The sequence below is a fragment of the Lycorma delicatula genome, chromosome 4 (assembly GCF_047948215.1).
Source record: "Lycorma delicatula isolate Av1 chromosome 4, ASM4794821v1, whole genome shotgun sequence".
Lineage (NCBI taxonomy): Eukaryota > Metazoa > Arthropoda > Insecta > Hemiptera > Fulgoridae > Lycorma > Lycorma delicatula.
In genome coordinates, this window is record NC_134458.1 from 79,974,286 (window position 1) to 80,262,643 (window position 288,358).

Here is a 288,358-nt window from a genome sequence, read left to right on the forward strand (position 1 = left end):
ATATTTTGGGCAGCTGTTAAAGTCCTGTTCTCGTAATATGGTTACTGTTTGAATGCTGTTTCTCATGTAATATGTGTTAATTAATTTTTTTGTAAAAATATGGTTAAGAGTTTTGAAATTTTGTAACAGTGAGTAAAGATGACTAAGACTTTGACTTTTAAATTAATGACTAAAGATCTTGTTGGAAAACTATCTTTGTGTATCTTTATAAGTCCTGATAATACTGGAGAAAATGGATTGTTACTTACATATTCTTTCTTTCTTGAATTAATTCTTTACATTTATTTAGTGTTATTTTAAGTTCTGCATTGAATTTATTAGTAGGTTCATATTTAACTTTATTATCATTATCACTGTTTAGGAATATTTCTATTTTACTGTTGTATTCATCTTTTTTATGACTGGAACATTTACTTTATCTGCCTTTATAATAATGAGTTATTTTCAACAATTTTGAGTTTTAAATTCATCATTATCATTACTCTTATTGCTTATATTATCAATATTTATTTTTATTTAGTTTCCCACTTTGTTGTGAATTAATTTTTTTTTTCATTTGGAACAATATTATGTAAATTATTTATTTGTAATGGTATTTTTTTATAACTATAAGGATAATTATGATTAAATCCTAGTTTTAAGTTGTATCATTACTTTTATTTAATGATGTATTCATTAAATTTAAATTAGGTTTGCCAAAATCATGTTTTATGTTTATTTGGTTTGCCTTATTTGTAATTTATGGAATTTCTTATTGATGTTATTTACTTTGTTAAATAAAAATTATTGTTATTATCTATAAATAAACTTCTTTTATATATATATATATATCTGAGTAAAATAAAAAAAAAAATTAAGTCTCAAACTGATTTAATACTCTCCTCCATTACTCCCCAATTTGTCAGTCTTTTAATCTCAAAATAATTATTATATTTTACATTCTTAGTTGCCTGTTATATTAAAATCTTTATATTCTTTGACACATCTTTAGCTATCTGTACAGTCCGTCTATTCACAAGTTAATTAAACTTTAATGTCATAATTATGGCCATCCAATCTAGTTTGTCTCTGCCATAAATTTCTCAACTCATGAAAGTTGAGGTCCTTTACAAAAAACGACCTCTCCTGTTCATCTATTGTTCTATTCATTCCACACCTTATCAATGCAGCTAATTTTCAACGTCTTCCTGTAATATACATTTTTATTTTCCTTTCAGGTTTTTTATTATCCATATTTAATTACCATTAGAGTGAGATATCCACATAAATATTTTAAAGAATATCTTCATAATTCTTAGATTTATATATGGAACAATCAGGCTTCTTTATTGCATGAAAGCTCTTGTTTGCGTCAGTTGGTTTTTGGTATAACCTTACTTTCCATATCTTTTGTAATTTTATTACCCAATTTTGTAACTTCTAGTGTGTTATGATATTTTTTGGACAAGTGAGAGATCCATAATCCAAAAGATTCCACTGCATTTTCTAAAATACCTAGTTTGGCTTTATATTTACCTTCACATTGTAAGCGATTATGAATTTTTTGTTTCCATTGTTCAGGCCCAATAGAGCTACATTTACCCATATAAAACCCGAATAAGACACTTTGTTTTTGTGATTTCTATTAATGTCTTTATGTATGAAAGTTACATTGTGCTTTCCAACCCAGTTTTTCACATCTGCTCACATCAGTTCAATGGGATTTAGCTCGGGCTGGTAGGGAGGTAGTATTAAAACGTCATGGTCTTTTTCTTTTACAATCTCCTCAATGGCATATTTCTTGCAGAGCTTTTTGTTTTACTTGATAATATTATACGACTCTACTTTCAAGGCATTTTGAGGTGTTGGAATTTTATTAAACTGAAGCCAGTTTACCATAATTTCCTTTTAAGCAATTGAATTAGGAGCTTTAATAACTTTTACATTGTGATAAGGCGCATTGTCTATAACAATTACAGAATTTTCAGGTAGTTTAAGAAGTAATTCCTTTTGAAGCTGTTTAGAGAAGTTAGTATAGTTCATATCATGGTAGTACTACATTGTTAACCTACCGGGTTGGTCTAGTGGTGAATGTGTCTTCCCAAATCAGCTGATTTGGAAGTCGAGAGTTCCAGTATTCAAGTCCTAGTAAAGTCAGTTATTTTTACATGGATTTGAATACTAGATTGTGGATACCGGTGTTCTTTGGTGGTTGGTTTTCAATTAACCACACATCTCAGGAATGGTTGAACTGAGACTGTACAAGATTACACTTCATTTACACTCATACATATCATCTTCTGAAGTATTATCTGAATGGTAATTACTGGAGGCTAAAAAGGAAAAAGAACAAAAAAGAAAGGTACTACGCTGTTGTACTTCTTGATTTACGCGCATAATCAGACAATCCACTAAAAATTCCATCATTCATCCTGCATTCAAATTTATTGCCGTCTCCCTTATCAAACTAGGTTTCTTCAAACATTCTGCCGTATTAAATTTTCCAACCCACATTTTCTTTTTCAAATGATTGCTATGGATGTACATCTCCTCTACAAAAACTATTGGTTGATTCACTTTTCTGAATTCAGAAATATTTTATAAGTACGTAAATCTTTACTACCTAATATCAAACCTTTCAACTAATACAGACTTCCAGTCTATTTAAACCCTATTGCTTTAAGAATCCAACGTAATGATTGGCTTGAAACATAAAACACATTATCATCCTTCAGTTTTTTGAGTGTTTTATTGACAGAAGGTAAACATTTTTCTGAAATTTAAAAGTGGTTGATTGCATTATGGATAAGATGGATATTAAAATCATCAAGATTTGTTACAGGTTTCGGCTATTGAGAAGTTTTCTTTGGTGTTAAAAAAGATGCTGATGAACCTGCTGCAATTTTTTTTATTAATTTTATTATGCGAGTGATAGGCCAATTTGAGACACCAGTGGCTGCACTAACACATTCTATAATTTTCTTAGGGTCAATTATAGTCACCTTTCTCTGTTTCCTCTGTCATGAAATGTACGACATTAGCCACAATTTCATGGGATTGACTATGGAGTACTTTAGTTTTCCCAATTTTTAACATTTTAAATTTCACTTTCTGACTAAACTATTCAAATATAGTATCACGACAATATTAATTTGCAAAACAAATAAGCAGATAAAAACGGGACAAAAATATTAATTGTTATAACCTTACTCAAATAGTGTACAGCGAAAAGGTGAACAAGTGCTTTGCAAATTACTGTAGACAGTTGTATAGTACAAACTGATCCAATTTGTAAGTTTTGATATATTTGGGATTTTAATATGCGTACAATTGAAAAAAAAAAAAAAAATAGGCAATAGGGAACATTTAAAAAATGAGTAATTGTTTCCAAGTTTTAATTATCAAGCAAATTTTAGTTTCTGTTATATTTTATTATCGTATCTTTAATTTATTTATGGCAGTGAATATAAGAATCAAAACAAACATGATATAATTAATCATTTTACGTGACCGAGTAAACAAGCTATTGTAGTTATGCATTATAGTTGTGATGAGTCATAACTAGTTGCTATTTGAAACAACTATAAACCTTCGCTGGGGACGAAGGGGAACAGGGACTATGCTGAATGAGCCATGCGCCAAATGGAATGCCTACAGCTGTACTTTCCTGTTAATGTAATTACAAATAATATATTTTTTACAACTAATAAATCAAAAAAACACATAATTTACTTTCGTACTGTAAATATATGTTAACAAGATGCTAAATGATTTTTATAAGGCCTTTAATGGAGATTTAATAATATTAAGAAAGTGGAAAAAGAAGCCTGATTTCCATTTTACTGGTTTTTACAAAAATGTCTGAATAATTTAAAACATAACTTACCAGTTATTTTGAAATAACAAAAAATAGCTTCTATGGTTTTAGGCATAATGTAGGAACTAGTGATGTCACTTTGAGTTATATTAATTTTTCTGCAATTTTTTCAAAAATGGTCTCTTAAATAAATTCTCATGTTTTGATCTATGCAAAGCTTTCAATATTGTAAATTACAGGTTTATTATTAAAATTTTTGTCTTGTTATAATTTGAATAATTATGCTATTTATCATATATGGTTATGGATAACAGATTCTAAGTCATTAAATGTTTTAATGAATTACCTGAATTTTTTAAAATGAATGCTGGTGTATTGCATTGGTATTTGGACCACTACTGTATGTAATCTTTACATAGAATTATCATACAATTATATATATATATATATATATATATATATATATATATATATATATATATATATATATATATATATACTAACAACATTGCTAAAATGTTGTTAGTATGTATGTTGTTAATCATTTATCAATGCAATTTTGTCTTGGGTCAAGTTCTCAGTGAAAAATATGTCTCTGACTCAACAATACTGAGCAGTAATCCATCCTACCCTACTAAATGAAATTTGTATGTGCACGCGCATGGACATATGTGTATGTGTGTTTATGCATCCCCCTTAGCATAGGAATGTAGTGATCACTAGCGAAAAATCCCGATTTGTTAGTACATATCTTGTGATGGTCAGGTGTACACTATTATATATATATATATATATATATTAAAAATATTTTTTTTTTTATTTATGTGATTGTTTTTCTTCATAAAATCAATTATTTATGTTAACATTCAGAAGAAAATGAAATTCCTCCTTTTTATCTGTAAAAAAAAAATATTTTTACTTTTTTTCTTACTGTATAAATTTTAACTTTTTTTGTTACTCTTATTAAATGAATTTGTCTATTGCTCTACTGTTAGTCAGTCTTGTTCCATCCTTCAAAGACTCACCATTTGTTTATTACAAATGTATAATTAATTAATACAATAATGTCATACATATGAATTATAAGTTCAAAGGTCATAATAAAAATAATTTATGTTATAAACGAAATAAAGACTTATTTATTTGAATGAACTAGTGAATAATAAAATAATTAGAATAATTAAACCTAACCAAGATATTGAACCAAGGCAGCATATTATTGTACATTTTTGTTCATCAAAATCCATTGATATTTTGTCGGAAGGTTAGTTTCGTATTACAATAATTTGTTTTGTCAATTGAATATAATACATAAATAATAAATAATTTATGTTCAAACTCAGGTTTCATTTCCTCCTTTTTTATTTGTAAAAATAAATTTTTTCACTTTTTTCTTACACTTTATAAATTCACACTTTTTTTTGTTATTCTTATTAAATGGATTTGTCTAAAGCCCTGGTGTTTTGGTTTGCTTGGCATTTCTACCACCACCACCCCATTCAGTCGCCCTAAAGCATAAGATCAAATGTCTGTGCCACAAACGGCAACTGAGCCTTGAACAGTTTAGCGACCAGTATCTTAACATAGCTCCTAGAGCTTACCTAGCAGGGTGGCGGACTAAGCGTGGTGCCATACATCACCGGCTTGCGTGTCCAAACCGCTCACTTGTCATATATTTGCTAAAATGGGTAGGTGCACCCCGTCAACTACTAAAAATATATATGACATCCATAATAAAATTTATTTCGTCTAGGCAGCAATTCGCTGCCACGCCTAAGTCGCTGAATGCCAGCAAGTATCTGTCCACCATTTTATAGCGGTTGGAGCCTTAATAATTGGCTAGTGGTCAGCTATAATTACAGTTAGTTTCCCAAGACAATACGTTAAGAGTCTTTCCCTTAAACAAACTACGGATGCTGGTTGAACAAAGTAACTGCATTGAGGAACTCTCACATGGTCCGACAATGTGGCTCTCACCACATTGATTCGCCGCTTGTGAATGGCCAATTTTCCCCTTGACCTCTAAGTTCCAGAGTGGCCTGGTCTCTGCCCCCCCCCCCCCACCAAGAGCAGGACAGTCAAACATCAGGTATTCATTTGACTGGATCTCCTCGCAGACGCATAGCTCATCAGCTTCCAGGCGGAACCGACACAGATATTGATTCATGTTAGTGTGGTTGGTGACCACGCGGGCATCCGTTGCCCTTAAAAAAGAGCTCGACACATATCATTCACATCAATTCACTCCTGTATAAACTTATACAAGGATCTTCCCTTAGTCGTAGCGTGCCATACTTCCATCGCTAGGCTGTAAAGACTCCTCCGTAGGCGGGAGATGGGCAACTGTTCAAAATTTAGAACCGGTGCGTTGAGATCACCGTTCCGCTCCGTTCATCACGGTCCTTGACGTGATGAACGGGCTGTTGTTGAGGTGCTTCGTCCCGAGCAGTTGGAAAAGCTCTCGGCTGGCTCTGATCCCTAAGCCGGATCCTGAAGGCCGGTATGGCCCCATGTTCAGGCCCATAAGCCTGACCGACGTTATGGGCAAACTATTTGAAAGATTTCTGGCCGAGCGCGTGAGGGCCGAGGTTTGTGCGTCAGGTGGCTTTTCCTCCAATCAATATGGTTTTGCGGGGGAGATCAACCAGCGACGCGGTGAGACACGTCATAGACTGGGAGAGGGACCGGGCTGGTAGTACAAGGAGTATAAGAAATGTCCCCCTTAATTGTTCTCTTGGAAGTTAAGGAGGCTTTTAATTCTATATTTTGGACGGCAATTATATCTTGGGCCTTGAAAGAGAAAGGCATAAATGAATATTTAGTCACCACCCACAATGGCGATTTAAATGACAGAAAAATGTCATTCATTACGGAGGAGGGACAGGAAGAATTTGAGATGTTCCACAGGGCTCTGTTTCGCGCCCGCTCCTGTGGAACCTCTCGTATGAAAGCCTCCTCAGGCTGGAGCTCGAGGGTGATATGTACATAATTGCATATGCTGACGACCTGGCCGTGTTATCTCTGGCAGCACGGAGTATGAGGTAGAGGATGTAGCTAATCGGGCAGTGGAACGGATTAACAGATGGTTCATGGACAAGAAAATGAGTCTGGCCCCGAAAAAAACGGCATGCTTGGCCATGGTTGGTAAAAGACAACTTCGCGATACGGTCATCGAGGTAAACGGCGTAAAAGTTGGCACGTCAGGGTGCATAAAGTACCTCGGCCTGTGGATCGAAAAATCCGGGAGATTCAATACCCACCTGAAGGAGACTACCAAGAAAGTCGAAGGGGTTACAAACAGCCTGTTCAGACTGATGAGAATCAGATCCTGCCCAAAGCGCAAGAAGAGGAGGCTTATTTTTTTAGTTGTGGTTTCTGTTTTGTTGTTGTTGTTTGGCTTTGACGGATGCCCTTTCTATAAATAATAAGAAAGCGCTAACCTCCTTGCAAAGGCGGGCGGCTTTGCGTGTAATCTTGGCATACCGGACTGTCTGAAGCAGGGTGCGGATGCCCAGTAGCTGCCGCATCGTGGCTTATGCCGACGATGGGTCGCGTGACGAGACAGAGCTCAGAGCAGCACAGGCATGTAAGGTATTAAGGTTGTGGAGTCTTCAGCAGAAGATGGTTTTCAGTGCGGAGAAAACCACTATGATGTTTCTGAAGGGTCTTATAGCTGTAACTCGTCATCAGCGGGTTGTGATGGTTGGTCTTCCCATTAGGTATGTTACCGTTCAGAAGTATCTGAGTGTTATCCTTGATGAGAGGCTCCAAGTCAAGGAGCACCTCCAGTTTGTTGCGAAGAAGACCATCGATGCCTTCTTCGGCGTCCGTAGAGTCATCCATCCCGATTGGGGGTTGAATTATCGTACCATGCGTATTCTTTACAAAGGTGTCTGTGAGGCCATAATGTTGTACGTTGCGCCTATCGGGACTCATCCTTTACAATTCCAATGTTATAGGAATATTCTTTTGCGAGCCTATTGTTTCTTCTAAACAATACATCTAATAATACATTGTTTCTTCTAAAAAAATACATTATTGACGCAAAACAGCCTTTTGAGTCTTTTATTGTTAGCTGTTGTCTGTGGCTACAGAACTGTCTCGAGAGAGGCAGTCACTGCGGTTGCCGGCATGAAACCCATTGACATTTTAGCTACGGAACGTAGCAAATGTTACATTTCCAAGAAGGGAGGCCTTCTTACTTCAGGGCGTATGTGAGAAATTGAAGACCAAGGTTTTGACTCTTGGCAAGCTAGGTGGAACGATTCTTCTACTGGTCTATATACGCATGGTATTTTTCCAAATGTTAGGGAGTTGCGAGCAATTAGTTGGGTTTCCCCCAATCAGCATATAAGTCAATTCCTTTCGGGACATGGCGCCTTTAGGAATAGTTTGGCTAGGTTTGGTTTGGTTGACTCCGGCTTGTGTCCGGACTGTAGGTACGATGATACTGTGGACCATGACCTGAATGTCTATCCCCGGTACGATGATTGCAATTTCTCCATACCTTGGGAACGCACCACATCTGTCAGCTATATGCGGACTGAAGCTCAGGGATTTATCAAGGATGACTCCAAGGTACTTCGTTTGTGCAACTCGACGTATAGGATGATTGCCCACTTTCAAGTCTAAGTTTCTGATGTGCCTTTTGCCTGTTAGAGAAATGTATTCGCATTTGTCTACAGTTAGTTTCAGGCCTTGTTCGCCTAACCAGGCGTGAATCAACTACAGGATTCTATTGCCACTAGTCTCAATTTCGATCTCAGTTTTTGCTGCAATTAGTATAGCCAAGTCGTCAGCATATGCTATGATGTAAGCTAGTTCAGAGGGAAACGAATTAGGACATTCAAGATGTCCGGACGAGGCCTACAGCGAAGGCAAAAACTGAGTTTATAAATCATCGATGCAAATGTCTACCGAGGCATTTACTTCGGTAGCATCCCAACAAGGCCAGGCTTATTATTATGAGATGTAAAATATCAGAGGGTGATAGACGACTCCCGTTAAAGCCCATCAGGGCTAGGAAAGGGAGACCGGAAGCGTCATAAGGCGGGTGTCTTCCCTTACGGGATATCTCAAGTAAGGCGGTTGGGTTGGTACGTTTTTTTTTTTTTGAGGTTGTGGTTATTGCGGGCTGTATGCCCATAAGAATTAAGGTTACTCAAATTAAAAGGAAACATGAGGACATGAGAAGAATGGTCGGAGGACTGTGATGGTGCCCAACCGCATTTTTCAGCGTGGACGAGGCATCTGATTCCATGTGTGGGACCGTGGGTCCGGAGGGAGCATGGTGAGGTGGATTACTATCTCTCCCAGTTCGTTTCGGGCTACGGCGATTTCGTTGCCTACTTTCACCGCTTTCACAGGAGAGGGTCTCCGGTGTGTATGTACTGTAATTTCGATGACACCCCGGAGCATACAGTCTTTGTATGTACAAGATGGGCCGAGAAGAATCAAGACGTCTCCTTTCTTCAGGAGAAGAGCCAACCTGGAGTAGTAGACCCCAGACAACACCACGGAATTCATGTTGCGGAGACAACATAAATGGGACTTCTTCAGGAAGATGGTTTTCCAGGTCTTAAGTACCAAAGAAGTTTAATGTAATTCCTGGGACCATGACTAAGCAAAGCCTAAAAAGACGCTCGTCAAGAACGGGATGAAAATTAGGATCGGTCTGGTGGCGGGGGGGGGGGGTGACGGACAGCCCCTGCGGAGCTGTCGCTCGTTCGCGCTTGCGTGGATGGGCGATGGTGATAAAGCACAGGGACTCTGGATCCTCCGAGCTTGAAGGCACCTCCCGGGGCTGTGTAATGCTTAATTGCGGGTCCGGCCCCGGGAGGGGAGTTTGTAAGATAGGAGGTTTAGTCGATAGGGCGCAGGCACACATACACACTTTAAAGTCATTTTGGGGAACCTGTAGCGAGTCTGACAAATGGCCCGTAAATGAGGTTCCTCCGACTCACCAGAATCAAAAAAAAAAAAATAGTGGCAACACGTAACTTAGCTTCAAGAGTTTTGAAATCTCACAAGACTTAAATGATAATTAAACCTTTTCTTCTATTTATTTTATTTGTAAAATTTGGGGGTGTGGAAATTTTTAAAGTGGGGAATGAAATTATTTATATTCGAACGCCATGTGGGTATCCCTACATACAGCTAATATTGTGGTAGTGTGTAACAATTTGTTCTCCATAAATTATAGTGAAATGTATGTAAATTAACTATATGCAAGCTGGTAAGTGTTGAAAATATTGTCCTCGCCATGCTAAAGTAACAAATGTAAGAAACTCAACTTTTAAGAAGTGCTAAACAACAGTTTCAATGTTAAATTGTAAATAGGAATGCATATTCGTAAAAGTGAAAAGGTTTAAACTAGCCTTCCTAAAAGAGATACGCATTGCATAGTTTTCCAGAAGATGCAGGACGTTCAGATTAGTCGTGAACCGATGAATCAGCTAAGTGCAATTTGTCACATCCGTTACTTTAGCTTGGTGGTGACGATAAAGTAGGAACTTTGTAGGTACAAGTAGAAAAGAACTGTTTTATTCTGTTAATTAAATTTTTAGTAACCAACAAATAGAATTGAATTAAATTATGCAGGATAATAACTCATTACAAAGGCACGTTGAAATAAAAGAAAGTTTTTTAAAATTAAAAAAATGACTTTTGTATAAAACGTCCATAAAATAAAAAAAATATTAATTGAATGAACATACTACGAGAACGACTCGTTAGCGACTAGGATCTTCTGGCATCATCTGTTATAAAAATTGACTAAGTGGCGACGTGTTCATGTGTTTTATTAATTTTGTGTAGAATGTAGGTATTTATTTCTTATTTTTCGTAAGTGTGGTTATTTTAATATATTAATTTCAAATTCAGTTTTTACGGGTCAGTTCTTTACCGATGCTTTATTAATGGTTTTATTGCAATATTGTGAAAGAATTGTAATTTTGTCATAGTTGTTAATGTCTGACATGAGTTCGATGTAAAAAATTAAATGTACTAATAGTGGGCGAATAAAAATGTCCTCACTTAATCCCTATTATATTTGTAATTATTTTTTAGAAATATGTATTTTAAAATTACACCTTAATTATTGGAAGTATACGTAAAATGCATTTAATCGTTATGGCGTACTTTAAACTTCACTTTCAACTAGCATGTATTATCGAAGAATATATGTTTCTAAAGTTAATCTTAGATATTTTACATTTCTATTAAGAGGTTATATATTTTTAACTTATTTTTCTTCCATTGGCTTGAAATCTTTATTCTGTATTTGTAATTGTATCCAAAGACGTGGTCGGATTACAGGATGTACTAGGTTGTTCTTGTGCAATACAGAAAGATGTATTAAAAATTGAAAAACATAAGCATTTTATCTAAGCTAAAATTTGTGTGATATATTTACCTTGTAATAATAAGAAATAAGTGAAGTTATCATGATGGGCAATGTTTGTTTATACGTATACATAATCTATAATAATATATACATAATTATACTTATACATATATATGTGTGTTGGCGTATTTGAAGTTTAATTACTTATGACTGGATAAACTGATTTGTATGAAATTATATACAGAAACTCGTGTGTGTGGGTCAATTTATTAGTAAACTTTTGGGGTCAATTTTCTCAAAATTTTGCAAACATAACCTCACTTTATATTAAGCTCAGTATGCATGCTTATTTTACCATTTTTTTTAAAAATGTTGCCCCCAAATTCCATCCTACCACAAAAATCGAAAAACTATCTTTATACTTATTTCATATTTTTAACTGAATTTTTTTATGCCCTCCTAGGCATGTAGTAGTGCAAGTAACTTCTCAAAAAATACTTTGGAAGCAAGACGGACTGGGAAGCCAATCAAAGTTTAAAATGTTGATTTTTTTAAAATTTATTTAAACTTTTAATATTATTAAAAGTTTATTAGTTAAAGTATTAAAATTATATTATTTTGATAATATTACAATAAAATTTCATTATAATTCACCACTACTTCGCAAAAAAAGAAATCTTAGGTAATTTTTTATTGGTTGTACATTTATCAGCGGATTTTTTAGTTACTTCCATTTGACATAGAAAAATCAAAATGGGAAGTTGGGAGGTGGAGGTGCAGAAAAAATAAAGAATACCTTATTTTTTGAATTTGTTAAACTTTTTTTGGTTTATTTAAACATATAATGATAGTTCTACAATAAAACTTCATTATACCCACCCCAAAAAAATCTTAGGTAACTTTTTTCATGTATCATTATTTTTTCACTTTATTTACAATGCCAGGAAAGTATACAACTTTGTTGTCAGCTTTTTTCATTGCATTTTTGTAACTTGGAAAAGTGTTCCCATAAATTGTTTTTTAATTAGCTGGTTTATTATGAAGATAAATTCTAGAAACAGGAGAATAATTATAAGTGAATTGCATAATATATAAATTACTGTTTCCAGTTTTTGAAATAAATTGAAGGATGATTATATTTATGTAGAAAGGATTAATAGTAATTACTAATTAAATGCTAATTACTTTTTACAGTAATATAAAGTATTGTTTAGAAATTTCATACTTTATTGAGAATCTTATGTAAAAAAAAACCTTATTTTTTTTCTTTTCATTAAACCATTTTAAGTCCATATTTTATATTAATATTAATGTTTTGTATTAGTCGTATATAAAACTCTTGTTATCCATTTCCAGGAAAAAATTTAACATTGGAAAAACTTTATTAAAGGAACTGTAACTGAAATTTGTTAAATAAAATTTTCCTATTTCACCAGATTACTTACATTGTTGACCTTGACAAATCTGGAAAGCTGCAGACCTATTCTGAGAAATGAAATTTTTTTCATTTTATTCTGATTGATAAACTTAAATGTTATCAAATGACTGAAATTGTGGTTAAATGGTTAATCATATTTTTAAGACTCGTAACAAGAGCACTTTTTGATTTCCTTAACTGCTTCAGTATGTTTGGTAGTATTACTATTTAAATACTTAAAGGTCCAATTTATTTTCTGTGTTTATTCTAATGATCTACTGAATTTAGTTTTTGACTAGCTTTACAGATAATACCATTGTGTATTCAACATGTCCAACAAATTATCAGGTAACAGAATATTTGAACAAAGATTTAACTGTTAGAGATTTGTTAAAATGTAATGTTTTGATGTTAATTAAATGAATTTTAAATCGTTCTTTAAATTAGTTTAAATCATAATCTACGCTCGCTTCGCTCAGCTTTATTTAAAAACAAAGTAGTCAATCGGATTTCGGTGGATTAACATTAACTGGATTTCGGTGCTATAACATTAAGGTTATATTATTAATAAGTTATATATATTATGCATATTTAATGTTAATTATAAGAGGTTAGCGAGCGAAGCGAGCGTAGGTTATATTTAGTTAGGTTATTTTGATATACGTACGATTTATCAGTACATGAAGTCAACATAACCTAAAGTTGTAGCTGCAGTGGCGTTAATACGTAAGTACCGTTATCAGCCAATCGGAAAATTTTAATTTTTCTGCTTCACTGTTTTAAGTATTGATACGGATTAGACTCTCATAAAGAAAGAATATATAACACAACATTCCAAATAGCATCAAACAACAGAGAAATTGAATGGAGCTTACTTTATTAATATATCTGTCGTGATTCTTGTGTAAAAACATTTCATGGTGGTTTATTTTGGTTAGGTATACTTCTTATTAAATTACAGCATAATGTTTTGGATTGCATCTGTAGGTATCCTAAAAGTATTTAAAAGTAAAAATATATAAAACGCCATAGTAGTTATGCAGGCCAATATAAGTTTTAAATTTACAAATTGCTATATGTGTGTGTTTATACCAGATTATTATGTATTTGTAAACCAGCCTAAGTCATTATATTTTCTGAAAGGTATGATTATAAAATTCACTATGCAGAAGTAAAATTACTTCCTAGATAAATAAATACTGTTTTTTGAAAGATTGCCTTATTATTTAAAAGCATACTATTATAAAAAAAATTTCTTAATTATTTGAAATGAATGAATTTCACTGATTATTCTTACAATTTGTTTGCCAGAATTTTCCAAGTGTAAAAGTTATTGTTTGTTAGATAAGTTTTAAACTAATAACTGTACATCATTTAATGTTATGGTTAAAATATTTCATAGTGCTTTACTGTCTACTATGACCAGTGATCTTGTGACTCAGGAAACAACTAGTCAGATGAAATATAAGTTTACAGTGTTACAAAGAGTACTGCAGAACACTGTTTCTGTTTAATAATTATTTAAGCTGTATAATTTTTATACAGTTTTTATTGAGGTTGTATTCGAATACATCCTTTTAAATTTATGAGTTTGTATTTATTATTTGTTAATGATAATATTTGTTTAAACAAATATCTCAAAGGAGCCTTAATGAGATTATATTATCAAATTTTAATTGTTTGTAAGACTGTCAACCTTTGTTGATGATAAATTTTCAGTTGTTAAGATTAATTATCTGATCTATATCTTTTTAAAATTTATTTTGTTTCAGAATTTCTGAAGACGCCCTAAATTACATAATGTCAAAAACACCAGTTTCTATGCTTCAAGAATATTGTGCCCGTATTTCAGTTATTCCTCAGTATGATTTAGTAATAAATGGTGTTGGTACGCATGACCCGCTATTTAGGTATAAGTTAACTGTATGTGCAGTTGTTGTTTACGGCAATGGAAAATCAAAAAAAGAAGCAAAGCATGATGCAGCCAGACAAGCTCTAACATTATTACCTATTAATCAGCCTAACAGCCATAATATAGTTATTAATAATCAGCCAGAAGTCTCAGATCCAGTTGAAGATATAACATCTCCATACCATGGAGCATTAAAAGAAAATGCTATCGGACAGTTGACAGTTATCTGCTCCAATAATAAGTTACCGGAACCAGAGTATGATAAAACGGGTGAAGAAGGTCCTCCTCATGCCAAATTATTTACATTTCAGTGTCGTGTTGCTAACCTTATTGAAAATGCCTCTTCAAGAACAAAAAAACAAGCTAAACATCTATCTGCTAAAAATATGATAGAGAGATTGAAAACTGTTCTTGGATCTAAACTAGATCTAACACCGACACCGGTTGATACAACAGATTCACAAGAGAAGCCTGAAGATATAGAAATGGATGAAGCTACTAAGTCAGTTTTTGTTAATTTTAAAAGTAAAAAAAAATTCAATGAAAATTTTGATTTACGAATAGCTGATTATCATAAACTTGATCTAAATCAACTTTTCATTAATAACTGTGCTGCCCTACGTCATTTATTTAATTATTCTGAGAAGATGCAGGAGAATCGCTGTGATCCACTTGTTTTATTAGAGAATTTATTTAATGACACAGAAGTGGGAGTTGAATTTAAATTGTTGCCTTCTAAATCCTATTTTTTTTCTTGTGAATTAGATTCATCTCCTTTCTTTGTTGTTTTTGGAACTTCTAATACTGAAATAGAAGCAAAAAAAAAAGCTGCTCATATGATGCTTCTTACTATGAAAGAATTCTGTACTGAATTCTAATAACTTACATTCTTATTTTTTAAACTACAAACACATGAATATATGAGATCTGTTCAAAAAATAATCAAAATTTTTTAATTACATGCCAACAAAGATATTTAGTGACATGCAGTTGGCAGCATTGTGTTCCGCATAACCTCCTCTGTAACCACATGTTCTTGGATTGTTGATATCTCATTTAGTTTTCATGTTATTGTTATTTGAGTGCAAAATGTTTTAAGTGTTAGTAGTGATTTTTGTAATATGCAATTTTTTTATCATTGAACTTTTGTTTCAATGTTGTAGTCATAAATCCAGCTTTCGTCTTCCATTATGATTCTTTGCAGGAATGTTTCATCATCATCAGCTTGTTCAAGGAATTGCTGGCAATTGACCACTCGATGTTCTATCTGCTGCTCAGTCGTTAAACAAGGAACAAACTTTGCTGCAACTTCGCTGATAGTCAGTCAGTGATCTGCATGTACCAGATCATTGATTTTCTGAACGTGTGTGTCATCAGTTGAAGTCAAAGGCCTTCTTGGTTGAGGATCATCTTCAATTGACTGATGACCACCTTTAATCATGAAAACGATTTGCAGCATTACGTTCAACCCAGAGCATAATCTCCATAAGCTTATTTCAAAACTTGAAAAGGTTCTGTGAAAGTTTTCCTCAGTTGCACTCAAATAACAATAACATGAAAACTAAACGAGATATCAGCAATCCAAAACATGTGGTTTTAGAGGAGGTTATGTGGAACACAATGCTGCCAAACACACGTCACTAAATGTCTTCGTTGGCGTGTAATTAAAAAGGTTTGGCTATTTTTTGAACAGACCTTGTATTGTCTTATATTTTGTAGTATTTATAACTCATAAGTTCTCCTGTATGCTTGAGTAGTAAATGTTTTTATTTATTATCATTACCATTATATCTCTAGTCTGATTTCCATTTTTATCATCATTCAAAAAAAATAAAATCATGAAATATGATTTACTGATGGTAAAATAACATGATATAAAATGCTAGAAATATTTACAAAAATCAGTCTAGAAACTTAGTTAAACTAAGCTATAATTGTTCAATAATTAGAGTAACAGTAGATTTTCATTTAAATAGATTTGCATAATGTAGAAAGTTAATTTTTGTTTTAATATATTTTTTCTGAACATGATTGCACAATAATTAAACAATATTAATTCTTAACTGCAAGATAAAATGACGTGATCTTAATGAAATTGTAGTACAAGCATTATTACAATTAAAAAGAAAGTAAATAATACACTTATTGTATTCTCTGTTCAAAATTTTACCATTGTTGATTTAATTTTTGGTGGATACACATGGTCATGAATTTTTCATCAGACAAATTGTATTTATGATGTTTTAAGTTAACAACATAATTTAAAACTTATAACATTAGTTGAACACCACTGCATATTTTACCCTACTGCTTTATAGTGCACCACACATTAATAATGTGTGGCTTCTGAAATTTTATACTAATAAAATTTCAGCTAGTAACAATAAAAATTATTGTTAAATATCATGTTATCAAACCACCAGTGATTGAAATTGAATAATACTCATTTTTAAGCATAGTACTATCATTTAACAATTTTTTTATGTATGTTAATCTTAGTGCATTTGTAAAAATGAATAAGCTTCAATTTTGTAAAAATGAATAGGCTTTTTATATTCATTTAATAGAACTATAACTTAACTGTGAAAGTCGACATCTACTTTATCAGAGTACTTCTTCAGTTTCAATTTGGGAGTTTTGCAGAGTAAATTATCACTTCTTTATTGTTCAGGAAGTTTATTATTACAAAGTAGTTGAAATTAAATTATCGATTTGCGTACCAGGCAACAATTATATTTGTATAATCGTGTTATTTTATAATTGTATACATATACTGTAATCCCTAGCTGTTTGTAGTGATATGTTCCATCATTTTATCAAGAATAAAAAATTGTAAAGTAGCCACTGTCTTAACACAATGAAAAAGAACAGGGTTATGTATTCTCTTTAATAATTGATTTAAATAAAGTTATTAAGATTTAAGTACAAGATAATTAAAATAAATGTATTTAATGACTTTTTTTCTATTTATTTGTTTATTTCCAGATTATCCACTAAACACTATTAAAAAATGTTATTACATTTCCAAACTGTTGTAAATGAAAACTGAATCTTTTTCTTTATTTTTATTCACAACACACAGTCACTATTATTCTTACAATTATATTAATGTTACCTATTCGATTTTTATTTAGTTTTGTTGTCATGAATATGAAAAAATTATTTAGGTTTATGTTAATTGTAAAAGGAGATATTAATTATAAAATAATTATGTAGAGGTCATCTAATTCAGTACAGACTTGTGCTGTATTTTCATGTGTAAAATAAAAACAAATTACTAGTAATATAATAACATTTTAATGGAGTTAATAAAAAATATCTCTGTACATGGGTCATTATAATTCTATAACCGAGAAATGAATATATTCCAAATTAAAGCCTATTCTGTTTCATATTGTTTTATGTTTTACAGATATAAATATTTTAATAAATAAATTTATCCGTGCTCATAATTATAAACACATGGATGTGTTAACGTTTTTAATTTTGGTTTATATGATTCTTATCTGTGGGCTCGAACTATGATGTAGCAGTACGTTTGTATGCCGTAAAAACTCATTGCTTGTAGAGATCTCAAAAGATAGTATTATACTTCATCTAAGAATATACAAAGAAATAATAAATATTTATTAACAGTGACAAGCTTATTGTTTTATTAAGATGCTTCAAAGCAAAAATTTGTAAAATATTAAATATTTGTATAGGGTCTGCAGTTTTTAATTAAATGAGATTTATTTTTACCTGTTCACATTAAATACTAGAAATATAAAACCAGATTATTCATTAATTATAAATGTACATTCATATAAACTTCAAAAGCTTTGCTAAGTTTCTGTAACAAAGTACAGGAAATGCTCTGATCTGATATCTGGCACAATTGGGAGATGGGTTTTGCTAGTTATCGGAATTTCCAGAAAATAGAAATTTACATAACAAGCTACTGAACTATGTACAGTATTAACATTTATGATAAACCTCACTCAAGAAAACTTACAGCTTTAAGCAGGAAGTTCTTTACAGTTTGACATTTCTTGCACAACATTGTCTTCACTTTCCTTTAAAGAGTTTTTATTTAAATTTGTAGACATGCTTAAAGCTGTAAGTTGTCTTTAGTGAGGCCTCCTTTTTTTTAATAAATTTTGTCTCCTTGTGTTAGTAAATGTGGTTCACCAGATGAACATGAAGCTTCGTAGTTTGTAGTTTTAAGTATGTGATATATGAGTTGCCTGAATTGCAAAGTAAAATTAATTTAACACTACTGTAATGCGTATCTGGCATTAAAATACATTTGAAGATTAAATAGTTGTCATTTAATTGTGATTGAATTTTAGTTGCAGTAGGCCTACAGTATAAATTACTATAGCATAAATAGAATTATATATGATAATGTAAAATTACAATCTTACCTGTCCAGAAAAAACTATGACAAAACAATGTTTGTATGGTTTTAAATTCACACAATATTCAGAAAATTCACAAAACATTGAAAACTGTGGTTCAGTATTTTAACCGATTTTTTGCCAGTGGTGCGTAAACGCACCTTTTCTAAAATAATTTTTTTATGAATTTCTAAATAATTTTCTTCACTTTTTACAATTTGGCCTTACTTTGTTAAGTTCTTTGATCACCCTAACATAAGTTATAATTGATTACGTTTTTATTTTTTAAGTTTAGCTACATTCAATCTTACTGTAATTTAACATTCCATGTAACTGCTTCATTTTATAATATATTTGGATAGCAGAGTGGTTGTTATAAATAATATTATTATTTTAATTATATCTCTAGGTTTTGTTTTTTATTGTCAATTGATAATAATAACTTGTTTTTAAAAATCATTATAAATAGCAGTCGTTAAAGATAATGGTGCGATGACGCACCTTTGGCATAATGAGTGATCACTCATGAGCTAAGCATACATCGTAATAGGTTATGTTGGAATATTCTCACGGTCTTGTGTTGCATTGTTTTGCTTACATCGTTGTAGTTTTGTTTAGTCTAACATTTTATTGAATTGATACAGTGTACCTTTTGTTATTAAATTTTGATTACGTATTCGGTATTAATTTTATAATTCACAGAAATTTACTCAAGAAATATCTCAAACAATATTACATTGTGTTTTAGAATACTGTTTATTTACTATGTACATGCATTAGTTTTACAAGAGTCGAGTTGATTTCATTATAATTTAAGTATTTTTTAAAATGTGGAATTTTGAAAAACCGCTGACACTTGACGAATTGCAGTCCATTTTAGATGAAGATGAAGATAACAACATATCGCAAGCAACTGCTATTGACGCGACTTATATTCCACCTAAAGTTGATGAACTTACAGATAAAGAAGATTTTGATGACAATTTGCTAATCGAGACCCCTTCTACAGCAACAACTGATATAGCAGGTACGTTTGAGATTCATGTACATTCAGAAAAAGACATTGATGCTGAAATATCAAATTGCAAGGATAAACCAAAAAAATCTAAAACTAAACCCAAAACAAACATTCCAAAATGGGAAAAAATTGAAACAATTATAAAGAAATGCCAATTTCAGTAGAACATAGAAAAATAGAAATTTTAGAAAATAAACTGGCAGAAAATCACCACTTGAAATATTTTTCCTTTATTTTGATAATGATTTGCTGAATTTGATTTTAGAGTTCAGTATAAAATATGCACATGACAACAATCGGCATGATTTTTCTTTAAATAGTGCGTTACTAAAAAGATTTATTGCAATTTCGATACTGACTGGTTATCATACGTTACCTCAAACAGAAATGTATTGGAGTAAGGATGAAGATAATGTTGTTGAAATAGTCAGAAATTCAATGAGCCGTAACACCTTTAGAGCAATAAAAAAGAACCTGCACCTTTCCAATAACAAATTGCTTGACAAGAACGATAAATTTGCAAAAATTCAGCCATTTTTTCATGAAATAAACAAATGTAATTTACAGTTTGGCGTTTTTCTCATAATTTATCTATTGCTGAAGAAATGGTGCCATATTTTGGTAGGCATTCAGCAAAATTGTTTATAAGGGGAAAACCAATCAGATTTGGATTCAAGCTTTGGTGTTTATGTAGTTCTGATGGGTATTTGTACCAATTATACCATACGGAGGTGCTAAAAAAGAAAAACCTGAATATGGTCTGAGAACACAAGTAGTACTCAATCTGTTAAATGTTGTATCCCATCCGAACGAGCATAGAATTTACTTTGACAATTTTTTTTCGACATATCTATTTAAATTACTCAATAAAAAAGGATATTTCGCTACCGGCACTGTCAGAGAAAATAGGCTTCCTAATTGCCCACTAAAGAGTTCAAAAGTATTGCAGAAGATGGATAGAGGTACATTCGATTTTGCATTTGATAAAAAAACTAGTTTTGCAGTAGCTAGATGGAATGATAATGCAGTGGTGACAGTTGCCAGTAATCACAATGGAATTTACCTATTAGCAAATACAAAAAGATATAGCAGAAAAGAAAGAAAAGATATAACTATTAGTCAGCCATTAATGGTAGCACAATACACGAAATTCATGGGTGGCGTGGTTTCTCATGACAATGGCATTGAAAACTATAGAATAAAAGTGCGTGGAAAAAAGTGGTGGTGGCCATTGTTTACTAATGCTATCGATTCTGTTATAGTAAATTCGTGGAAACTATATCAGCTTGTAAACCATGATAAATCAGTCAAATTGACTTTAGGTCGTACCTTGTATTATTGTTGATCAAAAGTGAGGAAATAAAAATACCACAGTGCATCACTGAAATTCGGGGAGATAATGTTCCTTCTCCATCATTGGCAACCAAAGGTCGGCCTTCAAAAAATAGTTTGCCGGAAAATATTCGTTTGGACAAAGTAGGGCATGTTATTTCCGAACATGCAAACAAAGCTAGAGGCCAATGTAAGCTGTGCAAAAACCACACAATATTTTTGTGTGTAATATGTAAAGTCCACCTGCACTCAAAATGTTTCAAAGAATTTCATTCACCGCAAAGAAAATAAATCCACAATAAACTAAAAACAATTTAATGTAGTTTATTCATAGTTTTTTTTTTCTATTTTTATAAATAGTTTGGTTTTTTTTAATGTTTTTACAAAGTTACTTTTTATATTATGCTTTTGCGTAAACGAACCATTTTATTACTAAGCCATTACTGAATTTTTTGTTGATATGAAAATATTTCTAGCTTTATATACTTCCAAATAGATGAAATAAAGTAATTAATAAAAAAAAGTAGTGTTTATTTAATTCTGGCAATTAATGGGTTAATTAAAACATTGTAATGTATTACAGCACAATATATATAATAAATCAAAATATTACTTATTGAATACACAAAAAATACGAACTTAAAAAAAATATGGTACACAAAATTCATTCATACAATTTACAATCTTACTGTTTTTTTTTACTCTCTTATTACAAAAAAAAAATTAACGAATTTTGGTTTACTTGTTAATGGACAATTCCCTTTGCAGATAAGTTAAATGAAGCATGTGCAACTGCAAAATTTCTTAAGTAGCATGGCTGATTTTTAGCAAAATTTAACAGATTAGCAGATGCATCTGCAGTACCCAACTAATCTTCTCTAGTGCAATTTTCTTTAAGATGCAATTTCATCTTCATCATCCGATGAATTGCTGTCGTTATTTTTTGGTTCGTGTAGAACAGCGCTAATCAAATCTGTATTAGTCATCTCTTGTGATGATTCAGTTTCTTGCTCTGTACCAATCCATTTAATTTTGTTGTCTTGAGTGAGGTTACTCATAATGTTTAAAGGAGGAAGTTCTTTATAGGCTGACATTTCTTGCATGACATTGTATTCACTTTCCTTTGAAGAATTTTTATTTAAATTTGTAGACAAGCTTAAAGCTGTAAGGTCCTTTGCTTTACTGTATTCCATGCAACAGCTATATTAAATACCACATCTTTTATGTTGCAGGTTTTTAAAATAAGGTTATTTTGATTTTACAATTTTGTACATTGATTGACTTGTGAATTTAGTTGTGATTTATTTAATTTCATTCTTTAGTTTGATTGTACATATTTGATATATTTTATTGCAGCTTAAGTTATAAATGTGTTACTGGTTAATAAAAAAGTATATAAAAAATTTAATATTTTCACTGATTTACTTATTTTGGGAGGATTTAATTATAATTTTATCATAGTAAAACCATATTTATTTGAAACTAAAAGGACATTAAAGAAAGTTAGGATTAGCAAAACTTTCAAATTACAGAAATTATTTTAATGCGTCTAGTTTTTCAGAAAGTATCTTGCAATTATTCAGTTAATTGTTAAAAAAAATCAAAGTATTTAAATGTCTTAAACATTTAATACTGTTGTTAAACAGTAATTTATTATAAAATGTTTTCGTTTTTTGTACAAATCATCCACTCAAATTTTGTAGGATTATCAATTTTGATCCAGATATTAATTTTTATATATCAATTTTATTAACTTATATTATATCTTATCTTTTATATCTTAAGCTACATTTTAATTTACTTATATTTTATGTTGAATTTTCTGTTAGTTATTTTTTTATCCTGTTTTTATAAACACAATTATTTTATATATTTATGTAATGTTTAATGCATTTAATTAATATGTTAAATTTATTTTATTTTTGATATTCAGTTATTTTCACTAATTTGTGAAAATTACTGAAAACATTCAAATTTTATGGGATTATCAGTAGCATCAAGCTGAATCAATCTTGATCCAAATATCAAGTTATTTTGTTATTTTGAAGCCTATTAACAAAGTAAAGTAGTTCTTCGATAAGAAAATTTTCTTATGATATTTATTTTAACGTTTAAATAATGAATGAGTATATATTTATGTGTATATTCAAATAATTCATCAATATATTGACCAGTATGCTATTGGTATTAGTTTTTTTAGATTTTTCTGTTATTGTGTTTAGGTGGTAAAGTTGTTATTCTTTGAATATATATTTAAATCCTAAGTTCATATCAGTTTTTATTCATTGTTAAAAATTCTAAAGACTTCAAGGATGCATAAAAATTTTAACCTTAGAATATTATAAAAATTTTAATTGCAGGCACATTAGTAATGGTTACTATTGCCATTAATGTATGTAATTCCTTAAAACCCAAATAACTTATTATACAGATCAAATACTTGCCATAACATTTTCTATTAAAAAAAATATTGTCGTTTAATAATTTAAATTTTTGTTCAATCTTTGGTTTCAGTATGGTGGTCATTCAGTAAAAATTGTTATGTAGATGATATTAGTGATATAAAATTTTTTCCCTATAATACATTCTTAGTATAATATAATCTTACCTAAAAAATAGTGATGTTTGATTTTCTACTGTATTTTGTGTCATGAACATCTCTCTTTAGGGTCCAACAATAATCAGCTAGCATCCTTGGACCCCACTTGCTCTGGTACCGCTTTGTATTTCCAAAGTAACCTGATAGAACTGTTCACCATTTTCATTGCCGATTGCTCCTTGATTGGGTGGGAAGAAATCAAAGTGTCAGTCCAAGAAATGAATCTTTAGTGACATGTTGCATCCCATGATTTTGTAAGATTTTAAAAGATCATTCACTACTTCTTTGTAATTTTTGGATTTATGGTTTCCTAAGAAGTTCTGGCAAATGCTCTTAAAAGACTTCCATGCAGCATTCTCCACCTCATTTAATGTACTATCGAAGTTGTCATCTTTAAATAAATCTGTAATTTGTGGTCTTACAAAGATTCCTTATTTGAGTTTTACTTCACTGATCATTGGAAACTTATATTTTAAGTAAGTGAATCCAAGCCCACTTTGATCCATCGCTTTCACAAAGTTTTTCATAAGCCCCAGCTTTATATGGACTGGAGATAAATAAACTTTTTTTGAATTGAAAAATTGTACATTAACAAATTATTTTTTCCTGGAGTTAATGCTAGTTGATTTGGTCACTCTTTCTATACATAATGACTTTTTTTTCGGTCTCTGCTGTCCCACTTGCAGAGAAAACCAAATCGAAGACCTAGCAACAGAGCAGTTACTTTCAAGTCTCCACAGATATTTCACTGAAATTCTTCACACTTTATTCTATCTAGCAGAAGTTTCATGTTTACATATTTCTTTCAGATCCGTAGCATAAGCTAGTGGCAATGATGGAAACTCATTCCCAATGAGCACAAACACAGCTTTCAGAATAGCTTCAGACAAATTAATAAACAAATACCCCCTCACCTGTTTTGAGCAAATGATTCCATTACAGACAAAATATTATTACAAAGAACAAGTCCATCTTCAAATACCAAGAAATCCTTGAAGTCATTATGCCTATTTCTAAAAACACATACTTTTGTTTTATGGTGGAGGAAGAGGAGATTCCAACTTTTTAATCGTAATACTAAAAGTTTTGCCTCCTTTTTTGATAAATTCAGTCTCCTTGTGTTAGTAAATGTGGTTCATCAGATTAACATGAAGCTTCATAGTTTTCATCAACCCCAACATCATCATTATCCTCTGCCAAATCTTTGTGTTGATAATTACTAAGTATGATATTTTCTGATGGTTTAGGCATAGGCAGTTCTTCAGTGTAAGCCACAGGCCTCATGTCATTTGGTAAATTAAGGTATGAAATAGTGTGATTTGATTTTGAACTAATGTCTGTAATATTAGTCAGACAAAAGTAACAATCAATGGCATGCTCTTTTGGTTCCCACCATTGGAGCAACAAAGTTCATGTGTTGAGAACCATTTGACCAGTGAGTAAGGAGTCTGACACAAGTAGTATAACAAATGTGAGAGGCCCAATGTTTGTTTTGGTTGTCAACTTTGCAGCCAAGTATAAAGTTCATAACATTTTTTTATGAGAGGAGTAAAACTAGGTTTCTGAAATCTAAATGTTACCATAAATGTAGCAAAAGCTGTCCAGGGGGGGTTACACAATTTCTAGGTATTTTGCAAAATCACACAATATACAAATATTACAAAAAATATTCACTACATGTCTTGAATTCAAAAGGTGAAATGTAAATTTAGAATATGTCATAACTGAGAAACATTTATACTGAACTATATTATATCAGTACATACACACAAAAGATGTACAGATGTCAACAGAGTGAACACTGAACACAGACTGGCTGTGGCTTGAACTCGGACATATCAAAACAGATGTTGCTTGTGACATCATTTTGACAAACAATGATGACTTAAGTCTGTAAGAAAGCCATCTTCTAATTGTAGAATTGTATCATCCAGCAGTTATGACTAATTATATTATTCTATGTCACTGCAGACATAGCAAACTAATTTCTTTCTTAACAAACTAATCATTTTTGAATGTTTAATCAGCACAATTATTTTATTCATTTATGTACTAATATTCATTATGTAAAATGAATTTAATTAATGTAATTTTATTAATGAATTTAATTATGTAAATTAATTTTATTCATTATGTATAAATGAAATAATTTATATAAATGCATAATGCCATAACATAATTACATAATTTCCATAAGTATATGACACTGAACAGGGTGGAAGTTGAAAACTAAGGGTGATAGAAAAATTCTGTTATCATTTAAGGTAGATTTCATAAGAAAGCTACCTATTGTAATGGGTACCATGATTCGATTTCTGGAAAGTTTTTATATATCTTCGCGATTCACATCCCCAGACCCCAAAACCACCATCAGTTCAAAAGGTTTTATATAAAGTTAATATATGTATATATATATTTTTTCTAATATATATATATATATATATATATATATATATATATATATATAGACAAAAGTATAAAAACTGTTTACCACCTAGAGTATATAATGTAATAATGCTTCTTACCTTATGCTTATTAAGTTTTTAATAGCGCTTTTGAGGTTTTCCCTAATCATTAGTTAAACTTTTATTTTTCAAATCACACATTAAATTCAAACATTAAAATTATAACATATAAAAATATATTGTCAAAATATTAAAAAACTTTTAATTTTATATTTTATTAATATTTTGACTGCATACTTTTATATATTATAATTCTAATGTTTGAATTTAATGTGTGATTTTAAAAAAAAAGTTTTAACTGATGAGGGAAAACCTCAAAAGCGCTATTAAAAAAATAATAAGCTTGAGGTAAGAAGCATTATTGAATTCTGTACTCTTGATAGTAAACAGTTTATATACTATTGTTTTTAATATTTATATACATTTCACTTTCTTGTGGACATGATAACTGCTGTAATTTTATGCCAATTACTTTCAAATTGATACATAAAATAAAACGACCCAAACTCTCATTCAAGTTTGTTAATGGGCAAAATCAGACCATGGGGGTGGAAATATTTAAAAAAAAAAAAAAATATCGCTATAATTTTCTTATTAAGTAAAATATTGAATTCGTTTAAAGTTCCTATTATTCTTTGAATAAGGGCCTAAAACTTATTAAAGTAAAGTTTTTTCATTTCACCAGCCATTGGCCCAGGGAGTGGAAAAAATGTTGTTTTGAAGACAATAAATCACACCTCCCTTGGCACAGTATCGAATCGGTTTAAAGTGCTTGTTAGTCCATTAAACATTACCTAAAACTGTAGTCGAAAAAACTTTTGATATGACCAACCCTTACGGCAAGGGTTGACCAGAATTTTGCTGGAATTGTAAGAAGATGGTGGGGCTTGTCATATGCCAAACATGTGAAACTTTTTTCACATGCAACCATTGTTGTATTGAGTAAATTTGAAGTTTTTGTTAACGTTAAGGTGGAAATCTTTTTTATCTCCTACTTTTTTCCCCTACATTCCTGGGCCGGACATCCACTTAAGTATACTCGGCCCAGGTACGTGTCCATTTGACTCTAAGGGGGCGTCCCCCGCCCACCGGTTTTACACCCGGCACGGCAGGTTAGCCCCCCCGGTACTGGATCTTTTTTAGCGCCTGCCTCAAATCCCCGACGAAAGAGACGAGATCCGGCTATGCCGTCCCCCACCCCCCGCAGGGAACCGGGTCTCGGTCTTTATGCCCTGCCTCAAACCAACGGTGCCAGCCCCAGAAAGCACCGAAGCGCCCCCGGGATCAACACCGCCGGCCGGGACTCGGTCTTTACATTTTCCCATACAGTCTGCCCCACCCCATCACAGGAACCCGCATACGGGCCCTCCGGGGCAGAGCTGCCCCTTCCCTACAATTGGGCCCCTATAACCCCTGGCGTCTTGAGTCTTCTTCTTTTATCCTGAGGATATTTCTTGCGAAATTCGCGAACCAGTCCCAGTTTGCTTCATTGACCAATAACCACCCGACCAGATTTTCAGCTGTTAAGTTGTTTGCTGCCATTTCGTTTCTGTACTGGGACCATTTGCGACAATCGAAGATTGTACGTTCAACATCGTCTACTTCGTTACAGTAGATACATATAGGCGATAACCTTTTGCTAAATCTATGCAAGTAATAGCCAAATGAGCCATGCCCAGACATTAGTTGTGTCATATAATAATCCAGATTGCCGTGTTTTCTTTCCAGCCAGACCTCCAGATCAGGGTTCAATCGTCTTGTCCATACCCCGACCAATGAGACAGACCATTCGGTCTGCCAGTTATTCCTAGTCTCTGCTTCCGCTTCAGTTTTTGATATACCCGTTGCTCTCAACCTTCGATTTCGTATTTGTAATTCGATTGGTGGTACCCCAGCCAAGACACACAGCGCATCATAAGATAGGGTGCGGTACCCCGCCACAACCCCCAATAACGCAACCCGATGTACACTTCTTAATCTCTGTTTATTCCTTTGTATGCTCATTGCTTCACCCCATACCGGGGCTGCATATAGCGCTGACGATATCATGGCTGATGTGATCAGTCTCCTGACTGAAGCTCTAGGTATGCTATGGTTGTTAAACATTCCCCTTAACGCCCTTATAGTGGGGACTACCCGTTTGCTTATCATCTCTATGTGCGCTCCAAATTTAAGACTCTTATCGAGCATTACACCAAGGTATTTGGTGCAACTCACCTCTAAGATATGCTCCCCTCGTATTGCGATGTTGATTCCCCGGACTCTTCTTCTACCGGAGAAAAGAATACATCTCGACTTGGCAGGGGACACTTGTAACTTGTTGCTTTCTAGCCATTCGTCGATTATTCCGAGAGACTGATTAGCTTTGACCTCTAAATTCTCGGTCCTCGACCAGAATTGCCACATCATCCGCATAACCTACGATAGTTACCCCTTCCAGGTAAGGCAGTCTAAAGATCTGGTCATAAAAAATATTCCAGAGCAGGGGTCCTAACACTGACCCCTGCGGAACACCTCCAAATATCTGAAATGTAACAGTTCCTTCAATCGTTCTGATTTCCGTATATCTTTCATGCAGGTAGTGATTAATTTGGTTGATTAAATACATACTGATGTTCATTCTTTTTAACGCATTTAAAATCGCAGGCCAAGGGACTGAGGCGAAGGCATTTTTTATATCTAATAGTATCATTAAAGGTAGTCTTCTTGTCACGCAGTAGCACCCGGTTTGGGCAAAAAGACTGTTCTGGCTGCTTTCCAACAGTTAAAGAAGACGCAATTCTGCAGTCCATAGCTAGCGACATCGACTAATTCCCACGGAATCACTTCAGCGAGGCCCTTGATGATTGCCGGCGGGATCCCATCCGGCCCCGGGCTTTTCTTATTATTTAGTTTTTTAACCGCATTAATCACCTCTTGCTGTGTAAATCTACCTCGAACACATGTGATTTCTTCACAATTTTCCGTTTCTTCCCTTGGGAACAGTATGCTCATTTGCTGAGCCGCAGTGTTCTTGTTTAACATAGGCATGTGTCTGCCAAGGCGTTTTTTCACTATCTGGAATGCGCGACCCCAGGGGTTGGCATCCAGTTCGCGACATAGTTCCAGCCATTTCCGTTTTTTAGTCTGTTTTATTAGAAAGTTCAGTTTTTTCCTTGCCGCCCTGTATTTCTCGATGGCCAAATTACTCTCTTCCATCGTACCCGCACGAGCACGCATTCTCTGCGCCTTTCTTCTACATCTCTGCATGAGGTTCCTCTGGTCCTCTATTTCGCGAGTCCACCAGTATACCGGGTGGTACTTGTCTGTTCTATGTGGAACTCTGGCGATTTCTTCGGCTATTATCTCCTGAAACATGTCTGGATTAATCTGCGCCTGTTCTGCAATTCTGCGTGCAGATCTCCTAACCACCAGTTGAATCTGCCTATTTGTTAGTCTGGGGGTGATGTTCTGCCGTGCCGTCCCTGTGTGATGATCACTGATTACAACTGAGACCGCCAGGTGGTCACTGCCGGTCTCTTCGCTCAATACAGTAAATGCAGTCAGATCTGGGTCCATTCTTCGATCTATTATAGCCAAATCTAATATCGATTCGTGCCCTCTAGCTTTGAATGTGGGCATACCATCATTAATTTACTGCGCCGGTGATTGCTAGAAATTCTTCAAGAATCCCTCCCCTGGCGTTGGAGGAGGCTGCACCTGCCGCCGTTGTTCTACAATTGAAATCCCCGAGAATAAGTACTCTTTTGTGAGACTGCATGACTATGCGTTGAAGGTGGACTATCTTGTCATGGAACGATCCCAATGGAATGTTTGGGCTTATATAAACGCCAATTATAACTATTTCGTTTAGTTCAACTGCTAACAAACCCTCCGTTCTACGGTAAAGACAATATTCCCTGTTCCCTGCTACCCTTCTAATGGCCACATCTCCATTCGTATCAGAGACCCATTGTGGTCTAGCTGCTGAATAAACGTGCGGCTCAGTGGCCACTATGAAGTCATAATTGCCTCTAGTGGCAATTTCTTCTAGTAAGTCATTCGATAAGATACTCCTGTGGTTGTTTATTAGCAACGTTCTAATCATGTGACTTAGTACAAACAGCACAGCCCGTTCTGTGAGCCAGACATCTGCAGTCGAGGCACTTTGAGGCCTCGCGACAATCCCTTATTATGTGACCTGGTTCACCGCAATTATAACATAAGTTTGTTCTATCGGGTCCTTTACAGAGCCTGCTACCATGGCCCGTTCTCCAGCATCTATAACATCTTTCATTTTCTATCCGGATGTATGTCCTACAGTTGACCCAGCCGACCCTTAGTCTCGAGGCCACCAATTTGGTTGCGCCTCTATAGGTAGTGATTACTGTCGCGTTCCTGGTGTCGCCGTATGCGCCTCGGAGCGAAGTCACCTGAAAGCTTTCGTCTGCTCCCAGTACTCTCTCAACTGCCTCCTTCACTTCTTGCTCGGTTGTCTGTGTCCCCTGTTCAGTTGTTTCCAATGTCTCTTCATTAATCCGTTGCAGTTCCTTATATATTTCTGTTAATTCTTGCTCATGGGCTTTGATCGCCGTGGTACTTGACTTTCCCAAATTCTGGCGTAGCTGGATTAGGGCGTGCCCCAGCTTATAAGTCACCTCCTTGAGTGTAAGAGAGGCCTCTTCCTCTTCTGACGAGCCAGCCCTCACTCGTTTCGCCCCTCTAGCATCAGCAGGTTTCCAGTTTTTCTTCTCCTGTACACTAACAGACCCGATAGTACTAGTTTCCATCCCTTCAGTCTCTGTTACTGGATGTTCCTTTCTTGAAATGGTCGATTTCGATGATCCGGCCCCTTGCGAGGTCGTATCTTCTGAAGGCAGGAACCCACGTCGACGCATATCGTGGCATTGGCCTCAGGGGGTCGTTCCGTATCCAACGACACCCCACACGGGCAGGAGCCCCAAAAAAAAAAAAAATTTTTTTTTTTTTTTTTTTTGGGGTAAGTAAAATGTATGTATCCAAAAAAGTGATCAAAAATATTTTTGAGGGGTTCAGGGGGTAGGAAAAGTTAGGATTCGGATAGATCTGGAAGAAGTTTTGAGATAGTGTGAAAAATACAGAAGTTATGGTAGGAAAAAGATTGCCCGTATAATTCGCCTTTAGGACTTAGAAAATTTCTCTCCTACGAATATGAAAAAAGTTTAAGTCCTTGTTTACAACAAAATGTAATGACGTCACCGACAATCCTTGGCTTGTCGATCAACTTAGAAAATTTTAACTATGCACTATACTATAAGTAAAACCTCAAAATTGTAAAAAATAACACAACCAGTGCTTTTTTACTCACACTATTGATATAAGAAGTCTTGTCCAATCACTTAAAACCGCTATTAACTCTTACAGATCCATAATATCGCACCAAAAACAAAAGAAAAGTTGCTTAATCATTTCATTTTACTGTATGTGGGTTTACATATTAAAAATTCCAAATGAAACAATTTTGCGTTTTCTGAGTATTATTATTGTTTATTATTTAGTTATAGCTTTTGTTTTTTTACACTTTATTTTATGTATAAAATAAATACACAATATATGTATATATAAATAGAAGTCAAAGCAGTTCTATCTGTCACACTCACTTCAACATTGAGCTTATTACTGACTCAGCAGAAAAAACAATCCAATTCTTGAGTTTACCCAGCATTGTGGACAGCAGTGAAACACACAAGAGTACCTCCAAACGAAGTTATGTAGCATGTGATCCATTGACCGTGTAGGCCAAATACACAATATCAAATAATGAGAGAGGTTTCAATTAATCCTTATTGTAATCCAATTAATTGTAATGTTTTCCTTACAATTGAAGGAAAACATCTACATGTTAATAAGGTGATATCATCTTGGTTAAAACATAGTCACCAGAATCTTTGTTTAATCAGGGAAGTACAAATTATGACACTTATCCAGATAACAGTGATGAGTAAGAATTGATTAAAAATAAAGATCATAAACCTTTGTCAGAAAGATTTTATAGAATACATTAATTTTAGGTGAGCTGTGGTAGTGCTTGATTGTATGTTGACTTTACATTCCCATGTATGAACATTTTGGCTGTTCATTTTTCCTCTTAAATAAAACATTACTTTGTTATTGAACACTAGTTATCATCTTCCTTAATTCCTATCCAAAACACCTAATGATCAATTACTTGTAATTTGTCCACTTATCTTTAGAGCATTGAAAACTTGAACATTTGTCGCTTAGCAATCAAACTGTATCTAAAAATAGATATATCATCTAAGGAATTACAGTTGTGAATTGGTGGTTCAACATACACAGGCTTCATTGGGAAGTTTATTCAGTTCTTAGAATTTCATCAGATATTTTATGCTCTGTCCCTCACAAACATTCTGCTGCTTGATTTTAATCAAGTGATATCGCCAACAATTGAAGCATGCAGTGGTTCTATTCTGCAATGCTGATGACACTTGTGCTACATTGTCATTACCAATTCACAATTTGATAAAGCATTCTGCTATGTGACACTCATTTTCTTTCTCAGGTAGGAAAGTTGAAGAGTGTTATCGATAGAAGCATTCACCAGTGACATTCCAAAACCCGTAAGATTTTTGTTTTTATGTGTTGTGTAGTAAGTTAAAACACAGTCAATAATTTAGTTATGAGCTCATTTGGTATTGGATGAATAATTTTGAATTTCAGCATTATACTGTTATAAAAATTTATGAAGAATCTATGGATTAAACCTCTATGTATAATTAACAAGTCGCTTTGTATTATTAGATTTTAATTAATGTAATTTTTTGTGATTTAATTATACAAATTTTCTTTTTTTTCTTTTTTTTTTGAAGTTTTTAGGGGCATCGACTACTTTGGTCATTAGCCCCATCCCACTTCAAAAAAAAATAAATAATGAAAGGGTTCAATATTTCACATTTTCTTATAACTTATGATACAATAAATCAGTTTCTAGGCTTTCCTTTCGGCCATCCTTTTTTGCGTTTCTCCATTCTTCTGACGGCCTCAACCTCTGATGACAGCGTACCTGAGGCCTCAGACATGGCATCGTCTTCCTCTATTTCGGATGCCAGTGACGTTATTTACGGCTGACGTCTGTTGATGAAAGTTTCGCTGATGCCGTTAGCATCTTTGCTAAAGAATGTAAACTTATAAGCGATGATGTATCCGCGGCGGATGAGCCGGACTCTATCTCTACTGCAGTACTGGATCCAGCTGAAATAGATGCTCTCACCAAAGCTGATCTTTGCGCTTTTGGAGGCTCTATTGGTACAGGTTTTATTTCATCTGCGTCTGGTGCTTTTTCTATAATAACTTGCACCTCCATTTCAGTAGAGTCAGATTTTCTTGTCGCAATTTCTCTTGGTTTGTGACTACATGACGGGTGATTTGTTTCTCTCCATCAGATAAATAGAGATTTTTAATTTTTACGCAAGTTGGTGACTTTACAATCGCAGATTTAGTTGGTTTTTTAAACTGCTGGTGCGTCTCTGATGTCAACGGAGTCAGTCCGGGAATGAGCCTTCTCATCTTTACTTTGTTTTCTCTGATGAGTCGACTCAATCTTTGAATCGATGATTCTTTCAATCATTGTCGCAAGACTTGGTGCCATCGTGTTAAGCAACTGCTCCACATTAATTTTAGATGTGGAAGGGGCAGCCACTGCTTCTGCGTAAGAAGTCGATGGTCGTGGTGTACGCTGATTGACTATTTTCTTCGCTTCAGGATAACTGACCTTCTGAAGCGTTTTAACTTCCTGAATCGCTGTTTCTAATTTATATGTAGGGTAGTTTCTTGAACGACAATTGTGATGCCCTTTACAGTTAACGCAGGTTGGAGGGTCTTTACATGGGTCCCCCTCATGTGTTTTCTCTCCACATATGCATATTTCCTGCGCTTCACATCTAGCTGCTGTGTGTCCGAATCGTTGACACTTAAAACATCTCATCGGCTGCGGAATGAAAGCTCGTACATCAAGCCGATGGATGCCAGCTCCTACCTTTTCAGGAAGGTTCAGGAAGAATCTCACCATTTCTTCTCATAGTAAGTCTGCGACATTGAGTCACTCCCTGACTCGACATTTCTTGTACAATTTCTTCTTCTGTACAATTAAGAAGATCGCGACAAACAACTCCTCTGGATGAGTTCAGTGTGCTATGCGGTTGGACAGAAACCGCAAATTCACCGATCTTCTTCAACGCCTGAACTTTCTGGCTTTGCATGTCGTTGATGGTTTCGACATGCAATCCATTAAAAGCTTTACGGATTTCCTTGACAGGACCACCAGCACAATTAGTAATTTCTCTTGCGATTAAGAATGGACTAACTTTTTGAAAGTTTCCATTTTCCTTTGTAATAATTAAAAATCTTGGCTTAGGTGCGCTATAGCCAAATAGACTTTTCTTTAATTCTTTACTGATTCTATCAGTATCTTTCTTTATTACTTTTAAATCTTCTTTAAATTACTTTTTGTACTAGTTTTAATAATGCTTAAATGTTTATCAGTGAGATCCTTGATGCATTAGAATATAAATTAATTATGTGTTAACTATATTAAAATAAAGAAGTGCAATGATGTTATTTTCTTTTTTGTCTCAGAACGATTATAATAAATGAGATTTATTTATCACGTAAATAACCTTACTCTGGAACAATGAATTGTTCTTATTTATTCTTTTTGTTACATTCAGTTCAACATGTATAGTTTTATAACTGTTACAACTATAAATTGCTGAAAATGCAATAAATAAAAGCACCAAACATAGATCAAGACCAAGGGGGCACAAATCTCTCTCACGCGAAAAAAACCGCGCTTTCCCGACGCCAAACGGCATTTATTCGATACCTTACCTCTGTCGGCATTGTGGCAAGGCTCCAAGTTTACAGAGTTGTCGTAGCGGTAGTTGTTAATCTGAAAAAAAGAAACAAAAAACTTACCGCCTTTCATTGTCTCTTGGCGAGAAGGTATAACTCGTTAACTTGTTTTACAATTTACACTTGAATATTTTTCACTCGCGATCCCGGAAACGTTTCTAACGCGTTATACCGGTTGTAGCTCACACGATACAGAGGCCCCTAAGCCTGGTTTCTCGATCCTCGGCTCCTGCAACGCATCATCACGGCGGTTCGTCCAATACGGCGCGAGGCCGCTTCCTTACACCTGCTGGAGTTGGGTCCTCTCGGCAGATGTCCCGAAGATGACTGTGTTCGGACACCGCCGCTCTCTCGAACAGTCTGCGCGCCTGCGCCACCCCCACTTCGGACACGGTTTGTAATCTCCCGTCGGATCGGAGAGTGGCGTTTCTGACGAACCATACAGCTCCAAATATCGTCCGCAACGCTACATTTTGGACGGCCTCAACAATGCCCCCCATGCCGGGTAAGCATAAGTCAGAATCGGCAGTACGTACAGCCGAAAAATGAGTAATATAGTTGCCAGTGGGTATGGGCTGGCACTGTTCAGTACTGGATATAGTGAGACTCTGGCAGCCTTAGCCCTCCGGGTCACATAGTTAACATGCTCCCCGAAGGTAAGCCGCCTGTCCAAGACTATTTCCAGGTACTTAACGGTTTTCTCAAAAGGGATTTTCTCCCCTGAGATTTCCAGCTGCCTGGCCGGTGCGCGTGCCCTGTATGTGAACATCACGGCCACCGATTTTTCACCGTTGACCCTGATTCTCCACATTTCGAGCCACGGTTCCACTCAGTTGCCTTTGGAGCCTCCGGAACGCGTAATCCACATTTGCGGATTCGTAGAAACATGCCGTATCGTCTGCACAAAGGGCCGTTTTTACCCCTTCCGACAGCGGCATATCATTTATGTACAAAGTGTACAAGAAAGGAGAAAGCACTGCTCCTTGGGGAACTCCAGCGGCTATTTCTCTGGTGGAGGAAATTGTTTCCTCCACGCGCACGACAAACCGTCGGTCTAGTAAATATGACTGTATCAGTCTGACATAGCGGTAAGTAGTCGCCGATCGCGCTAGTTTATAAAGCAACCCGCTATGCCAAACTTTGTCAAAGGCCTTGGCCACATCCAGGAAAACGGCTGTAGTTACCGCTTTCCTGTTCAGGCCTCCGATTAGGTCATCTATTATTTTTACCAGTTGAAGGGTCGTCGAGTGACCCTCCCTGAACCCAAATTGCTCCGGCCGCACTTCTCCCTCCATGTATCACCTCAGTTTTTCGAGGAAAATTCTCTCGAACAACTTAGACAATATCGGTAACAATAAGACTGGCCTATAATTCCGAGGAAAGAGTAAACTTTACTCAGGTTTGAGTAGACATACGACTTTTGCCGTTTTCCAACAATTCGGGAAATATCCAACGCACAAAATCGACGTGAATATCACCGAAATAGTTGTAATTACGGAGGCCGGTATGTTCCGGAATGTGCGGGAGCTGATCCCGTCGATACCCAGAGCCTTGTCGGGGCTTGTGGCCTTAATAGCTCGGAGACTTCCGCTTCAGTGACTTGGTCAATTTCTAGTGGGGCGTCCTCCACCTGTGAGAAATAATCTACAAGAAAGGACTCCACCTCGGTTGTGTGCTGGTCGTTCGGGGTGGGAGGGGGGTTCGGAGTTAATTGCTCCTGCAGGGTGTCGGCGAAAACCTCAGCCCTCTCCGCCACCGAATATGCATGGAAACCTCGCTGCCCCACAACCGGGTGGCGGGGCTTCTTTCCTTCCCGTAGTCTCCTGTTCAGCCTGAACACCGAGGAGATGTCGTCAGAGATCGAGGCGAGGTACTCGTTCCACGAATCCTCTCGGTGTTTTGTCAGCAGTTGTTTCACCCTGTCCGTTTGATTATAAAAAGCCCGTTTATCATCGGGGGACAGGGTGATTCGATATCTCCTTCTCAGTCGCCGTTTCTCTGCTATGGCGTCAGAGATGTGAAGAGGAAATCGTTGCGAATAAATCTGGGCGTTTTCGCCCTGGAGCTGCCTGACAAGGTCTCGGTCATTGACGACGTTACGCGTTCAACATTGTCGTCGATTTCCTCCGGGGTGGTCAGGAGCTCAGGATCCATAGCTCTCGTTTTGCTGTGCCGTTCTTATATAGTTATCTGCGAGTGGTGGGGCCGCTGTGGTGGAAGTGTTGTGCGGTCAGCCGGCATGGTAGGGAGGAATGCGTTTGCAGGCGCGTAGGTAGGTGGACTGCTAATTCTCCCGACATTTGCCAGCTAGCGTCGCGCTCGCTGATAGTAAGCATAGCATGTATCAACAATTTATATAAAGAAATTCTTAAGAAGCTTATATAATATAACCCTTAACGGCTTCTTAACACAGTTAATTTTAACAAACAAAAATTGAATGTAGTTTATAAAAGCAATTTGTGAGAAAAGAAATCAGAATGTATGCATGCGAAAAATACAGATAAACTGAAAAAAATATATATGTGCAGAGTGCCCTGGAAGATGTTGGCCAAACTTTAAAGACTGACTCGGGCATCAAAGTAAGCAAAAAATTTCATGTGGACAAATTCCTTATCTTGTTTCATTTTTTGCTCTGTTAGCAATTTTGTGTTTTTTCATTAAAAATGTACATCTTAAGAACGGATTAAGATATTTTAATGAAATTTGGTGTATGAATTCCCGATAAATCTACAAAACAAACAGGTTTGAACATTTTTTTGAAAATTTCAAAATGACAGCCATTTAAATTTTTTTATTATTAATAGCTCCATAAATATTAGTTTTACAACTTTAAAAAAAAAAAAAATGTTAAACCTTTTATTCTGAACATATTAAACTTCATTTGTTAAAATTTGTTGATAAATGGCTTTGCTATGGCTGAAATTGTTAAAACGGATTGCAAAAATTATGCAATCAATTTTGTACCTGTTCTCACTTCCTTCACTAATTAAATTAAAAATAATTTCTATTATTATAAAACATTATTAAAATATATGATATGTATGTATTTATATATACAAATATGTTGATATAAAATACCATCTTTAATATTATTGATTATTTTCAAAAAAGCTATTTGAGAATTAACATTTTACATAAGCAGTAAAATAATATAATGATTGAAAAAATTGATTTGTATTTAAAAAGAGCATTAAAGAAGTTTTTAATCGGTAATTCATTCTATGATATTGATTATTCCTTTCTTCATAGAAGTTATGAAAAAGGCTTGACATTTATATTGCGTTCCTTTTTCTCAAAATTCCTATCATTCTTTGGCGTCTTCAAGAAGAGTTATCAGTCTTCTTTGATTTCTCCAATAACATTCAATTAGAGCAGGAATAACAGTAATTTGCATAATTAATAATAAGCATGATTACATTTCCATCTATTAAGGTTTTTTCAATCATATGTATAAAATATCATTATGACATATGTCCCCAGAGTTAATTAATTATTTATATCAGTGATTCTCAATCTTTGCACTGCAGCTCCCCGGGAGCTTCCTTTATTTTTATTAATTTTTGGCTGAGGCTATCAGCCTGAGCGGTTAAGAACAGGATTTTTTAAATTTTTTATACTCTTTTTGGTTCTTTTCCTTTTTTGTTTAGAATTTTTTATTTAAATAGTTTTTATGGTTATTTTAATTATTTATTTTTTGATTTTTATTAAATAATTATTTGATGTTTGTTATTTTATTTTATTTTTTGATTAGGTTTCCCTTATTTGGGTTTCATTTATGGTTGCCCAGGGCTCATGTAGAGGCCCCTACTTCAGGTTCTATCATTTTAGCTGGTGTAATATTAAAGTTGGGGGGCGGGGTATGGGTTTATTCGTTGTTTAGGTTATATTTATTATTTTTTATTTAATTACGGTTATTTTTTTGTTAGTATTTGTTTATTTGGTTGTTTTTTTGTTAGAATATTTTGTATAATTCAAAGAGATTTAAAAGTTCTTGTTGCTTATTCTTCTGTCTTGGCATATAAGCTTGGTTATTTGTGGTTTATTCACTATAACTGGTCTGGGATTTATTGGTTCATTATCTTTTATGGTTGCTCATGCTTTTGTCTCTTCAGGCCTTTTTTTTTGTGATTGGGGTTATTTACGATCGATTGGGAAGAAGAAGATTTTTTCTTGTTACGGGGTTATTAAACTATTTACCTTCACTTAGATTTTTTGATTTTTATTTTGTGTTATAAATATATCTTGTTCTCCTAGTTAAATTTGTTTTCTGAAATTTGCTTAATTATTTCTATTTTAAGCTGAAGATTTTTTTCAATTATTTTTATTTTAATTTTTTTTCTGCTTGTTATAGAGTAATACTTTTTTCTTTAACTCAGCATGGTTTATATTCGGGTGATTTAATTTTAATTAATTCTTGTTGTGTTCGTGAATTTTATGTTTTACTTCTTCATTGTTTTCCTATTTTTTATATAATATTTGATTCGTTTTATTTTTTTTTATTTTGCTTATTTATTTTAATTTAAAATTTTGGTTTGTGATATCAAAGATCTTTTTGAGGATAGGCTATGTTTTTCTGTTATATTCTCTTCTTTTTTGTTGGTATTTATTTGTTTGTGTATGATTTTGTTTTTTTTTTGAGTGATTTTTTTTTTTAATTCTTTTTCTGAGTTTAATTTTTTTTTATTGAATTTCTTGTTTTTTTATATCTTTTGTGTTTTTAATTAGAGGTTGCTTTTTGTTTTATAGTTTTGGTTATATAAGAGGTGATTTAAACTTAATTCGATTTTATTATTTGGTATATTTTATTTTAATATCTGATTTTATTTGTTTATTATTAGGTTGAGATGGTCTTGGGCTAGTTTCTTATTGTTTAGTTATTTATTATCAGAATAGAGTTTCTTTACATTCTGGTCTTATTACTTTGCTAATGAATCGTGTAGGTAATGTATTTTTAATTTTGTGCATTGGTTTATTTATTAATTATGGTTCTTTTCATTATATTTTTTATATTTATTTTTTTAATGATGATTTTGTTAATTTGGTTTATTTGGTTTTACTTGCCTATTTACTAAAAGTGCTCAATTCCCCTTTTGTGTTTGGTTGCCTTCAGCTAGAGCAGCTCCTACTCCTGTTTGTTCTTTGGTTCATTCTTCTACTTTGGTAACTTCTGGTATTTATTTAATTATTAGATTTAATTACTTTATTTATTTTTGTGATACTTATTTTTTGATGATTTTTTCTTTGATCACTATGATTTTATCTGGGTTTGCTGCTTGCTTAGAAAATGATTTGAAGAAGATTATTGCCTTTTCTACTTTTAGACAGTTGGGATTTATATTTTTTTCTCTTTCTCTTGGGTCTTTGTCTCTTTGTTTTATTCACTTATTAATTCATGCTGTGTTTAAGTCATTACTTTTTTTGTGTTCTGGTATTTTTATTCATTGTTTTTTAGGGAGTCAGGATATTCGATTTATAGCTGGTGTAGTTAAGCAGTGTCCTTACATAAGTACAGCATTTTTTGTTTCTTTAATTTGTTTGTGTGGATTTCCTTTTTTTTCTGGGTTTTATTCAAGGGATTTTATTTTGGAGTTTTTTTTAATATTTATTTATAATTTTTTTATTTTTTATTGGGGTTACTTTTATTTATAGTTTACATTTAATTTATTATTTATTTTCTTCTGATTCTTTTTTTCCTTATATTAATTTTTCTTATAGTTTATATATAAATATTTATCTTTTCTTTTTGTATTTTTCTTGTTTATTTGTTGGTTCTTTTATATTCTGATTAATTGAGGATGATTTTTTTTTTTTGTCTTTTGATTTTAGGTTAATTCCTTTATTTTTGTTTTTATTATTTTTTTCTTGTTTTTTGATGTATTGAGTTCTTTATATTTTTACTTTGGTTTGGTTTATTTTAATTTTTTTAGTTCTATATGGTTCTTGAATTTTTATTCTTCTGGATTTTTTTTTAAATCGATTTTTTATATTTTGTTATTTTAGATATAGATTAGTTGATGCTGGTTGATTAGACTATTTTGTTTCAGGTGGTTTAATTGGATTTTTTAGGTGGTTAGGATTTTTTTTTTGATAGATGCAGTTTAAATATTCTTAGGGTTTATTATTTTTTTTGTTCGGGTAGCTTAATTAAAAGCTTAACATTGAAATTGTTACTATGAATTTTTTCTCTGGACATTTACAAAATTTATACATTGAAAGTGTATTGTTTTTTTAAACTATATAAATAAGAATACCTTTCAAGTGAAATCACTTTATTCTTATTTATATAGTTTAAAAAAAACAATACACTTTCAATGTATAAATTTTGTAAATGTCCAGAGAAAAAATTCATAGTAACAATTTCAATGTTAAGCTTTTAATTAAGCTACCCGAAAAAAAAAATAAACCCTAAGAATATTTAAACTGCATCTATCAAAAAAAAAATCCTAACCACCTAAAAAATCCAATTAAACCACCTGAAACAAAATAGTCTATCAACCAGCATCAACTAATCTATATCTAAAATAACAAAATATAAAAAGAAAAGGAGCGGCTCCTTTTCTTTTTATCCTTTTAACTGCATATTATCAATTTTTCATTAACAGTGAATAGCTTCTATTTTAGCTTCAGTTAATTTGAGTATGAGGGTTATCCTTAAAATTAAGTCGAAATTAATTGTAATTTTACTTTTTTACTCTATTTAAGAGAAATTGATTTTTCAATAATTTTTATTTGCAAAGTAAATGTTATATTTAACTATTCTCCTTATTTTCTTTCATTCATTCGTTATTTTAATTCATTCGTATTTTAATTTTTCATTCGTGTATAAGACCTAGAATTAGGATTATGATTGTAATTGTTGAAGAGATTAATCATTCGTCTATATTTACTATTTTTGTAGAGAATATAGGTACAATTATTGAGATTTCGATATCAAAGATTAGGAAGACGGTTGCAACTAGAAAAAAGTGTGTAGAGAAGGATTTACGTGTTGAAGTTATTTTAGAAAATCCACATTCGAATGGTGAATTTTTGTCTCGTCTTATTTTATTTATTTTTTTTTAAATTACTATTGTGATGATTATTATTATAATAATAATTGAACTTAGGGATATTATTGTTAAGGTAATTTTGATTATCTTTTTAATTTTTTTTAATCTATTAGTTGGAGGCTAATTATACTTTGTGTACTAAAGAGATTTAATTTTATTTTCCTCATCAGTAAATTGATAGATAAAGGAATAATCAGATTACATCTACAAAGTGTCAGTATCAGATTGCTGCTTCTAGCCCGAGATGATGATTAGCTGAAAAGTGTATCTTTATGCATCGTGTAATTGAGATTGTAAGGAACGTTGTCCCTACAATTACGTGGATGCCATGAAATCCTGTTAGAAAGAATGATGATCCATAAATTGAATCTGCTATTGTGAAGATTGATTGCTGATGTTCTCATTTTTGTAAAATTGTGAAGTAGAATCCTAACAAGATTGTTAATATTAGTGATTTATTTGATATTGATAATTTGTTTGATAAGATTCTGTGATGTGCTCATGTTACTGTAATTCCTGATGAGATTAGGATAATTGTATTTAATAGTGGGATTTCTATTGGATTAAAGGGTTTAATAGATTTAGGGGGTCAATTTATTCCGATTTCAATTGATGGTGCTAATCTTGAGTGGAAGAATATTTAGAAGAGTGATAAGAAAAATATTATTTCTGAGATAATAAATATGATTATTCCTATTTTTATTAATGATTTTACTTTATTTGTGTGATTTCCTTGGAATGTTGCTTCTCGGGTAACGTCTCGTCATCATATTATTATGGATATTATTGATAAGGTCATACCTATTGTTATTAGGTTATATTCTTTTGTCTGAGTTCATTTAACAGTTCCTGTTAGTATAGTTATTACGTTTATTGATAAAATAATTGGTCAAGGTCTTTTTGTAACTATGTGAAATGGGTGATTTTTTTTCATAAGGTACTTCTCTAGAGTAAAGTGTTACGAGAGTTGCAAATACATATGCTTAAATTATTGAGATTGCTGTTTCAAATGCTGTTAGGATCATTTGAATCTGCATAGTAAATATTAATATTTTTATTGATGATGTGCTTCCTAATAGTGTTATTAACAGGTGACCTGCAATTATGTTTGCTGTTAGTCGAACGGCTAGTGAAATTGGTCGAATAAAGTTTCCTGTAGTTTCAATTAAAATTATTATTGGTGAGATAGTGGAAGGTGTCCCGATAGGTAATATGTGTTCAAATATTTCATTTGTAAAGTTTTTTCATCTATATGTTGTGATTATAATTCATCTTGGTAGTGCAATTGATATTGATACTACTAAGTGTCTGGTTGATGGAAATACATATGGGATTAATCCTAGTACATTTCTAGTTATAATAAATATAAAAATTGATATTACTATAATTAGAATTTCTTTTTGGTCAGTTATTGATTTAAATTCGTTTATAAGTTTTTTCTATTATTTTTATAATGGAAAAAACATTTTGGTAAAATTATTGTTGTTATAAGTATAATTATTCAGTTTCTTTGAAATAGTTTAGTTGCTGGATCAAATGTTGAAAAAAGTCTAGTTATCATTTTCAATTAATGTTTATTTTTATTTTTTTTTTTTGGGGGGGGCTTTATATTTGTTATGAAGAATAATTTTGTTATGTTTATTATGATTGTAATTGTTGTCATTATTAGTATTAGGTTTCATATTATTGGGGATATTTGTGGAATCAAGATGCACATTTTATGTATTTTTTATTTGACAATTATATGTTTTTTTTAAACTAGCATTTTTCATTAAGAGTATTCGATGTTTACTATATTTTGGTTTAAGAGACCATTACTTTCTTTCAGTCACTTAATGTTTATTTGTTTTTATGATTTTATTCATTTAATAAATGATTTTATGTCATTTCTATAGTGATTGGTATAAATCTGTGATTTATTCCACAAATTTCTGAACATTGTCCAAAAAATACTCCTGGGGTTTTTGTTATTAGTCTGATTTGATTTAGTCGTCCTGGGATTGCATCTATTTTTGTTCCTATTGATGGGCTTGTTCAAGAGTTGATTACATCAGATGATGTTTCGATTATTCGGATTTGTGTTAAAAATGGAACAATTATTCGATTGTCTACTTCAATTAGTCGAAATGAAGTTAAGTCATTTTGTGGTTTTATGTATGATTGAAATTCTATTTTTTTGAGTCTGAGTATTCATATGATCAGTATCATTGATGCCCAATTGTTTTAATCTTCTATTAAATATGAAATTTTGATTGATGGGATGGCGATAAAAATTAAGATAATTGCTGGTATTTTTGTTCAAATTGTTTCTATTTTTTGATTTTCTGTTAGGAGATTATTTGATATTTTATTTTTTGTTATCGTTATTATTATAATTGTTACTGTTATTGTAATAGGTAACAAAATTATTATGGTGTGATCATGGAAATTTATTAGTTGTTCTATAATTGGTCTAGCTCTGTTTATTATGTTGAATTTTATTCATGACGAAATTTCTAAGGAAATTATTTTTTAATTTATTAATGAATTTTAAGTTCATGGCAATTTTCTGCCACTCTTAGAATGGCTTTGATACTGATGGTAGTTCATTGAATGAGTGTTCAAGGGGGTGTAATAGAAAATCATTCAATTGATGATGATTTATTGTTTTTGAAAATAGTGATTCGTTTAAATACTATTGATTCTCATATGATGAATATAAATATTATGATTCTAATTCTTGAAATTAAGGATCCTATTGATGAGATTATATTTCATGTTATGTAGTTGTCTGGATAATCTGAGTATCATCGTGGTATTCCTGCTAGTCGTAAGAAGTGTTGGGGGAAGAATGTCAGGTTTACTCCAAGGAACATAGTTGAGAATTGAATTTTTAATCATTTTTTATTTATTCTTATACCTGTTATTAATGGGAATCAGTGAATGATTCTTGCTATAATAGCGAAAACTGCTCCTATTGATAGAACATAATGGAAATGTGCTACTACGTAATATGTGTCGTGCAAGATAACATCAATTGATGAATTTGCTAGAATTACTCCTGTTAATCCTCCAATAGTGAATGGAAATACAAATCCTTTTGATCAGATTACTTGAGGTGATTTTTTTTTTGTTATTCCTTGTATTGTTGCTATTCATCTAAAGATTTTAATTCCTGTTGGTACTGCAATAATTATAGTTGCGGATGTAAAGTAGGCTCGCGTATTGATGTCTATTCCTACAGTGAATATATGGTGTGCTCATACAATAAATCCTAAAATACCAATTGCTAGCATTGCATAAATTATTCCTAGGTGTCCAAATGTTATTATTTTTCCTCTTTCATTTGTAATAATGTGTGAAATTAATCCAAATCCTGGTAGAATTAAAATATATACTTCTGGATGTCCAAAAAATCAAAATAAATGTTGGTAAAGAATGGGGTCTCCTCCTCCAGTGGGGTCAAAGAATGAGGTATTGAAATTTCGGTCTGTTAATAGTATTGTAATTGCTCCTGCAAGTACTGGGAGAGATACAAGTAATAGAATTGCTGTGATTAGTACTGATCAACAGAATAGTGGTATTTTTTCTGTAGTTATTCCTTTAGGTCGTATGTTTATAGTTATGGAGATAAAATTAATTGCTCCTATGATTGATCTTAGTCCTGCAATGTGAAGGGAAAAGATGGTTAGGTCTACTGATGGTCCTGAGTGTGCGATTTGGGCTGAAAGGGGTGGATAGACAGTTCATCCTGTTCCTGATCCTGATCCCACAATTGAGCTTGAGATTAGTAATGTAATTAATGGTGGTAATAGTCAGAATCTTATGTTATTTATTCGAGGAAATGCTATATCTAGTGCTTCGATTATTATTGGTACTAGTCAGTTTCCAAATCCTCCAATTATAATTGGTATCACTAAGAAGAAGATTATAATGAATGCAAGTGATGTTACGATGGTGTTGTAAATTTGATCATTTTTAATTATTGATCCTGGTTGTATTAATTCTATACGGATAATTATTCTTCTTATTGTTCCTAATATTCTGGCTCAGAGTCCAAAGATGAAGTATAAGGTTCCAATGTCTTTGTGGTTTGTTGAAAATATTCATTTATTCATTAATAATGGCATGGCTGATTTAGGTGATAAATTGTAAATTTATTTAAGGTTAATAACCTCTCATTATTTTTTGCTTTATATTCAATTATGATTATATATTGCAAATATAGTGGTGCAGTTGTTTGCTAAGGCTTATTTATAATAATAATTTTAACTTTGAAGGTTAATAGTTTTTTAAACTTAAATCCTCTTCACAGGGGTGCCGTGAAATACAGTAAAACCTTCATAATTAATTGAACCAAGACGTTTATAATTATTAATTTAATGTTAATAAACTAAAAAAATAATGAAGATACACGAGTTGTATTTATTTTTATCTCTTACTTATGAATAATCATAATTTTTCTTAGGGTAGGGCACCAAGGAAAAATTATAATTGAAAAAGGGCACTGTGACTAAGAAAATTTGGGAACCATTGGCTTAAATGATATAATATGATTTATTTGTTAATGTCACTGGATTTTTTATTACATTTAATGATTGCCCTTGAGACTTTATTTATATCTTAATAAGTTCTGTTACAGTTATTAATATTTTAATTGTTTTAATTAAGCATTGATTTTTTTTCTAAATAATAATATTGGAATTAAACATATTGCTACAAATTTCATATAAAACTTTTTGTAATTTGTAATACTATATTAATAGATTTTAATAATCTGTTATCAGATTTTAAAATACCATATACATAGATCACAATATTTGGCAAAGTTGTTCCTGTTTCATTAAGATGAAATTCAATTATAATTTTAATATTAGTTACTTTTATCAATTTTTGTTTTAAAAACTTTCATTTTTACTTTTAAGCATTGTAATTGTTGATTCCTCTGCAATGAATAGAAGCAGTGTGTACAGTACATGGCTTTACAATGGAAAGGATTATATTAATTTGTTGCTTCATATTAATTGCGTTTCAGTCTTTCATATGGCAGTAGTGTAACACCTGAGGTATAAGAGACACAAGTCAGAATAGCTTCATTGAAAGTAATGATGGTCATTATACTCTGTTCCTATGGTGGACAGAAAAAAAACATTTAACTGATTTTACTTGTGTTTCAGTTAGCATGACATGTTGATATAATATATTAAATCTAGTGAAGTAAGTAGATAAGAGAAAACCACTTCACTTTTCACTTACTATGCCTTGTATGTTAGCTTCCTGTTATTGAGAATAAATAACACTTTCAAGAGTTACTAGAGTTACTTACATTTCATGTCATATTGTGGATAAGATTTTATGGTTTTGGCTTCCTACAGATACACAAATTACAAAACGTACTATTATCTTCATTTAATTAATTTTTTAATGATTGTTTGAATCAATTTTTTGTTAAATTCTTAAGTCAGTAGAGAAGAACTAACTGTTAAAAACAATATATGGGTGATTTATTATAATGTACAAGGGGACTAGGAAAGTTTTGTAATAAGAATTCATTTTTTATAAATTTTCAAAGTTATTGCCACCACTCATTATACACTTCAACATCCTTTAAAACCGGCCTTCAAAGAAACCCTACCATGTTTTGTTGGAGATTTGGGCTCACTCATTGTTCCAAACTCTTAAGGAGGTCACATTGCTCATAAAATGTCTTCCTTTCAGTTTTTTCTTCACCTGGGGGAACAGCTCAATATTATAGGAAATGAAGGATTTCAATACTAGTGGTGGGATAAACGATTCTTTTTCAGGAATCAATTCTTTCGATTTGATTCTCAGAAAGGATTTGTAAAAAAGAATCATTCGTCTGATTCAATGATTCTTTTCCTTCCCACCACTACCAGAGTTGTAAACTCTAATGCACACGCTCTCTTTCTCTTCTTCAGCCAAGTTTAGCGGTTCATCTCTTCATACTGCTGTTTGACTCAACTGATGCATACATACTACTTTGGTTCTTTTCTTTTCAACTCTAATTCAACTCCTAGTAAACATCTGATTCTTTTTCAGTTCAATACAATGTTTAGTAAACTTAGAAGCCTATCACTTCTAATGCGCATGCTCTCTTTCTCTTCTTCACCCATGTTTAGTGGTTAATCTCTCTTCATACTCCTGTTCGACTCATTTGATGTATACCTACTAAATGTCTTTTTCTTCTCTTTTCAACTGTATTCGACTTTTAAGTAAACATCCGATTCTTTTTCGGTTGAATACAATTTTTAGTAGCCTATTACTTCTAATACGCGTGCTCTGTTCCCTTCATGTACCCAACAATTCTCCTTATTTCATCTCTTATTGAATTCCTTTATGAAAACAAGCTTATATCGACAAACTTCATCGCTTAACAGAGAAGGGAAAATTTAAACTGTTATGCTCACATTCTGTACGACATCATTATTCTTTTTTCTTTTAATTTCATTCGGGCGGGAAGCTATGTTGCACAATATTAATTACTGTCATTCTTTTGCGCATACTGTCATGCTCAAGATATATTTTACAATTATTCTTAGTATATGGATAAAAGACAACAGTAGATTCTGTTTTCATGGTGCATAACCTTTGCATGTTCTATTTAGAGTTGTGTTTTTAGTTTGTTTATATTTTTTTATTTGGGCCTACACAATTTTGTAAGATTTTTTTACTTTACATAATCAGAAGACGATTTTTTTTCTAACTGTTTATCGGTATTATTTTTTAAAATCATTAGTTTTTACGTAAAGTATATAAAATATCATAAGCACTTTTAAAAAAGAATATTTTGTTTTTAAATTTATAAACATGAGCTGCAGAAAAAGAAGTCACATCTGGACTTGCTTTTCTGAAGCAAGCCCTGGAAAAGCTTTGTGTAATATTTGCCGTAGTTCAGTATCCTATGCTGATGGGACGACTAGTAATCTATCTCGTCATATTAAAGTTAAACACCCAGGAGTTGATATATCAAGACAAAAAATCCTTGTCCTTTTGATTATGTTTCAGAAATTCATTATAACTTAAATCCTACTACGTCTATTGCGACTGAACCAAATGAATCATCGCAATTAGCCCTTAAATTAACAAATCTTGTTGAATCACCTAATCCTTCTTCTGTGCATCCAATATCATCTTTGTCCGCAAAAAAAAAAACACAACAGTTGTCCCTTACTTCCTTGGTACAAAACCTGTCCCTCAAAGTAAAAGCCGAGTGTTAGATATTCAATTAATTAGGTTAATAACTAAAGAATATCAACCTATTTCACTTGTTGAGGATGAAGAATTCAAGAAGTTTGTCCAAATGTTAAACCCTGGGTATTTGCTTCCTTGTTGGAAAACAATTACAACTAGTTTAATTGCATAATTGTATGATAGAATTTCTTGTGAGATTCGTAAGTCATTATATAATATAGAAGCACTGACAGTTGGACATCAGTTGGACAGTTGGTTATAATAACCACTGACAGTTGGACATCAGTTTCAAATAATAATTATATGCCCATAACTATCCATTTCATTGACCATGATTGTAATTTAAAAACTCAATTACTTGTATGGAAATCTGTAGTCAACATACAGCCTAAAACATTGCCATTGAATTACAAGGTAAATTCAATGAATAGGCTATTACTGACAAAATAGGAGCAGTTGTTAGTGACAATGCAGCAAATTTAAAAGCTGCTATTCACAATTGTCAGCTACGCCATATTCCTTGCTTAGCGCATACAATTAATCTAATTGTCCAAGCAGCAGTGTCTGAAGTAAAAACAATTGTGGTAAAAAACTTCAAAACATGCAGCGACAAATGAATTTTAAAGAATTAAAATTAAAACAGGAAGTGCCTACGCGATGGAACTTACTCCTGCACATGTTTAATAGATTATTAGAAACAATAGAACCACTAATTTCGACTATCACTTTGGTGAATCCTACTCTAAATAATATTACATTTGATGAGTGGACAGTTATAGCTGAAATGTGCAAATTATTGAAAATGTTTGAAGAGATAACTATTGAAATAAGTTATCAAAAAAACTGTTACTATTTCAAAAATCTGTTTATTGGCACGAGCGATGACAAGACATGTACTTAAGATTAAAGTTTCTTCTCAAAATTCTGAAATCGTTAAAGTATGTGACAAGATGTTAGACCAACAGCAACATAGATTTAAGGATGTAGAAAATAATAATATTTTGCTTGAAAGCATGCTATTAGATTTTCGCTTTAAAAACAGGGATGTTTAAAAAACATCTTACCAAAATGCTTACACAAAACTTTCACAGAAAGTTCGAAGTATTCAGATTGAAAAGGCGATAGGTTTGAAATGGAACAAGAAATTATTGAACTTCCATTTCAACTGCATGAGAAGATTTTGATAAAAAAGTAACGCCAATTTTAACCAATTCAACAGTAGCAGGAATTTTAGAGCTAGATAAATATATAAATGAACCGCTCATCTCAAGAACACAAAATCCCCTCTCTTGGTGGAAAGAAAGGCAGTTAATTTATCCAAGATTATTCAAAATAATGCAAAGTAGACTGTGCATTCCTGCCACTCCTGTTCCCTGTGAATGAATTTTTTTCAAAAGCGGTACAGTTAATAAAAGTAAGGCGAAATAGACTTGCATCAAAGAATTTCGAAAAAATTATATTTCTACATGTAAATATGTAAAATACTATAAAGTTTATTTGAAAGGTATTAACTAATTATTTATTTTGCTGAATTTTATTATTATTTTTCATTATTTTTTTGTGATAATATAACCAACAATTTTTAAAAACAAAATGATTGTATGTGTCTGTGTAAGTAACTGTGCGCATATTAGTAAAAACATCAAAGTAAATATAAAATCGTAACAGCGATGTGATAAAAAAACAAAGACTGAATCAAAGTTTCGCTCAAAAATAAGGTACGGTACAAGCTATATTATTTTAAATTATTCATTTTGTCATTTACAGCTTTAGAGAAATTAGTTGAAGATAAATACTTTTACCTATCGGGTTGGTCTAGTGGTGAACGCGTTTACGCAAATCAGCTGATTTCGAATTCGAGAGTTCTAAGGATCAAGTTTATACGGATTTGAATACTAGATCGTGGATACCAGTGATCTTTGGTGATTTGGTTTCAATTAACCACACATTTCGGAACTGGTCGACCTGAGACTGTACATGACTGCGCTTCATTTAGACTCATACATATCACCCTTATTCACCTTCTGAAGTAATTCCTGACGGTTCTTCCTGAAGGTTAACAAGAAAAAAAAGTTATAAATACTTTCAGTGAGTGGAAAAAAATAAATATATTTTTGGCTCTCATTTCGCTGTAGTTGATAAACAAAAAATGTTTTATGGGGCTTACAGATAAAATTTAATTGTTTAAGATTAACTCAGTTAAATAGCATAGTTAATGAAATTATTTTATAATCAGAAGTAATAAATTTGCCGAATGTTCAATAAACATTAGTAATGGTGATGTAATAAGTTATGCGTCACGTGTGGAAAACTAAATAAAACAAACGCAAGCTAGAATTTGGTATGGTAGAAGGATCCCCCACTACAACCATTCATGAGGAAAATTGCTATGAATCGAATCGAATCGTAAATGAGGAAGATTTGATTTCCCGTCGCCTATCCAATTCATTGTTAAGAATCGTAAAAAGAATCGGTTTCTCCTGCAAACCGATTCTCGATTCTTTCGTTCAGTATAAAGAATCGAATCGAAGGAATGACTCGTTCACGATTCTTCCCATTACTATTCAGTACTGTAGGGAGTACTTCAACAGTTTTGTTTCAGTGATGGCCAATTACTCAGAGCAAACTTTGGAGCAGTGCACTGGAGTGTTATCATTCTGAAGAAATCATATGTCCATCCTTTAGTTTGGGCGCAATTTCTTGAGCTCTTCAACAACTTTAAATAGTCATTTCCAATAAACCACTTGTCTGGAACTGTCTTCTGAGTTTCCATTATAACTCATTCTAAAACTCCTCTCACATAAAAAAATTCAGCCAGCATTCTCTCTTCTTTACTGATCTGGATTTTCATGCAGCCATGGCAGTCTCCTCATCTTCAAACATCCACAGTTTGTTCTGAACCTTGATCAGAACATCATAATAGTACAACCAAGTTTCATCATTGTTCACATAGGAGATTTCCCATTTTCAAACTTTTTCAGTATTTCATGGCACCATGAACTTGGTGAAGTTATGTGGCATCCAAAGGATAAAAAGCTTTCTAACTTGAAGTTGGTCATGAGGAGGGGGAAGAGCACTAACTGCTGGTGTATTAATGTCCAAGGACACCTCTATTTGATGGTAGGTCACATGCCCATCTGTCTCAGCTTTTTTTGTGCTGCAGCAGTTTCCCTCAGTCACAGAAGAACATGGTTGATCTGACCTTGGAGTATCCTCAAGGCCAGAATTTCCACTTTCAAACTCTTGTTACTACCTAAATATTGTTGTATGATGAGGACTGTTCAGTTTCACATCCTCCTTATTAATGATAAACAAACTATGTAACTCTTTTCTTCTTACTTATGTAAGACATAAGTATTTACATAACATGTAAATATGTTAATTTAATTTAGTTCAACAGCTGTTTTATAATATTATAGTTAACTAATTCAGTTCTGTTAAAGGTGTAACTTAAATGTGAATCTGAATAAAATACTTTAATATAATACTTCTTAAAATATAAATAATGTACATCATAATTAACCTCGTGATATAGGTTACTAATCATATAGTATTAAAATAAATGAAATGTATCTAAATCTGTTATAAATTACATATAATAAAAATATAATTGATCACACTAACAAGGTATTTATTGAAAGACATTAGTGATCCAGTGACATAAGTTCTGAACACTGGAAGTGCATTTAGGCACATTTATTCGAAGAGGACAATTCTTTTCAAGCATAGGAGTCATTTCCTTTAAACGTTGATCAACACTTAACCCACATGCAAAATTGTCAGGTATTCAGTTTTCGATCATGACAACATCATTATCTCTTTTCACTTACACAGCTGAAAAGCAAATGACATTGAAACAGTGACTAGAGTGGCTTCAAAGCAGGTTGGGACCTATCTAAACACGTGCTAACTTGTGATGATCTGCCTGTGATAATCCATTCTGTCGCATTGTAAAACTTTCCTAGTGCCTTTTGTAACAAACTTTCAAGATATATTCTACTAGTGAAAATAAAGAAGAAAGTTCATATATACATAGGTTTGGAAATGTTTCTTTTTCGAGTGTCAGCTGACAAAAGTTTTTTTCCATGGTTTGTACGCCTTCAGAAAAATTAAACAAGTCTGTAATTAAGGGATAAATTTGGTGGTTTTATATGAAATTTAACCTGAAAAATTGAAAAAAAATATGTCCCAGAACTGTATTTTTAGTGGTTTTCAAGAAATCTGGGGTAAAAAACAAAAAAATTGGGGCCGAAAACACAGTATTTTATTATGGCAGAAAATAAATTTGTTAAATGAGTAATAAACAAATAAAAGTTTTTAAAAATACTTGTAGAAAATTTGATTCTGAGTAAATGGTTTGAATAAAGTCCTCATAAACTAAATACAAATGTAAGAATATTGAAATTTATTAAAAACAATCTGTCGCAGATATTTAACTAATTGTAATAAAAGAATTGCAAAAACAAAATTTGCCTCATTAAATATATACAATTATATTTTAATATGTTTTGTAAATGTGCACACACACGATATATGGTTGCTGTATGCAACTTATTCAGCTTGGTAAAATATATTTTCATTTACAAATTTAAATAAATTTTTTTTTGCAGTGTGAAATTACACAAAATTAATTTTTTGACAAAATGAACCAGATTTGCTATAAATAAATGATATTTTTTACTTATGTTGTAATATTTTCATTTGGTCTTGCACTTTAGTTCTAATTGTATTGCTGGTAGCAGGGTATTTTTTAATTTATGAAGACTAATATCTATGTCACAAAGAATTAAATTAGATTTCAATTATGTGCTAATTAGTAAACTGTATTTGTATGTTTGAATATAACATAATATAAAGTTTGTAAGGTATAGTCTCTTTACACAATAAATTAAAGCCTGTACGTTTGCAACAAATTTTGTGGGAAGTATTTATTTTTTTAATATATTGAATGGGGGCCTGCCAAGTGTTTTTTTTTTTTTTTTTTTTTTTTACTTACACCTAGGATGGATTTTTTAAAGAAAAGATTTCAGGCAAAAAAATTTAGTTAATAAAATTTGAAACAACTTTTATAAGAATAATTTTTTTTAACTTTCACTTTCAAACTAGGAACTTTACTCCTCCCTGCAAAGAGAAACCATTTTTCTTTCATTTACTTACTGTATAAAGATTTTAGACTAGTGAAAATATATTATTAAAATAGATGTAATATTATATTAGGTGCCACAATGGAAAAGGATGTAGACATGAGAGATAATTCATTCTCAAGATAAAATTTTTTTATAACAAGGATTTTCTAATATCAAATGAAAACATACAAGGATTTTCAAATAAAACCTTATTTGAATAACTTGTTTATACAAGGTCTGTTCAAGGTGTCTTTTCATGTGAAAAAATTTTAGTCTCTTAACAGCAGATTATTCTAATTATAGTGTATTAGATAAAGTAGTGTCAGTTGGGTGGATGAGGTGTAGTTCAAGAGAAACAGTAGAAATTTATGCAGTAATTTTCTAGGCTCATAGAGCTGTAGACAACTACTTTAATGATATCCACAATCTACATATAAAATTATATATGTTGGTATAACTAGTTGGCTGGACTACTCACAAACTTTTTAATTAAACTTAGAAAATTAGCTATAAATTAAACATGTAATTACAAAATTTACCCTAATCCAATTTTAAAAATAATTTAAGATTCCAGTGACTAGTAGTAATTTTCTTTATTAATTAGGCTAAAAATAACTCAAATTAGAATACGACTATTAAAATCTAAATTTTGCAAAAAATTGCTCCTTTTTAAACCATAAATGAATCATAAGAAGAGATGAATTGAAAGAGAGAACATGCATAAAAGGAAACAAGTAGATAAACCTACAGCCCTGCTTTAGTTAGGCGTTGCATGTTTTATGTACATAAAAACAAGTGTTCTGTTTTTATGTTTTCTTGCATACTACTTTTGATAGAGGCTATTTTGGGATATTACCGTGGTAATAATCTTTGCATCTACATACTGACTACTGTCCTTTCTACTTCCATTGTGTTCAGTCACAATGTCAGTCATGTTTTTATGATAGAGTAACTCAAATTATTTTAAAAGACCCTACTGAATTGTGAATTGTTATCAGTTAATAGACCTTAAATTTATTAAAAAAATTGAACTATGATAAATATTTTAAATTCATGTTTAATTTACAGCTAATTCTTCTTTTGTTTAATTTATACATTTCCAAAGTTTATCTCATCAACTTGATAAGTAATTCAAAGGATTTATGGTTTTTGTAAAATAAAAATAGAATATAAAAATAATAACAAAAATTAGTACACTTAAAATATTTTTTTTTACTACATACAAGATAATTAACAACAAAGTAATTACAGCTAAGTAAATAATGTATAAGAAAGTCAAAACATCATCCAAAATTTTATAAATAAATATTAAGTCTTTAACTAGAAACGTACCTATTGATATGTTTTTTTTCAGTTGGCAATAATATATAATATATATGTACGAGTATATATTTATCAGTATACTATATATTATATGTATTACATTTGTTATGTGATATGTAATGACCTCTATCAGTTCACAACCAAACTTCATACAGTAATTGTAATAATAATAATAATAATAATAATAATAATAATAATAATAATTATGACAAGTGATCATTTTTTATTTTGATTTGTGATTTTTATTCTTCATTCTTTAAATCAACTATTATTTATTTTCAAATTATTGTAACTTCCTTTTTCATAATAGTAAACAGAGAAGAAACATACATTTGAAGGATAAATCAAAAGGGAATCATATAATTACACTTTTTTTTCATAGCCTTTCACTTTTTAATAAAATAATTTTTTGGTTATAAATATTCATTTCAATGAAATATATCTTATTTATATTTTATGTGTTAATGTATTCATCATAAAATTCATTAAAAATAAATTTATGTTTTTTTTAAACTCTTTTATTTCTTTATTAATGGTTTTATAAACGTTTTATACATTGTGTCTGTGGTAGGGTTTCAAAAGACTATGTTCTTACTAAAATGTTGAAACCCTGTCATCAAAGTAATTTTGAAATTTTATTCAACAGTTAAATACAATATATATTCACTATTAATAATATAGCAAACTTATAATTGAAATTTTATTTCTTGCCAGACATATCCAGAAAATTGAGAACTGATGGATGAGGTAGCTTCCATTTGTTGTACAAGTTTTTTGTAACATTGATGTTTTAAAACTACACAAAATTATTTACTTTTAAAATCAACATTACCACATTTTTAATATGATGAGTGTACTTGCGGTACACCAGAGTATTTTTAAGAGTATTCAGAAACCTTTATCAGTGATCTGTACTTTAGTTTATGATGATTGCAGATATACTGATGTAAGTAAAAAAAATTTGTTATGTTATAAATTTGGTTACCTTAAAAATAATCATATTGTATAAGATTCTATACTGTTATGAAAAAAAAAGTAAGATAAAACATATTTACAGTGCCCCAAATTGACAGTAATAATATTGTTTTTAAAACTGGTTTGCATTTTATAATTTTATAATTCCATCAAGTAATTTGTATGTGAAAAAGATCTTCCCCAGAGATGGAATGTCAGATAAGACATTTTTTATATAATGCCATATATAACATGACATTAGGTGATAATTCGTAATAAATGGTACCTAATTAGTGATGAAGCTCAAAATAAACAAGAAATTTAGAGATCTTTTTAATTTTACATTTGTTTATCTTTTATTGCTTTAATATAGCCATTAGAAATACCACCATGACTTCATAATTGACACAATGTATTTTGAAAGTAAACAAATAATTATATTACGCAGATTTCAGGTATATTTATTCATATAATAGCAAAAAAAAATATTTATATAATTATTCATAGAAGATGCATAGTTTAGGATCAGGGTTCACTGTTTAGTGTAGTATTTTTATAGTATATTACTACATTCTAAATTTCAGCATAAAAAGATCACAATATATAATAAAATATTTATATAATAGTATTAGCCAACAATACATAATATATATCTATATATTTATTAGAGTTAATATAAATAAAGTTTTATATAAACAATGTATTTATAAATAAAATATATATGATAACTCTATAACATGCGTAGAAATTACATAATTTTTTTTATAAACATATTACAGTTAATAAATTGTATATTATTTTTAGTTTTTTTATTACTCTTACTTTAATTATTATGAAGTATATTTTATGCGTTTTATGTAAATGTTATTTTGAAATATTTCTTACTGATTTAGTTATATATTGTTGCATTTTACCTATTTTTTAATAATAAAGGTTTGATTTTTTAAAGTATTTGCATATAATCTCACTGGTGAGTTTGTTTCGACATCCATAAGTAAAAACACACAGATAACTACTGAAAGTAATTGATTTTGTTTTTAAAGTAAAAAAAAAATTTGAAATAATTACATCAGTGTTACTATTATAATTTCTTTGTAAATAAAGTTATTCATTATATGTAATGTAGCATAAAATATACATACTAAAATAATACCTATCTTTGGTGTCGTTCCGATATGTTTGTCAGTCCATAATGTTATAAATAGGCATATAATTAAAACTAATTTAACACTTTTTTTTGTTATAAATATATATAGCAAGGGTGTAACACTATTCCCTTTTTGGTTGTTTCTTAAACAGTTTTATAATGTGAAGTATTTTGTTAAATTATGTATTATAAAATCCATTCTTCATTAACAGTCAGTTCTATAAATCAAATTTATGTAATTGAAATTTGATATAATGCACAAATTAAATGAAAACTACAGTTTGATTATCCTGCATTTAAACTCCTGTTTTTATGTTAATCAGTTATTCATTAACTTAAAGAATTCCAAATCTCTAAATTGTTTTTTCCCTGAACTTTTAAAAAAACACATTGGTGAAAATATATTGCCTATGATTTTATTTTTTAAATTAGTGTATTTTTATTGAAAATTATTGCATTTCTCATCAAATGTTCATTAGTTGAGACTTAACAAATGGAATCAAATTCACTTCATAACTAATATGTATATTCTTTTCTTCATAAGGCTACGCTGACCAAAAGTGCTACAACTCTTTCAAAATAATTTTTTTAAAAACCTTTTGGTCACAAAATCATGTTTTTGTAGAATTTTTATTTACATTTTATTTTATTCTAATAATTTATTCAGATATATAAATTACTATAATGTTCACTGCTTACAGTGTGTTTCACTAAAAGATAAATAAAATTAATTACATTAATGAAAGTATATATATTTAAATCATTACCTCTTCTTACCTTCATTTTATGTGTTAAGTTAAAATGTCCTTTATTGTGATTTTCTTAAGCATCAGAATTTTTTATGAAAATGTATTTAGCGCATTAACTACATAATAAGAACTGACTGTAGTGTCAATTAAAATTTTATTTTTGATTGAAAATAAACAAAATTAAAAAGCTTCTCATGTATTTTTTTTTTTTTAATTAATAATGTATCTTTTAATTTATGCTTTTAAAACTGTGTCAATATTTTTATTATTTAATTTATGATTTAATAATGTTTAGTTTCCATTATATACTGTCAGTTACTTTTCATCAGATTATATTTCATGTTATAATATTTTAATAGTTAGATTATAGCTGAGTCAATATTCACCAAAGTAACTATGTACAAGTTGTAGAATGCTGACTTACCTGTAATACAATATTATTATTTTTTTTAAATTTTATAGTAAAATAGATTTCTAATTATATAGAGCATTTAGAGAAACTAGTCATTATTAGTTTGCAGAGTTAGGTATTAGGTAAGACTTGTTCTTCAGTTTTCTAAAAAAAAATTATCAAATTAAAAAACTGTTTTTTTTATCTGTATTTACTGTAAACTTGTTTTTAATGTTATAAATATGTATGTTAAAATTATCTTGTAGAATTGTAAAGTCTATAACAGTATAAATAAATAATTAAATCATTATTTTAACTATAATTTTTTTAAATGGAAGACATAAAAGAATAGATTTCTAGTATGATAATATTTTAAACAATATTCTGGTAATAGATAGTATTTAAAAAATATATTTCTTCTTCTGTAGTAACAGTATGTGTAATAATTAAAATAAAGTCAAACAAATATTAATATTTTATTAATTATATATTGTATGTTATCAACTGAAATACTAAATTGTAAAAAATGAAACTACTAACATTAGTATAAGATAAAGTGATTTTTACATATTGTGCAGCATGTCTAAATATTATGACTTATAACGTTACACCCTTCCTTTTAAGATTATTTATAGATAATAATTAGTGTTATTTTTAACAAGGGGGAAGCAAGCTCATTATTTATGCAATTTAAATGTATAAAAATATTTACAATAAGATACAATCATGTTAGAAGTATATGTTATATAAATGTATAGGCCTAATATAAAATTATACTGTGTATTTACATATATCCAGTCAAAAATAAAATTAATAAGTTCTTCATCCTTTATTTTTTTGTATAATTTATGGGTAACCAGTATTAGATAAAATACAAATAAAAAAGATAATTTTTTCATGAATATTTAATGATTATTTTGAGAGGGATATATGAGCAAAAATTTATGAAGTTGTGAAATCGAAATGGTATTTTTTTAACAATTTTTAAAAAATGTTTGAACTAATGGTACCATTATAATATGTAAAGCATGTATAAAAATATATTTATAATTATAAAACCACATGCTGAAATTATATTGTTACACTATTAAGCTTCATTCCCGAGTGACATAATAAAAGATGTGGTGGGATTTATGTTAGTTCTCTTATGCATAAAAATAAACAAGTTTAGAGTTGATAACAAATTCTACCTGTATTTTCCTTTTTAGATGTCAGATTTTTTATTATTAAATTTTATTTTTTGTAGAATTGGCAGTTGATGTAATCTACCTTTACCTATTAATTTTCATTAATTCAGTTTGTGTACCTTGGAATTAGTTATTTTTTAAATTTACATTTCTTAAAAGTATAATATAAAAATAAATACAATTTTTCTTACTGTAGGCCTATGTTTTATATTCTGGGGTATTCATGAATTTTTAGTTTTACTATTATTTTTGTCAAGATTATTTTGAATTTTGATTTAGGAAATTACACATGTATACTTAGTTTTCTGTCTTACATCGGGACATAATTAATTTTAATGATTAGAATTCTGTGTTTGTAAATAAGACGTGAATTTTTCTTAACTTATAAGAAAAACAGAACTATTAAATATGTTTGTTTAGAAAAATATCAGTGAAAAGATACATTATTATTTCAAGTTAATTAAATTTCATCAGTTAATTAGTGCATGTGTTTGGTCTATTATTTTTTTTTTATTATTTAAATACTGTCTAAAATTTTATTCGTTAGTATTGTAATTTTGTGTGAATTAATTATGTACTTTTTTTTAGTTTTCTTTTATTAAGTTTTAGTGTTTTTAAAGTTAGAAAATATTTTAAATATTCTGTTTCTTTTTTAACGTACACCAAGAAAGACTTTTGCTTATCTATTCATAATAATCTGTTTTGTTGAATTATATAGAAATGTTTTATTTTTAGCTGGAAATTGAGTGCAGTTAGTTTTATATTAATTGTGATTGTTTTCTTATTATTGTTTTATTAATTGTTTTCTATTTATTTAAATAAAAACAAAAAAATCTGTTTCTTACATTTGTAATGTTTACAATACTTGTGATGTATTGTTTTTTAACAAAAAATCTATTCATTATAATTTACCAATAAAATATTACATGAATTAGATTAAATATCAGTATTAGAACGATAGTGATCTAACATTAGATGTTTTGAGGTAGCCAACGACTGAGTGATTTTTCCCACCTCACAAAATATTGAGTGTTGTAGTTGGAAGGCTGAAATCAATCTTCAGATAACATTAATATAGTAAATGAAAACAGTGTACAATTCTCTTATGTTATATTTTTATTTTTTTCATGCTTTAATAAATTATTATTATATTAAAAACAATAATTATAAAAAATATGTTTGTGTAATCCATTTCTATGTTTTAAAAATCATAGTCAAAATGAATCAATAACTTTGTGCAAAAAGAAGAAAGAAATTTCCCATTTATTAACATAATTTATGTAATACAATTATTTTGCCATTAATAATAAAATTTACTTCTATCACTCAGTATATTTAATTCTTATTTTAGTGTATATTGTTCGAGACTAGATAATTACAGTTATGTAACCATAAAAATGTAAGATGTAATTTAATATTTCTTTGCACTTACTTTACAATCCCAAGTAGTAATAAATAATATTTCATTTCTTAAGAATAACAATTTATGTTTAATTTACAGATTGATTAATATAAACATTTTGATATATTATAAAACTGAATGTTAAATAAGTGTTTCCCCCTTTCTTGGTATCAACTTTTGAATTAAGGTATAGAATATTTCAAGTTTAAATTACTAGTATTTTTTTTTTCAAAAATAATACTTTTTTAATTAAAAGTAGTGTGATTATTTTTTATTATTAGTATTATATTATTAACATCAATATACTGTGAAAAAAAATTTTCTACTTAATGTTCATTTTATATTTATTTTAAATACGAATATATTTTTTCTACTTTTAAATGCTTAATGCATATTCGCATTATCTACTCTTTAAAATAGTTACAGTCATAAAACTATTTATTTAATAAAATTATAATTTAAGACAAATTAATACAAATATACTATTTATACAATTGATGCATAATGATAGTATATGGAAAATAATTTTAAAAAAACATTTTACTGGCCAATAAGTAAATAAATAAATAAACTTGTTAACTCCATTAAAATTAGATATGATTAGTAATCAATGTATAAATTATATAAACTGGGTTAACTGCATATTCTAAATGCAGCACTCAACACTGTAGCTTCCATGATCTACAGCGGTCGTGCTGCTTGTGTGCGCTTATAACTTAGCGTTTCAGGTGACTAAAGGAAGATCCAACTGTCTTCCCAGTAAGACGTTTTTCTCCAGCTGTCCGTTCCAAATCGACCATCTTGATCTGATCTGAAGCTACTGGGCCGATACAGATTAAAGGATCTTTGAAATAAGAGCATACCTATAACATCAAATAATACTTATTTATTATTCAATCATTTTTTTATGCGAAGTTATTTAAAATTAGGATCAATTTTACAATATATGTTTGGATAAAAGAAGTGTACAGTTGGGTAAAATAAACATAGACATTTAAGTTTGAGTGTTAATGAAGTTGTTCATTAGAGAAAGCATTATGAAAAGTTAAAAAATTAATAGACTTAAAAAAAGGCTTTGAAAATTAAAAAAATATCATTAAATTTTTTGGTATGTGTCAAATTAAAATAAATATATATTAACAGCTTATTAACCCTCATATGGTTATGTATCATAAAAGCAAAAAATACATAAACAACACAAATCAAATACTTAAAAAAATTAATTAGTTGGTTTAAAATACTTTTATTTAAAGTAAATAAATTTCCAAATATTACTTCAGAAATTATTTGTTTTATGTAAGTAAGTTTTGGATTAGGTAACTAAGTTTTGGATTAGAAATATGATTCTATGATATTTCATTCTAGATAGATAGATGAGATAAAATTTTATGCAAAAACATACATATAGAAATTTCAGGTAAACCTTTTTAATGGTTTTGGTAATGGTTATAGGTAAGATATACAGAAAGCAGAGAATTAAATAACAAGATAGTTTTACACAATTGCAACAAGAAAATAACACAGAGATTATTAATAGCTTTTTCTTAAAATACAGTTATACAAATAAAAATAGTAGAAAAAATTACTGATGTTTGTGCTAAAGATAAATGTAAAAAAGCTTACAAACCAAATAAACAGATTATAAAATATTTAAGTAAAATAATAATAATAATAATAATAATAATAATAATAATAATAAAAGTAATGGGGGGGTTTTAAGTGGAATATTAAATGTATTGAATCTAATAAAATTTATATTGGTAAAACTACCAGATCTTTTCAAAAGAAATTTATGGAACGTTACAATGTTTACAGAAATGAAAAGAGAGGTGTATTTAATATGGCTGACCATTTGTTGTTGTGTGGCATAGTATTATCGATTATAAAAATAATTTAGTCATTTTGAAAATCTGTAACAGTAGAAGAATGGGTATACTTGAAAAATATTATATTTATAAATTTAAAAAAAGTATGAAATGATTAATCAACAGACCATTTTTGAGGTTAATGATTTGATTAAGAACATGATTGATTGTAGCAGTTGGCAACATTGTTTATGCACCTAGTTACGTGATGTTTTTGATTTATTATCATTCCAGTTGGCATTGAGTTATGTTGTTCAAGTTTTGTTGATATTGAAGTTTATGTTTCTAAGTTGTTAGTTTTTATTCATTTATTTTTTGTTTTTGTTGATGCATTTTTAGAATTTTGTATCGGCTGATGCGGGATACGGCATATGTTTGTGAAATATTTAAATTTTCAGAAAGTTATACAGATTTATATCTATTCCTAATAGATTAAAAATAGACTCAGTTGATTGCCCTATCCATACATATAAAAAAATCTCAATTTAAAAAAAAAAATTAGTATAAGAGGTATCAATTATTCTTTTAATAATTTTTAATATTTAATATCTGTTGTTACCTTGCGAGGAGCTTGACGATGGCGACGTTGAAACTGGCAGCAGAGACCCTTGTGGATATCACATTCTGAACTCATAATGCAGTCCTCACCTAGAAAAATGAATATTATTTTAAATGGTTGACTGACTTGTGATATAAATAGTGAAATGAAACGAAATGAAAATGAAACGACTAGTATTACTACAAGTATACATTCAAAAGTCGCTTAACATCACTATAAAATTGGATCAACTATGCTGGGCAAAATTAGATATAAAAATATGTTCTGTAAAATGGTTATGTCCAGGTATAATACATTTCTAGTATTTTATCCTTGATCAGTCAATTCAGTTTTATAGAATATTAAGCACGTTGATTCTTTCTATATAGTCTTTTCAAAAATTTTCTTTTTCTAATTAGTATTAGTTTTTTGTAACCCGTTTATTTTAATTTTGAACCATTCTTATTTCTTTCAATCATAGTCTTCCTTTCTTTCATTAAGGATATAGTGTTATTTATTATTCATTCATCTTGAAAAGTCTAAGTTTGTATGCTGGCAGTATTGAAGTTTAATTATAGCATTCTGTGCATTCTGAATACAAATGAAAATGAAATGAAATGAAAACTGAATTATTTTATTTTTATTTATTTACTTATTTTAATTGGCATTGGCTGCTATGGCTATTAGCTGGAAATAAATGTCACTGGCATGTGATGAACTTTATCCAACATTGTTCAAATTCAGTGATGTATAGCAACTAGTCAATTAAACATAACTTTAATAAGGGGAATTTCATCCTTGCCTCATATCCTTCAATTTCTAGGAAACTACTACCTGAGGTGTTTCTTGCAACCTGATGGAATCATCAGGTTGCAAAGTAATATTGTATTACCTGTTACCTGTAAGCTTAAAAAACTATCAAAAGTTTTAAGAATTATTTTTATATTTTTAGGAAAATACAATGCAACTGCATTAGTTGAAACAACTGAAATATACTTCCAATTGTCTTTTTAAACCATTCTTTATCTTTTTGTCAATTATGGAAATACTGTAGTAATTAGTAAGTTTGTTCTATAAAAGTATTAAAAAGAACTTAAAAAAACGGACTATGTATTTCTTAAAACATTCTTTATAATATACGTATTTAATTATTATTCACTTATTTGATCATATCATTGCATTTTTCATAATTCTAAATAACTATTGTGTATTATTTATAAAAAACAATAATAAAGTTGGATAAATGAAACAAAATTAACAAATTATTCAACACACTGTATTGTTTTCTGCTTGTGACAGCCGGTTGACATGTGCGACCCTCGCCAGTATCTGTGCAGACTAGTCCAGTCTCACAATCATTGTCTCGCCGACAGAGTTCTCCTTGCCTTAGACCATATGCAAACAAGCAGGTGCCCGCTACTGTAACAATAGAAAATGTCAATTTATCTCAAATCATCTGTATCATAAACAATAATATTTAGATTTTACTTTAAATTTTCTTTACATAAAAATTTCTTATACCTAGATTAATACATGGGAATTAGGATAAAACTGCCTTGACTTCTAGCCAATGTACGTGATCAGATAATATAGGTATCAACATCTGTGTGTGTAAAATATATTTGATATTTGATTTTGACTTAGGAATAATTTTTACTAGTACTTTTGAGCAGATTTGAAGTTTCAGTATCAATTAGAAAGCCAATGTGCAACTGTTAAAAGAGTTTAATACTTTAGGTGGCAATATTCTACTCAATAAGATGGCTAAAATGTAGGATTTATAACACTACCTCTTAAATACTTAGTGTATTTTTATTTTCTCTAATAATATTGTAATTTATTTTTATGAATTGTCAGCAACACTGTATGATATATCTTTGACATGTTTTTTCACATTTTTATTTTAAATGCTGACCGAGTGTTTTGAACAGCAACCAAGTTGTGTTTGACCATGTCACACATTGGGAAATGTGTGACATGGTCAAATACCATGGTCACATACCATGGGCATGGTCACAGTGCAAGCTCATTCAGAAAAATTCAGATTTTATATAAATAAGATCGGTTTAGATTCCAGTAAAATGTTTTAATGATTTTTTTTAATTTCACTATTAGTATATTTGGTCATTGTATGCAAAACGGGATCAGCTGTGTAAATAGAAGTGTTTAAAATTGGAGCCATAAGAAAGAAAATAATAGACTAATGCCCTTTCAAACAGAGGAAATATAAAATTTCTCCACGTATTTTCATTTTATAAACAATGTATGATGTAAACAGCTCCTATTATTTTACTGTCATAAAATTTAAAAATTTTATTATTTTTTGTTAAGGATGCACTGTAATGCAGAAGTTCCAAAACTTTGAGATGACTAAATCGTATTATCAATAAGTCACTTATATAGTTTATTATATTAAGTGGTTATGTTTTTATTACCACTGAACAATTATGATTGAAGTTAATAATCTGCAACAATATCAGTATCAATTTACTTTACCAAAAGGTACATGAAAATTTAAAATGAAAAATAAAAAAAAATATTTTTTGAATAGATAAAAAAAAAAAAGTTAAAATGTTCTTATTTCTCTTACTTAAGGAACCACAACAAATTTCTATACTCCAATTACATTGATGGCGTTTCCTTGGAAATTGAAACAATAAGAATTGATAGATTTATGAATTTGACTGTAATGGTTGGCAGGTGAAAATGATATAAAACTTAATTTTTTTTAATAACAAACCAAATCAAAATTATATTTAACTAACTTTTTTACTTACATGGTTTATTTTAGTATTTTTAATTTTTTAATTTCTAATATGCAGTTTAAATAATTCAATCATGACTGGGGATGCAGGATCCTACAAAAGTACTTTCATAATAAAATTAAGGTAAGATATTTTTTATCTAAATATCCCATATTAGGTGGTTTGTATTAATAGAATTTAATATATATTATACTAGCTTCCCATTGCAGCTTCGCCTGCACTATATGGTTACTTGCATTTCTTGTTGTGGTAATTTTTTTTTATTTTATGTTTTTCAGTCAAGTAAGCCAGAGGAAGCTGCAGCCAGTTGCATCCCACGTACATGGCAGATGCTGTGTTGGTTGAGCCGCCGCATTGCACACTGTCACAAAATTTTAAAATCTAGAAACTGGTTTATTCACATGAAGATTATACACACAAAACATCAAGTTGATATCGTCATTTGTTACTGAGAAATTAAAAAAAATAGTAAATTTCATTGTTACTCCATTTTACCAATTTAAACTCAGAATTTCAAAGAATCCTTTCTTAGTTATAACATAAGAAGAACATGTATACAAATTTTCATCAATTTTTGTTCAGTAGTTTTTGCTTGGCATTGATTAAGAGTCACTCACAATATGTTGTCTTCAATTTCAATAAGTCATTTATTGAGAATATTTCTACTGAAGAATATCTTGGGAGCAGCTTTCTTTAAGAATGGAGCATGAGAATTTAGCAGCCTGAATGAGAAGTGCAGCACCATAAGGGATTATTTATTATTTACACATTTTACTAAATAATTTTTAATTTTTAGATAACATTTCTGAATAACCATGATCTGTTAGATCGAGAGAGTACCTGATGCAGGCAAAAGTTAATCTTTAGCTACTAACGAATACCTTGTTTGAAAATTGGATGATTGTTTGCAGAGATATTATAAGAGCGCCCCATTTTACCTCCCAAAACAGCTCCCCAGGGGATGCCATTTGTTACCTGTTGATGGTGATGACCAGTCTAGCCTCCCACAAGCTGTTCGCATAACTCACCACTCTAGTTTCACATGCAGTACCCATGGGAAGCCCACTATTGCTAAACAGACATGTTTTAAGTTTATTTAATATTATTTTATTTAACGTAAATTTAATTGCATTATTTTTGTTATATTATTCATTCGATTGATTCAAATCATCCAGCTCAAACCCAGTTCATGGTTCATTAATTTCATAAATTCAATTCATTAAAGTTTCTGCTTCAACTGGAAAATCTCTGCTACTATGTATATATATTTTTTAGAGATTTTCCAAGATGAAATATATCTAAAAACCTTCTCAGTTATGCCAAGTAACATGGGTAAAAATTTGGTTGTAGTTGATTAAGTAGTTTTTTGTTTATCCCAAATAAAAATTTGGAAAAAAATTTTGGGTTCATGCTTATCTAAATAGAAAAATTTTCTGCAGACTGTTTATTGTAGAAAAGAGCTTCAACAGATAAACTAAATTTATTGCTTTTTATCCCGTGTTGAAACAGTCTTGCAACCGGTTGCTCCTACCATATGACAGCTAAGTATTAACACAAGAAAATTCATTTGAGATAATCTTGTGCTGTATGGAGATTGTAGGAAACTGAAGTAGCTAGGTAAACTGTAGTAGCTAGGGACCAGGAAGCCAAATTGCTTTAAACTGGTTTATGATGGATTATTAATGGATTTCTAACAGGTAATCCATGGTTACTTGAGTTACCCTCAGCTAAGGTAGGTCATGCATTGGTATTCCATTGAATTAATCTGGAAGTGACTGATTGGCAACATGAGTTACCAGTATTTAAACATTACTAAAAATCATTTTCATGCAACAAGATTTTATTCCCTGTAACAATTATATTAATGAAATTCTAACTCTCAGGAAATTTTGAATATATGTAGATTAATTTTCAGTTTTAACTATCAGCTAGTTTATAAATTATTTTATGAATGATATTCACAAGACCTTACTAACTGGTTGGTTACAGGTACTGTATTCTGTACTGTACTTTATATATACTGCAACCATTCAATTCATACATTAGTTATATACACCTTATTAAAACAAAAGGGAAATTTAGTAAACTTGATGGCTTTCTATTTTTTTAAATTGTTTATAGATGTGTTGATGCGCGTTCATTTATTACAGAAATATTTATATTGAAGGAATATGAATTCTGTTTATGTTGACACATATACAGGTGCAGACAAGTCCTACTTGTCTGCAAGTTGAAGAAAATTGTATTCTGCTTTCATCCTGGAGTAGGTTTATCATTTATTTACTGCAGTACTACATTATTTTATTTCATTATTGAATCATTATTTTTTTTTTGTTTTACTAAAATAAACTCGGTTAAGAACTTTCTGAAATGTTAAAAATCAACTGGGAAAGAAGTTATAAAACCATTCTAATTTCTGACTGGAATTGCAAAAGTGAAATAACAAGTTCTATTTTCAGACCTTATTGTCTAGCAATGCATTAAAATTATTCACACTGAAGTGATATATAACATCAATTTTGACACTTTTCACCAAGTTTATGCCAGTTGTTTGATTTTGTGAGAACAAGTCGATTTGTTAATCCTTTTTTCGTTCTTTCTTTCTAGTAATTCTAGTAAGAACTATGTAAGTATTATTTTTAGTAAAATTTTATTGTTAATATAATTCATACTCTGTATAAAGTATTTTAACAGTCAAGTCTTAACAATATGGTAATTTTGTTTGTTTCTTTATTCTAGTTTTCTATACTTGTGCAACCTGTTTCATATTAACACCATTTTTCTTCTTTTGTTTTATTAATTTTTTCTTTTGTGATAGTGCTCTGTTCAAGGTTTTCTCAAGGTTTTTCTTGACACATCCAGGCAAATAGTTGTAGTATTACTTCCCATTCCTAATGAGATCTATTTAAATATATTAAATACTGGTTAGATTAAAATCTCTATTTATTTTAAAATCAGTTTTTTTACAGACTGATTTAGTTTGACATCGAGGATATTTTGCATGGTATAAAGTCTTTAAAATGTAATTATTTTGAAATCTAATCTAATCATCAATTTTTAGTACAGATAATGTCATATAATAATTTAATTATTACCTTTATATTTTGCAGAAAATAAAATATTAATGGGTTTAACTAAGTTGTTTGCCTTATGTCAAGTTCTATAATTAATATTTTTCAGTAATTTGATTTGGTTGTTAAACTAAAACATTACTTCAATGAAGATAACTGATTCATTAATGTGGGAATTTATTGTTAACTCCCAGTATGTGTAACTCACAGTTTGTGATATTTAATTTTAAACATGAATGTATTTCATATTTACCCTTTTCAATTATAGCTTCTGACACCCACTTGTATTATTATTATTATTATTATTCATTATGTGTGAAGTTGTAGAATAAATAATTTTCATAATTTATAATTTCTTATCTCTTATTTCTAAGTGGATGTAAAGGTAATTTTTCATTAATGTTTGTGATTATTTATTTTATTTAATCATTAATGACATAAATGTTACTTGTCTTCAGATCAAAATAATCTATATTTTAAATCAATTTTTTTTTTTACCTTTAATTAACTCATTATAATAGTTTGTAATTAATTATTTCTATCCAAATCCAACAAAATACTTTTTCATACATATCTTTTTGAATTGTAATTTCCCTCATAAACTATTTTTCATATTTTTAGTAGTAATTTTCTCAGTTAAATTTAATTTAAGTATTACTATGTATTTCATAGTGTATGATAAATAATTTTACAGTTAAAGTAAAAAATTTACATCAACTAATGTTTAAGTCATACAACATTTTTATACAATAAGTTAAAGGAAAAACTTACAGTCAAGTAGTGCCACTTGGCTTTTCCAGGTTTATTCATTAATGTTTAGTATTTGTATGTAAACATTATGCCTTATTACCAGAACATAATTTTATGTTCTTTGTTATAGAGTCTTGCGTAAAATCATCAACAACAATTATCTTACAAGCTGACTGCTCTATGAGACTTGAATGTCTCAAGGAGTAGCATTTTGGGAATTAAAGGGTGTAGAATAAATTTACCAGTGGCCAGTTAATAAATCAATTCTTGTAGATCACAGAAACTAAAAAGTATTTGGTGTAGTTTCACTGCATGCTATTGACCCATATATTATTTATCATTAGTGGTTGATGACCATCTTGGTTGGTGCCAGTTAAAAAAAAGTAAATATAAGTTTTGTAAGGAAAGAATTCACTTAGTGTAAATGGGTGCAAAAGACTTTCTCTATATTAATCTATTGTAAATACTAAAGATGTTGTCAATCATTACAAAAAAAGTTATATTCAAAATGATTGAAAAATAAACATATAATCCTTAATAGAAAACATTTTGGCAAAAACATTGTTAAACCTATCCAGAATTTAAATAGAACTTAAAATTAAATCCTTTCCCGGTGATAATACAGTTAAAAATTATTATTATCCTTACATAACTTATCAGTCAGAGTAGGAAGCTTGTCTTTAACCAGTTGGCATCTGGTATTTTTTGTAATGTCTAGAACAGAGTTCTTGGATAATTTCACAAGCACACAGGGTCGTTACTCCGCTAAACTGCCCTAGAGTAGTGTTACCCTATTAGCTACCAGTCGGTCCCAGCATAGTGCTGCAGGTAGCATCAGGATGGTTGATCCAACTCTCCTGTTACTTTTCTAAGGAAATAGGAATAAAAGGTAATAAGAAGTGAGGGAGGAGAAAGTGGACAGTTGACTCACAGAAGGCTGTGATCAGAGTAGTTTACCATCCTTTACTTATAATAGAATGGTAAAATGTTAACATACAAGCTACTGCTGTAGAGGGTTGTAGTTGATGAATATTAAATGTAGGACTATTTGAGGTTTTAGAAAAAAAATCTCAATACATTTGGTAGACTTTGTTAGGACTGCTTAAAAAGATTTAAAAATATATATTTTATGGAAGAAAAGTAAGTTGGTGGGCATTAAAGAGGGACTTACAGTCTTTAACAGTAATTAAAGAGCTACAGGGATTTGGCCTTTTTCTTTCTACAATTCTTCTTAGATTAATATTTTATTCTAATCGTTACGTAATATTATGTTATGTAAATCACTTCAGGAATGGATAGGTGAGCTACTCCATTGATAAAAAAAGGAACTGCCCCAGAATTCGCCTGGATGGAAACCTTGATCAGAGCAGTAACAAAAAATACACAATTAATTATAAAATGAAAATAGTAGTGTTTCAAGTCCATATTAATCATTTGAAACATAAATAAATAAAATGACATCAAAATAAATAAGAATTCTGGAGGAATTTATCAAAATTATCTGAACACAAATTTATGTACATGTTAAATGGATTGCAGAAAGTCAAGATTTTTACTTTCCCATCTAGCTAGCACTAGAGCAGAGCTATAGCTCTGGAAGGGAAAATATTGTAATCAAACTAATTTGGGCATATGCGGTTTTCACCAGATCTTGATGTTTTGACACCTAACGAACTCAAAAACTACAAAAACTGGATGAAAATTTTTCCGGATGTTAATATTCGTATGTACGCGCGCGTGTGTGTTTGGTGTTGGCCTCTAAATCACCTTATATTTCCAGAACTACTGTACTGATTTTGACCAAACTTGATCAAATTACTTTTATATATGCGGCATTGATGCCTTAAATTTTCAATTTAATAGGTCAAGGAGTGAGGATGTAGAGCAAGGTTACTCCCAGTATCTAGAAATTTCGCCTGTTTAAAGTCATATTTTTCTTGGCACATTTGTTAACAGTTATGCAATTTAAATAATATTTGCAAAAAAAAGAGATTTGCGATTTTTCAAAATCGCAACCCCAACCCAAAAAATGCTGCTGTAGTCGACTTCTATGTTGTAACGTCACAGGCGAGTGGTAGAATTAAAGAAATGAATAATATTTTAAGTGTAAAAAAGTTATTCGGTACGGCTGGGTCTCAAACTTGATCTCCCGGTTGACTTAGTACCTAGCGGGTTAAGCCTTGCGGCTACACCTAGACCAGTCTACTGGCCGTAAAAGCGAAATCTGTTCTATGTAAGTTGTGAAATTACATTAGTTTAGTTATTGCCGACAGTCACCGGTAGTACAGCCACAACCGCGAGAATTAAACACGGTATGAACGCGCGCCTTAGTGAGAATCATTGTTGAATACTAGATCGTAGATTCCGGTGTTCTTTGGTGGTAGGGTTTCAATTAACCACACATCTCAGGAATGTTCGAACTGAAACTGTCTACACTTCATTTACACTCATACATATCCTCTGAAGTATTATCTAAACGGTAATTACCGGAGGCTAAACAGGAAAAAAAAGAAAGAAAAGTGAGAATCATTGAATTATAAAACGAAAAAATATTTAAATAAAATGATAATTATTTTAAATTAAGTTGTGTGTGTAAGCCGTGTATCAGAAACAACCCACAGTTGCAGGGCTTTACCGGAACGCGGCTTTAACCACGTGACGGGATAGCCCTACAGCTGTGTTGTCAGCTTTTTTCTTTTGTTATTAGTATTTAAAAATTTATCGGCAGTAATTTTTTTTCGGTAAAAGAAAATCTTTAAATTTTTATTTTTAAATAAATTAGTGGAAAAATTTTTCAAACGGGTAGGTAATGTATTAAAAATGGCAACGGAAGCATAATGAATCTCTTCCTCATAAGCCGAAGTATTGTGTTTAGTTACATGAAAATAGTTCTGTTAACTGATCAGGTTAATAGAGAGAATTTTTTTTTAAGTGAATTTTTTTTTTTTTAACAACGGTTGCATACATTCATTAATATAAGAAAGCGGATAAGTTAAAATGTTTAATTTATTTAATATTTGGCTGAATAATGTTTATTTATGGGTGTTAGATAATGAGTGATTTGACAAATAGATTCTTTCAGTTAACCAGCAATAGTTGTTACTACAGGATACTGTAGGCAGATATCTGTAATAAAAATTGAAAAGTTTAACCGAATACATGTGATCATTTAAAAAACCTTTAAGACTAAATACAAAAGGATACTTTTTAAAGTTTTATAAAATTATATCTGTTCCTACTAGCTTGTTTACCGAGTGATAAGTGGACTTTAACAAAACTTCACCGAAAGCGTTTATGGAGTGTAGATGTAGGGTTTCTGAGGAGGTTGATAGCCTGTGTTCATTCGGTAGAGTTTTGTGAGGAATTTTAACATATATCTTTTTATTAAAAAAATAGAAGAGTATCGGAGACGGTAGGTCGGGTACGAACTTACAGATTAAAGAACTCGAAATCAGTTATTCAACTATAAGCCTGTAGGGAGAAAAAATCTAGGCCGCGAAAAAATGAGTTGATCAGTTCAAAGATATGAACCGTGGATCGGGCGTGATGCCTAATATTTATGGAAAAGAAGAAAATAAAAAATTTTTACGTTATAAAAATAACACTTTAAAAAAGTGTTTGACTAGTCATCACCACCCTTAGGTGTTGCATGTTTATACGTTTTTATTGTTACTGACCATTAATTTTTAATTTTTCAAATGAACTATTGTCAGAGTTCAACCCTTACTGTAACGGTAAAAATATAGATTAAAATAATTTAAAGTAATTTTTCTACTAACAGTAAAAAACATTGTCGTTTTACGAGTTTAAAATTAAATTTGATCTTATTTTAGATCAGAATATCTTAGTATGAAATTAAACTTTTTTATAATTTTTATTACGTTTAAAAAATCTGTTTACAATATTTTCTTAATTGTTTTTCTTTAAATAAAAGTTCGTAAGATGATAATAATTTTCAACATTATAGGTTATAGATTGTTGTACACTCTGTGAAAATAACTGGAAATTTCTGCAACGACGATGCCAGCTAAAAGTTTTTAATCCAATTTTTTATAGTTATATTTTGATAGTTTTTATTTATTTATCTTTTATTAATCGATCATATCATTGATCGAAGCATGATCAATTTAAATTTCCAGTATTGTGTTTTAATTTCATGAAAACTGATGCTTGAAGTTCATTAAAAAAAGGGATTTAAATTTATTTTTTTTAAAAACTTTAATATAGCATGGAATGACCAAAAATTATTTCTGGTCGTTTTACTATTTTAAATTCTGAGTGTACTGCGAAATTCGTGAATTTCGACGGTCGCTTTTGGTTAAACAGTAGTAAAGATAATTTTGTTGAGGTTGTAGTAGTAAACGTAGTTGTAAATTTCCCAAGCCGGGAAAACAGTCGCTGCATCGATCGTACACAGTGCAGCCATGACGGCAGCACCTGCGCTCACCGCATGCGCGACCGTACATTTCACAACTCATTCATACTAACGTTTCTGCCGTGTTATAAGTCAATTTTGCAGAAAATTATATTACTGCTAGAATTGTTTTATAACAACGACGCACATACTCGTAAAACAATGACGGGCCATTACTAACTATAATGTATATGTAATAGGTAGTGGCAATATAATAAATGCGCGCGCGCATATATATATATATATATATATATATATATATATATATATACAGACACAATTTTTTAATTAAGATTACAGTGTCGTATTCTGGTAATTTGTACCATGTTATATTAAATTATTCTTCTCATTTTTGTTTTTTTTCCATTCATAATGAAGTATAAAACTACAAATTTTCATCAAGTTAAATCAGTCTTTCTGTTACATAATTAAAACCGAATTATTACTTCGTTAGTCTATCCATTTGAAATTCTCTCAAAAGAGTAAAAGAGAGCAGCGGTAGTATTTCTTTGAAAAAATTACTGGAAGTATGGATTTTGCATTAACCTTGTATATCATTTTAATTAAATTATCCAAATACAGATTTCGGTTGGTGATTATAGGAATTCATTATGAAAAGGCATACCTTATACGTTATTCCTTTTGTTTTATTTTGAATAGGTTAGAAAAAAATCCGAATCATTGTACGCGAATCGATATGAGAACTGAATCGCCTGAAAATTGACAAAGGCTTTCTTAAAAGCAATCATATCACATCCGGTTTACTAGGTGGAAACTGAGAAGTGAAGTGGTTTCTTATTGCCTTTATCACTAGTCGAATATTCTGTTGTACATCAGAATTCCAAGCTCATTGAAATAAAATTTCTAATCATTGATATGACACCTTCATTCTCCTTATCCCAAGTAATATTGAACATCATTACTTTTAGGGAAAGCAACCGCTAACGAAGTCTTTTGTAAGTTAGATGCTTTAAATCTGTTACAAAAATAATAAAGATTGGAATAAATAGTGTAAAGAAACAAAGTTTTTGTCAACTACTTTTCTTTAACGCAATCGAAAATTAAATTTGACGTCTAGATGTATAAATTTTTAAGGTAAGATAGACTTGGACTTGTAAAATAATTTTTATGCAGTACTTCTACTTTATAATGCAGTATTAATAGTATGCTGCTGACTGCTATTGTTCATTTACTATTTTCGTTGTTCAACTTCTAGTGCAGAAGAATTTAGTACCGAAAAATTGTAGGAAATAGTTGTGTCAATTAGTTTTTACGCGTTTAAATGAAAACAAAAACTAAAAAAAAAGCTTGTACCCTTTTTGTAAGTTTTCCTCTTTGTATACGTGCTAATGGTTCTAATAGGATTTTTTTATTAATTCTGGGTTACTTATATCTTCTCAGGCTAAACCTCTCCGTAGAAAAAAGGGGCAGTTCAAGCTTACAATCTTAACACCGATCCAATAGTCGTCTATTCAGAATCGCTGAAAGTTTTCCGGGAAGGAAGGAATCAAGTATAAGAGAAAGAGGTTGGGATAATAAAAATTAATTAAGGGATCGTAAAACTACACAAATATTTTTGTCCAAGGGTAGATTACTTCAAATTTTCTTCCAAGTAGAAGGTAATACATTCCGTTTACGTTCTCTGAGGACGGGAGCATTACGTTACCGAAAAACGATTTTTAATCGATAATCTCAAATATATGCTGAAGTAAACTTGTTTTTTCTTATGATATTAGAAAAGTGTACTTAAGCGTATGAAGAAAATTTCTATCATAAACATGTTCATTCAGACTCTCACTTTTTCAGGATGAAATAAAAATTTACTTAAGTATGGATTGAATTTATTAAAAATAAAATTTTAAAAAAACTTTATGTTGTTTATGCTTACAAAAATAAATATTAGGAGTGCGGAGTCTGCGTTCCACGACATAATTACATCGCTTTGTTGTTATATCGCGAACTTATTTTGGGATACATTCATTTTATAACTGGATGTAATATCTGATTCAGCCTTAAAAAATGGGTTGTACCACAAATAGGAGTAATTACTAACAAAAAAAATCTGACAACAAAGTTGTAATACTTTCCTGGCATCAGTTATTTATTCTTACGTAGTGGAAAAATAATTATACGTGAAAAAATTAACTAAAATTTAATTTATGGAGTGGGAGAAAATTTTGATGAAGTTATATTGTAAAAATAATCATTATATGTTTAAATAAACCAAAAAAATTTAAAAAGCAATCTGTATTTTTTCCTGCTCCTCACCTCCAACATCACCTTCGATGAAGTGTTTTTGATTTTTCTACGTTTACCATGTAATGGAAGAGACTAAAAAAAATCCCGCTAAAAAATGTACAAGTAGAAAGTTACCTTAGATTTCTTTTTTGTGGGAGGGGGAGAATTATGATGAAATTTTATTGTAATATTATTACTAAACGTTTAAGTATTAAAAGTTTAAATAAGTCCAAAAAAGTTTTAAAAAGTTAAAAAACTTACATTTTTAATCTTTGATCGGCTTTCCCACCCAAAATATTCCCCTCAAAGTACTTTTTGCGTCGCGTGCAGTATTACTATAGACATTAAAAAAATCGTTTAAAAAATATGTAATAGATAAAATGGTACCTTTTTCAACTTTTGAGGAAGGGGGTATTTTCAGGCAAATTTTTTTAAAATGGTAAGATAAGTGTGCACATGTACTGAACTTGCTATAAAGTAGGGATATCTTTGCAAAATGTTTAAAACATTGATTCCCCAAAAGATTCCCCACCCCCCTTACGATATTGATACCAAAAAATTACCTACAAATTTCCCCGAATACACGAGTCTCAGTAAAAAATTTCACCAAAATCGATTTATCCAGTCAAAAATTATTAAGCTTCAAACACGCCTACGCATTTACATACATGCGTTGGCGTGTATGTTCTTTCGAAAAAACCCTCCTTTTTTATTTTTTGGGGTCCCTGGATCATAAAACTTCGAAAAATTAAAAAATACCGGTACCCCATTTTTTTCTGTTTACGGTACTTTCTTTCCTGCAGCGTAGTTCTAGAGGAGTCATCTCCAAACCTTTTTTGATCGCGTACCCTAACACGAAAACGATTATAAGTTGTACCCATATAATATATGTGTGTGCGCGCGTGTGTGCATGTGAAGTCAAAAATTAAATTATTTATTATTATACTACTTCTTTGGTGTACCCCCTTTCTTTCTTTCTTTTCCTGTTTAGCCTCCGGTAACTACCGTTTAGATAATTCTTCAGAGGATGAATGAGGATGATGTGTATGAGTGTAAATGAAGTGTAGTCTTGTACATTCTCAGTTCGACCGTACCTGAGATGTGTGTACCCCCTAGTATCACTTTGCGTACCCCAATTTGGAGACCATTTCTCTAGAGCTATGATGCCAGGAAAGTAACTCTGATTAATAAGAATAAGTTACTCTGATTATAAGAATTCTAAAAACTGTCGTGACTTTAATATCTTTATATGTGTATTATATCGAAATCACGTAATAAGAGAATATAATGGTGAGTTTAGGCAAGAAAATAAGTTTTGTAAAAAACAAAAAAAAACAGTCATGGTAGTTGTAGTAATTTTCCAATAAAAAAAGTCCTTAGGACGAAATAAAAATATACACACGATATTTCATATGTTAAAATAGTTATACTTCAAGCTATAATTTTCATATTTCTTTTGTTAGTAGATGAAGCACATTGTTGGAAATCCGTTAGTTATGCTCCGTCAAATTCAAGTAGTCCGTATAAGAGTGTCATGTTGAGTTACTACTTCTAAATTTAAAGAAGGAAAAATGGGAGCGGGGAAAAAGAAATGAATGCAGCAGCTCATAAAAAGTACAGAATTATTAAACGCCTTCTCGGCTACCTTTAAAAAAAATAAATAAATAACCGTTGAAAATTCATAAAGCTACTGTAATCATTTTAAATTAATTCTGAGCAGTTTTCAATTATTTAGTTAATGTAGTACGTAAATCGATTTGATTAAGATAAATAAAATACCTATATGTGACAAATTTTAACACTAAAATTAAAATTCCCGATTGCATTTGCATTTCTATCGACTGAGAATTTTTGTAAACTACTTAGCAAATACATATTTATGGTATACAGTATCCTGGGAGGTGCTGGCCAAACTTAAGAAATTGATTCAGATTACCAAAATAAAAAAATTCAAATAGACTAATGCTCTAACTCGCTTGATTTTCCCATTGTTCGCAGATTTGCGCTTTTTCAATAAAAATATAGATCTTAAAGGTCGGAGTAAAGTATTTTAATAAAATTTGGTGCGTTTGTATACAAAAAGTTTTCTTCAAAATTAATACATTTGAAGAAGTCAGAATAACGACCATTTAAATGTTTTAATCATTAATAGGTCGGTATATTAATTTTATCGAATTATGTTTTATTGGACGAATTGTTAAATCTTTTATTCTGAAAAAAATTACACCTATTTGTTCAAATCGGTTGATACACTATTAAGGTACGGGTAAAATTGTTAAGAGTGCATAATCTTTGAAAAACCCACTTTAAGTTAAGGTTAATGGTAACTGCTGAAATTGTTAAAATGAATCGCCAAGTGCTATACGTTTTTTAATTAACCTTAATATACTTTTTAAAATTGTACTTTTATCTTACTATCTTAGCAGTGCACGCGGTTGAATTTGATGAGCGAGTTGGAATTTCACAAGTAAACAGTATTTTTGAATGTGTTCCGCGGCTAGCGGCGATATTTTAGTTGTAACTCTATCAAGGTGACAGCCGACGTTGCATATATTAGGTTCGGTACTGCCAGGGAGTGCAGATGATAGAATTCGATCGTAGGTAAGTGATTATGTTGTCCCAATTAGAATTTAGCGGTCGGCAAATGACCTGTACGCTATTACCGCCAGAGATAGGTGTTGATTGCTTATCGTTCCCAATATTTTACTGTCGTGCATGGTCTGCCTGTACGGTTGCACTGATACCATTATTAAAATATAATTCATGTTAGAAATCGAAAATAATTTTTTCGTTATTGAAATATAGTATGTTAAATATAATTCGTGGAATTTATGATGTTCTATGCTAAAATTCCGTATATACACGCGTAAATGTAATACGTACATACGTAAATTACATGTGTTTTTTTTTTTAGTTTGCTCACGTAAATTCGTACCGTATTGGTTGTTTCCTGTGATTGTCACGCTATGCGCCCTTAGTACATCCTGTGTATTTTGCTAATAGTGTGAGGTGAAAATAAAACGGTTCATGTTTGTTTTTTATTGAGGTCTCGCAATCTATATTTACTACAGTCTACAATCTCTCTGTGGATTTGATTACATTTGTTGCTAATTAACTAATGATAATAATTTTTTCATCTGCGGTAAAATATTTTAGTGCATGAATAGATTACATGTAAGTATACCGTATAAGTATACTTTATTTTTCCGATATTAATTTTTTTAACGTTAATGACCTCGATCAGAATATCGTATCGAGCTCAAAATAAAATACAGTCTCGTATCTTCGTATCTCGCGTAGGAATGTTTTGTCTGATATTTTATTCCTTTTAAATAGAACAGAAAAAAAACAATTTCTTTTTAATAAGTCGATGAAATGTCGTCGTTAAACGTAAAAAAAGAGACTCGCTTTTTAATTACTTAGAATTGTGTTTTCATATTACTAGGAGCTACACACCCACCACTGCCAACACATTTAATCACCCACACAAAACTATTTTTACCGCTCTATTTTATGGTATGCTATTGAATTACTCTATACATACATTCGCATTAGCTGAAAACTACAACGAAGTATTCAGTTCAAGAAAACATCTTGTTTGTGTTAACGAGCACTCGTCGATATTTATTGACATTTTACATAAAATATACAGTATAGCTATAGTTCTTGTCGCATTTCAACGTATATTTACTTTTACTTATTTTCAAAGTAAAATTTCCTCTAGATAGTTAAATTCACGCCTTTCTGAATTTAGAAAAAAATATGGGTATTTCTTGGGCTCTGAAAATTAATCTAGAGAGAATTCGGCTCTAGTCAAAGGGTGGTAAAACGCACTGTTGGGGAATTAATGTCGAATAAGTTCCTTCGCTAAATATCAGTTAATGCTTACTATCGCTGTTGTTGAGAGCGAGTTCTCGACGTCTTAAAAAGGAGAAATTTTTGATAGAAAATGATAACCCCAACAGAAGGGTTCCTGGCCCTCCAAGTCGGGGGTTGGCCGTAGGGCCAGTAACCCTACACTTTAAAAAAACAGCTATTACGAAAGTGTAAAAAAAACAGCCTTGGATAGCGGATAGGCATTACTGATAAGAATGGCTTAGGATTGATTGTTGAGGCGATCAAAGCATACCAAGGACTGTAGCGCCGTAAAAAGAAAAAACTCAATATTTCCTCTAATTCATCACCGGTTTCTGCGAAATGGACGATGCCGTGAGTGGTTCTTAGTATTTTTATTTTTCTCCTCGGAGAATTACTCAACTCTCAAAACGTTTCTTCAATTTTTATATTGCTTTTCGTATTTTTTTCAGTTTTTCAAGTTCCATAATAAACTTTAGCAAATGAAGTCGTCAACTCAATAAACTTTAGCCTTATTTTATTTTCAGGTCATCATGCAAGAACTTCTCTGAAGAAAAATTATTATTTATTTAACAAAATTTACCGTGCAAACTTACATTAACCGTGATAGATTGCATACTTAGGGTTAACCTAAATTTTATTAACGGAGTCCTTTTTAGTAAAAACGACTTTTATGATTATTGCTGAAGGTATCTTAACAATATATTTCAAAAGCAATAAATTAAACAGAATAAAATTTAAAACGGATTTTGTAAAAATAAGCTGTAGAGACTTAAACAGGAATTCGGGATGGATCAGTATTTAGACTCAAATCGTAGACTGCAAAAACGAGATTTCTTTGGAAAACTGCTCTGTTTTGCTGATGTACCCTTTTCTGTTTCATTCCGTTAACTGTCGACTTATATAAATAAAATAAAATTTAAAACGACTTCCAGAGGAAGAAAGTTTTTAAAAATTTCCAATAACGTATAATTCCTTTTTTTTGGGTACACTTTTACAATAGCGCGTCGATTGGAATTGTAAAATTTCATCTTATTACGAAAGAAACTAATCGAACGATTGAATATTAATCTATTTACGGGCGGTTCCTTTATCAACGAAATGTTATTAGTGCAACAAAAATGTTTTGAATCTTTTTTTTTTTTTGTTAATTAAAACGAAAAAAAATAGCTTTCCTTTTACAATTTTTTTTTCATTTGATACATTTAATTTGTATCAAACGATGTTTTAAAATAAAACTGTTGATTTATAAGAGCTAATCAAAAACTATGTTCAAACTAATAACTCAACTAATTTATAAAGACGTAGATTTAGTTAAAAGAAAGGTGCGCAAATGTAATGAGCGCTGGTAAAAGTAATCATCAGGAAAAAAAATATTTTTGCGAACCAGGTAATGAAGTGAAGTTTGAAGTATTTATGAACATTTCGCAGTTTATTTTATTAAAGTCAATATTTTCTCTACCGTAAGTTTATTATCAAAATTTTCGCTGTAGTGTTTGCAGTGGTTCTCATCCCCCGTTCCCAGTGGCGCAAACCAATCAACTTTACTAGTCCTCTGTTTATACATATAATATAAAGAGTGGTGGTGTGTAAATTCATGTTTTATTTAGGTTGTTTGAAATACATTCTACAGAACCAATAAAGTTTTCGTTTCATGTTTTGGCTATCGGGTTCTGAAATACACATATAAAAATATTTGTTATGAAAGAAAAGATTTGTCGATGAAGAGTTTTGTCATTATAACTATTTGACAACAAACTGAACTTTTTTTTTCCTATCTGTTTTATCAACAAGAGTTTAAATTATTATGAAGAAAGGCTGTAGGAATTACGAAGTAAATTACAAAAAAAAAAATAATATACTCTTTTCCCAAGAGTGCAATTTCAAGTTTTATTATAAATTCGTTAAAATATCATATGAAAAAAATTTCTATTATTAATAAAAGATTTTTATTTGTCGTTAAAGTATTTGTTTAAAATGTTTGGATGATCGGTTCATTACGGTGCCATTTAAAAGAAATTGCTCTTTCGTTCTCAATTAAAAAATATTTCTTTTGCTCTTATTGTGAAGGGAAAAAAATTACCAGTTTTACTGGTCATTTTCACATTTTCCCTTGCAATAACAATGTACCTCAGTTGAATAGTTGTACAAAGAAGTACCAGTCTGTACTATATTTTGTGTTTATATGAACCGACTTTAATATCTTCTTTTTGTAATACGAGTATCATTATTACAATTTAATTCAGTAAAAAATAACTTACCGACTGAAAGCCGAAATAGGAATATTATTTTTTTTAAATAGTCTCCGTAATGAAACTGATCGTGGGAAAAAAAATCGTAAAAGATAAAACTTTCTTTCTAAATATATTTAAACATAATTTTGTTGTATCTTCCATTAACGAAGTTGTGGATTATTAAAATTGGACTAACATGAAAATATTTAATTAATGAGGTACATTTTATTATGTATAATTCATAGTAATTCCGACAGATCTTCTTCAAATATATAGTAAATTTCAAGAATAACGCAGAAAAGAACACAGTTTAATTTGGTATGAGTCTCAGCTTTTCTTTTCATTAAGTGTTTCATAAGATAAACTCTAAAAGATACGGTTTTCTTTCGTGACGAATATTTTTTTTTAAAAGCATTTTTCAAAGATAATTTAAAGGGTCATTTCTACATTTCAGGATTTCGTTTTCGTGTAAAATTCAAGTTAGACTCAAAAAAGGTAATGCCATTCACACTTTTTAGCATTGGGGGAAAAAATATTTTTCATTTTCTTTCTATATTATGACACATTTTTATTAAATAACATTGTAGGGTTACTGACGAAATAGTGGAAAAAATTGTACGTTAATTGTCAGTTAAAAGTTTGTATATTCCGTTAAATTAATATAAAATTCAGTTTTTAATTGTTAAATACCTTTCCGATTTTAAATAACATTTTAATGTACTGGTTAACCTATACTTTAATTTTTGTAGCGTTTTATAGATGTTGGGTAAAATATTGCACTGTATTGTAAGAATTACTTATTGCAGATTTAATCTGTGACGCTTCAGAGTCAGACGCTGTGATGTAGAATACTTTATATTAAATTCAGTATTTTCAGAAGATTAAGAGATGTATAGAAATGAATAAAGTGTATAAAAGTAGCATTAATTTACAACAGAAGCCTGTTTGAACATCAAAAAATTATTTTTAAAGTTTCCTGAAATAAATCTTTCATAATTACATTTTTTTTAAATAAAAGATAAACCAAGTTATATTAAAATTTGTAATTGTACTTTTAAAGAAATTCATTTAAAAAAAAATAAATAAATGCAGGTAGACAAGTATACAATCTACCAAGTAATAATAATTAAATTAGACGTTTTTAAAATTCATTTACCGTTACTGTAATCAAATAAATAATGACCTGGAAAGTTTTTTTTTTAAGATTATCCATTATATTAGTGATGTAAAAGAAATAACATATTTGTGCTATAATTGTAAAAGGGTTTTGTTGTACAATTTTTGTGAAAGGGTTAAGTTTTCAAAAGTTGTGTACCAATATAAATAGTCAGTTATATCTATTATATAATATAAATAGATTTAATAGCAGTCAAATAAATTGTGGTATGGGTGGAGTTAAGTAAAAATGGAATAAAAGTTTATTGGTTAAGATTAACAAATAAAATACAGTGATTGGTTTATTGTGTTTGGACGAGACGGTTTTATATGATAAGAGTGCTTAGATACACGAAAGATAGTCTTGCACTTTTATGATGTAGCCTTTAATCTTATATGAAAATTAGTCTTGTAAAAATCGGGTGGGGCTGTGTCAGGTTGAACGGCCGTTGGTTTAACGTGAAACATTACAGACCTTGGATGAAGTTCCTCCGGGCTACAGACCGACCAACTTATCTCTAGACTTAAATGAGAGAGCCACCATCGTATTTGTTTTTTACAAAACTGAAAGTTTCCAATAGAAAATTTTAGTCCCTTCATTTAGCCAACTCTACAGATAAATTGGTCGGTCTGTATGTATTACATACGACTCACTTTTAGTGTATCGGATTGAAATAAAAACGTGAAATTGACTGCGTACTAAATTTAATTTTAACATAAAACAGACACTAAATGGTACATGATATTAATTTCGACTAATATTCGACGACAATTTTGTTCAACATAGGTCTGTGATATGAGAAGTAAGAGACATAAGGCATAACAAGCAGCAGTAGAGGTGCTCGCGCCGTCAGCGTCATTCAGTGAGCGCGCCGTGACAGATTTGCGACGCTCCCGAAACAGTCTCGCTCGCTCGGCACCGGACATTGTATACCTGTGCGTGGCCCAACCTCCCCTTTCCAACGATATGCGTAATTATATATCCGGCTGGCTTTTATGTGGGCTGAGGCTGACATATTGAATTTTTATACTTTTTACATGTTTACTTTAATTTTTTACACATGAATATTGTCTAAAATACACTTATTATTACTTAAATGACCTATCTCGGCAAACGGTAAACACAAACACATGAATCACCGTGCTATCACGTCTAAGTCGTGAGCTACACTGAATGGAAGTTTTGGCCGATCATCGCTGTGCACTTTCCCTGACAACCGGCTTGCCAGTGATGAAACTCAAAATCGTATCGGCGAGCTGACCATGTAAGTTACAAAATGACACCGCATTTACGTCTCTGAGACTAATAGTCAGGGAGTTAGTAAGGCAGGACAACAAAGAACTTTTCGTTACGCTACAAATTTCTGTTCTGATACTCGTATGTTTTGGTGTGATTTTAAAGACGTTTCACGTCAAAAATGGTCTTAAGCCTTTAGTCATCATGTAGACCAGATAAAAAGACGCTCGATCGCCGTGTGTATACGTGCTACTTGTGGAAATGGTAATCTAACAAATGGAATACATATATGATAATGGTGGTAGTGTATTTGTATGTAACAGCCGTCAAGCAAATCTCGCTTTGCCTTCTTCATTGGTATGCTATTACTAGCAGTACTCAGCCGCTGTGCGTGTAGCATAATTTATACGTTGATCTTTATTGTTTGTATACTTTTTCTTCATTTTTAATGTTTCACTAATTAGCATCGAGAACCAAATTAAAAAAAAAAAGTAAGATTGCAATTATTTTATCAATATATTTAGATAAATATACTGATGTTTATATATATATATTTATTTATTTACACGGTGCTACATTAATAAATATTAATAGTATACAATGTGGGAAAATAATTTTAAATTACATTAAATTTATTTATTATTAAATTATAATTTTATACTAATCTGATTATCATAAACATTATATGTTATTTTAATTATCTTTTTTTTTAGAGAAGAACCTATTAAAACTACGGGCTAAACCAGTTCTTCAAATTCAACTTTAGAATTTTCAACTCGGCTTTAGTTTAACATAATGATTTAAAAAATAAAAAACCTCCTTCCAGATCGATTGAAGTGATATATTGCGTTACACACTCCTTCACTCTAATTACTACTGAAATTTACTTCACATAAGATTCTTTTGTAGTGTACGTTTATTCAATACGACACGCAGCATATCTACGTATATTAAACTTTTCTCTTGAATGAAATTTATTCACTGGAAAAAAGCTCGTCTTTGAAAAGATTTACGTAGTTATGCCGAGTTTAATAAAGGATAAGGAAGCCTAATAAAAAAAAGATGAAGGGATTTCGTTTTAAATAGATGGAATCTAAAAATTTAATAAAGTTTGAACTTTTTAAAAGAGAAAAATAAATGTAGTTTTAAGAAATAGGAATTTAAGTTCGATTTTAGATTTTTTCTTCATTCTTTCAACGTCTTAACATGACAGGTACCGGAAAATTTGTTAGTGCCTGTCTGACGTTTCCATGTTTAACACTGAAGTCTTTGTTTCTTTGAACAACGATAAAATTTCAAATACAATCAATAGAATGTAAAAGAGAGATTCAAAGAAATGCGAGAAAACTTAAGGTAAATTATTAACTTGCTCACTGTATTCAAATTGGTCACGTAAAAGTTATTATAAAAAGTAACTGAATAAATTTAGCTCTGAAAATGTTAAATAAATGTGCTATTGCAAGTTTATGAAAGCTTGAATTAACTCTAATTTTGTGTATTTAAAAAAAATTGAATCATCGTTGATAACTCATAACGCAAGATTCAAAGTATGAGATTTACGTCAGATCATAGTATTCGAATAGTTCATTTTTATTTTTTGTATTTTTTTGTTGTTGTTAGTATTCTTTCTTTTGTTTGAATATTACAATTTTATGATTCTTTGTCTATTTAAATAAACTAACTTTGTTAATGTATGTCGAGACATTCCAGAAACAGTTGTTTCTGTTTAATCAATATAAAAGTTGTACTGCGCACGCGCATGTGTATTTTACGCGTAAAAACGTGTATATTGTATAAAATATATTCTTTATAATGAGACTTTGTATATTTTAACTTCAAAAGAAATTTGAAAGCAAGATCATTACGAACCAATTAATTTCATATAACTCTCATGAAACCGTTACGGTCATGAGACCGAAGGAAAAAATGATAAACTTACAAATATCTTAAGATCATTAGAGTACTTCAAAAAAATATTTTTATATTTTTTTCATCAAAATATTATTTTTTTGTGTTAAAAATAGTTTTTACATATACAAAGAATTTAAAAGGTTTAGAATTATGTTATAAGAATCGGATCGACAGTTTAAACAACTGTTTCAACTTAAAAACAGGTTCATGAATATGTCGTATGGATATCTTTTGTTGTTTATTTTATCTTGTGGAAACAAAACTTAATTTTTTAATTTATTTATAAATTTGTTAAATGTGATTCTGCGCATTTGTCTCATTTTACAGGAGATTGAACATTCTCAGCTTTCTAGATTCTATAGCTTTCACGGTTTTAAAACGTATAAAGAATGGAATATGTTATAATGTAGTAAGACAAAAGTACTGAATCTTAATAATTATACAAAAAGGTTTATGTTTAAATAATACGCACAAATATTCAAACTACTAAATTCACTGATTTAAACTTCGCATTTTTGGATTTAATTTTCTGAAAGAATGAGTTTAAATGAAATCGGATTAGCTTTCAGAATTCACGGACAGTAATTGGAAAATAAATTTTGTTGAAAAAAAATACCGTTTTGTCTTGTTAACTAAAACATTATTTTTATTCCGTTAATTAAAGCAATTCTGGATATAGATGTAGGTTCTAAGGTACCTGTGCAAATTCAAAAGTACTGAAGCAGTTGCTTCGTTAAAAATTTTATGTAATTCATTAATAAAAACATTTTGGCATTTTTAAAAAAATGTTACGATAATTAAAAAACGTTTTAAAAACTTACAAAATGAATATTATTTTCATTTATTTATCGAAGAAAAATATAAAGTTTCTTTTATCACGAACGAGTAAAATTAAAATTAGCGATAAAAAACAATCTTCAGTTTTAGCTGCTAAGGAATTTTATAAACGTAATAAAAAAATTAATTAAATGTGTAGTGAACTGTTATTTTTGTGTAATTATTTCATTTTAAAGCCTAAAGGTTATTTTTATTGCAAATTGGTTTTATTATTATTTTTTTTAATAAGTTTTTGTCACAATAAATTTTATTTTGTATTATGAAAAATAAAATTAACTTTTCTGCTTTAAAAATACAATTTTTTCATTTTTAATGTCGGGTCAATAATATAATTTAATATTGAAATTTTTCACTGAATGAAACTCGTTAATTTGGATTGTATTTCAGCTCAACAGTATACGTATGTATAAAATGAAACATTTTTTAAATTTAATTACGAGTAATATACATGAATGTAATATATATGTTACAATTATAAAACTATTATAATGAAAAAAATTTAATTTTAACAAATATAAACGCAACTAGAGACAATAAAAAAATTGATAAAAGTTAATTACTTCTATGGGAAAGGTTGAAAATTATATCCAGTTTGCTGATGATGATTCATTAAAAAAGTCATGATAAAGTGAAACAATTAAAAGGTAGAGATACAAAAAACTTATTATTTCAAATTACATTTTCTATGGTACTAGCAATTCTGTACACACGGACTTCACTTATTTTATGCTGAATTAAAAACACAGATATCTAAAACGAAATGGAATTGAATCATTTATTTAAGAAAACCCGCTAAGTTTCATATATCATTGCACATAACGGGTTTTTGAAATAAATGATTCAATTAATAAATTAGGGTACAAAACTGAGTTGTCGATCTTAATTGATTGTTGAAGGTTTAGCCATTGTCAAAATAATTTTACCGTAAAAGTAATATGAAAAGTACTGTTTTCAGTGACAACAGGGCTCACAATCACCGACTAATGAAGAGGTTCTTTCACTATATTCCCATTTTTTTATATTAAATTTTTTTTAAATAAAATATCCGTGAGGAAACGGTAAAAAATAAGTTTATTTAAAACTAATGTAACATTATGTAAATATTTAATTACTATATAAAGAATTAGAGATTCGAGATTCTAATTAGAGAATTAGAGACAGTTTCAGAGATAAACGTTAGCCCTAGAAAATGAGTAAAATATGAAAAAGAGAGGTATCTATTTTGCATCCGCTAACACAGACTAGAAACGGTGGTAACATCGGAAGCGGAGGAAAGACCAAGTTTTAAGATATCAGCTGCGGTGGCTTGATGACGGAATCTTCATCATCATCTCTTCATCTCTTCATCATCACCACAGTATAAGCAAGTTATCTATCATCCGCTATTTTGATACGGAAAATTTTATGAAAAATTTTTAAATCTATCTCGTTCCGCTTGTATCAGCAAGCAATCTTACTGTAAAATTCCATTAAAATTGGAAAACGAATTTGGTAAACGATCGAGTAACAAACCAATTAATTGTTAATTATCTTTTGATACGTTAAAAAATGTATCCTAATTAAATTTTCCATGAAACCAAACTCTTCAAAATTTATAAAATTTAAATATCTCCCTCCCTCATCCGGTTAAAAAAATTCAGTCGAATAAGTCCCATTTAACGAGTATACACCAGTAATCACCCAGATATCATGACTTAGACTCAAATAATTGTCGTCCTCTGTAAACAAAAAGGAATAAAAATGGGATATAAATTGTATATAAAAGTTAATGTGACAAATTATTTCTCTTTTAATCACTACACTGACCTCCATCGACATCCACACAAACTGATCCCGGGCAGCAATGTTCATTGGCAGTACAACGTTTACCGTAACAAGGCCCTTGACCCTGACCGTCCAGCTCTGTTTCTTGCAGTTCTTGGAACGAGTCAATTTCTCCTGGGTTCTGTAACATTGCATGTTATAACAGTCTTTATTTATAATTATATGTTATTTTAATTGTAACGATCTGCTTTAAGGCTAGACCATTATCTATAGTAAGAAACGAATATATAGTAAAAAGGTAACCTCGTAAACTTGAGGGCCAAAAAATATATAGCTTTCTTAAAACCATCGATTAAAATAAAAAAGAATTTTTTGATCACTTTTTTAACTGTCACCTCTAGGGTTAAGATTGCAAAATATTAAATCTAAAATTGTATGATGATTTTGATGGAATTTTTAACATATTTATTTTTACGTTGAATCCAAATATCTGTGAATAATTTTCTTTTTTTCAGTTGAAGGCACTATGTATTATCGGTTTTTAGAAATGTTGATAGAACGGACTTTCTATTAATGTAATGTAAAATTTTCACTAATAAAAATGCAAATTGATAATTTTCTAAAAGGTTTGTTATTGTTACACGAAGAGTTATATATGTTATATTGTTACACTCACAAATATGATGCGTGCGCTATATTTATAATGGATAATAAAACCATATAAAAATTGCAGAAATCTAACTTTAGATATCTTTATTAAGGTTATAATTAAAAGCTTATTCATTTACTACTGTTTTACATAAAAACACCGGCCTAAACTGATCGCAAAAGTGCAAAATTTGAAACATCTAAGTTGGCTGGCGCTGTTTTGAAAAACTCGAAACAGGATTTTTCAAAAATGGTTTTTAAAAACTTTGGTAAAATTGTAATCTTTAATAATACATTTTTTTGAGTATATTTTTGCCCATGTAGAAAGTTTAACAAGATTATTTATTTCCGTTTTAATCACATCTTCGGCTGCCTTTAAAATATTTTGGTCGTATATTGATCCAATTTGGAGATTTTACTTCAAGAAATTGTTAAAGAAATGAAAAAAATTGTATTTTAAATATACTTCAACATTACATCAATACCTTACCTTATTTATATTGTTTTTATGTTTTGATGGAAACGTATGAGATTTTACTGAAGTACTCCCGTGTGTAAATACTATAAGTATGCACTGAAGTTAAATCTGGTCAATGATTACCATGTTTTACTCCACAGTCGGCTCCACATACTTCTAAAAAGATTTCAAAAATTGCTTGTTTTCAAAATTCCAAACATTTTGAAAGTTACATCAAATTTGTATCGAAATTTATGATGACAAGAAAACGTAATATAACATCTTATTTAATTTATGAAAAAATTGTTTCCATAAAGTTTTGATTCTCTACGGGATAATTTACTTCAAATCATAATTAGGAATTCTTCAAAATCTCTTGGAGTCATCGGTATTAAGATTCTGAACACCAAGCCATCTTCTAATTTTAGATAATTTAAAAGACTTTTGGCATGAGCTGTGTAGACTAAATATATTTGTTTTCGTCACATACATTTTTTGTGCATTATTTTAGCAATAATGAATGCTTTAAACGTACAGACGGCCACTAATTTCGAAATAACACCAAGAACTGAACAAGGTTTCATCGATTGCATACGGAAAAAAACAATATATCTGGACATATACAATGTAAGATACTCCATATGTATACTATTTCGGTACAAGGTATCCAAATGCGCTCTGAGCTTTATAGATTTGTACAAATTCTCCTTAGAGCAAAAGAAGTGACGAATCACCCGAAAACAATATTGTAATGCGGTCCAGTTAGCTATGAGTATTACGTTTTATATTATCTTTTTAATATGTTTTCGTTTTGAAAATACATAAAATTCTTATTTAAATTATGAATTAGATGAAGTTTATTTTGCTTGTTAGGCGATTGTATAAAAGAAAAGTTACAAAATTTTCTTCATTTTGATAAAAAAAAGATATAGTGAAAATGAATTTTTATGTTGGAAAGGGATTTATGAAATTTTCAGTTAAAATTTATAAGTAGGGCATGAAGAAACCGATCTGTTTGGATCAATGAGAGTTTTAAAGTTACATCTGCGCATGCCCAAGGTACTCTGTATTTCCCCGCGCGTCCTTTAATTTTTATTTATTGTTTAATTTTATTTATTTCTAATAAGAGCTTTGTTGTTTTAACGAGCACTAGTTTTAAAATTAATAGCCAACGTTTCTATTTGAAATATTAGTTTTACGACTAAACTTTCATGTTTTAATACAAATATAATTAAGTTTAACCTGCAAATAAAATCAATTGTTGTATTTTATGGAAATAATAAAACTCTTTTACCGATTTTGTAATTTAAAAATAAGATAAATATGTAAGAAATTAATGTTTTATATTCTGCTTAAGTTTTTAACGGTATTTGAAATGTTTTAATAAATAATATACGGTCATGTAAAAACATCAAGCAATAATTTTTTTTATGGTGGAAAGTGTAGATTTAAAAAAAAATTATTCGGTTAATATTGATACCTGGAAAAAAATATGCCCGTAAATTGGAAAGTTTAGTGAGTAATATGGGTTGGAAGATTTGAATCTATGTCTGTATGCTAACAGATATGGGAGGAGCGTTTGTTTCGATAATGATCGAAAAACATTATTCGAAGAAAACATTTAAAAGAAGCTGATAGAAGTAAATAGAAAATATTTAAATAGATCGTCTCTAAGTTACGAAAGCGTTGTTAAAATTCTTCAAATTTATCTTCGTAATCCAAGAAGATGTATGCGTAAATTTGATCTATAATACTATCGATAAAACTTTATTAATGTGTTAAAATAAAGATGTCGACGTCTTATGAAAATATGCTCTCCAGTAATTACATTACGTATTAGGAATAATATTAAGCGATAAGAATTTATTATCGATATTCTCAATCGCATATTTTTATATAAATTTAACAAAAACAATGTACTGAATGAACAAATACTATAAAGATTGAATATAATGTTCGATTAAAAATACAAAGGATTTCCTAACTATTTTAGGACGGGTGCCATTAATAACACTTTTATCAGAAAAAAGTTGATAAAGTGATTCGTTCATAATTATTTTTTTTGTAATTTTAAAGTGTTTTCAGATTTCTTCATGCTGTTCAACGAATCTTTGTATGGGTATTTTATAAAAGCGTTCTAATTGTATAATTTTTTTTCAGCTGTAGGTAATGTATTCCTGGGTTCTCAGTCAATACATTATTTCTTTCAGCTATTTATATTTTTAAATAATTTGTTTGCTGTACTATGATTAATTGGATCGAGATCCTCATAAAAAATTGAATTTAAAAAAAAGTCTTTTGTGTAAACCGAGTTTAATTTTAAATCAGTGTAAAGTCTGTTGAACAATATTAATAAAATTACAAATAATAATCTGAAGCGCTTTTAGCTGTTAGCTGAAAAATATTAATTTAAAAAAATAATAATTTATAAAAATCGACTTCATTCGTTAAAAAAATATTTTGCAAAATTTAGAATTTTATGTAACGATAAAATTTTAAGTTTTATGAAAATCTTATATACCATTTTTTGAGAAATTTATTTTTTGGAATTTAAAATTTTTAAAGAATATAAAATTATTATTAAATAATTTTCTGAAAATTGCTTGTAGGTGATGAAATATTGCAAAAATTATGTAAACTATACGCTAATAAACATTAAAACGGTATCAATACTGTTTTTGAGAATTGTAAGTTGAATGTAAGTATTAGATGCGATAACAAAAGAGGCTGTATCTAGTCACGAGATATAAGCTTCTTCTGACACGGACGTAACAATTTTTAATTTAACAAGAATCTTATGCCAGGCTTACTAAGGCTAGTCAGGAGTAAAGCGGTTTCCACGTTGCCTTCTTTATTAAGTCGACATATTGTTGGAAATTGGCATCGTACTTGCTGTTTAAGTGACAGTTTTATTTTGGTCACCACAGGTTTAAAATGGCGAGAGCGAAGAAACGTATAGGAAACCTCAGTTCACCTACCGTCCTTCTTTTCCCTATCTTACGATTTAGCCCATCATTAGCATATGCGACTACCTCCGGGGAAGACAGTGCATTGCGTTCTCCAATAACTAGGGTCCAATCAGGCGCATTCCTGCTTGACCGAAAGGCACTACTACCGACAGGCCTATGGTGGACGGACTGAAGGGAGAATCATGCCGACAGAAAGACGCAAATACATTCTCCCAAGGTCAGCCCAAGTAATACTCTTCAATTTGGTCTGTAAGCATCGGAACGCAATCCACAATTTCGTCCATAACAAAACCAATATATAACCGACATTAAACAAATACCCGCCCGATAACAATAAAGACCCAGTAGTAAGGGACTGTTGTCCAGGTTCTGCAATTAATAGGGGGATACATATTTCGCTTTCCTTGCATTCAGACTGGTTGAATAACGAACATCTCTGAGAAAACACCTCTGATTAGTGGCTTTTGTACCTCAGTCGCTTTTTATGCGTCAGAAACGTGATAAATACAAAATCTTTATAAACGTGGTAGTGTAAATCAACAAATTAATGTACTTCATTCTGTGGAGAAGTAGTGCATTGTATATATTGCTTCCGCTGGCTGACGAAAAGTTCAAGATTTAATTTCTTTAATCCTAGTAAAAGTAGAATTTTAAACTCCTAGAATGGTTGCGTAATTTTTTCACATTTTTAACATTAGCAGTTGAACGTACACCTTGATATTTTGCAATTTTTTTTTAACGTACTTCATCCAGATATAATTAAAATTTATCTGAATCACTGGAAAAATTTTGAAATCATTAGAATCTGGTCAGAGATTCAGTAAAATTATCATAAAAGAACGGTGGGTTTAATATATAATTAAATAAATACAAAAATACTTACTGTTTGTTATGTTGTTTTATTTGTTAAATTCTCTATCTACAATAAGTATGTTGCATAATCAAGATGTGCACCCTTCGTCGTTAGGCTAATGTCAAATCGATGTTCAGTCTTTGTCCATGAACGATATAACGTATCTTTTGTTATGGTTGTAATAGCTTACTTTTATTTCTTTCCTTTAAGTGATACAGGTCGCATAATTTTGTGAATAAACAATTTTTTTTAATATATCCTTACAAGGAATTAGATTCGGACTTCTTGGAGGCTATGTAAAGCTTCTCGGCCATATATCTTTCTGAAAAACTTTCATTTAAAGCGTGGGTAACGAATGCATTAAAATGTGGGGGGTTGCACCATATTGTAAAAAAATAATTTTATATACTTTTTCAAGTTAATCTGATTGGGGAAAACAACAGTCATTTAATACTTGAAAATAGATATTTCCATTAATAATCTTATGAAGAAAGAAAAAAGGTCCGACTATACGATTTTCATTAAAATATACAAAACGTAAACATTAGGTGTATCTTGTACTTTTTTAAAATTGTACTTCGGTTTTTCATAACCCCATATTCGTAAGTTGAGTCTATTAACACATTCTTTAAATTATGTAATAGTTTCATCCGTAATAATTACATAATTTAAAAATTATTCTTTTTCAATAATTTTTTTCTAAAATTTCAACAGCTAATTGGAAAGTTTTTCTCTGTATCAGATAGTTTTATTTCTTCTTTATATCTGAATTTTGTTTGCGTATAAGTGCAACCTCTTACATAGAATTTAATGAACGATTTTTTGTGAAACTTGTAACTCGAGGCTCGATGATCGATGGATTTACTAGGATTTGTGATTGCTGATTTTCTAATTCGTTTAAAACTTTCTTCTGATACTAGTGGCCTTCCAGGCGATCCGATTTCTGATCGGTTACTTTTCATATCGAAACGCAAAACTAAAATTATTGACTTCAGTTCGGCATGCCACGAAACGTATCGTGTTTTTGAACAGAAAACATTAAACGAAGAAATACACCCTAGTAACAATGTAGAGACTGGTCACCGGTTTAAATGATTTACACAAACGTTTTGGGTGGAAGCGTTCAGTGTGACCAACATAATTTCTAAAAATACCCCTAATGCCCTGGTCTGAGCAACTGAAACTCCACCATTCTTTTTTTTTATCTTTAGTCATTTGACTGGTTTGATGGAGCTTTCCAAGATTCCCTATCTAGTGCTAGTCGTTTCATTTCAGTACACCCCCTGCATTCTACATCCCTAACAATTTGTTTTACATATTCCAAACGTTACTTGCCTGCACAATGTTTTCCTTCTACTTGTCCCTCAATACTAAAGCGACTATTCCAGGACGCCTTAATATGTGGCCTATAAGTCTGTCTCTTCGTTTAGCTATATTTTTCCAAATGCTTCTTTCTTCATATATTTGCCGCAATACCTCTTCATTTGTCACTTTATCCACCCATCTGATTTTTAACATTCTCCTATAGAGTACCACGTTTCAAATCTTTTTCTTCTCACGTACACCGATCGTCTAAGTTTCACTTCCATATAAAGCTACGCTCCAAACATATACTTTCAAAAATCTTTTCCTGACGTTTAAATTAATTTCTGAGGTAAACAAATTATATTTCTGACTGAAGGCTCGTTTCGCATGTGCTATTTGGCATTTTATATCGCTCCTGCTTCGTCCATCTTTAGTAATTCTACTTCCCAAATAACGAAATTCTTCTACCGCCATAATCTTTTCTCTTCTTATTTTTATGTATAGTGGTCCATCTTCGTTATTTCTACTACATTTCATTACTTTCGTTTTGTTTTTGTTTATTTTCATGCGGTAGTTCTCACGTACGACTTCATCCATACCGTTCATTGTTTCTTCTGAATTTTTTTTACTCTCAGCTAGAATTACTATATCATCATCAAATCGAACCACCTTTATCTTTTCACCTTGCACTGTTACTCCGGATCTAAATTGTTCTTTAACATTATTAACTGCTAGTTCTATGTAAAGATTAAAAAGTAACGGGGATAAGGAACATCCTCGTCGGACTCCCTTTTTTATTACGGCTTCTTTCTTACGTTCTTCAAAACATTCTAAGCAGTGATAAAACTGATAATTATCTTTAAATAGTTTATAAAGACAATGGAAGTTTTGTTTGAAAAAAAAATGAAGTTCGTTATCTGGAAAAAACATACAACGGATCCACCAAAAGAATTTCCTCTATAAAACAGCACGAAAACAATCGATATCCGCCCGCTTGATGAAGTTTAAGGTCGCCATATTGAAATCGATCCCCGATAAAATTAGAAAAGAAAAAAATAAATATTTTTTCTTAAAAATACACATAAACTGTTTTTTTAAAATCTCTTAACTAAGTTATATAACGTTAAAACTGTATCATTAAGAAAAGAAAAAAACAGGGTTCGTTCTTATGTGTAATTTATCGTAATTTTCTTCAGATAAATTGAAACTAATAGAGCAGTAAGAATAAAATTTAAATAATGTTTAAAATTCAATCTTTTTACTCAGGAAGATTTGTAAGATGGGACTCTTCAAAGGTACGTTATTCTTTCGAAAAGCAAATTATATATTCCTATAATAGTGTGTTGTCGCAATATTACTCTTGTAATGCTTGGAAAATTTTGCAAACACTGATATATGAGCTTAATATAATGGTAAAATAAAGGATGTTTATCAGTGTCGATAAGGATCTTGGTTCCCGTTCTTAATATTTTAATTTTATTTTGTTTGTAAAATCATAACATACACAAGATTCTACTTAAAGATGTTGCCTTAGAAGTGTACATAAAAATCTTATTTATTAATTAATAAAAAAAAAAATTTATCCTTCTAGCAGTCTACATATATTAGCAATCTAGGTAAAAAGTTTTAACGCTTCCTAAAACATAATCATGGTTAAAATGAAAAATATCTTGCATATTATTGGTGTTTAATGTATCACATTTGTTTACTAATTAATTTTTAACCTCTTCACCTTTTTGCCCCCCAAAATTCCAATTTGATCTAAAAATCGAATTTATAACAGTATAAATGAATAAAGTCATTTAGCTTTAGTAAATGACTATTGAAATAAATTGGAAAACAAGAAATTATGCCTGAAAAAACTGTTAACGAAAAATATGTAATTAAAATCTAAACGGTTAAATTTAGATTTAACAAGTTTTATTTGTTATATTACAATATTATACACAAAAAGCAAATAAATGAAAAACAAAAATTAATTGAAAAATTAAGTTTTTATTAATTGACGATTAAATTTTAATTATTACTTTTATTTGTCAATTAATATTTTTTTTATTTTTTCTTCTTTTTTAATTTATCTATACAGTATTTTCTTATATCTTCTGCCTCTAGTCATGATTGTTTTACAATCGAAATGACTATCCAGTTTTAGATGTTAAGTAAAATTTTTCTGAACTATTTTTTAGTGTAATCTTGTTTTCTTTTTATTTAATATTATTTGCTCTTTTATTCTTGAGTGTTAACTATCAACTCCAGGGTTGTAAGTAATAAAATTTTAAATAAATCCGGTGTTTTGGTACATTTTCAAATTGAAATTTAACGTTTAATTTTCACTGGACAAAACAGGTGCTCAATACTGTTTACCAATGATTTTTTTTTGTTTTATGGTGATTTTAAGGTAATTTTAAAAACATATTAATTAAAGTGATAATACAAGTATTATTTTACCCCTTCCTTTTTTTTGGCAGTTAGTAGTTTTGTTGTATGGAACCACCTGTGAATACTCTACACAAGGCCAGAATTTATGTGTATATATATATATATGGGCGCACGCGTGTGCCTGAATTTATATATAATACGCTTCTCATAGTAATTCTTTTATTTAAGTTTTTCAATTTGTTTCTTCTTTTAGTGAATTGTTGCAGTAAAATCCCGATATTACATCAGATCTTACAATCGATATTACTAAAATATTAGGTTGATAAAGCGAAGCGTTTTAAAATAAAAGCATAAATAATAATTAAAAAAAAAAAAAAACAACTCTTTTTAATAATTTTGTGAAATTGCTAAACAAACGTGCAAACTTGTCGCATTCCTAGAAACAGTAAACGTTAAAAATAAAAATAATGAATTATTTTTTAAAAATTCAGATTTTAGGAATTACTTTTAAAAGAATTTATTAAAATTAAATGATTTTTAATAAATAGGAGCACAGAGCCTCTATCAAAAGTCCTCCTATTATATTACTAGTAGATTTGCTACATAATGTAGGGTGTATGGCTTTTTTTTAACATAATTTAATAGTTTATAGTTTTTTAATTACGACTTTAAGAGAGGTATGGCTTTAAATCAGACATATTAGCACTTCATGATGTATATATTTTATTTCCATTTAATTTATCTTAATTATATTCCTCATTAAAATTGAATAGGTCTCAAATTCACTATAATTAATCAAGTTATACCTTTTGCAGTTTACTTAAGTCGTTTTTGATGACCCTCTAAAACAATTATTCCGTTTGAGTAAAAACATATTTTTTTTATTTTCTCTTTGTAGCTTTAGGGTTGACGTATAAAGAGGCTTTTCTTTTAATAGTTTGCTTATGTTAACTGTTTAACACCGGCAATATTTATGCAAAAAACAAGCGTAAAAGTACTAAAAAATAAGCCTTTAATTATATAATCTAATTTTCTACAATTCGATTACTTGAATATACAAGATTTAAATATTGATTTGATAGTATGAAACATAATTATTAAAATATTAATTGCATGTTGCAATGACCTTGAAAAGATTTTTCTTTTATATACATTTGTTTCATATACTCTGTCGGTTACAACTAACCATTTCCTTTTATTACCATAAATAAAGGCGTTCTCAGAACGCATTTGTAGGCTGTATGTACCTTAAAAGTTGTTTATGGAGTTTTGCATGTCATTTGTAATTATTCAAGTTTCTGATAACACAAGTAGCAGCGTGGAAAACGGTTTGACTGTTTTAACTCGTACACGAAAACTGTCCTGCATAATATTTATACGTGATAAAGAAGCATCAATCACGCACTATAAAATATAGCCATTTTCATACCGCCTTTTAATGGAAATGTTGTCAAATGAAGAATATGAAACGTACTAAAAATAAAGTAATATATTCAGTTTTTTGAACGTGGCACCGTTGGTAAAATAATTATTATACGCAATTTTAAGAACAGCTTAGCAAAATTCCAATTTACCTCCTCAAGCGCTTTCAGCTATTGTACCAACTTTAGGGGGAATTTATAATTAAAATAAATAAAAAATGTAAAATTCACATAATAAAATTAAATATACAATTGATCGTCATTTTGTAAGGTTAAAGTCACAAGAAGTAACTACGTCCGTTTTATTAGAGTACTAGCTGCAGGGCGTGCCTACGGCACGCCTCCGCAGCTAGGCCCTCCGGGCGGCCTCTCGGAATGCTATTATTAGATGTTTAAAATTGATTACCTCTTGTGTAATAATACTTTTTTTTTAATGATGAAAGTCGATCAAGGAAAAGCGAAAAAAAGAAATCTTCCCAATTAAATCTGGTTTAGATCGGTTTAGGCGTCTTTTAAAGATTGCACGCTCTCAAAATTTTCATCAAGATCCATAATATCCATATGTAAATTCACTCAATACGAGAGCTGGAAGCTTAAATATAAATTAAATTTATTTATTTATTATTTATATGATATATTTAATTCACGAAACAAATTATCGTAATACGAAACTAACCTTCCTTGACACAATAACAAAATAGAAGTTGGCTTCAAAATCAATAAACCGCTAAGGAGGATATAAAGGATTCAAAATTCTAATTTTGACCATTATTGTTTCCTATAATTTTGACCTTTATTGTTTACCATTTCATTTGACCCACGTGTTTTGCCTATATGTATGTTTGATAAATATACATACTATATGTATCTCTGTGTATATGTGTATGCTCTCGATTAGGTTTAATTATTCTAAATATTTAGTTATTCGCTGAATCATTCAAATAAATAAAAATCTTTATTTCGTTCATAATATAAATTATTTTTATTATAATCTTTGAACTTGTAATTCATATATATATATATATATATATATACATATATAACATTATTTTATTAATTAATTATACATTCGTAATAAACGCATGGTCTTTGAAGGATGAAATAAGACTGACTAACAATAGAACATTAGACAAATTCATTTAATATGAGTAAAAAAAAAGTGAGAATTTATAAAGAGTAAAAGAAAGAGTGAACATTTATAAAGTGAAAGAAAAAAGTGAAAAATTTTTATGTTAACAAATAAAAAAGGAGGAAATGAATGAAACCTGAGTCTTAACATAAAATAATCGATTTTATGAAGAAAAGCATTCACAGAAGTAAAAAAGTATATTATTGATGTATATTTCACATACATCTCAATATATAATAACAAGTATACACCTGGCCACGACGAGACATGTACTAACTAATCGGGATTTTCCGCTAGTGATCGGTACATTTCGGTGCTAAGCTAAGGGAGACGCACATACAAATGCCGTTTAGTAGAGTAAGGTAAATAATTGGAATACTATTATAAAACAGACGTAGTTACTTATGACTTTAACATTACGAAATAATGATTAATTGTTATGTATTTGATTTTATTATGTGAATTTTACATTTTTATATATTTTTATTACAAAATATGAATTCTTCCTGAAGGTGGCAGAATAACCGAAAGCGCTTGAGGAAGTCAATTGGAATTTTGGTAAGCTGTTCTTAAAATTGCGTATAAAATAATATATATAATTGTATTATATTAACATTAATTAAGTTTATTTTAAAGCTTAAAAAATTGATATACTTAGTATAATTTGATATTGAAAAATATTTTTTTAAATTATTGCTGGGAACGCCTTTCCGGTTTTGTGAACTCATTGCTTGTAATCTAATACGAGTTTGTACGAACCAAAATATTTAATTTATAGGTAATTAATCTTATGACATCTGAATAAAGTTTTTGTCACGTAAAAACGTTTCAAGAATTATATATCTCTTTGTAATTTTTAATTGTGTAATATTTTTTTTTAAATTTAAAGGTTAATAATTAGTTTCATAATAATAATTTTTTTTTTTAAGTAAGAAAACGGTCTTATTTTGCTCCCCTAAATTTTTTCTCTTTTAACTTATGCAATTTTATCTCTTTATAGAAATTTTTCTTCAAAGAACTGTAGAAAACTACCCTTTTTTGTAATACTTTTCCAATACAAATTGACTTTACGATCACATGAAACATACAAAAGAATTCTATAATGTGCCCTCTCAACTGTGTAGAAACTTATATATTTTCTATTGTGTTACCCAATTTGGGCCGTTTTGGTTATGCAGTTATTAGTCATTTATCGAGTAAGCTTACGATCTGTTACATAAAATAAATAAAAATAAAAACAGGTATGTCCGTTTTGATGAATCGACTTAGAAAATGTAATAAAAAGGGATTAAATAAAATGTATGGAAAGTATTAAATATTATCAAAAAGATAATTTATACGGCGGGAAGGAAATGGTAGTTAAAAACAACATTTTTTTAAAAGTGACTTACATTAACAACTGTAGAGAAAAAGAATGTATCGTAACAACCATTTTATACAAATATCGGCACGTAAGTTGACGCAAAATATTACTAACATTCAGCAAACATTTGGCACAGTACTAGGCCGACTGAAAACATTGTCGGATTAATATAGATGATATGTATAACCATAAAAACATACGATTCTATTTAATTAAAAATAGTTTAGTATCCCGATTAATTATTATTTCTAAGTACTTTAAAAAATTATTTTTTCTACTCACTTTATTACTGTAGCTTACAAATTCCGAAATCGCTGTAGTCGGTAGATTCTAAAGATCTCGTGTCTGATTCTGAATTCACATTTATCACAAACGTGTCGCACATAATATAAATTTCCATCTTCAATATATTTTTTCAACTTTGACAACATGCTCACAAACATTGCTCCACTCAGCTTAAGACGTTTTATGAAATTCCTCTTCAGTTAAATTAATAACGTCCGATGTGTTAAAAGTTATTTCTTTTAGCTACTTGCCCCTTCATTTGACTCCAAATCATTTTAGTGGCATTTAAGTATGGGTGATAAGGTGGTAATCGTACAACTGTGTGACCGTAATTTTCGAAAATGTCATCTATTAGAAATTTCTTTTGATTTTCTTTGTGTAATTTTATAATATCGTATAATTCAGTCTTCCTCATAACAGGAGAACAGTTAATTCGTTGTTCGGCTAACAATTTTATCATATCGCTTTTTAAAGAGTAAGAATTTGGCTGCTTTTGTAGTAGAACGTTGTGATACATTGCGAGCAATGACCGATCGAGGTGGCAAGTTGGGAATACACTTCTCCGGTAACCATTTCGTATACTTTTCGGAATCCAACGATTTGTAATAATCTCCATTCTTATTTGATTCATACATAAGTAAAGCATTGTTAAAGAGTCCTTTATTACAGCCAGCATGAACCCTTGGTATTTTCAATCCCTTAAGAAGGTTTGTTGTGTCTATCACGATTTTGGTGTCGTATAATTACTGCGAATGTAGGTTTCATCTGTGTATGCAATCTCTTCTTTCTTCGTCAAACATGGAAATTTGCGGTTGAAATTTCATTCTTTGCCTTTTAATGTCATGCCGTTCGTTCTATCAGTATTTTCCGGTTGTCTTCTGTTTTTTCCATCTAAATCTCATTTTACGTAAAATTCTAATATTCTCCTTAAAGATCTTTCACTCCCTTTGAAATTAATTTCACTTTCGCGAGCTTTTTGCATAATTCTCTTCACAGTAGGAACCCATTTTTCGATTACATAAAATTTATTTATTAAACGGCTCAGGCATCCGTGTCAAACTAATCTAAATTTCACACAGTACTGGGGCGATTTACACGTTTTCTCGGCGAAACGAACTCAGATAGCTGCTCAGTTTCATTTGATTTCCCTTCTCTTACAAATCTTTGGACTGTTGGTTTTGATACTTTTGTCGCTTGAACAACCGTATTTAGCATTTCAGTTTTCCTCACTATTCCGGTTCTGGCATTGTTTTGTAAAAATAAATTGTAAACATTGAATACAATTTCTCTCGCCTGACTATGAACTAGCGTACCTTTTCCTCCTAACTTGGGCATTTTAAAAGAAAATAAATATATTGAAATATTAAACATGTAAATGACTGAACTTATGACAAAGCCTTAAATGAAAACAACACAACAAATAGGAAAAATAAATCACTAACAGCTATTCACTTCATTAAGTAAAATATACACCGCACAATAAATGTTTCTATAATAACCACCTTTAGAACATAATTACAAGCGGTATGTGTCATGATTCTTCACAGCGCAATGATTAGAGTAGATTAAAAATAAGTAAATGAAATTATTAGAATTGCGTGTTAGGTGACAACAGTTCCTGATCCAGTTTTTAAATTAAAAAAAATCATTCCTGATTTAAATAGTTATTTCTTGAAAAATGGCCGATGAAACAAAAAAAAATGTAATTATTTTTCAGTTAATAGAGTATGGTTTTAAAAAGGTGCTTGTTTCACACGGTCATTAATTCGGATTAGGTGAAAAAACTGTCAAAAAGAGGTTTAAGAGCTACTCTGTTTATTGTATCTTTCATTATATCACTCAGGATTAAGAGATTCATGTTAGTGTAGTAAAATAAGACCATCCATGATTTTGATTTTTATCATGAAGCTAATTATTAAGCTTGAAACTCATCGGCAAAGATATAGCTCGTTAAATATAGTAGGTCATTTTTTAAATTAAAAACATTTATAATTAAAGATTAACAAAAAAAATTATATAATAATTTTATAAAACAAAAAAGACAATATTTTTTAATTTTTTTTTTAAAATAAGAACGTTGTTTGAATATATTCTACCAAAGTTTTTTCGATAGACATCTTTTCTGAATGTAGCCGAGCTTGTTAACCAAGCAATACAAGCAGCCAAATAACAAAAGTTTGAGAGGAGTCGATTCAACTGGACAATATTTTTTTTTAACTTTATTATCTGTTTACCATCCGAAACTTCTTCAAAATCGAATCTATGAAGTATTTAGTACTATTATGCATTTTTTCCCTGAATGTCTTTATCTGAAAGTAAGCGTGATAACAGACAGGAAAATCGCTTTTCATCGCAGACCTATTTCTTTCATTCATTAAGCGAGTGACATCACGTATAACTCTCTTTCGTGGTAATTCGAGCTTGTAAAAGCTTCCTCCTATGCTGCAATGTTGTATAGACAAAAATCTGATTTCAGAAATTCATCAATTTCAGTCTTGAATAGTTTTATTTCAACTTCGTAAAATTATTAGCTAAATAATTTAACAATTTTATAAAAAAAGCATAAATTTTATGAAATATTCCGGAAAAAACAATTCAAATTAAATTGTTCCGAAATTTCTGTTAAGATAACTTTGTACACCGAAAAAAATCAAGCAGTCACTTTGCTTGCTTTACATACGCTACCACCAGCTGCAATGGAAATTTTTAAAAATTACTCTGCAAATAATTCTTATAAAAAAAGTAAAATCATATAAATATGTGTTAGTTTTAGCTTAAACTTTCAAAATCACACAGTTATTTTTTAAATCGATTTAAATTTTTTTATCGGGAAATCTTCATCAGAATTTTATTTCAGTTGCATAAAAAGTATCTACTGAAATAATATATTCATACTTGTTTAATAGCGCACGATAAATATACATTGTATTATTTTCTCCATATTCGATAAATAAGACAATGTAGAATAACAATTTTTTACTTCGTAATTTTTTCAAGATTGCTAATAATTAAGCTTTGTTTGTTAGGATGCTACACATCTTATTGAATAAAAAAATAAAATAAATTTAATTAAACCATAATTTAAAAAAAAATGTTATAAAATAAAATGTTTAAGTTTTAAATGCATAATATGCATATAAAATATGTTATTTAAATATAAAATAATAAATAAAGCTAGGACGATTCTAAAATTTAATATGATGTCCAATTTTAAACCAGGTTTTAGTTTCTTTCAAACCGATTTTCACCTAACAGATAGAACTAAGTTACCCTAGGTTACTAATAACTTAATAAGCCGGATTTGACTATAATTAATTAGAAATAAAAATAAAAATTTGAGTTTTAAATTTCATTTGTGGAAGAAAATTTTCAGTTTATACAGGGGAGTTTAACAAAAAGGCTTTGTAAACCTAAAACTTGATTTTACGAGAAAATTTTAGAACTTCATTTTTAAATTTAGAATGATTTAAAAAATAACAAAAAATAAATGTAAAATTTTACAAATTTAGAGATTTATTTATTCTGATATTTGTTTATCCACAAATTAAAAAACTACAAGTAATTCACGAGTTTCTTATGAATATGACCGACAAAATCAACATATTGGGTCATACCAGCTATAACATTATGTATCTGCAAACTAAGGTATTATTTACTAATTTAGCTTAATTTTTTCACATATCTGGAAGCTTGTGTGAAGGAATATACTTGTCAAACCAGGATATGAACCCTGGACGGTTACGAATGAAAGGCTCGACTTCTTAATTGTAAAATATAATTTTACGCATTTTTAAAGTATCTTTACTCTACCTCGCAGACTTACCTGCAGAAATGGTTGCGCTCGAAAGCTACCTCCTCCATAACCACCTAGGTTTGAAAGCATCTCAGGAGTGAAGCGGTTAAATAGCCCTCCCCAGGCTGCACTGGGGGTGACAAGAGAGCAGCAGATAATCAGTAGACATGCCGCTATCAGCATCCTGACCTGTTAAAACATACTCAGAGAATAAATTGTTGATATGAAAAAAAGTTTATCTTTTTAATTTTTTCCCCTTTTACCCAAAATTATTATTTTGTGTAAAAGGGATAAAATATGTTACGCAAATTTTGATTAAAGAACTTTTAGATAAAATTATTTACCTTTGTAAAAGATAAGCTTTTAATGATATAAAAAGAATTTGTGATATAAAGACTTATTTTTACTCTTTTAGTTCTTTTCTATCTTCCGTACCCTTGTCGATAGCATAGTTATCGATATCTATTCTATAAGCATATGATAATATAGAATTTGGGTAAATGTGACCATAGTAGGGCGATGTAGATCATTATTATCGATTACTAACATAAAAATGTAATTTTTTTAATAAAAAAATTCTTTAAAAAACTAAATATTGGGAGAAGCATTTATTTGATATTAGGTACATGAAGTCTTTTGGAATGCAGAATGTAATCTCAAAATCATGTGATAAATTAGAAGATTATTAAGTTGCGAATATTAGATCTTATTTATTAATTTAAAAATATCTTTTAATTTAATTTTACTTTCCTATTTATTTCTTTAAAAGCTTATCACAATTACATTACTATATTTTATCTTTTCGTTTACACTAAAGTTAAATTTATTATCGTGAAACATTTTTATAAATTTAATATATATTAATCGGGTAAAGTCTTGTCGTTTTTTTTTTTGTATTAAAAACACGGTCGCTCATGCTTCTTGTTCAGTAACGTTTAATTGAATTATCGTTTTTCCAGTATTTCTTAAAATTAAATTTTCTATTTAATTATTTTTATCTTAATTATATTTTGCGTCACCTAAAGAATTAATGTTATAAGTTGTTGATAAAAGTGACTTTCTGTTAACGGCTAAAGGTTACCTTCTAATATTTCAGACTTTATTTCATGTTATTGTTAATGTTCGACAAAATTTAACTCGAACGGGGGAAGTTGAAGATAAATATTTTATTTAACAAATGAAACAAATTTAACTGCACTTACTTAACGTTGTATTTGTTTAAGTTAAGTTCATTTAATTTTATTAAATGTTTAACCCGTTGTTGAATACAATCCTCTTAGGTAAAGGTCAAAGGCTAAGCCGACCTACTCTTTCTGATTACAAATTTGCTATTATCCGTGTAGAAATTGTTCCGTAGAGTAAAATAACTTTCGCTCTTGGGATTTTCAGTGTAACTGAAATCATTCTAAATCTATTATTAATTCAGCTACCAATTTTCGTGACTTGTAAACAATATAAGAAGGTACCAAACAATTTAATAAATTTACGGTTTACGTGTTGTTCTACATGAACGTGTAAGCCCTCACGCTTTGAATTTATTATCTTCGTTTTAAAACGTTTTCCCGTAATTTACCGCGGTGCTTTTTCTTTTATACTATAAAAATTTTGCTTGGTCAATAGTAAAAACAGATCATTAAATATTAAGAAAGTATTTAGTCGTATAAAACAGTCGATTTCAAAAATTAAATTTTTTGTTCACATATTAAAAAAGCTGACAACACAGTTGTAGGACTTACCCGGAACGCAGCAGCCGCGTTCCGGGAAAGTCTTACAACTGTGGGTTGTTTCTGATGCACGGCTTATACACCCAACTTAATTAAAAATATTTATCATTTTATTTAAATATAGTATTCTTTCGTTTATTTAATTCAATGATTCTAACCCGCATACCGTATTTAATTCTCGCGGGTGTGTCTGTACTAGCGGCGACGCTCGGCACTAACTAAACTAACGTAATTTCACAACTTACATAGAACAAATTTCGCTTGTACGGTCGGAAGACTGGTGTAGCCGCAAGGCCTAACGCACTAGGTACCGAGTCAACCGGGCGAGTTCGAGACCCAACCAAACCGAGTTACTTTTTTACACTTTAAATATTATTCATTTAGTTAATTCTACCGCTTACTTGTAAAGTCACAACATAGAAGACGACTACAACAGTTTTTGGGGTGGGGTGCGATTTTGCAAAATTTTTTGTGCAGATATTATTATTTTTTAATTGTTAACAAATGCGCCTAAGAAAAATGTTACCTTTATTAGGCGAAATCTCGAGATACTGAGGGTGACCTTGCTCTACAGTCTCACCCCCTTGATCTTTTCAGTTAAAAATTTAATGACATCAATGCCCCATATGTAGAAGTAATCTGACCAAAATCGGTCCAATAGTTCTGGAGATATAAGATGATTTAGAGGGAGACATCGAACATACACACGTACATACGAATATCCGGAAAATTGCAATCCAATTTTTTAGTTTTTTGGGTTCCCTAGGTGTCAAAAAATCAAGATCCCGTGAAAACCTCATATGCCCAAATTAGACCGATTACAGTACTTTCTCTTCTATACCGATAGCTCTGCTACAGCTCTATCTAGACGGGAAAATGAAAAAAAATTAGACATTTCTTGATAGCACTATATATAACGTATAAATTTTCAAAAAAATCTTTGAAAAATATTTAAAATTTAAGCCAAAGGGAGATTATTTAAAAAGTGGAGGTTGGTTTTTAAAAATAGTTCTTTTTTGTATTATTTACATATACATTAAATAAATTTGTAGGTAACAAATTTGATTTAATAAAATTTTCTCTGGAATACTTTGAAGAACATAGAAATTGCTTTTTTGCGATATCCCTCCACACTCTTAATGAATTTAAAAAAAAAAGTGATCAATGTCCGATATATAGAAATATATGTGCTAAATTTGAAGAAAATCGGTTTGGTCAATCCTGATATATAAGACCAAAAGCAATGCGACACACATACGTTTATACGTACGCACATACATAATGTGGTTTTTTTTTGTTTACATAAAATGGTTGGGACCCTAAAGTGTAAAGATTTGCAAAAAAACCGATATTTTGTTTTTGATATGATCACTATAATTTCTTGGTTAATGTATTTTTTCTAGTTATATTCTCCGGGAAAGTAAAATTTCTTCCTAATCTTTATGTTGTAATCAATATTTTTTCTTAAATATAATTATTATTTATTATACGTTTTTACAGTGAACAATATATCTCATGAATATAATTGCTACGGTAGCAATAGTAAAGATGTAATTTGTCTAAATATCACTTTGTTTCGATGTTGGAACGTATCAGATAGCTATCTGATACAGAGTAATCAGTCCTGCGATTGCGCACTGCCTGCTGCTTACGCCTGCCTGCGACAGCCTGCCTCCTGCTGCTGCTGCGCAGACATGTTATAACAGGCACGAAACGTTGTTAGCTGTGCGATGTCAGTTCGTTTATTGTACGTTTTGAGCTTCTGCCACCTGTGTGTATAAAACAATAATAAATTCGTTGTAACTAAATTAGTTATTTTTATGATTGTTTAATTGTATTTTGTGTGAGTTTCTATGTCTACATGAAAAAAGTTAATCTTTTGGAGTATTTTACGCTAAGGTCAGTGTTAAGTATTATTAATAATAATAATAATTTTAAAGTGAAGTTACTTATTTTGTTAATATTAAGGATCTGTTTGCTTAGTCGTTTCGTTAAATTATATTAATATTTTATTTACCCTGAATTGATGTAATTTAATGATTCAATACGAACTGGTGTTTGAATTTGGAGTAAATATTTCATACCAGTATTAAGAATTTTTAGTATTTATTATATGCTAAATTTATGATTCATTGTATGTAACAGTAATTTTTTTTTAGTTTTATATTATAAAGTTAAAATAATTAATCTGTAAAAATTGAGATTGTTTCTAAAAATATTTTACTAATATTAAATGGATTTGGATCCCAACATTTGAATAGTAATGATTGGATTTTAAAATCTGTTTATACACATTTTTTAATGAAACGAATTGAGTAGTTGATTCTCGAAATGAGAATGGTTTTGATGAAAATATAAGCATAAATTTTTATAGCTTATTAAAATCTCGATTCCCCTATACCACTATGTTTTTAACTTTCAGTGCGAACCCCAAATGGGTTTTTTTTTAGGGTCCGACTGATAGTGAGGTTAGTCGCCGGTACTTACGTATTAACGTCACCGCAGCTACAGCTTTATTTAGAAACAAAGTAGTCAATCGAATTTCGATGGAAAATGAACAGTCTCTTTATTAATTTTAATAAATGGTTATTTATATTTATTTATTTTATAAATATAATTTAACCAAACTTAACCTACGCTCGCTTCGCTCGCTAACCTTGACTAATTAACACCGTAATCTTTTGAGTATTTATTTAATAAATTCAGTAATTATTGCAATTATTTATTATTTAAATAATCAAAACACTCCTGTTAATTAGTCAAGGTTAGCGAACGAAGCGAGCGTAGGTTAAGTTTGGTTATATATTTATAAAATAAATAAATATAAATAACCATTTATTAAAATTAATAAAAAGACTGTTTTGAATCTATGTTAAACTCTACATCGGCCCATTTTCCACCGAAATCCGATTGACTACTTAGTTTTTAAATAAAGCTGTAGCTGCGGTGGTGTTAATACGTAAGTACCGAGTCGCCATTTTGTGAAGGAAAAATCTTTGGGCACAACGAGAAGCCACTAGAAAAAACTGCAACGAAAATCATACCTTGTACTGCCTTCTATAGCTCTTCAAAATTAAAACCATTTTAAGGGTGGGGATGAAATTTAGCAAACATTTTTTTTACAATAGTTATTTATTAATATTCACAAAATTATAAAAAAAAGATATATATAACCTTAATTATGAATAATCTGGAGACGATTTCGTTCCTCTCGTGTATCCCCCACACCATGACCTTTTGAGCTGAAAATTTAATAGCATCAATTCCCCTACTATAGAAATATTATAGCAAATTTTTGTGAAAATCGGTCAAGTAGTTCTGAAGATATAAGGCGATTTACACCACACCAACATACATACATACGTACGCAGATTTTGTCGCGGAAATTTCGATACCATTTTTCGGTTTTCCGGGGTCCTTAGGGGCCAATTCGTCAAGATTCGTGAAAACCGGATATGCCCGATTTTAACCGATCAGCATACCTTCCCTTCTATACAGCTATATAGCTTCGCTGTAGCTGCTGTTTAGACGGGAAAGTAAAAAACATTTTTATTACATTAATTAAATTTAACTGTACGTTAAACATTACATGATGTCGCCATTTTGATTCATACTTTTCACGTCAAATTTTTACGTTTTCCTTCACAAGACTTAACATATCCTTAAAAATTATAGTAATCTTGTGAAATTTTTTTTCTTTGATTTCGCTGGGATTGATCATTAAGATCCGATAGCTCATTAAGAAAATCGCTTGTTATAAGATCCGGCTATCTCACGGGCCATGTAATATCGCCGCGTCTGGATTTAATGTATTCTGGAAACAATCTTTTAATTGAATTCATTGATCGCCTAGCTTAGTTTGTTTTATGGTTTTTTCGTTATTTGAGGAAAAAATGATTCTTTAATCATTCGGTTATATCGCTCTAAAGTAATGGCAACATCATCTGAAAGATTATCATCAAAGAAATACGAACCGATTATTTCAGAAGTATATGCTATCGCTTACCGTACAGTAATGTTAAGCGGTTCTTGGTGCATTTCATTAGGGCTTTTATTGTCAGATACTTGAAGTTTTGTTAATTTACATATCCACATAACTGGATATACGATTTAATCATTCGATAGCATATTAAAAATAACGTTTTCTTTACCTTTTATAAATTGGTGGTAAAAAATTATACCATTCAATTGTTCGATTTAATGCCTGGACTATTTAAATTTTAAATAGACGCACATTTAAATCGTTAAGAACAATCCTTCAAACACTAATATTTGACGAGATAACATTTGAATGACGGCGGGACAAATCTTTTGAGGCTTCTTAACGTAAAATTTGAAGTTAAAAATAATCCTTATAAAAAAAAAAATTGCATTGTAATTAATATAAATTCTTATAAATAAAAGTATTGTTTAATAAAAGAAAAAAACAGCATTTGCCGTTATATGTTTAGTGATTAACGATAAAATCAAAATATTTATTGATATTAACTTTAGCTTTAGAATCCTAGTGAGTAAAAATAGGAAGGTCTAACCCAAGAATTTAGGTAATAACATCAAAATGTAATGTGGCAGGTTTTGATGTAACATAATGTAGTCGCTTCTTATTTTGTAGTAGTTGATTGAAAATTTGTTGCAGTTTACATACAGTCACATTGTTTTACGGTAAAAAAAAATAAATATATGCGATGCGATGGAATTATTCTTTTCGAGGAAAAATAATCGTTACTTAAATGTTTAAATGTGCTGTAAAAATTTAATAACCGAAGAAAATTACCGTTTCATATTTATTTAGGAAGCTACTTAGATTAACAGATTTCAAACCACTAATATACAAATACTATTTACCTAAAAATCAAAATAGTTTCCATAAAAATGTTTAAATTTCTTATAAATTTACTTATAATAAAATAAAAAAACCAACTGCTTTGGTGAATTCACTTATTACACAACGCGCAAGCGCACATGTTTATTTAGGTGTGTGTGTGTCTTATAAATTTACATATATTTTTAACGAATAATTATATTTTATATTTACTTTTTGCAAAATACAGATTTGGTATAAACGAGTTAATCTCATTTAAACAGTCATAATTCTACATGAAATTGAAAAATTGTATTTTGAAAAATCAGTTGATTACGTAAAATGAAACTTAAGTTACTTTAACTACTTTCGTTTTCCCAATTTATTTTTTTACATCGGTTTCACGCAACATAGATTAAACTCTGCTGAAACATGGCGCGGGTCAGGTCACTAACCTTACTTGTTAAGTTGTGTTGAAGAAGGGTTAGTGTATTCATCTTTGTGAATTGCGCAGAAAACGTGTACATTCGTATATATACACGAAGGTTTTACAAAGTACAACGAGATATATATATATATATCGTTGTAAAACAGTTAGTGTTGGCCAACTTCTTAATTTCTATGTTATTTTCATACGAATAATTTTGATAATTTTCCACAGATTAAAACCTACAAATATTGATTACACGCATTCATCTGATATATAAATACATTCAAACATTCTATTTATAATTTGTACTTACTAAGTTTTTTTAACTGAAATAAGTTGTACCGGTAAGTTTAACAGTATTATACTGAATTTTAATTGAAATCTATTCATATTTATTAATCGCAAAATAAAAAAGACTTAATGCCGATGACAGAATAAAGAAAGGTAAATTCAGTTTAAACAAAAAACATAAATTGTTATCCATTAATGGAAACGTTTTCTTTATTTTATATAATAACTGACTGTATCCGTTAAAATATAAAAGAATTCCTTAATTTGTCGTGTTTAATAATTTATTTTACTTTATACATAATAGCACATTATTTTTTACACATATTTTTTACTTAGATACCAGGTTAAGAATTTTTTATATTATATTTTCAAGCGACCTGCAACTTACGAAAAATGATAATCACGTTAAAATTTCGAATTTAATTTAAAAAAATAGTTCGTGTTCACTCAAGTTACCACGGAACACAACAAAAAAGAAAACAGACACATTAACAAATTTAATCTAAATTTATAGCGTTGTAAGTGTAAAATTCAACTAATTGTTCGTTTTGTCTTAAACATATCCGAAGAACGTTTTTGGAAACATCTTCACCTTTAGTTCTTAATATTTATTATATACGTTAGTATTAAAAAAGATTTCTTAAAAATTCAGAGTCGTAGCTAATTCGTCGATTTATTATAATGAAATGCGGACCGGTTAAAATTATCCGATTCCAGATAATTTGACCCTCTCTATTATAATAAATTGGCAAACTAATTAGGATTTTTTATTTTATTATATTGATGCATATTATAATTATCGAACTAAAAATCGTGGTAACTTCAATTACACTCTACGGATAAATTTAAGTAAAAAATTTGCCTTTTATGTATTTTATTGTTTATTGATTTACTTATATTTATTACTTTATATAATATAATAATAAAGCAGAATGTTGAATCAGATAATATTTTATTTCAAAAATAATAAATATTCTATTATTTATTTTTACGTTGTACGTATAGCTATTGTTAATAATAATAATTTAATTAAATAAAATATATTTTTTATTAATTTAAAAATATTTGATATAATTTATTAAAGTTAAAAGGTTTTATTGTGATGAAAAGGATGATTATTTAGTTACACAGTCAAATCTCATGTTTCCTGCTTTATTGAATAAGAAAATAAATATAAATAAAGAAATTCTATTAAAAGATGTCACAAAAGAGTCAAGAATTAAATAAATTAGATTTTTTACATTTATTCGATGGTTAATAACTTTTACAGTTATTATAACAATGAATCTGTTTACTTGAAAAATATTAAAATAAGTAAACAAGAACCTATTTTCGTTTCTATTATGATATTAAAGGAAAATTGCGTACTAAATGTCAAAATTCATATGAGCACAAGTAAAAAATTCACAAAGTCGTACATTTGAATTAGAATATGTTATATGACAAGTTTATGATTACGTATCTGGTTTTCTGCCCTTTTTTACAGGTCGGTATGAGTTTTTATTATTTATTAGCTTCGGAGAAGGAAAAAAAATTGTTGCAGCCTTTCTTATTCCACGTTATATATTGCAGCAGTGGGATTAGGGTTTACACAAAATATTGGGTGTATTCTATTTTTTTTACGATAGCCGTTACCAAAAATATAACGCGTTTCTTACTTATTCTTTATTCGGGTGTCACTTTATATATTTTCTATTTGGTAGTATTAATGTCTTTCAGTATTTCCATGTGTTTTATTATACATAATAATGTCTATTATTTTCTAATCTTAAAATAATAATATCGTCTTATAAAAGAAAAATGTTAATTGTTAACTCTATCGGTTACCATTTAGAAGTATACTATTTCTCTTTAAATTATAGTTATTTATCATTCTTCTGATGAAATAGTAAATAAAGCAAATTAATTAATAATAATAATTATTAAATATCAAATAAAGAATAGTTACGAAATATTATTAACTGAATTAAAAACAGTATTACAGTAATAATAGTATTTACAAAATTAAAATAAAAAAATACAAAACTGCTGATCAAAAACTAATAAATATCGTTTCAGAAAATTCCAATCGAAATCGTAAAGTTAAACTTAAAACAGTTTAAATCAATAAAATATTCAATTTAGATTGCACCCCGTGGTATAATGCCTGCTCTTTATTCAGTTCTTCGGTTCTTTAAGATAAAATATCACAAGAAATGTGGAGATAGTATGAACCATAAACCTATCAAAAGAATATAATATTGTAAATGAAAGGGATGTTTTTTGTTTGATTTATAGTTTATAATATCTCTATCTTTCTGTTCATAAATTATCAATTTACGCCTTTGTGTCTATGCAGGTTAAAAATTACAATGTTTTAGTAAGTTTTAAAGGTTACCTTAATCTTTCTGTTGAAACTGCTTAAAATGAGACTACTTAATTTATAAAACAAATTTGTCTTTATTTTATTAATTCTGTTAGAAATACTCAATGTATTTATAGTTTCGTAAATATTTTTATTTATAACCAGTATTTACTGTTATTGTTTCTTCGTTGTCATTTTTTTATTTATTTTTTTATACGGTAATATCACACTATCTCGTGATAATGTATGTTTATCGGTTGAAACGACTACATAGTTTTAAATTTAAAGAAGTGTTTTGTAAATGATTTTTGAGTATTTTTGTTTTCCAAGTTATTGAACATACTTTAAAATACTTTGAAATAAATTTTTACATTTTATAGATGAAGAAAATAAAAACATCTTTAATTGGTCAGAGCCGTTAGATTGTAAGTTATTAGATCATTCCAGGGAACCCATCGGGTTGGTCTAGTGGTTAACGCGTCTTCCCAAATCAGCTGATTCGGAAAGTCGAGAGTTACAGCGTTCAAGTCCTAGTAAAGCCAGTTATTTTTACACGGATTTGAATACTAGATCGTGGATACCGGTGGTCTTTGGTGGTTGGGTTTCAATTAACCACACATCTCAGGAATGGTCGAACTGAGAATGTACAAGACTACACTTCATTTACACATATACATATCATCCTCATTCATCCTCTGAAGAATTATCGAAACGGTAGTTACCGGAGGCTAAACAGGAAAAAGAGAGAGAGATTATTCAAGGGAATTTGTGAGATGAAACCTGATTAATGATTTTTTTTTAAGAGAAAATCCTAGGTATTTGAGAAAAGAGTATGAAAGGTAAAGTCCATAAAATTAGATATCAGTTACGAAAGGCTGTTAGAAATATTACCCGAATAATGTCATTTTATACAAAAAAAAATCTATTCTTTCTGTGTAGATTTGGCTTTAACGAATGATAATGATTAACAAAAAAAAAAAATATTGTTTTTTAATTATTTAATTACAGTAATTAGGTTATAATAAAATATAATAATGGAATAATAAAATTAAATGTTTTATAAACTAATGGAAGAAACGAAAGAATTGAAGTAAAAAGGTAGACTATAATACGATTTTGACCTGACCCAAGTCTTATACAACAAACAGGTCAACTGATATTATGATTAAAGTTATAATAAATTGCGAACTTCCATCTGATTATATTAATAAGATTCGTTATATAAAATTACTTTACTGAATTGCTGATAGGTTCAGACACCTTTCTGTATCTACTGCAGTCATAATCCTGACGTCATCAACATAATATGGTTATCTGTTCTATACGGTCACAAGAGAGATCCACTCTTGTGTTTACCGCTGGAAAAAGCCATGGCGGTATTTCTCTTTTAGAAATTGCTAACGCCTCTGGTAAAGCAATTTTATATTTTCTTCTAAATTCGTGATACCGTATTCCGGCTGACCTGGAATAGGTAGTGCGATGTTCATATAATGCAGCCAAAGGATGATTGTTGAAAGTGTTATTATTTATATGGGTAGGAAAGTCCAATATATCTGCCGCATATCGTAGCAATAGGATTTCTGTTCTATAATGTAGTGGCATTATTCCGGCTTCCGACATTGACTAGTCGCCGGACTTGTACGGAATTCGCCTGTGGCATATTTTATTTCGCTGTTATATATTACGTATAACTTTCGTAAATGCGACTTTCTAGCGGGTGAATATACAATACATCCGTAGTCGAGTTCCGACTGAACCAATGCTTTATACAGTCTCGGTAATATTTCATTCTCTAAGCCCCGATCGATGTTGGATAAATATTTTATAATATTAGGGCTTTTTTTCATCTAACACTCAAATTCTGTATATGCAATCCCCGTGTAAGAAATTTATCTAGTAATAGACCTAAAAATCGTACATCATCCTTGTGTAGTACGATGGTCATCGATTTTTAAACAGGACTACGATGAGAAGTTCTCTTCCTACAGAAGTGTACAATGCACGTTTTCTCTGATGAAAATTTGAAACCATTACTCCTCGCAATTTCATTGAGGGCGTTTATCGTTCGTTGCAATTTGTACTTCACCATAGCTGTAGTCTTGCTGGCATACACAATCGCCAGATCATCGACGTAAACACTTTTGCTGATTTCTGCTGGAATAGATAATATTAGTTTATTGATGGCAATCGTGAAACAAGGTAGCGCTCAACGGCGAGCCTTGTGGTATGCAATTTTCCAGTCTTTTTTTCTGATGAATATTCATTGTTGACGCGTACTTGGAAAGTACGGTCGTTCATACAGTTGATGATTAAAACTGGCAGATTGCCGCAAATGCCCCATTCATTTAATTGAAGCATTATTCCATATGTCGCCAGGTCATAGCTAATGACTTCTGCAGATCAAAGAAGACTCCGACACAATGTTTTCTTGCGATGAAACTGATATATATGATGTTCTCTAAGTTAATTATTTGATCAATAGTTGAGTGGTATTGTCGAAAACCTACTTGATGTGAGGATAAGAGATTTTCTTTTTCTAAAATCCAAACGAGTTGATTATTTATAATTTTTCAAAGGAGGATCCTTGCATGCTTCTCCATGAACTTCCTCGCCACACATGCATATTTGCGGCCTTTCGCACCGAGCAGAGGTGTGGCCAAAACGTTGACACCTGAAACAATGGTTGCGAAACAAAAGCCCGCACATCCAACCTGTGTATTCCTGCACGCACTTTCTTCGGCAGGGTTGGTTTGTTGAAAGTAAGGACATAAGAGACAGACGGAAGAACGTTCCCGTTTCTTCTCATGTTCAGCCTTCGGCATTCAGTCACTCCTTGAGCTGATAACTCTTTTACAATTTCCGGCTCCGTGCAATTATGTAGATCCCGACTAACCACAACATCCTTTGAGGTATTGAAGATGTTGTGAGGATTAACTCGTACAGCAAACTCGCCTATCTTCTTTAGCCCAAGGATCTTCTGTGACGTTGTCGTTAACCGTCTCTACATGAAGTCCGTTGTAAAGTTTACGAATTTCCTTTACTGGGCCTCCAGCATAAGTATTTATCTCCCGAGCGATCAGGAAAGACTTATCCTCGAAAAATTACCTTCTCTACTACTAATAAAATATTTCGGTTTAAAAAACTATGCTTGTAAAGAGCTCTCTGTATACTTTTAGCCTCTTTCTCTACCCTTGCGGTCTCATAACTCTTCCTCCGCTTTGCTTTAGACGAAACGGTTGGTTCAAGACGAGGGTGTTTACGCGAACCCTCTGTCACGTTTGTTGATTTTTCAATTTGCATGATGTTCAATCCCTTCTGTAGCAAGGTATTAACCCCCGGGGTATACCTCCCACTTCAGCGCTAACAACCCTGGAGGTCCGGTCCGGTACCCCGGTGGAACCGGCATATGTCCTGGGAGAGAGCGGATGCGCAGTCTCTACACTGACTCCAGGCCCCTACACATCGAAGTTTACAGGATTCCCATGCACCGACAAACATGGGAACCTTCACTACATGCTTGCCATCGCGGGGGGCATCTGGACAGCGGAAGAGCCTCCGTTACGCCTGCGACCACTTCAAACCTTACCGCCACATCGCCACCTCTAAGGTAGTGTGAATCCATTTTCTTAATCATTTAAGTTTTTCATATCGGCAGGTGGCCGAAAATTCAGTCATTGTGTTACGGCCTGTAGGAGGAATCGGGCCGAAGAAATTTCCATCTCCGAGGGAAAAGAAACGGAGCCCCGTTAACCAGCATTATGAATAGTACATATGTACAGGTGTTTCCGCCCTAGACGTGGAACATAGATGTTATGGAACATAACATCTATGATAGTTATGTTATCTCCGAGATAGATAATCCCCACGTCCGTTCCGGACGTGAGGATTATCTATCTCGGAGCATTATTATTATTATTATGCAGTCAGCATTGTGAGCAGAGCTAAGAAAATCTTGATCTGTTGAAATGGATTGAGAGACCTTTTGTTGATCCTCGCACTTGTATCTTACGCTTCAAGTCAGTTGTTCGAAGCCAACTTGAATACTCCACCTCAACCTGCAATTTTTGGAGAGACTATACTTCCAAAAACATTGAATCCATTCAAAACAACTTTCTGTTTTGGCTTTCTCACAAATTTAAACTTCAGCATCTTGGCAAACAACAGCTTAATTCACTTCATAATTTACCATCTCTTGTATGTTGAAGAGGATACTTTATTTTCTGTTTTTTCATAAAGGATTACGTAGGTGTAATCCTACGGAAAATGAAATACAGCTACGTATACCCGGACGCAATATTACAAACTTTTGTCCTCTTGTATTCTCTACGCAATTTATTTCAACGGCAGAGAGATGCACTTTTACTGCGGTAAACAAATACGATAAAATAGATTTTTTCCATCAAGGAAGACTTTTTTTTTTTAATTAAGAAGGTTATATTTTCATATGATAAACGAAATTTGAAACATACAACTGGTGTTATAAAACTGGATTGCTACAAAACTGACAAAGACTCTCTTCTGCTTTTCCATAGCTAGATAATGTAATTTAAAACTATTGTCTATTAATAAATAAATATTTTAATAATTAAAAACAGTTAATATTGTATGATAGTGATATAAATTTCTTTTGCTATTATTTTTACCTCCACATATATTTATGCATTGATAGTGTTATATAAATCTATTCTACAACAACAATTCTATTTAAATTATAAATGTAAATGGATGAAGGATATAAGATGTAAACGTGAAAATGTGATGTACTACCAGTTAGTTTAAATAAAATTATTGTTAAAGTTTTACTATATAATTACCATAATTAAAACTAATTATTCTTTTTATTGCTATTGAATTTATAATTATTATTATTATTAAAATGTATTTTTTTAAATTGTAAAACTGAATTATATGTACATGTTTATCTGCACTTTTGTGTACATACAAAGACTAAGATAATAATAATAATAATAAATTAAAACTCCAATTATTACTTTCATTTTTATGAATTTATAATTATTATTAGTATTAAAATGTATTATTATTAAAGTTGTATTCAAATTTTATATATTTTGAATTTTGTGTTTTTTAATTTATATGTAAATTATTAACTTATAATTATTGTATATGTTTTTATGTACTATTGTGTAATATAAAAACGCTTTATGTAGCTGTTCTATTGCACAAAAATCAAATAAATTATTATTATTGTTTTTGTTGTTATGGAATAGTAGCAAGTTACAATTTATTTATTATAAATTCAACTAAATAAAAAAAAATGTTGTCACCGCAGAATTTAATTTATTAATGTTATTTAATAATCAAAAGTTAATTTTTTTATTATAATATTTTCTTTAGTCTTTTCTATGTAATTTTAAATGGCATAATGTAATTATGCCATTTAAATTGTTCATATATTCAGTAACAAATTCTGTACCATCACTTTTATTAGATCTTATCAACCTGTAAATAGATCGACAGCAACGCCCTAATTTAGATAAACTCTGCGGTTTGTCACATACTCGTACATATGTATAGAATATGATTCAACTGTGATCGTGAAAAATTTAAACACAATGACACAGATCTGACCTCATTTTTACTTTTACTTAGAATTGACATTCCTTTACATCAAATATGATCTGTATATTATCATCAATATTATACCTTTATTAAACCGTTTAAATTGTTACTGTGACCAAAAATTATAATTAAATTTACATAAAAATATTGCAGTACATACATTTTTCGTGATAAAAACTGTGTTAAACAGTTTTAGTTTCATCCACATAAAAATTTATAACGCACTAGTAACGTTAACTATGCACTCCTGAATTTAATGGTAACTATTATTGTGTATTAAAAACAATACTACGACTATAAAATATGAGAAAAATAGTTAAAATAAATTTCGTTTAAACGTTGAATCAATTTCGTTTAAACACATAATTCCAACCCCTTCAATCTATACATAGCCGATATCGGTGAAAAATAGAGACTTTTCTTATTTTACTCCTCTATTACTTTTCTGTTAACCTATATAATTTAATTTTGTTACTTACACATTTGTTCTATGAACTGAAGAAAAATGAAAAAAAAGTTCGTTTTGATTTTCTCTTTAAGAGCAAAAGAAATTATAAAAATATCCTCTATTAAGCAAGTTAATGAAAAAGTTTACTCATTAATCCTGCTTAGGCTGGTAGGTGTTTTTTTGACTTAAGCTCCACCAATTATGGGGTATTTTCAAGAAGTTGCTGTTTTGATACGTAACGGCTATTTTTAAAAGAAATATTAAAACTAATATGTTCTTTCTGATTAGCCGAGTAATAAAATTTTGTTAGTTATTTAAAAAAAAAGAAAAAAAACTTTAGCTGTCTTCATTCTAACGAGTAACACTGTGTAGATGCAGTTGAAACAATCATTTTTTTAACTTTGGTTCATACAATAGTTTTCTCTATATAGGTAAACAATCAAATTAGAAAAAAAAATATTTTTAATTCCATCTTCCCCTACCTATTATTATTCTTTGTTGCTCTGAACATATTCAAAAATTGCTAAGTTCAACTAAAAATATCCAAATTGGTTGAGAAAAATGAAAAAATACTATTAATTATTACGCAGTTATAGGTTATTTTAATAAGTTTTTGAAGGTTTTAAACGGGAATAAAGTTACCTAAGGTTGAAAAGTTGTAAAAAGGATGCTTTTCTTCAGGATTTTGAAGAAAAATCTCCGCATTGAGTTGAAATTGGATCAGTTAACAGACAATGGATAATTGATTATTCTCGATCAGACTACTCTCGTGGTTTTTTTTTCAGTATTATTATAAACCTTGATTTTTTTAAGCTTCACACAATAATAAGGCATGTAAAATACCAAACGGCAGCTTTTTGTATCGTACACCTCCTTTTTAATTAAATCCTTGCTAATATTCCCTAGAATTTGATGTCGTAAGATGATGAGAGGAGATAAATCGTTAGTATGTTTGTCTAAAGACATTTAAAAATAGATAACTAGACGTAATTTTATACAATGGCAAGCTCTCTTAAACTTTTTTGCAAATGCAATCTGTATATATCGAGAAAGTTCATTTAAATACCTATTTAAGGCAAAGGTAAAATGATTACACAAATCACCGACTTGGTAAGATACGATTATTACACTTTAATAACGCATACTACCTACATTGAATTAAATAACAATTTATTTTTGAATCGAATGTACTAAAGTAACGTAACAGGTTGTTGGAAGACAGACTGTTTGTTACCAATCATAAGCGCGATCGTAATCCTGCTACATATTGGAGACCGTACTTAGATTACATTTCGCTTATGGTAAATTGCTTAGTAAAATGATGGATTTTTAATTCTGAAATTAAAAATTTAATTCGGTTCAGGGCTTTCAAAATTACGGTAATTATTTAATAGACGAAAAATTAGCTCCTCTAAGAGTAATGAGCATTATTTGTATTCATATATAAGGATTCAAGTCTTAGTACTAGTCTTGTTGTACAGTATTTAGTGCTTACGGTTTGATGTTGGATGTAGTACCTCTACTCGCCTCTTCTTCTTAAACCACATAAAAAGTACTGTACAGGCATAAATTTAGGAGATAGATTTAACTCTTTTATTGGAAGAAAAAACCCTTAGTTTTGGAGCTAGTCTTTATTATTTTAATAATGTTATGTAAAATATTTTCCTCTATTTAAACCGTAAATAATCGAAGACATTAAGGTCGTCTTGGGCGCCGCGATGAGGAATAAAGTGTTTATGAAAAATAAATTTTGTCACAAGTTAGGACATGATTTGATTTATCTCGGTATATCTATATTGTTCAAATAAAACATTACGAATAAGTTTCCATATCAGGTCGTAGAAATTCCGTATAGGATTCGAGAGAGTACCTACTTTATACCGTATTTAGTATCTTTACTGCTCAGAGTAACTGTAAGTAAGAAATAAGATATCTCTTGATATGATGAACCGTGTAAACATAATAATTTTCTTGAAAGCTATCGTCCCGCATTCTATATCAACAAATAAAGTTAAAGTAAAAATAACAAAAACAAGTTAGTAATATTTGAAAGCAATATATCACATCCGTTTTTAAAATGTTATATTTGTTACTGAAATAAATTTAATATTACCAATACCTTTAAAATTTGTCAGTTTGAACACTTCTTAATCCACCGCAGTCAGTTTTTATCTAAATACTTGTTACTTCCCTTTTTCAATATTACTTCGTTCCCCGTGTTCTAGTTCGGCCATCAACCATACAAGAATTAAGCATATTCAGTAAAGTTTTATAACTTTTAAAAAATAAAAATAAATTAATTATAAGCCTTTCCTAAAGTTTCCGAAAACTCAATTGTATTCTAATTGTACTAATAAAAGTTATAAAATTCCCAAAATGTTTATTTATATTAGAAATTTTTACCTATATAAAACATCAAATATATTTCACTATTTAAAAATAAAATATTATAGAAATACATGAAAAATTTTTTTTCTGAAATTTATTAATTTAATTTCTGTAATTCAATTTGTTTTAATTATTGTTTATTTTCAATAGAAATTATAAATTTTGCTTATGTAAAAATGTAAGTAAAATGTTAAAATAAAGCAAAATTAAAAGTGAATTTTAGCAGAAATCATTAGCGAATCAGAATTAATAATTTTAAAAAAATAATCATTAACGCAAAGAAATATTTTTTAGTTTTATAAATATATAGAGTGTCCCTCGAAGAAACTGAAAATCTTTCAAGACATGTTCTGTTGATGAAAATAATTTTTAAGTTATCCGATATAAAACACAAAATTCGGTGTCGAAAAACAAGTTTTTTTTAGATATGTAGCGCAATAGCTTTGTTAAATGACTAATAAACGCGGAAGATTTAGTAAAAAACTTTGTAGAAAATTTAATTCTAAAAAAATTAATGTAAATATAGCCGATAAAAAGTAAATACAAACTTTTTAAAATCGGTTTTTTATTGAAGCAAAACAGACGAAACATTGACAGAAAATCATATTATTTTTTCTTTACCTAAAAAATATTATTCTTACACCAAACATTAATGTGAAATCTATGTTAGACCACAGTACCATATGGATTGTCTTCGTTTCATAAATGACTGTTTTTAGAATTCAAAACTTCATTTCCGGTAAAATTGACTTTATCAGTAAATAAAATTCAATTTACCGTATTAGCGTTGTTTAAAAGCCAATGACGCAGTTTAACCACCGGGAGTAATCTATCGGCCGCAAATTTTGAACCTTCTGCAGACGGAAAGGAAAAAGATTTTCTTTCTGTAGGATGCGCGATACTTTGTTTTTTGACAAACCAGTGCGACATTAAATTCGACTTGTACTAGTGCCTGGGCTGCACTGAATATACTAAATCGCACAATGTTCATCATTAACATGATTTATTTGGCGTTCAAGAGAAAACGATCACGTTGGCAATTACCATTTAGTTTGTAAATGCTGATACATTGAAGAATGTTTAGAAATAACCTTTATTAGATACAGAAAAAAATAATACGATTTTCTGTCAATTTTTCGTCTGTTTTGCTTGAATAAAAAACCAATTTTGAAAAGTTTTTATTAACTTTTTATTGGGTGTATTTACATTAATTTTCTCAGGATTAATTCTCTACAAGTTTTTTTTACTAAATCTTCCGCGATTATTAATCATTTAACAAAGCTATTGTACTACAAACCTAAAAAAAATTGTTTTTCGACACCGAATTTTGTGTGTTTTACGTTGGATTTCTTAAAACTACTGCAGTTACTGTAGTTCTAGGACCTGTCTTATCCTATTCCTCAGCTCAAATTGCATAAGAAATCACCAACTTTACTCATTAATTTGGGTCCCCGAAATTACAGTAGGACTTCTTTTTGTTGGAAGAGCTGAAATCCGGGCGAAATCTTTTGCTAGCCGTAACTCGAAAACAAAGCGGTTCCAGACCTATATTTATATGAACTTTTTTCATTATTTTCACCAGTAGTGCATGTCCTGAAAGTTTCTCTGTTTCTTCGTGGGACAGTCTGTAAATATATATATATACATGCAATTAAAGTAATTAATGATTATTCAATGGTGTGACATTACTGGTGTGTATGTCCGATCCCTTGTATCGGATATAAACTGCTATACGACCCCGACTATACGTAACATTACATTTTGTAGATTTTACAAATGGATAAGTTGGTTTTACATTTGATGATTTTTGATTCTGTCATCGCGATCAATCACAAAATTTTTCATAAATTATTTACATTATAAAGAAGTTTTGCATACCCGTACAATATTCTATCTTAAGTGACTGTACGGAATAGAAGTCTTACGTGTCAGTAATTTTACACACCACATTTTACGGTACCGGATAGTCATAAAGTCTAAGTAAATTTACAGTGTGGATTTTATATGTCTTTTATTACATCGTATATATAACGTAAAAGTTTATACCGCTATTTGTTTATAACGTTTTGAGTTAATGTAACTCGGAGCAGTTAATAATATTACACGAACTTATAGGGAGGATATGTTATTGCTACATAAATTAAACATGGATGTGTTATTTATTTTCTCTTTATTATGGATAAGTTTAGATAGTATCTGCAATTTTTAAACTTAAATTTTAGTATTTTCTTTCTTAAATTGACAATTTCAAGAAAATTCAGCTTTTATTGATGTTCTACTGAATTAAAGTTTTCATGTTAGAGCATAAAAGACAGCGGTTTTAAAATAAATAACCAAATTTTTTTGTATTATTTTTAACTTTTGTAATTATTATCTGTAGTTCTGACCCTTTGTATTTTCCTACCTCATAATTATTTTATCATATGTCTGAAGTCGCATGTATTACATGTTTTGCTTCAAAGGCTTTCTCAGTAAATTTTAAATCATTTCAAAGTATAATCGTTTTGCGGTAACATATTCAAACGCTTGTATTCTTTACCTTCCTTTTATGTATTTTATCTGTTTTGCTGCAACAAACGGACTACAGTTAAATGTTTTTAATTACTTTTTATACTGAAGTTTTCACATTGAGCTCCATAACAAAATTGGAATAATAATTAAATTTGTAATTTACTTGCAAAGGATTTGCATTCAACTATTGTAAAAACCATAATAATAGCAACCGATTTAAACGGTAATTATAGTGCCCGAGATCGAATAATATTAAAAAGGAGTTAGATGTACCATCGACTGTTCCAGTACCCACAGTTCTTCGATTTTTATTTTATTTATCTCTTTACTCTCGCTTTTCTGAAAACCGGTTTACGTAGTAAAGGATTAATTTTATTAGCTTTCTTATTCTAGTAATAAATGTTGAGATTAATAAAGTAATCTGTTGTTAATAAATGTTGAAAAAAATAAAAACACAAATATGTACCAATACTATTGCAATTTGTTTGTTTTCTAACCTAAAGTTTTGTTACAATTACTAAGCGTCATATAATTTAGCGAAAGATTTTCCCATGTCACTGTCTTAAAAAAAATCGTAGAAAAAATGTAATTATTAATTAGAATAATCGATCTTTTCAGCAAAATTTGTACAAAACAACGCTGCGTGTCATTTTACGTTTTCTTTTTATCGGCGTGAAAATAGGAAAAAAACATTGTTTTTGAAGAGGTTTTCGGAAAAGTATAATTTAGTTACGACAGCCATAAAAAATAATCGACGGTGATAAAAATTTGATATCTAAAATGTTGTTCATATAATATTTACTTGTCACTCTACTGAGTACCGGTTCGATTAAACAAATTGTTTAATCGAACCGTATTATGGATTAAAATGGCACGCATGGAACTCGTTCAAGTACATACAGTTGCACATTAACAGTGTTATTATAACTAACTCTATAAAAAATTTGTAAATAGGTTAATAATAACGATTTCCAACCTTCCAAAACGCATTGGAATCAGACTGTTCTTTTGTTAAACACGATATGGGTGTTTTAAAATTTGTTTAATCATATCGGTACTCAGTAGAGTGAAACATAAGAATCAGATAAACAAAATGGTGGGTATATAAAATTTTTACCGCTGTCTGTTATTTTTTTTATAATTGTCTAAATTTTAATTTTTCGAAAATTTCCTGTGTTTGTTTTCACGTGAATGAATAAAAATTGGAAAATGACAGGCAGCTTGTTTTATGCATAAAAATAAATGAATCAAATGGTATAATTAAATTTATTTTATGTATTTTTTACGACACAGTAAAACGGGAAAGTAACGGCTCAAGTTATATGGCGCTTACAAACAGTAAACATCGATTGAATTACTGGATTTCATTTATTCAAAACTGGATGCGCACTGATGTCTACAGAAAAAAAGTGTTTTGGTTTAGTCGGCTGCATTCATCATAATTTACTGTTTAGTATTGTTCCACGTATAATTTAGATTCACTTTTTAAAGGGATCAGTTAGTTATTTATTTGAAAATGACGGTGAAGGTTACAAAGTTATATTGCTTCCTCACTGACCTGTTTCTCAACCGCTTTCAACTAATCGTAGTTCGTATTTTGCATTGTAACTGATAACGTTTTTTTTTTTTGTTTTTTTTTAATTTGATTATATAAAACGTATTATTTAATTATTAAATCTCTCATAATTTAAAATATAATTTAATTTTACTTAAAATCATAAAAACTATTCTTACGGTGTATATTCATATTTTCAAAATATATTTCTAAGTATAAAATATCTCTTTTTTTTCTTATACGTTCATGAATTTTTACGTTTAATTATTCACTCCGGCAAGCATAGCCTGATTCCAATTAGTTGGTTTCTCCTTTTTTTCATTTATGATTAGATGTAAACTTCATAGTACTTTTATTTATAAAAGTAGTACAACTTTTTAAGTTCAAGAGATAAATCGAATAACTGCTTAAATGAAAATTGGATTTGTTTAATTAGAGAAATATAACCGTAAAATTTACTGTAACGAAATTATAAATCAATAAATTTAGAATTTATTATATGTGTATTTATTCATTAAATGACTGATAAATTTCGTTGTACGTGGAAGAAAATATAACTATATCTGTTTTAAAAAGGGGCTTAAACCTCAGTGAAGTAAAATATTTTCAAAAGTGTTTATTAATATTCAAATTATAACGAGAGAAATCAGATTACGTTACTTTAATTTCGTTTTGCTGTTGGAGAATAATATTTGTTTATAATTTTGTTTTTTGATGAAATATCCTTTAATCTTATTTCAATTACTTAACTACTTTGAAGTACAATAAATAGAATCCTGGTTGTTCAAATAGTTAATAAGGCTAATATAATAGTAATTTTAAAGATATCAAGAAAATCAAAGTTAATGAATATTGATATATAATGTAATATGCTAAAACTCATAGCTCGTTTTCACCTCACATATTTACCATTATACGTATTTGTTACAATAAACATTTTTCAAAACTAGCGTTGTGTTATAACAAGTGTGTACAGAGCAAGTCACTTTTTCAAGCTTACTCCAAACATAAAAATTATTTACAGATATTTTCTTAAACTGTGAATCTGTAAAAACTGTTGTTCAGTGACAAACCACAAATAACGAACAATTTACATAAATCTAAAATCACAAGTGAGTACAATTTCTGAAAACGCGCAAAGTTATAGCTATTTTATAATGAATTAGTAACAAATACGTTAATGAATCTGTCAAGTTTTGGCCAAATTATTTAAAATATCACTTAAAATTACTATTTCTTGTAATTAACAAAATATTACATACCGAATAGAATATCATAAATGAAAATAATGACCTTGTATATCGTTATTTACTTATAATACTTTAATAATATTAAAAAATTTAATCGAGTTAAATTTCAGATATTCTGTACGATAAAAAAAGCTAGAGATAGCTCATATCGTAGAAGTGCTTATATCGAGTGTACACAAAATAATATCGGGATTTTCATTTGTTATATCTCTTGGTAGAGGTATAACACCGTCGATTTCAGATTATAGTCAATAAGCAAAAAGGACAGTTTTAGTTACGCACATGACCGTCGATTGATTTCCTGTCTTTCCGCTTGGCATCGCCATTAGCAAAGATGGCGACTTCTGATTAGAAATCCTTCTGTGTTTTGCAGTTTTCTAAATGTGAATCTGTAGTTACACTTCAACGTGCGTCACGTAGAAAGTTTAATCTTGATCCTCTAACGGACAATAATATTCTATATAATCGGTTTGAAACGATCTGATATCTATGTAAAAGTAAGAGTACGGGTCTACCGAGGGTGTCTGAGAAAATGTTGAATGAGTCAGGGAATGTTTTCTTTTTAGTCCTAAAAAAATCTGTTGGGAAGGCCGACCACGAACTAGCGATGCTAGTATGGAATGCTTCAAGGAAACGCTTACATATCCGCCCGTACCGTTTACTAGTTACAGTCTTTCAAGCCTACCGTCTCTCTTTTTCCGTTTAGCCTCCAGAACCACCGTAAGGTATTACTTCAGAGGATGATATTATGTATGAATGCAAAAAAAAGTGTAATCTTGTACAATCTCAGGTCGACCATTTCTGAGATCTTTCTTCAACTGTAAGTTGAACCGTAGATTTTTATTTGGCAACAAGATGGTGCACCTTGTCGCTGGGATAACCCTTTTTGGGATCGGTTTAATAAGGTCTTCCCCAACCGCTGGATCGATCGGCATGAAAACGATGACAGAGGTTGTTTGCGGTGACTTTCAAGGTTATCCGATCGGACACCATGATTTTTTCCTTTAGGGTTTTAAAAAGGATCTTGTATATGTACTTCCGCTACCTACTGATCTACTTGATTTGAGATACAATATTGAAACAGCTGTCCCTTCTATTACTTCAGACATTAGTGTATGGGACGAACTCTCCTATCGGTTGGGTGTGTGTGTCACGTGACTAAAGATATACCCGTTGATCACTTATAAGGGGAAAACTGTAAGAGTTGCTCTTTAATTTTATTTGTGATTCATTACTGTAAGCCAAGGTTAAGAGATATTATATGTCTTTAAAACCTCGATATTCTTTGTTTTTACACCAGAGATAACTTAATTTACATGACTTAAAGGTTTATGATCTAAACCAGTTTCTTCAAAAAATATTAGCAATCGTAATTGAAGATCATTTTTTTATATTTAACAGAGTTTAATGGTAAAAATAATAAGGATCGCTAGTGCAGGCGTGGTAAGAAAGGGGTCTCACTTTCAACTGCTGATTAATTAAAAAAAATATATACTATAATTCACAACGTTCAGTTTAGATCATTTAGTTCAGCATAAGTCTCAGTAACAGGTTGCAATTCACATCAGAGATCTTGATACTGAGGACATAGAGCGTGATATCTTGGAAGCTATTAGGGGTGCCCTTGGCGGTGACTTGACTGCGAGAGTCATCTCGCTCAGGCCAGAAAGCAACTGTGATACTCCCTTTAGAGGAGGCTAATAGACTGGTTGCGGCAGGGAGGATCAAGGTCTGCTGAAAATCGTGTCGGGTTGAAATTAGGAAGCCCGACACGAGTTGCTATCGTTGCTGGGGTGGCGGCTATGTGGCCGCCTAGTGCACGGGTCCTGACCGTCGTGGTTGTTGCTACAACTGCGGCGAGCCAGGACACTTAAGAGTGGACTGTAAAGGTCCGTAAAGGTGTATAGTGTGTGGACAACTGGGTCACCGAACGGGGTCCGGATGAGAAGATGGTGACCAACAGGGGGAACGAAGCCCGGAGATATGCGGAACACTGCAGGAGTAACTAAGGAGGCAGGGTAGACCAGCAGGGAGCATCCAGCTGAGTCCAAAACTGAGAGTCAAAACCTAGAGAAGGACGAGTGCGTAACTGGGAATGAGGAACGAATGAAGTGCGATATTTGTGATAAATTTGACTGCTTTTCCAAAATGTGTGACACAAAGTAGATTAAGGTCCGTAAATGGACTCCGGTAGTTGTGAAATATCGCAGAAACTTGATAAAACGGGAAAAAAACTGAAATTACGTGAAGCTGCTGTTTCGGAACAAGGGTCTGGCGCCCCCGATACAATCTAGAAGATAGCTATGGAGGAAAGACGAGTAGTAAATTGTGTCATCTATACTAAAGAGGAAAACTCGTTGCGGCGACTAAGACGGATTTCAAGGTCATCTTCTTATGGACAGCCAGATTACTGCAAATATCCCTCTTATGAGGTGAAGTTCAGGACCGAAGAGTGAGAGGGGAAGGACAGCCTCCTGCGGATTTGTCGTTCGTCCTTGCTTGGGTGGATCGGGGGTGGTGATGATGCACGGGGACTCTAGATCCCCCGAGCTCGAGCCCGGGTCTACGTGATGTTTAATTGGGCCGGCCCGGCCCCTAGAGGGGAGGAATGGTGAGACAGGAGTCGTTTAGTCGGTAGGGTGCGGGTACACATAGGCTTTCAACACCATCTAGCAGAACCCGTGCGAGTCTGACACTACCTGGGCTTGCCCAAGCGTGCGTAAATGGCATGTTTCTCCGACTTATCAAAAAAAAAAAGAATAAAGTTATCTTTTTCTAGACTAATAATTAATACTAGTATTACATTTAATTTTACAATTTTTGTAACTAGTACTATCGGGTGTCTCAGATGTAAGTGTGCCTCTAAACAAAGCCATCTGGGTCTTGATCAATAAAATCTTATATATACTCGTGTGTGTGGGTATGTTTATATATATTGAGTTTAGTTTACAGATGGTTCCGAAATACCATCTATCTAGACAAAGAAAGAGATAGATGATACTTCTAAACCTACAGCTCAAAGCTCAAAAAATCTATCAAAAATGTTGTACAACAATCAGAAATATAAGAAGTAGTACGCGTAGAGCGCTGACTAAACACTTAAAACTTCCCCCGTATAAAGTAATTGTAGTGCATCAGTTACACAATACTGATTTTTTTTTTAACTGTTGAGTATTGCCAGTGGTTTTTATTTTATAGATAAAAAAGGAGAAGAAATTCTCTTTGTAACATATTTTAAGATGAAATGTGGTTTCATTTGTCGCGTCATGTCAATGTCATTTATGGGCATGTCGCAGCCAGAACAGTCGGGAGTGGTCTGTGAATAATTCTCATGAAATCTTTGAACAGCCATTACGCGAAAGAAAAATTTGAGTTTGATGTGCTATGTCACGTAAGTGGATAATCATTCAGCTTTTCCAGTAAATTATTGCAATGAAATCATTTATCGATTCAACGGACAACTAAATGAAGGAGGAAAAAGTTGTTTGAGCGTACGTCCAACTAGATGGGACACTGGTGCACAGCGCCAATGATTCCCTAAATTTGCTGCTTGCAAATTTAGGGAATTTAGGAATTTTAGGAAAAGTTAGGAGTTTTAGGAGATAGACTCATTTCAAAGTATACTGGCCACTGAGATCTCTAGATTTTAGAATTATACATTTTTATATATGGGAACAATCCTTATACTGAATTTGTAAATGCATTCTCTCCTTTGGTGCTTCAGCGTGTATTATCAAACATGTTCAAACTTGCCTAGAGGCAAATGGTGGCCATGCTGAGCATCTCTTGCAAATAAAAAATTCATTATAGTAGGTTTTATTCCTGCGTCTATTATCGATAGTTGAATATAATAAATTCATTTTTTGTAATCATCATTGGACAGTTTTGTTTGGAACACCCGGTACTTGTTAGTTTTTTGTATTACTATACCGTTAATCTAATTTTGGGTTAAAAATAAATGAATGATTACGGCCGAAAAACGAAAGCAGTTTTTTATTTCAACGGAATAAAAGACTGTAGCTTTCAAACCGATCGATAACGGATAGTTTTTGAAAGATGCTGCACCCGGTTAAACGTCAGTACATCTACAGTTTCAGATTAAATGAAATAAAAAGGTTAATTAATTTTCCGACCAAGAAATTTACGATAAATCATATTTTAATGGGAAAAGCATTAAGCGGGTTTAATATGAAAAATAAATGAAGCGCTTTTCTTTTCATTCGTCTAAACAAGAAGAAAAAGGAATTTTCCTTTCACGGCTAATTATAAAAAACAAAGCCAAGATTTTAGGTTTATTTATTTATCGGCAACTCCAGCGGTTTTTTGTTTATGATACACTGGCGTAATACTGAAAAACTGATAAATAACACATAAAAAAAAAAAATTGTTTTTTTTTTTATTTTAACTTAAAATTTGTTTGCACTTAATTATTTTTTTGATGTTTAATTTGTAATTATATTACTTCAGCACATTTATTATAAATAGATAGTTTATTCTGAATTTATTTAAAAAATGTCGACTTATCCAGAAGACAGATCAGCCAGAACTATTCCGGGTAACCGGTAATTCTCTTCTTTATTTATTACTTTCTGAATATTTTTTAAAGTTTATACAACGGTAAAAGTGTTATATAATTTAATAAAACATGTGCATTTTAAAAGTAATTACTGATTCTACTTCTGTTTCTGAATTATTAAAATTATTAAAAACTAGAATTAAAAGAAAAATTAAGAAATCTTGAAAAATGAATAGTATAGCGTTATTTTATCAAGATTAGAGATATATTATTACTACGTCATGTACTAACAAAAATTTAAAATATTTATGTTCATTTTTAAAAATCTCTGTTTTTTTGTAGTTAATATGCACACACACACACACACATATATATATATATATATATATATATATATATATATATATATATAACTATACAATGCGGGATATAGCATAAATTAATATATGCTATATATATGTATATATATATATATATATATATACATATGCAAAAAGTATTCTTGAATTATTACGTTTATTTATATTACATTATTATATGTTTTATTTTTGAAAATTAATCTCAACTAGAAATATGAATAAACGCAATTAAAAAAAAGAAAAGGAAATATTTATAGTCCCTGATATGCAGAGAACGTTCACGCAAACGCAAATAATGCATTCAAAGAAAATATTTAAATATGTATTATTATTGCAATTTTTATTATCAGATTTTAAGCATGTAGAAGGAAAGTTTTTGAAGGTCACTTATTTAAATCCTTGATAAAAGTTTTAGTATTAACATAAGGTTGTTTTGTAAATGTCTATTAAATTTGATATAATCTTCTAATGCGAGTAAAACATGAAATTTGCAATTATAATTTACAAAATACTACGGTCTTTATTTTTTTCGCATGAGAATCATTAATGCCGTTGAACTAGCTTGTTATGATCAGATTAATAGGGATATTTTAAGGCTAAAATAAATAATTGAACGTTATTTTTTTACTAATTCTTATTAAGTTTTTTTAAGTAATTCACATCTTGTATTACGTAATTTATATTCTTGTAATAACTGTTTGAAAAATTACATCGAATTAATTGACAGGTCTGTTGTATGCATAAAATTATTACATTTCTTACAAACACAATTCTATCAGATAAATAATATAATTATCGATTTATTTCTTCTGCCTGTCATATAATTAATTTTTTTTATTCGGATGTTTTGAAAACTTCGTTGTAAATAAACAGGCTCATAATTTGTTCCAAAATCAAGATTACAGTACATAAAAAGGACATTTATACAAAAGAAATTTTAATCTAAATCCATATGATTAAAACTAAAAGGAAATATTTCGGTTAAATATAAATTCACATTTAATTAAAACGTTATTTTTATATGATTGGATTAGTATTTCTTTATGATTTTACGTATTCTTAGGTCAATTATTTTATCATTTATTTTACTACTTCTTATATTAACTCTTCCCGTATGAACACTAACGTCTTATAAAATTTATTATTTTTTTTGTGTGTGTCAGTGAAAATTATTAGGTTTTAACCAATAGTCTTGAAATTACTGTCAACGACTATATTTTAGCTTTACGTAAAATTTAGGTTTTCCGTTATTTACTGATTTTATGATTCGTAATTATAATAATATTTTATTTTTCATAACTTATTTCAAAAACTTTACAGAAAATTGCTAAATAAGGAATATATATATATATATATATATATATATATATATATATATATATATATATATATATTTACATTTAAAATCAATGATAATTTTCATATCGTGTAATTTGCATACGGTAGTTTGCATATCGTGAAGGTTCGTAAAACGAAACTTCTGTAACGTCATACCTAGATTGATTCATCAAATATGTTATAAACAAGCAAAACATTCACATAAACATTTAAAACAATTTTATATACGGTACGCAAGCACAATGTAAGTTAAATAGATTTATTTAAGTGAAGGGATAATTCATTAGTTCCTAAAATTGCCAAGGGATGCTATGTAATCCGTCAGTTAAGCTCAACTGTCATTTGGTTTACTTGTGTAAGCTGTATGTCTGTTTCATTCAGGTGTACGTATATCCCCATATCTATCGACGGGTTTGGAAAGGGGTTATATAATTATAATCCATCAGGTACATGAATTTTTTTGTTTCCAGTTTTTGTAAATTTTTCATAATATTTGCCTTTTAATTTAACGGGCAAACATGGTATTTTAAAAATTAATAAAAGTAAAATAGAATTAGGTTTGTTGAAAACTTTAAATCTCATTTGTATCGGTTAAACGTTTACTTTTTGAAAAAAAAAAATTAAATTTACCTTTACTAAAAAGAAATATTCGTTCGATTTTGAAAAAGTTAGCTTTTAAAAACTAATTTTTTTTTCATTGCACATAGTATTAGATTTACGTTCTAATGTTTTTAACACCAGCAGGTTATTTTTGTTAAATTATTCAGGAAAAACACTTATTCTGGTTAAAACGGGTCATATTTAAAAATTATTGGTCGGTTATACTATTTATCTGTGGTTCTTGTTACAACACAAAGACAGTTAAAATCAGTCTAAAAAAAATGCTTCAAGAATAGCATTACAACTATTTAAAAAATTTTTTTTAATAAAATTTTATAAAACATTAATTTTTGGGTATTTCAGGATTATATCCCACCCAAATCATGATCATACGGCTAAAAATACTTACGAAAGTGACGAAAGAGTACTTTATACACTTTCACTTACGAAAGTGTACAAAAATAAGTTTGAAAAATTAATATAATTTTAAATATCACTGATGGAAATCAGAGACTATTTTCTGGTTACAAAACGTACTAAAATCCCATTTATTAACATAAACCGATATGAGGAGGAAGTAAGAGATCTTATAAAATTTCTTTTAATCAGTTTGCCTTTGATGAAGTAAATAAACATTAAAGAATATAATTCCAGGATTACCAATGAAGAACCATGGTTAAATTATTATCCTCCGGACTGAACATGTTATGCTTAAAATAAAAGAATTATAGGAACTTTTTAATTAGATTTTTTTTTTAATATTGAAAATTATGTCAAAAAATCATAGAAACTGTCTTTAAAAATTTTCAGCGTTAGGAAAATTTTAAAAACAAGACTTTTATAATTTAAGGTGCCCTTCTTTTAAATGTAAACTCTGATAAAAAGAGTGTTCAAAATGTGAAGCAACCTTGTAGAAAAATGTTTTCTTGTTGTTGGTTTAATTGAGGAAAAAGGGGTTACACAATGCAACAGAGAATATTTATTGTCTGATGACAAAAAATAAATGCCAGTTATGCCCAGAATCAGAATGCCTTCACAGAAAAGTGGGGTGGGGATGCATCAAAGAAGTCCTCCATCTGGCTGTACAAGTTCTAAGAGACAGGGAATACGGCATAACCGAAAGTGCTAACACCAGAAAAGTTTATCGACATGTAAGCTGCATATTCTGTTAGTTCCAAGAAGTCTGTGCGACGCCTATCTAACCGGTCTGGTCTCTCCGTTGATAGTGTCCACACATCATTGCAAAGGTGTTTAAAAATGTATCCGTACAGAATTCGTGTTGTTACCTGCAGACATTGGAAAACATGTAGCTTTCTGTCAGTGATTCATGTCATCTGTAACGCCAGATGGAGAAGAACTCGATGATCGGTTTTGGTGTGACGAGGTTCCATCTTGATGGATACGTGAATGCACAGAATTCACGCATTTGGTGTATGGAAAATCCACATCAGTTTCACGATTCTCCTTTGCAAAAAGTGGGTGTTTGGTGTGCAATTTCACGTAGGTGAATCTTCATGACATTTTTTCATGGCACAGTGAACATTCAGCGCTACATATAGACGGTGTGAAAATTTGTGAACACTATACCTGCACACCGGCTAGAGTACACGTGGTTTCAGCAGGACAGTGGTACGGCTCGTACAAATAAAAATACTATAACTTTCTTGGATCAGTGTTTTCATTGACAAGTGATTCGAAGGGGTTGTGTTCCCCTCGGTCTCCTGATTTTCTCCTTCTACTTTTTATTGTGGGAATACCTTCAGGATGCTGCTTAAAAAACTTATAGTCATACATGAATTGCATAGCGAAATTGAACGATACGTCGCTGCAATTTCTCAACAAACATGTGTTTAAGAACATGCAACGTCGTATTCAGTTATGTGAATCGCATAATGGAGGCCACTTTCAACAACTATTGTAACTTATTCGTTGTAAGTTACCATAAGGTTGCGTCGCTTTTTAAATACCCTATTCAGCTAAGTTTTATGTTCGTATTTTGAAGGATACAGTATTCAGGAAGAATACACTGTATTCTTCATACATCTTTGGCCTGTTTGTTTAAGATAGTTTAAAAAAGTGAGATATAATTGTTTTCTAATGTACAAAAATATATTCGTTAAGGTTTTCAATATCTCTTAGAAAAAGTTTTTATGAATAAAATTACATTTCATAAATTACTGCAATAGTTAATTATTACAGATAACCCCTTCGGCATACCTGTAGGACGGGGTGGTTTAAACCGTCATAAGCAGCCAGGGGATGGGCGAGACCTACTAGTTTTATTTTTTTTATTCCATTTTTTAAATACAATACGTATTTGATACGATATATAAAAATATTAAGTAAAATAGATCAGCGTAAACAAAGGTAAAAATTTCCCTTTTCTCTCTTAAGCTTAATTTCCCTGCAGTCTATTCAAATTGTAATGAAATGAAACGAACAAAAATGTAAATTAATGTAGTAGTACAAAAATAAAGTTTTTAATAATACAACTTTATTGTTAGTGTATTTTTTGTTTCTGTGTTATTTTTTTATTTTGAGTTTAGTTACTCGTGAACTATACGAATTTGTTTGTCATATGTTCGTCATGTAGTAGTGAATGCAGTAGAACATTCAGTTCAGTTTATATGATGACTCAAGAGACAATAAAATTTGCCATAACCACTTTAAAATTTTTCTAGGATCGTTTACTTATTCTTGCCTAAAGCGCTACCATATACTCATACGTGATGTGCAACTGTAAAGATACTTTACAGTATTGTCGTTGCAACATTAAGTCTTTTTTTTTTTATTTCCCCTATAAGATACATTTTTAATACACTTTAATTTCGACTTAACTGTAACATTTTTTGTCATTATTACTTTCTCATTCATTTAGTTCTTAATTGTTTACTGCTTTTGAGCTGATTGTTTCTAATGCTAACATACATTCTACTTCTATAATTATGTGTTTCATATCTTCCTTTACTATTTTATTCCCTAGCACTCTTCCATATATAAAGTATCTAACTCTGTATACTTAAATATATGTCTATTTTCTTATTTTTAATAATTTAAAAACGTACAGAATCAATTAATTACAAAACAGATGTTTTATGTTAGCTAAGTTATATTTGTGCGACTAACATGTGAATGTGCTCGTTTTTTTCTCGTTTTGCTTTGGGCTTTTTTCGTGTCGCCGAATATTAATTTATTGTCTGTTTAGGTGTCTGCGAATATATATATATTTGACTTAAGGTATTTATACAGCTGTAAATTTTTCAGTTCTGACTATTCTAGTTAAATGGAAGGAATTTTAGCGTGAAGTTTATTTGTCTGTATTGCACTTGATAAAACCTAGGAATTGAAATAAATATTTTGTATTGCGTGTATATGTAATGTAATTATTTTTATGTTCAAAAAGAAATAGAGTATTTGAATATATAGTCGTGATTATATACGTATCTGTGTTTGATCTTACGTAAATGATAACTATATAATTTTATTTTTATTGTATTTTTTTTTTTTTTTTTTTTTTTTTTTAGTAATTGCGTCGTTTACAAGAAATGATACACCGTGGAATTAATTCATTATTAAAGATTATATTTCTTTGAATAAATTAAATTACAATTATTTATTACATATATTATACAAAAAAAATAAAGTGATAGTTACACCATTAACTATCAAAATATATATTAAATTTTCTAAAAAAAAAAAATATAAATTCAAATGAAATAGTTTAAATTTATTACTGGATTATGTATTACTTTATTAAAAATGCACATTATAAAGTACGAACTGATTTATACTATCATTTACATAATTTCCTGTAATTTCTTCTTTAAGCGGAATAAATCATTAAACTATTACATTTAAATGAAACATTACTTTCTGTAATTAGAAGTTTGTCTCTTCAATTTATCATATAGACTGTATACATTATAAAACGAGTTTTCTCACCGTATTATTTAACTAATAACGAAGACGGTTAATGATTCGCTTCTCATCATTTATATAAAGATAAAATTTAACCCATCTCTCAGTGATGAAGTTGAAAATAGTTTTTACCGGAGGACCTTATTTTTATATTTTTATAATTTGGATGCAGTACGAGAATATGATGGTTTTCTAATTATCAGTTTAAATTATATGATCGAGTTAAGATTAAAGATAAAATTAAGAAATAAATTAGTTTATTTTACTAACCTTATTAAAAAAAAAAATACAATAATTATACAAATGTGGTTTTCGTTGAAATTAAATTCTTCAGTTCACCTTGGTTTCTTTAAATAGATTAAAAAAAGTAAATAAGCTCACAAAAATATTCGTCATGATTTAATTAAACAACGTAAAACATGCAGATTTTTCTCGTAACATTTAACTTAATTTTCTACATAAAATAAGATAATTCGACGAAGATTAAATGGCATACAGTTTTTAATATTTAAAGTAACTTTTTTTTTTTGTAATTAAAACTTTAACATTTTTTAGTAAATGAATTTAACAAATTTTAAATGATAAAAAAAAATTAACAGTATAAAACATCATAAATTATCTCGGAAATTTAATATTTTTTTAACTACGTCTTTAAAAAATTCACGTCTTTTTTATTAGAATCATCAGGTTAAAGTACAGCATTTATAATATATATATAATATTAAAAATGTGTAAAACATATCAGCGTTAATAAATAAATATTAAAATTTTCATAATACAACATTTATTTGTTAGCATATTCTTGTTAGTGATTTTTTTTTTTGTAAATTAAAATATTACGTGTAAGAAAACCTGAGACAAATTTCGTATTTTAACAAACAATTGAATTTTGACCTAACATACAAATACAAATCAAATTCGAGGCTTATAAAAGAAATAATTTTTTATGAATATTTATTGATCATACCATTTATAAAGTAGTTTTTATTAAGAAAAATTTACATTTAATAATAGTTTTATTTTAAAAATAATAATAGCCTATTTTTTTTAGTTTGAAATCTTTATTTCAAACCTAAACCTTATTAAAAAAATAAAAAATCATAATAATTACAATAATTTTTTTTAGAAGGAATAACATATTTTAATATTGTTCTTTGGTTTCTAGTTGAAAAGCTTTTGGCCGTTTCTCTTTGATTTTAATTTTAGAAGGGCTTTGATTACAAATATTAAAATACTAATATCATATTTAATAACAATTTAAAAAAAAATAATATTATTGGATAATAAGGTGCTGATGTTAGGCCCTGGGGTATAGAAATTAGAATCCGTATACGATCATTAGTTTCAAATAAAGTAATAAGTGCTTTTAGAATTTTAAGAAATTTATAAAACGTTTATTGTAAAAATAACTTTTAATAAATCATTGTTGCTAATTAATTGTTTTATTGTTTTGTTTCTTTTTTTCAGTAGTTAAAGCTAAATATTCTGAGATCTAATACGCAGCAGCAGTTTTTTTTTGTATTATCCCTTACCTCTTTTTCGTTTTGTAAATGTGATTTAGTTCCAAGAATAAAACTTACTTAAGTGTTCTTTTATATTGTAAACTTGACTTAAAAGTTATATCGAATTATGAAAATTAGATTTCCGTCAAAAAACTACCCGTTTCTTTTTTGAAAGAACCTTTATGTTATATTGTAAACCTCTAAATAGAATTCTCTTTTATACTTAAAATTTAATTTTACTTTATAGTTATAATTCTTTATTGCCTTATTTCCAGGTTTTATTTATTACATTATTTTTCTTTTTTTTTTTGTAAGTAATTTTTCTAATTAATCCTACTTTTAATTTTTATTTCAATGTTTATTTGAAGTTAATTTTCCTAATTAATAATATGTTTAAAGCCAGTATCATTGAAAATAATTTCTTTTCTTTACGTTTCGTACAGAATCTTTAGAATTATTTATTTCTTTCACTTGAATGTAAATAGTTATAAATTTTATTTATGATTAAATCGCCGCAATCTATTTGCGTGTGAGAATATGGTAACAGAAATTTATAGCATGTAAAAAATGCCAATCGTGTATCCAGATGATACGCAAAAATGTTTTCATAAAAACAGGCTTATATATCTTTTTTTATTTCTTCAAAATAAATGTAAACTGCAATTAAATATTCAGCGAGTTAATGGAATGAAGTAAACTATTTCTCTTCTTTCTTTTTTTCATTGGTATTCATTTATTTTTTCATTCCGGTTAACATTTTATTAAAGCTCCCCGTCTCCTATTTTTTTTAATGATGAGGAAGGTTCTGTAATGAGTAAAAAATATCAAGACTAATCGGATTAAAGTTTTTAAAAAACTATCTCTGCCATCATAAAATACATGTTTTACCTTACTGATAAAAAGTAAATTATTTTTATATTTAACAAAACAAAATTAATAATGATCGGTTTTCAGCGTTAGCCAAGGTACCAAAATACGCTTTTTCTAAAAAGTTCAATTTTCAAATGTTGATAAATAAACAATTAAGATGTACAAATATCCCTTATGAACTAGTATGTAGTAAGCTCGAGAAAGCAATGCTATATTGATTTTTTCATTTTTTGCAATTTGTTTATTGTTATAGGAGTTTTATAAACGACTTGCAAATTTTCGCAGTAGATCCGGATTATCGGGCAATCAAAAATTAAAAATATTTTTGAAAAAATAACTAATTTATAGCCTTGGGTGTTATGAATCCGTACCTTTTTGAATTTTTGTATTATCTCTAATAGGAATAATTGTGGAAGTTTATTTATTGCGCGCCTTTGAGTTACGCTAACTGTGTATGTATGATAGCTATAACGCGATTTTGATGCTTATTGTAAAATTCGCTAGCAACCTTAGTTTTGCTCGTAGAAAAATGTTTCTGGGAGTGAAATTTCCCCGGCTCCTACTGGTAGTTTTATTTTTACATGCGATTAAAAATAAGCTTCTATTGGCGAAAAACTAAAATGTTTCATTAGTTTGTTATTTAATAAATTAACTAGTTAATCTCTCATGTCCACTAGGGCACACCTTTGTTTTCCATACTCTTCCGAAACCATTCCATTAATTTATTGGTTGTAGTAAATTTTTTCGTGGTTAAAATCTTTATTGAGTCTGCTACAGAACTAAAATAAGTTCATATTGCACTTACCTTAAGAACGATTCTATCATTTTTATATGATACACTGGTATGTACAGTCACATAGGAGAGGTATGGGAAAAATAAGCTTCGATTTTTAAAAATTTTTTCATGATACTGTATGGAAAAGTAAGAATATGAAAAACTGAAAAAAGAATCCAAAGATTTGATGGAACTGCAATTTCGATCCGAAGATGACTTAACCCGGTTAATAGGTAGTTAATATAAATTTAATACAGTACTTTTATCAGTAAATACTTTACAAAAATTATGATAAGAAAAATTAATAAAACAAAAAGTATACGTTACAAAAAACATACGAGAAAATTTAACAAATTTCTAAATTTCAATTAATTTTAGTGAAAATCAGAAATAAAAATAAAATAATTTAATAATGTTTTAAAAAGGTAATATATTTTCCGAAAATATTTATGTTTTTCTGCACAATATGCAAAAATATAATAAAAAATAAATATTGTTTATCTCTAAATAAAAATAAATCTTGCTGAATTTTTAGAAATAGTAAGAAAGAGATTTATGGATTATTTTTTATTTGTCGATAGGCATTGATAAAAAGTGTAATTTACTGAATGACATTAAATACTAAAAAATAAAATGTGGATAAAAAGAGGAAATAATTTAGCCTAATAAAACGGTTAAAATAAGTTTAAGTGGCAGTAAGTGTGATTGGGGGTGACGTTAATATATATAATTACTTTGTTTATTTTATAAAATATTGATGTATTCAACACAGTATTTATTGTTCAAATTGTAGAAAGATAAAATAGTGTTGTCTTTTTAAATAAAATTTTACTGTTCAATTTTAATATTTAATTTCACATAAATTAACTAAGTAACCTTTTAGGTTTTCATCAGAAAACATGCATACATATATAAAGTGACTTAAGGTTTAGACGTCAAAAAGCGATTACGTTAATTTTTAAAGCATTAATATGTTTGTAATTATTATTAAATACGTCTTCGTAATTAAAACGTAAATCTCGTTTTTTGAAGTACATAATTTCAAAGAACTGAATTTTAACGGAAAATGTTACGTCTGTTTCAAATTTTAGTGAATTGTTTGCTCTTATTTTTTTCAATCCTAAAGTGAAAAAAAAACTTAAAAATAAAGAATAGTTTACAAACTTTACTTACTTGTTCGATCTTTTCAACAATTTGGATTCTTGAAGATTTAAGCTGTTCTTTAATGATGAGGTAGAATGTTTTTACTCTGTCCTAGTGTGCAGTCTGTTACAATATGTATCTCCATGACTGTATTCAAATTAAAGGTTTAAGATAATTTTATCTTAGGGGCTTGTAAGAGCACGTTCTTCAGTATTTCCTAAGCGATTTGAGATCCAATTTTTTGGAGAAATTTTTCAAATTATCGCGAAATGTTTTACGTACGATTTTCTTTTTTACTGTGTATGTGTGTGTGCGCGCGCGTGTGGATAAAAATAATAAGTGGTCGCATCGGTAATTCCTATTTCTTGTCAAGATAATATATTTTAATTTCAGCTGTGTTACGGGATTTCCTTTTTTTTATTCCTAGATCCTTGTCTTATAATTAAATAATTTTTATTTTCCCTTCAAATAAAATTCAGGTCTTTTAATGTTCATAAGGGTTTATCTAACAGTGTATTTAAAAAGGCACCGCTTCTAATTTTTTCCTTTTTCTAATCTTTTCTGCTTCCATTTTTCATAAAGATATAAAAATAATTTCTCTTAAAGGAAACCAAATCCGAATTATATATTACAAATTATCGCACTAATACGCCGATGCAAAACTAGACATTTATCATTTTCTCTTAGGATTTTTTTTTAATATTATCGAAATAACTCTTTTAGTTCATTTCCTTCCATAATTCGTCACCCTTCTGAATGTGTTTGGTTTTTAAAACGTACTCGTTCATAAAACTTAAAAGTTTATTTAGTTTATTTCATTTGTATAATTTGTTTTTACAATTTTTAACTCTTTTCTTTCTTTTTTTTCTCTGATAACAAACATCAGTAGTGAAATAAGGCTGATTAATGTTGCTTATGTTTTTAATTTTGTATTGTTCATAAAATATCTTCATCGAAGTTCGTTTGGACCGACAGAAAATCTAATTAGATGACTACATCTCTTTGTAAAACTATGCATGTTTACAGAAAACAACTATATCACGGCAGAATTGTTAAAACTCACATGTCAGAATGTACCCGGGACAGGAAACTAATCAGACGAAGGATTGATAAATAGATGCTATTGACGCTGGATACGAAATTTTAAGGGGGAAATTCTTTGCTTGTTGCTGTTCAAAATAATGGCATATTTATTTAAGATAATGCAGGAAAGGGGTTATTCGTTTTGAGGGTAGTAAATGAAAATTCTCATTAAACAAATTGGAAGTTATAATAGAAAAAAAGCCAAATTGATGAAATTAGAAATATTACAAATTTACCTTGATTTATAAAAAAAAAAATATATATATATATATATATATATGTATAAAATATATAAATAAAATATTCGTAAAAACACAGATGAATTAGAAAATAATTAAATTATAAACGTGTTTTATATTTTTCGCTATTTTGTTAGTGTTTAAAATGCTTAATTAATGTTGGCATTTTGACTACTGTTTGCTTAATTTCCTTCAATTAAAAGTTTTTGCTAAAATATATACTGTGAGAATAAAGCTCAAAAACTTTTCCATTAGAAAGTTTTTCAAAATTAAAAAAGTTAAGTGTAACCGGATCATTCGTTACTGGCGTCTACGAATTTACGAAGCTATATCAAAGCACCCTGTTTGAGAAGTTGTATTTAGAGCATGCATAATGTCATTTTTTAAATGTCATCCCCCCGCCTTCTAATAAATAGTCGTACATCGTGCGTGCAGTAACTTTCAGAATTACATATGCTAGTCGTACTTATTTATTATTTGTTAAAATATTCTTAATTACTTAATTTAAGTAATAAAATATTATAATATTATAATATTATAATAATATTATAATATATAATAATATATATAATATATATAATATATAATAATATAATATATAATAATATTATAATATTATAATATATTCTGGAAATTATTAACTAAACATTGAATAGGGAAACCATTTATATGGCGGCATATTTGATATTTCCCACATTATTCCTTCATATTTTACAAGCAAAAAACATTATTCCTAATCTATATTTGAGATCGAAAAGTTTAATAAATTTTATTCTCTTTAAACTTTGTCTGTTTATTATTTTTGGTTTTTTCGTAAGATTAAATATCAATAAATCATTTTTAATCCTGCAAATAAATATTTTAATTAAAATATATCTATGATTTCAATCAGAATTATATTATACTACAATTCGGTTAAAAGCAATCGATTCTATCAGTATAAACCTACTGATATAAATCGAGAATTTGATTCAGTATCGTATAATTGCATAAATATCAGCAACAGAAAAAAAATCCGAACATACTCCCAAAATCTCATTTTATATACGTAAGTTTATCGCTATAAAAATTATATTATTTCTTTACTTACTAAAAATGAGAAATTATAAAATCTGTATTAAATTTCCGATATTTCTAGAATAGGAAGCCTATTAATAATAAACAAAAAGTAAATTCTAATATTTTGTAAATAAGCGTACGATCTCTAATAATTATTTCTTTAATAGTCGCTTATTTCTAACAGTACTCGGTTTAATAGGTTATTGAAAATATAAGTTCACAAAAAATTACGCTATAAGCTGCAATAATCTATGATTTTAAATCGCAGAATTCATTCAATTATGGATTAATTTAGATAAATTATAAATTAAAACTTTCGAAAAGTTCAATAAATGATTTTATGCATCATTCGAGCTATCTATTCGTAATGTAATGTTGTAATTAGTTTTATATACAGAAAATTATTATAATAATACCTTAAAATCAATTGTAAAAGGAATATAAAATTGAGATTTTAATTTATGCAGTTTTGATTTACTAAATTATGCACTATTATGCAATGTTACATTATTTATATTAGAGTATACAATTTTGATTTGTATATTTAACATATTCACTGTAAACTAATAAATAAATAAATACGTTAACTGTGAATTTAACTATTTATTTATTTAAATGTATTATTATTAAGTCAATCTTTTTTAAAAACTGATTTACTTATTGATTACTTCTCTTATTAACTTGAGTTAAATATTATATGTAATTAAAGAGTTTACAGTCACAAACTTTTTTTTTTACATAATTTTTATGTCTTATAATTACAATAAAATTACTGTAATTCCCAATTGTTTTACACATCCCCACTTAAATTACTACCTTAAAATATACTGTTTTCAGTAAAATATGGACTAAATACTGTAATCCAATCGTTCACGTTCGATCTGAACACAAAAGTAAAGTAAAACTATATATTTTTCTAAACCTATTGAACTCTGACAGAGTTAATCTACTTAGACAAGTCTAGTTATATAAAATTGTATATATGTCTATAAATATATTTTTAAGTTAATGTTCCGTCGATCATTTCTTTTCAATGACTTTCTATTGTATACCATTCTTATGTTTCTTTAAACTTTTAGAATGTAACAATTTATACACGATTCTAACTTTTCATAGCGTCTTATTTATAGAATTATTTTACATAAAAAAATTTATGTCGTAGCTTAAAAATTAAATTTTTTATTTATTATTATAATAATTAAAGTTTGATTAACATTTTATTATCAAGATATTTATCTCGTATAATGACTATTATTATTATTATTAGCGATTGTCATTTGTGTTTTATACGTAAATTATTGTAAAAGCTTTTAGACAGTGCATTTTAGCTATCAGATTAAATTTTCCACTAGGTTGAGCTAAATAAATTAAACTATTATCATTATTATTATGTGTTCTAACAAAGTTGACATAACAATGTGAAATCGATGGATTGCAAAATGATTATAAATAATGTAAAGTACCTATAAATTTATAAATAATTAAATATAGGTGCTGTCTAACCTTTAATCGATATGTATTGTAATAGAATTGAAGTGTGGCTTAACTGCTTTTTAAATAATTATTTTGTTAATCAGTATATAATTTATATAAAATATTTAAACTTGTTTTTGCCTTATTAAAAAAACTTGGAGAGGCATAAATTTCTAATTTTTCAATTAATGCTTTATTTTGAGGTTAGATTGATTAAACTTAGAATTGAGATGTCTTCGGTACACCCGGAATATGGTGTAATTGAAATGGGAAAGTTGCAGTAAACTTATTCGGAAATAAATCTACCTTTTTATTTTTTTAAATAAATTACTTTTTTTGTGAATAAATAAATTTATTTATTTATTAAATATAAAAATTATTCGTAAAAGAATGACAAACAACCTAGTACGGATTTTGAAAATACGCACTAAAGATTGGGGATACCTTTGAAAACAGCTTCCTGTGATTAACTATAGGGTTAACGTTTTTTAATCGGCGTTAGTAAGGGAGGCGATTTTTTTTAAGTATAAACTTACATTTTGGAGTTAAAAAAAGAAATTCCATAATTTTGTGCCTAATAAACCGAAAACTTAAATTTAAATTTCCCTAAAATTAAATTTTAAAATAATATATATCAAACGTTGTTTAAAAATATTAAATTCGTATCATTATTTTGAAATTATATGTAATTAATTTTGTTCAGGGACGATTCTGCGCAACTAAAAGGATAAATGTGAGTTACTTTATTATCTTTGTTACATTGGTTTTATTGCCATTTTTCTTACTACAAGTTTGCTTTTGTTTACTTAAAGAGTACTTTTGTATTAAGCGAATAGAAGGTGAGAGTGAGTTGGGGGTAAAACAAGGGAATCATGTCCTCTTTTCTGACGTAGCCTATGTGAGAATAAGATTAATTGTTGAACTATAATTGGGGGAGTTATCGTGGGATGTGTAAAAAAATGTTTTTCTTCCTCGTTAGAATTTTTTCTACTACAGGTACAAACTATTCCTCTCTGATAGTCTACCGTTTCTTTCTATTCATGTTGACATACCTATATTCTCCTTTCACATTATCATCTTGATCTAGCTTTTTCCTTTGACACGCATCTCTTCATAGTTCCTTTTAACTTGTCTCAACAATTAAATATTTAGATATTCCTGTTACAGTAAATAACCAAACTACTTCTTAACTGTCTTAATCAAATTTTCATTCCTTAAGTTCTAAAGAATTTCCATCTTCTTAACCCTGTCAACCCATATTATCTTCATTATTTTCCTTCATATCCTATTTTCCCAGCTTTTGTCTAGTTTTCTACACCTTTTGTTTAGAATTCTAACTTCACAACCATTTTCCAGTTCACTTAAGGTGTAAGATTTTGCTAGTCTATTCCTGTTTTAAATTTATCATGGTATTTAATAATCTATATTGAAAGAAAAATTTTATTCACATTTAAATTTATATACTGATTTGTTTGATTCAATTCTTGTTCCCTTCGTTTCTACTTTAATTTTAATTTCAACATATTTTCAATATTCTGCTTATCCCTATTTACTATTACTCCCTATTCACGTTTCTCGTTATCTATTTTAATCTTTATTTTTTCGTAAAAATTTCTTGCCAGAACTTCCTTCACAGCTCATCAGTTGTCAGGCGGAACCTGTGCAGATATTGTTTTAAATTCACACGTTTGGTAAGCACCTGGGCTCCCGTTGCCCTTAAAAATGAACTAGAGGCGTTCCATCTCCCCAAGTCCTGTATAAATTTATACAAGGACCTTCCCTTAGTCGTGATTTGCCATTCTTGCTGCCATGTTTGCATCGCGTCGGAAGGCTCTGAAGTTTCAGGCGGAAGATGGGAAACTATTTGAATTTTAGTTCAGGTGCATTGTGATCACCGTTCTGCTCCGGTACAGACACAGCTCGAAACCGCCCCCCAAATACCTCGGCCTCCCTACCTCTTCGTAATTTTCACATGGCCGCCTGAACTTTCACCACTATATCGATGGGAGAGCTTTTCCCAATACAGTGGTTGCCTCATAGGATGGTGTTTTAAAATCACCAGTACGTACTATCAATGCTCTGCGCTGGGCTCTCCTTACGTTTACAATAAGTGTTCTATTCCTAACCAACCTATGCGCCCAACGGGCGCCGCGTAAGTGGTAATACTCTCAAAGACACCTCAGCAAACCACGTACAATTGGCAGCCCGACAGCCCATAGTCCTTCCGAGCAAGCCTTCTAAGCTTGTGTATCATAGAGACGGGGTCTGCCGCTACTTGTTTAATATGGTTGCTAAACTGCAACATTTCATCAAACAAAACACCTAGGTACTTATGAACCCTAACTCGGCTGATTACACAGCCTTGATATGTAATGCGGGGGTTTTGACTGTACGATAATTTATAGATACAGTTAAAGAACTGAACCCTGTGGGCTTCCTCTGGGTACGGATTTTTCCACAACTAGGCGCGTGTCTTTGAACAGAGACGTGCGGTTAGACAAATAGTCTCGCATCACGGACTGTAGGGTTTCGGGAACATTGCGGCGTTCCATCTCATAGAGGACCGAACCCCAACACAAGGAAGGAAGTGCTGACTCTATATCAATAAAAATTGCCATAACATGTTTACAGTCGGCACTTTCACCCTCGGCAAGAGCATTTAAGATGCAATACTCGGTGCCAACCCTTTCAATGGAGCCATATTCGCCTCGATTTAGAAAACCGTTCATATCGATGCTTTCCCGGAGCCGTTCCCCAACCAGCCTTTCCTGCAACTTACCGATAACCGGCAAGAGGCTGATGGGTCGATAACTGCCGACCTCACTAGGATCATTTCCAGGTTTTAAGAGCATCCACACCAAAGCTACTTTCCGATAAGTCGGAAAGCAAACCCAGCTAAGGCACCCCGAGAACAGTTTGCCAAGCGGCTTTCTTATGACAGGCAAAAGATGGTGAAAAATATCCGGGTCAAATTGGTCAATTCCCGTTGCCTTTCTCAGTGTCATTCGAGAAACCACTCGGTCTATATCAACGGGATCCACAGCTCGAACGTCAGGGAATGGTGTCACACCCGCTCTAACGCCGACTTCTGCTTCACTCTCCGAAGCATCTAGAAACAGAGTATCCAGGAACGCCTGGTAAGTGACTACAGGTGTTAAAGTTTAATCTCAACCACCAAACCCGCATTGAACAATGAATAGAACTTATATAGAGGATAAAGAAAACCTTGCTTCGGAAGGATTTTATTATTCTTTTAAAAACCATAGTCAGATTTAATTGGTGGTGTCAAATTTTGGATTCGCACGATACATGCAGATTATAATGTATTTTATATTATTAATTAAATTAATAGGTATTAATATTCATATTTCAAAATAAATAATAATTATTTATAATTTTCATACCATTCAACCACTCAACCACTCAAAGGAGAAATACTGCTGTAAAAGAAAATATTAGTTCAGTTTTACACCACAGGCTACGTACGGATAGGATGTATTCCTATTCATTTCTTAGTCGAGTTACACTCGGAAAGATAAATAATTTACATAAAAACCGGTGAATGAAATACTCATCCCACAGGTATATTATTAGACGACCCTTTAATAAAAAATTAATTCATTTTTACAGTAAACGCATTACATAAAGTGTTATAATAAATCATTTACATAAAGAGTAATAAGAGAAAATTTTAAACTGGAAAAATGGGTATTATTCGGTTAAAATCAAAAACAGAAAAATGGTTGTCAAAGGATTTAATAAAGTGGTCGAAAGATCTTACTTACAAATAATTGGTTGTTGAATTTATTAAAAATTACTATAGGAAAATAAAACAATTTTTTATAAAGTATTTTGCTGCATTAGTAATTCTGTTGTTTGGTAGGTCGGTTTGGATTTTTATTAATAAATAAAATTTTTTATAATGTAAACAGTTTATAAAAAAATAGCATTATATTTTTTATTTAGTAATGGTCGATATTTACTAACATCAAGGTGTATTTTTGTAGATGATTTTTATATCATGTAAACTCTTTCTGACTTTTTGAAGGGAAACCGAGTTATTTTGGATGGAGCATAATAGATGTTTAATAATAACACAGTAGCCATTTTTTAAACTAATTTCAAGTCGAAATATAGTTTGATTTTATTGCAATGAAATCTGTTTGATTACTCTTTCACTTATCTAACAAGACACCCACAATTTTTTGTTAATTGGCTAAAATCATTACTGTATACTTTTTTCTAACTGGAATAACAGAAATTGTGTTTTTGAGTTTGTTATGTGTGATTGAGTTTTAATTGCGCGCTACCTAATAAACAAAATGCTGAATTTTTATTCAAATTTAGAGGTTAATTAAAATTTATTCAGTCAACGTTTTCTGAATTTCTACACATAATATTGTGTTATCTTTTATTATAATTTAATGGTGGTATAATCTGTGAAGAGCATAACACTGTTTTGAAATTCGATTCTTTTAAAAATTTAAAAATATTATAATAAAAAAAAAGATTTATTTTATTGTATAATAAACAGTGATGTACTTACTTTATACGGGCATAGTTTCTTCCCATTTGAAAATTGTTATTAATAAAAAAATTGAAGTTAAAAGTTTACTTCGTAGGCTTGAAAGGCATCCTGAACCATAAACACTCCGATTATTACTTTTATGTGTATGAAATTAGAATGACCTTCGGCAGTTTTCGGTAACTGTAAAATTGTTTCGTCCTTAATAATATTTAATTATAGTTATTTAATACGTTCAAATTAAATCGTTCAATCCAATTTTAATTAAAAGATGAGTAGTTATTTATATAATATTCCACTTATGCCTTAAGTTGCGTGACCTGAATTTTTTTCTTTTCTCATCTTATTCCGTTTGTTCTGTTTACCTGAGAGTTAACTTGTTAACTCTCAGGTAATATATTTAACTAATAGTTTTGTTTTCGGTAGAACTCGCTATTTTTACCGAATTTAGCGGATAGAATTGTAAAACATAATCGAATTAATAGTTGAAAATTAAAGTAAAGAGCGTAAGGGAATTATCGATCGTAATTCATTACGTAAGATTTACGCACTTCTAGTAATAATTTTACTGTAACCAGATATCATTATCGATCAGGTACTTAAACTGTATGCCCTGTATCCCCGTGTTCACATTTTATATATTTTTTATTTTTCAAAGATTTGTTTAAATGGAATAATAGATAAAAAGTATAAAAAATAAATTTATCGAAAACCAGTTTAAGAGTAAATATGTAGTAGCGTATTAGGAAAGACATGATACTGTAAAGTAGTAGAGGTACGGCCTCAGAGACAGAAATACGGGTAAATACTTAAATACGGATAAAATATGAAACGGTGAAGTATCCAAACCGAATCCGCCGAAATAATAACTGGAAATGTTGTGTGACGTCAGGAGAGGAAACTTTGTTTTTAATCTATGACAGCAGTAGTTTGATAAAAAATTCCTCTCGACCAGAACCTTTCATCAATTCCTATCTAAGAAATATTACCCCCGTCATTTTAAAAGAACATTTTATGCAATATCGTTACCCGTATTTCATTTATTTTTAAGCTAGTTACCTCAGTCCAAGTTTTATAATAATGGAATTTGGCTGTAATAACTGCGTCATAAACACGAACAAACGGATGAAATGTCAAAAGGTCAATTAAACAGGACCTCCCGTCGGTCATTCAGTAAGGGAAGTTCCGAATTCCTAATTTTTTTTTTTATTTACTAATATTTGTTTGTCTCTTTGTAACTTGTACAAGTCTTTATTTAATTTATTTTAATAACCGAATCTATATTATATGTTAATCAGCTTCTTCGCTTGCTCCCCTTATAATTTTTAAGGTTTTTGATTTTAAAAAACAGTGCAATAAATACTTCTACTGCTTTTTCCTTATGACAGATATGATAAATAAACATATATGATTATTAATATTTGCTTAATTCAAAAAACGGAAGGTTGAGTAAGACTAACTTAATATTTTTATTATCTTTTCGGATCGCTCGAGATTTTGTTATAAAATGATCAAATACTATAAATTTGGAATATAAATTCCCTCTATAAAATTTTATTGGAAATCCTCTTTTATCGTTATCTCATCAGATGACAAATTACCATCTCTTTCTTCTTATTGCATGCAACGGAAGTAATTTAACGATTTTAATCGATAAATACATGTCGTTTTTTTTATATTTTAATTACACTAGCAAAATTAAAAGAATAATTGTTTTTATTATTGAAAATAACTATTATTTAAAAGTAAATTGTTATTTAAAATATTTAATTATCATTTAGAAGTAATTAAAGAGCCGGAGTCGTACCTCTCCAATTTATTTTGTTTATATAGAAGATAAAATGCAATTAAAACATAATTAAAATGACTGAAGCGTGCGTTTCCATAGTTTCATCAATTATTAAATAATATTTTTTAAATGTGTAGAATACTTTTTTTATCCTTTTGCTCGTTTAACCGGTCTGAATACTCCTGGTTTAAATTCAAATTTAATTAGAAAATAAAAAATAAAAATAAATATAAATTTCCCCTAAATACAAATTATAGAAAATAAAATTAAACTAACAGATAACTGAAGTGAATTCTAATTTATCGAATTCACTTTTTTATACTTTATCTTCTCTTTCTCTTTTGATCGTCTACTTTTTCTTTCATTAAAAAATGAAATAACCCTAGATGTCTTAATGTATAGTCTACCCACCTAATCTTACCTTTGAGAGAATTTTTCACTGGCCTTATTTATTCATTTTTTCTTAAAATACTTACTTTAACTATCTAATTTTTAGTACGTTCTTTCTTTCTCATTAAATTTCAAAAGCCGCTGTTCTTAATTTATTGTATTAAAATATGTACAGTGAATAACAGAAGACACTGTATCGATGAAAATATTACTCTCATTTCAAAATGAAAAAAAAAAAATTGTATTTCTATAGGTTTTTATTAAAAGGATTTTTTATATTAATATTTAAAAAAAAATAAATTAGATGAGAGGTTGGAAATATACTGATGAGGCGGTGGTTGGTGTATTCAAAATGCTGATTTGGTTTTGTGGAAATTTTACTAAGTTAATTACCCTTGTTTAGCTCAATAAATAATACCATAAAAAAAAATCAATTAAAAATCTATTTTTAAAATCATGTCTAATTTCTTAATTTATAAAAAATAACCAAAGTTTCAAGCAGTTGAATTCTTTTCAGAACATGTTATTATATAAAGTTTCAGTTTTCCTTGAAAAGAACACCGTAATCAGCGTTTTTATTTTCTCGTCGTAAATTAATACACTGCTTTAAAGGTATTCTCTTAGTTCCTTTATTTCTTTTTTTTTAAGAAAAAAAGGAAAATTCCCCACATAAGCTGAAAACTTGTACGCGGGAATAAAGTACAAACAACGTCAAGCTTGACCGGGATAGAAATGTCTTAATTATAGTTCCTTAATAAACAGGAATGTCACTAATATAACAAACTGTAATTTTAATTATTTGGAAATTTAATATAATTTTTTATAACTGCAGACTCTTTTGAATTTAGAATAAGATGAATTTTTGTACGTATAATTTTGTATTACATCTATTTCAGATTGATAAAATATCTCATGCCGGTTTTTTCTAGTAGAAATATCGTAGCTCTGGTAAGGTACACTCTTGGATTCCTATCCCGTGAGAGCACACAAAAGTAATTTACTGTACTTATTTCCTCGCCTATCTTGTTTAAAATACTGTTTCATATTTAAAATTCAAGATCTTTAAACGGAAAATTGTATCAAAGATAAAAAAAATTTTTGAAATGATATTAATACATTTTTTTTTAACTCGGTGCTAGAAGGAAAAAATAGTTTGGGACTGATGAGCCACAATCTTTGCAAGGACTATATAAATCCAGAACCTAGGCGGAAAATTTAGGGAAATTACAAATTTTCTTTCGAAAAAAAGTTAAGTGTTTATCCGATCGGTTATATTACATTGGAAAATTTTAATTTCTCCATTCTAGAAGGAAATTTTGATGTAATGGGAAAGTTTGTACCGACGCTTTATATTCTTTACATTAAAAAAATAATAAACTTTTGTTTTAATAATCGTATATTTAATATTATTTAACGTATTTCGTTGTTTGTTTATTATCGACAGTTTCTAACGTTACTCTCAGCCTTCACTGCGTACTGAAACCTCCCAATTTTGATACCTCAGCTCTTTGATCTGTTTATTTTTATTACTATTATTATTTGTATTTAAATGAAGTTTTTATTATAAATGAAATTTTAATTGCAGTTATTTAAACTTATCTGCGCTATCTAAAAACATTATTGAAATTTTCATCATACGGGTTTGTTAATTATATATATATTTTTAATATATATTTCAGTTTAGTACTTTTTATTTTAGCATAAGGTCTTCTGTGCGTATAAAACGTTTTAATAATTTAGAAAAAAAAAAAGCTTTTCAAAGAATTGGAAAATAAAGGTTGTACAAAGTTTTTCTTGGAACCGTGACCTACGGCTCTTTAATCCGGTATAAAAGGTTATTGATTTAAAAATGGCCATAAGAGTAGAATATCTATTATTTTTAATTTAAGAAATTTGATATTCATAATAAAACATTATCTATGATATGGTAAGTATCTAATAGTGTAACTATATCGTAAATATATAATAGTTATGTTCTTGATAAATATTATCAAGAACAATAAGCTTCAAATGATATTCTTACTTAAAAATGGAATGAATTAGTTCCTCACTGCCCTCTTCACTAAACCAAATATACTATTGCTCATCATCACGGCAAACCCGCGAAAATGCAGGTGATGTTTAGCTCTACAAATGTCATCTGTTAGCCACAAGATATGAACGTATATTAAACGTCTCATCTTCAGAGTAAGCAGCCGTAATTGGTGTTTATTTCACCGATTAAGTATTAAAAAGAAATTTATAAGTCGATTGAAATGTATAATTCAACTTTTTTATAAATACAATTCAGTAGTGATTATAAAAAATCAGATTTATGTGAACGGGCTATTATATCAAAAATATTTTTTTAACTTCTAGAATTCTTATTGTATTTTCATTGTAAACTTTAGATAATGTATTTGTGAAATAGTTGTTTCAGCCTTTGAACTGTCTTGATGTTAACTGTCTTGAACTGTTAAGTTAACTGTCTTGATGTTCAAGGAAATATTTAATATTAAAGGATACAATAACATCCGTTGTCTGGGCTAAGTATTACGGAGAGAGGTCACCTTTTATGCTCAATTTCTCTCTCTCTCAAGTCCCTAAATGGATCAGTGGTTAAAACGCCGACTTACTAAAGGGAATAATACTGTCCGTGGGTTGGTTTAGTTAAGGGAATATTCCTTTCTCTTCCCATGAATAACTTACACAAAATTTTGATTAAATATGAAAACAGTATGTCGCATAAACCTTATTTTAAATGCCTCATACCATCAGACTTTTTTTTTAAGTCGGTTAATATGGACTTAAATTTTTTTTAATTAATGAAATTTTGGTTAAAATTAGGAGAATTTTAGTTAATATTAGTTTATAATAATAATTTATTAATTAATAATTATATGCTTAATTAATTAATAATAATTAATTAATTAAGCATAACCATTTTACAAATTATAAGTCAATAAGATTAAATATACGTATCTACTTGTCTATTCACACTTTTATACTTCATAAGTAAAAAGAAAGGAAAAGGGAAGATTACAACGTTGTTTGACCTAGATTATTAAAAATATTGGTAAGATTTCTTGATATAATATACTTTTTTAATTAAATTTAGTAACAGTATAAAAATGTGTTAATAGATTTTATTCTTTTTTTATTCATTTTTTTATAATATTATATAAATTTTTTTAACTTATATGAGGATATAAATTAAAGTTGGAAGCTGTTCTTTTACATTTATAATACATTACTACTTAATATATTTAATATTTATTAATTTTGGAAAACCTGAAATCTGAAATAAGTGATTACTATTTTTGAGTATTTTTATGATTACAAGATGGAGGAGAGATTATTAATTTTAATATATAGTCATAGGGAATGAAACTGCCATTCTTGGTAACTCACATCTATATATATAAAAATCAATGTTTGTTTGTCTGTCTGTTCCAACTTAACTAGAGATCTACCGGGCAGATTTGTCTAAAATTTTGCACACCTACACTTTGAAGCCCTGCGGTGAACATAGGCTAATTTTTTTGGACCTCCGACATAGCGGTTGCGAATTATCGGCGTTAAAGTTACTTTCTTCCATTTTGACAACATTGGATTCATTTGTTCGCACGCTTTAAAAGTTAAATTTCATGAGATTTTAGTTTGTTTTTTCAATTCGATGCGGATTAGAGTTCCAATTTTGACGACATTTAACGATTGTGATAATAGCAAAGTACTTTTTTGTAGATTCTTGATATTGCTGGTAGGAGATTTAAATCGGAGCTGGCAGAGAAATTAGGTTTTTACAATGGCCGAGTTGTATGAAATTATTTTTAACGTAGGCTATTTATTTTTTTCATGCGATTTGGCGTTATCGAGTTATACGTGTAAAAGATAATTTTTTACAATTTTGATATTTTTGCATTTATTTGTTCGTATGCTTGAAAAGTTTAATAAATATTTTTATGCAGTATTCAATTTCTACACAATTTTATCGAGTTATACGTGTAAAAGTTAATTTTTTATAATTTTGACATTTTTGTATTTATTTGTTCGTATGCTTGAAAAGTTTAATAAATAGTTTTATGCAGTATTCAATTTCTACCCAATTATCCAAATTAAGACATTTTCTCTACTCAAGTTCGCATTTTAGGTCTTCTTAAATTTACCTCCAATACTATGTTTTTCCGGATATTTTAGCTTTTCTATCAATTAGAGCATGTTGTGTATTTGAAAGCACTACAGTAGTTAAGGAATATTTAATTGGTTTGTTATTAATGATTTTCTTAATTATAATCCTTAACTATTATTATCGAATCCAAGTTATTCTTGATTATGTTTTTTGTAATTTTTATAAATCTCCATGAAAAGTATCCGTGTAGCATTGAAAAATTTAGAATTCGTAGTCTCTAATCCATCAATTTTTCAAATTAAGTTATTTAAATTAAATGTAAAACTATAAAAGCGTTTAAATTGAGTCCCAAAGTTTTCAGTTACAAAATTTAGGTTGAAAATTTACTACAAAGGACAGCTGAGTAAAAATGAACCCTAACTAAGAAAAGTATTGTATTTATTTAAAAGTGATTCATGTAAAAAAGTTGAAGTTATTTTTCCAGACTGTATGCAAACATTAGAAGGTGGGGGGTTTGCGGGAGGGTTGAAGGGGGGCTTCCCCTCTCAGTTAAAAAAAATTAAAAATTACGTTTTTTTTTCCAAATTATCTACCGAAAATGTTTTCACAGTTGTTACATGGGAGTTATTTTTTGAGGGGGTTTGGGGGCGCAGCCCCCATGTCGGGTAAATTAAAAAATACTGGAATTTCTGTTATCAGATAACGTATCTAAATTGCATGAAATTTTTTCTAAAAACATTAGGCTCTTAAATTGGAGTGAAGTTGATAACGTCAAAAATTTTCCAGTTGAAAAAAGAACTTTGGAAACCTGGAAAACCAAAGCGCCGAGCGAAGCGAGGCCTGGCTGGGAGGTCCGGCGAAGCCGGGCCGATCGGCTAGTTTACTATATTTTAATTGAAACCAACATTGAAAAAACTGGGAAACCATGAGACAATTTTCCCGGCTTCGTCCTTGGCAGCGCTTTATTTCAAAACATAACTTTGGGTTTTTTAATATTAATGATATTATTTCTACTTAAAATCTATCAAATAAATTATGAAATACAAATAGAAAATGATTTTGCGTAGCAAATTCCATAAAAAATTTTAGAAATCAATCTCTAAACAGGTTCTATCAATATTTCACTAGCTGGTACTGAATTTAGCAAGAAAACATTTTAATTAAATTTCCCGCGTTCACATAAACTCCGGTTAATGATCTTAGAAGAAAACTAATAAATTTGAAACCGGATACCCTCTTACCCGATTATCTGTAGGGGTGAAAACTGGAAATTATCCAGTCTGACAATTTATGCCGGTTTTCATGCATAATTTGTGCGTTTCACTTTAACATTTTCAGTCATATAGCAGCCGTTAATCAATCGATTCTAACAAATAAGATGAGAAAAAATTATTATTTATTATTTATTATTTAAGTATTATAAAATTATATATTATTAAATAATATTATTAATTATTATAAATTATCAAATTAAATTATTATTTATTGTGAACAAATGAGATTAATTCACAATAAATATTTCATCTAATACAACATAATTTTATAAAATTAATATTTACGTAGCTATTAATGATTAAAAACTTTAAATGGCCATTTTTTTGGAATTTTTAAAGGTAAAACTTGAAAATTTATTTATTTTGTAGTAAGTGTTGTCGGGTACATGTATAGTAAATTTCATTAAAATATTTTAATCCGTTCTTAAGATATAGATTTTTATTGGAAAAATACAAAATGGGGAATAAAGGGAAAATAAATCATTTATCTAAAAAAAGGGATGTTTTGTATATTTTATTCCTTGAATCAGACCGTTTAGTTTTGCCGACACCTCCCAGGGTACTTTGGGTAGCTTTTCCCGGGGGGATGGGAGAGAAATGGATGAACAAAGTGAAAATTAATCTAGATAATGGATTTGTCCACGTGAGTTTTTTTTTATTACTGCGATGTCCTGAATTAGTCCCTTATGTTTGGCCGACTCCTCCCGGAAAAAATTAAAACCTCGTGGAAAAAATAAAACAGAAGAATAAAAAATGTTTGGATACCGTGAAGGATGCCTCTTTCATCCTAGGGTCGAAAATCAGGCCGAAACTGGAATATATATAGTCAAATATTTGTACCAAATTTTTATCTTTTTAGTCAACGTGTTTTCGAGTTATGAAAATTGTTTAGATACAATGTTGGATATCTTCCCATCAATAATTCTTTTTGACTTAAAATTTCAGAATTTTAAATAATTTAATAGGTATTTTCATCGTACGTATAGTTCGGTTTTCTACTACCATTATACAAAAATTCAAAATTACAAAACTATCTGTCCCACTTTTAATTTTTCCCAAAGTCTAACGCCACCAATGTCCCATCTATACAGATTTTTTGTGTAATTTTCAAAGAATTTATTTAAGCTAGTCCAAAGATACCTGTATTAATCAATATACAGGCCAACACACATCATACATCATATATACATCTTCCAAAAATTTCTATTGTTTCTTTTAGACTTTTTTGGACTCAGGAGTCATGAAACGTAGACATTCGCAAAACCTCACATTGGATTGTTCTATATAATTTCACTTTAACTGTGTATAACAATAGAAGTACAGACGGAAAAGTAAAAATCGCTTGCTTTTTATAACAGATAATTTAAAACCTATACTCCAGCGGTCGATTCTTCAAACAGGAAAGTTATTTCCGTTTCTGTTTTACTTTACTAAAAATATTAAAAAATGAAAATAAACTTTATTGTTTTCTACATTATCCTTGAAAGTTTCAATTTATCTGAAGAAAATCTGTATCAATCTCAGTAAATTATACATAAAGTATACTATTTTATGACCGTTTAAGGCAGTCTAATTTTAAAGTTCCATAACTTCTTTAAGACATTATGTAAAAAATCAGTACAATCAATACATTTAAATATAATAAAGAACAGAGTTTTATACATCTTTTAATTTTTATTTTTTGATAATCCGTACTCAATAGGAATTAAAGAAAATAAGTTATTTCAGCTCTTAATAAAGGTAGGAGTTTCATTATTTAAACTGACAACGGGACATATAAAGGATTGTAAAGGAAAAAAGAATTTCATGTTTGAAATTTCGGTTATATATTCACAAGGCCTGTACTATGTTCTACCTTTATGTGAATCGACTGTACTCTCTTTCTAACGGACATCGACGAGATTTTCAGAAATTTTATTGGTAATAACTTTTATCTTTCATAACCTTCATTTCAACCCGTCGTTAAATAAAATTATTAAACTACGTATGTACAATAATAATGATAAACATTAGGTTTTTTGTGAAAAAGCATCCTTTACCGGCAGTCGGAGTAAAAACTTTTTTAAATAAAACCTGCCATATATAAAATGGCCATAGAAAAAATTAACGTTATAAAACTCTGTTTTAAATATTTAAACATTAATTTATTACACAGTGAGTTCATTTTATCGTGCACATCATGATACTGTTCACTATAATTCCATTATAGACTATAATACAGAGATACTCACATTTAATTTGATTCATGGAATGTAGTTATGTACAACTAATAATTTCTTACAAGTATTGAAAATGTCCATAATTTTTCTGAAGGCAGAACCGAACCCTTCCCACCATATTCTTTGAAATTAATTCCGTTAGCCCTGATGTCGTATGAAGGGTTCAGACCTGCCTTCAGGAAAACGGTGAAAAACATTTTACCGAAATGTTTCCTAAAGGAAAGCATTTCCAACACTTGCTATAAGACATTACACTACTAAAATGGGATTTTATTGTTTAGTTTCATGATGTACTGATCTCACTGTAAAACTTAGTTATAGAACTTTAAATTGTACTTCCAAAAAAAAAAAAACACAGGTAAAACACAGAGTGATTTTTATGCTAAATTTTCCATAATTCTTGCAGATTTCATTAAAAGCAATTTAAATTTCTAGGAATAACGCAGAAAATAAAATATAGTTTTAATATAATAAAAACCTTGATTATTTCTGTTATACAGTTCGTATGATATAACTTTTCAAAAATAAACTTTTTTTTATTACGAATATTAGTAGTAATAAAGTTATATACTTAACAAGTAATTTCGAATTACAGAAGTTTCTTGGTTTTTTTTATAGAAGTATAAATGTAAGTTTAAGAAAATAATTTATATGTATGATTATTATTATTATTATTGAAAAAATAATTAAAATTTTCTCACAATTAAACGTTCTTTAGTTGTAGACGTTTGTCTGTGATACGACATTTACAGATTCTGAGAAATTAAAAAAATAATGGTTGCATGGGTTTCATTATTCCAGATGTTGAGGTTTATCGATTTTCCTTAGGTAAACAACGATTTACGACTTTAGGGGTTTTTCATTCCCTCAAACATCCGTCTTCTTTGCCTACGCCATAAAACAAACGAAATCTCTATTCGATAAAATATGTTCTTAAGGTATTTCTTCTACCATTAAGTCCTTCAGTGTCGTGGTGTTTTGTTGATCTTTAAATACTGTTGCGTATTTTACTAATCGAGATTATAATTTATATTTTATTATAGTTTTTTAATAAATAAACTTTTTATTATATGTTTTTTTTCCTATTTAGCCTCAGGGAATCACCGTCAAGTATTACCTCAGAGGATGAATGTGAATGATATGTGTGAATGTAAATGCAGTGTAGTCTTGTACAGTCTCAGATCGACCATTTCTGAGATGTATGGTTAATTGAACCCCAACCACCAAAGAACACCGGTATCCACAATATAGTATTCAAATCCGTATAAAAGTAACTGCCTAGTTTACTAGGATTTGAACTTTGGAACTCTCAACTTCGAAATCAGCTGATATGCGAAGACGCGTTCACCATTAGACTAATCCGTTGGGTTTTTTTTTTTATTAAATGCTTAAATGTATTAAACGTAACGCAAATATTTATGGCATAAAAAAAATAATAAATACTATAAAAAGAAGGAGGTAAGAAAGGATAAATGAAAGATAAGTGAGAGAAAAAAGGGGTTGGTGAGAGATAAGGAGGAAGAAGAGATAAAAAGGGAGAAGACAGAAAGAAAGGGCGAAAAGGTGAAATATCTTGGTAATATATTTTTATTTCGGGTCATATGAAGTTTATACGTACCGCTATTTTTTTTTATTTTTTTTACTGAAACACTTACGAATAAATACTGTTTTATTTATCAGATATATACGACCGTTAACCTACTTTTTTATGTCACTGTAACGATATTCTCTCTTACGTAGCCACTGAATTCTCTTTGTTTTATCTACCTTACGTAGCTTCTCTTACAGTTTCCAAATCTTGTACGAATATTTTAAAAGTCGTTTCAATAATATTAAATTACTACAGGGATGAAATTATGGTATTTACCTAAAATAGGGCGCGGTGCGATTTTTCTAAAAACAATACAATGATCATTTGCAACTATATTTCACTAATAATATCGTGTAGCGTTGCAAAAAAACCGTATGTATCGATTGAAATTGGAATACATATTTTTAATTAATTGTGAGATTCCTGGAAACATTAAATCACTACTGTTCGCTTTATTTAGCGGAATGAATAAATTCTCGTCTTGGGATCGGTGTAATTGAGAACTTGATATGTCTGAATCGCATGGAGTTACGGGCCGGTAAAATTATACACAAAAATATAGGTCGAAATATTTTAAAACCATTCGATTAACCGTGAAAAAAATAGAAGAAGAAGAAGACTGAATACCTTAAGGAGATGATGGAGCTATATCTTGCGAACAGAAAAACCAAACCGAGCGTCTTTATCTTCAACAAATAGTGTTTTTGTTATGAATCTGCCGAAGTTTTTTTTTTTGTCAAAATGCACAATTGTTCATCCACCGCTTTATTAAAAAGAATAAATTATTAAAAAGTAGAACCGGGAAATAACATGTAAAAAGTTATTTTGCTGAATTTATATGATACTGTTTTATCAGAAATACACTCATTTTACAAAACGTTAGCTAATATTACATAGTATTAGCTTTTTTATATCTAATATGAGATAATTTTTTATGATATTATACAGTACTGATCTTATGATTTTCTGTATAAAAAAATTTAAACTGTTACCCATATTCTATAATGACCCTTAATTTTTTTGAGTATTCCTTTAAGTCAACATCCGAGAAATAGAAGTGTACCCCACTGTATGTTCTGTACATCCATATATACGTGCAGAAATAATAGCGAACATAAATAACAGAATTGTGTTTTTTAGAAATTAAAGAGATAATTTTTGTTAGTCGAGTATTTAAAAAAAATTAAAAACAAAGTTGTAGTGCTTTCCTGACAATGGAATATTAATTCTTATATAGTGGAAAAATAATAATACATGAAAAAGTTGTCTAAGATTTCTTTTTTTAGAATGGGGTTAATCTGTGTTGAAGTTTTATTGTAAAATTATCATTATATGTTTAAATAAACTAAAACAAAGAATAGATTCAAAAAATTGGTATTCGGTTTGCTCCGTCACCTCCAAAATCGTCTTCCAAAGGATTTAAACATTTTTTTCTTCGTTTAGTATTTTTAATAGAAGAAACTAAAAAAATTCACTAAAACATGTTAAACCAATAAACAAGTAACCTAAAATTCCCTTTCTGTTGGGAGGGGTTGAATTATGATAAAAATCTATTGTAATATTATTCTAAAATAATATTATTGCAATAATAATATTTTACAAGTTTAAATAAACCAAACATTTTCAAAAGATCCAAAAATTGATATTTTTAAACTTTGATCCGCTCCCCAATCCCTAATATTACCCCAATATATTTTTTGGGTTACTACTATGTCTAGGCAAACATAAAAAATTATGCAACAAATAAAAGGATAACTTTTTCAATTTTTGGAAAAGGGGAATTCTGGGGTAAATGTTTTTTAAAAGTGGAAAGTTAGGCATAAACACACATGTACTGAGCTTAATATAAAGCGGTATTGTGTATGTAACATTTTGAAAAATTTGACCTAAAAAACTATATACCCCACCCCCTGGAAATATTGACCCCTAAAATTTTACCAACAAATTGCTTCAAATATATGAGTCTTCAAAATATCATCAAAATGGGTTTGTCTGGTCAAAAGTTATTAAGCTTCAAATACGCCAACACACGTTCATACGTACGAATATTAACCCTACTTTTTTATTTTTGGGGGCCCTGGGTCATGAAACGTCGAAAAATATTTAAAAAAATAACTATACCCCCATTTTTTGACCGATTACCATACTTTCCTTGTTGCAGCATAGCTTTATAGCTATGATGCAAGTAAAGTGAAGTCTTTCAATTTTATTTCCGTGCAGTTGGCAAGCACGTTATTCTTTCATACGAAGTACTAAATCACTTAACATTTATTTTTACCCTTTAGCATTAAATTAAACTAATGTAGCTGAACCGTTAACGTGATATATAAAATGTTCTTTTTATTGCAAAGTACATCGCGTGGTGATTTACAGTAATTAATCAGTAAGTTATACGGGTAGAAAAATGTGTCTGTGTTTGCGTGTGCCTTATATTTAAGATTGTTTTTTCATAAAAGAAATCATCTTCGGTTGCTTTTATCTATGCCAATTTCGGTTTTGCTAAAATGCACGATGTTTTTCAGCATACCTGTTTGTTTGTGTTTAAAGGCGTAAATATCAGACTGATTTTAATGATCTGAAAGGAAATATATTTCAAGTTAATAGCTCGTTATAAAGTTTATTTTCTGCAAAAGGAAGGCTTTATAAGCAATGTATTCTTATTTGTTGGCAAATTACTCAATTAGATGTGACAAGTTAATTTATATTGAATATGTCTGTCTAAACGTAGCCTAAATTTCAGAATATACGGTTTTATACAATAAACTTATTCAGGTTGTATAATTTATTTATAAACACTTTTAATTTGTAAAAAATTTATTTTATTGAATAATTTAAAAAAATTGCATCTAGTAGCAGAATAAATCAATTTATTAAAATTAATAAAACAATTTATCGCTTATTTTTTTTCTATAGTGTGTCTTCGTTGAATACTTTCGTAGAAGTCTCATCAAATATTCCGCTAAGCTGCTAAAAAGTACAATTTTAATAATTAAATAAGATTAATTATCTTAAAGTTACTTTTAAAATTAACAACAGGAAATAAAATTAACCTAATTCCAATATTTTTGACAAAAAGGGGTGTCCATAAAATAGAATTTTGAAACCAAAGTTGTAAAAAACATTTACGTAGGAATGACTGATAAATTAAAAAAAGAACGCTTTGGAGCATTGACATGCATATGAACGTAATAAAAAAATCTAATTTTGGAGATTGTATAAGGGAAAATAAACATATTTTCTACAGGTTGTGGCAGTGGCCGGCCTCCGTGGCGCGAGTAGCTTCTTGGCTTTTCATCCGGAGGTCCCGGGTTCTAATCCCGGTCAGGCATGGCATTTTCACACACGTTACAAATCATTCATCTCATCCTCATTCTCTGAAGCAATACCTAACGGTAGACCCGGAGGTTAAAAAAAAAGATTGTGGCAATGAATCGGCCAATTTTAACACTATTATTTAAAAGATAGAGTTGATTAGGGATGAAACCACTATTGTCATTTTGAAGCTTACAGTAAAGCGTTTAGTTACAATGGGACTGTGGGGTGAAGAAAAACGTGACTTTGCAATGAAAGCGTTTTCCAAAACCGGTGACAGATACGTAATCGTTCAGCGTGAATTTCGAAAACGTTACGCAATCGTGCTGTTCAGTCTGGTTATGCCATCAAGACATGGGTTCGAAACTTTGAGGCCACTGGTTCAACGCTAAATAAAAGACGTGATAGTGTACAAATAGTACGTACACCCGAGAATATCGCGACTATGTGAAAGGCATTTAAGCAAAGTCGACGACGATCAGCGTGTCGCCATACTGTCACTCGGACTCTCAGACCGGTGAATTTTACACAATAACCTCAAACTTCACCCGTATACAATTCAAATAACTCGTGCAATACACGAACGTACTGTGAAAGCAGGGTAAATCTCTGTCAAACTTTACTGCAGTTAATGAAAAAAACATCCCGATACTGTACTTCCAAAAACCCCAAAAAATTCATGAAAGACTACTTCACAGTGAAAAAGTCATAATATGGTGTCCCACGTCTTCGCTTGGAATTATCGGCGTATTTAATGCATAATTTATTTAAATCCGTTCTAAAAGAAAGCAGAGATATCTGAAAATGTATTTAATCGAAAAAACAGTACGTGATCAAATTTTACTTCCCCGTCTAGATAGCGTTATACCTCTAGTAGGTAAATTTTTGTAATCGGTCCAATTTGGGCATATGCGGTTTTCACCGGATCTGGACGTTTTGACGCCCAAGAATCCAAAAAACCGGATGGAAATTTTCCGGATGTTCGTATGTACGTGTGTGTGCTCTCTAAATCACCTTATATCTCCAGAACTACTGAACCGATTTTGATCAAACTTGGTCAGATTGCTTCTATATATGGGGTATTGATGCAATTAAATTTTCAACTTAAAAGATCAAGAGGGTGAGACTGTAGAGCAAGGTCATCCTCAGTATCTCGAGATTTCGCCTAATTAAGGTCATATTTTTCTTAGCCACATTTGTTAACAATTAAAAAATAACAATATTTGAAAAAAAGAAATTTTCACCCCAAAAAATGTTCTAAACTAGTGGCTAAGTGAGCATACTGCGTCAATAGTACCCCTTGTCACCACAAGGAGGGCTAGTACACCAATGACTTACAACTGTTGTAGTCGTCTGGTATGTTGTGCCGTCATTGGCGAGCGGTAGAACTAAATGAATTAATAATAATGAAAGTATAAAAAGTAACTCGTCTGGCTAGATTTCGATCTCGATCGTCCGGTTGACACGGTACCTGGTATCTGCCGACCTCACAAGCGAAATTTGTTTTATGTAAGTTGTAAAATTGCATTAGTTTCGTTAGTGCCGACCGTCGCCTCTAGTACCGCCACACCCGTGCGAATTAAATACGGTATGCGTGCGCGCTTTAATTAGAATCGCTTGGAATTATCGTCCTATTTAATGTATATTTTTTTTAAATCCGTTCCAAAAGAAACCATATCTGCTAATTAGCAGCTTAATATCTGCTAATTTATTTAACGGAAAAAGCAGTATGTGATAAAATTTTACTTTTCCGCCTAGATAACGTTGTAGCTCTAGTAGGGAGAGTTTTGTAATCGGAAAAAACGAAAAAATATTTTAAATAAACGAATTAAATAAACTAAAAAATATTATACATTTTATATAATGATAAATATTTTTAATTAAGTTGTGAGTGTATGTGTATGTGTTAAGTTGTGAGTGTAAGACGTGCATCAGAAACAACCCACAGTTTCATGACTTACCCAGAAAGCGGCTTTAGCAGCGTGTGACGGGAAAATCCTACAACTGTTGTCAGGTTTTTAATTTAGTTTTAATAAATCTACTTGTTTAATTTTTAACCAGTTTCCTAAAGTGCTGTTATTTTTATTAATAGATTTTTGAAAATTGTGTCTATCATTTGGCCTTTCATGCATATTTATGAATTTTGATTCCTACGTTTAGCTGCTTACATTATAATTAACATTATCGTAAGTAGTATAATTAATAATATTTAACTCTCCGTTATTCTATAATTTTTTGTACCTTTATTTCAATCTGAAATAAATTTTTCCTCACTTTTGTTCAAAGTAAATTATTTTTAAACGTTATAACCTGTTCCTAATCCACAAGGTACATACATTCTCGTTCATTGTATTAAAACAAAAAAAAAAATGTAACTTTTCATTTAAGTTTTAATCTCATCAAAATAAATTTGAAAACAAATTGATGCTGGTTTTCAAATTATTTTTTTATACTTTGTAACATAACGTGTGTTTTTTAACTGCTTTCAAATCAATAATGGTGAAGTGATTTAGATTTTATTGGTTGATTTTTATTTCATATGTTTTTAAAAATACTTTTTAGTTATGACCCAGCAAATGTGATTATTTTAAGCAAAATATAACATCGGTACTGTTAATTAACAAATGAAATTTAATATTCTTTTTATCCTGTATATTACTGCAACATATAAAGGTAATTCTAGTTATTTTTCTGGCTTTTCGATAACACGCAACAAAAAATACATGAACAAAGTTGGAAAGGATATGTTTGGAATCGTGTGACTTAAAACAGTTACTACACTGTCATGCTTTTAAATTATTTGTTATTGGGTTTTTTAATCACTGTACTATAGGGTTTTAAATATACACTTAAAAAAAAACACACATAGAAAAAGTATATTTTAATTTAAAATGATCTGTGTTTACTGAGCAGCTCTTTAATTATTTATAAATTAGGGAAGCAAACTGGATCATTCCCACAATCGTTTCTCTGAATTACAGCATCATAAATGATGCGCTATATTAGTGGTTCCCAAACTTTTCCGAGTCGCGGCACCCTTCATCAATTAAGATTTTTCCATGGCACCCTACCCTAAGTAAAAGTATGACTACTCGTAAGTAAGAGATAAAAATAAATGAAACTCGTGTATCTTCATTATTTTTTTTTTACTGTATTAACATTAAATTAATAATTATAAATGTCTTGGTTCAATTAATTATGAAGCTTTTACAATATTTCGCGAAGCCTCTGTGAAGAGACCGCAGCTCCCCTGGGCGCCGCGGCTCACAGTTCGGAAATCACTGCGCTATATCATTGCCGATGGGTTTGATACTTAACAATTCGCAACATAATAATAAATAAGTAATCGATCATGTTGCTTTACTCTCGATCATTAATCTACGCAATTTAATCTCATTACTAAATGTTTTCTTTAAAAATTTTCAAAACTTAAGGAAAGTACTGTTTTTACTACTTCTAACTCTAACTCAAAATTAACGTCCGCGGAAAACACGCAAAAAGAATTATAAAATATGCCCTTATACCAGCATAATAGGTAGTCTTTTTTTCATTCCCCTCGCCAAATTAAGCCGTTTTCAGACAAACGGTTTTCCATTAATCTGTTTTTCCGGTTATGGAATTGTATTCCAGTTGAGATGGTTATTTTTTTTTTTTAATTGGTACATTCTTTACTTTGTTAACACAATTAAGAAAATATATATAGTAATTAAACTCGCTCATTATTACATTGCGTTTGAAAGAATTATACTTATAAATAAAATTGAAATTAAAGATTACCCTAGTACGCGCAATGAACAATTACTCTGGCAAGAAAATGATTTGGCAGGAAATATCTTTTGGGCAGCTACCCGTAATAATGACTATGTTATTATGTCTTTACAGTAACATTTTCTTCCCAAACAGCTTAATACAGGGGTTATTTTTAAAACAAAAGTGATTTCGCCGATTTTACTTCATCCTCGTTTTATTAATTGTTAATTTTACTTTATTTAGCCATTTTTTATTCAATTTTTTAAAGCAAATATACTAGATTTTTATGTTTTTTAAAAATAATCATTCTTTTGAGTGAAGTACCTATTTCTTGAAAAAATGGTTTATTTTCATAAAAATATTGGTCCAAAAACAGCGGACGAGAAAATAAAAAAAAGTTTAATAATTACATAATTAATTGGAAATACTTTTACAATTTTTGAGAGTTTCTGAAGGTAGTAAAACCGAGTTAGATTAAAAAGTAGTTAAAGTGGTATTTATCCTATCATATTTTTCTATTCTATTTTTCCTATTCTAGAAAAGAGATCGAGAGGTAAAATAAATCATCCTTCATGTTTTTACCGGTATTTTGAAGCGAGTTATAAATCTTCAAACTTATCTGTGAGAATTTACCTTATAAAGTATGGATAAAAATATTTTTATTAATATAAGAGAAAACGACAAATTTTTCCAAATACAAGAAAATAGAAGACCGTACAAATAGAGAAGTACAACTAAAACTTGCATGCTACACATGTACATATCTTGAAATTTTTAAATTTATTGTATTTTTAAATATGTTAAAATATACATCTAGCTATTCAGCGTAAAATTATTAAAGATTCTGTCTAATGGGGCACGATAACTAGTTATGAGCTATATATCTTTGTATACAAAAGGTAGAATGGTGTACAGCTGAAATGTAAATTTATTACCTTCCACGAAGTAAATCGAAAATAATCAATATGTCCATACATTATTTGTTATGCGACTCTCATTAACTAACTCGATATCTCTTTCATAAAATGATATCTTTTTGTAAAATGATGAAATATATGTAATACCTACTCTAAACGCTGCAATATCTGCAAAAGTTTTAATTATCATGATAAAATATCGTCTGGTTGTGGTATAAATTTAATTTAAGTTCATGCTTGATTTCCAATTATTAATCAGTCGATAATTGCTCAATCATTGAAAAACAAAAGTAGTTAAATGTATTAAATTAGATATTAATTATTAACGTTACCTATTTTATTGATAAAAACGGATCAAATACAAATTCTTAACTGTAATTACAACTGTAATAACAAAAAAAAAGCCGTATGTTTGATGTAAACATCAAGTTGAACATTTTGTTCCATTATTTGTCTATTCTAATAACTAATGTTTTGATAAAACTTAGTATACAAAGTGTTCGTATAAGGTTTGTCTTCTTTCTCAGCAATAGAGGATTTTAATTCCTGATTACAAATTCTTATAGTTATTTTAATTTTTAGTCGCATCGTTAGTTTAAAACATTCTTAAGTTATATTTGTCGTTATGTACGTACGTATTTATTAGCAGAAATCAGAAACTCTAGACTAGGATTTTATATACTCACTGGACAGGCCGGTAAGCAAAGCTGCCCTTACTAAACTCAACAACATACGCTGCGTTCCGTAGGTTATTTCATTCTGAGTAATATATGACGACAAAAAACCTATAGAATGTCATATCAGCAATAGAGATCAACAATTAGGAAAAATACGGGTAGGATCTACCCACAATAGGCCTTGAAACGGACCGGATAGTCTTATTCAACGGCTTGCTGTCTCCACATAGTGGGCATCAATTCCGTCCAAAACGTTCAGAAGATCAGGGTATATTTATTATTATACAAATATTTCTATTTATTTTGGTAGGAGCACTGCATTACTTTATTATCAACGATTTTGCTTGACCAGTTCAAACAGATAATCCAAGAAAATATATTTTGTCTAGGAAATGAAGAGCCCTCTGCCAATAGGATCAGGCTCTCTTAAGGAAACTACTTATACGTTTCCAGAAGTCTCTGATATTTGGAAATATCCGACGTAACTAGTTACCCAACCAGATTCATACTGGAGAGTCATCAGCCAATAAATACCAATAGTAAGCAATCTTCGTACAAAATTAAAAGAAATCTAGCGTAATTTAACTGTACAGATCTAATAAAATAATTTTATTAAATTGGCCTTTGACCTTTGACATTTTTTCATCGAAACATCTGATGTCATTTACACAGTTCTACATTCAAAGAGATTCCTGTTATTACAAAATCATCATGGCCTGTAGTGTGCTTCCTTCTTTAGAGGACGGTAATTAAATATTTTTATAATATAATATTTTAATTATATTTACATCCATTTTGTAAAAGGATGATTAAACGATATCGTGAACTGAAGAAAATAGATACAACTTGTTTTACACAATTAGGTTTAATAAGTCTTAAAAATTTCCTTTAAACAGATCACTTAATTTTCTTTACTTTTTGCATTTAAGTGCACTAACATTTTTATAAATCAAAACGATTTTATTTTAAAATTTTATTATATAGAGCTGGATTAATTACTTTTTTTAGAATTTTTGTGTTATTTTATTCGCTATGAACTGTGGATCTAATTTTAGTGATATCTTCACGTATAAAGAGCTTGCTAATGAGAGATGTGAAGCATTTATAGTTTTTTTTTATTCTTAAGTTATTTAACTGATTTTATGTTCTTCTCTATCTCTTTCTATTCTTTGCCAGTCTCTTAGCTTTAACAAACCTCTTTTATTTAATGTCTTTAATTATCCATTTCATTGATTCTGATGTTTGTATTCTTTTCTGTCTTTTCTTTCTAGATTTTGTTACAAAAAATATACTCGCTTCAATATATGATCCACCAGTCTTACTCTTTTATTCCTGATTCTAGTACAAACTTTTCTCTCTTTTCTACAATTTATCAATTTGCCATTTTTCAATTTTTTTCACTTAATTTCAAAATTCTTTTGAAACGCCACATTCCAAAAGTCTTTGTTTTACTTTCTTCCATTTTGAACGTATTTCGCTCTTATAAAATAGTACATTCAGTATAAATCTTTTTTTATTCGCATTTCCTCCACCTATATTTGACAATAGTTGATTTCTTTTTGTACAGTTTGTTGTGCCGGTCTGCGTTAGAAATCTTCTTTATTTCTTCAACCTTTACAATTTTACTACCGAAGTAACCTTTGGTATACCTTGTGGTTCTATCTTATTTCTCCATTTATATTAAATTTGTTTTACGATTTAATTGATCTAAAATAGAACCTTAAATAATGAGTGAATTTTATTCCATCGTCTTTCTGTTCTTTATTTCCTTTTTAATATAAGGACAACAGTGTTTTAACCATTTCATTGCCCGCCTTAGCAATAAAGATAATTTTTTCTTGCACATCAAATTCCCGAACCCCTTGTAAAACAACAATTAAACTTTGATAACGTATTAAAAGAGTGTTAAGAGAGTACGTTACGAAGACGAATTTTTTCTTCGTAATTCATCTTATGTAAAAAGAAATCGGATAATCTTTTATTTGTTAATATCCGGAAAGTCCCCTAATTTGTATTACATATGAATTAATTAACAGAAGAACAATCTTTAAAATAAGCCATAAATTCAATTTTTGTAACTTCTTACTAATAATATACTTGTCTTCAAAAACAGAATTAATCTTCTCATTTTACGCACTATAATATATTTGTTGACTATTACAATATATTTACAACATACAATATACAATAAAAAATATATTTGTTGAATACATTTGGTAATATAAATCATATTAGATATAATAATTGTGTTGTGTACACTTTTAGAGCTATCATTTGTTTAATATATTTATCTGAATGGAAAAAGATAGGCCATTTACTTCGCTTAAATTGTAAATTTTGACTTTATATATATATATATATATATATATATATATATATATATAAGCATATGAGATATATATATATATATATATATATATCTCATATGCTTTCTAGGATTTGTTCAGCAGTTGCACGTAAAAATGTTTAAAATAATTTCAGATTGAATTTATTTGTATTAAAAAAAAAATAATATAGTAAAAGTATTTGCCGAAAATTTTGTAAAAATTGTTTTCAAGTCTGAAAAAAGGGCGTACATGGATCAATCACGTACATCGACGAAACAGATTTTTATATTTCCAGTTTACACGGTAAGGATAAAGAGATTCTGAAATGAAAATTTTAAGCAAAAAAAATTTTTGTACGAAACAATTTATAATACTTAAAATGGTGGCTCAATTCTATGTTGAAGAAACTGATGACAAAAAGGAATACGTCATAGCTCAAAAAATTGAGGCCCTAGACCCGGATTTTCTATTTCTTGATGAATTGGGATCCTCTGTAAATTAAACAGTTGAGAGAACCAGCCTAAATTAAATTGAAATTATAAAAAAAATGACCGTATTTAAAATTAAAAATATTAAGAATTTTTTACCTTATAATCCAATAAAATTGGTGATTATTATAAAAATAATTAAAATTAGATCACAATTATGGAAATCTAATTCGAGAGAGAATTATCTGCTTTTGTAAATATAAATAAGCCATGCAATTTGTTCTATTAATGGAACATTTCTTTATAAATAAATTGAGGGAGTGATAAACATTAATTGTCTCTGATCAACGCTTACAATAACTGGAGTTGCAATGAAAATATTTAACGTGCAGTAAAATAGGTTGTTTTTTATTTGTTGATAATTATAAACTATAGCGATTTATCTTTATTAAAAAATTAACAGGCGTACCTGTAGCGCATATAACTAACTACACAGATAACTCTTATTTGCCCAGATAAATCCTGTTTTTTTAAATATAAATAAAATGGGTATTTTTTCCATCCCTCCAGCTTTATTTTTCACATTTTGAGAGTCCACTAATTATGTATAACGGTATTGATAAGAATAATTTAACTTAAAATGCCTATTTTCAATCTATTTCTAGATTGTTATTTATCCGTTATCTATTTCTTCAAACAGATATGTTATTTATCCGTAAAAAGATTTTTCTTCTGTACAACTTAATTTTATCAAAAAAATGTCTTCTGTTAACAGTTAACTGGGGTTAATTTTAGTATGAGTTACATTTCAAGACATGTATTTTAACTCGAGTTATTCTAAGTGAACCAGTTATCTTGACGCTGTGTTAATGAATTCTCAATTTGTTGAAAAATAAAGGTAAAAAAAAAAAAAAAAAATTATTAACTGGAAAAAATTGGTTTATTTTGTTAGGCGTAAAATCTTGTTGCACGCTTTTTAACTTGAGTTATTGCTCTAAGCAGTCCTGTTATCTAGACCATCATGTTAGTAAACATTCAGTTTGTGTAAAAATAAAGTTACGGTAATAAAAGAGACTACACGGGCTATTTACGTTAAAAACAAATAAAATAGAATGTTCAATTTAGGTGGTTGATAACCGCGTTCTGACTCGAGCTATTGTAAGCGGTGTCACTATTTTGACTCGTTTAACGGATTCACAAGTTTTTTCAATCAAAAATTGTGGTGATAAAGCAATTTGCTAGACTTATTTATAAATAAAATTGTGCGGGAAAAAGTCTTACTAGTAGATTTCGAAAACTGTATTCTTACTCTAGTTATTGTAATGGTTCGACTAATTTGACATTAAAATTAGCCAAAACTTCATTTAGAAAAAAACCTATGATAAACCCAAATTACTTAAAGAAAGCCTATACATATTACGACAAATTACGGTTGTATTTTATGTCCTGTTTTTGGGCTAACACAATTTAACTTTATATAAATTCGGTGATAGATTTCATAAAAAATGTTTAAGTATATTGAACAGCAGAGTTTAATATACCGTTTAAGTATTTTTTAATTTTTTCCCGTAGACAATTTCAATATAATTTTCTTAAAATCGCTATTTTTGCTCTCGGTAAAAGATAACTTTTTTGAACGTCGATTAAAAATATTATTACACATGTTGTGTAATAATATTTTTAAATTTCGTAATAAATTCATAATTTCAACTAACGATGCGCTTGGAAAAACGGTGATGAAAGAAAAATGTCGATTAAAACTTCTGAAAATCTCAGCTTTTGTTAGAGAAGAATAAAGTTGCCTCCTATTGCTTCACAGCTCTACAGACAAGTAGGCATTGTACTTGTCTGCACTGTATTTCTCGACTCCGTGAAAAGACTGTGCTTTTTCGTAACAATTGTCAGAGTTTCCCGCCCATTTTAATGGAACTTCTTTCTTCACAATCCTTTTACTTTTTCACTTTGGGATAAAATACTTCTTCATGACTTCTAACTCGATCCTATAATTAATATCGGAAAATCGCCATATTCTCCAGCTGCACCCAAGTGTAAATGGGAAATCCCTCACTACCTCATCAATTGTTAATTCTTCTAATATTCGGATAAATAGAAAGCTTTTCTTATTTTATAAAAAATAAAAAAGGAAAATTATTTTAATTTACCACCTCGAAAGGGCTAAATTATAGTGATTGAAATGAGCTGTTGAAATCGGAAAAGCCAGTCTTGAAGTCAGACAGAGATATAGCTCTTGCATATTGATATATTTTTAAAAATGTCCTCTCTCATCCCTAAGGAGGTAAAAGAAAAACATATTTACTTTTAACAACCCCAGCCTAACTCGCTTCATTTATAATACGACACCGAAATTTGCCTAGAATATGTATTTGTACATTATTCAAAATAATATTTAATTCAAATTTAAGAATAAAAATTTTCCGAATAAAAACAAACAGAATTAAAGTTGCATTCAGCAATCTAAAGGTAGCTTGTGAATTTGTTTTATGAGATCTTGAGATTTGTAATTTCCGATACGCCATCATTCTATGAAAACATATCTCAGGATTTTACCTTAAACCATCCCTAACAGAATTAAAACTGGATTTCATAGTTGCGATCGATTTTTTTTAATATAAAATAGAATTTTTCCCTGAAATTAATTCCAGAAATAACCGGAAAAATATTTCACTTTCCTTTTAACCACCCGTAAAAAAATGTAACCGGATATCATTGAGTATTTCCAAACAATTCAAATTAAAACTAATCGCTAGACTATGAAATTCTACTCATTTCATGACAACTTATTTCACGCAATTACGGTAATAATTTAACTTAAATAATTTGACAACTTATTTCGCGTGTGTATTGACTCATTTCACGGAACTTATTTCATGATTTCTCTTTGAAATATCTTTTAGATAGTAAAACCAAATAAAATGACTTCGTATTTCCAGTTTGTAATCCGAAACTGATGGAAATATTTCAGAAGACAATGATATGCAGCTCAAATACTAAATTTCAATACAAATTTAGTGTTTATACGTAAACAAATAAGCCCTGTTTAGTTTAGGCCAACTAAATTATTTTATTTCTACTAGAGCTGGAAAAGTGAAGTATAGTATAATTATACTTAAAAGGAATCTTTACGAAAAGTTTCGAAACATTATATCGATTCATAATCTTTAAGTTGTTAAAAAAGGGATTCTTAAGATACAAACTCTCAAAAATAACCCGTTTGAAGAACGGGTACGTGTTAGCTAGTATGAAATATAACAATGAGCCATTTGAAATGTGTGATTTTATGAAATAAAGAAAGGAGACAACGAACTTGATTTGTTCAGATAATTTCTTTATTTTCATATACGACAAGAAAAGCTTTTTTTTATATGTAAAGGTGTTTCCAAAATAATCATTAATTACCGTTTAAATTATCCAGTTTTTTACAATATAATTGAAAGCTTTCTTCCAAAAGTTATCTTAGAGGTAACTCAAAGATTTATTTCAATTTTTACTGTACGAAATACCGTTGTTAGTAAATTCCCTTTCAATTATAATTTTTACGTACTCTTTAGTACGTAAAATAAGTTTACACGTAATGTATTTATTCCATAGTAAAATTAAATTAAAAAAAAAAAAAATTTTCCGGGTGCCCGTAAATTATCAACATTTTTTGGTAAAAGTATACTTTTTTCTTCGTTAACACAAAAATAAAATTTACAATTATTAAAATTATATCTCCTTTAATTTTTGATTTATTAAAACAATAGTGCTAAGTGAATACATAAATAATTCATTTTGAAATAAATATAATTTATCTTAAAATAAGTATAAGCTAATAGTATACGTGATAATATTAATTTTAATTTTATTATAATTAAAAAGCACATCATTTAAAATTGTTAAAAGAAAAACTGTATGCATGTGTAGTAGAGTGCTCTGATTCACTTATTTACTCCTACACATGAATTAGTGTATTAATATACGTCTAAAAACCTATCTTTAGGAATATTTTTAATACTACGTTTTACATTTGCTAATTCTTCGTGCTTTTTAATAAACATTTGGGCACCCATTTCGTGGTCGTAATAACAAATATACCGCCTTCATTAAGAGTTGAGAGCGGAGTAAATAATCAAATGATTTGTTACTGTCTTGACTTCCTGTAACAAATTAATCGATTGCTCATGTAATATTTGTAAATTTTTGAAAATATATTAACCGTAGTAAAATTTTTTTTTTTCTTTTATTAGTGAGTAAGTAAGGTGTACACAGAAACATCTAACATGATTCTTACGGTAGACTTACAATGTTGATTTTATACTGTGATCCGCGCTAAATACATCTCGTGTAATTACACCTCCGCTGTCAGCTCTTTATGAATAAGGTATAAATTTTGACCAGATATTTTTCAACAAAATATATATCAGTAAAAAATGAGGAAGGATTTACTTCTTATTTCGTAAAATAAGAAGTAAACCCTTCCACATTTTTCTTCATTCTTTCCTTCTTTTTTTTTGGTAAAATTAATACTAAGATTAAAACTAGTAAAAATTATTTGTTTTCATCTTGCACTTTTAGACTTTTACCTACATTGTACTTTACCCTACATCGTTGAGCAGACTGTCAGATGATATTTTACCTACGGAATTGTTTACTTTCTTTTATTACAGAATTATATTGTATTTAATTCAAGCTTTTAATTACCTCTAATTTAATTAAAGTTATAAATAAAAAAAGGAGAATTTTAAAGTTATTTAATTCTTATACGAAAAGAATTTCAAATCTTAAGGAAATCATTATTATTAGTTGTCATTTTAATAAAATATTTAAGGAAATTTTCTCGAAATATTACATAATTTGTTTGGCATTAATTTAACAGAATTATTTCAGAAATGGACACCCAGATCGTGGGTAAGATCATCTATGAAATCATAACGATCTTGCGGCCTGTTTTAAGATACGGGTAGAATGATTTTAAAATAGGTAAAATAATTTTATTTTTCAGGGTTAGTGAAATTTTAGGAATCTGTATCATGATATTTTCTGTTAATCACTTGAAATTTTCATACGTATATTAAAAGCTCTGTGTTATTTACCCTTATTAACAATTTTAATAAGAAAAATTATTTATTGAAGCGTTTCCTTTTACGTTACGACGCATATTTTTTAAACTTACACATTGATTGATCATAAAAATTTGCCGACTGGTGTATTATTTATTTTATGGTCGAATATTTTTTTGGACATAAATGAAATTTATATTATTATTTTTGTAATAATAAAATATTAAGTCTTGGTAAAATAAGTAATTAAATCGATAAAAAAATGATGTATTATTATTAATTACACATTTTAACGTTAGACATTTTTATTTTGTTTTCTTAATTCTTAAAATTCATATAAAAATAATATGAATTTTAATTTTATATGGTACTCATAATTTAAAAATATATTTTTAAGTATTATTTATATATATATATATATATATATATTTCTAATATATTAATATATTTATAATAAAAATTAAATTGTTCAATAATCTATAAATTATAGATCACTATATATTTGTTAGAAATCGTATAGAATATTCCTTTTTTACGGTAAAAAGGTTTATATAGTAATTATAATGCGAGTTAATAAAAAAAAATATTATGAAAATATTTTTGGGAGGGAATTTTAACTTTCTATTGTAGTCTTTTTGGAAGCCGAGTTAGCTGGCTCTTTCTTTTTAATTTTCAACATAAATAGTGAGAGATTGATTATTATTTTATGGTAAATAATAAAATACTTTAACAGGATTGAACATGTATGTTTATATATCAACAAATAATGTTAGTAAAAAATATATATATATTTTAAATATAATTTTAATCAAAATAGAGTTTTTTAAAAATACATAATTAAATTAATACATCTGAAAATAGCTAAAGAAAATAGTTATAATTTTAAAAATCTGATTTTTTTTTATAATTATACGTTTAATAATGAAATAGATAAATTAATTTTTATAGTAATTAATAAAAAAATAAATAAATAAAATCTTACATAAATTTATGTAAGAGCAGATAAACGAGTTTTTTCTTTATAATGTTTAAGACAAAGGTTCTATATTTGTAGCTAAGTATTAATTAACTAGAGAACGTTTTTTGCTTTTTGAATCGAAATATTTGGCAAATAACTTTTAGTATACTAAATATATATATATTTATAAGTTGCATACAAAACATTTTCACATAATTTATTTTGAAAGTATAGCTTTAAAGGAAAAAAATAATTGTTATAATCCTTTAGTTGTTATACATCAAAACCGTCTTTATTAATTATTTTCCAAAAAAATATTTCCTTAAAAAAAAATACATCGTTGCACATGTGAATATATGTATGATTACTACGACAATATATATATAAGAAAGACTTTATGAATTCTTTTAATATCTAGATTTACATGTATTTATGCTTTGGCGTACACATTTAGCTTGTTTTAATTAGAGATTTTTATTACATAAAACGGGTTTGGAAATACTTTTTATGTATCCTTCTTCTTTACAAAACTTGTTAATAAATATAAATTATAAGAATATGAGGCCAAATCGTTATTGCTATAAATAAATTATGTACTGCATTAATCTATCGTTTATATCCATTTTTAAATTTATAAAAGTAAATAATGTTTTACTATGCAATTTATATTAAAATTCTTGAAAAAAAATTTAATAATAATAATAAATTTCAGTATAATATATATGTATAATTCTATTAAAAAAATATATTTAACAATAATTAAATTCACTGACTTTTATCTTATTTTTAAAAGATGATTTTTAACAAAAAATTTCATTTCAAAATTAAATTTAAATTACATAAGTTAAAATAAGTTTCAATAAATTATTATAGTAAGAGAATAAAATTTTAATCTTGTATTATTTATATTTTTTAAAGCTATTATAATGTATAAACGTTTTTATTACTTACTAGATTTGCGCAGGCACGGATGGATTGGTAAAATGTAATGTGTAAGGGCAGGGATGCTCGGGTACTAGTTGTCGGGTCTGTAGGGCTGAACGAATGGCTCACTGTGGTACCGTGCGTCCAAGTTATATAAGTTCGTACGGTGAAGAGGTAGGGGAGGTAACCCTGCTTTCTATTGGTCGAAACTCTAAATCTCCCCCTAACACCCACTTCCATCTGATAAAAATCACCACGGGTACAACTTGAAAATCTACCCCGCATGTGTTTGTGCGCGCGCGTTTACGTATCAGTATAGTGTAGGCGTGTGCATCTCTGTTTTGATAAATTTAAGGTTTTTTCCGATGAAAAGAACACAAGTACAAGATGCCACAACAAGTTTCATATTTAACCGACAAGGCTGTCAAATAATCGAAGAAACTAATAAATATTGCATTATTTTGTTTTGTGTGATTCTTTATCATTTTTCTGTCTTCGTGTAAACTTTTTATAAATGTCGTATTTTATTTATAAATAACTTTTTTTATATTAAAAAAATATGCTGTATTATATAGTTTGCATCGAACATCTGAAATAATATATGTAAAATACAGGTAGTATATATTAAAATTCAGGATTTAAAAAAAATAATAATATGTAGTGATCCTCTTAAAGTCACGTGGTTCGACGTACACTGACTCATTGTTAAGGCCTAAAACAATTGTGAATTATCACTCTTTCTACAACCGGTTTCAGAGGTTTAAGTATTTTTCTCCGGATCTTTAGTAACCCCAAGTATCCACACTTTCTAAGACCTATCTCGGATTTTAGTCGCGAACACTGCAGTTATACGTAAGATTATACGTAGAATTGATTTAAAATTTGCTTGTATAGATTATCTATAACAAAAAACAGTTGATCCATTACGATCTATTACAGATTTACAGAACGTATAAAAATGCCGTTATAATGAAATATAATTATACAAAGATTATAAAAAAAAATACGATTTGCAAATTATTTAATTTAAAAATGTTTACTTTGAGAGCACATAGTGATATTTTCTTAAAATGCACTCTTATCAGATATTTAACTAAGTCAGTTTATAAATAAACATGTTAAAAATAAGACACACAGAATAAAAGAATATAAAATAATTATAAATCAAGGTAATAACAGTAATCATTATAAAATAATTCATATACAGTTGATTTTATGGACTGAAGTGTTTTTATCAGAAATTCCACACATATTACGAAAATCAATTAATTACTTATACAATCAGCCTAGTGACTATACACCAGCGGGTGAAATAATCTCATAATATTGTTCATTAGGGAACTCTTTTCTTTCTATATGTTGTAAATACCAGTTATATCCTGCTTTACCCGAATTAAACAGATTTAGTTACCTTATCAGTCCCTAAGACCCAATATTTCTAAGTTCAGGCGTATTCCTTGTTCAAGAAACACAGGAAGTAAGCAGGATTTTGCGTTTCAGTCATATTTCGCACGATGAGTATTATTACATATTTGCTTCATTATGCCACTTCTGAATAAAGAAATCTCACTAATTAAAGTTTTCAACGCAGCTGCTATCCACACTGGAGTCACTGATAGTTTACGTCCTATGTTCATTCCTTTCTATAATGGTGCACGACGGACATTGGGTGGTTTTTCCAGCAGTAGTACTCTATAAATTTATCTATTGCTACATTTTAAACGAGGAGTCGCAACAGTATGATTTTTAAACTTGATGTTTAATATTTCATCATTTGCACCTTTTTCTCCATTTCTTTAATGTCGGAAGTCCGACCGTAAAATAAAAAAATTCTGATCTGATGAAAGATATGTCATAAAATATGTCACAAAATTTGACAGACAGGTTTACTCTTAGCCAAGTCTTCATTGCAAACAGACACATCCTACTTGTACCGGTTCTGTAACAAAGTGACGTGCAAACATCGACGATTGCAACTCTTCTGACTATTCGCGATGCTGATGGTTTTAATTTGCAAAAGATGCTATTTGTTTCGCAAATTGTTCCATCAGTCTTTTACATTCAGTTTCACTGTAACGTATTTTAGAGTTAAAAAGTGTTCAAAGCTCACGCTTTTTGGTATATCTACTCTGTTCAATCGCTTTTCTCTCTCTTTATTAGAAAACCAAACGATACATAACTGAGTCTTCAGGTTTTTTCTCAAGTAATTTTCTTCACAGCAGTCTGTTAGACTGAATAAAATTAAAGTGCCTTTTGGTTTTTACAACCTGTAATATAAAATTTAACATAAGAACTCCGCGTTGAAAGTTAAATGTAAATATTTTGTTTATTCTGTAATTATATGCAAAAGTTTTTTTTAAGTTCATTTAAAACCTAAAAAATTTATTTCAGATTTTTTGAATGAAATACTAGTTTACAGAATGAAGAACAAAATACTTTATATTTGAAAAACTTACCCGATTTTTCTCACCCTGTTTTGTTGTTATCATACAATTTTGTTGTTTTTTAATAAAATATAAATGAAATAAAAAATTTACTTGTTAGGGGCATTGTTGTCTCCGGCGCCATTTAAGATATGAAAGGTATCCGTAAAAATGTGTTGGTCCTTGTGCAGATTTCGCAAATGAATTCGACAAAATGTGTGCAAAAGCTTACCGGTTATTAACTTTTAAATATTCAAATCTTTCTTTCGAACTGTACAATGCATTTAGTGTGTAGTGTGTAATGTACTCCTTTTAACTATCGAAATGCGTAATAGAACCGGATGAAATGATTTTTAATTTTCTCGGTATCCCGACCAGTTGCAGGGACGATAAAGCATCCATTGGTTTCAAGGCACGCCTCTCCGAACACTCTGTTGTGGTAAAATTCTCCCTCCCCCCGATCGTCTTCGTTTCAAGAACTCTGATCGATCTTTTAAACCTTTTCTTCTCCTCTCCACCACCTGTGACGCCACCACAAAATTGTTCTATGGAGATAAACTGAGGTGCACATCTGGCACACTGTTTTCCAGGTCGACATTCGTCTTGTCGACGTTCCCAGCTACTGTTGACACCATTTAACTGATTTTAGTTTGCAGGATGTGATTACAAATGAATCGTACAAACGTTGTGAAGGGCTACTCTAAAGTCACGAGTTATTTTCCTAGTTACATCTAACTTAATCAGCTTACCTACCTTATTTGCACTCTGTAAAAACCCTTATTTATTCGAGAAGTTGATAATAGAAATTACAATTACCAGAAATAATATAGCGTACGCATTGTAACAATAATATAGCGCAAGGGTAATATGAAATAACTTGATAAAAGGGAAGAATCGGATGACTTCCCTTCCGTTAAATAGCAAACCTTTCTTTACTAATTAATATTATTGTATATAAATAAAGGTTATTGAAAATAATTTTAAAAAAAGGATAACTTAAATTAATAAATATATATACATATTTTTAAATTTTTTAGATCTCATAAGAATAAAATTACAAGCTTTTAAGATTTGCTAATTATATTATTTTAGATGTAATCAGGAATGAGTTAAAATTAGTAATCCGTAGTGTAAATTCAGCTACTAAAGGATAAATTCAGTTAAAAATGAAACAAGAGTAAAACAATTTAATGTAATTTGATAGAAAGGAGAATAATGAGAGATGTAAATTTTTCTTCGATTTGTACCGTTTGACGCTATATTCATTCTAAGTAGCGAAGTTAATTGATCGGGATCGGCATCATTTTAGTTATTACATTTGTTACTATAGTAACAAACGTTTGGTCGTTTGCTTCTAACCGTTTTTGAATATTAATAACTGTTATATAATGTTCTGTATTATTTACTATTTGTCAGTAATATTATTGAAACTCGTAGTTTACTGATGATATAGTATGATCATTTGGCTTTACTGTATATAATATGGCAGTTACTATTTAGCCTCATATTGATGTAGTGCACTAAATTTGTATTTATATTAATTCCACTAACAAAGAGAGCGATTATTGTTTAAACACAGTTTATTTAATAAATTTAGCAGCTATTTTTTAACTAATACTTTATCTACAATTATAGACTTTCTACACCGGTCTACTAGGTTTTTACCATTAACAAAATATTGTTTATCTTGAAATCGGACCTACATTGTATATTTATTTTACTTTATTGATGCATAACTTGAATTTAAGTAATGACTCAATGAATCGAAAAAAACAAGTCGGCGTCTGACGTTTAAGTTGGAATTAGATGCAAACTAGCTTGACAGATCGGGACTCTGCCCGTTTGACAGCCGGTAAGATCGGACCCCTAAGATAACCCACCGGGTTGGTCTAGTGGTGAACTCGTCATCGCAAATCAGCCGATTTCGAAGTCGAGAGTTCAAAGGTTCAAATCCTAGTAAAGGCAGTTGCTTTTATACGGATTTGAATACTAGATCGTGGATACCGGTGTTCTTTGTTGATTGGGTTTCAGTTAACCACACATCTCAGAAATGGTAGACCTGAGACTGAATAAGACTACACTTCATTTATATTCATACATATCCTCTGAAGTAATACCTTACGGTGGTTCCGGAGGCTAAACAGAAAAAAAAGAACCTCTAAGATAAGTAAAGCGGGAATAAAACGTCTTATTTTCTACGTAAACCGTATCATTTTTTTAGTATCAATGATTCACTTTATTTTGAGTATATCTTTGTAATACTGATTAGTGATAAAACGCTGTACTTCCCGAAGATTACAAAAAATAAGATTTCTTATATCCCAAAAGATTATTAACTTAACTTTACTGGTAGATGACTGGGTGTTAAATTTTTTATCTTTTGGAAAAGTGGAACGCACCATTTCATTTTTCCCCGGTTAAATTCTGATTCATAACGAGGATTTATAAGTCACCAATTTTTTCTAAAAATTCATTTCCTTCATTCTTGTTTGAATTTTCTTAACACTGGTGTCTAGTAACTGTATGTATAACGAGTAAACTATTTTTGAATCAATTTTGCACATATCTTACGATATTTAATGTTGTTTTACGGGCGGTCGTGTGAAATAGACCGATGTGTAATCACAGTCGTTAATAATTCTTTCTACTATAATACGTCTCTGAATAAGTTCATCGAGGAGAGATTCCCGGAGCCAGTGTTGAAACTTTAATTGGTCATAATTCACATTAATAGTAAAACTTTTTCGACAAATTATTAACCGGTGAACCGTTTGGAAATACTCGAAGAATTTTTTACTGAATTGGCTGAACATCCAGGGTTAAATTTAAGATGATTACTGATCATCTGAAATCAGAGATCTTTAGACAACGTTACCCTTCAAATATGTAACTTTGAAGATAATGTGCCATTTTAAAAATATCGATGGTAATTATGCATATTTAAATGATTGTATAACAGCTGTTTTAAATTTATATAACAGCTTATAAATTTAAAAGCATTATACTCTCTTTTAGAGTTTTTTTTAAATTGCAGGTTTGTCCCTTTATTGAATTCCTCTTTTGTTTATCGTACGATAAATCTTGTACGAAGCGTATTATTTTATGTTATAAAATAGCCAAATACGGTCAGAGTATGCGCGAGCATATTTGCGCCCTCACATATGCGCCCGCAATAAACAACCCATAGTAAAACATAGTATAAAACATAAAAAACATAGTAAAACATAGTAAATTACCCGTTGTAAAACAAAAATCACTTTCTTTAGGAAAAAAACCAATATCATATCGATTAAAATTTTAATTATTTTTTATCATTAGACTTTATTGCTTTCATATCGTATAATTTATATATGCAGGTGTAATTTTTTGGGTAAAAAAATAATAAATAAATGATATTAAAATTTCACATTTATCATTACAGAATAAAATTTTCTGGTCGATGCGAAATTTTATGTGATTTAAAGACATTGGTTTACTGTAAAAAGCAGCAACTTGGCACTGCAAACAAGTACAATTATTAGTAATTTAACTGGTATATCCTGTTCTTGCTACAAGATATTCTGTCCGTTATCATATATGTATCCGACGTTTCATTACCCTGAAGCTGAAAGAAAGATGTGATACCGGGACTAATGAATTTCCCTTTGATACCTGCAGTAAAAGAATATAAATATAATTTTCTTTTGAAAAGTGTAATTCCTTTATTTTAATAAATACTTTTCTTTTTTATACAATGACAAAAATTTTTGTAAGAAGTAAAATACAGTAATTCTATTATTTCAGATAAATTATATTATTCTGCGTTCTGTAACATTTCATTACCTTTACTTTATTCTTGGTGTTTTTGTTAGAAATTATAACACCGAACCTTATATGCTTTTTGGAAATTTTTTAAAAACTAATTATACTCAGCGGAAAAAATTTCAAAATAATTTATGACTAAACCGAAATAAAATTTTACACTAAAAATATATTAATTTATGTCAACGTATTGTAAAATGGCAATTGCTTTATATTTTTAAGACACATAGACAATATGAAATGAGATCAAAAAATGCATTACTTCTGAATCATATTTATCTATAAATGCATCTGTGTTTTATGCTTATGTATGTACAGAACTGTTCAACTGCGTTAAGATTTTGATTTGTGTGTATATAATTCATCGATTCCTGCAATGAAGCTGTTATTATGAAGTATTTGGTAAATTTACATGTAAACTACTGTGAATTTTTTTTATGCATCTGCTTACGCTTTTGTTTGGAGTTGTGTCCTACCTATTTTTAGTAGTGTTAGATAATTTCTACAAAATATTTTAGGCTTATCCTCGAAGCATCGCTACAATTCGTACAAAAGCAATGAGCGAGACAGGTGTAAGAACCCTCGATAAAGTTTTCTAATTCGAGTTGAAATTATTGAATACAATTTCAGTTATTTTAATAATAGCATCTTATTTTTATTTACTTGAAATTCGAATTGTTTGGATAGAATTATATTAATTGAGAAAATTTACTAATCAGATTTATAAAATTATTTTTTTTCATTGATGATTTCGCCACATAATATTCAAGTTCGTGCGTGGGAATGAAATATTTTAGCGCATGAAAAAATGCCGTGCTTGACCGGGATTTGAACCCAGGACCCCCGGATGAAAGACCGAGACGCTACCACTCCGTTATGGAGATCGGAAATTATTCTATATAATTCAAGTATTTTATATAATATATTTTAATAAAAATTACTGTAAGAGGAAAAAAATTTATCATTTAATTAAAACATCGATAAAAAATATTTAATCAGTTTTTATTTTTTCATTTTTTATTTCGTTTGAACATATTTAAAAAAATAAATTTTTGTTATGGAGTCCTTTATAATAATTTCAGATTATTTTTTTCAATGTGATTTGAATATTATACTTATGTATTTTATTATGATCATCGGTATCTACTATTTTTTTAAGGCAAACGATTTTCACACATAAAATAATTTCATATTGATAAACCATGAAAATGTCAATAAGCCTAACCGCAAAAAAGGCTATCTGTATTTGATTCTTTTTCATATTTATAGAAATATAATAATATTTTACTATATAAATATAATTTTAACTTTTAACACGACCCGAGATAAACTATAATATAGTTCAGTATCTAATACTTAAATAATTAGAAGGTGATAAACTGTTATATTTAAAGTTTTTATCATTAAATTTAATAATTTTCCTTAAATTCTTTCTTTTTTTTGCTATGAATGAGCGGGTATAAACAGCTATGGTCATTAGTCCGGTGGAAATTGGTAGCGTATGAAAAGATCTATAATCGAACGTGATTCGAACCCGGGACCTGCAAACGAAATGCCGAAACTCTACCTACTCTGTTACGAATATCGGCTTCTTAAAATTAAATACCCATGCGCAAACCTGATAAATAATTAATTAAAATATTTATGTCCTAATAAAAATTTGTAGATAATAGATAATAACTTCCAGAAATTTACAAATAGCATTCCCATTTTATTATTTACGGTTATTGAATTGTGTATATATATATATATATTCATTTATTTATTTATATTTACTCTTGTTTATTTTATTATTTATTCTGAAATTCAATAAAATTTGATTTTTTCCTTTATTTAACATCAATTTATTCCTGCTTAGATATTCATGATAAATCTATATTCGCCAAGTACGTCACTAAAGATGCTGCTTGTATTTAAACTACTGAATTTTTCTTTCTCAAATATATATATAAACACACAATAAACTCAAAAATGAATTTCCTGTTAAGAATGACAAATTTTTATAAAATGATGAACGGTTTTAAAAACGTTCATTCAAGTAACATATAAAAATCAACGTAACAGATTGAACATGTTTGTTTATGCGATTATAAATGTTATTTTTAGTCGATTTAACTCATCATCTTATTTATAAAAGATTTATTATTTAAATTTTGGTCTACCAGTGATTTACGTAACCGGGAATAATATTTTTATTTTCTTTTAATTATAATAACATTGTTGACTTTCCTATCTTCTTTTTAGAGTTTGATTTGACTGTTTATTTTCGTTTTTGCCTGCAGAAAACAAACATTGTACATTATATTCACGATTCATTTAAATATATTCATATTTATTCAAGTCATCATGAAACAGATTTAGTATCAATTATGTAATTAAAATAGACAAACTAAGTTAAACGTTTGTGTAACTGAATATTTTAAAGTTAAGCTAACTCTTTAGTATGTTAAATCTACGTGTAATCTCAGAGTTACTGTAGGCAGTTCTATCCGAGGTTACGTCAAGAACCGCAGACGGTAAACTCCTTGTAGTAGTTACTTCCGATGCGCGTCCGCTACATGTTTAAAATTGTCTAAAGTGCTCATTAATGATATCCCTCCACTAATGAGTGGAGGGATATCATGTAATAGGGTTTTTATCATTACTACTTCACAACAAATTTGATTTCCTATTCTTGCGCGTGCTGAACGTGGATAAAGAAGAAAAAAATACGTTGAATTGTATACATATTAAAAAAAAAAACAAAACTATTCACCAAAATAGAAATTTTGGTTAAAATGCTCTTAAACCGACAAAACAAAACAGACTCGTATTCTGAGCTAATTATTAAATTGTATCTTGAAGATGATAGGCTATTTAGAAGTTTTTCTCTAAATGTCGGCTTTGCAATTCAAGTTCTTAATACGTTAAATTGTTTCTGAATTAATCAAACGAAATGCGAGAGCGATCCCTGTAACACTAAGAATGGTAACCCCCATTTTTTTCATCAAGAAATTGACGTTCGGCGATTGATCAAGTGGCTGTTCCGGATGATTTGTAGATCAAACGACTGTCGAGTGTACTGAAGGATGTGAACTGTCGAGTAAAACTATTCATGTACGGAAACCGAGAATAGTTTTACGCTAGCCCTCTTTGGGTGTGCCCGCATTAGAGTTTTCACTGTCTGTAGAACTTCCAAAGAACCTTTTCGTATAACGACTATAATATTCGATTCATGTCAACTTTGTAATTGTTATTATTTACAATTTCTTTTTTGTAGACATTGCGTGTTAGTCAGCCTCCCTTATTAGGATTTCAGAGTATTTACTTTGGTTTATTTTTAAATCTCTATTTAATTTTTTTTCTCTACTATAATGTGCTGGAAAATCTAAGTAACAAAACGGTTGTTTGAGACTAAATTTGCGGAAGTAAACTTGTAAACACCAGTAGAAATCTTATCTTCAAACTACTAATAAATTGTTTTTACCCCGTATCTTTTCAATATTATTTCATCATTTCCAACGTAATTAATTGTTTTTTTTCTCAAAAAATACGTATAAATTATATAATTTAATCTATCTTTTTTTTAATGCTTAAATCAAGATGTATCGCTTAAAATCTTTGTAATAACACAAAACATGTATTGTAATAATTTAAAAATAATAACAAGTTAACATACAACAATAATAATCAAAATAAATTAAAAAATAACATTAATATTTCACATAGGTTGACTTAAATTGTGAATTCAAATTTTACAAGTAGTTTTTTTATGAATAATAACGATTAATTTATTACCTTATTGTATATTTGCAATAAAAGTGACTACTACTTTGTAATACTAACAGTCTCTGTGAAAAGAACCAACGCTCCTCCCTTATCTATACAAACACACTTGTCGGTAATAAAGTAACTACGTTTATTACACGATTTTGAAGTATAAGACAAGGTTATTGCAAACGAACGTCGCGTCGACGCACGGTTACCGGCCGGTCAATACCAACCCGGGGCCATCTCGTATTCCTTTTCCATCACCTTCCAGTCATTCACATTATTTTAAGCGCTACGAAAAGCGCTTAAAAGCACGTTATATTAAAAGCACTTTTTCTTTTATCAAAATAAAAAGGTGGAATTTGTAAATTATACTTTGGACATAGTTATACTATGCAAATACTTATACTTTGGAGAGACAAGTAGACACATGTGACTACAACCATTAGTTAACGCTAGAAACCTGAATGCTGCATTTACAAACGTTGTAAAATGTAAAGAAAAATTTGTCGACTACTTTCGGATGAGTAGAAATCATTTGATGAATTCAGTGCTAGAATTTGAAACATGACGTACTCAGAATACCAATATGAAAATACAGTCAGTCCAGAAGAAATGTACATAGTAAATCTGATGTAAAAAAGGTTTTATAAAATTTTAGCAACTTCGAAGCCTTTGGCATCACTGTACTAGAACAGTAATACCAAGGTCTCGCCGCTCTCATTTGTGAGTCAACACAACGTTGCAGAAGTCCCAGTCGGTGGAAATACCCGACGTTGACTAGCGTTGATAATCCTGTCTGCAGGATTATCGTATTTCACGTACAGCTAAACCACAGGCCGGTAACTTCGAGGCAACGCTCATCTGTAACAGCCCTAAATCTTTCTTATTCTTGTTGCTTAGGGAATTCCGAAAAATATGGATATATGCGGAATTATCCCACAAACATTGCTCACAGCGAAAATTCCATGTTTGATATTTATCTCAATTCCCCGCGCGTTAAGTTTGAGCATATGTATTTTAAAAAAATGTGTAAATTTTATTTTTCATTTAAATGTATAATAAGTGTTACTTTAAAAATACTATATTATTATTTAGAATTAAATTGGTAAAAATAATGTAAATATAAACTAAAAAATAAGCTCTACAAATATTTTATTACTTTGCTACGAAATTCCGATTGAGACTACCTGATAATATTGTGCTGGAATTGACGCTATTTGGAAATGACAAATGTTCGCAGTTGTAACTACAATTTCATTTTATTTCCTGTTATTAATTTATATTGAGATATAGAAGAATGAGTTTTCCTTTGTCCTAATTAGTTTCTAATTAATTAGCCGTACTTGTTGCATTGTGTTGTTTCTGTCATCGATCGTTAACTGGTGCAGGCATAGCGTACCACGTATTCTGTTCTGCGTAGGTTTATTAAACAACGTATTCTGTAAATTCACGGTCGTCTAACTGCTAGAAGCATGTAATTCAACCTACTCTATTCACCTGCCATCCCGTTTGAACAACCTGAAAGCTTTGAGTACCACTTCAATTTTTTTTTTTTCCTTTGTACGATATATAATCCACTTACACTTTTGATACTGGCTGGGAGTAAGGATAAAAAAACAGCTATAATTTATCTTTTATTTATATTTTTATTATTCATTTGTATTTTTAGTTAATTTCTCTTCGTTTTTCGGCAGTTAATACAAGGTTCATTTATCCAAGTCACTGAATTTCGGTAGGAAAAAGTAATACAATCATATTAGGCTTCTATTAAAAAAATAATAAAAAAACAAAACAATTGAGTTACGCTAAATTAATTTTTTTACGCTGAAATAAATTAATTTTAAAAAGTTTAAAAACCATTTACAAAAATGTTTTCTTAGAATTTAAAAAAAAACTGCTGTTTCGATTGTTAAATAAAGTCATCGCTAGTCAACCGAAATAAAAGTATGTAATATAAAAATTATTTTAAAAAAATATAAAAATAACAAATAAATAACGTGATTAATGAACAAGACAAAAAACAAACCGACTGAAATATTATATTTAAAAGGCGTTTTGACTGTAAAAGCTAGGTCTTGGGACGGGTAAGATTATTGTGTGAATAGGGTTCAATAATGTGGCTGGTCAAAGGTGTTTCGAATTGTGTGCTTTCCAAGCGGTCAGTACTGTTAATGCTAAATTGGTTAGAATTTCCTGGATCCGATCGGTCACCTCTTTGCGATGAGTATTGGTAGAAATATGATATTTTTCGATCAGCCAAATATAATTACATTTGTAATCGGTCAAGAGACCGATTAACTGGACTCGGTCAACTGACCTTAATCTGAGTGATTATTAAGAGGTGTAAATTGATTAGATTGTCGTTTAGGGGGCGCTTTTTTTTAGAAAATCCAGATTATGACCGATTTAATTTACTTGTAAGCTACCAAATGAAACAATGCACCTGATCTTGGATTAAATTATTTTGCAATAAATCTTCATACAAAAAATGCAAAATATACCAAGGCAAAGATAGTTTCTTTCTACATAAAGTAATACCGCCTGTTTCAAAATGAATATCGGGATTTTAATGTTATGTAATATTTACTAAATTCTATAGATAATAAGTTATACATAAAATAAAAAGGCAACTCAAACAGTTTTTTCTATAAGTGTTTAATTTGGGAATCATTTGTCACACTGCATACATCCAGCCGATAAGAGAGTTCATTCCATACTTTAATCAGCAAGCCCGGAGTAATTGATGCGATCCTGTGCTTCAGTCCTTAGTCTGAATTAGGGTAGGTCAGCCGGTAACGGTGGAACAAACACTTGATTCTTTATAAATCCCCAAAGAAAAAAATCGCGCGGGGTCAGATAGGGTGAACGTGGAGGCCACGGCAAATAATCATCTGGTTCCTGGAATGGCATTCTCCCCGACCCAGCGGTCGGGGAGAATGTCATTCAATCACGTTCACCGTTATGCCAGTGAGGAGGCGCACCATCTTGTTGCCAAATAAAGTTCTGTGGTTTGTATTTCAGTTGAGGAAAGATTTCCTAGGACTACGAACAAAAGACTCTCTTAACATATTCAACATTTTCTTCGTACACACTCGGTCATCCTGTACTCTTCCCTTTACAACTACAGCCAGCGGTTTCAAACTGTTTATACCATCAATGAATGTTATTGTCACTCGTGGGATCACAATGAAACGCATTTTGAACAGTAATTACAGATTCACACTTTGCAAACTGCAAAACACAGAACGCTTTCTGTTGGGTGGGTCGCCATCTTTGCTACTAGTGCTTTCAAGCGAAAGGTACAGGAAACAGTTTATGAGCTTGCGCACAGCTAAAACTGTTCTACATTATTCAAATGACAATAAAATCGACGTTCATTTTCGAAGAAAACGCGCGAAACACGATTTTAGTAGATTTTTTTTATACTGGCTATTTGCGGCCTTTTGCACATCAACAAAAGATTTTTGTAGGATTTACGTATTTCACGTGTATTATTTGAGAATGTAAATGTCGGGTTTATTGATGTTTAAATAGTTCTTTATAAAAACGTGTAGAAAGGAACTCGATATGGTTTGGCTTTGTAGTGGATTTTTTACGATGGTTTATTCAAAAAAATACTGCAATCAAAGGGTAGATTCGGTTACCAAACTACAACAAATCTAATAATTCCGATAATAACAGCGATTTGTATTGTGTATTTTAATTTACAGCTAGTCAACTACACCTTCTTACGACTCGACGCTTTCACAACAAATGGAATACACTCGTATAAAGGAAAAGCACTTAAGGAATTGAAAGTTGTGAAGATGAAAACGGTTAAATGCACACAAAAGATCAGTTTATTACATCGCTGAAGTTAAATCAGGTTGAAATTTATAGTCAGCATTTTTTCTAGCGTGTACATAATTTTGTTCACAATTAACAGTTTAAACTTGCAGTTAGCTGTACACGAATATTTCCAAATAAGTGCTTATATTAATGACGTAACAATATCTTGAAAACTGAAAAGTATATTCTGAATTTCACAGAATATTATTTGAATCACTCTTGTAGTAAGAAAATTTTAAAATTCGTACACGCACAATTATATATTTAATACAAAAACATTGGGATGTGGACAAGTATCTTCTTATCAGCATTAGTAAATGATTGTTTAAAAGAAACACTGTTTGTGAAATTGTAAAGCCGTAAGATTATTTTTGGTAAAAAACCAATACTAAAACTAAACTGATAAGTGTTCCGAGTTACAGAGCGTTGAAATCTGATACGATATCATGAATGTCAGTTGCCATCGGTTAATGTTTATCGGCTTCGGTTTGGGTAAATTAGAAAAATTGTCGTGGCTGAATCATTTTTCATTCTGTTTACCCGCTTTATAGATAAAAAAAAGTTCTATATATTTTCTATCAGATCATCATGATTTCGAAAATACCGACAGTTAGCGTCTAAATTTGTTATTTATTAATTTACATTTGGTTTGTACGGTCAACATAAATTTTTAAATACCGGTAGATAAATTATTATGATTTTAAATACGTACAATGTAATGTTTGTACATCTTTGCTTTTGAAATGCAACGTACAGTAAAAAATGTCATCCATCTGAACTATTAGGAGATGATATTTGACGTAATCATAATACTCTTAACGAACATAATACCGCACTGCAAAAAAGCAGAAATTTTAAACAAAAAAAAATATACTTGTTGACAACCAATTCCTCAATGTTTATAAAACCAACCTGTAACTCTGTATTATTTAAAATTAACTATAATAATTTACAGGTTTATCTGGATACGCCAACTAATTTTAAACTGCGTACGAATTAAAAAAACAAACAAAATATGTCCGATGTGATTTATCGTTTCTAAACAGAAGGGTTTTACCAGGTTCATATCGTTTGCTAAATAAAAGAATGCATTTGAACTTGACCTGCAATAATTTCTCAAGGAAAACGGGTGAAATACACTGATTTAGAATTCTTTTGATGTATCCTATATTATCCAGCGTCAACTTCGACAAGTTTTTGTAGGATGTGTGGTTTATAAAATATATACTCCATATTTACTTCGTTTTGTGCAAAAATTGGGTCTAAAAAACCCTTACTATAATTTTATACTACATATATATATATATATATATATATATATATAATATAACATAAAACGTGGTTTGCTGCTATAATTATAATCTTTCTTAATTAAATGTACCTTGTATGTTTACGTAAAAGCAGTTTGCAACCTTAATACTACTTGAAATGGTGGCTTAAATTAAACAAAACATTTGTAGGTAATGATTATTTTCCTTATAAAATTTAATTAAACAAAGTTTAGCCACGAAATAATTAAGAATCATTTAAATAGTGAATTATATGTTAGAAAAATACAAACATATTTGCATCAGTTCTGACGTAGACCTACAAAAACGTTAATTCGTTAACAATGTAGTGAGCAATGTTTATTTTTGAATGGTGAATGCACTTTTACCATGTGGGAAGTCGTGCTCTTACAGCCCAACAAGCCGTCGAGGGAAAGTTTTGAAATGATTTTAATTTTTTAATTAATTTCACTCTTTCTTTGTACCAACCAGTCTAAATTTATGAAAATTAATTTTTTTGAATTTCTGTTGGAAAACTGTCTGTATATGAGATCCCATTTCAATACTGCTACAGGATACAAAGATAATTTTTTTTTTTGAAAGTCCTTCCGTTGACAACATATCGGACGAAATAATTTTAAATTTGTCAGGGTTAAGATAGGGGATCCATAATTAAACGTACGTAATCTGCAGATTCTCCAAACATTTTTTAGAGTAATAAGGACCGGGATAGCGTACGCATACAAAACACACTAAAAATCTTCTTTCTCTTATTTCTTGAGCCATATTCCGGAATGTTTCAAAGAAAAAAAAACCTAAGAATTAAAGGTTGTAAAGATGAAAATTGTGAAATCGACTCAAAAAAATCAGTTTCTATTCATCACTGTCTGATGTCTGATGTCTGAAATCAGATTGGCGTTTTTAGACAGGGTTTGTTTTCTAATGTATTTATTATTTATTAACAATGAATAATTTAATTTTGAAATAAGTTTTATTTGAATGTTTCCAGGTAATTGCTGAGATTGATAATATTGAAATTTCTTGTATACGAAAATATATTTACTTTTTTAAATTATTGAGTTTTATATGAATCAGTGTGATAAAATGTAATTAAGAAATTTTAACGCGTGCACGCGCGCGCGAACACACACACAAATAAATATGAAATAAAAATATGTAGAGTATAATGCAGTCACTCTTTAACAGCTTTAACGGCGTCATTGAATTTGAGTAAGAAGAACATGATGTAAGAAAAACCAGTGATTTCTACCAATGATTTCAAATTAATATTTATCAATGATTTCTATCAGAGGGTGGAGTACAAACATAAAATTATGAAAGCAACAGCTGTATAAGCATGATGATTTGTTTATTGTAGTTTCTGACACGTCAGCTCAGAGCAATCTTCTTAGTTATTTAATTAACCGCGTACAGTATGCACATAATGTGGTTTCATTTTCTTTTGTTACTTACAATTCCTGTATCAAGTGTATTGTGTTAGTGAATAAATGTTATTCAGTACCCCAAGAAGTCCTTAAATGATCCAGATAACTTCTGTTATGTGTGTGGGGAATTGACGTTAAAGAACAACGACGAAGTTTGACTCCACTTGTTGAAAAAGTATGATGAATTATAATTTTGCTGTAAAGTTGGGGATCAAGATACAGATTTGGATGTCTCACATCTGTTGTTCAGCCTGTGTAAAACGTCTGATGGATTGGGATAGGGATAATCGGCACATGAGTTTTGAAGCAGAATCCTTTTCTCGTGAACGCAATCTCCTCAAGGTGAATTAAACGAGATTTGAACTTATCGAAGAAATAATTCGAGGTTTTCAGATCTAGAGATTTGAAAGAATCTAAAGAAAGATTCGAGATCTAAATGTAAGAAAATTTAAATTCAAAGTAAGATTTGAATTTTCTCCATATTAACTTTAAAATGTATTTCTATTGTATTCGTCAGGAAGAGTTTCAAAATTTATTGTATAGAAAGAATACTTTAATGTGCTGTAACAATATTTGTGTAGTCATCGATGCATTTAATTATGAACATAACGCTACAGAAGTGAGACCGTTCATTGATTCTTCGAAAACTGGTTTAAAGGCTGTCATTTGCAAAATGGCAACAAATTTCTTCTGTGCCTTAGCTTATGCAACTAATGTGAAATAAACATATGACAGTATGAAATTCCTTTTAGAAAAATTCAGTACAAGAAGTACTGTTGGACTATATGTTGCGACTATATGTTGCGATTTAAAGGTTTTTAACGGGTTTGCAACTCGGCTAAACAAAGTTCTGTTACATTGTGTGCGAACGGAACAGAAGGGATAAGACAAATAATTACATAAGGAAGAATTAGCTAAAGCGTGAATGAAGTACCTACGCCTGGACAGAAAAATGTTGTCCATCCTCCACTCGTTAACAAGAAAATAATTTCTCTACCTTTCATTCGATATTAAATTAGGTTTTTTTATCAACTTTAATAGGCGATAAATAAAAAAAAATGCTGGATTTCATTATTTGAAAGAAAAGTTTCTTCGTATTAGTGAATCTAAAATCATGGAAGAAATTTTTTTGGGCCCCCAAATAAGAACTTTGATTAGAGGTGGACAATTCGAAGAACTGTTAAGTCGAATCGAAAAGTCAGTGTAGGCGGTCTTTAAAAGTGTTGCGCAAAAACCTTTACGAAATCACAAATCCTCCGATTACCGTGACATTGTGGGTGGTACTATTACAGTTATAGAAATATATAGGGTGTAACGTGGTCCTAAAAATTCACTTCTTGGATTCAATCCTCGATTTATTTCCAGAAAATTTCGTCGCCGTCAGTGACGAGCACGGGGCACCAGAAAATCTGTGATGGAAAACGGGTACCAGTCGTTAAACTGTAAAGAGTGATATTCCAGATGCCGAAAACAAAACTCCCTTTCGGCACGCCGGAAGGCGGAGGTAAATTTCACCAGTGCTAAGTAGGGGATAAAAAAGATTTCCACCTTAAAGTTAAGAAAAACTTCAAATTTACTCAATACGACAATGGCTGTATGTGAAAAAGGTTTCACATGTTTAGCATACGACAAGCCCCATCCTATTACAATTCTAACAACATTTTGGTCATCCCTTGCCGTAAGAGTTGGTCATATCAAAAATTGTTGCAGACAAACGTTTTAGGTAATGTTTAGAGGACTAATGACCACTTTAAATTGATTTAATACTGTGCTTATTAAGGGATTTTTGTCTTTGAAACCCCATTTTTCTACCTCCTGGGCCAGAGGTTGGTGATACCAAAAATTTTGTCTAGATACGCTTTAGGCCATTATCCAAAGAATAGTGGCGATGATAAGGATAGAAGGTAGAGATAAAGATCTTGTAATAATTCAAGAATATATGCCAACACCACAATGTACTGAAGAAGAAGTTGAGTATTATGGAAAGCTGGAAAATATACTAGGAATGAAAGGAAAAAGGCATGTGTATTGATGGTGGGAGACTGGAATGCTGTTGTTAGTGAAAGACAAGAAGGCAAGATAATAGGAAAATGTGGTTTAGGCAATAGAAATAAAAGAGGAGAGAGATTAGTTGAGTTCTGTATGGAAAATGATATGGTAGTGGGAAACACAATGTTTGCAAATCATAAAAGAACAATATATACATGGGTGTCGAGATTGGATGGAGAGAAGAATTGATTACATGCTCATACAACAAAAATATAAAAACTGTATGAAACATGCAAAAGCTTGCCCAGGTGCAGATATAAACTCTGGTCACAACTTATTAGAAATCAACTTGAAGCTCAAGAAAATGAGGGTTGGTCAGAAACAAAGTGCCTATGATTTCGAAAAACTAAGAAATAAAGAGATAGTCAAAGAGATGCAAAATAGCGTACTGGAAAAAACGAGAACAGGAAGGGAGCCAGATAGTGTGAATGATCATTGGTTAAACATGAAAAACAGTACAAAAGAAGCAGGTGAGGAAATAGTAGTAATTAAGAACAGGGAAAGAAAATGGAAGGAGTGGGTCAGTGAAGAAAAGATAGAGATAATGAATGAAAGGAGAAAATAGTAAAAGTTTGAACAGAGGAAGATAAATGTCAGTGCGATAAACGATAGAAATAGGAAGGGGTTTTCTTTTCCTATTTCTATCTTTTGTCGCACTGACAAGGATGCTGCATGTCACCTACACTATTCAATTTTTATTTAAAAGAAATCATCATCAATGGTTTGAAGGGTAATAGAGGGGTGGCAATAGTTGGTAGAAGAATAGAATGTATATGATTTGCTGATGACGTGGTGGTGCTGGCAGAAAGTGTAACAAAGTTAAATGAAATGCTTAACAATCTAAATAAGGCTTGTGAGAATCTAGGGGTGAAAATTAATAAAAAGAAAACAAAATGTATGTGACATTAGGTGGCAAAGATGAAAATATTAATGTAAGAATTGGGACTGAGATACTAGAGTGGGTGCGAAATTTAAATGCTTGGGTGGCCTCATAACAGAAGATCATAACAGTACCACAGAAATCAAAAGGAGGATAGTAATGAGTAAGGAGACATTTAATAGGAAAAGAAGTTTGCTATATGGGAAGATAAATTTAGATTTGAAGAAGAAATTGGCAAGATGTTTTATTTGGAGTGTTATGATTTATGGTGCAGAAACATGGACTTTAAGAAAGGAAAACAAATGGCAAATTGAGGCGTTTGAGATGTAGGTGTGGCGTAAAATGGCAAACATCTGTTAGCAGGATAGAGTAACAAATGAAGAGGTGTTGACATGAGTAGGAGAGGAAAGGGATATGTTAAATACCATTTTAAGCAGGAAAAGGATCTGGCTAGGACACTGTATGAAAAGAAAGTAATAGATGCAGTTGAAGGATTGGTGAATAGAAAGAGAGGAAGGAGAAGAAGAAGATTTCTGTTAATTGATGGGGTTGTGGAAAGAGGAAAATACAGAAACAAAAACACTTGCACAGGACAGGAACAAGTAGAGAGCAGCGATGATAAGACCTGTCCCATTGGCAGAATACAGTGAATGAATGAAATATGTTAATTGTAGATAATGCTACATTTTATTCAGTTCACTTCTTATTCACTTACATTCGTTGAATATATATAGTTATTCTTCTTATTCACTGAAAAGAATCAGTTTGGCAAAATAATTTTGAGAATTTCATACATCTTTGATGAATTTCAATTGAATGTCCTTTTCTCAGTCCTGAACATTTTCTTTTATTACCTAATAGCTTATTTTCTTCCTATTGTACTGCATTATCATCTTTGTGCTTCTTTATCTTCTTCCTTTCACTTTTCCCTCTATGATGAGAGTTTCTACATAGCCTAAGTCCCAACAAAGATGTGTCCTCTTCCTTATCTTCATGAAACTCTTCTGTATCCTATTAATCATTGTCATTAATTAATAATTTTTCTGTTTTTTTATCCTTCTCCACAACCATATTTCAAAACTATCTTATAGTTTCTTTTCCATTTTGAGTAGTTGATACAAATTCATATATTAACACTCTTCCACAAAGTATTTAATTAGTTCACCAGGAATCTTCTTGCCGTCAACTATCCTTTCACCTTTGTGAAAGATCTTTTCACTTACCCATAGGTAAGTGAAAATAGTTCCTCATATAAATCCAAAGGTTTTGTTTTATCAGTCTCACGCAGCTTGCATTCCAACTGATCAAACTTTCCAAATGCATAAATGACTTGATATAGCTTTCTTTTTTATATAGCTTCCAGCAATATATAAAATACAATCTTTCCTTTTAGCAGTATATTAAAATATAACCAATATATTGCAACATATTTCTTGCCAACTCAGTTCTAATAGATATGGATACTGTGAATAAATCAGATGTATTTCTTGTGCCATAAGCTGTTCTTTATTCATTAACATAATCTTCATAATTAAAAAAAAATGTTTAATTATTACTTAAAATTTACATAAGATATATTTTATGATTAGATATTACTCATATTTTAAAATAAAATAATGGTAATTAAGAAATTTAGAAATAAATTTAATTTTAATATAAATTAATTTGTGTAATATAACCTATGTGAACTGCATGACCAATAGGAATAGAGGGAAGACAGACTGTTCCATTGTGAAGTAACACAGCTTTTAAACTAAGCTTGGAGGAGTCTATGAATAGCCTCCAATCAGTTGAATCATGATTCAAATTCAAACATTTCATCAAGCCATTAACGTCGCAGCAAACAACAAGATTGTTTTCTTCTCAAAAAAAAGAAAGCAGATTCCTATGATGATCTCTATGTTGTGAGACCCTGACATCACGTTTGAGAAGATTCCATTGCTGTAGTCTTGACCCTAAATGTTCTGCCTTTTCCTTTGACAAATTAAGGTCTTGAATGAGATCACTTAATTCCGTTTGACTCAGTCTGTGCGGTTTATGATCTTTTTCATCAAAATCAGAGTCATGGGATGTGGAAGGCTTGTTAGGTTCTTGTTCTTCTTCCACACTGTCTTCATTTTCTACTTCAAGCATTTTGGGGTGGAGTAGGAACTGATAAACTATTTGAATGTGGAATAGGTCGAATAGCAGATGGAAGATTAGGGTATTGAACTGTTCCTCTTTTCTTCTTTGACAATTATACAATTTATCTGTATGGTTTGTAGGCTACTGCCAAACCATAGGCACAGCAAAAGCCATACATTGTTTTTTATTTTTCAACCATTCTCATAGTATGACTAAACAAGAGGTGCAACATATATATGGATCTCATGACTTGTGGTCCCCTGCTTTCATACAAAAATAATGCTGATAGCCAGTCTTCACAACAGGTATCAGATTGTGTTTCAGTGATGAAAATGTTATTTCACTAAAAATGTAACAAACATTTTTCACTAAATTTACACATTTTCGTGGCATTTTGATTTAACAATTTTTTCACTTCAAAAGCACTCAAAAACCAGAATACTATTTACAACCAAACAATATGAAACTCACAGTCACAGCAACAGTAATAATGTTGGAGAACATTGTATTTTGTCATTTTACAGGTGTGACAGCTTCAAAAACAAAATTACTCCCAAACTAAAAATGTAGATCGGGAAAAAACGATGTATCTCCAAACCTAATCGGTCATTTTTATGGTGATTTTTGAATTCAGCAGATAGAAATACATAAGAATAAGTTATTTTTGAGCCCTAAACACTTTCATTGTTGGACAGTGTTATTAAAAAAAAATTAAATAATTAATTCGAATTAATTAGTTTATTCTTTGTGAGGAAATTTTCAACGCAGATTGATGTAGAAGATTTCAAGCGGAAACGAGAATGCTGGTGTAAATGCTTAAAGGCTTAGAAACGTACAGTAAGCTACTAAATGCCTGTTTAAAGCTTTTGGCTTTGGGCCAAATTAAACATTCAGTTACAAATCAATGGTATAATATAATATTGTAAAGTATTAAAACACTGCTACAATAAATCTAAGCAAAATTCACAGAGGAAAACAGGCAAATGTAATAGTGCTGTAGGGCGAAAAAAGATATATCAAAACAAAACCCTAATTTGTTACATCAGCAGTTATCAGCACTTAAATTAGTATTTATTCCCACAAACGAAAAGATCAAAAAATTAAAATTATCAACTTTGATTTATTTACTTAAAAAATGTCACTAGTTATTACAAATATAATTGTGTCAACAGTCAAGGTAAGCCTTGTGCTTACGCTTAAGTCGTTTTTGGTCGATAGATACTTCTTCAACCTTAATTATTATTATAATATAATTAACAATTTTTACAAAAACGAATAAAATGTTTTTCTTTTAAAGTAGTTATTTAATTATAAATACAACAAAGAAAGAAAACCTGTGAAAGTTCTTATGAAAAAATAAAATAATCACTTAATAACCTCAGAGAGAAAATCAAACGTATCAATCTGTCAAATAATTTTGAGTTAAACAGAAGCAGAATTTGTAGACTATGATATAAACGACCATATGTCCAAGGACTTACCGAAACGATCCACAGCAACCCCTGCTCGACCGAAGTAGCCGATTAATACTTTCTTTTAGTTAAACTGGTATTTCATTCATTAAATTTATAAAAATCATTTGGAAAATCGTCAGGAACGTTGAGACATTTGTTTTAATGAATTATCAATTTTATTAAATTAAGTATATCCGGTGTACCTAGGATATTCTTGTGAAGTATTTATGGTGAAAGTTTACGAAAAGTCTTATTTTTTATTTATGAACATATATATAAAAGTTCTCTGTATGAAAAGCTGCTAAACATAACTTTTATAACATTAAAGAGATTGTTGGATGGATACAGACAATTTTTGTTCAATAAAATTTCATAATATTTTCCTGAATGACGCATAAGGCTTAATAGTAGTTCACTTTTAACTTCTTTAATAAAAGCTTTTGCTAAAATGAATGATTTAGTGAAAAATTTCTAAAAAAAAAGAATCATTATAATTTCAATACAAAAAAAGGCGACAAAAACCTATTTAAAAAGTCAAAAAATTTGTATCTTTATTAACTACGCATCTTAGATTTTTTACTTAGGTCTTTTAAACTTTTTAATGCGTCTAGCACCAATAAATTTATAAACAATTCGGCTGTAAATTTCCTGGGTTTGCCCTTGACAAATATTTATTTCAAATACGCTGCAGGGTTTTTAAATATTAATTACTTAATTATTCAATATTTAGAGCACAATTGCAAAAAAAGAAAAAAATATACAGTAAATAAATTTTAATCTGATTTGATCTCCTTGATCAAATTATGTTTTTAATTTAAACAGTGGGCAGTATCAAAAGATTAAGAAAAAAAATCATATTAAATAATTTTGGGTTCAGTTGTTCCTTTTAACCAAATAATGTTCTTACCATCAAACTTATACCGTATTTATAGAATAATTGCTAAAAAGAATTTACTAAAAAAAATTGGACCCATTTAGTTGCTTTGTTCGATAGGTACCTCATATAACGTTTTAATAACACGCATAACTTGAAAAAACAGGTAAAGCGTCAGAAGTTATAAAAGATTAAAACACAATTTTTAAATTTTTAAGTCGGATCCCATGGCATCCCCCTTTTTTAAAACCAGTTCCGGTGTCGTATATATTAATACTAGACATATTTTGATTTTCAGTATTGAAAATATAACTTTTAAAAAATTAATATTTTAAGTACCGGTTTAATTCAGTCCCCCTTAATTTTTTTGAGTTTTAAATTTTATTTTTTTGGATTAATTGTTTATTTAATTAAATTAGCCCGATCTGATGCAGTGTTATTCAACAAAGCTAGAAAAATTATATTTTACAAAAAAAAAAAATAATGGATACCTTGTCTGATGGGGTCGAAGATCAAAAACCAGTACAGGGATATAAGCCAAATTTTGTCTGTTGACAAAAAAAGCTTATATGTGACAGAAACTGTTCAGATAATGTTGAATATCCTCCCACCCGTAAATCCGATTGATTCACAACTTTTAATTTTAAATATTTAATAAGTAGTTTTAACGTAATAAAGCTCAATTCTTTACGAATATCAAACAAAAAGTCAAAAATTAAAATTGGCGAAAGCTACCCCTCCCTTTTTTTAATTTTTCAAAAAATTAATGCCATCAATACCCCACAAATAGAAAATCTTTGAGCCATGTTCGAAGAATTTATTTGAGCCAGTCCGGAGATATTAATAACAATACAGACCAACACACGTAAGTAAATTCATCTTCCGAAATTTCTATAAATTTTTTGCGTGTGTTTTTTACTCCTGGGGTCTGAGACGTCGGTATATTTGCAAAAATCCCGATACCCAAAATGTTGGCCGATCGCTATACTTTCATTTATAGCTACGCTTCTATAACAGCAGTAGATCTATATTCTGGAAGGTGAAAGTAGAAAAAAGTGGATTAATTTATGTCCTTTACCTAATATAAATATTATGTAGAGGGGATATTTTTCAGTTATGGTAAAATCCTTTACGAAATGTCTTTAAAATGGATTTCACTATTGTTCAGTTATAAGAAGAATAAAGAGAAGATAACAATTAAGATAACTGGTTAAGTTTTATTTGAAATAATCATACAAAAAAAAAAATAACGAAAATACATTAGATAAACTTTTTTTAGGTTTATACAAATTAATCAGTGTTCCACTAAATGAACACATTCATTCATAAAACGACGCATAACCTGATTGTTGCGCGCACCTATCTTACAGGTCCGTCCACACGGCTACTGAGAGCATTGTTTTACTCACTGCTTACGCTACTCGCATATCGGAGAGCATTATCTACGGCCACCGACCCCAATCGTCGATAAAACTATCGGCATGAGATCTAAACGTATTACTATATGCCGTATATCGTCTAAAGCCCGACCAATATTTTATCACTCAGTTGTACTGTACAATCTATCAACTGATCAGTACTATTATTATTGTAATTATTATCATAATCTATGTTCTAGAAGCACTTATAGTATTGAAAAGGTATAATCTAATAAATAAAAGGTAACTAAGCTTTTTTTTTAATGATACAAAATTGCGTTGAAATAATAAATACATAGCTCACAAATTAAAAATATATCAAAACTAAGTGACCTTTATAACAAATAAATAACAAAGAAAACAAAAAATCATTACGTATAGAACACAATCAACAAACAGATACGATGCCCCTCCGAATATACTAGTATAACAAAAGTGCTCCGACGACACAATAGTATACACATTAGTGAAATGGGACGCGGCTTCAGAAAAAGATACAATCAACAATTAAAAGCCCTTTTCAACAACGTAGTATCAACGTTGATTTTGCACACATATACAAAAAAAGACAGCTCATTTTAGACATACGAAAATTATGAAATATATAAATTCAGCGAAACTTTTTAACTAAAATAAACCGGCTAGTAATAACATCGGCCGAACCAGAGCGTGAGAACACTAGCATCAGTCACTGAATACAGTTACGAGATCGACTGAGAACGTTTTGATGTAAGGTATTAAAATTATTGTATTTTAAAATCTGGTATGTTATTTCAAAAGTTTAAAGTTGTCTTCATTCGATTGGGTTGCAGGTGGTCTAAATTGTATGTATTCTCTAGTTATGCTAATTTTTACTACTACATAAAGTTATTATATAACTAGCATCCCCGTTGCGGCTTCGCCCGCGCTATATGGTTAATTGGGTATCCCGTCGCGGTCAGGGGATATTTAGCCGGTCATGGCTCTCCCTTCCCTACCCTTATAGCCAGAGGGCTCTGCCCCTTGGACTCCGCTGTGTTCATTAAATTCGTGCTTGTAGAATCATAATAATAAATAAAAATTGAAGTCTGTTCGATTTATAAAAATATATCAGTGTATTGTAATTCCTTTAGAGCAACAGTTTGGTCAGTACAGGACCAGAAACATTGAGTGATCCAAGAATGTTGCTTTCAAAACAGTCGGCCTCCATCTTAAAAATATTAGTTATAACTGCTTACCTGTATTTCGTACGGATAAAAATATTTTTTCCCGCTCCTTAGCGTTACTCGACAAACACCACTTAGAGGTGACCATACTTCGTTTTCCATTTTTTTAAAAAGTTTTTAATCACTTTTCTTTTATGGTTTTTAGTCAAGTAACCGGAGGCGGGTGTAGCCAGTCGCGTCGCACATACAGTAACAGTGGTTGTGTTGGTTGAGCCGCCGCGCCGTACACTTAAAAAATCGAAATTCAAAAATATAAATAATAGCCGTGGCCCGCGACTTCGTCCGCGTGGGATTTATTCAATCGTTACAAATAGTACTTCATTGTGAAAATTGATTCGCAAAAATTAACGACTATATGATACATAGCTGAAACTCGCGACTTCGTCCGCGTCGGAATCACTTAATTTATTGAATACAAATATTTTTGTTATATTTGTAATTTTTTTGTGCTTACCTATGGCTACTATTATATACTTACACCTATTTTCATTCTCTCAGTATATTTTGTATTTTTTTTTTTTTTTGTTGTTTTATGTATTATTTCGTTTTTTTTTAAATTATTTACATAATACATACACCCTTCTTTTTGCCCTGGAGGTTACTAAAAAAGAGTATATTACAAGGCTTGGATATAATAAATTAGATGATTATTTTATTATTTGTATCCAGCTACTATTCTATACACCTATTTTTATTCTCTAAGTGTTTTTTTTTTGTTTTACGTATTTTTATGTTTTTTGTTGATTTATGTTTATTTTCACATTTTTTATTTAGATACATATACATATATACACCACATATGCACCCTTATTCTGCATAGGAGGTTACTAAAAAAGAGATACCTAAATAAAAGCTAGGATGTTAAAATCTTTTTTGTTACTATTTCAATTAGGTATTTTTAATATTGTATAAATAAAATTTTTTTAATATTGATTAAATTCATTAATTTTCAGTTTCTGATGGAGATTCTCTATCACGACGTATTTTTATTGCCCTGGCCTGTAAACTATTTCTAGAAAGTTGAGATCTTAATCTTTTGGGCATTTTGAAATTTAAAAAAACTAAATACTACATCAACTAATACTAAATTATTTGCTTACATGTTGAACAGGAATTAGCCTGTATATGAAGTGGTGATTAAAAAATTATAAAAAATTCAAAATATTTTCAAGGAAAAATATTCGATATCGCACACAACCGCTGTGTAGGAAGCCGACCGCGCGAATGAGCCGCGCGGCACTTTATTTTGTGACATTGACTCCCCTCCTGCACCGCAGTGATGCTTAGGTCAAATGCTGCTGCCTAGCTAGCCGAGCGGGGTGTCGGCGGGAAGATGGAGCAGAGGCAGGCGGTGGTGGGGACGCGAGCGTCAAGAGAGACACGACGACGACGGACAGTTGCTACAAGCAAAGCGGTGACTTAAAGGTTACTCAAGAGAAGAGTTAGGCAAGGTCTACGGCTTCGCAGTGAGGTCCCACCAAAAGAAGACAGGCGGACACTCTACCAAATTCCGCTCCCACTTCCATACCCATCCGGCAGCATGACTGGCTTAACCCGCCACCACCAAATACCACGGTGATAAAAGAGCAATCTTTCTCACCACTTCAACAGTTCAATCCGCTGTGCGCTTGGGCTTTTTCTTTTTCAGGTGAAACTCCAAGTACTACAAGGACAGCTAGAAGAAAGCGTGTTTGGCCAGCCACCACCAGACCCCCCAAACCCTCCGCGGACCATTATATTTTGAAGGGCTAAACCAGCACCTGCACCAAGTTCAAATTTATGTATAATAGGGGGGCGGCTTATTCAAAATTGTCACCACCCCGGCGCACGGGCGCACGAAAAACAACCTGCGTTATGTATATCTCTCCTGCCTGCCCTTACGGCGGGCAGACATCTAATACTTAATAGAGGTATATCGCGCTCAGAATAGTAAACCGTAAACCATACTTTCTACTGACTGAGATAGCTCTGAGGCGCAACGCCCCAGAGCAATCCATCCAACCACATTTCCTTAATTCAAACCAAGTTAAATTGAATTGAATTAAGTAAATAATTAAGAGTAGGCCCAAAAATCGCCTCCGACGTCCTTTCCTTATGAGAGGACGCCACCTTAAACTAAGGATTTCAGCCAACTCTTGGCTGAAATGGAGCGCGTCACGGAAGATAAGCTTATTAGCAAATCGTTCCGCCGGGCCCCTACCGACAAACCATCCATTGGATCGGAACGCAATCCAAACTTCACCAAACGAATAAACGTCAGCCACTATTAATAACCGTCAGTAAAATAGAATCACCCAGCAGCAAAGGACGAAAGTCCGTATACTGCGGAAAATAGGAGGGTATTGCACCCTCCGACATCCTTGCGTTCCGTTCCGGACAGTTGCTAGTTACTGAATTACAAAGACAGAAAAATAAAAATATGTTGCTTAAATAACGCGGTATAAAGTAGCCTGTGTTCATCAGGGATAATGTCGGCTTCTAATGGAAAAATAATTTTTCAAATCGGTCCAGTAGTTTCGGAGCCTATTCAATAAAAACAAACAAACAAATCTTTCCTCTTTATAATATTAGTGTAGATTTCTTTGTCCGTTGGGATTTTATGAACTATACAACCTGTTTTGAAAAACTAATTGTTTAAGAGCTAACTTCTTCTCTATTGAAAATATTTATAAATTACATATCACTTGGTCTAACCGCCTTAAAATTTAGCCGTCTTTATTATCCTTTCGTGATAAGAATTATAATATATAAATAAAGTCTATTGAGAAAACCTTTAGATCTATTAAACTGTGGATAAATAGGATAAAAAACATTGGCAGTAACGGTGTTAAAAAAAGTCAAATTGTACAACCACAGTTTAGAGGCACAGATACTAAAAACTCATTAATTTTTCCCCTGCTTTATCGATGGAAATGATTACAAGGGTAACTATTTACGAAATCTGCAGATGATCTTTTTCCTGGACTCAAAAAATCAGTACCCAGTATTAACATTAAGTCTTATATAGTGAATTTAGCGCTATGCTGAAGTTTTGGTTCTGCCTGTTTGATGCCTGATTACTCTGGACTCTTCAAATTAGTGTGTGCAATGATGGAAAAAAAAAATATATATATTTTGTTTTTTTCCGTCATTGCAACCTTGAAAGCGCTTATATCTCGATAACGAAGGTCTTAATAGAAAAACGGGGTTCACCATTGTTTTTCTTCCAAAATTTTAAATCGAAATCATGTATCATATGTCCACCTTGCTATTTAAAAAAAATTAAGTTTGATTCAATTTGACGGATTCACGATGGCGGACAAAAATTAAAAACCTACTATAATGCAAACGTTTTTTTAACTATGTAGAATCCCATTTCTTTCTGCCTCCAAATACCTCTCAGATATGCAGTACAAAGCTGTTTTCATACACCAGGTTTGTATATAACGTTATGTAATACGAATAGTAAAGATTAGTCTAAGTAGAGAATAAATACAATTTAGACCACCTGCAACCCGATCGAATGAAGCCAACTTTAAACTTTTGAAATAACATACCGGACCAGAATATTATTTGAATACCGTCCTTATAGCTACTCCATGTATTTATTAAATCCGTTTGTTTATGACGTATCTTTAGTAAAGGGACAAAAGCATCGTATTCTATTTTAATATTAATATCTTACAAGGATTAGAAAGGTACTAAGCAAAATAAAAGTATTAATCTTTGTTCGGTTTAATTTTTTTTTACTCATTTCATTTTTCTTTAAAGTCAAGGATTTTCGATTAAATAACCTACCCTCAATTGATTCAACCTATGCAGTTCCATTATTCTTTATGCGTCCCTCCAATTTTTTTTTTTGTATTTACCAATTTTTCAAAAAAGTATTTTTATCTGATTTCTTCAATATATAATATACTTTAGGCTTGTTTATGATCATTTAACAAATTTATTGACTTTTTATTTAAACGGCAATATCTTAAATATAGGAACAAACAACTACTTTACTTGTATAATACCCTTCATATGATGAAATTCTGCTTATTCTATCCGTATATATAAAGCGACCCGGTTCTTACTTAATAACAAAGCCACTCTGTGGTTTTAACCCGGGTAATATAATATTTACGCTATTCGTATATAGCTCTATGTTACTAATGAATAATTACCTCTGAACAAAGCGTATAAAAGATTCATCATACTGGTTCTTCTGAAATGTACCCTCATAATTATTAACTACTCTATGATCTCACGTTTTGTTAATGTTTTTTTTTTTTTTTTTTTAGGATGTATAAGTAATAAAAGTAGGACTATTGTTTTTATTAAATTTTTCATTCGATATCAGTTTCTGACACTTTAAAGATATACCTCCTATAAAACTGTTTGATTTATATTCGAAATTGTTGAATATAAAGGCGGTAACTAGAATCAAATGCTGCTTCGTTATAACCGACAATAAATCACTAAAAATATTATTAATTTTTATCATGAAAATAAATTTTTATCTTATTTTTACTAAATAATGAATAGTATTTTACTTCATAAGATACGATGTACGAATAGAATAAAAATTGGTATAAAGTTTTTTCCAAGTTTTACTGCCACTATTGCAAAGCTTTTCTTAAAGTCATATAAAGTTAACTTCATACAAAAATGTATACGAAAAAGCTTTAGTTTATATAAATTATTATCAGCAGGAGTATCCTGTTTCAACCGGATGATGATCGTATATTACCGTCATTCACAGTACTAGACTAAAAATGAATCAATTTTTTTTTTTTTTTTTTTTGTAAATACTAAGATATGAAAATACTACATCGATAAAATGTGTAGACGAAATTTTAATTTCATAAATGTTATTAATATTATCAAATATTAATTTATGATACTAGTGAGGTTATCTGAGTTTTGTAATTAAATTCAGATAACCTCTGGGTCAGATGTGATCTACACAATTTAGTTTTTTACTCGTTAAAAAATAGAATTCTTAAAAAAAATGGTTTAAACAGGAAAATATAAGATTTTCGTACGGTAAATAACGCTGTGGGACAAAATTAAACTTTTTTTTTTTTACATAACCAGAAAAATATGTGATTTTTATACAACTTTCCACGCTGAATGCAAGTATGAAAATAAATTTTCTCAATCACCAATAGTTTTTTATCTAGGTAAACTTTGAAAGAATGTTAGAATTTACATGTGTGCAGGACACTATCCGGTTTTCCTTAAATGTGGTAGTTGCTTTCCTTTTAGGTAGATTTCATAAGAAAGCTACCTATTGTAATGGGTACCATGACTTAACTTCTGGATAATTTCGTCATATCTTCGCGTTTCACATCCCCCAGACCCCAAAACCACCGTCAGTTCAAAAGGTTATATATATATTCCAGTTTCTTGTGGACACGGTAACTGCCGTAATTTTACGCCAATCACTTTCAAATTGATACATAAAATATAACGATCCAAAATCTCGGTCGAGTTCCTTAATGGGCAAAATCGGATCATGGGGGTGAAAATGAGGGGGTTTTCGAAAAAATAAAATATCGCTATAACTTTCTTATTAAGTAATCGAATTCGTTTAAAATTCAACATATTCCATCTTTTCCTACTAGTTTCTTTTTTATTAATACACCAACTCCATTTCTACCTCTTCTTTCACCACCTGAGTAGTACAAGTGGAAGTCCCCACTCAACATTTCTCCATTTCCTCCCCATCTCACTTCACTCATTCCAAGTATGTCTAATTTATTTCTAATCATTTACTGTTTTGCGTTTTCAAGCTTACCCTTTTGCATTAGTGTCAGTACATTCCATGTTCCTATTTTTATCACATTTCCTGTTTTCTTTTTCATCTTGCCAGCTCTCCCTGCACAGTTACCCTTTTCGTGTCCATACCTCATTCTTACTTTTTCATAAGCATGAAACCTTGTTGTATTCTCCTCCCGGAGATCCGAATAAGGGAAAACTATACCTCTAAAATCTTTTACAGAAAGATCCACGCCATGCCATGATCGACTAACTATATCCTTAAGGATTTTTAATGCATTGGTTTCCGATTGCCTACTGCATTCCAATGTCGTTGTCTGGCGATTCATTCACCTGAATTAACTTAAATATTTATCAAAAAACTAATCTAATACTTTTTATCATACGCCAGGAGCTACTTCGCCACTTTATTTTTACAAATAAAACCATCATACTAATATGTCTATAAGACAATTATTTCATGTATCATATTTAATAAATGAAGTGGTTTGAATATAAATCCGATAGATTAGGAAAAAAAATAGTGTACATATGAAAGAATGTTGGTGGTCTAACAAACTATCTGTGAAAAATTATTGTGTTATCGCAGAGTCAACTGACTAAATTATCAATTTGCATAGATTATAATACAGAAATAGGTAACTTTTTGCTCTAGCTGAATTTGAAAGCATTAAACTTGAGGAAGAAGTTCTGAAATAGCTAATACAGGGCGTTCATAAGGTTGCTGTCCACTGGAATTATGAAACTGCATAGATGAAACTTTTTTAATTATTTTTTATATTTTTATTTCATTATTTTATAGAAACGGATATTACAATAACTGGAATGTCTCGTACGCATGCCGAAGTTGCAGTTTTTTAGTTCGTCAATCGTAGGTGGTTTGTTGCGATACACTGCAGGCCACAAACCCCACGAAATGAATCGTTCACCAAAGAATTTCATAAAAAAGTCACTGACCTGTTAGCTGTGTGCGCTGTGGGGTCATGTTGTTGGATCAACCGTGATTGATTTACACTTCTGTTAACTGATTAATGGAGATTGTTAAATCAGCACAATAACGACCACTATTAACTGTATTTTCAAAAGAGATTGGACCCACAATACGCGTTTTACTCGCACCGACCCAGACTCCAATTTTCGCTTCGTGTAATTCATGGAGGTTATTTGTTGACCACAGTCGTGTCTTTTATGAAGTAATAAACTCTCCCAGATGAAACCGTGCTTCTTGAGTAAAAAAATGTAATATCTACGGATATTTTGGATACCTACGGAATTTTGGTCAATAACACATTTAAACAATTGACAATAATTTAGTCTTTTGGCATGATCTGTAGGTTTCAGTACTTGTAAAAACATTACTTTGTGGGGTAAAAGTTTCAGTTCTTTTCTTACAGTTGTATGTGCAGTAACAAGGCCAATATATTTCTGCTATGCTAACGTACGCATCGACTTTTACGGACTTTCGGCCATATCATTCGGAATATCAAGCAGCTTCTGTTTGTTTAGTTTAGGTGGTCTTCCACATCGATTAACGTTTTCAACAGAGCCTATTGCCCGAAATGTTTTGATAAGAGTTCGAACTACATTGCGATGAGGAACAGTAGAATTTTGAAACTTTTCAGAACACTTATGCTTCAATAAGTCCATATACTACTTGTCACGTTCACGAAAGACGTATTCAACGAGAAAAATGCGCTCCTCTACCGAAAGAACCATTACGTTTCTCGCAACTATTGATTCCGATAAACGAAGCGAAACGACGAAGCACATTCAATCACAATTCAACGACTGACGTCTTGGTTTATTACTGAGCAACGCCTAACAGGGCAACCAACCTAATGCCAAAAACACAGAATGAACTACGCAGTTCTAAAGCACACTGCACAGCAGCTTTCCGAACGCATTGTATATTGGATGTATTTTACATTACAACAAAATACAACAATTTTACATAACTATTGTGAAAAACTTGACTTATCAGAAAATTTAACCAATATATTAATGAGATAATTCTGCGAAGCCGCAGCGATTAAACAAAATGCAACACTAAGTTATGATTGTCAAAAATAATTTAAAATTTCTCAGCCCAGTCCATTAGAGCAGTTACAAAAGTAGCGTTATGTATTTCAGTCATGTACAGTGCGTACGGAGAAAATAAAAGCTTGCTTTTTTTATCCGCTGTGCAGGGCATTATATTACTCTTTTCTCGTAACATTAGAATCATTCAGAGACCAGGTTTATGCAATACAGAGTGTTTAACTATTTTGATAAATAGCAAAGATTCTTTCCACATTTAGAATTTATTATCGTTTTAGCCTACTTATAAATATTTCTTACTGTATACGATGCAATAACAAATAGTTTTATTCTTGTGTTAATAAATTAATCAGTTTTATTTTTACTGGTATAAAAAAATATATTTATTTGTACTTGTCATATATTTGGCTTTTTCGATGGGTTTTTCATATAATTTATTTAGTAGTATTAAACTAAAAGTATTACTTTTTTCGTATCCAGTAGTAATCTTGTAAAAGTATGAAAAGAATACTTATTTTGCAAAACACTTTAATTCTAACTCTTAATATTTGAATAACCTAATATTTGATCTTATGTTTTCATACACTAGTGACTTTTTCTAGCTCCAGAATCCTAAATAAGCTTCCAAATCTTGATATAACTTGTAGTAGTGATATTATAAATTAATTGAACTTGTATTATCGAAGTTTTAAAAACGTGTTTTAATGTTTGATATATCGTCGGTTTTTAATTCTTTTCATGATATTAGGAATCTATTTCAGTTAATGTTATAACCCGTTTAGTTTGGTTGAAAATATCGTATTTCTATATATTCTACAAAAAATAAAAATAAAATGAGTTTCATGTTTTTTATCAGAATGAAATGAATATCTTTAATTATAATATATTTTTTCGATAAAATACGCATCGAGTAATTGAACCTTTATAAGCCAGGTTTGAAAAAACTTTCTATTTTAGTGTTAAATTATTAAGAATTAAATTTTGACAAGCCTAAAATTTTAGGTATATGTAAGGGTTTTTTTTATACGAACTACGATTTTAGACAACTTTTTTTCTTAAATGGTAATCGACCCCCAAAATTTGAAGACCGCGTTTTTATATATGATTTTAAAACAATTGATCTGAAAAATAGAAAACTTTTCAAATTAGTTAAAAAAAAAAAATTAATTGTTAAATTTTTTGGGTTTACTGGACAATTTTTTTAATAAAGTCCGATTATTCTTCTTAAACAAAAAAGCAACGAGATTTGGTTGTGTTCGTGTAATTTACACGAAAAATACGTAACTTACAATAATTTTTAAATATAATAATAATAATACAAGGAAGTTTTTTCATGCAGCACTTATATAAATGGTTCGAAACTTTACATCATGAAAATATTTTTCCAATAAAATCAGTTTTAAAATAAAAAAAGTATATGTATATAAACTATCTTAATTTTATTGTAAATTTATTTGAGAAAAATTAACTGCGAGTAATATAAAGTAATTTATAAAATAATAACAGCGTATTACTCATTTACACAAAGACGAAGCATAGTAACTGAAATTTACAGAAAAAAACATTTACTTAAACGAGTCATTCAACGTAAGAAAATATACAGAATAATTTAGTAGAAAAGGGGATTAATTTGGGAACTGAATCTAGATCTTAATAATCAAAGTTCATACAAACATATATCCGAAAATGCTTTGTCACAGAGTTACGGTTGCGAAATATTTCACCCAGATTTCGATTCCCCCAGTAAAATGAGGTCGTACTAAAACTTTTAAGGCGTTATATAAAAGGTAAAATTAATGGTTTATTATGTTTTTGGATCTGAAAAATCTAAAACAGTTCCTAGAAATATCTCCGGTAGTTTTCATGATATCCAACGTGAAGCAGGAAAGTACGTTTTCCTGTTATTGTTCATGAACAATCACTTTGCTAAATGACTAATAAATTCATAAATTTTATTATATGAAGTTGCAAAAATTTAATTATGAGGAAATTTATGTATTAAAGTTAATAATAAACAGAAAAAATCAACTTTTAATAATAAAAAAAAAACTTAACAGAAAACTGTTATGAATTTGTAAAAATCAAAAACAGCTTTTTTTAGTACAATAGATTTAGTCCTTTAAAAAATTAGGTTGGCAAACACTAATTTACTTAATACATTTATACTCTTCGAAATTGATCTGTATACTACTGATTGTCATAAAATTGGGGTACTTGGTAATAATAAATGTTTGTCGGTTTAGTTGCTTTTGACGTAATTTTGATTGTGTTTAACTATTTTTGAGAATCAAGTTGTGCAGGGTTTTTATGTATTTTGTACTGTAAACTGTGCCTACATTTTTTCAATTGAATCTGAATTTATAAAAGTGAAATTCCGTTTTCAATTTTATATTTTGAGAAATGCGGTGTCTCTTTAATCATGCAGAATATGCTGATATGAATTTTGTGTACGGCTTTTGCGATAAAAGTGTTCCAACTGCAGTTGAAAAATACTAACGTAGGTATCCAGGATGAGTAGTAGTTCCAAACCGTAATGTATTTTGTAGAATTTTGAATAATTTTTCTTGAGAATGGTACAATTCCCAGCGCTCATGTTTTCATCTGTACGTCAACCGTTACATGTTGATGAAAAGGAAAATATTCTTCAGGTGGTACAGCTTAGTCCTACAACGAGAATGCAAAGAATTTCTACACGACTCAATATTCCAGAAAGTACAAAATGGAGGCCATGATATGCTCACAGACTGCGACCTTATCATGTTTAGAGAGTTCAACACCGCTAGTTTGGTGACCGTGCCATACTGCAGTTATGTCAGCGGGTTAACAATAGTTACCACTTAATTCCATTCATGATATTTTCGGACGAAGTTACTTTTACCCGTAATGGCATAAACAACACACGGAGTTCAAATCGGTGGTCTGAAGTAAACCCACGTGCTGTAATAGAATCAAATATCCAGTAACAACTTTCGGTAAACCCGTTTGGCGTAGCGTGATCGTTAACCAATTAATAGGCTCTTTTATTCTAGAACAACGTGTCACAGGGGAGAAATTATCTGAAATTTTTCAACAACAAATTTCTTGCAGAACTTGAACAGTTTTATTTGCTAAATAGACTATCAACTTGATTGAACACCTACACATTTCATGAATGAACTAAGGCAATTCTTTAATGAAAAATTTACTGGTAAATGGATTGAACTAGAAGGCCGGTAAACTGGCCACCTAGATCACCAGCCTTACTCCCTTAAATTACTATTTATGAAGTTGGATGAAATCTGAGGTACACAAGCAAAATGTAGAATTGAAATTGAATTTATCACTCGCATTCTCAGCGCTGCTGCTCTCATCAAGGAATACGGAGATATCATTAGATTGGCGACAGAAAATGTAAGGAAACGAGTTGAAACGTACATCGATGTCAGTGATGTAATTTTCGAAAATTTATTGTAAATTAATAAAGTACAAACCACAGTGAGTATTTTTTTAAAAAGTAAAATAAATGTATTTTAATTTTTCAAAAGTCTAAATTTATTGTACTAAAAACAGTGGTTTTTAATTTTTACAAATTTATAACATTTTTCTGTAAAGTTTCGTTCTGTTTTGTTTTTAATAATAAAAGTTGACGTTTTTTTTTTTGGTTTTTATAGACTATTTCATAAATATTTTCAGAATTAAAATCTCTATAAGATTTCATAATAAAATTTACTCATTTGTTAGTCATTTAACAAAGTTATTGTTTTTCATGCTCAAAAAAAATGTATTTTTTTTCATGTATATTTTATGTTTTACATTGGATATAATGAACACTACGGGAGATATAGTTCGGGGACCTGTTTTATTCGATTTTCCAGATCGAAAACATAACAAACCATCAGGTATACCCCTTAATAACGCCTTAAAAATTCCATTATGATCTTATTTTACCGGGGGAACTGAAATTCGGGCGAAATTTTTCGCTAGCCTTAACTTGACAACAAAGTGTTATCGGACATATATTTATTATGTTTTTTTTTCCTTATTTCAAGCTTTAGAATCGGTTTCCAGATTATTTCCCTTTTCTCCTAAATCACTCGGTATATTTCAAAAAACCTTAAAACCCTGCGATATGTTTAAAAACTATTTATTTGGTGGTAAAAAGTTTAAGTTTTAGATCAAGGGAGGAATATAGTAAAAACAACGACTTTAATATTAATAAAAATCAAATAAAAACCACCAACTTTCTTGTCTACCATTTATATTTAACTAATTAAGAGGAACGTTATAACGAGTTGTCGTAAATCGGTACTGTAATACATGTTATTGCGTAATTTTTATGTTCTTTATTTCGAACGTTTGTGATTACAGGGATAAACGCAAGCAATAAGATTGTTTTAGGTATTAAATTATTACTATTAAACGCAATATGACGTAATGAATAATAATTTCGGGTTTTAATGAAATATGTTCTCGAGTTATCATAAGAACATAGTTGTACATATTTTCAGGGAAATCTTTTGAAATGTGTTATGGAATCGAAAATAAAATTTTCCAATTTTTACTATTAAAAACTGAATAATTGTTCAAAAATCTGCTTTAACGATCTTCATGCTTTTGATACTTTTTCTGAATCACATAAAAAATGTTATATTATCATTAAATTTATTGAAATTATAAAAAAAAAGATATCCATTTTACGCTATAGAAATTAAATTTAAATTTTGTTTTCTAAATATTCAATTGATATATTATTTCTAGAATAATTTTAAAAAGTAGTGCTTATACTGTTGGATAAAAAAAAAAGTTTTTTGTTATTGAAATTTTAATAGGTTTAATGTTTAAAAGGTTTGTTTACTAGAATTATTATTACTAAGTTCTTTGTGTCGTTTAAGTGAAAATCTTTGTAAGTGGATTTTCTAAACCAAGTTTTCATTTTCAGATGTTCTGTTTTACAGACTGAATTTCAATCTACAAAAAGAAAATCGGCTTTAAAAAAAAATACTGATCACATAGAGTTCTTGTTCTATTGATCTTACTTCCTGTTTGTTGTAAAATATCAAGACGAGTGAAATTGAGTGACAGTAACATTTCATCGTAATAAATTCGGTTTTTTTTCGTTTGTGCAATTTTTTAATGCGTAAGCTATGGTAAATTATGAAAAACTCTATATAATATGTTTTCATTTTTATTTTTATTGAATTTTTATATATTTTATCGGGCACCGACTTCTAAGGTCATTAGCCCTCGTCACGTTCTTAGAAAGAAGTTAGTATCACCATCAGGATCGTCATATGTACGGGTGTAAAGGGCCCTTGCATTTTATTTTAAAGCACAAACTACACAAAAACATTAAGACACAAACAACAAAGACAAACACAACACTTACGGGGTGTAAAGGGCCCCGATATTAAAATTTGAGATAAGGTTCTCAAAAGACCATGAAATTAAAAATACAACTTATCAATACCATTTCCTTCTACCTGTCTCGTTTATAGTTTGTTTAAGCACCCTCGGGGGGACCAGAACCGCCGTTGAGCAGTATATCAGTCGCGCCAGGGCCCCGTGGCAGTTGACTCCTCCTTATAAATAGGCTATAGGCATGCACCACGCCCACCCACAGCCTCGCGCCCTCAGTTTACCCTTGAGGGTCCCCCATGCCATCATTGGACACACCCCGACTCACTGCTCTTGAATGCAGACGAGCCAGGATGGCCTAGGCAAGAGGGCTACCTCCCGTCAGTACACGTGCCACGCTTCGAGAATTCCACATTTAAATGAAACTACCTCTTAGAGATTCTTTAACACAGCTTTGAAATTGTTCACTTTTATAGACTTCTAAGAAGTCCGCTGGCGTGTAAAAATGCAACTATCTTTTCTTCATTTCCATTATCCTGATCAGCAGTAATATCATTTCTAAGACGGAACCTCTTTCTGAGGTCCTCATATATGGTACACTCTTCTATTAGATGCTTGACTGTCAGTGTTTTATTACAAACACCGCACATTGGTCTCTCTTCGCCGGTTAACAAATATGAATTTGTTAATCGCGTGTGACCGATTCTAAGTCTGGTCACAGCTACTTGTTCTCGGCGAGTCAACTTCACGTCGCTTTTCCATTTATATGGAGAAGTTTTAACCGAGTTTAATTTTGTATTTAAACTCCTCCATTCAGTATTCCACTTGTTTTTAACTACGTTAGTTAGACAGTTTTTAACATCTGCCACTCTTACAGGAAATGCATCCAAATCATCGCAGACTGTCTTTCTGGCAGCTTCGTCTGCGCTCTCATTACCTGTAATACCAGCATGCCCTGGAGTTCATACAAATACGCATCGCTGTCCTTGTTGATTTAAAACGTATAAAATAGACAGGATTTTTGAAATTAGGACATCCTTAATGTTTTTGTTCCGAATTGCAACAAGTGCACTTAGAGAATAGGAACAAATTAGCACTCTCTCTTCACAATAATGTTCTGTGAAGCGAAGAGCTTGCTGAATGGCAGTAAGTTCTGCCGTATAAACACTGACCATATCTGGCAGTTTCCAACAATGCGCTTCTCCATTTACATATATGGAGCATCCAACACCATGTTGGATGCTCCATATATGTAAATATATGGTTTTATATACGGTTTTAGAACCCGGTTTTAGAACCGTCAGTATAAATTCTGATATGTTCTTCGTAACTACTGACGGTTGCCAAAAATTCCTGTTGGATGATCACTGCTGGCTTCTTTTTTATTTCTCCCTGAGAGAGATCCAACCTTGTATTTACCGCTGGCAAAAGCCATGGCGGTATTTCTCTTGTGGAAATTGCTATTGTATCTGGAATAGTAATTTCGTATTTTCTTCTTAATTCGTGGTACCTAATTCCGGCTGGTTTGGAATAGGTAGCACGACATTCATATACTGCAGCCATTGGATGATTCATGAAAAGTTTATTATTTATATGGGCAGGAAAAAACACATGCGTTTGCTGCATATCTTAACAAAAGGATCTCTCTTCTATAATGTAGTGGCATTATTCCGGCTTCGGACATTAGTCTTGTCACCGGACTTGTGCGGAAAGCGCCTGTCACATATCTAATTCCGCTATTATGAATTACGTCAAACTTTCTTAAATGCGACTTCCTAGCGGATGAATATACAATACATCCGTAGTCTAGTTTCGATTGAACCAATGCCTTATACAGTCTCAATAATATCTCTTTATCTGAGCCCCAATTAATATTCGATAAACATTTGATAATGTTTAGGGCTTTTTTGCATCTACCACTCAAGTCCTGTATGTGTAATCCCCATGTAAGGGATTTATCCAATACTAGTCCTAAAAATCTCACGTTGTCTTTATATTGTATTGGATCATTGTCGATTGTCAACGTAGGACTTTGATGAGGAATTCTCTTCCTACAGAAGTGTACACAGCACGTTTTTTCTGGTGAAAATAGGAATCCATCATTCCTCGTAACTTCATTTAGAGCGTTGATCTCTCGTTGCAATTTGTATTTCACCATAGCAGTCTTGTTGCTGGCATACACAATTGCCAAATCATCAACATAGACGCTTTTACTGATTTCTACTGGAATGACTAATATCAATTTATTAATGGCGATCATAAACAAGGTACCGCTCAACGGCAAACCTTGTGGTATGCCATTTTCCAAAATTTTATTTTCCATAGATTAATATTCGTTGTTGACACGTACTTGGAAAGTACGGTCATTCATGTAATTGCTCAATAAGATTGGCAGTTTGCCACGAATGCCCCATTCATGTATCTGGAGCATTATACCATGACGCCAGGTCATATCGAAAGCCTTCTGAAGATCAAAGAAGACTCCGACACAATGTTTCCTTGTTATAAAGCTGTTATATATAACGTTCTCTAAGTTAATTATTTGATCAGTGGTAGAATGGTATTGACGAAAACCTGCTTGATATGGTGATATCAGGTTTTCTTTTTCAAAAAACCCAAACGAGTCGATTATTGCTCATTTTTTCGAATATTTTTCCCATAGCGCACGTCAAGGAGATAGGACGATAGCTAATGGGATCTGTTAAAATTTATATTTCTTTGGTACTGGAACAACATGAGTTGTTTTCCACTGCTGCGGGTACATTCCATCCCGCCATAGTTGGTTATACAATTCTAATAATCTGCGTTTTGCAGTGATATTCAGCTGCCTGATCATATTATAATGGATTTCATTCGGACCAGCAGCCGTCTGCTTTTTCCAACGCTTTCACAAATTCTTCCATTTTAAATGGTACATTATATGAATAATTATACTCAGTTCTAAAATTTAGTAGACCTTCAAGTTCTTCTTTTTTCATCCGAAAACCTTCCTCGTAGTTGGCCGTTTTGCTGGCCTTCTCGAAGTGATTGGACAATAGCTCTGCGATTTCGTTTGGAGTGTCCTTAATTCCATCTTCATCTTGAAGGCTAGTTATGAGCGCAAAATTTTTACGCCCACAAATCGCCTTCACTTTCCTCCAAACATCTGATGCAGTAGTGGTTCTGTCGATAGATGACACGTATTACTGCCAGGATCGTTTCTTCGAGTCTATCATGAGACGTTTTGCATACGCCCTGTATTTCTTAAAGGCAATAAGATTTTCTGAGGTAGGACGTTTTTTAAGGCGTTATACGCCCTTTTCTTTCTTTTTTTAGCTTCACTTATTTCATCGTTCCACCATGGAACGGGTTTCTTCGTAAGTTTCCCAGATGTTTTGGGAATGAATCTCGATGCCGACTCATGTATCGCATTTCTTATAGCGTCGACATCGTCCCCGATAACTCCAGTTGTTTCAGGAGGTATCGCTCTAGCTGTGAAGCTCGTCCAATCTGCCTTTTCGAACAACCATCTTTTAGAGATGGGATATATTTTTCTTGTAACATCAGTTTCAATTTGCACCGGGAAATGATCGCTTCCATGCAAATCATCTAAAACATGGAAGCTGTACCTCGGTGCTATCGATCCGCTTATGAGTGCAAGATCTATACAGGACGTCGATCCATCTCTGGCATTGAAAAAGGTTCCTGACCCATCGTTTAAAAGCATAAGTTCAGAATTCATCAGGAACCTTTCCAATTCTCTTCCACGGGGATCTACTCGATCCGATACCCAAAGAGAATTATAAGCATTAAAATTACCCACCAGTAAAACAGATGGGGGAAGCTCAGAAATTAATCATGCTATGTTATCCTCCTTCCAATCAAAGTACGGCAGGTATATGCTGCAAACAGTGACATGTAGCGGACGCTTCATTCTAACGGCGACCGCTTGTAGGTTTGTATTTAGATCAACAGCTTCGGCGGTAGCTCTGGTCGATGTTAATACAGCTACTCCACCTCTAACTCTTACATTTGGCGGTTGATCTCGCCGAAATATATCATATCCTTTTAATTTAAAGTTTTCATTTCGGCTGAAATGCGTTTCTTGCAGACATATACAAATCGGGTCTACATCATGTACCAAGCGTTGGAGCTCATGGATGTTTCATTGTACTATCGACTCGCTGATTTTAAATTAAATTATAGCCTAGGTTTTCCTTTCGGCCATCCTTTTTTCTTTTTTTCTCCATATTGCGAACAGGATCGTGTTCGCAAAGAACATCGTCGCCCGTATAGCATCAGTCTCCGAATCGGAGACAACAGAAGCCGCCGAGGACGACGGGCATGGATCGGCACCGGTTTCAGGCGCCGATTGAGAGGCGGCTACCTGGCCGACCCCCGACCCGGGAGCAGCACTGGTTACCGCCTGTGGAAGGGGGGACACTCGCCCCCTGTGAGGTTTTTTGTGGCCTTTGAGGTTTAGAGGCCACTTCAGTTACAGGAGGCTTGGGAGCCTTCATAACGGACTGCGAAGCAATCACTTTCTTCTGATCATCTAATATCTCACAAAGACGGACTTGAACTTCTGGTTCAACGTCCGTTTTCTTTTGGTCAGGAGCAACTTTCTGTTTTGAAGATGTATCTCCAGGAGGCTGTACAATTATTCTTGGCTTAATAGCTTCTTTGCTGCTGAAGGCTTCATTTTATTTTCAAATGATCCTTTCAATTAAGCCAGCCAAAGTAGGCGCAAGTTTGTTAATGATTGCATTCTCATCAACAGCAACTGGAGCAGGAGCAGGAGTAGCAGCTGCAGCCTAAGCATAGGTTGTTGTTGCTCTAGGTCTGCGGGCATTCACAATCTTCTTTGCTTCGAAGTAGCTGACCTTTTGCAGGGTTTTTACTTCCTGCACAGCTACTTCGTCTTTGTATACAGGACAGTTCCTGGATCTACAGGAATGCTGTCCTTTGCAGTTAATACAAGTAGGAGGCTCCTTACATGGCTCTCTTTCATGTACTTCGTCACCGCACACGCATATTTGCGGTCTCTCACACCTAACAGCGGTGTGGCCAAAGCGTTGGCACTTAAAACATCGCATTGATTGCGGGAAAAATGCTCGCACGTCTAATCGGTGTATGCCCGCTCTTATCTTCTCCGGCAAAGTTGGCCGGTTAAAAGTAAGAACATGAGAGGCCGAAGGTAGGACTTCGCCATTCCTTCTCATGTTCAATCTCCGACACTCTAATACTCCTTGCGGTGCTAATTCTTCGACAATTTCCTGCTCCGTGCAGTTAAGAAGTTTCAGACAGACCACAATACCCCTTGAGGTGTTGAGCGTGCCTCGGGGATCAACGCGTACAGCAAAATCTCCTATCTTTTGGAGCCCTAGGATCTTCTGAGACTGTGCATCACTCACAGTCTCCATATGAAGTCCATTAAAGGTTTTTCTTATTTCCTTTACAGAGTCTCCAGCGCATTTAGTTATTTCTCGAGCAATGAGAAAAGGACTCACTCTCGAGAAACTACCATCCTCCTTTGTAATGACCAGATACGTAGGCTTTGGAACATTACTATTTTTGAAAAAGCTTTATGTAAGCTTTTTCTAGCTTCATCTTCAATTTTCTTAAACTCTACACTCTTTCTCCGTTTTGCCTCAGGCGAAACGGCCGGTTCCAGACGAGGGTGTTTACGTGAACCCTCTGCCACGTTTGGTTGTTCAGCTTGCATGAACAATTGATCATTTCTGTAGCAAGGCTAGCCACCGGGGTACACCACCACTCCAGGACTACCAACCCTGGAGGTCCGTTCCGGTACTCCGGTGGAACCGGCATATGTCTTGGCAGTCTCTGCGCAGTCTCTGTGCACTGACTCCAGGCCCTTACACACCGAGGTTTTCAGGGCTCCCATGCCCCGAAAAACATGGGCACCTTAACTACATGCTTGCCATCGCGGGGGGCATGTGGACAGCGAAAGGCTTCCGTTACACCTGCAAATAACTTCGACCGTGACCGCCACATCGCCAGCTCTAATGGTGGTATAAATCCATTTCCAAATAATTTGTTTGTCCCTATCCTGCAGGTGGCCGAAAAATCCAATCCGTCTGGTGACCTGAATTTTGACCTGGTTCCGGTCAAAAGTAAGAAGCATAACCGAGGAATTTACTCGGAACCCCGTTAGCCAGCTAAGTACTGTACGTAAGCACAGCTGTTTCCGCCCTGGACGTGGAACGTAGATGTTCTGTTCTAGACGTGGGGATTACCTACCTCAGGGCTGTTTTTATTTTGCTAACTTACTGGTAATAAAAAGAATGCTTATTATTTGCTCATTTGCATAATGCTTATTTACATAATTGTAAAAACTTCGTATTTATAATAAGCGAGTCAATTTTATTATGATACTTTGAAAATTTCCAGAATATTTTTTTATACTTTGATTGTCAATGGCAGTGATTTCCAAACTGTGCACCGCGGCGCCCCGGGGAGCTGCGGCTTCTTCACAGGGGCGCCGCGAAATATTGTAAAAGCTTCATGATTAATTGAACCAAGACATTTATAATTATTAATTTAGTGTTAATAAAGTAAAAAAATAATGAAGATACACGAGCTTCATTTATTTTTATTTGTTACTTACAAGTAGTCATACTTTTACTTAGGGCTAAGGGCCATGGAAAATTTTTAATTGAAAAAGGGCGCCGCGAATCGGAAAAGTTAAGGAACCACTGGTCTAAGGATATTTAAGCAGTCGCGTTCCTACATGAAATGACTATATATGTGCTTTGATAAATTTTTACAAACCCAGTTAAACTAAAAGTACGATGAAATAAAGAAAGTTTGTTTTTATTGGATCTAATATGTGTAGTAGCAGTTTTGATTGTAACTTAACTAAAAAAAAAGTCAGCTAATTCTCTCTTCTGAAATCAGTATAATTAAAATATTATTATTACTGTTACTATTATTATTGTAATTATTATTATAATTCACGAAATAAATTATTTTATAACCCGTTAAATGTTATACTTATTGATCGGTCGATATTGCGGAGTATTCACAATACAGGATATTAAATGTTTGACTAATAAGCCGACTCTGTGATAATTAATTCTGATGGTTGTGTTTTATGTTATTAATCTTCAATTTAGGTAGACTTAATTATAGGTTCCAACACCACAACAAAACGCGTTTTTCGTTAAACCGACAGAACTAAGAAACTAAAGAATAGATTTTAATTATTAAATTTATATTTTATTTATTTCAAATTAAATTTATTAAGAATAAATTATTAGTAATCATATTCTTTTTATAAAGATTAAATTTATTTTATGGTTTAGGTAATCTTAATAAAACAAGCCGATAACAGTTGTTCTGTAAGGAAACATAACCACTCGCTTACAAAATAGTGACGAAAATATTTTAAATTCTTTGATTTAAAGTGGCCTTAAAATTGTCATTCATAAAGAGAAATAATTTTTTCGTAGTAGTATTTCCTACTATAAAATCTTTGTTATCTGTTTTTCATTATTCACTGTTATAATAATTTCATCCGGGGCCGTTCAATAACAAGCTGTTGAGGAGCTACAAAAACCGCTATTTTAGTCTCAAACAAGTCTTACCTTTATCTTTTATAGATTTTTCAAAAAGTTTCCAAAAATGTTTACATTTTACAATTTGATAAAAATAACATTAATTCTTTAATATACGGTTTTCATTCTATTTTGTTACGTTTATAAAGATGCTCCCTCATTGTAATTAATTTGGTTTGTTATACAAAATGTTTTCGTGGAACTCAAGTTTTTGTAACTTAAACTAAATTCTTCTAAATGTAATTTAATCTTATTTTCTGAATGTAATTTAGTTTTCATTCAAATTTAACGTAAAGCCTTACACTATTTTTACGAAATTATTTTACAGTTATACTGATTTAAGGCAATAGTTTGAAAACTATTCAAGGCAAGACAAAATATTTTACTTTTCCATTTCATTAAGTATTAGATGTCCTTTCTCATTTACTGATAATAATAGAAATGAATTGTTGTTTCTTTTTTTACTTCTAATTATTTGAAATTGTTTAACAGTTTAAAAATGAAAAAAATGCGTTGTTTACTAAAGGAATTGTAAAATCTAGATATACGCTAATAAATCTCAAGGAAATATCTCAATATAATTTGTCTGATAACTTCCAGAATCGTTTGAAAAATTACATGAGATTTAAGCTAAATTTAATCGTGCTATGAAAAAATTATATTATGATAATTTAATATCTAATTCAAACAATAAATCTAAAACCCATGTGGGTAGTTGTTAGGCCTATTAAAAATGAAAGTGGATTTAAAAATAAAACAGGAAAGTTTCATTAAAAATAAAAAAAAGGACTCGACTTCCGTTATCTAATCTTCTATTTAGGTGGCAAAATTTAATAATTTCTTTTCCAGTATTTCAGACAACAATCCATTTCAAATAAAGCTATGTCTTGATTGGTTGTATTAATATCCTGGTTCTGTTATACGTAGAAGTTAAAACTTGTATTTTAAAAATAAAGAATTCATTCGGAATTGATGAAATTCTTGTCAGTATTTTAAAAGAAGTAGGTGCTATTAGTATCCTTATTAGAAATTTAATTAATTGCTCTTTCAAAAGGATATTTTCCAGCTGCCTTAACACTTTCGTTGTTAAGAAACGTCTATACTTAAATGGAAATTTCCTGATAGTACGTATTTTCTAAGTATTTTGACAAATTATGAAAATCTACTACTAAAATTTCTTGAAAAGTATAATGTATAACAAAATTTCACCGTGGTTTAAGGAAAATATTGTCTGCTGACAGCCATTTTCCAGCTGCTGGAAAATATTTTAATTGCATAGGTAAACAAAGATTCAATTTTCAATCTATTGCAATGTCTGTAAAACATTCAATTTAGTATCACGTTTTTTATGATGAAATATTTTGCAGCTGTGGTATCAGAGGAGCTGCTTACAATTAAATTCATATCTTACTTACCGTAAACATGTAGTCGAAATTTCATCTTTTGATAAGAATACACAAGTAAAATTTAGACCCTCGCTTTATGATGTAGAACGTGGAGCGCTTAAGAGAAATGTTCTCGGTCCATTGCTTTTCTTATTGTTTATTAATGGTCTGCCTCAATATCTTGAGCCATTCATTTTTATCCTTTCCACAGACGACACAACTGTATCTACTGTATACCTGAAGATAGATACGTAAAAGGAATTGAAAATTGTATGACAGCAGCTCAAAGAATTATACACTGGATGGATAATTGTAAACATTTAACTTTAAATATGTTTAAAACCGTTGTATTGTGCTTCTCATGAAAATGTAACTTGCTGATCTCGTGGATAGAATTCCCAATAATGATAACGATAATATTTATGTTGTGCATAAAGAAAAACTTCTGGCTGTTTTATTAGATGACAAGCTTGTAAGATGATCAAATTGACTTCTTTGTAAATCAAACCGCACCGATTTACTTAAAAGTGCCTTAATAAAAAACGTTTTTTACGTTAATAAATATTAATATTAGCGATTATTAAGTAATAATCATTATTAAGTAATTCTGTCACCATTAAACATTTATTATGCTTCCGTTATTCCCGTATAAAGTATAATGTCATCTCCTGGATCTCTCTCAAAATGTCAGAACGAGCTTTTAAGATACAAAAATAGGCTTCCAGATTATTATCTTTTCCCTACAAGTATGAAACGTGTAGACTGATATTTAGAAAATTATATATTCGTATACGTGTAATTATACACTTCCATTGCCGTTTTTAATAATTATCGAATCATTTGAAAACATTTTCTATCTATTTATTTAAAAACATAATTAAACAAAATTATTTTGCCGAAAAAATACTACTCTATTACTGAATTTTTAAATAACACTAATTTTAAAAATCTGATCTATTTGTATCCTTTTCAGTGAGTTCATAGATATTTGTTCAAAATAATTCTAAATAGCTCCGTCTGAATTGTGTATTATTTTATAGTAATTTTTTATATTTAGTGTATTTAATTTTTAACCTTATCTATATTGAAATACGAGGGCCGCCTTTTAAGATTTTACAAAAACAATGAAAGAAAAAACTTTTTTTGATACAAATCGTTTTATTGTTTCTCAAAATATTCGCCTTTAAGATGTATACACTTCTGAATGCGTTTGAACCAATTCTCGAAACATTTTTTCCTTTCTGAAGTCGGTACCTCAATAATATGATTTTGGAAGGATTCAACAGCTTCTTGAGATGATAAAAATCGCTGTCCACGCATTTTTTGTTTGACATTCGGGAACAAAAAGAAGTCGTTTGGCGATAAGTCAGATGAATACGGGCAATGAGACGTTAATTCAATGGTTTTCTCCGTCGAGTAATCAGTCGTTTGACGTGCTGTGTGAGAGCTGGCATTGTCATGATGAAGAATGATGCAACGTTTTAGGTTGTTTTTTCTAGTTTAATTGACGACTTTTGAAAAAAAATTGTTGTATATCATTCAGCATTAACTGTTCTTCGATCCTCTAAAGCAATGGTTACTATATTTCCAATGTAACGGAAGAAACAAGCGATCATTTTCTTGGAAATGCTTTGCGATCGAACCACTTTGTTGAATTCGGTTCATCTTGGAACACCCAAACAGTTGATTGTTGCGTAGTTTACGGGTCGTAAGAATATACTCAAGTTTCATACCATGTTACGATGTTGTATACGAATTTTTCATTTCATCGGTCGAAGTTTTTAAGCATTTCCTTACACCGATTTACACGAGCCTGTTTTTGAACTTCAGTTAAATTACGCGGAATCCATCGGGAACATATCTTTTTCACAGCTAAATCCGATTTTGGTCGACCTTGACAAAATTCATCGCTGACGGGAGCACGAACACGAAAAAGATTCTGCAAACCGATTGTAAGTAGTCTTTTCTGATGATGATTAATTACCAAAAGTTGAACGAAGCGATTAGAGGCCTCTCTAATTGTTGTTGAGTTAGGCCCTTACTAAAATCGTAAAAAATCATCCAACGAAAACCTTCACTGAAATTTCCATTTTTCACAAATCTGCATTTTAAACGTTCATTATAAACAATAAATAAAAAAAGTTAAATTTTAAAACAACAGTAATGTCTCATCTCAATAGCGCCATCTAGTGGTCATTTGTAAAAACTTAAAGGGCGACCTCCGTAATTAATATGGTTATTTAATCTCATTTATATTTTTATCTTATAATTTATTTATAACTTATAGTTATGTAATTTATTATTACGTCTATCAGTATAGAGGAATTATTTATTTTAATGTTTTCATTTGTAATATTAAGTCTTGTTGACAATTAAAGAATTTTCTCATTTTCAATGTAAATAAACATTCATACATCGTGATTTATATGTTTAAATATATATACGCTTATAATTTCATATAATTTATTTTTTCAAATCTTAAATCTGACTACTTTTTATGGATTAGATGATTTAAAGGAAAATTACGATGTAGTCTTGAAAAAAGAGCGTAATAATTTTCTATTTAAAATGAAAAGTTTTGGGAATAAATTTACCAGAATGGCAAAATTTTTTAGTTAATAAAATAGTTTATTTTAAATAAAATCAATACCTTTTTTTGTTAAAAAAAGTTCTCTGTAATACTGTTTTTCTAAAATACCATATTATCATTTAAAATGTGGAATTAAGAAATAAAGAAGAGAAATGATATAGATACTTAAAAAGAAGAAACGTAAAAATAATAAAGGAAATTAAGTGGATGGATAAAATAAAGAATGAAAAAGCTTCTTATCTGAGGGTGAATGGTAAAAAAAAGACTACTTGCAATTTACATTGTCAATTGCGATCTTCTCAGTTTAGCGGTTTTTCCCCTAAACATTTATTATTATTATCTTTTTTTTTAGAATTTTTCGTCTCTCAAAACTATTGTCGTAGTAGGATAACTACAATAATTAAATTATATCTTTTGTTTATATATTTACAGAAAAAAATAAACGTTGTAATAAGCTGGTGAATGGTGAATGGTGAATGGTGAATGGTGAATGGCTATTGATGATGAAACCATTACAAACAAAATTCAATTTCGTACCTTTATAATTTTCTCATTCACTCTCACTCGCTCCCTCTCTCTCTCTCACACACACTCTCTCTATCTATCTATCTCTCTCCCTCTCTCTTTCTCTCCATTGAAATAGGGCTACGCCCAATTAGTTACTCAACTGTTTTATTTTATTTATTATTTTTTTTGAATAAGAAATAATTTTGTTACGTATATTAAAGTGATGCGTTTCGTTCATCATCAAAGCTGATATAGTACTCATCGATTTGATGGAGGGTTATCACAATATAATATTAAATCTTATATATATATATACATATATATATATATATATATAAAAATTATATAAAATATAAAATTATATAAAATATATATAAAAAAATATATTTATATAAAAAAAATTTAATTATATTATTAATTAATAATAATTATATATATATATATATATATATATATATATATATATATATATATATATATATATATATATAAGTTTATATAAGGTTATATATAACTATTTAAATGAGTATTTGTTTGTCCCGTATGCGTTCCCATTCATTCGATTGCGATGAAACTTTGGTGAGTTTCTGCGGGCACGCCCGCGAAGGTTTCTGAATTAGTTTGAACTTGCTAGGTAACGCTTTGGGGTCGAGATATTTCGAAAAACTGTATTTATGGTCCGATTTGGTTCATATTCACAGTATATATTAGCTACGTGAAAAGAAAATTTTTTTGTAAAAACTATACCCGCTAGGTGGCGCCGATGTACAAATATACATACAGACTTCCTTCTTCTACATATAAAAAGGCAATCATCGTATGTGTGTCCGCTGTAGACTAAATAAGTACTGGACCGATTTACGCGCGGGAAAATGCGAAAAATGAAAAGTGGGGAAGAGGTAGAAAGGGAGAAATGTAAGAGGGGTGTGGGAAGGGGAAGATGATAAAGGGGAATTTAAAGGGGAAATGGAGGCGAAACGGTGAAGGGAAATGGGAGGGGGAACCGGAGAAGGGAAAGGGGAGGGGAAAGGAAAAAGGCGTAAATAGGGGAGAAGTAGGGAAAAAGGGAAAGGTTACATTTTGTGAAGTCCAGTAATGTTCAGTTTTATAATGTTTTATCAAACTTTCAGTTCTGTTAATTTAATATATATATATATACTAAAATCTAGCAATAGCGAAACTTTGCCGGGTCAGCTGGTAATAAATAAATAAACTTACGCATCATTTTCACTTCTGATTCATTATTTCTTTGAAATATTTTGTGAAAAATCATCTATTTCTAGTTATTTTAATATAAGAATCAATAAAACTACACGATGGATTACGACATTGTAAGTATGTTAATTACTAAGCTTAACGGATAACAGAAAATAAAATTATTAAACTTCTACCTGTAATTATGTAAATTTATTTTAATAGCCGAGTCAGAGTCGAGTGGAAGCTTGTGTTGCGGTCGGACGTATTGTTGTGCGCTCTGTCTTATACTGTTTTTTTTTTCGGATCAACGGTTTTATATCTGATTTTTGGAATTGGGAATCTACGGTGGAAAATTTTCGAAAGTGTTCTTATATAATTTTGTGATTTTTGGTTGGGGACTGACCTTTTTATTGAATTTTTTTATCTGAGTAGCCTTATTGCTATTGGCAATAAGGTTCATAGTTGACTGCTGGTCGCAGTGGTTAGTGTGAGTTAGTAGTGGTGTACCTTGAGTTGTTTTCAATTCGGGTGTAGCTTATCTGTAGTGGATAGCATAGACAATTGTAACTGGCATCGACTGATAATATTGTTTATTATTCTTCAAGTGATAAACTTTTGATATTGGAATTAATTTAATTAATTTCGGTTGTTGTTATCTCTTGATAAGATAGACTGCTGTAGCTTAGTTTATCAAGCTATCATTTATATTTTTTTTTTTTTTTTTGGGGGGGATATCAGCGGATGCGGAATTGTCCCCTAAGTACAATTTCGTGACATGCGTTTTCGTAGCTCCCTCCCATCTGAGGATACAGCCTCACAAGGGGCTGGACCCTCGAAGGGAGCAACTGGAAGGAGAGAGAGTGGCACAATGGACACTGAAGGTATGGATACTACGGTGAGCACCCAGGAAAAGAATAAATGGAGGGAAACCGAGGGCAGAGTAGCCAAAAGACCTAGAGCGGGTTCTTCGGAGGAGGAAGAAACCCCTCCTACTCTTGAGGAAATTACCTACAAATTAGGTAATGCAGTCATACAACTGAGACACATGACTGGCAAGGGGAGTCAAACTGCAATCAAAGCCCATGAAAGGGAACTTAAAGAAATATATGAAGACTTACAAAGACTGTGTGAAGAGAAAACGGAGACAAGTAATCAGACCACTCAGACTGAAGGTCATTATAACAGCGAGATGTCGGATATTTTGGATGTTGATCTATCAGACGAGCAATTGATAGAGAGACTGCCCTCCAGATGGTCAAGGTGGGTGATGAACAGGATCACTCAGGTTAACGCAGCAAAACCTGGAGAGGGTAGTTGTTACTTTGTAGACTTGAATGGCATAATACCAAACAGCCTGTATGCAGGAGCAACGCCTGGTGCAATGTTTCTTCAGGAATCAACGATACTCGAAGACAGTAAGGTCACAACTAATGGTACAAGATACACAGTCATCTATGACTCCATTTGCGGGGATAAGGAAATGGTGTCACACGTACTTAAGGCACTAAGAAGAGTAGTGGGTAACTCTGAGTCTTCAGTTTTCGTGATACCAAATGGCCCTTCGGGCATTTTGATTAGGAAAATAGTAATATATATTTTAAGGAAGGGGAAGACCTTACCAAGGATGGTCCTCCCCAATCCAAGTGACAATGCGAGACCAAGATCCAGATCGGCGTGTCTAAGGCGAGGAACCCCACCGGTCGCCGAGAGTAAAACCATTGTTGTACAAGCACAAGGGAAAACATACGCTGATCTATTAAAAACTATGAAAGAGAAAGTTAAAGTAGAGGAGGCTGGAGAAATTCTTTCTATAAGAAAGGGTAGAGATGAACAGCTAGAAGTTAGGGTAAGTGGAGTACAGAAGGCAGGGGAATTTTCTGCAATGCTGAAGAATAGAGCAGGGGATCTTCAGGTCGATATACGTAACAAGGGAGACCGTAGAACAGTTGTACACATTAAGGACATGCTTGGAGATACTACGGAAGGTGAGCTAAAAGAGGCAATTGAGAAGGTCCTAGGAACGGGTGAGAGATTTCAAATAACATCTATGAGAGACGCATACGGTAGTACCAAAAATGCTACAGTAATTACTACTCAACGCAGCGCAACAAAGTTAATAACAGCAAGACTGAGAGTAGGCTGGGTTTGCTGTAGGGCATATATCCGCATCGAAAACGAAAAATGTTACCAGTGCTGGAGCATGGGGCACGGTAGAAGAGAATGCAGGGGCCCTGACCGCACCAACTTATGTTTCAACTGTGGTAATACGGGGAATTTCATCAAAGACTGTAGGCAAACAATGAAGTGTCTCGATTGCAGAAGTACAGAACACAGAACCGGGAGTATGAGCTGCAATAAACATAATGATTAAAATATTATTAAGTAATAATAATAGAAGCCTACTATCAGGAGACCTGACGGTGGAAATAGCCATAAGATACAATGTCGACTTTCTGTCTACGGAGCCTAATGTGTATTCGGCTGCCAGAGGTCAATGGATACCCGACAGGAATGGGGCTGTGGCCATCAGAAGAATACTCAATAGAGTGGATTATAACTTGTACAGCAGAGAAGACGGAATAATAGCTATTGAATTAAGTGACACGATTATTGTGGGTACATACATCAGCCCCAATTGCACTATAGAGTTTTTTCAAAACCAGATATTTAACCTACAGCAGATCATGGCCAGATCGCGGAAAAGAGTGGTAGTGCTTGGAGATTTTAATTGTAAAACTACTGTAGCGGGTGCCAATTCTACAAATGCTAGAGGTAGAATTCTCGAAGACTTGTTGTAGGTTACGGGTGCGTGCTGTATAAATGATGGGGCTCCTACATACAGCGCAAGAGGTCACCAATCAACAATAGACCTGGTAATTGTGGATAGTAGGTTTAGAGTAGATACCGTCGAGTTTGCTGTCCTTACCGAAGAAACTGGTAGTGACCACAAGGCCGTATTGGTTAACATCAGAGATTGTCCAAGGCGGGTAAGGCAGGATAATATTTCTCTAGATTAACGGATTTCCAGATACACCGGTTGTCAAATAATGCGGCAAATAGGATTAGGAACTGTGAAAACATAGAACCGGAAAAATTTCAAGAAATTTCTCCGGTAGAGGGGCTGGGGGACGGCATCGCCGGACCTTGGCCCTAACGCGGGGAATTAGAGGCAGGCAAAAAATAAAACAAAAGATCCAAGACCGGGGTGGCCAACCTGCCGTGCCGGATGTAAAGCCGGTGGGTGGGGGACGCCCCCTTTGAGTAGAAGGACACTCTCCCCGACTGAGTATACTTAAATGGATATCCGGTCGGGGAGAGTAGGGGGAAAAAAAAAAATAGCCGAGTCAACAGACTCAAAAAGGCCTAAAGCTCGAAAAAATTCACTAGCGTACATGAGTGAATAACTATTTAATTTATTTATTAACAAATTAAGATAAAAGTTTTAGTTTTTCCCCATTAGCGGCTTTATTTTTAATCACATCTGAAATAAAAAGCTTCAATAAATAGCTGATGAAATTTTGCATAAAATACCTTGTGGGTACTTTTTTCTTCGTACAAAACCAAGGGCGCTAGCTAATTTTACAATAAGCACCAAAATCGCGCTATGATATAGACTTATAGTGTAACTTGGAAATTAGGTTTCCAAGGGAAATCTTCTCGTATGAAGTAGGAGTAAATGGATAAATTAATCATTTATCCATAATTTCTTAATTTTGCGCGTAGAAGATGTTTTCAGGAGCGTAAAAATAAACAAAATATTGACGAAAAAGTAGATATTTTTTTCAAAAAACCACGTTTTTATCCACAAACATGAAAAAGTTTGTAAAATTCTACAGAATCAATCAAATCTAAGGTTATACATTGATAAATGACGTATTTTTACACAGATCCACGAAGTTGCATAAAAATTTCTGTTTTCATTAACTTTTTATACAATTTGTTTACGGCGTAATTTTCTTGTGCTTACGAAGTATACTAAAATTTACTTCCTAAAACTCATTGAAAAATTAAATTTTTTTGAAAAACCATCTCTGCCATCTTAAAGTACTTATGAATAACAATTCAAATATTTTTATATTTAAAAAAAAAAAAATTAATAGTGATCGGTTTTGAACGTTAGCCAAGGTACCAAAACAAGCTTTTTCTAAAAAATAAATTTTCTAATGTTGAAAAAATAAACAATTAAATAAGATATACAGATATCCCATGTGGAATGAGTAGGTAATAAGCTCAAGAACAGAATGCAATATTGAATTTTTCATTTAATGTAATTTGTTTATTGTTATAGGCGTTTTATCAACTTGAACATTTTCACAATAGATCCGAATTAACGGCCAACCAGAAATTAAAAATACATCAAAACTTTAACTAATTACCTTGGGTATTATGAATCCGTACCTTTTTAAATTTTTTTAATTAATTGTAATAGAAACAGTTATGGAATTTTATTTATTGCGCACCTTCGAGTTATGCTACCTGTGTATGATAGCTACAGCGCGCTTTTGGAGCTTATTGTAAAATTAGCTAGCGTCCTTAATTTTGCTCGTAAAAAAGGACCCCGGGAGGTTTTTTATGAAAAATTTCCTCAGCTATCTATTGGTGCTTTGTTTTTACATGCGACTAAAAATAAAGCCGCTATTAACGAAAAACTAAATATTTTTCCTTAATTTGTTAATTTTCATTTAATTAATATTTAATCACTCATGTCCGCTAGGGCACACTTTTATTTTACATATTTTTTCCGAACCCATTCCAATAATTTATTTGCTGTAGTAAATTTTCGATGTTAAAATCTGTATTGACTCAGCTATAACAAAAACCTTGCTTTTCAAGTATATTTATAGCTAAATATGTTTATTTTTAACATTATTTATTATTTTTTATTAATATTTAATAACTATTATAGATTAATAATTTCAGTTTTAATAACCAACCTAATGATTTCGTAGATTCATTGATTCTATTAAACGACAGGTCAAGTATCCACAATATTCTTCATTCTAGACTGGTACAAATTTCTTCTCAATTGAAAACCACGATACCAAAATATTTATTAACTCTCACCTGCCTAAAAATCTGTGATATGTCGCTTCTCTTTCAGATAATATAACTTTATAATTAATGTATACGATTATTTTACAGTCTTATTTATCACAATGTTAAATTTTTAGAGGGAAAATATTTATAAAAGAAGCTAGCTCCTTATAAAATTTAAAAAAATTAAATTATTAATTTCGTTATTTCATTATTTCATTCTAATCCGAAGGTTTTTTTGTTTTTTTTTTTACAAGTGTTAGAATCAAATGGACCAATTCACTGATTATATTTTCTTTACAGAATACGTTCCTTTAGTATTCTTGTGAAATAAATTTTTCTTGAAAGCATAAAAATAAAAATAAAAATACCTTGTACGAAGACAATGTAATATTCTATTTTACAAATTAAAATAGATAAACAACATAAACACTATTATTTTATGTTTATTTTTTTTTAGTCTATACCCTAACGTTTTCAGTGAATTACTTTCCTTGTTTTTTTTAATATTGCAAAAGTATTAAAAATAGCAAAAATATCGTTCATGTATTTTAAACAAACTCGCGAATAATATTAAAATTCTCTTTTAGCTTTTATTTCTAGGTTAAAAAGTGGATAAATCATTTTTTTTAAATGAAAAGAAAAATTTAATTTAGCTATGATATTGAAATTAAAGACATGTAACCATTTTTGGATTTAAAGTTAATCCGTATAGAAAATAAAATTTACTTTTGATATATACCGAAAAAAATACACCTTGATAGGTATATCACTGAAAATATTTTACATCATACGCAACGTGATAATAGATTTTAATATCGCGATTGTTTAAAGGACATTGTTAAAAGGGTTGTTTAAAGGGATGCGCTTGATCTGGAGGTTTATGGCAGAAAAACGAATTTCATTAAAGATACATCTGTGTTTAATGGTTTTACTAAAAAGCCCACTGACAGCATACAGAAAAAATATGCAAAGATGTAATAAATGCAGCCAAGCATTTTTACTACAGAACAATAGGAATGAAGGTTCAGAGTAAGCACGGATAAAAGTTATACATTTTCTTCCGTGCAAGAACAAAGTATAGATTCTTTATTAAATCATAACTTTAACGTTAGGAAATCGGTCGTATCCTTAAAACTGTAATCGTAAAAATAATCCTGTTGAAAGAACTTAATTATAAATTGATTTATAAAAAAATAATTGTAACTAAGACAAACTAAAAGAAAGATTTAAATTAGAATAAGGGAGTATTTTTCTCAGTGTAAGTATAAATCAGAGAAATCGTCTATAGGTCAGCATTACCTGAAAACTGGCCACAACATTTATTTATTTGAAACGATGATTTTCAAAACGTTTACGTGATAAATATTAATTGATCAGTTAGGGAATTTACTTTATCAGCAGTAAAGCGGAAAATTCATTGTTCACTACCGTTAGGGGACTGGTTTAAAGTTTAAATTTGTTTAAAAAAAATCCTTTTATGAAAGCTTTCATTCGAAAAAAACAACATTTAAACAGTTATTTCCTCCCTCAAAATTTTATTAAATGGGTTGAATATCTCTCAGATTGGTTTAAGATTCAAGCTGTCTTTTATTCCTTGAGATAAGTTCTATTTAACCAGTCTATTACATAATGTTATTAAAAATGCGTGCAATAAGTCGTTAAGGACATATGGATTGAAAATTGAAGTTTAAAGTGGTTTAGATTCTAAATTAGCGCTTTCTAATAGGATTGCAAAGAACGAAAATAGTTAAATGTATTTTTTTTTCAATTTTATGTTTTATTATATAATTCCCGGCTAAAATACTTCTTGCCTTTTGTCAGAACGTTTTATTTACCTATTAATACTGTTTATTATCTCATTGGTTTTATTTTATTTTACATATTTTTATAAATATTAATTCCACAGTATCTACTGAAGATGATTGCATAACAATCGAATTCGAAATCTAGGGTTAGAGGTTTAAAATATTATTATTTTTTTGTATAAACGGTTTTTGAAGCGTAATTAAGTTTTTCAGTATATTTTCATATCTTTCTAAATTTATGATTTTTTTTTTTATTTGTTCAGAATAATTCAACTTCAGGTTAAAAATGATTCAGAGCTGTTTAATGTTTATTGTATTTTATTTAAAAACTAGCAGACCCGGCAATGCTTCGCTATTGCTAGATTTGAGTATATATATATAGTATATACTTAAGTTGTGTTCATATTAAATGAACACAATTGAAAGTTTGATAAAGCATTAACAAAATGAACATTACGGAAAGTCACAAAATTTAACCTTTCCCTTTTACCCTTTCTCCCTTTTCCCCTTTACCCATTTTCCTTTTTACTATATTCCCTTTCCCGCATGTTTCCTAAATCTTTCCCGTTTCACGTTTTCCCATTTCTCTCATTCTCCTTCCCTTATTTCCCTTTCTGCCTTCTCTTCCCCCTTTCCTCTTTTCTTTTATCTTCTTTCCCCTTTTCATTTCCTTTTCCGGTTTTTACTTTTCACCGTTTTCCACTGTTTTATTTTTTACATTTTCCCCTTCTTCCCTTTTACCTTTTTCGATTTTTTCTCTTTCTTCCTTTTTCCCCGCGTGTAAATCGGTCCAGTAGTTTTTTGTCTATAGCGTACACACATATCGGAAACACTGAAATGAAATCGTAAAATATTTGGTATAGCGTGTGTTGCTTTTAAGTCCAACAGGTAGCGCTGTTTTAAAAAAAAACATGTTTTTACCTGTCACAGGTGTAACATGTTAGGTATATAAATAGTAGGTATATAAAAACACTCGCGTATTCGAATGCAACGTTGTGTCAAAATTTCAAAGCAATCCGTGAAGAACTTACAGAGATTTAAGATTTTGAACAAACGAACATTTACTTTTTTTTATATAGATTACGGGTTGTCATATCAGAGATATTTATAACCTATCTTTTTGCAACATGTAATTCGTATAGATCATTATTTGTAATTATCACATTTTTACATGTGTAAAAATTTGATAATTATCACATTTGTAATTATCACATTTTTGCGTGGCTACAGCTACGCAAAGCACTAGTGCACAAAAGTTACCTCACGTCAAGAAAACTGGCGTTAAGGGAAAAAAGAGGACGAGGCAAGGGTCCACAGATGAGGAGGATCCTTTGCCAGAGACATTGGGTAGTCTGGTTCACCAACTAGGACTCACGATGGCGGCACTTAAGCAACATATAGGACCCGGTTTGCCTAAGTATATAGGCACCCATGAAATGGAACTCAAGAAGATTTATGAAGTCTTAAATGCTTTGACCGAGCCGTCGGCGCCTGTGACTTTAATCTCGCAGGCCACACAGACGATGTCCAACTATAGAGAAGATGATATAGAACAAATACTCACAAAAGAGCTAGAGGATGAAGAACTTATTGAGTTACTACATAAGAGATGGCCGAACGTACTTAGGGCTAAATTGAGTATGGTTTCTGAATTGCCCGCTGGTGTAGGAGATACTTGTAGCCTGAGAGATGTTTGCAGAAACCGCGTGAGTGAAGATGACGACACAAGGAGCCCCAAATATAAGGCGGGAGATATTATGAGGGATGAGCAAACTGTCTTCGGAGAGGAGACAGAAGTGAAGCGGAGGAAGTATAAAATTTTCTACGACTCTAGCATGGAAGAGAAGAACACTATGCTTACTATACTGAAAGCTCTGAGAAGAATTAAAGGAAATACTAATGAATTAGCATATATACTGCCGAACAATAGTATAGGAAACTATACTAAAAAGATATTGTCGTACCTCTATAGGGAAAGAGAAGAAGCTATTAAAGTTCTGACTCTACATACGGACGGAGCAGACTCTCAGGTTAGGCCTGGGCAAATGCGTATTAAGAAGTCAACCCCTCCTGTGGAGGATAGTAGAACGTTAGTCGTCAAAGCTGCAGGCAAAACATACGCTGAGCTTCTGGGTGCCATGAAGACGGCGGTTGCAAAAGATGATGCTAAAGATGTAATTTCACTGAAAAAAGGAAGAAATGAGGAAGTACTTGTAAGAATACAGGGTTCCAAAAGCGCTGAAGAATTTACGAGTATTCTAAAAAATAAAGTTGCTGACCTAAAAGTGGATCTTAAAACAAGAGCCGGGCGTCGCACTATTGTACATATTAGAGACGTCGAAGGAGACACCACTGAAGAAGAAATCTTAGCGGCTGTAACGGCGAGAGTTGGTGATATGGAAGATGTCAGGATCTCTTCAATAAGACCCGGATTCGCGGAGACCAGCAATGTTACGGTGATCACATCCTATAGGGCAGCCTGTAGGATGGGGGAGCAGCGTTTACGTATCGGCTGGGTGAACTGCCGAGCATTCATACGAGAAGATGGTGAAAAATGTTACAGATGCTGGGGTACGGGTCACAGTCGTCAGGATTGTAAAGGTCCTGACAGATCTGAATTATGTTTTAATTGCGGTGGCAGAGGCCACGTTATTGCGAATTGTCAGGAGCCCAAGAAATGTCTGACGTGTAACAGCCATGAGCATAGGACTGGTGCATGGCAATGCGATATTAATAAAAAAAATGATTAGAGTATTACAAGCAAATGTACACAGGAGCACGCTATCACACAGCATGGTCTCTAGATTGGTTGTACAGAAGAAAGTTGAAATATTGGTTATTACCGAGCCAAATATTTATGAGGCAACTAGGTCTGGTTGGTATGCAGACACTGAGGGTGACGTAGTGATTAAAGATGTCAGTAATAGAGTGGCAAGTAGATTAAATTTTAGAAGCAAAGGCACAGTGGCGCTAGAAACGTCCAAAACATTGATAATTGGCGTATATATATCTCCCAATGTGGCACTTAGTGAATTCACTAGCACCCTTGATACGATACAAGAGCTAATTAGTAACACGGATAAGAAGATCATCATGGTAGGAGATTTCAACAGTAGGCTGGTGGCGGCTGGCGGTCGATGTACGAATAAGAGAGGTAAATTATTAACAGACTTGATGGAGACCGTTGGCTGCCATTGCGTTAATGATGAGACGCCTACATTCGAGGCCAGGGGACATACCTCTATCCTGGACCTCACCATACTTGACAATAGATGGAGGAGTCAGCAGTGGTATTGGGAGGTGATACCGCATGATATAGCTAGCGACCATTATGCCACTATGATATCATTGAACGATGTCAGTTTTAAGACGAATGAACAACCCTCGTTGATTAGATTTTCGGCGTACCAAATAGAAGTAATTACCAATAGAGTGGCTACAAGACTAGAGGCGGCTGAACATCTTACGCCAGATACTTTGACCAATATTGTTAGGCAAGAGATGGATAGAGAATCGCGCAATGGCCTCAGGAAACACACGGTCTATTGGTGGACAGGTGAAATAGCGCTCCTTAGACAGACGCTACAAACCAGGAGACGTGTAATGCAAAGGCTCAGACCCGCGGGTGACTCGAGACATCAGGAGGCAGTTAGCAACTATAAAGAGGCTAGAAGAGCTCTCAATAAAGCTATAAAGAAAGAGAAGAGAATACACTGGTCGAGGTTGTGTGCTGAACTAGACAGTGACTCATGGGGCATGGCTTTTAAAATTGTTACAAAGAGGTTTGGCAGAAGGCTTCCGATACTCTCCAAGGATTGGGCTGAAACACAAGTATCTAGTCTTTTCCCGCATATAACTGTTGAGGAGCGCAACCCCACTGAATGCGAAAGCAGAAGATTTGCCTTATGCGAGTTGCAATGTGCTGGCAGCATGCTTGCGACTAAGAATAGACCCGGACCGGACCAAATACCAGCTGCATTAATTAAGAATCTCATCAAGAAAGCACCTTGGGAGATACTCGAGGTGGCCAGCTACGGCCTGATTCACAAGACTTTCCCGGAGTGTTGGAAGGAGGCAAAAGTTGTGTTTTTGCCTAAAGGCACAAATGATACAGGACAATTGACATATAGACCGTTGAGCCTCCTCAACACGATGGGAAAAATGGTTGAAAAAATGTTGACTGGCCGCATAGTGCAAGAGGTGGAAGATGGTGCGAAAATAAGTGCTAATCAGTTTGGTTTTTGGGCAGGTCAACAGTTCAGGCAATTAGTAAGGTGATTAGTTGGGCTAACGCTAGAAGAGGTACTTGGCGGACAACAAACATTCCTTTGCTTGTCTCTTTAGACGTGAAGAATGCTTTCGGGTCGATTCCATGGAAACATATTAATGCGGCCATGGTTGAAAAGGGAATTAGCCCGTACTTGAGAAGGCAAGTAGAGGAATACCTCAAAAGTCGCAGCTGTAAAGTCAAGGCGCAAGAGCAAGAGGTATCCTTTAGTATGAGCGCCGGAGTACCGCAGGGCTCAGTCCTTGGACCACTTTTATGGGTCATTGCCTTTGATGGTGTGCTTCGGCTAACATTTCCTGAGGCTGTACAAATTATAGCATACGCAGATGATCTGGCAATCCTTGTGTAGGCCAGAACGATCGATGAAGTTAAAAACAAGGCAAACGCTGCATTAGAGACAGTTGGTAGATGGCTCATTGATAGGGGATTGCAGCTTTCGATTGAAAAATGTAAATACATTAAATTCACTGGAAAACGTGTATTTCAGCCAGTAGATATACGAATTGGAGACTATAATATTGAGGAAGTAACAGTATTCAAATATCTTGGAGTCATCTTACAGAAAAACTGCAGATTTACTGAGCAGGTACTAAGTGTCTATCAGAGTGCGGAGAAACTGACTAAATGCCTAAATATAATTTTGTCAAAGCAGAGCGCTCCTCGTGCATCAAAAAGAAGAGTTTTAGCGACAACCGTAGTGTCAACAATGATGTATGCCGTGCCGGCATGGAGTTGTGCTCTCACTATTAGCAGAAATAGAGACAGGTTGAAGAGAGCTCACAGGGGGATACTACTGGGAGTAGTATCTGCCTATAGAACTGTTTCTTACGAGGCCCTCTGTGTGCTCTCGGGAATTTTACCGATTGACCTTATCGCCAGATATAGAACTGACAGGTTTTTAGGGAGAGCAGAAAATGAAGTCTGGGAAAACATACATAGAATCTGGCAGGAGAGATGGGCGGAGGCTGGAGTGACTGGATGGACAAGAACCTTAATTCCAGAATTAACAGGATGGATAAACAGGCGGCATCACCCAGTTCCTGACGAGACATGGGTGTTTCAATGGTTATCTCCATAAGGTGGGAAAAAGGAATGAACTCACGTGCATGTACTGCGAACAGGACGATGATTCTGAGCATACGTTTTTAGTATGTAATAAATGGATAAGACTAAGACATGACGCGGGTATTCATGGAAAAACGCCGAAGGAAACCATAGATTTCATGCTCAGCAGTAAGGAGAACTGGAGGAAGGTCGCTGATTATATAAAGACAGTACTAAAACAGAAGAATGAAGATGAAAGAAGTATGGGTTTCTAGTATGTTAGGTTGGGTGGACAGCCTCAGCGTGAGAGCCAGCATGCTTAGGTGTGCTGGTTTCAATGATCCGCTGAGGACTCCTTGGGGTGTGCTGTAGGGACAAGAGAGTATTATGAAAGTTCCGGGGATCACATCACGACTTGTAGGTATGATGTGGTTCCATAGAGGACATAATAGAAAATAAAAAATCTCAAAAGAGCCACCGGTAGGTCTGACCTGCCATGCCGGTATATAGCCGGTAGGCGGGAAGGGCCTATTAAAGTAATGGACACTCCCCTGGGTGGCGTAATACCATCAAGTCGGTCCGGCCCAGGGGAGTAGAGAAAAAAAAAAATTATCACATTTTATTATCGATTTTATTTATTAGAAATTAAATTATTTGTTGTGGTATTTTTTCTGCATAATGATAATTTATGATACGTTTCAATAGCAATTTGTTATATTAGTCGGTTTCGTTTTGTATATTAGCATCTCTAGATAATTAATGTACTGTAGTTTTTGTACAGATAGTTTTACTTGTATCTTTTATTTTACATCTGTTATTTACTAGTGCGCTTTTAATGTCATATAGTTATATAATTAGTATGTTGTCATCTATGTTAATTAAAAGCTCTATGAGCCGTACAATAAACACGAGTGTGCAACCATTTTATATTGTTGAGAATGGGATAGATATTATGCATATATTGTTGTTACCGGAAATATACTTTTAGAAATATTATAGTTAATATTGTGCTTTTATATCTTTTAGAATTTTTATGCTCATTATTTCTTGTTACTTCTATGATATGCACGCGCTCGTATGAAAATGAATGAATGAATTATTTACTTCGTAAATGAATTAATTATTTTTGAATTAAATAGTCTTGTATAACTAAAAAATAATTTCAGTGAATCTGCCAAATTGTTTTGTAAATTACATGAAATTTTATAATTACTTTTCCTAAATTATAACCAAAGTAATTGATAATTTAAAAAAAAGTGTATTAGTAAAGTCGGTATGAGATATAATCCATTTTTCCATATCTTTGATCGCTGTTTTATTAGCATGATTATAGATAAAGCGTTGCGGAATGAAATTAATCAACCTAGATTTTTTTTTTGTCTATGCATCAAATAACTGGTTTGATGCAGCTCTCCAAGATTCCCTATCTAGTGCTAGTCGTTTCATTTCGGTATACCCCTACATTCTACATCCCTAACAATTTGTTTTACATATTCCAAACGTGGCCTGCCTACACAATTTTTTCCTTCTCCCTGTCCTTCCAATATTAAAGCGACTATTCCAGGATGCCTTAATATGTGGCCTATAAGTCTGTCTCTTCGTTTAGCTATATTTTTCAAAATGCTTCTTTGTTCATATATTTGCCGCAACACCTCTTCATTTGTCACTTTGTCCATCCGTCTGATTTTTAACATTCTCCTTTAGAGTACCACTTTTCAATTCTTTTCTTCTCAGGTACTCCGATTGTCCAAGTTTCACTTCCATATAAAGCGACACTCCAAACATATACTTTCAAAAATCTTTTCCTGACATTTATATTAATTTTTGATGTAAAAAAATTATATTTCTGACTGAAGGCTCGTTTCGCATGTGCTACTCTGCATTTTATATCGCTCCTGCTTCGTCCATCTTTAGTAATTCTACTTCCCAAATAACGAAATTCTTCTACCTCCATAATCTTTTGTCCTCCTATTTTCACATTCAGTGGTTCATCTTTAAAATTTCTACTACATTTCATTACTTTCGTTTTGTTCTTGTTTATTTTCATGCGGTAGTTCTTGCGTAGGACTTCATCCATGCCGTTCATTGTTTCTTCTAAATCCTTTTTACTCTCAGCTAGAATTACTGTATCATCAGCAAATCGTAGCATCTTTATCTTTTCACCTTGTACTGTTACTCCGAATCTAAATTGTTCTTTATCATCTTTAACTGCTATTTCCATGTAAAGATTAAAAAGTAACGGGAATAGGGAACATCCTTGTCGGACTCCCTTTCTTATTACGGCTTCTTCTTATGTTCTTCAATTATTGCTGTCGCTGTTTGGTTCCTGTAAATATTAGCAATTGTTCTTCTATCTCTGTATTTGAACCCTAATTTTTTTTAAATGCTGAACATTTTATTCCAGTCTACGTTATCGAATGCCTTTTCTAGGTCTATAAATGTCAAGTATGTTGGTTTGTTTTTCTTTAATCTTCCTTCTACTATTAATCTCAGGCCTAAAATTGCTTCCCTTGTCACTATACTTTTCCTGAAACCAAATTGGTCTTTTCCTAACACTTCTTCCACTCTCCTCTTAATTCTTCTGTATAGAATTCTAGTTAAGATTTTTGATGCATGACTAGTTAAACTAATTGTTCTGTATTCTTCACATTTATCTGCTCCTGCTTTCTTTGGTATCATGACTATCACACTTTTTTTTGAAGTCTGACGGAAATTCCCCTTTTTCATAAATATTACACCAGTTTGTATAATCGATCAATCGCTTCCTCACCTGCACTGCGCAGTAATTCTACAGGTATTCCGTCTATTCCAGGAGCCTTTCTGCCATTTAAATCTTTTAATGCTCTCTTAAATTCAGATCTCAGTATTGTTTCTCTTATTTCATCCTCTTCAACTTCCTCTTCTTCTTCTATAACACTATTTTCCAATTCATTTCCTCCGTATAGCTCTTCAACATATTCCACCCACCTATCGACTTTACCTTTCCTATTATAAATCGGTGTACCATCTTTATTTAATACATTATTAGATTTTAATTTATATACCCTAAAATTTTCCTTAACTTTCCTGTATGCTCCGTCTATTTTACCAATGTTCATTTCTTTTTCCACTTCTGAACACTTTTCTTTAATCCACTCTTCTTTCGCTAGTTTGCACTTCCTGTTTATAGTATTTCTTAATTGTCGATAGTTCCTTTTACTTAAACAACCTAGATGATGTGGAACCTAGTTCCTTTTTCAACCTAGATGATGTGTTCAAAATTTGTCTTCTGCAGACATTTAAATTTTTTTGGGTAATTCAAAATCACCATTCACTGGTCACAGATTAAATATTTTTTCACGAGGGTTAAATAAAGTCTTACTTTATTAATAATAAAACTTTTTTTTTAAACTTTAAATTCCTTGAATAGATCCTTACTTGGATAAAGTCTAGGTCTCTCTAGTACTGGCTTTTTCTGCCTTTTTGAATTTGATAAATCTTATTCAAACGTACATTTCCCACAAACGTGCACCTCCCCAGACACGAATCCCGTACTGAAGAGTAGATTGCGCAAAATTAAATTAAACAAGTCTGGATATATTGAAATTCCTTAATCTATTTATATTATAAAATTTTAAAATTAAATATTTTAGTCTCCGGCATAAATTATCAATATGGATATCCCATCGTAACTGTGGATCTAGTACGACACCCAGATACTTAACTTGTTTAATTCTTTATAATTATCAGCGATTGCAAGTAACACTTGGAAGGTTCAACGCAGTTGAACAAATGAATTTTTATACAATCGAAATTAGATTATTGACCTCTACTATTCGCAGAGAAAGTGATATGCGTACATTTTTTAACGTTTAGGGTTAAAATACGATCACTAAACCACGTTTTTAATGCGTATTTCGCTTAATGCTTTGAGATCCCTCTCACGACTAATCAGAACAAATTAGTACTGTATCAGCTGCATATGATGTAATATCAGCATTGTTTATGTATAGATTATGAAGATCGTTTATGTATGTTATGATTAAAGTAGACGGTAGAACGGTCCCTTGCGGCAATCTGTATTCAAATAGCGTTATTTGACTTGTTCTGTTTTCAGTGGTAAGGAATTGGCCTAAAGCAAAAGCAATGTTAGATACAGGAAAACTGTTAGTTTTTTTATTATTGTTGAAATTATTAAATACAATTTTTAATATATGTGTTTTAGCATCCTAGGTACTTTTATTTGCCTGAAAGCTGCTTTTATTTCTATATCTAAGATTGTGCTTATTTAAATATTCAGTATTTATTTAAATTAATATTAATATTATTAGTCTAAGTATTATTATATTTTCTATAATTTTACAAAAACAGCTTAACAGACTTATTGGGCGATAATATGAGGGATTTTCAGATTACCTAGATTTAAAGAGGAGTACGATATTAAAAAGTTTGAATTGTTCGGAAAAATCCTTCTATAAAACGTTAGTTTATTATTTTTTTTAGAGGTACTGCAATGTAAGGAGAAATTTTCAAACATTTATTGCTTATCTTATCGATGCCAAGAGACGAATTATTTTTAAAAGATTTAATAACGTTTAAAATTTCTGTTTCGTTGGTTGGAGATAGAAAGAGTACGGGAAATCTATATGCATATCAGGATATGAATTAATGTAGGGTGAGAAGTTTTGATATTTTCATTTCTTAATCGGCGTTTAAAATTGGCATTTCTTAATCGCGATCTTAAAATCGGCGTTTAAAATATTGGAATCGGTATTAGGTTTTGGTGAATCCTGTTTAATATTTCATTTATTTATTTCCAGATTTTCCTTTATTACCTTTAGAATCAGAGATTTTATTTTCATAGAAATCGTACCTGCACAATTTTTTAATAGTTTATTTAATAGATTTTGGTATTTAAGAAATCGGGTTTTTAATTTTTAACTGTTTAGTAAGGACTTTATATACTTAATCACGTTTGCGTATAGAATTAACTAATCCTGTTATTATCCAGTTTTTCAGAGGTTTAAATATATGTGCTACTGTTTTTTCGGTGGTTGTATGTTTTATATAATTTATTTATTTATTTCTACAATTACTAACTAATTCACCAATTCTACGATTTCCCAAATCTTCATCCCAATTTTCATTTTTAAGTCAGATATTAAATCACAAAAGTTAATATTTTTTAATAATATAATGCTGTCTGTCTGTCTAAATTACAAGTCCTAACTGCAGACAAGTGCAGAAGTGATCTGTAATGTGCGTTTTAGAAATTAATTCAAGTATATTCTCGGGATAGAAAGATGTGTTCTGGAAAAAACACATGATCAATACAGGACTTTGAATGATTTTGAATTCTTGTGGATTTATTAATGTACGATTTTTAACCTTTTAAGTATTTGTTTACTGCATTAGTGTGTCATTAAATCAATATTCGTATCCAATAACGAACGTGTTACTGTTGTCTTAAAAATCTGTAAACATTCATTTAAGTTACTTATAAATGTAACAATAGAAACGAAAGAGGAACGGTATATTGATATTAAAGCAACGTTTATATTTTGTTGTGGCTACTTTATATTCAATATTATTAAATTAGTTTCAGAAATTACATAATTCATTCTATCTATACTTAAATGCTCTTTGTAAAGTTTGCAAATTGCGTTAACATTTATTATGATTTGCTTTATTAAAGTTTGCTAATAGGTGAATAACTATTTAATTTTTAATTAAGGAACAGTCATTCGCCAGCCATGTTTCTGTTAACTTTGTTTAAAATTCCATTCCACAATTCTGTGTTATATAAACGAATCGATCAGAATTCGTATTTAAACTATGTATGTTCATATATATTATATTAAAACAGTGATTCTCAACCTTTTTTGCTTCACGACCCCCAAAAAAGTAAAAAAAAAAATATAATGAATATTTCGCGACCCCCCAAACCCCAACCCAATTAAACCTAGTTAAAACTATTTAGATATGTTGATAGCGATGGGTATGAACATAATGTATAACGTGCACAAACACGAGCAATTTACAGATTTCAACTTGATTTGTACGTACTCCTTGTAGTTTGGTCTGATTGCATAATATTCGCTGTGAGAACGTCATGTTCGAACATGCAAAAATTATGGTCTTTTTATACGTTTGATCACGTCGTGCTCTCAGCAGTATAAAATAGACGTAAGGAAAATATAGAACGCCAGTTTAGTGTTGAATATGACGCGTGCGTCTGATGCCTTTATTAATGTTTTGAAAAGCTTAGTTTCATTGAAAATAATAATAATTGAGGTTTCGGTTTTTTCATGTGCGGTCAAACGATGTAACTGTTTTTTTTTCCAATTAGATTCTTATGCAAAATGATAAATTAGTGAAGAAACGAAGTGAGCCATCTAAATTCAATGAATCGATTGGTAAAAAGACAAGATGGTGCAATGACAGTTATTTAAATTACGTTTTTACCTCATTGGATGGAAAGCCACAGTACGTTGTTTGTTTTCAAGTCCTCTCCGGTGAAAGCATGAAGCCGTCAAAATTAATTCGACACCTGGAAATTAAACAACCGGATCGTAAAAGCAAAACACTTGGAATTTTTCGAAAGAAACTGACATACTTTGAGAAATCAACAAGATTCTCTTTGCAAATCAAGCCATACTGATAAAATTACGCTTGAAGCAGCTTATCTCGTAGCATTAAGAGTAGCTAAGTTGTCCAAACCCCATATAATCGCAGATAACTTCATATTGTCTGCTGCAATTGATATGATAAGTTTTTTACAAGCGTGGAAGAAGAAAAAAATTGAAAAAAGTCCTCTTTCCAAGAGATTAGCCTTGACACAGTATCAAGGCTAATCGATGACACGGCTGCCGATGTTTGTGATCAGATAATTCAACAAGTTAGTTCAAGGGAATTTTTTAGTATTCAATTTGATGAACAAATAGAAGTGGCAACAATTCTCAGTTCTTGAGTTTTGTGAAGTATGAATGCGATAGGGACAGATCAGTCAATTACCGGCCTCCGTGGCGCGAGTGGTACCGTCTCGGCCTTTCATCCGGAGGTCCCGGGTTCGAATTCCAGTCAGGCATGGCATTTTCACACGCTAAATTGTCATCCATCTCATCATCTGAAGCAATACCTAACGGTGGTCTCAGAGGTTAAAAAAAAAGAAGGGACAGATTAATCAAAAAAGAAATGTTTTGCAAATCAATCAATACCTTGTCATGCAACAGGAAAATGTCTTTTAGTGTTTTTTATGACGCTACTAAAAACTATAATATATATTGGACAAAATTTATTGTAGTATATACTGATGACGGAAAGGCGATAACAGAAAAAAACAGTAGATTTCTGAAAAAATTAAATTATCGTCTCATACCAAGGACGAAATGGATGCACTGCTTCCTTCACTGATATGCTCTTACCACAAAAAATACGTCGGAAAATCTCAAATAAATTCTTTGTACAGCTTTAAAAATAGTTAATTTTGTTAAAAGTGGACGTTTACAGAATACACTGTCTGCTAAGTTGTACAACGTGTGGAAAATAAAAAATGTCTCATATTCCATACAGAAGTCAGACAGTTATCGTGGGGGAAAGTGTGAACCCGGTTTTTGGAATTGCGAGATGAATTAATAATATTTTTCCAGAACAATCAAGCATCATTCTCAATTTTTTTACAGAATAATGAGTATATGTTGTTGTTGACTAATTTAGCTGATGTATTTTCGAATTTAAACGACTTGAATGCGAATTTACAAGGACATGATAAAAACATTTTATTAATAACAGAAAAACCTCATGATTTTATTAAGAAGCTCCGGACAACTCGCTTTCAAAGCAGAAATTTTGATATGTTTCCACTCACCCCAATTATATTGAAAAACATTTGAATGAAGAAGATACTATTATTCACCACAGTTTGTATAGCATGAAGGTGTATAAACGTGAGTTAAAAATTCAGTTGGTGGAGTATTTCCCGGAAAATAAATGTTATTTCTCGAAGAGATGAGTACTGAATTCATTTACTGAAAACGTTTCTGGAACTTCTACGTTACCAGTTGAGATTCACAACTAGCTCATCCAAATGTATGCTGATAAAACGTCACAACTACAATTCATATTTGAAGATTTAATTACGTTTTGGCTTGTTCGTCGAAGTGGATATGGAAATTTAGTTACAAGAGCATTAAAAGTATTAATCCCTTTCTTAACTAATAAATCTTAACAATAATTCTGTACAGAAGAATTGAGAGGAGAGTGCAAAAAGTATTAGGAGAAGACCAATTTGGTTTCAGGAAAAGTATAGGGGCAAGGGAAGCAATTTTAGCGCTTAGATTAACAGTAGAAGGAAAATTAAAGAAAAACAAACCAACATACTTGACATTTATAGACCTAGAAAAGGCATTCGATAACGTAGACTGGAATAAAATGTTCAGCATTTTAAAAAAAAGGGTTCAAGTACAGAGATAGAAGAACAATTGCTAACATTTACAGGAACCAAACAGCAACAGTAATAATTGAAGAACATAAGAAGCCGTAATAAAAAAGCGAGTCTGACAAGGATGTTCCCTAACCCCGTTACTTTTTAATCTTTACATAGAACTAACAATTAATGATGTTAAAGAACAATTTAGATCCGGAGTAACAGTAAAAGGTGAAAAGATAGAAATGCTACGGTTTGCTGATGAGATTGTAATTCTAGCTGATAGTAAAAAGATTTAGAAGAAACAATGAACGGCATGGATGAAGTTCTACGCAAGAACTACTGCATGAAAATAAACAAGAACAAAACCAAAGTAATGAAATGTAGTAGAAATAATGTACATGGACCACTGAATATAAAAATAAGAAGAGAAAAGATTACGGAGATAGAAGAATTTTGTTATTTGGGAAGTAGAATTACTAAAGATGGACGAAGCAGGAGCGATATAAAATGCAGAGTAGCACAAGCGAAACGAGCCTTCAGTAAGAAATATAATTTGTTTACATCAAAAATTAATTTAAATGTCAGGAAAAGATTTTTGAAAGTATATATTTGGAGTGTCGCTTTATATGGAAGTGAAACTTGGACGATCAGAGTATATGAGAAGAAAAGATTACAAGATTTTGAAATGTGGTGCTATAGGAGAATCTTAAAAATCAGATGGGTTGATAAAGTGACAAATGGAGAGGTGTTGCGGCAAATATATGAAGAAAGAACCATTTGGAAAAATATAGTTAAAAGAAGAGACTGACTTATAAGCCAAATATTAAGGCATCCTGGAATAGGCGCTTTAATATTGGAAGGACAAGTAGAAGGGAAAAATTGTGCAGGCAGGCAAAGTTTGGAATGTGTAAAACAAATCGTTAGGGATGTAAGATGTAGGGCTTGTATCGAAATGAAACGACTGCACTAGATAGGGAATCTTGAGAGCTGCATCAAACCAGTTAAATGACTGAAGACAAAAAAAAATCCCTTTCGCCACGTCTTACCTATGTGTAAAGGGGTTTTCGCCTATGGTTGCGCTAAAAACTTAATATAGGAATTTTTTTTCACTTGAAAACCATTTACTTTTTGTGTTTCTACCGTAGATCTACGTATGGAGAAATTTTTAAATGAAAAACAAACGCAACGCAACGCTCATTAATTTATTTTCTAAACAGGTGTACTTATAAATATAAGTAAAATGTTTATTATAAATGATTTTGTTTCTCATAAAATGTTTTCATTATTGTTTATGTGTAAAGTAGTAGGCTAATTTTGGGACCCTCCTTTCATATCACCGCGGCTCGCGTGAGGGTCGCGACTGTCAAGTTGAGAAACAATTACATTAAAAAAACAAGTTATTTATTAACCTTACAGTAAAAGTATTACATTGAATATCAAAATAATAATAATAATAATAATAATAATAATAATAAATAATAATAATAATAATAATACAAAGTTAAACACGATAGTTCACGAGAAAGAAAGTATAAAAATAATGTCACTAATTGAATCTCTTATACACTGTTCTTCGTGTAACATTTGTAGTCTAAAAACAATAAAAATCTATTTTACATAAAAACAGACTAAATATAATATATAGAATGAAAGAATATAAAATAGTTATAATCGTTAGTTATGGTTAGTTTTAATATTTAGTTATAGTGTGAAATACGATTGCATTTAAAATTATGTATCAAATTAACCATAACATTATTCTCAAGATAGAAAAAATTTTGCTTATCAAGCTCAGTATTAGTTTATCAGAAATCTACTTATTCCATAAACTTTAATTTTAAACGTAAACTATTAATTTTCCTAATGAGAAACTTAAGGTTAAATTCAACATTAACACTTAAAAATCAACTAAAAACCACCTTAAAATGAAAAAATTCAAAGTTGCAAAAGAGAGAAAAAGTAATTTAGATCTCCAAATTTTTATTTCTTTACATTTTTTCAGAAAGAAGTAGAATAAAAATTTAACTGACATATTTATCCAAGTCGCTCTTTTTGACTCTTCTAACTGGAGCTGGATACTCTCGAGATCTTCTAACTGGAGATCTATGGTCAAGATCTTTCCTTCCCGCACCCAGACAAAAGTCAACTTTTTTCTGTACTGAGCCCTTTAGCCCCAGTCCTAATATTGTTTTAAAATGAGGAGATAGGTGTTCGTTAATGTATTCAGTTTAGAATTTATATTGGTTGTTCAGGTCACGTTTCTTCTTTAATACAATGATCTAATTCATTTTTATTTTTCTAGAAACGAACTTAATAATTATGGATATCAATTTTTTTGCATTCGGCACTCTACACAAAACTGATGCGTCATTATGTTTCAAATCCAGCTGCTTGTGCAATAGAATTAAATATACGTATTATACAGATTTTAACCAATAGTTTGCGGAACACTAGGAACTCTTCTATGTGCTTCATTCCAGTCAGCTAATGTAACAGATGCATTTCATCTTGTAGAAGTTACGACTTTGGAAAAATCCGCGTTTTTTCTTCCAGTTTATTGCATCTTTTCATGATTGCTTTATTATTATCCGAGTGTTGTTTAAAATGAAGTTTTGTTTCGCTTGTAGTAACTTTTACCGCTTTAACTTGTTCAGACAACTTTTCAGTTTTTCTTTTATTTTTCTTATGATTTTGATCTTTTACAAGAGGAGTGGAATTGATTTATGCAGACACTACATTTTATCGCATCACTGACATTTAGGAAGTTTTTCTTGCATTTCATGTTCTAAAATGTTCTTGCACTTCTTGTATAAATATTACATATATATATTATTAAATAAAAACTAATTTTGTTTTTTGAAAATCTTTAGTAAGTTACCAGTATTTTTATTTTTACTTCACCGGTTATAGTTACGTTGCTACTGTACAGCAGCTATAGGTGTAAAGGAAAAGTACAGTACAGTCTCGTTTATCCGACCTTGGATTATCCGAAATTCCGTATTATCCGACATGCCATCGCCAAAAATAAGTATCAATCGGCAACAAGAACTGCAAGTTGTGGGCGTAGTCTATTTTTTGTTGCTCCCGACTCTACTGCGTGGCGCGCCCGTCTACATTATGACGTGTATCATTCAGTACAGTACATTTTATCATTGTATGTAGTGTTGAAAACAACACTTTTTTTGTAAGTTTTTTCTTGTAAGCATTTTTTTAAACGACATTTTTTTATAAGACGGTAGTGTAATAAATTTTAATTCCTTTCAGATAATTTTAGTAAAATTGATTTTTTTATCAGCAAATTTCTACTAATTGAATTTTTTGTAACATAATAATGTATCTGCTTTTTAATGCATTCGTACATATATTTGTATCATTTAATTTTACTGAAATAGATTTATTGTTTCATATTTTCGTCTTTTTGTTAAGCGTGATACCCATTTAATATTACATTAATATGTCCAGTACGTAGATAAAACCTTTTTAATTTTACAATTATTTTGAATGCCCGGATTCGACCTTGCAAAGATCAATCTGAATTGATCTTATCCGGAGTAATCCGGATTGCGTTCCACTGTGGTCGTTTTTTTTTAATTTTAGGATGCTTTAAAAAACACGAAACTTAGAAGATTGAATAGCATTGTTATTTTTTGGGGGTTTCTTAAAGTTTTTTTATTAATTTATTCTTCTCATTTATCTATTTCTTCTTTTGTCATAAGTTATTTCTTATATTACGTTATATTATCATATTAAGTTATTTTTATTTTTAATAACTATTTATCCGTTTATAAATTTTATGCAACCTTTTTTTTGTAAGAAAAAAATCATTGTTTTATAAGTTACACGTAACATAATTTTTTTCTTTAAATAGAACAAAAGGTAAAACAAAGATAAAACGCCTACCTTTTCATGTAAAAGTTCGAGAAATCAACATCTATATCGCTTAAACTTTATTTTTTAGCATTATTGTTATCGGTTTTGTCGTACTGCAGTCAATTTTGTTTTGTAAGTAAATTCAGTATACATCTCGATTTGGCGAAGCAGAGGTACGACAAACCTATGTAGGATGGGATGTAATTTTATTAATAATACATTTTTCTAAATAAATACAGCTGTACCGAATATAACGGAGACTTCCTGATTATCAAACGATTTACTTATTTAAATACTACCTAGCGATGTATTTTTTCATTAAAATAAAATTGTTATATTTAGTTTCTTATCCTAAGACATAGTACGACAGGCTCACGCTAGTCACGATGCACTTCATAGATGAATTGTAAATATTTTTCTTGCTTTGTTAAGTCACACAGACCGAGTATAGATAGATCCCTTTGCCCAAAAAGGTATGCATGTAAAATTCATTGTCATTAGGCAAGAAGAACAGGATTGTTAGAGCGACAACACAATTTAAAATGTTTACCTGGAACAGTAGAAGCAAACAATAACTTCATAAATTAGTGACGTTTATAAACAACTTCTGCCCTTCTTTATAATTAGATGCTATGCCTGTTGACGATTGAACAGGAAGATGAAAAGGAGACCGACTTTACCCGGTCGGCACGTCAGCCATTAATTTGTGCAACTCTAGGAAAGGTGCTGCGTGTCCTTTAGCAGTTACACAGGCAGACAGGGTCGCTACCCCAATAAGCTTCACTAAAAAATAAGTTGTTCTGCAGGGTATTAGAAAGTGCTATAAATGGAATCATGATGGCTGATCCGATTCCGTTGAATTTACCAGAGGAAAAAGAATAAAGAAGAAGTTGGAAAGAGAAAAGAGATAGTCAACCCACAAAGGTGCTGCCTCTGACCGATTAGTTTACTTACTGTTTTGCGCAGAATCATATAGGCCTAACTCCGCCTTACTATCAACGTGAAGGATTGAAAAGACGCCTGTTCAACTACATATCTCTTTTTTTCTGTTTAGCCTCCGGAACCACCGAAAGTATTACTTCAGAGGATGAATGAGGTTGATATGTATGAATCTAAATGAAGCGGTAGTCTTATACAGTCTCAGATCGAACATTCCTGAGATGTGTAGTTAATTGAAACCTAACCACCAAACAACACTGGTATTCACGATATACAGTAGTATTCAAATCCATCTAAAAGTAACTGCCTTTACTGGGATTTGAACCTTAGAACTCTCGACTTCGAAATCGGCTGATTTACGATGACGAGTTCACCACTAGTCCAACCCGGTGGGTTTGTTAGTTGATCTATGAAATGAAGCCAAATTATTAATGTTTATCTATTAATGAATATCATCAATAGTCGCAAGCATTCTTCTGTCAAACTCTTTCTTCTCTGCATACATTTGAACAAACTAAAATACATGCTAGGAAACGTCCTAATAATCCTCATATTACTTAAATGAATCATCATACACGATTGATATTCCTGAAAATAATATTACTAAAATAAGTCCTTCTAAATAAACACCCGAATAGAAATTATAATATTAGACAGAGGATACCGACATAATACCCAGTAATCGGCTGAAGAAAGCTATCTCGTGCAGCTGTGCGGTATCTGGTGAGGGAACATTTTTATGACTCGATCGACCGCCTAGTTCCAAGTAATATATTTTATAAAAGCTCTTAAGCATTTTGTATTTTATAAGACTTTTATTTTGTGTTTGTTTTTGTATCTGTCTTTTCTCTCTTCTTTCATTTTTCATTTATTTCATTGTGTTTTTGTTAATTGTAAAACAATAATGAATTAGCATTTAGAAAAATCTTAATTATTTGTAAACAGTTGAGAATTGATATCAAGATAAAACTTTCATTGAAACCGAGGACATATTTACATACATTTTCATCTATTGTTTAAAACCATTTCTAGATAAGTTTTAATCGTCTTTTTTTAATGCTACAGGCGACAATTTTCCATCTCATTTTTTGTAGCTTCATCCATCCGTATATTTTATCACTTTTAGTTCCTAATATTATTCAGAATAATTTATTATTACAGTTATTTAATATTAATTATATTTCTTTGACATGTTAATTAATAAAAAAAACATATTTATTTATTATTTATGAGAAATATTTATATTAATTGTTAAAATATATAAAAAAATTGAAACCTTTATTAATATTTTTAATTTGGAATCGTGCAAATTAAATCATCGACTGATGTGACAAGTATTAACTAAAGTAATTTTATATTTATGAATTTTTTTTTAAACGAATGAACATTTACTTTACTATGTAATTTGCATAATAAGTGTCAAAAGTGTGTTTTTAAATAATTTCGTGTATAATGTAACGCATTAAAAAAGCTTTATAAAATTTAACTGCTTTTTATATTCATTTTTCCTTTTAATTTAAAATACTGTAATTTAATATGTTTTTATAAAAATGAATAACTTTTTTTCTCTATAATTAAATTGTATTATAATTGAAATTTCTTTTCTTTAGTATCTACATTAAATTCTTCTTTTTTTTTAACGTACTTTTTGATAACTCATTGTTTTTTAAATAACCTTTTTCTTTTTTTACAACGGATAAAATTTTTTATACATCGGTAATGTTTTTAATACGCCTTCTTTAACGTTGTAAACCTAAAAGATTCTTTATGTTAAAATTATAATAAAATTAATAATTGTCTAAAAGCAATTATAGTTATTTTTAATGGTTAAAGAAAACTAACATTCACACCATTAACTTAATTAAATATATATAATATTATTTTTTACTATAATTTTCCAAGACCACCACAAAAATTAATACGTATAATAATATATAACATAATAATAATAATAATAATAATAATAATAATAATAATATAACATCTTATGACTTCTACTGTTTTTTTTTGTTTTTTTTTTTTGAGTTTTGAAAATATTAGTAATTTATAGCAAATGAATTCGCAAAAAAAAAGGAAATAAAAACTGTAAAATTTACCTCAGACTAACATACACTAAACGCAGATTATTTGCGTTATATATTTGAGTAATGATAAATTGTTTCATAAAAAAAAATTATAATTTTTCTGTCAATCGATTTCATTTCATTACTGATATTCACCTTCAAAAAAATGAAAAGACTATCGTTTTTGAACTTTTTTATTTTTACCTAACCCCAATTAACGCCTGTGAATCAATCAGATAAAAAACATTGCAAAATATTTTTATCAATTGTATTATTAATTATATTTTTTATCATTTTTTGATCAACAGCATTCAACTTCGTTATCATTTGAGATTCTGCCTTCCGGCAGGTCCCTTACGGCAATGCTGTCTCCATCCATTTCTGTACCAAGCCTTTTCGTTCATCACCTTGTTGTTTCCGATCTTCTTCTTATCTATTAATTTCCTCCTTTTTTTTCTCCTTCTACTAACCCTTTCAATAGAGTTGCCAAGATTCCACTTCCTCTAATCACATTTCCTAACCGGTTTCATATCTTTTGCGCACTTACTGCGTAAGTCCTCTTTTTTCTTTAATCCTGCTAATTACATTCTCACTCCTCACTATCAAGCCATCTTACTTTCTCCAACCTTCTCAATATACACATCGAAAAAGCCTCAATCCAGTCTCTTTCTCTCTTCCTCATCGTCCGTGCTTCATTCCTGAACAACAAGATACTCCATACATATCGTTTGGCTAACCTCTGGGTCCAGATTTTTATTGCATAGTAATTTCTTCTTCTTACTGAAGGCTTTCTTTGCCATTGTTATTATTTCTTTTATCTCCACTGTGCTATTTCATCCACTATCAATATAGAGCCCAAATATCTGTCATGTTTTACTTTTTTAATTCTTTCTTCACGTATCCTTACCGCAAAATCCTCTTTGTTCTACTTTGTGTTTTGCGTTTGTAGGTTTTTGTGTTTATTTTCACTCCATGCACTTGATTCCTTTTTCCAGAATAATTTTTGAGGCGTAGTGTTTGCCATCAGCTAGAATTATGAAGTCATCACCAAACCTTAGGCATCATACTTTTTGTCCTCCTATACTTATTCCTTATTCTCTTGTTTCTTATATATTCCTTATAATATCTTCAATGTAAATTTTTAACAGTGTATGTGAGAAGCAGCATCCTTGTCTAACATCTCGATCTACATCTACCCACTGAGTTATATTCTTATTTACTTTCATCACTGCTGTTTGTTTCATGTATAATACTTTAATCTACTTTCTGTCTTTCCATTCTACTTTTTCTCTATAAGAATCTTCATCATTTTCTCCCATTTCTCTCGACTCTATGGAATGCCTTTTCTAAATCTATGAAACACGTATTCATTCCTATTCTTCTTTCTAACAAGATGAAGTGTTGTAGATATTGATCTATTTTTTCAACTAATAGTTAGTTATTAGGAATAATTGTTTTTTAAATTTATTAAAACAAATAACTGAATTTACTAGGACTTGAACGCTGGAACTCAAGTCCTTCCAAATCAGCTGATTTGCGAAGACGCGTTCACCACTAGACCAACCCGTTGGGTTTCCAAGTCTTCCTGCGTGTTTTATTACTATGCTCATAGTCGGTCACATTCGGCGAATAAGAGCTAAACTTTATGCTACAGCTTTGTTGCGGAAATTTGAAAATCAGACGTACTGATCTCCGACCTTATTAAATTTAAAAGAAATTTGTAGATTATAAAATGGATATTCCAATACTTTTAAGACATATGTCGAATTTATAACAAAATTAAAAAAATAAAACACGCAAGTATTACAATTCTACTGTTACACTGAAGTTAAAGCGCAAAAACTTCTTAGATTCGACATCGTTAAGTTGATGATTTTTGAAGAACAGAATATTTGATATTTCAATGCCCTAGTGGAAAATTAAAAATTTTATTTTTTTTAAATCCCTAAACTTTTTAATTTTATACATTTTATTTATATAATTATCGCTATTTATTATTTTTATAATGTATTTAATTCTGATTTTAATTTTGATAGAACATCGCTTTTTTGTATATTTTTTCTTAATGTTACTACTGTGCTCTTGAATTCGGCGAAAGGGCTTAGTTTATATGAGATATAAGATTTGTTTCGTGCAGCCGTTAAACTACCTGGCCGGGGTCCCCTTCTAAGTGTCGAATTAATGATCATTTTCTTTTTGAAACATATCCGTAAAATATTCATTTCGTTTATCTTCGGTATATGATTTTATTAAGAAATCTTCATGCGATTTGTTACAACGCTATTTTTTTTAAATTATTATCTTTTAATTCTTCTCAGTTCAGACGGTATAGTAATCTATGTCTTTTTTGACATCATTTATTTTCCTTTGTTCCTTTGATGATCTTATGCTGCTACTTTTTCCGGATAGAAAAAGAAATAAAAAAATTGAGATTATTATCATTTCTAATAATTTTTCGACAATAAAAAAAAGTCTGACTACTAATTATGTATATATAAGTGTAAATGGGTTGTAGTTGATTATAAACTACAATTTCAAACTAAATTATTAATATTAAGAAAATTTATTGTAATGTGCAGTTTTCATGAGATAAGAACGGGTATTTGTACTGGATTAATTTAGTATTCGGTAAAAAATATTTGAGATCGATGTTATGATACAGAAATTCTATTTTTAACTAGAAAAAGTAAATTGAATAGCTATGGCTCAAACCCCAAGACATTCTATTTTGCTCAAAGAAAAAACTAATTTCCGTTGGAGTGCTTTGCTCAGCGTCTACTTTGAAAGTGCTCTTTTGTTGTTAGTTTCTTTTGTTGATATATATTTTTATTTTTTTTTTTTAATACTGGTATTAAGTTAGCAAGAAAACATGTTATAAATTGTAGATATTTAAATTAAATGCGATTAAATTAGAAAAATTAGAATTACAATGGTTTTATTTTATTTTTTAAAAGATTGTGGGTAATTTCCATGTCTAATTATAATAACTTCCGACCGTCATGTTATACAAAATAATGGTTGCGTAATATCGTGTAAAATTGTTATTTCTTAATTATTTTTTCTAAGCTTTAACTCTGTAATACATCAAGCATTTAATTATAACCTTTAATTCTAACAAATACTGTAATAATTCACGTGAAATTATATTTTGCATAATGATACTGCTCCGTTTTCTTTTAAAATAATCTCACTTACTTTTATTAAGGCATTATTTCGGGTGTTAAACGGGATAATTTGATGTGCGAACTATTTTTTCTATAATTTATCTCAGAAATTCCAATCTTTGTAATAGTAAAATTAATAATAAAATTTGTTTTATTGCATGAAAGTGCCCCGCTAATACTAAAAAAAAGCTATTCGCGCTAACCCGTGAGTAGCATTCTTCATCGAAACCACAATGAAAAATGCTCGCTTAATAATCTCTATGTTAACATGATGTGGAATTTATTGATTTCACTTTATTAAATTATTTTTTTTTCATCGACATCATAAAAATGTTATTTAATTTCAAGCTATTTAAAATACGAGTAAATATTATGAAAAATTAAAATGATTCTGTAAAATATCATAAATATAGATTTTATCATTTTTTACCACGTCACAGAAATCTCGTACTTTTATCAAATTGTAAAAAAAAATATTTAAGTACACAAAAATAATGCGTTTTCGACGGTTAAAATATATGTTAATAAATAATATTAAAATAATTAAATTTTTTCATCATATATGGTGATAATATATGAAGAATAATTTAGTTTTTTACAAGATTATGCAGTTTAAATATTCTAGAAATATAATACAAATTTTAAATTACTGAAAATAAAAAAACGTTATTAATAATTTTGTTATAATAATTTCTTTAAATATATTTGAAATATACAGAGTGTATCACAAAGTTCTCCCGGGACTTTCCCAGAATTAAATTTTCTTTTTTTTTAATCTTTTATGTGTTTATTACCAATTTAACAAATTTATTGTGTCAAACATAAAAAACACTGTTTTTTACCCCAACTTATTGGTTTTCACTCCAGATATCTAAAAAAAATACTGCAGATACGGTTCTGGAAGCTATTTTATTCGATTTAGATCAAAAATCGTAATAAATCGCTAATTGTATCCCTTAATTAATGTCCTAAAAATTTCAGTACAACCTCATTTCACTGTGGTAGCTGAAATTCGAGCAAAATTTGTCACTAACCGTAACTCGAAAACGAAGCATTTTAGAGCATATGTTTATAATAAATGTTTTCCTTTTTTTTCGAGTAGAATAAGTTATGAAAGGCCCAGGAGAACTTCGTAATACATTCTGTAAACAAAATAGAATACAGTTCAATTGACTAAAGACATTAAAATGAACGCTAATATTAACACCTAATAAAACTACCTTACACTTTACGAATGAATTTATTACTGTCACTTTCACTACTATCTACCAATAACTCGCAGAACAATTTCCTGCATTCAACCCAATATCCACACTTCAATGCTGGTGACGTACTCTTCCCTCTTTGTTACTACACGCTGACTGACAACGCCGTCTCATAATCACGTCGAACGCGGTCTCGTGGCACTACTCACTGTTATAGCGACTACACCGAACACAGCCTCGCAGAATCTACTCGCTTAATACTCAATATTCCACTGGTCCGAGCAATATTTACATACCCTGACCTGTAAAACCAATACCCGTCTTATTCCTTAGCTGTTGAAGCTTGAGAATTCTCATCGTCCGCGTCCTTACATTTTCCATAGATTCCTATTCCGGTTCTATAACCCTTCTTGTTGAACAACAGTTGTTGGAGGTGTCTGTACCACAAAGACAAATTTTAAACGGACCTGTTAGCCCGAGAAAAGGATCCCTTTTATTTCCTTTCTGGATTTCTTTCATTATTATTTCCTCATACTTTCTTCTTAATTGGAAGGAATCCGTTACTCAGATATGTTATACTGGTCTTGTTGCAATATTATAGAACAATAAATAATTTTTTATATAAATAAAATTCCCGAGGCAAAAAATTCACTATTTAATAAGATATAAAACTAATAATAATATTATCGGAAAATAAAATAACCCTATTTTAGTTATTAATTTGAACGATTGACATATATTAAAAATACAATTTCTTTAAAAAATAAATATTATATAGCATTTAAGACAGATAATTATGAAGGTAATATTTAAATATATTTTTGTAAAAAAAACCAGTAATTCAGAAGGAAAATATATAAAATAATAATACAATAAACCCGTATTTGTTCCGTATAACAATACATAACAAAGAGGTAAGCATTTGCATTACAAAGCGATTGATACTGTAATAAATTAATGCTGTGGATTTCAGTTCAGAAAAAATACAATAAAATAAATTAATATAAAATAAAAACAGCACGCTTCCGTTCAATGCAAATTGAAATATTATTACATTAAAGATACGATTTATTATTACTGTATAGAGTAAAAAATAATTACAGATTTTTTTACTACATCACATAATAAACCCTGTGCATACGCAAACAGCATTTTCAATAAATTTCAATAACGTTAATAATTTTAGATTTACTTATACAACTCCTTCAACTCGTTTAACATATTCTACTGTAAAAATTATTAAATGTACTTCAAGTAACAATAGCTACAAAAACATGTTTAAAACCACTGAAAACTAATAACTAATATTTACTATAGCCATGATTTACACTCATTTAATATAACACTGAATTTTTAAATCTCCAAAATCTAAAATATTCTTATCTAAATGATGTATTATGCAATTTAAAGTGTGTAAAAATAATAATATATAATATAAAACAATAGAAATGACAGGTATTTAATAAAAATATACGAAAACAATACGAAGCTTACTGACCAACTGGTATAGTGGTTAGCATGGTAACTTCAAATAGTCGTGGATTTGATTTCCGACAAAAGTCTGTTATTTCTTCACTTATCACTCCATTTATAATCCCATTTTCCTCGTTGAAATACACGCATAAGCATGTCCAAGATCTTATGATACAAAAAAACGCTGGGGAAAAATAAATTATTCAAAGTTGTTAAAAAATTACATGGGATGGCTGAAATGTAATTTACAGTTCCTCATGACTTGCAGATGAAAACAGATACTTGTAGAAATACTGTATAAAAATTCATTTTATTTCCTACAAAAGATACAAAAGGTTTATTTTTTCATAGTCGCGATTTAGTTCTACACATTTCTCCCAACGGTGAACCAGTTTTTTTATTCCGTCAATGAGAATGCTGGTCTTTCCTTGATCCATGACCTCACTTCGTCAGTCATCCGTGGTGAAATGAATACCCTTAATATCCCTCTTCAATTGCGGAAAGAAGTGAAAATTGCAGGGTCCAAATCTGGTGAGTATGTAGGGTGTGGCATAAGTTGAAATTTCAACTTCACAAGAATATTGATGCACGCGATGTGTTTAGCCGAGAATTATCGTATTGCAGAACTTTCGGCTCCGTGGATTGTTGAGTACGACACACAAATCTCTTAAGGTGTTTTAATATCTGTATTCATCTTACAGAATTTACAGCTAAATCAGTTTCCCGGTAGTCGGTCACGTACACGTGGAATCCCAGAACACTGTGAAGGGAAATTTTTTTGAGGGTTGTTTTGAAATTTTTTACGCGGTAAACCATAGTGCAGGTTTCCTATGATGATTTTCTTTTGAGTCATAATTATCCACCCGAGTTTTGTATCCCGTCATTACATTGAAAAGGAAGTCATCTCCCTCGTCATGATAACGTTTCAAAAGCTTTTTAGTTTTCAATGCTTCTCAAAAGCATTTGTTTCGTTGTTTTTTTGTTTTATTTCTGTGAGTTTGAGTGAAAAATGTTTATGGTAACCCAGTTGGACAGGAATGTTTCCTTCTTTTTCTTTCGTTATTCCTATCTGTGGTAGCGATGCATTGTTGTGTGATTCAACGATCATTTTGAATAGATTCATACACTCCTTCTGATACGTCACATAAATCAACCGGTCTATCACTGCGAGATTCATCTTCAATACCTTTACTTGCGAAATTTTATTGTCTACCTTCTCAAAGTACTTCGATCATTAGTTTCACCATGACAAGCGGGTTTTATATGACGGTGAATGTTACTAACGTTCACCTTTTGCGCTATTAAAAATTCAATCGCTTCACGTTGTTTAAATACGTTGACATATCAAGCGTACTCGACTCCATAACAGTGACTGAAAGAAAATAAGAGGGGAGTGGTCCATGAGTTTTGGAATATTAATAGCAGGCGAATGAAACTACAAGATGTCAGCACCTGTCACTTTATATTACATTTTGTTCTCCCATTACGTTCCAGCATGCATTAAATTTCACCCGCCCATCATAACTCAAAACATTGTGTACATTTAATAATTGGGAAATGCATAAAATATTAATATGAATTAATAAAAGAAAAGGCATGAATAGTTGGGAAAACTGTTTTGCATTACGAATAAATAAAAAAAAATCGTGTAAAATTAATAAATACAAGTAAAATAATATTTTTTATATTTCATTTTTTAACTACGTTTTTAAATTATATTGATTATAAAGTGTAACAAATCCGGTAGCTTATAAAGAAAATCATAATACTCAGAAAACCCTGATTTTACCTGTTCATCATCATCATGTGGTATTCTGCCTGTTGGCTCCCTAGCCCCACTGTTGTTCCCAACTGTTTTCGTCTCATGCTTTTCTGTTTTTCTCATCATAATCTTCACTACCTTTTATGTCATTTATTAACTTCAGCTTCTCTTCTCTTTTCACCTTCAACGGAGCCTTCAAGAACTTATATATATTATTAGTTTCCTTTCCTCCTTCTGATAATTTTATCTTCATTTATTTAATACTTCTACGTTACTTATTCCGTCCATCCATTTTGCCTTCTCCATCCTCCTCCAGATCCATGTCTTAAAAGCCGCGATCTTACCTTTTTCCTTTTTCCCCAGCGTACCTGTTTCAGTACCGTACAAAATTGTTCTCCAAACATAGCGTTTTACCAATCTCTTCCTCAAGTTCAGATCTACAGTATGTTGCTGCAGAGTAGATTTTCTTTTCTATGTAAAAGTTTCCTTTGTTATAGCAATTCTCTTCTTAATTTTCTCTTTAATTCTCCAATCCTCAGTTAGTACTATCCCGAGATATCTGTTTAGTTGTTCAATTTTTCCTTCTGCTGTTACAACATCCATAATTTCCCTGTCATTTACCGTCATAACTTTTGTTTTCCTCACATTTATCTTCATCCCTGCTTCCAATGCTTTTATCATTCCTTATAATATCTGAGAGTCTTTAGCTACAATCAGTAGATCATCAACAATTTTGACACAATTTATATTTCTTCCACCTACGCTTACTCCTTTTTGGCCATCCAGTATTTTTTTATACATTTCTTCGACATAAAGGTAAACAGTGTTGGTGATATATAGCAGCCTTGCCTCACTCCTCTGCCTAATTCTAACCGATTTGTGAGATTCTCAGTTATTTTCACAGCTGACGTTTGCTTGATATACAATTCTCTGATTAGTCTCCTATGTTTCCAATCGACTTTCTTTTCTTTCGGAAAATACTTTTTCCGCATATTGAATACCATATTTAATATGAATATATATTAATAATATTGTATATTATATACTGTATTTTTCGCAGAGAGGTGAATTTCAGGATTTTCCCATCGTGAAATCTTAAGCCTAATTGGCATTTCTTAGATTCTCTAGTACTTTTAAAAAGGCTTTGCTTGTTAAATCTGTAATTTGCCAATAATTAAATTTTAATTATTTTATTGATGGATTAGTCCATCTAAAATGGAATTTCTGAAACCAATGGGTTTCAGAATATTTTAATAATTGTCATTAATAATTATTTTTAATATTACATTTTTTTTATATAATTAATAATCTTTAGTATTTTAATAATATTTTGTCATATGTTTTTAAATAATGATGCTAGTGTCAAATAAACGATATTTTAAATTATTTAATATACATTTGTCGTTCGTCATATTTAGTTTAATCTTCATACTTTAATATATAGTGTATTTGTCATACTTCTTCATCGCAGTCGGTAATATTTCCCTTAAATTATACTCTTTAGCATTTTGTTAGTCATTTTACGAAAGTTGCTGCTGTAATCAGTCGTATTTCATGAATTATTTTCTAATTACATTTAAATTACAAAAAATACTTATAGGACTCGCTTTCATTTTATTGAATACAATGGGTTCCAGTATAAGCGCTTTAATTTAATTTTTATATCAAAATTAAAAGTAACTTTAAGAAATGTAGTAAAAGAGTTAGCGTTCTGATCGGCTGGTATGTGTTATCTTATACTATGTAAACACAGTTAATAAATTCCTATAGTTTAATTCATCACATATATTTCATCATTTGGATTTTTTTGAAACTAATACAAAGAAGTATCGTTTACTAAATAGATTGTTTTTTCTAGAAGTTAAATGCCGTCTATCTACGCACGTCATGAATTCGTAGGTTCAAATCATAGAAAATTGTAACCTACATGCTTACATCGGTTCATATAATTTCATGATAGTCAGTCTCCATATCGTTTTTAAACAGTATAAAAAAAGATGTTGCCAAATGAAACAAAATTTGCGTTACCTTACATTAGATTCCATGTCAAAACGATTAATACACTAACCAGAGAAAGTTCTTCTCTGTGGATCATCGTCCTTTTCCTTTCTGAGCATTTTCCTTTTTTTTTCTATCTTGCCCTTTTTTAGGCGAGTGCCATGGAAATCGGGTCAGCCGTAGCCTCAGTTCCATGTTTGACGTTATGATATCACCTTCTCTTAGCCGCTTTGTTATTGGGTAAATGAGACAGCGAATCTCTGCGCCTGTGGAACCGTTCAAGAAATACGTTTCTGTCGAGGAGTAACAAAGAGCTAAATTAGTAGCTGTGATGATTAATATTGCAGCTAGGTTTCCTATTCCTGATATAATGCAATCTAATCTACCTCACACCATCTGATCATGGTCGAGAATGTTTTAATAAAATTATTCTTTTCCATTATTTTATCAATCTCTATAATATTTTATGGATTTATTGCATATCCGTGATATTTTTATAATTAATTGAGGTGTAAAAGTTTTTTATTATAATCGTTCTTGGCATCTTCTTATTCAAAATACAGAAAAACAAGAACAAATAAATCTGTTATTTTGTTTGACTGTAAAGATTGTATTATATTTTTTTATATAAATGTAAAGATTAGCCAGGGGATCGATCGTCTGAGTTATATAGAGCATTCAATAATTTCAAATTACATTTGAATAACAGGAGCATTTAGATTTAAAGGGTTGTTGATAATTGTTAAATTCTTGTGTTTTTATATAAAAATAATAATTTAATTTATTTTTTGTATTTTTCTTAAAAACAAAATAGAGAATTGTAAAATCTCACTGGTAGGATGTATTTTATCACTTTCTGACTTTCTATAAATAGTTTTTGTATACATTTTAAACATTTTTATCAAATTATTATTTTATTTTAAAATTATTAAGATACATCATCATATGTAATCGTTCTATTGAATTTATGTGCGTTAGAATTGATTAGTTTGTAAATTCGACTGAAAAAAAAAAAACTAAAAATTATCACCATATTCCTGCATTTTATCAATTTTTAAAAATAATTTAATATTTAGTTCCTTTTATTAAAATTACAAAAAAAAACTTGAAAACAATCAAAATACAAATATTCTATTATATGTAAATCTATTTAAAATAATTATGTATACTTTTTTTTAAGAATTGATTTACGTTTGAATGAATAGAACTGAAAGATATAAAGTTGATATATTATAGTATTGGCTTTATCACCTTAACAATAGCAACGCTATCCTTTTAGTTAGCTCATTTGGTTCCATCATATTTATAATACTGTAGGAGCTTTTACTTGACAACGGACGAATGGACGAAAAAACGTTTTAAAACATTTACAAAAATTAAGATAAAAAAAAACTGTGGGTGATGGAGAAATTCCGAATACATATTTGAAAACAGAATAAAAAACTGCATTAAGTAGACCTGTTGGTACTCGTAAGACAAAAATCATGTTGACTATGTTATATATTGATAAATGACATATTGTTACATAAATCTACGAAGTTGCATAAAAATAATTGTTTTTTATTAATTTTTTTATAACAGTTTGTTTATAGGGTCATTTTCATGTGTTTACGAAGTATACAAACATTTATTTCCTAAAACTCATTGAAAAATTAAAGTTTTTGAAAAACCATCTCTTCTATCTTAAAGAACAAGTTTTACTTTACAAATAAAAAATATTGTTATATTTTAAAAAACAGAATTAATGACTGGTTTTGAGCGTTAGCCAAAATACCAAAACAACCTTTTCTAGAAAATGCAATCTTCATATGTAGATAAATAAACAATTAAATAATTTATACAGATATCTTTTATGGAATGAGTATATACTAAGCTCAAGAACAGAATGCAGTATTGACGTTTTCATTTTATGTAATTTGCTTATTGTTATAGGCGTTTTATCAACAACTTGCAAATTTTAAAACAGTAGATCCGGATTAATGGGCAACCAGAAATTAAAAATACATCAAAACTTTAAATAATTTATAGCCTTGGGTCTTATGAATCCGTACTTTTTTAAAATTTTAATAGGAACAGAGTTATGGAAGTTTATTTATTGCGCGCCCTCGAGTTATTCTGCCTATGTATGTTAGCTATAGCATGATTTTGGGGCTTATTGTTAAATCCGCTAGCGTCCTTAGTTTTACTCGTAGTAAAACGTATCCGGGATTTTTTGTATGCAAAATTTCCTCAGCTATCTTGGTGGTTTTTATTTTTACATGCAATTAAAAATTAAGCCGCTATTGGCGAAAAACTAAAATCTTTTCATTAATTTGTTAATTAAAAAATTAAATAGTTAATCGCTTATGTCCGCTAGGATATACTTCTATTCTACATATTTTTTCGAATCCATTCCAATAATTTATTTGCTGTAATAAATGTTTTCGGGGTTAAAATCTCTATTGATTCAGCTAATAAGTGGAATTTTTTAATTTGGTACTATAAATAGAATGAATATTTAAAATAAAAATCAAAGAATAGTAATTCAAAAAGAAATTGGCTATTACCTTTAATTACTCTGTATAAGGAAAATAATAGTTATTAACTAGTTTCTAATTTTTAATTTTTGATGTGTTATGAGACATAAACTGTTACAGTCATCTTCTATTAATAAATGCTTACAGCATGTAGACACACTCGACACTGACAGACTTCAGTGATCAACGGGTTTATTAGGCCGTTGACGTTAATTTTCATTTACAGCCTTCAAATTCCAGAATGTGCTACTCCCAAAGACATTCCAGGTGTTGGTTAAGCAACACCTGGAATGAAATTGGAACGAATACAATCTACTACCGTCTTACCCAATATATATTTTTTTACTTTTTATTTTTATTTTAAAAATAAATGTAAGTTTTTTAATTTAAATTTAATTGATTTCTTGCTGATATATAATCACTTAAATAACCTAAACTGAAAATTATTTGGCATTTTTTCAATATATTGTCTCTAGATATCTTGCTGAATTCAAGACTTTTCCACGGTACGACGAAATTATGAAGTTTTCAAAGTTAATAAAAGTGTGGAGACAAGGCATGGTTTCAGTACGTCGAAGTTTCTTTGTAAATATATAAAAAATATTTACGACTATCCGAGAGAGATTTCATTACTTTTATGATCTTTACTAACGCTCACTGCAATATTTGTCAACATTTAATTGAAAAAGTAGTATCGCGTATGCTCTGAATTGGAAACATTGGTCTCCATGGATTTTTATCTCTATAAATATTATTTTCCTGTTTTATAAAATCCTCTTTTTCTATCTTATTGAAATATGAAATATTTTCTATTTTGTAAAATTTATTATTTTTTTATGAATTTATCATTGATTATATATAAATATATACATTATTATCGGTGTGAACATTATATTATTTATCAGAACAAGTAACATGAAACAAATAACAGCTCCTATAAATGAGAAAATAACCTTGACATACATATGTAGATCATATATATGTATATATAAGCAACTGTTATGAACATAATAATTTTAAATTTTATTTTAATTTTAATTCCCATTTATAAAAATGTATATGCACAACTATAAAATTCATAATTAATCAATAATCCTTGATAATGGAGGAATAATCCGAAAGCGCTTGAATAGTCAATACTTACAATTGTTGGTAAATGGTTATTTTATTTTTATTTAAATTGCATAATAACAACGGTGCCAGATGTTAAGAAAATTTAACCTCATATTGAATTGTTAAAGAAAAATTATATATAAGCTGATTTCATTTGTTTATATTAAGCAGTTAATTTTGGGGTTTGCCCTTTGGCCAGGCCTTTTTCACTTCTTTTCCCCTTCTCCGAACTGCTTCGTGTTCTACAGGTATGTCATCACCCGTATAGCTCCCAACCTCCGAGTCGGAGAGCAATAAAGCGATGGACGAGGGCCGGTATTGCTTGGTGCTCTGTGTAAGCGCCGATTCTGAGGCAGGAACGGGAGTAAAACACCCACAACCGGGGTCGCACCGGCGGCCACCTCGGAAAGGAGGAAAACAGATTTTATGATTTTAGGCACTCTCTGTGGTTTGTATTGTGAGACCACCTCAGAAGAACATGGTTTTTAAACCTCCTTAGCGGGTTCCGAATTCTTCTTAACCCGTCAGACTCTGTAGCTGAACCTTAACCTGAAATTTGTCTTCATTCTTGTTCTATTCTGATGTGCTTTTATTTTTACACGAAACATATTGTTATGGCTATTACTTAGGCGGTTTCATTGCTCTCCTTTGAGAGAAAGATTACATTTTGTTGTCGATCGATTATTCTCTCTATCATTGCAGCTAAAGTTGGAACGAGGTTACTGAGGAGTTGATCTGCATCAATACTTGCGGTATAAAAAAATAGCCGCTACCTGAGCACATGTTGTTGCTCTAGGTTTACGGTTGTTTACAATTTTTTAGCCTCAGAATAGCTGACCTGCATTTCCTGAACAGCTATTTCATCTTTATTAACAGGACGTTTCTTGATCGGCATGAATGCTAATCTTTGCAGTTGACGTAAACAGGAGGATCCTTGCACGATTCCTCTTCATGAGTCTGTTCACCACACATGCATATTTGCTGTCTGTCGAACCACGGTGTGATCAAATCTTTGACATTTGAAGCATGGCATGAGTTGCGGCACGAAAGCTCGTATATCCATAAGGTATATACCAGCGCGCACTTTCTCTAGCAAGGTCAGTCTATTAAAAGTAAGAACATGAAAGGCAGAAGGTAGAAATTCGCCATTCCTTGTCATTTCAGCTTCCGGCACTCTATCACTCCCTGCAGTGACAACTCGTCCACAATTTTCTGTTCAGAACAGTCGAGTAGATTTCGATAAACCACAACATGAGATGTTGAAAGTGCTGTGAGGATCTACGCGTATAGCAGACTCTCCTATTTTTTTTTAATCTAAGAATCTTCTGCGACTGAATGTCGTTTATTGTCTCTACGTAAACACTGTTGAAAATTTGTCTTGTAATGGGCCTCCAGCGGAATTAGTAATTTCACGAGCGATAGGAAAAGATCTTACCCTCGCAAAATTGTCATGTTCATTTGTGACCACAAGGTACTAAGGTCTGTGTGAACTGTTCTTGAAGGCAGTTCTGTACAGACTCCTCGCCTCGTGTAGAATTCTTCCTCATTTACCACTGTTCTTCCGTTTCACTTCCGGCGACACAACTGCTTCTAAACGAGTGTATTTATGTAAACCTTCCGCCACGATAAATTGTTCATATTACATGATCAGTTAATTCCCTCTGCAGCAAGGCTTGCCGACGGCTAGCCTTGCCGTCAAGGCTTGGGGTAAACCGCACTCCAGATCTGCTAACCCTGGTGGTCCGGTACTGTATCCCGGTGGAAGAGCGAATGCGCAATCTCTACACTAACTACAAGCCCCTACTCATCAAACCTTTCAGTGTTCCCATGCAGCTATATACTTGGGCACCTTAATACATTCTTTCTACATCGCAGGGAGCACGTGGACAATGGAAGGGTCTCTGATACACCTGTAATCACTTCGACCCTGGCCGCCACATTGCCAGCTCTAAAGATGGAACTTATCCAAGATTCTTTTCAAATATAGATGATCTGTAAGCGGCGGAAAAGTCTAGTCCTTATAGTGGATGGAAATCAAGTCAAAAATAAGTTAACATTTCCGAAGAAAACACTCGGAGCCCCGTTAACAAGCTATATGTATTGTACTTATGTACAGATATTGCTGCCCTAGATGTGGAACGTAGATAGTACAGTGGGTTGTCTACCTCGGGGCATTATTAATATTATTTTTATTATTATTAATTAATAGCAAATCGTATTTGTCGGATTTTATTCAGTGAAAACGAATAAATAGTAAAGTTATTTCTTTAAGTACCGTGTACCTAAGTTCACAAAACAAACCACTTTATAATATTAGATATATTAAAATAAATGAGTATGGAATTATAAACTCACGAAACAAAATAAAATTTTATTTTACAAAGTAAAAAAGAGATACATTCTAAAATACAGAGTAAAAGATATATTATGATTCATAATGGTATGATAAAAGAAAGATAAATATATGATAAGAAAGATAAAAGGTGTGATAAAAGATATCATATAAATTAAAAGAGGTACACTGATTGGTAAACTCTAAAATTTTTTGCTGAGAAACTTTGCTGTTACAACTCAGAGTGAGGCGAAAAACTGACATACGATTAATTAAAAATTGAACATTCTTACACTGCATAACGTCTCAGTTGTTCTTCCTATTCTATATATTCTCGCTACATACGCTCACCAGCATTTTTACACACCCAGAGGAAAGAAAAATGAACTACTGCGCATCAATCAATTACGCTCACAAAAATTAGACTTACCGTACAACAAAACAACATTTACAGAACAGTAATATCAATATTAATAATAATAACAAAATAATAAAAAATTGTTAATTTGTTTTGTGAAGTAATTCATAATAAATAAGGTGAACAAATTTCTCACCGCATTTCCTTTTAGTTTTAAAAAGAAACTTTTTTCTTCAAAACGTATAAGTTTATTTGACAAAATTAATTGTTCTTTTTTGTTCGAAGCAAGTTACACATTTCTACATCATTCCCTACCCTATGAAATATTAAATTTTTTTCTACACATTACTTTAATGTTAAAAACTTTTCGTGTTATGTTCTTTACACACACCCTTACCCTTTGCACGTTGTCCTCCAGTACTTATTAAACGTTTTATGCTTTTGTATATAACATTGGTATAATATCCTACTCGTCTTCATGTAGTTCAAACTCACCACGCCTTTTTAAAATAAAAATAATTTATAAACAATTTACCTATGCGCATGCGTTATCCCCTAATCGGCTCTCTTACCTCTTCTTTCATCGCATTGAAAACAACCATTCTCGTTATACATCAAACAATGCTTTTAGTATCGCTCAAGTTCGGGTCAGAATTTTAGTAATCTATGAACGATCGTTGTTGATATTTCAAAATCAGTGGAATTAATAATTGTTATTATCTTAATGTTTAAATCTAACTCGCTCCATTTGGTAGTTCATAGTAATCTTTAATTTTAATTACACTATTATTAACATATTCTGTTGCTTATTCCTCACAAACATAAATAATATAAAAACATAGATAAATATACTAACATAGATAAATCTAGAAAATGATTACATATTAGATTTTAAAATTATTTTTAAAAAAATCATTAATATTTGTATCAAGTAGCATATCATGACAGCGAAAGAAGAAAATCAGATGGAAAAGTAAAAAAAAAATATATAATTTTTTTAAAAAGAGATGTTACAATAAAATTGTGAAAATCATGTTTGTTGGTAAAGTACGAAATAAGAAAAAAGTTTTTATGACACATTAGAAAAGAAATCAATATATGTTGTATCTTGTAAAATAGGTTTAATAATCCTAATAAAAGTGAATTTGGTAGGCCATATATAAGGTAACAAAAGTTTGATTAATTTACTTTTAAAGTCTGTATAATCTATAAAAAAAAGTATTAACATTTGAGAATGCGTATTTTATGGCTAGTTCATGGTCTTTTACCGAGCTAGAAGATAAGAAATTTAACAATTTCTTATGTAAACTTAAGCATAAAGAATCTTGTTGAACGGAGACTAGAACAGTCTGCGTTATTGTAGCACTAATAGTTAGTTGATTATGGTAATCTTTAAACAACGATTTGGATAATAGCAACAAAAACTTTTATAATTTATTTTCACATCTGCTACGATTTGTTAAAAATTTCAGTAATATTTTTTTGTTAGATATACGACAGTATTACAAAGGATAACTGCAATGAAGATATATATATTAAAATGTATAAATCAATTAAATTATAATGCAGGATGCAGGAGATTTGTTATCCTTACCGTATCTCCTACATCCTGCATCCTCAGTTAGTTAATTATGCCGATTTCTTATCCTTAAGAGGCTGTCAAAGAATATAGAGGAAGTGTATCAGACAAGAGAAAAGGATAACAAGATTATTTTTGTAGATCTTAAGTCCAATATAATTTAAAATCCAGTATATTTGAAATCAGTTCACGTTAGTATTACTAAAAAAATCGTCCTACTTTTTTTTTTTCTTAAACTGATCTATATTTCAGTATAGTAGTCTCAAGGGTTTTATTGTTAATCATTTGAAAGAGGAAATGGCAGTAAATCAGTAAGTATGTAACATAATAGGCTTATTTGTATTAGGCAGAATAATCTATAAGATGTAATGCATTAAATCGTCTGTTCTACAGTTATCCTACAATTTGTATGTTTTCTCAGACGTATGACCCTACTAGAATTAAGAAATTAACGTTACTTACATATATTCCTTACCGATAAATTTACATAGTGCAATTTTTTTATCAATAATCATGTCTTCTTCGTAATTATTTTTTATATATAAAAAAATTCTAGTGCGTTCTAGTTCTAGTATAATCTTCTGTAGTAGCGGTTAAGATAAGTAATATCTAAGCCCAAAAAAGGAGAAAAAAAAATTTTCTTTAGAGAAATAAAATATCCTTTAAAAAAGGAGAATATTAATTTATTTTATTTTTTCGTTTAGAAAAAATACTAAAATTTACATCATTATAAAGAAGTTATAATGGATCAAGCGGGAAAAACGTTGATAGAGGGGAAAATTTCTTTATTACATCCCACGTGACACATTTGACATTTAACAAGTTTAACCGGCACCCTGTCTGCTGCTTGTTATAAAAACAAACTTCCTTTCAGTAATTTGAACGTCAGTTCCGACCTTTCTGAGTTTATTTATAAAATTAAATGTTTCTTTTCAAGGAAGTTTTCTTTTATAGTGTATGAATGTATAAGGTTATATATTTTAAAGGATTGTGTGTGTATGTGTGTGTGTGTGTGTGTGTGTGTGTGTGTGTGTGTGTGTGTGTGTGTGTGTGTGTGTGTGTGTGTGTGTGTGTGTGTGTGTGTGTGTGTGTGTGTGTGTGTGTGTGTGTGTGAGCGCCCGCACGCGTTAGTTATGATTTATTTTATCGTCTGTAGGTTTTAGTCAATTTAATAATCGATAGTTAGCAGTTATGAAAGTCATTCAGTGTGGTAATTTTCTGAAAGATTACTTTAAGTAATTGCACAATTTTCAACTTTATAATTTATAATGAGTGTATTTATAACAATTTATTTTACCTTTCTTTATATTTTCTTAATTTATTAATGACAATATTTTTATCAATAATTCCAAAAAAAAGTTAAAAATAAATATTTTATAACTTATCTATTCTTTATAAATCTTCATGCAAAAGGTTTATTTCATAAAAGGTATTGGTATAGTATGAATTCCTGTATTTTTCAGTGTTGAACTTTGGAAGGAGGAAGCTTCGGATCTGCCTATAACATAATTCTCAGATTGCATAAACTTAGTATACATTTATACGATAAGAGCATATTTTCTCATACGTTAAGAGGAATGTACGCTGTGGCAAATATTTGCATTTAGTAATACTGCACTCGTTTGAGTTGTAGCGGTGTGAGTTTTTGCGACTAGTGGATACCAATGAGAAAGCTAAGTCTCCTCTCATCAAAATCTATCCGACACTGAAGGATAAGGGAATCGTTCTATCGAAGTCTCGGCTTTACTCGGTAAGCTATAGGTTTATTGAGAAGCTACCGAACAGGAAACGATATCTCCTGGTCTGCAGGCGGCCTGTATTTTATTAGAATACAGCACGATTCTTCAGAGTATGTATTTAAAGTGATCTGGAATAATTATTTGAGAAAGCTTTTTGAGGTTGCGTTGAAGAGAAAAAGGAAGCGTTCAAACAAAAATATCGGTCCAGTAAAATTATAAGAGGTAGATAAAAGTTTTAAACAGAACCGGCTGCTTGCATCCGTCTGAACGGATGTTTGAAAGAGCTTGTCGAGAGAACAACGAATGTTAATTCGTCAAAATGGTAATTGGTCTCTCTCTCTTTTTCTCTTTAACCTTTGGAAACACCTAAGATATTACTTCAGAGGATGAGTGAGGATGATATGTATGAATGTAAATGAAGTGTAGTCTTGTACAGTCTCAGGTCGACTATTCCCGAGACGTGTGGTTAATGCAACTTCCAAAGAACACCAGTATCCAGGATCTAGTATTCAAATCCGTATATAAAAGTAACTGCCTTTATTAGGATTTGAACCTTAGAACCCTCGACTTCGAAATCAGCTCATTTTGCGATTACAAGTTCGTCAGTAGACCAACCCGGTGGGTTTGTTAATTAGTCTGCATTGATTCTTTTAGGATCGGTCTAAACGTCAAGGAAGGTTGAACTAATTATTCTGAGTCGATTGTGCATACCGGTTACTGACATTGAGGCCATAGATTTTCAAAATTTAAAAGTAAACCACGCCCAAACTTAATTTTTTGATTCCAAACCGGTGTGAAAATGCCAAAAAAAAATGGGAATCAGAAAAATGGTGCAATAGTACAATATTCTGGAACTTCGATAGTTATGTAAGCGAGATAGTGTGGCGATTTTCTTGAAATATAATTTAAAATATGTTATTACAATTACAGTATGTTATTGTAGTTTATAAAATGTGTAATTTAGTAATATATTTAGTAAATTATGCACTTTAGTTAAGACGAATGTTTAAAATGCCTTGATTTTGGTGAGAAAAGAAATACAAAGATCCAAACCGAAGTACGAATTATATGCTACATTGGTTTTACCCGAATAGTTAGACCGATCATCGCTACTATGGCTAATGGTCATATATTTCTCTCCCGTTAATTCAACAATTTTCAGGTATCTAGAGTGGCTACAAAAGATATCTTATCCCGGGAAAAACGGTAAACGGAGACAACAAGGAGAAAAGTAAAAAACTGAAAACAATTGAAGTAGGATATGTTAGATTTTTCGCTTATCACTCGCCATTTTGACAGGGAAAGATTGCAGTCTCTTGTCACAGTTTTCCTTTACTACATGAGACTAGGTATTTTATTCGATACGGATTTACATTTAAAATTTTAATGTCTACAAAAGAAGAATACTTTAGGAATGAATTTAAAACGTTTTTTAACTGGAATAGTTAACTAACCGTTTGAGGTACGTAGAATTTTAATTTCCTATTTTTTATGTTAAACGTAAAATCACTATCAACATAACCAATGTACACTTAAAACTAACTTCGTTTCTCAAATAAAATTGCTACGGATTAATTTTGTTCGTTTATAATTTCATGATAAAATTTTGAAAAATGCAGTTCTATTTTAAACAGACGTCGACATTTTACCTCATGGCCTAAAGGTCTATCTCTGTTTAAATTTTTTATGCACCGCGATGTTTTAACTTTGCTTTAGTAAAGATAGCGAGCATGTTGCGGTTACGTTTACAATCGGACTACAAATGACGTTGCTTTTTGCACCAAGTTTGTGTACATAAAACCTTCATGTATTTCCATAGGTTATATGTATGCATAAAGTAGTACTGCATTAATTTTTTTTTTTGTAAGAAGAAAATAACAGGATCGTAAAAAGATTCTGTGCTTTATACAAAAGAAAAAATCCCTTTCGACACACCGGAAGGCGGAGGTAGATTTCACCGATTCTAAGTAGGGGATAAAAAAGATTTCCTCCTTAAAGTTAAGAAAAACTTCAATTTTACTCAATACGACAATGGTTGCATGTGATAAAAGTTTCACATGTTTAGCATACGATAAACCTTATCTTCTCATAATCCCAGCAATATTTTGGTCAACCCTTGACGTAAGGGTTAGTCATATCAAAAATTGTTTCAAACAAACGTTTTAGGTAATGTTCAGAGGACTAACGACCACTTTAAACCGATTCGATACTATGCCTATTAAGGGAGGTATGTTTTTTGTCTTCGAAACCCCATTTTTTCCACCCCCTGGGCCAATGGTTGATGAAATGAAAAAACTTTGCTTTAATAAGTTTTAGGCCCTTATCCAAAGAGTAGTAGTAGCTTTAAACGAATTCAATAATTTACTTAATAAGAAAGTTATAGCATATTTTGTTTTTTTCGAAAAAGCCCCCCATTTCCACCCCCATGATCCGATTTTGCCCATTAACGAACTCGATTGAGATTTTGGGTCGTTATATTTTATGTATAGATTTGAAAGTGGTTGGCCGAAAATTACAGCAGTTATCGTGTCCACAAGAAAGTGAAATACATATATATAATATATAATAAATATATATATATATTTATAAATGCATACATAAACTATTGAACTGACGGTGGTTTTGGGGTCTGGGGGAAGTGAAACACGAAGATATGTCTAAATTTCTCGGAAATCGAAACATGGTACCCATTGTAATAGGTAGCTTTCTTATGAAATCTACCTAAAATCTATATGTAAACCCTAAATTCGCTCACCAGATTAATAGAACGCCATCTGCATGTTTGACGTCACATGTCTAATTTAGTTTCCATAAACCCAATTAAAAAACTAGAAAATTAAAAAACGATGTCACTAAACGAATGTTATTACTTCTTTTTCCGCTACAGTAACGTGTGCCATTAATGACATCTTTTTATCAGCGACGTAAGTTTTTTTCTTTTTATAATAGTGAGGCTTTCACAGTATTTATACATAATGGTTCGTGCTTTATAACTATAATTTGTATATCACCCATGATAACAGAATGTTATATAGAGTATGAAGTTATATAGAGAGAGTAATTTACAAATTTGAAAAATAACCCTAGAATTATTTCTATTATATAAATTAGTAACTCCGTAATTCAATATAAAAGAATTTTACCTTTTTTTCCGGTTAACAAAATGTGAACCACTGAGAAATTTTTGTGCTAAGTGAATCTAAAAATATTACATTTGTCTTCCAATAAATGTTTATAAGAATATATAACAATATAGTAAATAATTTTTATTCATTTGACCTTTTTGACTTCGTTGCTTCTCTCAATCGTTTTCCATTATTTCGTTGTTTCAAATGCGATCCAACCCTCTCTGTTTTTTTTTTTTTTTTTTTTTTTTTTTTTTTTTTTTTTTTTACAAAAAGTCTGGTTTTATCTTCTTCAATGCTGTTTTCATCATACTAGATGTATTATCAAGATACTTCCAAACCACTGAAATCGTCTTATTTTAATTACATGTTCATTTATTTATTTGATTTTTCTTTATTACCTTTTTTATTTTATGTTACATTTTCTTTGACAGTTTTTAAAAATAAAAACTATGTTCTCGGGTAATATATTAGACCACCAAATTCATTTACTTTGGTAATGGATAGAGAGTTTTCTTCATTTGTTGACCGACTTCCAGGTTTGCAACTTTGTATTAATACAGACTTTATATTTGAAAATATTATTAAAAACGAAAATAATAACAATAAAACATATTGCTGTTCATTTCAATTATAAACAGCTCAGAAATATTTCACTTGTTTTATGATATTGGACGAGTAATTGGAATGTTAGTGCTGAGGTGATATTAAAAACGTATTTCACGTTTTTTTTGGGGGGGTTATCAGTTATTGTTTTGTTCGGTGTTCTTTCTTCCCTTCTTTCTGTTATTAGTTAATATTTTAACCTCAGCTTATTTAACGTACATCCTACACATTTTATAATTTTTATCCTCGGTTTTCTGTTATGTATATTCCATTTCTTGTCTCCTCCTCTGTAGTTTTCACATCTTAAACAGTCCCCTTATTACCGAATTAAATAAGCCTGGATATCTTAACATATAGTCCACGGATTTAGATCTTTCCTTTAAAAGGTTTTCTCCGATTTGTCTTAAACCACCTCATTTTTTTTTTTCTTTATCAGCATATTAAATATTTTATGTTTTACTACGTTTCAAAACATTTCATTATTTTCCTTTTAAAATCGTTCAAGTTTCGTAGGTATTAAATACTATCCTCCACAAAATAATATTACAATTTTTTTTAAAAACTTGCTTTATACATTTTAGTTAACTTTAATCAAATTATCATCATACATTTCATGAGTTTAATTAGAAGGTTAATTTGGATTTCAAAAGATAACATCAAATATTGAAATTTCTAATTTATTTATAAAATATCAAACAAATTTTTAATCAAACATTTACTATAAAAACTAACGAAATAGTGGTTTTTATTTCAATTAACTATCACAATTTTCGACATATGTTTTTGTAAAAGATTTCTCATTCGATTCGTCTGTGATGATGCATCATTATAGCAACGTTTCTTCCTGTTAATTTTGAGTTGTCCAATTCTTCGATCCTAAGTTCATCGTGATATCTATGTAAATGTTAGGAATATGTTAAATTATTACACCTGCACCCTAATTTACCCTCGTACGGGGGGATGTTTGCAAAAGTAATGGTGGAATATTGTATTGTCACCCGACCTTAGTAATTGTGCAAAATTTTATCAATAGGCAATGTCAGAAAGTATGTTAAATTAAGGATGCAAGATTTGGGGAAAAACATGAAAAAAAAATTGAGTTAAAGAAAAGCAAGTAAAAATATAGATTTATTTGTAATTTTTTTTATAGTATCCTACGAAGAAATGAAAAAACTTTCAGTAAATGTTTTACTGGTGAAAATAATGAAACAAGTTTATATAAACATAGGTCTGGAAACGCTTTTCGAGTTACGACTAGCGAAAGATTTCGCCAGTATTTCAGCTCTTCTAATAAATTGAAGTCCTACTTTAATTTTTGTACAGTTCTACTACTCACTCCTAAAACCACTGTCACTCCAGTAGTTTTTAAGATATCAGACGTAAAATACAAAATTTGGTGACGAAAAACAATTTTTTTTTAGTTTTGTTGTACACTAGCTTAAAGGCCCAATAAATGCGAGTTACAGTTCTGGGACTTATTTTATCCTATTTTCCAGCTCAAATTACATAAGAAACCACCAACTTCACTCCTTAGTTTGGGTCTCAAAAATTACAGTAGGGCTTTTTTTTTATTAGAAGAGCTGAAATCTGGACAAAAGCTTTCACTAACTCGAAAACAAAACGTTTCCAGAATTATGTTTATTCGAACCTTTTTCATTATTTTTACCAGTAAAACGTGGCCTGAAATTTTCTCCCTTTCTTTGTGGGAC

The 288,358-nt window shown here is 30.6% G+C and overlaps 2 protein-coding genes and 2 pseudogenes across 2 annotated transcripts; 2 read left to right on the plus strand and 2 right to left on the minus strand.

Annotated features, from left to right (window-relative positions):
* The first annotated feature begins 10,467 nt into the window (after positions 1-10,467).
* LOC142323583 (RISC-loading complex subunit tarbp2-like) lies at positions 10,468-17,426 on the plus strand. The gene is made up of 2 exons (XM_075363410.1): positions 10,468-10,615; positions 14,331-17,426. The coding sequence occupies exon 2, from the start codon at positions 14,359-14,361 to the stop codon at positions 15,346-15,348; it is 990 nt and encodes a 329-aa protein (XP_075219525.1). The 5' UTR covers positions 10,468-10,615; positions 14,331-14,358; the 3' UTR covers positions 15,349-17,426.
* A 14,615-nt stretch (positions 17,427-32,041) lies between these two features.
* Positions 32,042-41,177, plus strand: LOC142322654 (NADH-ubiquinone oxidoreductase chain 5-like; annotated as a pseudogene).
* A 1,190-nt stretch (positions 41,178-42,367) lies between these two features.
* Positions 42,368-52,165, minus strand: LOC142322655 (cytochrome c oxidase subunit 1-like; annotated as a pseudogene).
* Positions 52,166-55,710: 3,545 nt separating this feature from the next.
* spab (space blanket) lies at positions 55,711-183,489 on the minus strand. Its single transcript, XM_075363412.1, has 6 exons — positions 183,381-183,489; positions 106,938-107,096; positions 90,348-90,486; positions 65,350-65,493; positions 64,096-64,184; positions 55,711-62,534 (listed from the first exon to the last, which is right to left on the minus strand). Exons 2-6 carry the CDS (start codon positions 107,088-107,090, stop codon positions 62,388-62,390), a joined length of 672 nt encoding a protein of 223 aa, XP_075219527.1. The 5' UTR covers positions 107,091-107,096; positions 183,381-183,489; the 3' UTR covers positions 55,711-62,387.
* Between the last annotated feature and the right edge of the window lie 104,869 nt (positions 183,490-288,358).

What these genes read in the sequence shown, in the direction of transcription:
- LOC142323583 (XM_075363410.1), top strand. Translation starts at nt 14,359, where the DNA reads ATGTCAAAAACACCAGTTTCTATGCTTCAAGAATATTGTGCCCGTATT.
- spab (XM_075363412.1), bottom strand. Translation starts at nt 107,090, where the DNA reads ATGCTGATAGCGGCATGTCTACTGATTATCTGCTGCTCTCTTGTCACC. An exon ending in CACAAGCAGAAAACAATACA is followed by an intron (nt 64,185 to 65,349) that starts GTGTGTTGAATA and finishes TCATTTTTCTAG; the next exon opens with GTGAGGACTGCATTATGAGT. An exon ending in ATCGTCAAGCTCCTCGCAAG is followed by an intron (nt 62,535 to 64,095) that starts GTAACAACAGAT and finishes TTGATGTTATAG; the next exon opens with GTATGCTCTTATTTCAAAGA.